The sequence below is a fragment of the Neovison vison genome, chromosome 3 (assembly GCF_020171115.1).
Source record: "Neovison vison isolate M4711 chromosome 3, ASM_NN_V1, whole genome shotgun sequence".
Lineage (NCBI taxonomy): Eukaryota > Metazoa > Chordata > Mammalia > Carnivora > Mustelidae > Neogale > Neogale vison.
The window spans coordinates 223764804-224050487 of NC_058093.1; the positions used below are offsets into that span (position 1 = coordinate 223764804).

Genomic DNA, 285684 nt, shown 5'->3' on the forward strand with positions numbered 1-285684 from the left:
CGGCCCCGCGAGCCGGGGCGGTAAATTACTAGGCATGTCACCGCTGCGCTTTTGGAGAAAGCGGCCGTGCGTTCCTAATGAGAGGTTAACTGTGTCCCCAAAGTAATTACAGCCGATTGAAGAGGTGGCTGGTAATTAGAGGATTAGCGGTGATGAGGCTCACCTGCATGGTTGCCATGGTGACGGAGGGTGGGTGGGGTAGGGAGGGGAGGACAGTCCAGACTCCTCCCCAAGGCAGGTGCCAGAGACCTCTCTAGTGGCGCCAGGCTTGGTGACCTCGACTGATGGGACAGGCCCAGGAGAACTGGTAGGCAAGCCCCAAGCTTCTGCCTCTGGTGGTTGGGCCTCAGTCTTCCCATCTGTAACATGAAGGCTCGAACCCATTCAAGGACATAGAATATCAAAGCTGGAATTCTGGGACGTGCTGGTCAAGTCATGTGCCATCTCTTTCAGACTCCAAATAGACTGCCCCCACTCCCAAGGCTGGCATTACTGGGACCCAGGAAACAACACACAGATTCCACTTCTTGGTTGAGTGACTCAAAGTCAGGGGTCTGAGCGTGAGCCTCCACTTCCTCACCTCTAAAATGGGAGAACAATGGTTCCTGCTCTCAGGGGTTGTTTGGAGAATGAAGTGAGGTCCTCATTGCAGAGCCCCTAGGACAATGCAGGGCCCTGCAAGAACTCTATAAATGTTAGTGTTTGCGGTTGCCTTTACAAACATCTCTTCTTTCCCCTGACTTGGGGTAGCTGGGGACAGGGAGGGGTCAGGGGGCTCAAAGTCTGTTGAGGAATGGGCTAAGCTCTCCCACACATGACAGGGGACAGGAACTCCAGGTGAAGACAGTAAGCACACACTTTTTGCTCACCTGCTGTGCATCCTTGGTCAAGTCTCTTTGCATCTCTGAGCTTCCCGATTCCTGTCTGTTCTGTTGGGAGAAAGGAATAAAATGCTGGATTTGTGGTATACTTGGCATGTGCCAGACCCTCCTTTGGTGCTTTATAACTCTTGATTCTCCACATAACCCATAAAATAATGACTTTGCCCATTGTTGAGATATTTTTTATTTTTAAAAAAGATTTTATTTATTTGTCAGGGAGAGGGAGAGAGAATAAGCAGGGGAGCAGCAGGCAGATGGAGAAGCAGGCTCCCTGCTGAGCAAGAGGGCTGACCGGGGGCTCCATCCCAGGACGCGGGAATCAGGACCTGAGCCAAAGGCAGACGCTTAACTGACTGAGCCACCTAGGCATCCCACGATTTTTTATTTTTAAGTGATCTTTACACCCAATGTGAAACCTCGAGATCAAAACTCATATGCTTTACTGACTGAGCCAGGCAGGCACCCTTATTTTGCCCATTTTTGAGAAGAAAAACCCAAAGGCTCAGGCAGAGTGACTAGCCCAGATGCAGTGAGCTGGAGTGAGAGAGTCGGCATTCGAATACAAGTCCGCCTAAATTTCTTACACTCCCTACCACGCAGGAAGCCTCGCTACATCCCAAGAAGCCAGGACCACCACCTTCACCTAAGGGGCTGGGGTTCCCTAAAGACGTACTTGCAGGAAAAGTCTCCCTGGGATTAGCCACGGCTGTAGTGACACCACGAGGCCAGGGCTCTCCCTGTGACATAGTTGTGTGCAGCAGCCCCGGCTGCCAGTGGAGACCGTATGTCCCAAGGTCTGGATTGAGAGGCTGAGGGGTGGAGATGGTGACAGCGATGTCCCCAAACTGGTCCCTGGGCACGGGTCTTAGGGAACCACTGAGCACAGTGGCTTAATTATTCCATCCATAAATGATAACCTCGTTCATTTCCAGGCCTTCATGACAAATTTATGTCCTTACTTAATGTGCTCGCTGCTGACCTTCCCTGGGATGGCAGGGAAACAGTGGTGGGGGAAGGGAGCCTTTCTGGAGGGTGTGGTGAGACATTCTTGTTGCCCTAACTGCTGGGCCTCACGGCCTCTCCCGTCTCCCACAGGAGCCATCGAGGCCTCTGGCCTGTTGCAATTTGTAAACCTGTTTTCCTCTGCTTTGCTTCTTTGGGGAGGTGCTAGAGGCAGGGCCTCCAGAGTCTGAAAGACCCTGGTTCAAGTCTAAGTCTTATACTTTTGAGCCATATGACCTTAAGCTGGCATGCTTCTCTCTCCACCTCCCAGACAAGGTCAAACAGCTGCAAATGTTCTGTGTGTAATAAACACTCAATATAGCCTAAGTGGTTATTGTTTCTCGGGGTTTTCACATCTGATTTTTTTGGACTTATTTGTCTTTTGAAGCCACTGCTTGGGGCCTGGTGACTCTGGAATGGGCCACATCTTAAAGTAGGAGGACACCCAGGTTTGGCCACAAGGCCCTGCTTCTGCTCTGAGCAGAGAAGGCTACAGAAATTGTTGGCTGCATGAGCCCAGTCCTGAGCAACCGGGAACCAGCCCAGTCCTGGTTCCGGTGTTAGTCCCACCTCTAACTCTGAGCTGGCCTTGGTGACTCCCACCCCTCCCTCAGTTTCCTTATTTGTCACAGGGCCTGCCAGCATGATACTCATAGGTGTCACAGGCTAGACGTTCCAGCATAATCGAGGAATGGCAGAATCACCTTTGTGGGGGGCCAGTTTCTGGATCTACACAAGGCCCCCAGCCAAGATGGGGGACAGGCACTGAGTGGGGTCTGCATGCAACGTCCAGAACCACAGGACCTTAGAGCTGACCAGGCGCTCAGACTTCCTCACACTTCCCTCACATTTCCCAGATGAGGACGCTCGTAACACAGTCATCATATATTAAGTGTTTACTGTATACCAGGCACTGTGGTCATAGCTGCCCCTCTATTTGTCTCATTCAGTCCTCACCACCACCAGATAAGGGCCAGGTAAAACTGAAGGCATGGACAAAGGAGGAATCCAGAGGCCGAGGGAAGAACAGAGACTCGTGGAAGGCCACACAGCACTACCAGCATCCAGTTCCTTGCACGTTCTTGCCCAGGCATGCTTTCTCATGTCTGTACTTATTTTCATGGGGGTGTCACTATAAGGAGCAGAGCACACCACCTGTGCACACATGTCGTGCCTGCACCTGTCATTCCCCAAGCACTGGTCCTGACTCCCTGTCCAGTGCTCTTTCACTCCGACCCAGTGCCATTCCACAAAGAGCTGGTTGGAAATGGAGCCTTTCAGCTTGGGGCGCGCCTGGCTTCCCACAGTCTTAGGGAATGAGTTTAATTTGCATACTGATTTGCATGCCATTGCAGTTGCTCCCTCAGCAGGGCCCAAGCCTGGGCAGGGAAAACAGCGTGCTCGTTTCTACACTGCCTGTAATTCCACCCGTTAGCCGGCCATCTGCGGCGCTGTCTCCACGAGCCCATTTCTATCATTACCCCCACTGGATAGATGACGAAACTGAGATTAGAATTTCTGGGCCCAGGTCATGCAGCCAGCAAGAGTTGCAAAACCAGGGTCTGATGCCTGGTCTGAGAAGCCACACCCAGTGTTCTTTCCCCAATCCTACCCTGCCTGCAGCTTTGAGGCGGACATGGAGGAGTGAACCATCGGGAAGGGCTTCAGGAAGAAACCAAAGAGCCCCGGAAAGTTCCCTTTGTGCATGTGTGTTCCAAGTAGTATGGGTATAGAAGGGAGTGTTTAATCATTTTCCAACCAAATGACTCAGCCTCTTATGTGACAGGCACATAAACAACAACAATAATAAATGGCATAGCAAACACGTATCCAGTGTGCATGGCACACCAGGCAGGTGAGTTCTAGTAATGTATTTAATCCTCATAACAACCCTGGGAGATGGGAATCTTATTGTTCCCCTTTTACATATGGGGAAACAGAAGCACAGAGAGGTGAAGACACTTGCTCAAGATCACACAGCTGGTAAGTGGCAGAAGTGGGATTCAAACCCAGGCCATTCAGGTCCATGGTTCACGGTTCCAACCATACCACTGTCAGGCTGTGCTTGTTCCCAGCATGACAGCACATGGGATGGTGTGCGGGTGTGTCTTAGCTCCGGCTACAACAATCAAATACCATAGACTGGGTGGCTTAAACAACAGAAATGTCTTTTCTCATGGTTTAGAGCGCAGGAAGCTCAAGATCAAGTTGCTAGCTGATTCAGTTTCTGATGAGATCTCTCTTCCTGGCTTGCCAACCACTGCTTTCCTGCTGTGGACTTACCTGGTCTTCTCATGGTTTGCGTGCATGGAAAGAGACAGAACTCTGTCTCTGGTGGCTCTTCTAAGAAGAGCGCAGTCGTTTCATGATGGCCAGACCATCATGACCACATTTAGCCCTTATACCATCTCCAGATACCATCATATGTGGGGTTAGAGCTTCAACATAGAGTGGGGGGAGGGAGACACAGTCAGTCCATTATAGTCTATCTGCTATACACATACACACACACACGTGCACGCATACATGCATGCACACACGAATGTATTTGCTTTCAAGTGCATGTTCATATGGAAGTACGTGTGGGTATATAACAATGTAGACATATATACGTATGTGTGCATGTGGGCACACATGAGCCTGCACGTGTGTACATCAGAGCGTGTGTACATGGGTCTCTAAGAGGTTGGGTAACTTCAGCCCAGGTCAGCCCCTCGGCCAATAGCCCCATGAAAGCTGGGGTCACACAATGGGAGAGCCTAAGAGCTAATGCTCCCTGGATTGGAGGGGGAGGGAACTCCCCAGCTGCTCACACCCATCACCCTAGCCTCCTGGAGACATTAATAATAGATCAGCAAATTCCAAATGTAAATAGGGCAATCAGGCCCGAAAACACAGACATTCATCACCCAGATACAAATTACGCTGCCGGCCCTGATGTAATTACCAGAGTTCAGCTTGATGCATCGAGCTACCCCACCCTGTGCCCCAGCACGTTGCTCTGTGGTAGTTTTCTCCTCACTGGGAAGGCTCATCTACCTGACCCCAGAGGGTCTCTGTGGTCATAGTCAAGCATCTCTAGCTGTCTTAAGCAGGTATGTAGACATAAAGCTCCTGTGATTGTTGGGCCTTCAAGACAGAGCTCCAAAAGTCATGAGAACAGACACCAGACAATGATTCAGATGCCTGCTTCTGGCTCTTGTTTTGAAAAAACTTGCTGGGTGACCCTGGGCAAGTCACTCACCCTTTCTGAGTCTCAGTGTCCTCTTCTATCCAAAGATGCTAACAATGCAAGAGCTAACCGTGCAAAACAAGACAATACAGCTTGGGGCTTTGCAGTCAGAAGAACCCAGTTTCGATCCCATCCTATCACACTCAGGCCTGGAGACCTTGGGCAAGTTTCTTCCCTACTCTGAGCCTCAGCTCCTTTATCTGTAAGTGGGTATAACAGTGCCAACTTCATAGGATTATTTTGAAGAAAGAATAAAATAAGATTTTTCTTTTAATTGGTGAATTTAACTCATTCACATTTATTGTGATTACATTATAATATCACATATAAAATATATATCAGTATGTCAAAAAATCCATATCTTTATATAGTGATTATATAATTATGTGTTTCATGGCAGACCTCTTTCTTGCCACATTTGTTCATGTTTCCTATTTATTAGTCTTCTGTATATTTCTTTCTTTCCCATGGCTCTTCTATTAGTCATCTATTACTCCAAAACTTAGTGACTTAGCACAATAACCATTGAGAATTTCATAGTTTCCATGGGTCAGGAACCTGGAAGAGGCCTAAGGTGGTTCTGGTTCAGGATCTTTCAAGAAGTTGCAGCCGTGATGTCGGCCAAGGTGGTGGTCTCATTCAAAAGCTTCGATTCGACTGGCAGATCCACTCCCAAGGTGGCTCCTCAGTTCCCATGTGATCCCCTGTGGGGCGGCCCAAGTGTCCTCATGATACAGCAACTGGCTTCCCCCAGAGCAAGTGCACTATGAGATCAGAGCAGAGGTTGTAATGTCTTTAATGGCTGAGCCCAACAGGTGCTTACCAGGATGCAGGGATCCTTGGGGCTAACTTGGAGCCTGGCTCCCACTCCTGCCTTGTGCTAGATCGAATGATAGTGCATGCAAAGCTCTTACCCCAGGCACTGAGAGAAATTCACAATCCCTGTGACCCCCAGTGCCCAGCACAGTGCATGGCACAGATGAGGGATCCACAGATAATGGGATGGTGAGACAAGAACTATAGCAGAATTGGTAGGCTCTCTGCAGTAGCTACTTGGAATCCATATCCTCCTTCCAGGGTGGGGGTGGGGGAGTGCAGCAAGCCGCGGAGGACTAGGAGCTCCTGCCTTTTCCGAAGCAGAAAGGAGAGTCTAGACCAAAGGCAGTTTCCAGGCCTGTCTCGTCCCAGCTTTACATTGATCAGTAATTAAACGCAGCCTCCAATTACTATAACGTTTGGCGAGGCACCAAGCTCGCGTGAAACCTTGCAATAAACATCTGCTTTATAAATTGCCTTTCAGTGCAGCGCACCAGTGGGGTTCTTGGGGGCTGGGGAGAGAGAAAAGCAGGGAGCTGGGGAGGGGAGGAGAGGTTAGGGAGGGAGAGGGACAGAGGAGAGGGGAGAGGGGACTTTCCAAGTGGTGGGAAATGAGGGTCCAATCGATCCTGTGCAGAATGCTCCCTCACCACCCTCCAAGGTGGGGGCCCTGATTTTAACCTAGAGCTGGGGAATCCTTGTCTCCTGAGATTGTGTCAAGAGCTGCACACATATCTAATGCAAATTACTTTTCTGTTGCTTTTTCTTTTTCCAAAACCCATAACATCCCACTCACCTGTCATTTACATTTAGAGGGAGAAACCTAAAGATTTATTAGCTCTACCAGCAGCCTCCATCGGGGGTGAGATAGTCTTTGGGCTGCAGAGGAAGAGGAGGCCCAGTGGTTTTTCACCACTGTCCTGGTGCCCTGCCCCACCAGACACATCAGACACCCCTGAACCAGAAGTGGGCCTGCGCACCCCACTCCATCTCCTCTAAGTCTTGCTCGTGGAGACCACAAGGAAAGGGGACCCCACGATTGGAGGTCTGATGGAACTGGGCCTGAGGAGGGCTGGTTCTGCTCACTGGAGACTTTGGGGCAAATGACTTTGACTCTCTGGGTCTCTGTTTCTGCATCTGTGAAATGGACATAAGGCTCATGGAGGTTTGTGAGGATTAAGGGTGCAGTGGAAGGCGGGTAGCAGAGTGCATAGGGCAGGAGCTCTGAAGCCAGGCAGGCCTGCTCCCTGGACATGACCTTTTCCTTTTCAGCCTCTGAAAATGGGAAGGTAAGAGTGTCAGCTCACGGAGGTGCCATGAGGCCTCAGCCAGCTGTATTCATGGTGGGCACTTCCATGCTAGGGAGCCAGGACTCTCCAGGGCCATCTGGGCTGCCCTCCCTAGCCTTCTCTCCATCCCCTTTCCCACCTCTCAGAGCCCCTGCCCCATTTGAGCCAATACCTGGGCTCTCCAGGGAAGACAGTTTGATTGATCTGCTGTTCCCACCACTGTCCCGCTCTCCAGGCAGGCTGCTTGCTCCCCCAGCACTGGATGGGGTCAAGGACTTCTGGTGGCTGGGAATGGGGATGAAGGGGAGGACTGTCTGAGGCCAAACTGCCCATCTGGGAAACCCCACAACTGCCCACGCAGCTGAGATGAAATGGTTATCGCGTGTGTTAACGCCATGGATCTGAAACCCCACCTGAGTGCTGTGGGGCGAGTCCCTCCTCCTTACTCCGCCCACTGGGCCAGGTAAGATGAGCGGGCCACCTCCCATCTCTATATCCCTGTGAGCGGCCAAAGCGCTGGAGTCCGCCCTCAGGGAGCATTCCTTGGCATTAGTGTTGACCCTTGGTCTTTCAAAAAAAATGAAAACAGTCCCCAGAAGCCTGGCCCAGGGAGTCCCCTTCTACCTTTAGCAGCAAATCATCGACGAAAAGACCCAATCTGAGAGTAAGTGGGGTCGTTCATCCTAGTGCCGGGGTCGTGGTAAATATGGGATGAATGAAATATTAGTGAGTGAATGAAACCCAAACTCCGTCTGGCACTGGCATCGCTCTCGGGATGCTCACTGCATGGGAGTCCAGCTCGCTGCAAACTTTTCCCGACACAAGAAACTCATTGCCTAGGGGGCAGCCTGGTCCGCCTCTGGACAACTCCAGCCCTGAAATGTATTGCATATGTTGAGCTCCAACTCACTTCCCTGAAACTTCTCTAGGGATTGCCTCGCTCCTGTAGCAGGGCTCCAAGGTCAAAATCCTAAATTAGAGATAAGCTGTTGCCAATAAGTTTTGGAGAAGCTTGCCCTACCGCATCAGGATGCCTATCAATGAAACCGACATAGCCCACGAAGTTTCATTCCGCCGAAGCTGTCAGCCCAGGGTAGAATGCGGGCTCCTATAATGTGGCAGGATTGTAACAGGAGCTCCCCCGAGCCAAGTGCCAGGCACTACTTAAATCTTCTCAGGTGTATTGACTCACCTACTGCTCCCAGCCCTCCAGGGAGGGACGTGCTAGGTAGAAAACTGAGACTCAGAGAGCTTAAGTAACTTGCCCAAGATCCCACAGCCACAAGGTCATCGGGGCCGGGATCTGAACCCAGAGTGTCTTGCTCCAGAGTCTGGGCACTTAAGTCTTACACGGAACTCCAGCCATATTTACCTGTGAATCAGGATTTTCTTGATACTGGGCAACTCAAACCAGATGCAGCGATAAATCAGATGTGGGGTTGAGACAAGACAGTGGCTGTCATCCCTAGCTCCCGATTTCAAAGGTTTATGTCTGTCAAAGCAGCTTCATTGTTCTTCCTAACTGGCTTTATGAATAAATATATCATTTAGCCCACTTTGGGTTGTGACAGAAAATCCAACTAGCTGGAACATAACTGTTCCAGCAACAAAAACCTCCAGGGGTGGGGCTGGCTTCAGGCACAGTGTGATTCAGGGGCTCTTGTGATGTTCTGAAGGCTCAAGTTTTTGCCCTCCTTAGACTTTTGCAGAATTGGCTTCATTCTTAGACTCTGAGAGTGAGCTCTGGTGCTTCTGGCCTTGCCTCATTCCCAACCCTGGGCTCAAAACCAGAAGAAAAAGGACCTCATCTCCCTCTCCAGTCTGCATGGAAGTCACAAGACTGAACAGCCCACACTGCTCACAGTCTAGTCCCTGTGGCAGGGAGATACCTTGGCCACTGGCCCTCTGGTGTGGAGGGGGCTGAGAGTGGGGGACAAAATAATCCCCTCAAAGGAAGATTGGCGTGTTGCCACCAAAAGAAGAAGACAGGATGCTATAAACATCCACTGGGTATAAATGTCACACTTTGCTACTAAAATGTTTCAGTTCCCGTTTTATACATACAGGGCTTCCACTTAAGATTTTGTCAGTGGGACGCCTAGGTGGCTCCGTGGGTTAAGCGGCTGCCTTCAGCTCAGCTCATGATCTCAGGGTCCTGGGATCGAGTTCTGCATCAAGCTCCCTACTCAACCAGGAGTGTGCTTCTCCCTCTGCCAGTTGCTCCCCCTGCCTGTGTGCTCTCTCTGTCTCAAATAAATAAATAAAATCTTCAAAAAAAAAAAAAGATTTTTTTTTTGTCGATGAATTATATACCTAAAGCTTGATGAAGGACCACTGGCCTATAACATTTCAAATAGCCTCACAGGGTCTGTAATGAGGATGGGCATTAATTCTCCAACTGTGACGACACGCGAGGGTTTGCCATCGCTCTCTCTAGGATAATAACAATATTGTGATAAAGTTACCAGTCATCGCATACTTGCTCTGTAGGTACTATTAATACCTGATATTGCCCCAAGAAGTTGACAGTCAGAGAGGCTAAGTGACTTGCCCAATATCACTCAGCTGATGAAGGGAAGATTGAGAAGAGAGCCAAGTCTGCCTGATGTCAAAGCCAACAGGTTCTTCATTCAAAAATTTACATTGTAGGGGACACCTGGTGGCTCAGTGGGTTGAGCCACTGTCTTCGGCTAAGGTCATGATCCCAGGGTCCTGAGATCGAGCCCCACATCGGGCTCCCTGCTCAGTGGGGTGCTTGCTTCCCCCCACTCTCTCTCTGCTTGCCTCTCTGCCTACTTGTGTCTCTCTCTTTCTGTCAGATAAATAAATAAAATCTTTTTTAAAAACCTTACATTTTAATATAAATATATTATGGTACATAATATTTTATACATTATATATATATATATATATATATATATATATATATATATATGATGGTTGTTTGTGTGGGGGGAAAAAAAATAAGCCCAACTCAAACCATAGGGAAAAATGTAAAGGAAAAATTTAAAACTACCCCCCCTTACATTGAGTATTTTAAAGGATTTTAAATTAAAAAAATTTTTTTAAAGATTTTATTTATTTGACAGAGAGAAACACAGAGGGAACACAAACAGAGGGAATGGGAGGAGGAGAAGCAGGGAGCCCGATGCAGGGCTCAAACCCAGGACCCTAGGATCATGACCTGGGCCAAAGGCAGATGCTTAATGACTGAGCCACCCAGGTGACCCTAAACTTTTAAAATTTTGAGAATCATACTGCTCCCAGCACAGAGTAAATTAAACCAGCACATAAATATATGGGATGAAGCCCCAGAGTTGTCTCCATCCCCCATTCTTCGGTCTCACTTTCTAAAGAGAATCACTGAGAATAGATGTTTGCTCTTTTCATCTATTTTTCATGCACACCAAGCCTGTGTATGCTTCTTTTTATGTAAATGGTAGCACACTAGAAACTGTCCTATAGTTTGCATTTCCTGCTCAATAATAGCTCATATACTTCCATCTCTACTGGTCTGCACGGAAAGCTCTCATTCTTTTTCCTAGCTGCGTAGTACTCCCCTTAAATGGGGCATTATGACTTACATTTAACCAGTCCCCCATTGATGGACACTTAGGCTGTTTCCAGTTTTATGCTTTGTTTTTTGTTTTTTTGTTTGTTTATTTACTTAAGATCACCATGAATGTCCCTGTATTTTCTCTTCGCCTGTTTTCATGCACAGAGCCTGTTTTAGGCTATAACTGCCCGCCACACAGCCCTCTGCTACATGGCCACACTCCACGTCTCCACCAACTTCTACCTGGGGGAACTCCTTGGTGGGGTGGAGCTCCCTGCCTCATGTTGCAGCCAGTCCCTGCTCTCTCTCCTCCAGAGGCCCAGCTTAGAGCTCTCAATGTCTCTCTTGATGAGATAATTTACATTTTGTTATTTTTCTTTTTCAGCAAAAAGGGGTCACTTAAAGTGAAATATCTTTTGACACACTGTTAACAAGGATTCATAAAAGTGAACTGTTCACCTTGTCTGTCGGCCGCCAGTTATGCAAAATCAATAGCATGCAGAGGCACCCTGTTCGTCACGTCTGAGCTTGTCTGTTTAGCAGTGAGGACTGGCTTCTCAAATGTGCCTCCCAGGGGCTGGGGCATCTGGAGGTGTGGGGCTCCTGGACCCCGGTGCCGGCTCGGGTCAGAAGTCAATGCAGAAAATGCATCGTTTGCGCAGAGAACACTGTCCAGCCCTATATCCCTCACTGCTTTCTTCCCCAAAACTACCGTGAGAGCATGGCTAGAATGCCACAGTTTCTAGAAAACCCTGCCCTCGTTTACTCACCAAACACACACGGAGGCTTCTGCTGTGGGACCAATCTGCCAGGCACCTAGAGATGGCTCAGCATGGTCCCTGCTTTCTGCATGTTGAAGCCTGACAGGCAAACAAGAACTCACCACAGGGACAGGGTGACACAGCCCAGAGAACATGGGGATGAACCAGATGGAGTATAGGAGGAAGGCCTTGTTGAGCAGAAGGAACAATACATGCAAAGGCTCAGAGGCAAGAGGAGGGAGGGCAGGTGAGTCTGGGGACATTAGCAGTTTAATCTGACTGGAGCACACATGCACAGAGAGGAGATGGGATGGTAAGGGGACCAGTGCCCCGCCACGGAGGGCCCTGCAGATTCTGCTGAGGAATGGGGGACCTGATAGGCGATGACACTTCTGATGGAGGTATTTGGGGCTGAGTTTTAATTTCTCTTTGAAACTGTCTCAGATATCTTCATTTTTCTATAATGAATCTGTATTACCTTTATAATAAGACTTTTAAAATAATAATAAAAACCCTGCAGAAGGAAAAAAAAGGAAGAATGGGAAGTGGTAGTGATAGTGATAGCACTGGTAAGAGTAACAGTGGTAATAGCAGGAATCTTGGAAGTAATAGTGGCAAAAGTAACAGTAACAGCAGCAATAATGGAAGGAAAAGTAGTAATAGTGGTGGTATAGTAATGATAGAAAACAATGGTTGTGGTAATAGCAATAGAAATAGTATTGGCCACCTGGGTGGCTCAGTGGTTGTTAAGCCGCTGCCTTCAGCTCGGGTCATGATCTCAGGGTGCTGGGATCGAGTCCCGCATCGGGCTCTCTGCTCAGCAGGGAGCCTGCTTCCTCCTCTCTCTCTCTCTGCCTGCCTCTCTGCCTACTTGCGATCTCTCTTTGTCAAATAAATAAATAAAATCTTTAAAAAAAAAAAAAGAAATAGTATTGCTGGTGGTAGTAGTGACAGCAGTAGTAGCATTAGTAATGGTGGTAATAGCAATAGTAGCGGTAGTAATACTGCCAGTAACAGTAGTAATGGTACCAGTAATAGCAGTAATAGTGGTAGCAATGGTGGCAGTAATAGCAGCAATGGTAGTAGTAATACCAGTAATGGTGGTAGTACTAATAGCAACAGATGTAGCAATAGTGGCAATGGTAGTGATAACAATGGTAGTAATAGTAGCAATGGTGATAGTAATCGTAGTAACAGAGGTAGTAATAGTAATAGTTCAGACTCTACCTTGTAGGCAGAGGGGGCCACTGAAGAGAAGGGAAGGATGACAGTTTGAGTTCCAGAAGACTCAAGAAGGTGACTAGTGTGGAGGCAGGGCTAAGCTAGCCTGTCCTAGCTCTGCGAGGGGCTAGGTAAGTCCCTATTCCTGACCATCTCCTCTTTAATAATTCGCCTGAGCGAAGTGATCCATTTCCAGAATATACCATCACCCCATCAGCAACCAGACTTTACAGTCAGTCAGATTCAGTTATGGCTGCTCTGTGGATGGAGTGAGGGTCTGGACAGATAGGTCTCTCTAACACCACTTTTCCAGCATCCAGAACCTTACTTGTCTCTCTCTAACTCTTAGAACCCTCAACAGTCAGTTGTTTTCTGCATCTATTCATCCACTACCCATCACTCACCCATCTATCCTTCCATCCATTCATCCACCACCCATCCCTCATGCATCCATCTGTCCATCCAACCACCCATCCATCCATCCATTTTCTTATTTTCTGTAGTAGAAAGATCCCTTGATTAAGGTTCCAAATGTTAATTTCTGGGTAGTGGAATTGTGAGTGATTCCCCTCTTGAATCTTTGTACTTTTTTCTATTGTTGGAATTTGTATAACAATATCCATACCAGGTGTGTAAAAACAATGCATTCGGGGCGCCTGGGTGGCTCAGTGGGTTAAAGCCTCTGCCTTCGGCTCTGCTTGGGTCATGGTCCCAGGGGCTTGGGATCCAGCCCTGCATCAGGCTCTCTGCTCGGCAGGGAGTGTGCTTCCTCCTCTCTTTCTACCTGCCTCTCTGCCTACTTGTGATCTCTGTCTATCAAATAAATAAATAAAATCTTAAAAAAAAAAACAAAAAACAATGCATTTGTTAAAACTAAGATAAAAAACACAAGCCAACATTTCAGAATGCTCACCCTGGAGCTAGTCAGCTACCTAAGAAGCCAGACCATTTGGAGACTGTCATGCTGTGAGGAAGCCCAAGCTAGCTGAGTGGAGAGGCTGCAGAGAGAGGGGGGAGGTGCCCTGCTGGCTCCAGTGGTTGCAGTCCTGGGAGCGAAAGAACCATGTTAGGCATCTCAGCCCCAGCGTATGCAACCTTGTGAAAAACAAAGGGACTCATTCAACAGCCAGAACTGAGACCCCAGACTCATTGCTAGTCATTCAGGGACGCCAAATTAGGATGTCACCAGTGAGCAGACATATGCTGTCCCTGCTGTGCCCTGCCTTGGTCAACATACACAAAAGTTGTTCACATGCGCACACACATACGCAGTTTGCATACGACAACAGGCAGATCCTTCTACCTTTCTGGTCTCACTTTTTCTACCAAGAGTCAGATGACAGCAGGTGATACATTCCTGGACACCCCCCCCCACCGACCCCCCGCGCAGATCTCTCAGCCGCCATATCTGGAAGGCAAAGTCATGGGAAGTATAACTTAGTCTTTGGAGTCAGGCTCCAAGTTTAAGCCTTGGCTGTGGCCTCCATGAGCACGTGACCTTGATTCTCTCTATGCAATGCTCAGCTTTCTTTCTTCTTCTTCTTCTTCTTCTTCTTCTTCTTTTTTTTTTTTCAGTTTTACTTTTCTATATTGATGAAAAACATGTGATGTTAGATGTCATGGCAAACGGGATCATGGCTAATGCGGCATGATTTATATTCTGGTACTCTTGATGCTTTGAACATGTTTCGGCAATATAAAATTTTTTTTTCCTTTCTGCGGCAGAGCTGTTGGTGGGCAGCAAACGACTCCCTCCTTGCCTTGAGCTTGGATGGCCAAACTACTTGAGAAGCACACAGATAGGATGGGCTGGTAGAGCCGGGGGCAGCCTACAGGCCAACCAGCCAGCTCCGATCAAGATGGAATGAGGACCTTGGCAAGGGCATGCCCCTGCAGCCTGTGAGTGTTCATGTGTACGTACACACACACACATACACACACACACACCATAGCAACTCACAACCCGGCCTGATTAGAGTCAAAAGGGTGAGTAGGGGCCAGATTAAATATGTGCTGATTATGCGAGCCTGAGCTCCTGTTTATTTCTCATAAATAAGACATGAGCCCTGTTTTCCAACCCCCAACACACACGCGTGCACGCGCACACACACACACACACACAAGCACACTTCCTGGGAATGATATTTATTGTATGCAAATCAGAAACTGAACTGGGAGGAGAAGTAATCACCTGTTTATCAGATGGCGTGCAGATCTGGCGGAAAATAAGCCGGGGTAATGGTGCTGTGTCTATTTGTCGGAAGATGACAGACCAGGGTCTAGATTTGCTGTACCCTGGACACCTCGAGGAATGGCCCTGGGGACCCATCGCCCCCCCTGCCTGGTCAGGTCCGCCTAGTGGCGCTTGCATCCAGGAAGCAGCAGGGTGAGGACTGCTGTCTGCCTGAGCTTGGATGGCAGTTTGGGGACAAGACCTTGAACAGCAGGCTGACCTGGTCCTCGCTGTGTGACCTTGAGCACACTGCTGTACTTCTCTGGTCTCCATTTCTTCCACTGTTAAATGATGACAATTGTAATTCCAGTCTTGTAGGGTGCTGGGAGCATGGGAAGATTCAGGTGTGTCTGGAACAAGGCACTTGGGGTCACCCTAGACCTTTCTCTCTTCCTCACTTCCCATTTCTGCTTCCTAACTGCTTCCTAAATGTGAACAAGGCCTGGCCCCTGGAAGTGCCTGCTGAATGTTGTCGTTGTTCTGCTATGCTTCCCCTCTTATCGTCTCTCACAGATGGACATCTTGTGGGCTTCACTGTCTTCTGTGTCCTCTCCAATTTGTTCCTCACCCTCAGGAGAAGAGAGGGCTCTTTCTAATGGGAATATCCCATCATCACATCCTGCTGCAGCTCCTCAGTGCCCTCAAGACAAAGAAATCCACACTGTGCCCCACGAGGAGCCCAGGTCCAGACTGCAGCAGCCTGGTGACCACCTCCTCCACCAGGCTCCAGCTTCTCCCATCTTTATTCAGGTCCCAAAACATTCCAAGCCAGTTCCTGCCCCAGGGCTTTTGTCCTTGCTGTGCCCTTTGCCTGGAACCTTCTGCCCCCCCGGCTCCTTTTCCACGATGCCACTGAAATGTCACCTCCCCGGGGAAACTGCTCCATCTGAATTAGGTTCCCTGCCAGCAATTCGCCTTTTTGGAAACCTTGTCAGTTTCCTTCACGACGCTGATTGCGATTTGTCCTAATGTTATTTATTTGGGTTTACTGGATTGTGGCTGCATCTCCAACTGACGGTGAGCTTCAGAGAGCAGAGCCTGCCTCCGGTTCACTCACCAAGGTGGTCCCAGCGATCTGGTGCTTCGCCAGAGGATTCGCTTTGCAGATGCCCTTGGAAGAGCTGTGGGTATGACCAGAGAGGCAGAGGGGTGCCCTGGCCAGGGCCTGTGTGCCTCAGAGGGGAGGGAGCTGGACACCTGGTGCCCTGCCAACTGCAGGGCCCCCCAAGGGATGTTTTTGTGCATCTCCCTAATGGCCTGACATACAGGGTCCCAGTGATAAAACTCCCTTTGATAAAAGATGCAAAACTAACATCTGGCAGTTAATTAATAAAGAGCAGCGGTGTCTGGCTGGGGCGCGTGGTGTGCTGATGCTGGCATTTTCTTCGCCTGCCCCAAGAGATGCTGACACCATGTTCGAAAACAGGGTGGTGGTGGGGAGAGAAAGATCGATTTCGAACAGGCCCTGCTGACAAGGTTCCCGAGGGGCAGGACACCCCCTCCCTCCTTAGGGGCTGACACCCAGTCCTCTGCCAAAGGGTTATGGGTGATAGGAGGCTGAATTCCATTTACTGAAGACCTATTATGTGCCAGGCTCTAAGAGGCGGATGTCTCTGTTCCCACTTCCATCGAAGGAAGCTGGTTTACGCACAAGGAAACCGAGGCTCGGTAACCTGACCCAGAACCTAGACTCCTCCTCCCTCACTAGGAATCAGGGGTGCCGGGCAGTGCCAGATGGAGAGTCACTGGGGCGCCTGTCACAAATGCAGACTCTAGGGCCCCAGCACCCTGGAGTGGGGCCCAGGAGTCTGTGTTTGTAACAAAAGCCCCATGTGAACCTGGGGTGGGTGGACCCGGTACCCCACCTTGGAAAACACAGGTCTCATGAATACTGTCAGACGCTTCCTGAGCAGCTGCTGTATGCCAGGCCCCAGGCGGATCCCAGGAACACTCCGGCTAGAAGGACAGATGTCTCCATTTTTTACACACGCGACCCAGAGAGAAAAAGAGACTTGATCAAAGCCGCACAGCAAGGCAGGAAGGCTCCAGCCCAGATCCTGGGACTGTGCCTGGCCTCAGGGCTTCCCAGCTGTCTCCACCTAGCCCTTGGGAAGGGGGAAGGACCTGGCCTTCAGCTGTGGGAGTCACTGGCCGGGACTAGGTCACTGAGATATTAATAGGGCAAATGTTTCAGTTACGATTTGGGATACCTTGGCAGGCCTGGTCCCTAACCTCCGCTGAATGTGAGCACCAGGGGGACTTTATACAAGTGTGTGGGGAGATTTTACGATTTTATTTATTTGAGAGAGAGAGAGAACGAACAGGAGGAGGCATGGAGGGAGAGGGACAAGCGGGCTCCCCTCTGAGCATGGAGCCCAATGTGGACTCCATCCCAGGACCCTGAGATCATGACTTGAGCCAAAATCAAGAGTGGGACGTTCAACCAACTGATCCACCCAGGTGCTCCCAGGCTGCAAGAGATTGATATCCGAGCAGTCTATGTCTGAATGCCAGCTCTCAATGGGGCTGGGCGGGGTGCCACCTGGAAACCAGGCACACAAAGGGCTTCCCACAACCGTGGTGTGTGGCCCCGAGTTACTCGGAGAAGTGGGAGTTTCAGGCAGACAGGTTCAAACCGTAGCTGCATGAACCAGGCACTCCCCCAACGTGGCCGGGCCTCAGTTTCCCCATTGTCCTCACTCACGGAGTCCTTAGGGAAATTACAGAATGCAAAATGCTTGGCATGGGGCCTGTCCTTAGCACACACACTATTGCACTGATGGGAATGTGCTTGTCTTCGTATTGCCAGCCCCATGATCAGATTGGGAACTTACGGGCCCCTGTTGCATACCCGATTCGGGGTTTCCTGTCCCCGCTGAGCCCGGCCAGTGCTCTGTGTGGCCCTCCCTGCTCCAGGAGTCCCACCTGCTTGTGTCTGAGGGGCAGCAGGGTCATCTGCAGTGGGAGGGGGCGCCAGCCAGCCCAGAATGTCTTGGCGTAATTGAATTGTTACTGACGTGCCCTAGTGACTCTGGCCTGTTGTACACAATAATGATCCCAGGGGTCGAACTGGCTCCCACCCTTGAGACCGCCTGGCAGCCTGCAAGGTGGCCTGCTCAGGCCGGGATCTGGGGACCCATGGGAATTATAGGATATGTGTGTATACTTGGGGTGCTGCCTCTGCAACTGATTTGCTGTGTCACCTTGGTCAAGTCCATTACCTTCTCTGGGGCTCTGTCCCTCAAGTCAGCTCATGTGTCTGTGCCTGAGTGTGGGAGGTGGGGGAGAAGGAAGGAGCCTGATTTGGGGGCTCATATGAGGCTCCTCTCCCATCTCCCCCAGCCAGCTCTGGTGCATTTCCCTCCCCTAACCATTCTCAGTCCTGCCTTTAAGGCTTCCACAGCAGCCAATGCTCACTGCCCACAAAGTACATCTTGACATGAACCCCATTTATCAGCTAGGCACACTGAGGCTTGGAGAGGGAAGATAACACCCTTAAGGCCCATAGCCACGAAGTTATCAGATTCTGTCCTTGAACCCTGTCTGACTTTCCCAAGCCTATGTGCCCACCCTCCCTGCTCCCCTGCCCTCCTTTCTGCCCCATCTTCCCCTTGGCCTGGACCACAAGTTGGGGAGATGCTCCTAGCCACCTCCCCCCCCCCCCGCCCCAGGCCTGCCCTGGGCAATCAGGTTCTTCAGATATGATTTGGGATTCTAATGAACAGAATGATTTGGCATTTAAATAATTATCCACTCTCTAACTGTTAGTGCTGCTGAGTCGGGAGAAATTTCCGCATCTTATTTATGAATATGGTTTCTCCCCCTCATCGTGTGGAGATTTCCCAGCCACCCCCTCCCAGCGCCTCCTCTCTTAAATGCCTTTCCAGAGCCCGCCTCCAGCGGAGCCTTCCCCCACACGAGCCCCTAAGTGCCTATTAACAACGTCTCGCTTCCGCTATCAGCACCCGTTCACGCCCCTTTTTTATCTTTACATTTCAATATCATTACAAATCCTAGTGTTATTCAAATTGCATCAATTATTCAATTTCTCCTCCCGGAGTGGAGGCAGCGGCTTCCCAGTGGCTGAGCAGGAAAAAGCAAAGGCCTTTCAAGGAGGGCTTGAAATTCACGGGGGATTTAGCCGGCTTCCATTAACCTGGGCTTTTTGGCTCCCACAAACCGTGTCATTGATTAAAACACACACACAGTTTCAATTTGGTTTGGGGAGAAAGCCTGCTGCCGAGAAGCATTTGAAGAGCCGCCTGGGAGATAAAATGCTTTTGCTGCCCCGGGATCTTCATCCATGGATCATTTATTGAGCCCCTGCTGTAAGAGTGGCCACCACTTATCAAGCACATACTGTGTGCCAGACATCACTAAGGTCTTTGCAGGAGATCCCTCCTCTATCTTCAGGACCAGTTAGTGAGGTAGTGTTTTTAACAGGAAACCAAGACTCAGAGAGGGAAGATCTCTAGCCCAAGGCGGCACAGTGGTAGGGACTGGCTTTGTTTTCAGGACCCGATCTCTTAACCATTATGCTATCAGCTAGGGTGGTGGGGCTTTGGTGACCCCAAGGAATGGCCAGAGAAGGGCCTGAGGGAGTGGGAAGAAGAGAATGAACGCTTCTTCCCACAGGGCCCTTTACTGAAGAATCACATGAGAAAGGGTTCACTTCTCATTACTCATAAAAGCCATTTTCTTCCCCCTAAGTGACTGGGAAAGGTCTCAGCTTATGGACATTGAATCATATCCTGGTCACATTTCCCTCTTTGCTTTGGCTGCCAGGAAACTCGAGCTACCGATCACAATCATACAAGAACTTAGCCCACCACATCACCCTCCTGGTGCACTCATCCAGGCCTTTCCTGTTTGGGCATGGTGGTGTATGCTGGCAAATTCCTAAGCCTTTTTGAAATGAGGCCAGCTATAATAACTTTTTAAAAAGGCTTTTAAGCATCTATTATAAAACGTCGATTTAATGCAAGTTCTCATTTGACCTTGGCAAGGGGTTTATTCCCACTTCACAGATGATGAAACAGAGGCCCAGGGAGGCTATGTGACTTGCCCAAGGACACACAGTAAGTGGCAGAACCAGGAAGGGAACAGAGTGTGAAGCCCCCAGCCCCAGCCTCCTCCCATGACCCAGGGGAGACAGAAGGCCAGCGAGTGTGTCCTGCCCCAGGCTCCAACGTCCCTCCTCTGCGTCTTGGTCTAACAGGAAGATGTCAAGAAAGAGATTCTAATCATGAGTCAGGGGACATGGTCCCCACCACCTTGCTGTGTGGCTATCTTCCTGGGCCTCAGTTTTCCCACTGAACACTATTGGGTCACCTCCAAGGCTCCACACAGCTCTGACCTCATCTCACCGTTTCTGCCTATTTTATCAGCACCTCCGTCAGCATCTGAACCACAGTCGCCACTCCCTGAGGCAGGTGCAGACCCTGGGGAGTTGCATCACTTGGTTCCCAGGCTTTCCTGATGCCTCCGACAGGAGAAGGGAGCCGCCGTGGTGGTGACAGGCCTGTGACACGCGTCTCCCACACCAGCCACCTGCGAGGTCCATGATCCTGGGTCCCTGACTGGCAGCACCTTCCTGCCAAGGTGGGATCTCCCAGGATGAGGACAGAAACGGGGTGAGGATGGGGAGAGGCTGAGATCTGGGTGGGGCTCTGTCCCTTCCCGAACTCGAGGGCCCCGGGTCTAGGGTCCAGGGTGCCTGCTTGGCCTCGGAAGATCTGGGCTCCCAGCAGGCAGGCAGTGAGCATCCTAGATTGCTAGGTGTTGGAGAATGGGGGCAGAGGCTCCACTGCAGGTGAAAGGGACCACATTTTGAAGGACCTACCAAGTGCCTTACTTTCCACCAGAGGCTGCAAACTGGCAGTCCACGCATCAAAGTCAGGCCACAAATAGGGTTTCTCTAACCTACATTGTGCTTTTCAAAAGCTTGAATTCATTTTTTTCCTGATACTTGCAAATAGGGAAATCCTACAGAAAATCAGGATTTAGGGTTCTTTTGAGAAGTCAGACCTCCAGGCAATGCTGAACCCCCTTCCCCATAGGATTGCTGGGGGCTTACGTGGAGCTTGCTGCTCCTTGCCTGCCCCCCCAATCCAGTTCCCACCGAGCCCTATTGTCTCCCTTACATCGCCTGGCCCCTGTGGGCACCCCGAGTGCTCACCCACTCTTACAACCATGAATGCCTTCTGGGGGGATGTTATTATTCTCGTTTGATAGATAAAGAAACTGAAGGCCACCAGGTCACACCCATCACAACAGGTAAGCACTGGGGGCAGGATTTAACCCCAGCCTTCGGCCCCCCAAATTCCTATTTCCACCGCCGCCCACTCTCTCCCACGCAGAACAGGCAGCCTTAGCAGCCTCCCTCTGCATGGGTTTCCTAAGTCCTTGGCGTCCTTGGGTAAAATGAATGGCTTCGGATGTCCCTTCTAGCTATAACATGGGGTAGAGGGGTGTGGCAATTGGAATTCGGGCTCCCTGGGGTTGCAACCAGGAATCTAATCAGCAGTCAGGCTCTGTGCTGGTAATTCTGAACACTATCTCTTTCCACCCTCATGACAGCTCAGGAGCTTCAACAATCAGGAAACTGAGGCTCCACCACCGCTCTCCACAGCCCCATACCTCTGCCTTCCTTGCAGCTGCTTGATGTGTCCTGCCCCCCTTCATACCTTAAGGCCTTTGCTCATGTTGTCTCCTTTTCCTGGACTGATCTACACCCTCCCACACACAAGCCTTTATCAACCTTCAGGTCTTCCCTGGCTCTTGGAACAAAGTCTGGATTGTTCTGTTACTGTCTCTTAGAGTCCCTGGTCTACTTTGTAGTATTAATAATGGTAGTAACGCCAGCTAAGACTTTCTGAGCACTTCCCATGACCCAGGCACTGTTCTAAGCAGTTTGATTATATCATCTCACCCTCTGAAGTGACTGTGATTATTGCCCTCCTGTTAGAGATGAGGACACTGAGGCACAGAAAAGTTAAGTAACTTGCCCAAGGTCACACAGCCAGTGTTGAAATTTTTACCTTGGGTTGTCTGACTGACTGACATCTGCAGGGACTATGCCCTTGGGGAGTCTGCTCTCGATAAATAAATAGGCTTTAAATGAATGAACACACCAGGAGTATGGCTCCAAATTCCATGCTCATGACCACAAAGGTTTAGGACGGTCACCTCCCTCTCCTTGCTGGAGTGAGTCACCACTGGATCTGCCCCCAGATCCTGTCTGGCTTCCAAGGAAATGCTAAGGTTGCCAGCCTTCCCCACCCTCACCTCCAGAGAGAAAGGGGCCAGATAGGATTCAGTAGGGCAGACAGAGTCACACCCCCAGCCCCCCAGCCCACCTTATAAATGCCCCCTCCCCCAGGCTGGGGCTGTGGACGGGCCTCTAGGAAATTCCCAAGGAGCCCCTCGCTCTCCCCTTGTACCCCTCCTTCCTCACCACCCTCCCCTGTACCAGTTTACTGCCAATGACATTCAGATAAATGACTGCTGTCAGCTGGGCTGGTCCCACGGAAAGGCGTGTCGTGTGATGTATGACACCATCTTCTAGAACCACAGGACTTGCTGCTCAGGGGCTCTGAGGGAGTGCTCCCCCATCCCTGTCAGCCTCCGACCCTGGGCCACATCTGGGCTTCGGGGTCCCCCTCCTGTTCAGCCCTGGGGAGGAGTCTCCCGTCAGACACAATTACTGGGGTCTTTCATCACATGCTGTTAAGAGCTAGGCCCACTCTTTACTCTCGGGGCCACCATGCCATCCCAAAGACAACCTCCATTCCTGTCTGCTCTTGGTTGGCGCTCCTGGATTATTCTGGGGCTGAGGGAGCTGCATGGGTAGTGATCATTGGTTGGACCCTCTGCTTCTGGACCCAGAGGGAGGAGACCCGGCCCAGCCCCGGCCCCAGTATGGCAGCTAATGAAACTCTGGTTTATGATTGTGTATCCCTTCATTCAGCAGTGTGGGGTGGTGGTGTGGGGAGAGTGGGCATATCAGGAACCTCTGCCCCTTGGGCCTGCCAGCAGCCCCTGGGGAGGGCTGGGGTGTCTGAAGCCACCGGGTCCTTCTCCTGCCCTGGCACTCCTGCCAGCTCCCAGCAGGTTTGTCATCTTTCAAGTGGGATTAATGATAATAATAGCACTTATAGAGTTCCATGCAAATGTTTTATATGCAGCAAAACCGCTGTCATAATATTGAAACGTGGGGCCGAAGTATTTCATCGCAGAGTAGAGAGTCACATGGGATGCTGACCAAAAGACAAGCGCCAGCCAACGGGAAGACCCGGGGAACAAATCCAGGTATATTAAAAAATTCACACCGTGAGCTTGGACATGTGGTCCTCGAAACAACCACCCGGAATCGTTGCCATTACCCCATGTCACAGACGAGGTAGACTGAGGACCAGAGAGTTTCACAAACCCGCCCAAAGACACACAGCCGGTAAATTGCAGGGCTGAGATTTGAGTCCAGGAGATGGGGCTCCAGAGTCCCTGCTCCAGCCACCAGCCCAGCCTGGCTTCCAGACCCAGTGAGAATGAGCAGGTGCGGAACCCCCCCGCCCAGCCCTGGGCACCAATATCACCCACCTCTTAGAAGCATCAGCGCCCATGGTCCTCAGTGGCTAATCGAGCCTATTTTTCTTCCCCTAGCCCCTCTGATAGAATCTAATGGCCTTTTGTATTTTTTGGTCCTGAGCTGGGGGGATCTGCTTCCTCACCCCTTGGGCCCCCCTTTCTGGCAGAGGTGGAGATGAGAAAATCATATCCATAGCATTAAACTTAGCAGGCGAAAAACAGGGAAAACCTACAGGGGTGCAGGCAAGTATAGACACATGCCCTCACGGATGTTCCCTTTTGTAAATAATGTGTTGAGCACCTACTGTGTGCCTATACAGCGCTGCTGGGAAGGAGGGAAGGCAAGCGGCCCCGAGGCTCTCTCAGGAGCCAGCTTACCCAGCACTGCGGCTGCAGTGACCCAACCCCATAGAATGGGGGGCTGAGACAACAGACATTCATTTTCTCACGGTTCTGGGGGCTACAAGTCCAGGAACGAGGAGCTGGCATAGATGCTTCTGGTGAGAGATGGCTGCCTTCTCGCCGTGTCCTCACATGGCAGAGAGAAAGAGAAAAAAAGCAAGTTCTGATGTCTCTTCCTGGAAGGGCACTAATCCCATCACCAGGGCCCCACCCTAATGACCTCACATGAACCCAAACACCTCACAAAAGAAGCCACCTGCTAACACCATCCCATTGGTGGGTGGGGTTTCTGCGTGGGAAGTGGGGGTGGGGGATGGGCGGGGGAGACAAAACTTTCACAGGGGTTGAACTGGGGAGGGGCTGGGTTCCACTCCAGGACTCACGTTGACTCACCAAAAATTGGCAGAGCTCTGCTATGAATGTGGCACCATGGTGGGCACCAAGAACAAGACAGACAGGGCTCCTGCCTGCTTTCGTGGAGGGAGAGAAAGGAACACAAACTAACAGAGAAGGGCCAGTGGGGGGAAGAAAATAAAGCAGGGGGATGGGAAAGAGCGTGATCAAGGGGTCAGGAGGGGCCTCTGCAAGGAGCCGGCCAGGGGGCTGAGATGAGAGGATGGGAAGCCAGCCCAGTGAAGAGCTGGGGGATCAGCATTGGGGTGGGGGGGACGGCAGAGGCAAGGATTTGGAGGTGGAAAGGAACAGAGGATGCTTGGGGAATCAGGAGAGGGCTGAGGGGCTGGATCAAGGGCAGGCGAGAAGGGCCATCTATTGACCCTGTGACTCTTGGCCAGAAAAGAGGGCGAATGGCCAGCAGTAATCTACCACACCTGTAGCTTAGCTGCCCTAACAAAAGCAGCACACACAGAGAGGCTTACATAACGGAAATTTATTCTCTCAAGGTCCTGGATGCAGGATGCTCCTGACCCAGGAGTCAGCTAATCCTGGTTTTTTGGATCCTCTCCCCTTGGCGTGTAGACATGGCTCTCTTCTCCTTTCTGTGTCTTCACGTGGATTCCCCACTGCGTGTCTGTGTCCTAATCACCAGTGAGATCAGGGCAGGTCCAACCCACAGGACCTCACTTTACCTTAGCTACCTATGTAAAGCATCTATCTCCAAATAGAGTCACATACTGAGGTCTTGGGGGTCTGGGCTTGAACATATGAATGTCAGGGTACAATTCAGCCCCTACCAGTGTCCCCCCCGCATCTCTCACCCTTATAAACGGGGTGCCCAGCAGCCCGGCCTCTAGCTCGCAGCACCTACATTTCTCTGCCTAAAGGCTTTCTCGGAAGCCTGGTTTGCCACCTGTAAGCCAGGCTGAAAGTGCTGGGGAGTTCGTGCTCTCTCCGGGGTCCCCCCAGTGGTGATGTGGGTTGATTTGTAAATACCTGTAAATACCCCGGCTCCTTGAGGATTGTGGGTATTCCCTGCTGTGTTCCAGAGTCCCCCCCCCCCCCCCGCCCCAGGGCATCACACACCTTTTCCTACCTCTCCTCCCCAGGAAGGAATCCCGGGGTGAGCGTCACCTCCGGAACAGACTTGCAGTCCTACCCTTGTCTCTGGGTCTGGGGGCCTGGCAGGCAAAGCGAGTGGCTTGTCCCACCAGGACTCTGGAAGCTTGGAGATAGGGAGCACTGCCAAGGACTGTCCTCAGAATGTGAAAGGCAGAGGGAACGGGGTCAGAGTCACCATTTACCATCTGTCTCCTCCCCAACCCAGGCATCGTGTCTAATACTCTCCCAGTCTCCTCCTTTTAAACCCACCCATCAGCTCCACCTGGTGCAAATTCTATTCTTAGGCCCCTTTTACAGATGGGGAAAATGAGGCTCAGAGAAGTTATCATTTCCCTGAGGGTGCAGAGCTGGGTTCCCAACCAGCCCTCTATCCACTGCCATGTAAGGTTGGGACCTCAGACACTCCGTGTTCCGACTTCCCCAGGATGACAGCTGCTCAGGGACCCCTCGGTGCTCACGAGGCTGGTGACGACACCCCGCCCCATGTCCTGCCCCCCTCTCGTCCCCCGCCCACACAGCCGGGACCGTTATCTGTTTTGTGCACGGCCTGCGCCCGTCAGGGTAATGGACTGTGCTTGTCCTAGCGGAGGTGGCCTCTGGCAGGGATGATGTATGAGGCGCTATTGTTTGATATGAATGCATTAGGCGACATTCCCGATAAAGACTTTACCAGCAGAGCCGTTCATGCTGGCAGCAGCCCCCATGGAGGGAGGCGGGCAGAGGCAGAGAAGCCCGAGTCCCCATCAGGCTGGGCTCCTGAGGACCTGGAGGCAGGAACCAGCCGCATTCAGGGAGGCAGAGACCTGATTGCTCTTGCTTTCAAACTCTCAGATCCCGTGTCTCCCAGCCTTACAAGCAGCCGTGTAGACCGTGGGTCTCAGATGCACTCAGTCTCGACGTTTCAGAATCACCTGGGGACCCAGCTAAAAAGGTCAGGTCCTGGGTCCCCCCCCCCCCAGACCTGCTGAAACAGAAGCTCTAGGGTGACGCCTGGCTATCTGCCTTTTCAGACCAGTTCCCTCCAAGAATCTAGTCTAGCTGGGGCAGACCCCCACTGAGGTCCCAAAACGGATGTGGGATGAAGAGAATGGGGTTTGAGGTCAGAACCCCCTGGGTTTGAGTCTGGGCTTCTCTGAGAAGCCGCACAGAAATCTTAGGCAAGTCACTCAGGTGCACAGTGTGGCGATCCCGTCCTTGAAAAACAAGCCTCAGTCTTCCAGTCTGAAATGTGGGCATAGTGGCAGACCTGCTGTGGTCGCCTCCTGGAGTCCGAGAGCCGGAGTGCAAGAGTCCGCCTGTGCTCTATCCACACACTCAAGCCCCCAGGACCAGGCACAGTGGGCCCTCCGCATCTTCCCCCGGTGCCTTCTGGGGACACCACACTCTTACCTGGAGGTTCCGGGGATCCCAGGCTCCATACGAGGGAAGGAGAGCCCTTAGGGGGCTAGAGGATCCTTCAAAGTATCCACTCCATGAATCTCTTAGTTTGGGTGGGGATATAGCAGTTCCCTTAGGCTGGGGGGAGGACAGGATGGGGAGGGGGTTCTGATGAGTGCAGAGTTTCTTTTTGGGGTGGTGATGATGTTCTGGAAGTAGACATTGGTGATGCTTGCCTAACTTGGTGAAGATTTTTAAAGGGTGAATTTTATGATATATCAATTACATCTCAATTTTTTAAAAGATTTTATTTATTTATTTGACAGAGAGAAATCACAAGTAGATGGAGAGGCAGGCAGAGAGAGAGAGGGAAGCAGGCTCCCTGCTGAGCAGAGAGCCCGATGCGGGACTCGAGCCCAGGACCCTGAGATCATGACCTGAGCCAAAGGCAGCGGCTTAACCCACTGAGCCACCCAGGCACCCCATACATCTCAATTTTTTAAGAGATTTTACTCATTTATTTTAGAGAGAGAGAATGAGTAGGGAGAGGGGCGGGGGAGAGAGAGAGAAAAGAGATAATCTGAAGCAGACACCTCCCTGAGTCCAGAGCCCGATCTGGGACTCAGTACCACAATCCTGAGATCATGACCTGAGCCCAAATCAAGAGTTGGACGCTTAACTGAGCCGTGCTTCAATTATACCCCGATTTTAAAAAATATTTGAAGTCACAGTTTGTGATGCTCATGGGAGAGGCCAAGAGACAAGCTGGACACACGGTCCTGGCATTTGGGGGTGAGGGGCACTGGGCACACACATGGTGGTTAAAGCATGAGACTGGATGAGATCCCAGGGGCCCATCGAGGCAGAGAGAGGGATGGAGAGGGCAAGAGCCCAGCTCAGGGTTTTCTGTCCTTGGCAGGTGACACATCATCTCTATAGCTCTAGAAAGGGGAAAACCTGACTCTTTTTTTTTTTTAATTTTTTTAAAGATTTTATTTATTTATTTGACAGACCGAGATCACAAGTAGGCAGAGAGGCAGGCAGGGAGAGAGAGGAGGAAGCAGGCTCCCCGCAGAGCAGAGAGCCCGATGCGGGGCTCGATCCCAGGACCCCAGGATCATGACCTGAGTGGAAGACAGAAGCTTTAACCCACTGAGCCACCCAGGTGCCCCACCCTGACTCTTTTAAAAATGAAAATCTGAGGGGTGCCTGGGTGTCTTGGTCAGTTGAACAGCTGTCTCTTGGTTTCAGCTCAGGTCATGATCTCAGGGTTGTAAGATCGAGCCCCGAGTCAGCTCCACACTGGGCAAGGAGTCTGCTTAAGGTTCTCTCTCCACCTGGGCTGCTTGCGCTCCCAGAACCTTTGGCTCAGGTCATGATCCCAAGGTTCTGGGATCGAGCCCCTACTGGGCTCCCTGTTCAGCGGGGAGTCTGCTTCTCCCTCTCCCTCTGCCCCTCCCCTGCTCACGCTCTTTCTCTCTCACTTGCTCACCCTCACTCTCTCTATCTCAAATAAATAAAATATTTAAAAAGAAAAGATTCAGGGGCACCTGGGGGTGGCTCAGAGTGTTAAGCCTCTGCCTTCGGCTCAGGTCATGATCTCAAGGTCCTGGGATCAAGTCCTGCATCAGGCTCTCTGCTCGGCAGGTGCCCTGCTTCCCTCTCTCTCTGCCTGCCTCTCTGCCTGCTTGTGATCTCTCTCTCTCTCTCTGTCAAATACATAAATAAAAATAAATAAATCTCTAAAAAGAAAAGATTCTCTCTCTACCTCTCCCTCTGCCCTTCCCCTCCCACATGCATATGCATTCTTTCTCTCTCTCAAAAAAGAAAATAAATGAAAAGGGGAGGGTGTCACGTGTATGAGAGTCCTGTTGCTACTTTAATGAATGACCCCAAATTTAGTGACTTGAAACAACAGACGTTTGTTGTCTTACTGTTGTGGAAGTCAGAGGTCCAAAGCTGGTTTCATGTGGCAAAAATCAAGGTGCAGAGCCACGTTCTTCTTGGCGGCTCTAGAGGACGATCTGCTCTGTGCCTATTCCAGCTTCTAGAAGCCGCCTGCTTTCCTTGGCTCATGGCCCCCAAGCCCTCCGACCACTGCTTCTGTTGTAACGTCTTTCTCTGCCACGGTCTCTTTTAAGGACTCTTGTGATGACATTGGGTCCATCCAGATAGCCCCGGATAATCTCCCCATTCAAGGCACTAAACTTAATCCCACCTGCAAAGTCCCCTTTGCCATGGAAGCGAACACATTCACAGGTTTGGGGGATTAGGATTTGGACATCTCCCGGGGGTGCTATGACTCACCTCCCACCACCACCCATGCCATTCTTCTGCTTAGAACCCTCCAAGCAGGGCTCTAACCAGAGAACTCCTCTGGTTCTCAGGATGACATCAGAGCCTCTCATTCGGCCTCCAGAGTGGTTTCCCTGCTGCCCTAGCCCCATTTCCTGCTTTTCCCTATATCCCCATCGCTGTGCAGGCAACACCCCACTGATGTTCATTCAGATCCTGCGTCATCTCTGGTCCATCCCTCTGCCTGGAATGTTCTGTGAGCGCCAGTTAGATTCTAGCCCATGGGTGTCCTCCTCCCAGAGCCTTCCCTCGCTGCACCTAAAGCAGCCATCTTCCCATATCCCATGATCACTTGGATCCTGATGACCCTACAGGGGGTTCCCCACTGGTTATGTTTTGGTTGTGGGGAGAGGCCAAGAAGGAAAAACATACACAGAAGAACTACCAAAGCACCAAGTGTGGAAAATCCTGACTCCCCTTATGGTACCAAGCACAGGTCGGCCAATTAAAATGCAGCGTGGCCTCTTGGGCTACGTTTCATCAATTCCAGAACACACATTTCTTTACATTTGACCATCTCTGAAATTGGGGTGTGCCTTGTAGCGGCGGTGACGTCTGGTCCCACCGCCCTCCAGCGGATTTGTTCATACCGGTGGATCCTCACTGGGTGAGAACTAGTCCTGTTGTCCTCACTCATGTACATGATCGTATAATCAGCATTTTAAGGATCTTCAAGCCAGAATAGCAAAACATTGGTAAGTGTTGAGATTAACTGACGGGTTCATGGGAGTTCATTTCTGTTCTTTGCACTTTTTCTTGTGTTTAAAGGTTTCCATCAGGGACCCTGCCTGGCTCAGTTGGTACAGCCTGGGACTCTTGATCTTGGGTTTGTAAGTTCGAGCCCCATGTTGTGTGTAGAGATTACTTAAAGAAAATAAAATCTTAAAAAAAAAAGTTTTGGGGCACCTGGGGGGCTTGGTCAGTTAAGTGTCTGACTCTCAATTTCAGCTCAGGTTAGGATCTCAGGATAGCAAGCCCCTTGTTAGGCTCTGCTCTCATCAGGGAGTCTACTTGGGATTCTCTCTCTCCCTGTCCCTACCCCCTGCTCTCTCTTTTTCTCTAAAATAAATGAATAAAGTTTCCATAATAAAAAAGGAAAAGATTTCTCAACACAAACAAAAATTCCTGCAAACACAAGTCATTCAAGGCTTCACTTTGGAGTGATGAGCACTGAGGATCAGAGACGTTAAGAAATCTACCCAGACCCAACCAGCAAGCGCCTAAGTCCTGGGGCTGGGATATTCAGGGACATGTTTTCCTCCTGATCCAGCCTCCCCCAAAGAGCCGTTCCTCCAAATATCTCAGTGCTTCCTCCCCTCTGGGCCCCTGGGTCCTGAGCTGGGCCGACCATCTCTACCCCAAGCAGTGCATGTCGAGAACATTCCCATTTTTCCATCAATAATCATTGAGCATGGCTAGTATGAAAAAGACAAGAAATAATGATGTGGAACCAAGGCAACTCTTCTGTACTGTTCTGTACTGTTGGTGGGAATGTTGGTGCGGCCACTGTGGAAAACAGTATGGAGGCTCTCAACAAATGAAAAACAGAACTATCCAGCCAATCCCCTTCTGGGTAGCTCTAACAACCACATCTGCAGCCGCCACGTGGCAGTCTGTTTCCTGCAGAACCCTGGGTGGGTCTAGGGCGGGCGGGGGTGGGGGGCAGAAGCTGGTCCCATACATGCCTGAAACCCCCACTGTCGGCTCCACTGTGTTTAGAAGCTTCTGCTAAAATGCATTTGGGCTCGGGACACCGAGGACGCGGGATTCTTGTCCTGGGTTGTGGAATCAGGGTATGAACGGACGCGGACTGAGAAGGGATGGACGTTGGATAAGTTCCCTTATCCAAGGGAAATGAAAACACAAACTCAGAAAGAAACACACACTCCCATGTACATCGCAGCGTTATTAGCAATGGCCAAGATATGGAAGCAACCTAACTGTCCATCCATAGATGAATGGATAAAGAAGATTTGGTCTATATCACTGAAATATTATTCAGCCTCAAAAAGGAAGGACATCTTGCCATTCATGACAACATGGATGAACCTAGAGGGTACAACACTAAGTGAAATCAGTCAAAGACAATTACCGTATGATTTCACTCATATGTGGAATCTCAAAAACACATCAAACAAACCAGATCAGAAACAGATTCATAAATACAGAGCACTCACTGGGGGTCACCAGAGAGGAGGGGGGCGGTGGGCAAAATAGGTGATGGGGGTTAAGAGGTACCAACTTCAGCTGCCCAATAAGCTACGGAGATGAAGAGTACTGCGGAGGGAATATAGTCGATAAAGTTGTAATAACTTTGTACAGTGACAGATGGTGACTACACTTACCATGGTGAGCATTTCCTAACGTATATAAACACTGAATCATTATAGTGTGCACCTGCAGCTAATATGATATTGTGTGTCAACTACACTTTGATTACAAAATAGTCATTCAACAAACGTGTATGGGACAACTGTGGTGTGCCTGCCGCCGTGCTGGGAGCTGGGGTTCAGGAGGAACTAGAAAGACATGGTCCCTGTGCAGGGAGCAAATTCCCAAAGGCCACCTCCTGGAAACTTAACCCCTTAATCTCAGGATACTCCCGCCATAGTCTGTTGCCAGGTTCAGCCAGGCCATGCAGGAGAGTGGGCCCTTAAATGCTGTGTCTCACTCATACCATGTCCCCAGTGTCTGGGGCAGAGCCGGCTCAAGAAATGCTCAAGAAATGGCCTGTGGAATTGAGTCGGTGTGTGACTGTGAGGGCAAGGTGCTGGTCCTGTATACAGTAGGTGCTTAATATGGGATGCCGCCCATCCATGATGGCCCTCTGCTTGGATCAGGAGAGGAAGAGGAGGTCCTGGTTGCTACACTCTGACCTGGGGTCAGGGAGAGAGGCTGACCCCACACACAGACACACACTCACACACTGACACACACATGCATATGTCCTTATACACTTATCCACACACATATGCTCACACATGTACACACACACACACACACACGACACCCTTCCTTGGTCAGGTGTGAGGTGAGACAAAGAGACAGAGGAAGAGTGGAAGCGCCTGGTTCGGGTCCTGGCTCAGATACCCCTTAATGCAAGGGTCTTAGTTTCTTCATCTGTGAATTGGGGATGGTACAAACATCCCTAACAAGGACATGGTCAAGATCAGATTGAGCGAGATGGGTTAATTTATAGAATAGTCTGGGTCATGGTATCTCCTTGCTCCCCATTCCCCTGCAGGCTCTGGCCTCCCAACTCGGTGTGGGGGACAGAAGAAACATGGAGAAGGGGGTGACAGTGAGTCTGTGGGTATGGGGCTCTCGGCTGTGTCCCCTCCTCCCAGTGTCCTCTTAGACACATCCCCTGGAGTTGACCTATGTCTTCTCCTCTATCTTCCAACGTCCATCCCTTCTCAGTCCGCGTCCGTTCATACCCTGATTCCACAACCCAGGACAAGAATCCCGCGTCCTCGGTGTCCCGAGCCCAAATGCATTTTAGCAGAAGCTTCTAAACACAGTGGAGCCGACAGTGGGGGTTTCAGGCATGTATGGGACCAGCTTCTGCCCCCCACCCCCGCCCGCCCTAGACCCACCCAGGGTTCTGCAGGAAACAGACTGCCACGTGGCGGCTGCAGATGTGGTTGTTAGAGCTAATTTATGCTCCGTTTACACAGGCTCCAGATGTCACGGGCTCCTCTGTGGGTTTATCCAAATGCAAGGGAAGAAGGGAAGGGCTGGGGGCCGAAGCTGCAGCCCCCCTCCCCTGTCAGCCTCTTTTCTCCTAGTCCTGCTTGGAGGATGGTGTTCCAAAGAGTGGCCACCCAGGCAGTCCCCTGCCCTGCTGAGCCCAGCCCTGCTCCCCAAAGCTTCAGGTACATGTTTTGGTCCTGGACTGCAAGCTCTGAGAGACCAGAAGCCACGTGCCAAGGTCACTCGGTGGGGTGAGGGGGTGCTTCTGAAATGCCTCTAGTAATGGGATGACAGACGGCATGAGATAATGGGGAGAACTATATCCTCCACCAAAGGTAATGTTGAAGTCGAAACCCCGGTACTTGTGACCTGGACTGTTTTTGAAAAGAGGATCTTTGCACATGTCCTCAAGTCAAGACAATACTGGATTAGGGGTGGGCCCTAAACACAATGACTGGTGTCCTTGTATGTTGAGGGAAATTTGGACACAGACACAGAGGAGAATGCCATGTGAAGGCAGTACTGAGCACGTGATGGCTCAGGCAGAGACTGGAGCGACGTTCCTGCAAGCCAAGGACACCAAAGACAACCGGCACCCACCAGAAGCTAGGAGAAAGGTACAGAAAGGTTTTGACCTCAGTGCCTCCAGAAGGAACCAACTCTGCTGATACCCTGATTTCAGACTCTGGCCTCCAGATCTGCAAGAGAACACCTCCTGATGTCATAAGACATGTGGTTTGTGACACTCTGTGGCGAGAACCCTAACAAGTTAACCCAGCAGGAATGAGGGTGATAGTCCAGCCAAGTCTTCTTCTCCTGACACCCCCAAGCCTCTGCCTTACGTGGGGCTGTCACTGACCCCCACCTGGAGGACTGCATCTGTACCCCAAGTCTCCCTGGCTCAGGCCTGTCCCCTCCATTCGTTCTGCCTCCAGCAACTGCGGCATCTTTCCAACTCACAGTCTGAGGTCTTCACTCTGTTCCTACCTCCCACCCACTCCCTAACCACCTGCTCTGGCCCCCATCCCCTGCGAGTGCTCCCCTCTATCCTAGACATGTTCCAGGCCTACCTCAGAAGCCTCTGTGAGGCATGGGACACTGTTCTAACCCCTTCCTTGCAACTCTCCCTTCAAGTCTGGGATGTTTTCTCCCCTTTCTCTCCACCATCTGTTCTGTTTTCTGTTCGTGCAGCCTCCTCTTCTTCTCCCTTTCTCCTGAATGTAGGTGCTTCCCAGGGCTCTGTCCTTCTCCCTCTTTTCTTTTTCCTTCCACACATGGTGGTAGTGATAGCAGTGGTGGTGGTGGTCATGATGGTGATGATGATGATGGTGGGGGTGGCAGTGCTGATAATGGTCATTATGATGGTGATAATGGTGGTGAAGGTGGTGGTGGTCATGGTGATGGTTGTCATGGTGGTTATGGTGTTGATGGTAGTGGTGATGGTGGTGATGGTAGTGATGGTCATGATATGGTCATGATGATGATGCTGGTGGTAGTGTTGGTGATGACAGTGATGGTGGTGTTGGTGATGGTGGCGGTGGTGGTGGTAGCAATGGTGATGATGGTAATGATGGTACTAGTGATGATGATGATGGTGATGGTTGTGGTGGTGGCAATGGTGACAGTGGTCATGATGATGATGATAGTGGTGGTGGTGGTGGTAGTCATGGTGCTGGTTGTGATGGTGATGATGGTACTGGTGATGATGTTGGTGGTGGTTATGGTAGTGATGATGGTGGTGGTGATCGTGGTGGTGGCAATGGTAGCAATGGTGATGATGGTGATGATGGTACTAGTGATGATGATGACGGTGATGGTTGTGGTGGTGGCAGTAGTGACAGTGGTCATGATGATGATGGTAGTGGTGGTGATAGTTATGGTGCTGGTCATGATGGTGATGATGGTACTGGTTTATGATGTTGGTGGTGGTGATGGTAGTGATGGTGGTTGTGGCAGTGGTAGCAATGGTGATGATGGTGATGATGGTACTAGTGATGATAATTGGTGATGGTGGTGATAATAACAGTGGTGACAGTGGTCATGATGGTGATGATGGTGGTGGTGGTGGTGACAGTGGTGACAGTGGTCATGATGGTGATGATGGTGGTGATGTTGGTCATGGTGCTGGTCATGATGGTGATGGTGATAGTCCTGGTAGTGGTTACATTAGTCATGATGATGATGATGGTACTGGTGATGGTGATTGTTGTGGTAGTAGTATGTTGGTGATAGTGGTCAGACGGTCATGATCATGGTGATGGTTGTAGTGATGATGGGGATGGTGGTGCTTCTGTGAAGAGATGTCTCAGCACAGGAAGTATGCTAGGCCAGACTATGCCAAAGCTTTGGATTTCCCAGGGCTCTCCAGCCACTGTGTTTTGTATGTCCTCCTCTCTTCTCTCTTGTCTTTCTCACACCCTCGTGCACATACTCTGTGCTCACTGGCTAGGGCTGCCAGAAGAGAGTACTACAAACTGGGTGCCTGAGACAACAGAAGTGTATTCCCTTGCAGTTCTGGAGGTCCAATATCAAGATGTCAGCAGAGCCATGCTCCTGCTGAGATGTTGGGTGGAATATTTCTTGCGTCTCCTGAGCTTCTGAGGCTGGCCACCAATCCATGGCATTCCTCAGCTCACAGCTCTATCCCTCCCATCTCTGCCCCGTCACCACATGGCATTTCTCCCATAGGTCTCTGTGTCTTTTCTCCTCTCCTTAAAAGAACACCAGACATATTGAATCAGGGTCACCTTGACATCCTCACTGTAACTTGACAACATTGGCAAAGATCTATTTCCGGATAAGGTCACGTTCACAGGTACTGGGAGTAAGGACGTCACATCTCTTTTTAGGGACACATTTCAACCCAACACACACACACAGGCACGCACTTCTTTTCACTTTTCTTTTCTTTTTTTTTTCCAATTTATTTATTTTCAGAAAAACAGTATTCATTATTTTTTCACCACACCCAGTGCTCCATGCAAGCTGTGCCCTCTATAATACCCACCACCAGGTACCCCAACCTCCAACCCCCCCGCCACTTCAAACCCCTCAGATTGTTTTTCAGAGTCCATAGTCTCTCATGGTTCATCTCCCCTTCCAATTTACCCAAAAGCACATACCCTCCCCAATGTCCATAACCCTATTCCCCTTCTCCCAACCCCCCTCCCCCCAGCAACCCACAGTTTGTTTCGTGAGATTAAGAGTCACTTATGGGGACGCCTGGGTGGCTCAGTTGGTTGGACGACTGCCTTCGGCTCAGGGCGTGATCCTGGAGTCCCGGGATCGAGTCCCACATCAGGCTCCCAGCTCCATGGGGAGTCTGCTTCGCTCTCTGACCTTCTCCTCGCTCATGCTCTCTCTCACTGTCTCTCTCTCTCAAATAAATAAATAAAATCTTTAAAAAAAAAAAAAAGAGTTTCTAAGAGTCACTTATGGTTTGTCTCCTTCCCTATCCCGTTTTGTTTCATGGATTCTTCTCCTACCCACTTAAGCCCCCCTGTTGCATCACCACTTCCTCATATCAGGGAGATCATATGATAGTTCTTTTTCTCCGCTTGTCTTTTCACTTTTCTGTCTGGCTTCTATCATCTTCATACCGCACCCTGTGTGCTATCCAACACTGGCTTCTCTGGTTATCTCTTACCTCATCTGTTTGTCCCTCTTCCCTTCTCTTCCTTCTTTCATTCCTTCTTCCCTTCATTTATTGAGCTTCGCTCTCCCCCAGGCTCTGTGCTGGGGAGATGCAGAGACAGAGGTGCCAGACACAAGCCCTGTCTTCAAGGAGCTTATCATCACCACAGGGAGTGAGGCCACCTTGCAAGGGCTTTCATGGGGGCTCAGGGGCTCAGGGGTCTGTGGGTGTATCTGATGCACCTGAGCCAGCCTGTCCTGGCCACCTGCCCTGACCCCCAGACCCCACTTCACCACCCAGGCCACCTCCTCATCCATGACTCCCAAGGCTGCTCTGATACTCACCTGTCTCCTGGACGGCCATGCCCTAGGGCCAGTGAGGTCTTCTGGGGGATGTGCATCCCCCTCTCAGGGCACTTATGCACACCCCTCTGCCTCCCACCCTCCTGTTCCCTGTGCACATCTCTCTTTAAAGAGGCTGCAGATTGCCCAGCCTGTCTCTGGGCTTTGCAGCAAAAGGGCTAAATGATATGCTGACACCTTAATTATGGCCCATTGTCACGGAGCTCTGCGGAAATTGTCGGAGTGATCCCTGGAGAATGGGCGCTAACAGGCCCGTCAGAGCCTTTGATTCCCCGTGGCAGATTGGAAGATGACACAAATGGCGGAGGCCCTGTGTGACACGTGCAGAGCGCCCCTCTCCCTGCACCTACCTGTGTGGTCGCTGCAGGCAAGGAGTCCCTCGAGGGCACGGACTGGCAGCCCTGCCAGCCCGCCTTACCTCCAGGGCCAGGGGTCTGCCTGTGCTTTCATTCCTGCTCCCCCTGCTTCTATCCACCGCAGGGCAACTTCCCAACCCCCCTCACCTGTCACCTCCTGGGGCTCCCACATTTGCTGAGATCGGCTAGTCCTGCCGTGAGCCAAGTTCTGCACCTGTAACCCCAGCAGATCTTCACCCCGACCCATTTTACAGAGGAGGAAATAGAGGCTCTTGTGACAAAGCCACCTGTGCCAGGTCACCAGCTTGTGAAGGACTCCCAGCCTGAACCTTGACCACTGTGGGACACCAGTCACTATATAGATGGTGGCGAGAAGCCCCAGATTGGGGTGGGGTGTGGATTGGTCAAGGTCATTTGGGCTGCCCATAGCAGATAGGGGCCAAGACCTCACTCCCAGTCCAGGACTCTGTCCATCCTCACTCCGGCGGTGTTTTGCAAAGTGCATTTGCCGAGGATGTTGACAATAATAATAACAACACAATAACAGCAATGACCCATCACTGGGGTTGACAAAGCATGGGCTCTGAGTCTTCAGCCCCAGGGGATTTCAGCTGCACAGTCGACAGTGCCTCCTTTGTGATGATTATGTTAGCTGGTGCAGGGACAGAAAGTCTGGACTGGGTTGGGGGGAGACCTTGTGTCCCCTCCCCTTCCCACGGGCCCACAGCCTGCAGGGGCCAGGGGCCGATTCCCTGGCAGAGAGCAGTGCCTGCGGATGGGTGGGGAGAAGCCACGGGGACAAGGCCTCTGACCACCCTCTGGACGCCCCTCCCTCTGCTACCATTTCTGGGTGAGTGAGGCGTGGTGCTGGGCACGTGATAATCCGGACTTTTCCAAATCTGGCTGTCAGGGAGCTTGGCTGACTCCGTCAGCAGAACGTGGGACCCTCGATCTCAGGGTTGTGCGTTCAAGCCCCACGTGGGACACCCAGATTACTTGAAAACCAAATCTGGTTGCATCCTGGAATCACAGCCGAGTGGACTTGCTGCCACCACTAACGGCTCCATTGACTGGAAAATTGGCGAGAGCATCTCTGTGGAGAAGAGACACTCCTTCTGCACCCCCAGGAAAGACAGACCTGGGGCCCCGGACAGGCTGTGCAGGAGCTGAGCCACAGCCTCCGTGCTGGGAAGGGAGACAGGACGGCTGGAGAAGTGCTCTGTCCTGGATGTTGACCATCACTACTGTCTTTTCCCAGGAAACCCTGCCCCAAGTAGGGGCTGGTGTCCCACGCACGTCCTACACCCTCTCTGCAGAGGATCAGAAAGAGGCAGGATCTCCGTCTGCAAAGCGCAGGCCATGTGCCCTGTGCCTCACAAGAGATGTCATACCCATTTCACAGAGGAGGAAACTAAGTCACTACATCGTGCATCCATTTGGCAAAATCACTGGGTGCCTGATTTGTGCCTGGGCATGGGGCCACCCCAGGGGACAAGAAAGAAAGAGTCCCAGCCCTCTTACAAGGCAACCAGGAGGAGGCAGGACCAGGTTGAGAATAGGTTGAGGGAAGGTACTTAATCTGGCAGACATAGGCTGGCTCTGTGATCTCAGCAAGCGATTTCACTTCCCAAGGCCTCAGTTTTCCCATCTGCAAAATGGGCACCATGATGACACCTCTCCCCACCCAGGACAATAGAGTCAGAGCTCTTCCCCCTCCATCCTTTGCTGCCAGAAGTAGCAGTGTTTCCAGTGGACACAGCATTCTCAGCACCCTGCCCACACCTGTGCAGGCAAATGGCTCCTAATGAGGCTTCTCACTCCAGCCTTGTCATTTCAAGCCATCTCCGCTGACTCTGGGAGCTTCTGTGATTGTCCCTGTTTGGCAGATGGGGAGGCCAAGCCTCTGAGATGGAATAATTTGCCCAGAGGCCATGGCAGGTAGCCCAGAACCTCTCTGCTCTCACCTTCCCCCCTATCCTAGCCCTCCTCACCACCTCTCAGCCCAGGCTCCTCCCTTGCCGCCCCAGGAGAGCTGCCAAAACACCATCAGCCAACCCAAGTACATAACCCAGCAATTCCCCTCCTTGGTCTCTACCCCTGAGAAGTGAAATCAATGTTCTTCATAACGGCCCCAAAAGGGTACAACCCAAATATCCCGCCTGAGGAATGGATAAAACATCTATATAGTGGAATATTACATAGCCCTGAAAAGGAATGTAGCACGAGTCTGTGCTGCCTCATGGGTAAACTTTGCAAACATTATGCTTAGTAAGAGAAGCCAGCCTCGAAAGATCACTTATTACATGATTTATAGCCGTATGCCCAGAATAGGCAAGTTCATGAAACAGAAAGTTAAGAGGTTGCCAAGGGCTGTGTGTGTGTGTGTATGTGTGTGTGCCTGGCTGCTAATGAGAAGTAGTTTCCTTTTAGAAGAAACAATAAAATGTTCTAAAATCATGGTTCTGATTACAAAATTTGGATATTCTTCAAATGTGTGAATTTGACAAAAAGCTGTTGCAAAACACAAAACCCAGTAAACACTGGCAAGCGGAGCCCTGGGCAGCCTCTGCTGGATTCCCCTGCTGCACTGTGCTTAGAGGAGAGCCTAGGGCTTCGGACTGCCCTCAGAAGCTGGGCAGGGGCCCCTAGCACAGCCCAGGAAGTCACCCAGAGACCCACCACCGGAGATTGATCCTGAACCTGATTCAACATTCAGAACTCATTTGATGATCCAGGCCCTGTGCTGGGGCTGGGACTCTGTGGGAAGCAAGAGACATGGGAAGCTGAGGGACAGAGAGACGAGTGGTGGAAAGGGGGGGGCGCTGACCAGGAGGCAAAAGTGACAGCCCAGGGTGACACTGCTATCCTCAAGGCAAGCAGAGAGAAGAGGGGCCCCTAACCCAGACCTGGCCCAGGACGGTCTCCAGAGGAATGAACTTGTAGTAGAGGCCCAAAGGAGCAAAGAAGAAAGAAAGCAACCTGGAAGTGGAAAAGTATGTCAGGCAGATGGAACAGCAGATGTGAGAGCTAAGAGGCTCCAGAGAGTGTGGCTTCTTCAGAAGAAAGGGTGTGTTGGAGGGAGGGACTCAGGGGGACCCCGGGCTGAGACTGGGGAAGCCCGACTCAGCTCTAGGGATTCCCTTCCCAGGAGTAGAGCCAGCTCCAGGCCACCTCCCCTGCCTGCAACCACCCCCACACCCCACAAGAGAGGGTGTCCAGGCCCACACAGCCACAACCCCTGACCCACTTCCTTGGCCTCCAGGTCCCCCTCCCACCCGCCCCTCCTGTGCCCTGTGAGTGTTAATCACAGCAGACAGAAGAGAGAGACTAAATTTTCATAAGACATCTCCGGGATGTCTTAAGCTGCATTTAAAAAGCTCCTAAGCTTCCCTCGACAGGGGAACCCGTGTTAGTCCTGGTAAATATTTACGGCTCCACCTGAAAAGCCGGGCCCATTTTTCATGCGGGATTTTAACAATATAGATCACGCCGAGAGTGAGACATCGAGGGAAATAGAATCATGGGCGGCCACAGCACCAGCACCTGAATTATGGATATAAACCTGTCCCCAACTTCTTGTTTTTAATTAAAAAACCCTTTTCAGTAATTCCATTAAGAGGCAGCAGTGGTTCAACAGTCTTCCGCTCATTCTCTTTAAATTATGAAATGTCCCGTTGGCTCCTTCCAGTTTCAGGGGCTGGAGGAACAGGGGTAAGGGGAGTGTCAGGACTCTGGAGGTTGCAGGTCAGGCCCCGAGGGGCTCTCTGTCCTGGGCCCCTCACGGCCGTCTCCCCTGCCCCACACCTCGGTCAGACTCCTCTGGATCATGTCACCATGTTCTGGGAGCTTCCCTCCCCATCGCCTCTCTCGCTACCCACAACCACCGTGTGAAGTCAGAATGCAGATGTCTTGTTGAAGAGTGGGGGAAGCTGAGACTCAGAGAGGGGAAGGAACGGGCCTGAAGTCACACAGCAAGTACATTTGGGAGGTGGAAATCAGCCCTGGGGTCACCTGACTCCAAGAATCTCACCTTTGAAGCCTCCTCTGAGTATGGGGAGGGCCTGGTGAGGGATGGAACACCCCAGGGCCTGGATCAGCACGGTCCTGGCTTTCAGGGAGAAGGGCCCTGCCTTGGCCTGCTGGTAGCAGAGCCCACATTAGTTCAATAAAGGATCTCTGAGCACCTGTCCTCTGTGGGGACCCAGGCCAGGAGCTGGGGATTCAGAGCTGAGAGATGAACGTGATCTACCCTTGAGCAGTATGCAGCACCCTCCCTTCCACTTACGTGTAGCTTGCCTCCTCCTGGAAGCCTTTCCTGACCACCTCAGGTATTATTCCTCCTTCCACCTGCTACTCAGACCCTAACCTCATACTCATCCCCGACCCGTCCATCCTTCGCTCATCTATTCTCCCTCCCGCCCACTCATCCTGCCACCCACCCCCTACCCTTTCAATCATCTACTCACCTATCAACCTATCCATCTTTCCATTCATCTGTTGTCTCGTCCTTCCTTCCATCTACGCATCTTTCTGTCCATCCGTCTTTTTTCCATCCTTCCTTCCTTCCTTCCATCCAGCATCCATCCTTCCTTCCTTCCTTCCATCCATCCATCCACCCACCCCCCCCCCCCCCCAGTCATTTACCCATCTACACACCCATCCACCCCTCCCTCCATCCTTCCACCCACCGTGTATCCACCATGAAAAGGATTGAAGACATCTCAAGCCCTCACTATGTGTCCCCCTCATCTGATTCTCATAGTCCTTCCGCCAAGTAAAGTCTATCATCTTCCTTTCACCGATGAAATGGAGAAACGGAGGCTTTGAGATGTTTATGTTGTTTGTCCAAAGGCCAGGGAATAGAGAGCTAGTTATCTACACTCTAGGCAAGGTGACAAGCCACTTATGGGTGGTGTGTTTGGGCCCGTGAAGAGAGGCCTTCCAAGCCCCTGCATGTGGATGGGCTGCATCGTTTCCTCTCTTGCATCACCACCCGGTGTGAGCTGCTCTGCCCCTCTCCCCTTGCTCCCGGGTGGGGCGCTGGCTGCCAGGGCCATCGCTTGTCCTCAGGGTGATGCAGGGAGAGGCAGGGCCCCAAACACAGCATGCCTACTGTGCTCCTCCCTGGAGCACAGGCTCCGCATTGTCTGCAGGAAGCTGCAGGTGGGCTCCAAGCTGCTCCTGAAGCCCAATGTCCATCATCTGGCTTTGATTGTCACCATTGTGCAACCACAGTGGCCTTTTGTCTCTGACAGAATTGCTCTCTTTGCCTGCCTGATGTTCCCCCACACCAGCCACCGTGCTGTCTGCTTAGGATGGTAGAGAATGACTGGGAAGGGGTGAGAGAGAACACTGGCTTGGGAGTCCAGAGACCCCAAAACATCACATCCCATCTCTGAGACTCAGTTTCCCCTACCTGTAAAAGGGATGTTAATTCTTGCCATGCCTCATCCACATTGGAGACAATGGTAGGGGATGAAGGGGTTTTTCTGAGTATGGATTTGGTCTTTGTTAATCTCTTGCTGTGTGGCCTTGGGCAAGTCATCTGCCCTCTCTGAACCTGTTTCCACATCAGCAAAGGGAGAACAAAGAGGACCTTAGTATGACATACAGCATGCAAATGCCAGCCCAGGGCCTGTGCTGAGACAGAAGCTGCCATCCCCACCATTGTCCCCAGTGATGGTGGCAGAGGGAGCCCTCAGACGCTGCAGAGCTCCATGCCAGGTAAAACATTCCACTCTTTCTGCTGTACTTCCTAGCTGCCAAGCCCTTTTTAGGCCATCTCATGGCTTGACACAGAGAAATTAAGTAATGTATCTAAAGTCACCCAGCGAGACATCATCAGTCAGGCTCACAGACTCTGCCCTGACTTCCTTCTGTCCCAGTATAGGAGGCTTCTGCCATGCTGTGGAGTGGAAGCCAGGAGGGGCTTTGCTGCCGAGGGTGGTCTCATGGGTGTATTCCTGGCCTGATCTGATTGAACCTTCTGGGGCCTGGAACGGCTCCACTTCTTGGAGGAGATCCATAAGCGGATGGATGGAAGGTTCTGGGAGCCACACAGAGACACCAGACTTAGAAATAGCTGGGCTGGGGTCCAGCCTGGAGTGATAGGCCCTGTTGCTGCCGCCCCTGAGAACTTAGGGAGGTGTTGGGGAGGCACATCCCTCTCTGTGGAGGGATGACAAAGGGACCCAGAGTCAGCCCTGCCCTGTGGCAGGCACCCTGGTCTGTGCGCAAGGACCGTGGCCTCTGCTGCCTCTAGTCTCAATCCAGGGCTCAAGCCTTGGAGTCCAGGCACACAGGGCAGCTGGGCAGAGTGGCCCGGGCTACAGACACGCACATCTAGTAGTCACTGAGCTCAGTCAGGGCCCACGGCCCAGCACACATTCTCGACCAGGAGAATGCACAGTCGGAGCCCCTCCCAGGCGGTAGCATCCCCTGGGCACAACAAGGTCACCCATCAGTGTCACAAGACACACATAGAGGATGTCACACGGCCACGTCCTAGAGTCATGGATGATCAGTGTAACTGGAACCGTGGCGTCCCAGTCAATGCGGGGCCTGTGACTTTCCACTGGCATGATTCACCAGACACGGCATCACACGCAGCGTGGGCCACAGCCTATTGGTCCCACGGGGACACGTGCGGCCATGACCATACACGCATCCACAGCACACGTCCAGAGCCGAGGGGCCGGCACCTCCCAGAGCAATGCAGAGGACTGCCGGGTGAGAATCCTGGCCCCATTCCTCCCTCTGTGTGTCCCCCATCCTGGTCCAGGTCTCTATCTCCTCCTCTGGAAAAGACTGAACATTAGCCTCCAAGTTACCCTGAAGCTTGAGCGGGGGCAAGTGTGTGCAGAGGGCCTGGCAGAGGGTCGGCATACAACAGGTGCTTAATAAAGGTCTGATGCTTCCAGTGTGGTTGTGGCAGTGGAAGGCCTAGCCTCCAGCGAGGTGTATGAGCCTCTGGTTCTCTGAGGCAGGCCACAGACATGCTGTGGCTCCATCCGCTCTGGGGGTAGAAGCCCCTCAGGATTTCAAGGGCCAGCCTCAGGATGGGGAGTGGCACGGACGGAGGGAGCCTGGTCCACCCCCTTGGCCACTGTGAGCAAGGCTGGCTGGTGGCAGTACCACTTGGGACTAAACCACATGCTTTTAGAAGGCTGACCACACCTCTCCCGTGGCGTGAGGCGTCTAGAGGCCGAGGGGATGTTCCCAACGGGAGCCTGGGCTGACCACACTCAGGAGGTCAGGATCCCAGTTCCTCTTCTCCCAGGTCATCGGAGCTTCATCCTCCCAAGACAACCCTGCCTCCCCAGTGGGCACTCTTAGGCCCGAAATGTGGTCAAGACGTGGCCTTCTGAGGGGGACACGGTGGACCCAGCCTGCCTGACAGGCTGATGTTTCTATTGTGTGTGAGCAAGGCCCTTCCAGTTCTGGACATAGCCCACAGTGGGAAGAGAAGGCTGATGGGTTGGCGGTGGGGCCCCATCTGTACCCTCATCCAGACCCCAGCGAGTGTCCTGGGCAGACCTGGTGGGGAGCCAGGCCCAGGACTGGACAGGGCAGCCCCCAGCACTCAGTCGCCCAAAGACAGCAAGATGCTTGCCTGTCAGGGGCAATGTCCTGCACCTGACAAGTGACATTCCGGGCCTGGGACTTTGTCCAACCCCAAATCCTATTAGGGTCCTGGCGTCCCAGTCCTGCCATGGGATCCCCCGCCCATGGGACCAAAGATTCCACGCCAGAGCCCTGGAGCCTGCTGGTCGACTGACGCATGGGGGCCCAGAGCTGGTCCAGGAGCCCTGCGCCGTCGCCACACCAAGCCAATGACTCCAACCGAATCAGGCTCTCCAGGACAAATACGAGACTCAGGGATTCTGTTGGGCCTGGGTTCCAATCCTGCCTCCATCCGGTCCTGGGTGTATGGCCTCCGGAAACCTAAAATGAATCTCTCTGAGTCTGAGTTTCCACTCTGTTGGAAAGTGGAGATAAAACCTGCCTCCCAGGGATGTTGTGGGGATCAAATGCAATCATGGCTTTGATTTCTCTCTGTCTCCAAAGCCTGCACAGACGTCCTTGGCCAGTCCTGGGGAAGCATTTGTTGAATGAATGATTTGGAAAGACAATCTGAAAAGTGGGACAGAAGGAAGCCGGAGAGCCTCACCCAGCCCCCAGCTCCAGAAGCCCCCCACTCCCCCGGCACAGCTGCAGCCCCTTCCCGGGTTGGGGGACCTCCAGCCCCCACTCGGAGCCCCTCCCCAAGCCACAGGAGGCCCAGACACATGTTTGGAGGGGGTATTATCTGTGCTCAGTTGACTGTAAACGTTTAAGCGGAATTGACTGTGTACTCAGCCACTTTCAAACACAACTAATCTTCATCGGGGCGACGGGAAGTGAAATATGTTATTGTCGGCAGCAGTAAATTACCCGTGCCAGAGCTGGCTCGTGAGGCATTACGGGCCGCGGCCGGCGTACTCCTTCACCCTGCCACCACCCGCCCTCAATCCATTACCGCAAACGGCCCTGGTCACCTCCTTCCCTGCCCCAGGGCTGTGGGGCCAGCTGCCACCTGCCCAGGCCTGGTTCCTGCCTGCCCTGGGCCGCAGGATGAGAAGTTAGAGAGGGGACGGGAGGCTTCCTGATGCCGGGGGCAGCGGGGTTGGGGGAAACAGAAGCCCTGGCAAGACCCCTGCCCAACAGATTCTTGGAAGCTGGCTACCGGAATGGGGGATCCCGCCCAGGCAGGGTAAGGGATTTGGTGTGAGATCTTCTGAGCCTCAGTTTCTGCATCTGTAAAATGGGGACCCATTCGTTATTTTGTTGTTGTTGTTGTTGTTGTTAATGTATTTGCAAATCTCTTCAAAGTCTGGCTTTGCAGAAGACAGCTGGATTCTCACATCTGCTTCTGCACTCACTCTGTTGCAGCGTGTTTTGCTGGTTGACATAGGTACAGGACACGAGGCCTCAAACAGATAGGGAGGTGGGAAGCGATATCCCCGATATCGACCTCAGATTATGATGGAGCTGCTTCTTTGGTACGAAAACACTGCTCCACAGGATGGAGTTTGGCTGAGGGTTAACATTCATACTCCATAAAATTAAAACCCCCTGGTCGCTTTTGCGGTTGAAATGGATCTTCTGCGCCTTTCGTAAGGTAACGAATTGGCCACAGGGAAAATCGTGGTTTACCAGGTTATGCAGCCCCTCCAAAGGCTGACATCTTCCATTATACGATAAAAAAAATAAAAATAAAAAAAAAATCACATTCTCTTCAGGAAAGACTTTAAGTAGAAAACTGTCAAACCGACAGTGGCAGACGCCAAGTTCTCCAAAATTCTAATTTTTGCTCGGAAGTCAAATTTTAGCCTTGGCAACAAATCGGTTGACAGGCAACCTTGTTCATTTTCGAGAAAATATCTGCTGAGTAGTCCAAGCCCGAAAGGCTCTCGCGTGTCAGTCCGTCATTATTTCACATGACAATGGGGTCCTGCGATGAAAGTGGCTGGCAGGCTGGAGATTCATGTGCTGGGTTTTCGGGAGTGACAAATGGTACAGCGGAGAACCTTGGTGGGCATGAAAGGTGTATACTCAAAGGTGGAGATTTTATAAATAATAATAATAATAATAATAATGAATTAATAACTTTTACTTTGCATCAGGAGCATGCTCAAGTGAAACAGGTTTTTCAGTTTTTAATGGAGAGGGTGTTTGGGGTAAAGAACTCAACGATCTCTATTACAGTTTGATAGTTCAGTGCCGTGGCCATGATTCACGCTTCGCGACCAGCCGTTTATCCGCCCGTTATGTTTATGGCATTAGTGCAAAAGCGAACACAGTGAAAAAGGCTAATAATATCTCCGTAGGATTATGAACATGGTTTTGATCTTCTCCGTACCCTGAGAGGGTCTTGGGGACCCCCAGAGGTCTGTGGAGCACACTTTGAGAACCCCTGATCTAGGCTGATTGGCCCTGGGGCCACCAAGGGTGCTGGAAGATGAGGCTGGAAAGATCTTAACAAAACACCCTACCTTGTCAGGCAATAGCATCCCTCCCCCATCCTCTGGGGCTGCCTCCCCATTCTGGGGGCTGGTGTCCCCCAGCCTCATGCCCTGCTTCTCCCTCAGTCCCAATTCTAAGGCTGCTAATGAAACCCACTGACTCTTTGAAAACCGTCCTCAAAGTCAAGGTCATTCTGATGCCTTCCTGAATAAACCTTTGGCGGGAATCATGTGTCCCTCCTCTTGAACCTCCCATCCATTCAGTATCCCCCTCTTAGCCTCACCTCATGCCCTGAATTCTGCCTCAGACCTAGTCAGCCCTTGGCTGACTCGGATTGATCCAAAGGAATAAGCTGGAAAGCTGGGCTTGGCCAATGGCTGGGGCAGATTAGTGACTCTGGCTAACAGTAGTTAGCAGACCAGAGGACTCTGGAAGATACTGCCATGCATCCCTGAACAGACGCATATGTCCAAGAGCTGAGCGCCCGGGACCAATACCCTGAGGGGACTGGGACGGGGAGGGCGGGGTCTGGACAAGAGGAAGGGGTTATCCATTCTCCGAGGACCGACCTAGACAAAACTGTAACCTTGGGGGCGCCTGGGTGGCTCAGTTATTAAGTGCCTGCCTTCAGCTCAGGTCATGATCCCAGGGTCCTGGAATCGAGCCCCGTGTTGGGCTCCTTGCTCAGCAGGAAGCCTGCTTCTCCCTCTCCCACTCCCCCTGCTTGTGTTCCCTCTGTCGTTGTCTCTCTCTCTCTCTCTCTCTGTCAAATAAATAAATAAAATCTTAAAACGAAACTGTAATATTAAGGAAAATTACATTTAGGTAGGGTCCCTCTTGCTGTGGGACGGTCAGGAAACCACTTAACCTCTCTGGGCCTCAGTTTGCTCATCTATCAGATGAAGAGTTTGGGCCAGTTCCCAAGACTCCTTACAGCTCCCGAAGTTTATAGGTCAGTGATATTCATGTCCCTGATGTTGAAACTTTATCTTTGAAGGAGAGGAACATTCCAGAATTCTGAGCCACTGTCTTTTCAACGTAGCATGATGCTAACATTCCAATGTTCTGTAACCTCATCCAATGCTACTGACATCAAATAGCCTCCGATGCTAACACGTGAAAAGGCCCATTACCCTGATGTCCAATGCTCTGTGACAGCAGGCTTGTGTGCAAGCTAAAGACCAGTCATGCCAACAGCCCTGGGACTCCAAACACTGTCCCTTCTCAGAACTTTTCTCTCCAGCAACCTAGATTCTGATGGCAGCACGAGAGAGTGGTTTAGGGAGACTTTACCTGTCCCCCCAGAGTCTGACCCTTCTCTTATCTGAAGGACTGAGGAGGATCTTAGCATACGGCAGATGCAACTTTAACACACGTCCGGGACCATTCTTCCAACTGGGTTCTGCCCCACCCTCCCCCCCAAATCCAAACCCATCAATGCCATAGCCCTGGTTTTGCAAGACTTCCCTGCTCCCCACTTTCCACCCAGGGTTTTGCCAGCTAGAACATGCCAGAGGGATCATCAAGGAGAGATCAAGGCTTGGGGAGGAACCCCCCCAAGGGGAGGTGGGAGGAATGTCCTGGGACCCCCTTCTTCTACCCCCTTGTCTTCCCGCTGAGTCTGGGGCTCCCCAGGGGGCCTCCAGGGGCAGGGGAGGCCGTCACCAGCGTGACCACTGTTCCACAGGCATGGGCCACTGTGAGACAAAGCCTTGGATTGGCTTTGTAGCTTCTGCCTCTCTTTTAAAAAAGAAAAGAAAAGAAGGAAGGAAGGAAGAAAGAAAAGGAATTCCTGCAAGTTGAACAATCCTTGTGTTGGATTTGGGAGATGTTATTCCGAGTGACAGACAAGGGCAATTATCTGCAATCCGCCAGCAGTTTTAGCCTAATTTCATTACTGCTGTGCAATTCTCCCTGAGCTGCTAGTCTATCAATGTCTTGCAGAACGGATTAGCGGGCACTTTCTTCATCTTCAAATGAATTTTAGCTGTCATGCCCTTGATGAATAGAGCAGGGACAGGAGGCTGACCTGGACCGGGGAGTGGCTGGGGGTGGTGATGGGCTGGGCGGCCTCTGGGCCTGGAAAGAGGTAAGGCGGTAGGGGAGAGACGGGGGAGGGGAGGTCAGGGGAGGAGAAGGCACCTGAATGAGCCATCTGGCCTTCGGAGGGGGTGGGGGGCCCTCCATGGCCGGACACAACTCCTGGGGCTTTGCATGCTGTGCCTGCCGTCCAGATAGAGCTTCCCAGCCCCTGGGGGACTGCTGAGGATGCCAGGACACCCACCCCGAAGCCCTCGGGGCCACCCCCGACACAGCAGCCCAGACTCCGGAAACTTCAGCTTGGAGTCTGCCTCCCTGAGACACCGCGGACCTCACAAGGGCAGAGTCCAGCACCGTCTTGTCACTGCTGCGTCCCCAGAGCCGAGCTTGTAGGAGATGCTCTGTCAGTTTTCATTGTAGGACAAATGATTCTTGGTTTCTCTACCGCTTGGGTCGGGGCCTGGTGCGGGCCCCGCACATGGCAGGAGAGCAGGCGCTATTAGACAAGCTCGTGACGCCACAGGTGACGCCACGGAGGCTTATTGGAAAGAGCGCAGACGGAGGGAGGAAGGAGATGGGGTCTGGAGGACCCACTGTGTGTCAGGCACTGTTCTCTGTGCTTTGACTTTACAGATATAAACTCTTTGACCTCAGAGAGGTAAAGCTGCTAAGCCCAAGACACCAGTCTCTTGGGAACTAGTGAACCCAGGCCTGGCTGGCCATCCTCTCCAACTCACACGGAGCACTGTCTGGCGAGCACTAATGGGAGATGAGATTCTTCTGGGCAGGGTGAGGCCCTCCCTCCCAAATAGAGAGAGAGGGGAGGTGAAGCCACGTGTGGGGTGAAGACCATGCCTGCTTAGGACTCCCTCATCTCCACTCCCACCCAGAAGCCAGGCTCCTTCCCCTCCAAAACTTTTCCAAATTCCCGGGATGAGGGCTGTGCTGGGTTTTTCCCATTTCTACCTGTCCACCTTCTACCTGTCCCCCCTTTCTTCTCCGTGCCCTGGGAAGCTGACCTCTATAGTCTCCCTGGAGGGATCATCCCAGGGGAGACCAGGATGGCTAGAAAAAGGGATGTGGGAGCCCCATGGCCCTGCTTGGCAGCGTGGCATTCATTGACAGAGGCTGTGACCCTTGGAGCCCACGGCTCCTGCCTCATGGCACTCCCTCTGTGCCTCCCCAGCTACTGGGCTCTGGTAACTTCGTTTCTGTCCCTTTAGGTCTACAGGGTCCCTGTTGCTCCCAGGCCCTGTTGGTCTGTGCCTTCCTGCAAGAACTCCCCGTCCTGAAATCTCTTCACCTGTGCCCTCTGAGTGACTCATCGAGCCCTGCCTGGATGCTCACGGAGGCAAGAGGAGAGGACACCTGGTTCAGCGTGCTCTGAGCCCCTGTATCCCCACTGAGCCTGCCCTCCTCCCAGAATGTATGGCAACAGAAGGAATATCCTTGGCTCAGGGCAGCCCGGCCCCCATTTTACACACGGGGAAACTGAGACTCAGAGAGCCAAAGGGACTTTCTTGCTCCAAGCTAGCAGGATATCATGCAGAGCCGGGCCCCAACCCCTGAAGCTGAGTAGCCTTCCCCTGGGCTGGAAAACGAGACCCAGACCTGTCAAAGGCGGGCTTCTCTCCCCACTTTCAAGTTCTGGTCCTTTCTCCAGGCACCTGGGAGACTATCCCGACTTTATTGATCGCCAGGACAGCCTCGAGTCAATATGGTGCACTTTGCTAATTAATCTTTTCCAGATAATTGCAGAAAATTATTGGTTCATGTGAAGAAGGGGGAGAGAGGCAGCCTCTGTCCTCCCCAACCCCACCCGCCCAGAGTGGCTTCTGGCAGAGCCCAGGATGCCGGCCTTGACCCTCAATCCTGCCTCCCACCCTGTACTCACCTCTCTCTGCCTTGAATCTGGGGCAATGAGCCCTGTTCCCTCCTGGCACCTACCCAGCCCTCTTCCAAAATCTTCAGCCTACAACCTCTAGGCCAGCTCTCCCATCACTGCTCTGGGATGCATGGGAAAACACTGGGAGCTGGGATGGTCCTGGGTTCGAATTCCAGCTCCAGCAATTACGAAGCGTTATTTAACTTCTCCGAGCCTCAGCTGAAAAGCAAGATAGAATTTATCATTTCTGCATCCTGGGCTGCTTCTAGAGACAGAACAAAAGGCGGCATTTTAATACTGATTGGCTATGACTTCTACAACTAATAACATCACCAACACTGAAGGGGGGCTTTGCTGCCTTCCAGGCAGAGTTCAGAGCATCTGATAGGCACTATTACCATCGCCATTTTATAGAAAGAGAAACTAAGGCCCTAAAGGTGCCCAGACAGCAAGAGGCCGAGTCAGAGATCTTGCCCTGGGATGCCAACCTCTGCCTTACACGGTGTCACCAAGCCCAGCCTTGTCACCAGGAACAAGCCCTCCATGTTCTCAACTCTAACACCGGAGGGTACGAGCCCTGGGTGGGAAGGAGATGGGGTGGGATGCCAGAGGTGGCGCATGCCTCAGAGGCACTCGCGTTTTCCCACTCCAAGCTCTCCTGCCCCCCAAACCCCAGGCCCACCTCAAAGGGCCCGAGGGAGTCATCAGCGGGCCTGGGGAGGATGCAGAACCCTCCCCCACGCCCCACGGTAATTGATCCAAAGGGGACCCTCCTGGCTAAAGCTTCCCATCCCTCTGGGGTTTCTCTCCTTCTCCCAAATACCATTGACTACATCACCTCGCTGGGCTGTATGTACCTGTTCCTAATAAACCTCTAAGACTTTAATGAACTAAATAGCAAATTACTTTTTTATTCAAGAATGAAATTTCATCATATTCATAATTCATATTTTATTTCAGACATCTGCTGCTGATTACATTACATTTAACTAAAATTAGATGATGCTCAGAATGCAATTAAGGCTCTGCCAAATTCTCCGGCCCACCAATGCCGGCGGAGCTCAGCGGGGGCCGCTAGGAGCCTAATATGTAATTAGGAGCTATTTTCTAGCTGTTTTTAAAGTCTGAAAATTAGCTGCCTTTATTAATCACACAGACAAATATAAAGTGGAACCAACGCTCGCTGAAATTTCTAAAAGGGATTTTTTGTTTAATTATACACCACAGAGCGCTGTGACTGGGTTCGCATGTTGATTTGTTGTGCGCTGACATTTTGACAACTGGTTCTCAATTTGTCTGTCGTAGTTAGGCAACAACAAAGCCGACGGTAATACTTTAACTTTCAAAACCTTCAGTGTGCCGGGGAGAGGGAGAATGGCAGTCCTCGCTGCGGGCCCGCGGCTCGGGCTCTGGAAGCGGCGGGAGCCCGAGACACAGGGAGGAGGGCAGGCCGGGGGCTCAGCAGAGAAGCCGGGTGGGGAGGTGGACCCGGGGTCCGGAGGCGAGAAGCAAGCACCAGCTCTGCAGGGGAGTGGGATGGGGATGGTGCTCAGCGTCCTCCTGTGCACCTGCTGGAGTCTGGAGCTGAGACCTCGAAGGAGCCTTGATGGGCTGAGACGGTGTCTTCTCTCCGCGGTGTGCCAAGCCTTGCACGAACACGTTCTCGGGGGCAGCATTTAAGCTGTGCCCCTTCGGGGGCCACTTCCGTGATCTCACCGTGCAAAGCGTGAAGCCAAGCCTCCATGGCTAGTCGCCGGCCGGCAGTGGCCACACCAGAACTCAGGCTCAGCTCCGGCTGACTCAAGCATCCATTGTTTTAATTACTGTATGTTACTCACCTGCCCAGCTCGGCAGCCTGAAGCAGAGGCGGCTCTCCGGGCCCCTGTTTCTCGTTGGCGCAGCTCGGATATAGTGACGCGGCATGGCGAGGCCCGGGTCTGACACCATGGCCAGCTGCCCCCTTAATCGCTGACCGTCCCACCCGTCGTAGCTCTGCTGGGGGACAGGGAAGGGGGTGCGCAGAGGGGGTCATGGTGTGGAGCACAGTAGAACTCTTGGCTGGGTCGTCAGCCCCCATGCACCCCCTAGGCTGGCTCCAGGCCCCATTGGGCCAACACCACCCAGGGAAGTCTAGAGCATCCTTGGGACAGGGGGCTGCCAAGGGCCCAGGTTTATGCATACTTATGCCAGCAACGCCAACGACAAGAGGAATAGCAGACAGCGTTTCGTACGTGCTAGCACTGGGCCACTTTGCTGCCTACACTCTCACAGATCCGACGAGCTGGAGTCACAGCCCAGCTGGGAGTCTCAAAGCCTGGGTTTGAACCACTTCTGCCCCTTCCTGGCTGTGGTGGCGTCTGCCAGGCTGCCTCACCACTCTGCCTCGTTCATGTGAGGATCCTGATGGCACCCAGCTCTCTGGGTTCTGGTGACGACCGGACTGGATACTGGGTACTTGGTCCAGATGAAGCCTCAGCCAATGGAAGCTCCCTGCTGTGACCCCCATTTAACAGATGTGGCCACTGAGGATCCGTAAGGCAAAGTACTTGCCCTACAGCACGCATGGCTGAGCTGAGAACTGCACCCAATGCTCTCACCCCAGCCTCCCATTGCCTCCCGAATCCCCACCAGGGAGGGCAGGAGAGGGGCCTAAAGGGGCACCATGGGGACTGGGCTGCCCCATCTGGCCCCCAGGGCTATTTCCAGGGGCCCTCCGGTCCTTCTCATCTCCATCCTGCCCCCTGGAGGGTGTACCAAGCAGTCTTTGCCTGGAGAGAGACATGAGGTGGGGGAGGGGGATGTCTTCCACCCCTGTTGGCCCCAGGACAGGGGAACCAGCGCCCACCACCTGCCAAAACCTGTTTTCCAGAGCCAGCCCTCCTGCCCCCAGAATCACCTGATGAAAATGCCAAGGGAGAAAAGGAGGTTTTTTTGGGTGACAATGAAACTGTCAATAAAATCTCAAACGCAGGGATAGGCAATGACTATTTCACTTACTCTGACAGTTGAGATTTTGCTGGGGAAGGAAAGTGACAGGCATCTGCTGACATCAACACCACTTCCTCCAGAGAAAAACCCACGGAAAAGGCGGCCCCAGAGACCTGTCTCACCCAGATGCCGGCTGGGCCCAGGCTGCTGTGGTTGTCAGGGGAGTGGAGGTCAGCACAGAGGAGAGGCCGGACACCCTGACTTCATCAGCTCATCGTTCATCCCATGACCCCCTTCTGAGCACTCACCATGCTCTGTGCTCGGGCTGGCAGATGAAGAAGGGAACCAGGAAAACTGACCTTAAAGGTGTTGAGTTCCATTGTGTTCCCCCCCCAAAAGACACAGTGGGGCCTTAATCCCTGGTACTTGTGTGTGTGAGACCTTATCTGGAAATAGGATCTTAGCAGACATCATCGAGTTAAAATGAGGCCATTAGGGTGGGCCCCGCGTCCCATGTGACAGGTGTCCTTATAAGAAGGAGAAATGTCGCATGAGACAGAGACACAGGGAAAAGCCATCATGTGGCCACAGAAACAGAGAGTAGAGGGACATAGCTGCAAGCCAAGGGATGCCAAGGACAGGTGGCCACTGCCAGAGTTTGAAGAGACAAGGAAAGATTCCATCCCGAGTCTTAGGGGAGCCTGGCTCAGCTGACACCCTGCTCTCGGATGTCTGGCCCCCAGATCCATGCGAGGATACATTTGTCTTGTTTCCAGCCTCCCAGTCATGGCACTTTGTTGTGGCAGCCTAAGGTCACTAAAACGAAAGCCACCCATGCAACTAGGGGATTGGCAGAGACCCTACCCCTGGCAGGAGTGTACTTCCTCCCTGAACAGAGGAGACAAACTGGATCCCCCAACTGGAAGGCCTCTCCAGGCACCCTGGTTGTCTTCCCATCCATCTCCATCCTCTCCATCCATCCCTAAGGCCACTGTCTTCTTCCAGACATCGCTGTCTCTCACGCCCCACTGACCCTCTCCATGCAACAGCTGTGACCTGCCCTCCTGTGCCTAATTCCCACCTTGGCTCCCAGGGCCCTCAAGATAAACCTTGCCTGTGTTGGCTCCAGATGCCATCTGAACACCAAACCACCTGTGGCTTCTCTGCGCATGCTCCAGCACTGCTCGACTCAGTGTCTTTGCTGCTGGGAATGCCCTCCCTCACCTCCCAGCTCACCCAAAATTCTGCCTAGGCACCTCCCTCCTCCAGGAAGCCTTCCCTGATCCCCTTCCCACACACCAGCTGGGATGTGTACCAACCTTTCCTCGGCCCCCATGAATAACTCAGAACCTGCTGCTCTTTCACTGTCGTTGCCAGTTTGCTTCTCTGACTCTGCCCTGGGAGCCGTGGAAGGCAGAGATGGGTCTCATTCATCCCTGGAACCCCAGGGCCCAGCACATGGTTTGAACTTGGGTAGTATGCTGGCTTCCTTGACAAAGAAGCTCACTCTGGGAAGCAATGTTTGTCCAGCCATTTAACCCTGGGCTAAAGAGCCTACTGCCTGTGACATCCTGAGACTGCCCAGGGTCAAGGGAGATAAACTGTCTGGGGTCAGAGGGTCTGGGCTCAAGTCCCACTTACCTGCTGGCTGGCCTCTGAGCCTCAGAATCTTTATCTGTGGAATGGGAACAGTAAGACCTGTAACTTTGGGCCTAATTATAATGATTATTAATGATTATTGTCATTATAATGATAAATGATTCATTGTAATTCTGGTATCATGTGGACTTCCATTTCCATAGTCTCAGGCTAGCTTCAAAATCTTCAAGGTTAGCTTCCCTAACTCCTCAGAATTGTGAATCATACATGCACCCTTGTGAGAGTGTTTGTCATTTAATTCTTGTAACTATTCGTCATTTAATTCCTATAACTCTTTACATATTAATATGTTACCCTCCCAACTGGATGACATCTCCCTTACCAGCATGGACCATGTCATACTTCAGGGGCCTTTGAGGGACTCAACTGCTGCTCGATCAATTTGAAACCCTCACTGCCCGCTCAGGGCTTAATACAAATTTGAAGCAATCCGGGGCACCTGAGCTGGGGAGGAAAGTGCAGGGCAGTGACTGCAAACTGCATTTGGAGTCAGCCAGTCCTGTTTCCACCTGGTTCTGCCTCAAACAGGCTGTGAGGCTGAGGACCAGCCATTTCACCTTTCTGAGCCTTGGTTTTCCCTTCTGCAGAATGGGGGACAGACTACCTACTCCCCAGTATGTCAGGCGCCCATGCACATGAAAGTACCTGGTACACAGCCCTTAGATGGACGAGCAGGCCTCTGACCCTGGTCTTGGGCTTTACCCCAGCTCCCATCCTTCCCTGGTTGGGTGACATTGGCGACACCCCACCACAACTCCGAGTCTCGGTTTTCTGTTCTGGAGAATGGGGATGATGTCCACCGCAGAGAATTGTGTTGAGAGTGAAGAGAAGTTGTGTCAAGCCTGACATGGGGAACATGTGCAGGAAGTGATGGTTGTTATTTCATTGCCATGAATTTGACAAAAGGCCAGATCTATACTGTCCCAGGGCCAGGCACACACCGCCCCCCAGTCTGGTAAATGGAGTGAGGAAGGGGGTGCGGACAGGTGCTGGCAGCATCACCCCCTTCCCTGACATAGAAGACATTTCCTATGCCTGGGGCTTTGCAGCCCAGCACTTCAAAGGACTTTAGAAATGCTATTTGTCTCACTAGTGCCCAGGCAGCTGGAGAGGGAGGGTCTGTTGAGGACCTTCTGGCCCTTTGAGTGAAGAAAAGATAAGAAAGGAAGTGCCCCACCCCTTTCTGGCAAGATCCCAACCCCCACCCATTCCTAAACTCAGCAAACCCCTTTGGAAGGCCCGGCCAGCCAAGTCCCCCGGGCAGTAGCCATCCATATTGCAGGCAAGAGGGGCCACTTCCTGTCTACTTTCCTTCTCCTCATTCACGCATTCATTCATGCAGAAAACCTTGAGCTCTTATGTGCCAGACACTGTGTTAGACTTGGGGAGACAATAGCAGGAGAGCCGTGACACCTACCCTCAGGAGGGGGGCTGGTGGTTTACTGGGGTGACAGGTGATGTAGCAACTAATGACTGCATGATTTGGAAATAAGTCAAAGGCAGACATGGGAGGTGGCCGACGTGTTCTAGGCAGAAGAAATGGCAGAAGCAAAGGCCCTGTGGTGGCACTTGATTCCACCATGTCGTCATGGTCACTGTCTCTGCCGTCATCTGCCTGGTACCCCCCAAGTAGACTCACATAGTCCCACGAATCAGTCTATTCCCTACCTCTTGCACTGGAATGTAAGCTTCCTAAAGGTAGGCACAGGGTCTGCTTGGCCCCTTATGACTTCTTTGGTGACTCAGACCAGCGCTGGGCACAGAGGTGTCACTCCTACATCTGTTTCCTGGCTTGATCCCCACAAATCACCTGGCGAACTGATAAACATCACCTGGTTGTCTGATAAAGATCACTGAGGCTCAGAGACATGAAGGTGCTTGTCCAAGGCCACACAGCCAGCAAGCGACAGAGCTGGGGTTCTGACCCTGTTCTGCCTGGGCTCTTTCTTTCCACTGCCCAGGCCTCGAGTGGAGGGGTCTGGGTGGGGTGGGGGGCGGGAACCATGCAGCAGACAGCAGGGCCCCCAGCAGCTCCCCTCCCCCACCCCGCTGCCCGCCCCCCCACCCCGCCCTCCCTTGCAAAGGAAGCAGGTCTAAAGGGATGGTACTCTGGGCTCCATAAATAACCCAGGTCCCTGGGCCCTGCCGGAGGTTTAGCGGCCCGAGAGTGTGTGTGTAATACAAACAGCTCTAATCCCCTGTCAGTTAAACTGGATATCAGAGGAGACAAGCTTCCGAGCGGGGAGGCCTAATTGAATCGAATTGAAAAGGCGGAATGGGCAGCCGGGCCATGGAGGCGGGATGCGGGGCGTGCAGGCGGGCGCAGCTGGCTGGGCCTCCCATGCTCTGTCCGGGCCGCACTCCAGCCCCCTGCTGCAGGAAGGGGGACTTGGGGGGGCACCCCAGCCAGGGCACTCCGCCCCCTCCGGCCTCCCCTTTATCTGCTGGCTCTGCCATTTTCTCTCCATTGCTGACCCTTTTTCTGTTCCCTCTGTTATCTCAAATAATGTCACTGCCTCTTTAGAATCTATTCATCAGAGCAGAAAGAAGCCAATGCTGACTCTGATAAAAAAAAAAAAAAAAAAAAACCATCTGTGCCTCCCGGGGAAGAGCTCTCAACCCAACCGCTGGTGCCCCCGCCCGCCTGCCATTTCATGGGGGCGCCAAGGGGTAATCAGATTCCACCAGAGGGAGGCAGGGTGCCCTCCCACAGGTGGTGCCCCCACTCCCAAGCTCACTCACCAAAGCCAGGAGGGAGGCGGTCTCTGAAAGAGGTCTCAACCCTGGGCAGCTTTCAGTTGGCAGAAGAGCCTGATTTGGCTATTTACGTTTGCCTTTTAATTGGTTTTTCTTTACTGGTTGACAGTATTTTAAAAACAGGGTATTTTATGCAAAAATCTAGATTCTGCATTCTCCTTAAAAACTGGATTGGAAGATTTGGCGACAGTGGGCCCACCACCCACAGAGCAACAAACGGCTGGAGCTCAGGGTGGGGGCCCCACGTCCTCCCCCAGACTGATCTGACTCCCCTGCCTTGGCTCTGGAGGTTTGCAGACCTGAGGCCTCCCAGTGGGCAGATCTCCTTGGAGGGGTGCTGAGGGGCAGGTGGAAAACTCCGGGGCACCTTTCATGGGGCTGGAAGTATCTTCAGGAAAGAGAGCAGACCAAGGCCCAGAGAGGGGCAGCCACTTGTCTACATCACACAGCATTTCAGAAATCTCCCAACTTGTGGACAGTGTATTTCTCAACCATAGGAGAGAGATGGGAGGGTGGCCCTGACTCTGGCCCACCTGTTCCCCATCAAAGCCCATGAAGACTCCTGTACTATACACGTGCTGTCAGCCCTTCTGGAGGCAGGTTCCAGGGTACGGGCATCTCCCGGGGCAGGCAAAGACACGTCCGCAGTCCTCGCCACCGGAATGCCCCATCTCAAGCCAGTGCCTTCCGTCATGGGGTCTGGGTTCGGGTCCCAGCTCTGCCACAGACATACTGTGTGACTATGGGTGGGTCACCATTCTTCTGCACCCCCATTTCCCCATCTACAGAGCATAAGGCCCTCAGCTCTATCAGGGAATGCTCTGGATAGGAGAACGTCCCCTCTCAAATGGTGCTCCCGCCTCGCCAAAGCAGGTGGTAGGACATGGGTACCGGGTGTGTGTGTGTGTGGGGTAGTATGTGCCCTTTCAGTCTACGCTGAGCAAAGACAAGGCCAGCCACACGCACCATGGGCCATTACATATGCTCCCCACCTCCAGCCCGGCTATAGTGATGAGCTCTCCCCACCCTGTGAAAGTCAAGGGGGGCACAGAGCAGATGGGGCTGCTATCCTGGTAACAGAAGGCAGGTGCATGGAAGCACGGGAGCGTCTTCTTCCAGAGTCCACATCCTTAATTTCCAGACCCATGACGATCACTGCCTTGGGGACCACAGCGTAGGAGGCCATTCAGCCACACCTGACTCCACGCCCCGAGTCCTGCCTATCCCTCTGGAAGCAGGACGAGACCAGAAAACCTAGCCTTGCCTGGCAAGGAAAGTGGAGGAAGCCTGGGTTCTGAAGCCAGAGGCTGCTGGGTTCCAGGTTAGCTCCCTCTGGGTGGTCAGGTTGCTACTCTGAGCCTCAGTTTCCCCCATCCGGGATGATGACAACAGCTCCCACTCCCTGGAAGCCCATGCCATGCACCAGGCTCCAGGCTCTGTGTAATGTGCTTTGCTGCCTGGCATTTCCACGTTGCAGCCAAAGAACCCGGCGTTCAGAGAGGGGAGGTGGCCTGCCCAAGTCCCACAGCCACAGGTGATCAGCCACAGGACAAGGCCAGCCCTGCCTGACCCCAGAGCCACAAAACAGTGATCATTGGCAAGAGGAAATGAAGGCACAAGGGAAGAACCCCTGGCACAGGAGGGCACTATTGTTTCTTTTTCTTTCTTTCTTTTTTTTTTTTTTTAAGATTTTTATTTATTTATTTGATAGAGATCACAAGTAGGCAGAGAGGCAGGCAGAGAAAGAGAAGAAGAGAAGCAGGCCTCCTGCTAAGCAGAGAGCCCTATGCGGGGCTCGATCCCAGGACCCTGGGATCATGACCTGAGCCGAAAGCAGTGGCTTTAACCCACTGAGCCACCCAGGCATCCTGGCACTATTATTTCTATGGATGGAGTAATCAAGGCCCAGAGAGGGCAAGATACCTGCCTGAGTTCCCACAGCAAGGCACCTTTTGGTTTTCTCCTCACAGCTGGGGTGTCAGAGGAAGAGCACTGTATCTGGAATCCAGAGACCCATCAGGGCACAGCTTCTGCCCTTACCAACTTTGTGGCTTGGAGCAGGAAGCCTTCCCCAATCGCCCCCAACCCCAGCCTCAGTTTCCTGTAAAATGGGGCTCCCAACACTTTGTTCACAGGCTTGCTGTGGGTACAGGTGGAGGGCATGGGTGTGAAGGCACCCAGAGCCACAGGCCGGGGTGCCCAGGGGTCACCTATGCAGCCCTTCCAGCCACCTGGCTTCCGAAGAGCTCCGCCAAGTTCCTGGCAGGTAGTACGTACGCAGGTAGTATTTGCTGAATGAGAGCATCCAGGAGCTCAGGGCCAGGACTGGGGGGAGGAGCACCCTTTGTCTCCAGGCGGGGAAGAGGCCCTCCCCCAACACCCCACCAAGAGGCCAGGTTCAGCCCAGGTGCCCCCATCAGCATTCAGGGGATACATAGGCCTCAGTGAGTACATTCTGCAAATGCCTCGAAATGGATGTTTTCATTATCAGATTTAAAACATTGTACGAGAACAGACTCAGTTCCTTTCCGGAGCAGGGGAAGGGTTTGGCAGAGCAGCCTGTAAAAAACAAGTCCAATTCTCATCTCTTCCCCTGTCTGTGTGATTAGGCTGGTCCCCACTCTGTCAGCCCAAGAGAGTGGGGAGAATGGGGACATTTGGGCTTTCCCACTTCTCCCCACTGCTAAGAGGGTGGTTGGGGGCACCCCAGGAGGACAGAAAGGGCCTTTCTCTCTCTTTCGGCCTGTGGCTCCCCAATTCCTGCTCTGTCTCTCCTCGGTTTATAGGAAGAAGCAGACTGTCCCCCAAACCCCAGCCTAACCCCCACACTGGCCCATTTGTCTGCAGCCTGGTTTGTCACATTACAAACTTTGCATGGGGAAAAAAGTAAGACCGACTGACTCAGATTTGATGTACTAGCTTGAGCCAGTGTACCCGGAACCCAGCGCCCCTGGCCTCGGCCCGCACCACTGAAGACTGCATCTGAGCCCCCGATGGCTGGTCCATGCAGGGCCCTGCGACTCTAATCAGACAAAGACAGGCCTGGTGGTATCCAGCCTGTCGGGTGGGGTTCAAGGCTGGGTTTCACCCCTCTCAGGTCCGAGGCCTTGGGCAAGAGTCCCTGAACTTCTCTCTGAGGGAGTGTGGGTCTGTTTCTCTGCCAAGTGGGAGAATTTACCCAGGCCCGCAACTCCAAGGGGCTCTTGAGCCCAGAAGCTTGGCATTGAAGCTCATCCGGAAGGACACACAACATGGGCTGACCACCTCTGTACAATCTTTCCTCTTTCACACCTTTGGCTGCAGAGTTGGGAGCAATGCTGCCCCAGGGACCCTGAAGGATGGAAGCCCAGGCGGTCTGTCCCCTAAAACCACAAACTCGGAGTGCCAAGTCACAGGGCCCCAGGGGTTCAGATAAGGGACTGGGGTCCTACACCTCCTGGAGCACAGAGTTGTTGTGATTAACACCTGAGGGGTTAAAACACTGCCTGGCATTTACATCAGTGGAAACTGAGGCTCGTCTGCGTCCATTTGGAGAAGACACAGGGTGTGGCACTTGTTCAACCCAGTGCCCGGGGTTCATGGGCCTCTGGGCAGTTCAGAGAGGAGAACCCATTGATCTCCTCAGCAGTTCGATCACTTGGCCTGTTTGCAGCATGGGCAGGACCACAGGGGGTCCAAGGTGTGGGCAGCAGGGATGGCCAAGGGGACAGAAGGGGTGACCTGAGTCGGCATCTCTGGGGCAGAAGGGACATCTCAGCTAAGACGAATGGGCAGGGACTGGAGAGGGGCTTTGGGAGGTCCCTCGTCATCACAGAAGAGTCACAGAAGTCACTAAGAACAAGGCTCTGAAGTCGCAGATACATGGGTTCAAATCTCACTGTCACTTGCTTGCCTTGTGACCTAGGGCAAGTCACTTCCCTTCTCTGGACCTCAGTTTACTCATCAACTGAATGGAAAGAACGATAGCTATCTCACTGAACTGAGCAGGTTCACAGGGGTAAGACCTGCAAAGCACTAGGCGCCACACTGGCCATGAGGCTCCCAGAGGTCGGCTGTTGGCGATTTAGGAGCTGACAAAGCCACCAGGAGGGGCCTGAAGACAGTTGATGGGACATATCTTCAGGTTAAAAGGCTGGGTCTCTTGAAGTAAGCCATGTAATGGAAGAAAAAGGTATGCGTGTGTGTAGAAGTGCTAAAAGACTAAAAGAATTTAGGGGACACCTTGCTGGCTCAGTCGGTTAAGTGTGTCTGTCTTTGGCTCAGGTCATGATCCCAGTGTCCTGGGATCGAGCCCCACATTAGGCTCCCTGCTCAGCATGGAGTCTGCTTCTCCCTCTGCCTGCGTCTCCCACTGCTTGTGCTCTCTCCCTGACAAATAAAAATTAAGGAAAAGGAGAGAGAGAGATGAGAATTTAGGGTTCTAACAGCCACACGTATAGTCCTAAACAGGATTCTGGAGACTCAGTTGACAATTTTGCGGAAATGTAAGTACGGCCTGGGGATTAGGGTGCAAACATATTGTAGGCATGTTTAAGGTGTGCTTAACCCCTGGACAGAGGGACTGGTCCAAGCACACTGGGATGGCAGGGCGGGACCTGCAGCCCCCTCCCTACCTCCCTGGCTGCCAGCCGTCTGTCTGTCCATCTGTCCATGGAGAGCCAATCGCCCTGACAGAGGGAGCCCGGGTGCAAACCGCAGCAGCTACTCTGTCTGCCATGAGTCACAATATTTGCGGCCTGTCTTTCCACATGAGACCTCCGGCAGCCCGCAGAAACTGTGAACTTGGGGCTGTGACGGTGGGTGTTAAATCCACTATAGGCAGCAGAGGCTGGGAACGGTCCAAATGCTGACTTGAGAGATTGCTCATCTCCGGCTGGCAAAGCGGGCACTGGTGCTCATGGGACCTCCCCCTCCTCGGGGAGAGAGTCAGGAGGGAGGCTGGAAAGGCAGCAGGCGTTAGCTGTGTTTCTGCAGCAGCAACCGCCTCCCCCCATGGAGAGGGGGCTCTCTCATCTAGGTGGTCTGGACACACTGGGCTGGGTGCTTCTAACTGGCTCTGGGCACTGCTCCGAAATTCCCGCGCTCTGAGAAAGCACTCTAGCTTTCGGCATGGGCCGATGCCGTGATGAGCACATGAGCACTTAACCGTGTGCGCGGCACTGAGCCCCAGGCTCGATGTGTGCTTTCACTCAGTCCTCACAAAACCCCTCTCAAGTGGGTACCACTAGTTTGTCCCCCTTCCCAGGGGAGGCGTCTGTGGCCTCCAGAGGTGGAACTGGCTCGCCTGAGGTCACATGGCCAGCGGGCGGTGGAGAGGACCGGAAGCCAGGTGGGAGCTGAATTGACCTTTGGGGTCATCTCTTTCAGTGTCCTCAGCCTTGACCCAGTGTTGGAGGAATCACCTGGAAGCTCCTGAAAGCTACTCAGGGCTGTGTTCTGTTGAGATGCGTTCTATCCAAACACTGAGGGAAACAGGCATCCCCGGGTGGTATTGCCATGCAGCAGGGAGTGAGAACCCCAGGCAAGGAGAAGGTGAGGATGGGGGAGATGCTCCCTGCAAGAGATCCATGGCCAGGAGTGGGCGTCACAAGGCCCATACAGTGGCAGGGGAGGCGGGAGGTGGTGGCTGGGGTTAAGGCTGTACTGGATGGAAACATGCAGGTGGCAAGCACTGAGACATGAGCAATGGGTTGGCCTCTGCTCTGGGACAGACACAAGTCCCCTGGGCAGTGAGAAGGGGGCGTCTCAAGGGGCAGCTAGTTTCAGGGGGGTGAGTCTCAGCCTCTGGAAACCTGCCATGGGCACCTTTGGGTACCCCGGGGAGCTCCTAGGCTAGCCTCCCGGGGAAATGTCGTCAAGCAGCACCCCAAGAAAGCACTTTTCAGTCCCGGCTGCTCATATTATGCTCTAATCATGTGGGCGACTTTTGAAAATACCCAGGCCCAGGCCCTGCCTGGACGGACCAAATACAGCTGAATCCAGAGGAAATAATGAGGCTGCATGTGGAACGCAGCAATAATCGCCCCAGCCTGTGTCCAGGCAGAAGTACGCAGGGGCTGAGGGACAGGAGCTACAGTCACATCGTCGGACTGGGAATCCTGCCTCTGATGTGGATTAGCTGTGTGGCCCTGGAGGACTTACTCAACCTCTCTGAGCTTCAGTTTCCTGATCTTTACAATGGGGCTGAGACTAGCGATTGTTCTCCAAGTCTGAGGCAGATGAAAGATGATGGATCTACGGGGTTTAGAACAGTGCCCAGCACGACGGAAGAGCTCAGTATTCACATTATTGTTTTATGCATTATTTGTGTTTTGAAGAGAAGCAGGCAACCCTCATCGGTGAGGCCGGGGCAGGCATCCTCCGTATTGCCCTCACGTCCCTGGCAGTGAGCCCAGGCACAGCCGGAGAGGCCTGGCATGGCGGCGGGGGTTGGGGGGGTGGGGGCCATGTGTGGAGATCGGATTCTGCTCTTGAGGCCTGCTCCCGCTCACCCTCCCTGTGAAGACCCTGGGAAAGGCACCCTCTGCCCCCTAGTGGCCAAGGGCAGAAGCGCAGGGCCATTTTAACCACATCCTGAACTCCCTGCCCAGCCCCCACCTCTCTGGGTGCCTCCCGCAGGTCCCGGAGATCCCTGTGGCACTGAGCTACCTACAGGGGCTTTTTGATGGATTCTGCCTTTTCAGAAGGAACTCTGACTGTTAATACAAAGTTCAAAAAGGGCCAGGTATGTGCCAGGCATTGGGATCTACAAGCACTTGAGTCTTTTATCCCCATAAGGTCAATTTCAGAAAAAAAAAAAAAAAAAAAGATTCCAGAATCTACAGGTTTTTGTTTCCAAGGCTCACAAAAGTCTGTGAGCTTGCTGGGTGTTCAGGCTCCAGGGGCCAGGAAGCTTAAAACTCCCCTTTCTAGAAAAGCAGGTAGGAATTGTCCCGGAGGACAGAGGGCCATACAAAAAACCTCCAGTGTCCTGGAGACACAAAACCGAGTGACCCAAAGCCCTTCTTTCCTTCAACTCCTTAAGAGCGCCACAGGGAAAGTGGCTGCAGAAGGAACAAAGGAGGCAGGCTAGGGTGGGCTGGAGACTCTATCCGACCGTGACCCTTCTTTCTGGACTCCCAGGGAAGCCGTGGTTTACTCAAGAGCTTTTTATTTCCTTTCTGCCACCTTTTCTGCAAAACCCATGGTTACAGACTGGAAACTGGATACATTAACCATGACTTCAGCCAGCCCTGGGATGAGAGGACAGAAGGCAAAGACCACCAACTACACAACTGCTGGTGGGGCCCATGGTCTAGCTGGAGAGAACAGAGCACACGAAATGCTGAAGGAATCAAACAGACAGGGCAGGGCGTGCAGGGAGGAAGGTGGGACCAGGTCATCCTGGCGGTGGTCAGGGAAGGCTTCCTGGAGGAGGTGGGAGGGACCAAACCCTGAGAGACGGGTGGAAGGGTAAAGGCAGAGGGAGGGAGAAGGCACACTGCATCCAAGTGTCCAACCAAGTGGACAGAGGGTTTGAGAAGGCGGCAGCGGCCCAAAGCAGACGGGTGTGTGGGAGCTTCAGAGAGGACAGGAAGGAAGCCCCTCACATTACAGAGGACCCCACATGGCCCCATTGCCCAGGCAGCTCAAGAGAAGGCAGGACACAGGCCGGGTCTTCCAGGGACCCCAGCCCAGTGCTGGTTCCAGATCACACTGCTGGGAATGGAGGGGTGTGGCCGCTGGGAAGGCTGGTGCACGGGGCCTTGGGGCTTACTGGCCAGCACAGAAGCTGACTCTGGCGCCTAGAATACCCCAGGAAGGGGCTTCTTGGTGGGGCTGCAGCAGCACAGGTTCATCTCAGAGACCATCCAGGGCTTGGCGCACGGAGGGGTCCAGGAAGGAAGCCGAGTGGATGGAGACGCCGGGGGCCCCGATGCTGGTTTCCCAGCAGTCAAACCCGCAGTCATTCAGAGCCTGCTTCGTGGCTTCTACCTCCAGCTGCTCCAGATCTGGGGGAGGGAAAGCAGCAGGTCACCCCACAGTTGTCTGCTCCCTTAGAGACTGTCCTTCCAGGGAAAGGCCTGGGACCAACCAGGTCTTCCTGTTGGAACGTCAAGCCTTGCACCCTTGGGAGGGGGGATGGGAGGTGGTTACAGAGCCAACAGTTAAAATCATGGGCTCCTGCGGCCCACAGACCTGGCCTTGTCACGGATCAGCCACGGGGCCTCAGCCAAGTGACTTCCCTTCTCTGAACCTCAGTCTCCTCATCTGGGAATGGGGCTAATACCTACCCCCCCAGGACCCCTGTGAGGCTCACATGGGAGAATGCAGATAAGGGGCCTGGCATAGCAGACACGCCCCAGAAGCCTTCTCTCTCATTATCATCCCCAACCCTGAACTTGGAGCCAACAAAGTCTGCCGTTGGCTGTGCTGACGTCCTGATGCTGAGGCACACTAAGGTTGAAGGGAGGCGCTGGGGCCACTGTGGGCTGACCGCAAAGCAACAGAGAAAGGCGGGACAAAAAGGAAGGAGAAGGTAAAGAAAGGGAAAGAAAGACCAGGAGGAGGGGGCAAAGGGAAGGCAATGGAGGCGGGAGCTCTGAGGGCCCCGTCCTGAGAGCAGGTATGTTGACTGAGCACAACCAGGAGCCCCTTCTGGCCCCAGACACATTACCCAGCCTTGCTCTTTCCCCAGATGCTAAAGGGAGAGAAAGCCCTTTGCTCTGTAGCAAGGTCAGTCCCATCTTGGCTGCATCAAGAGGTGACAGCAGGGGAGATGAGTGATGACAATGTACTGGTTATTTCCTGAGCTTGTGGGAGACTTGGCAGGTGAGGACACAGTAGGGACAGCCACCCCAGTAGGAGCCCCAGGCCTATGCTGGGGGCATAGGCACTTTTCTCCTCAATGCACTTTTCTCCTCAATTCTAGACAACGATCTTATAAAATAGATGTTAGCATCCTTATTTTACTGATGAAGCCAAAAAGACCCAGAAGAGGTTTATTAACTTGACTAAGGCCACACAGCAGAGGTGAGGCTGTTCTCCAGCGTCCTCCTCCTCCCAAACGAATTGCCTGGGTAGAATGTTTGCTTGACCCCTGGCTGGCAACCCTGCCCAGCCCCCAGCTACCTGGCCTGAGGAGCGTGATACCACAGCCACCGCCGCCCGCGCCGGTGAGCTTGCTGTGCAGTCCATGGGCCATGGTCACCCGGCAGAGTTGGTCCAGTGAGGCATGGCCCACGCCAAGGGCATTGAGATGGTGCTGGTTCATGTCGATGAGCTCCTGGAGGAGGAGAAGGTTTCATCTGTTCTCACTTGGGGTGCCTGAACCCAAGGTCCCATGCCCACCCCACCCATGTTGATGGCCACTGGTCTGGGATGGCAAATAGCTTAGACAAGCCAGCACCGTGTCCCTCTCCACAGCTCAAAGAACCTCTCCTTCCTACAGGACTCCCCAAGGGGCTGGGATGGAGCTGGTGGCAAACACATGGCCCACGCCTGCCCAAAGCAGCCTCTGGCCATGGTGACTGGCCAGAGAGGGCCTGTGACCCATGCTGGGCCACAGCAGCCCTCCTGGGGTTTTCTCTGCCTCTGCCCTGGAAGTGCTAAAACTGGCTGACTTCAGAGGTAAGCTACCAGAGTTACCTGTCCTGTACCTGGTCAGAGATTATATGTTAGATGGAGAGAGATTTCAGACTGAGTTGTTTTGGTCCCTGGATTCAGCTATGCCAGAAGTTGTTCTTGCTGGTCTTCTCAGTTATGAGCCAATACATTCCCTCTCTGTTAAAGCTTGGTTGGGATGGATTTCTATCACCTGCAGAAGTCTGAAGTACTCTGCCATCCCACAGCTGCCTTAGGTGCACCTATTTTCAGAATTAAGAACTGGTTTATTGTTCTGACAAGGTCACAAGTGAGGTAAAGAGCTAAATGTGTTTGTTTCATCAAATTCCTGCTCTTCTGAGGCTCAAATGGCATGGAGGTTGATGAAATAACAAAACTGACAGCTAGCAGAGCCCAGGCACCCCCTACAACCTTTCAGTCACCCCACCAGTGTTTGCCAAACACGTTCACCATGCTGGGCACTGTGCTAGGCACTGGGGCTCTAAGAACGAGCTACTGTCCCTGCCACGGACAAGCTAAGCACGTGGATCTGGAGTCGGGGGCACCTGGGTTTGAGCTGCAGCTCCGTGACCTCCTGGTCCTAGGCGAGGGCTCTGACCCCATGCCTCAGTTTCCTCACTTGTAAAACCAGCATCGTAAGACACTCTGCCTCACTGCCATGGGGATGGGACAAGGTGAGGTTTTTTTTTGTTTGTTTTTTTAATTTTATTTATTTAATTATTATTTATTTATTTATTTTTAAATTTTTATTTATTTATTTGACAGAGATCACAAGTAGGCAGAGAGAGGCAGGCAGAGAGAGAGGGGGAAGCAGGCTCCCTGCCAAGCAGAAAGCCCGATGCAGGACTCAATCTCAGGACCCTGAGATCATGACCTGAGCCGAAGGCAGAGGGTTAACCCACTGAGCCACCCAGGTGCCCAAGACAAGGTGAGTTTTTTGCATGATGTCTAGCCTGAGATGAGGGCTTCAGGAACATCAGCTGCTCTTAGTACTTTATGGTCACATCACCGTCCTCTTTGTTTCAGGGGATGCAAAGGCTTAGGGAGGAAAGTGACTCACCTAAGGTCGCTGAGCTGGCAAGGTACCAAGCCAGTCCTGGAAGCTGGGTCTGCCCGATGCAAAGCTCCCATCTATCCCGCCTCCGAGAGCGCCCTCAGCATTCTGGCTGCCACCTACTCCTTGTGGCATGGGGCTTGACAGTGTGCGGCTCTGCTCCAGGGAATGGGGAGCGCCTTTGCGCCCGCAGGGTTGCCAATCACTGAGCTATCTGCTGAGGCCCACCTGACTCTCCTGCCCTAGGCTGTCGGGTGGGCTCGGGTCAGCCCTCCCCTGCAGCCCGCCTCACACCCTCCCCCGTCAGCACTTCTGACAAATGAGCAGACAGGCGTGATGGCCTGGTGGCAGCCCCGGGTGCCTTTCCCCAGCCCCAAGGGCTGGATATGAGGGTAAACTTCTGGGGGCTGCTCTCTGCGCCTGAACGCCAGGTGTCACGTTGCAGAGGCAGGTTTTAGACACCTGTCACATTCTGATCCAAAATCTGTCAAGGATCAGATGACAGGTTGTGACACAGGAGAACAGCTCGCTGGTTTGAGCACAAAGCTGTCCAGGAGCTGAGCTGCACATTTCAGCGGCTGCCACAGCCAAAAATATACACAATGTATAATCAACGTGCTGTTCCGTGGCATTCTCCAGGGGCTCAACAGGGTATATTTCAGGCAGTACTCTATCATTATTAATTTCCTACTCAGAAGGACTGTGTTCCCTCCTTTCTACGTGAAAGGAATTGAAGCCAGCAAGGCAAATGCTGGGGGACTGGAGGCAGACAGCTATGGAAATGGGAGCAAAAGCACAGAAGCGAATGGGGGTCCCTGCCCCTGGCACAGGTGGGCGCTCATTCAAGATCTGTTGGCCAAAGAGACAAGCAAGTCAGTCAGCTGGATGCCTGTCATGGCCACTCACTGACTGGCGGACCTTACAGAAAGTGGCTCTTTGGGCCTCGGTTTCTGTATCTGTAAAATGGGCACAGCCTACTTCCCAGGCAGGTGATGCTAGAGATCAAAGGAGAAGTCGTTTGTGAAAAGGCATGGCCTAGGAGCTGCTTCCATTCACTACGAGGGCTGCAGACTCAAATGTCTCCAGTGGGACAGAGAGGCAGCAGGTAGCCTGCAGCAGCTCAGGGTGACAGTTAAGGAGTGCTGGGGACTGTATGTCACCCACCCAGTCTTGCTGTGCTCCGGTGAGACCAACAAGGCTGAAGCTGGGATTCGGACTGGGATTTGATCAAACCCAAGGTGTGAGGTCTCAGCCTCTACATGAGAATTACACAGAGGGTGGTGGCTGGGAGAATGGTGAAGAAGGAATGGGGTGAGAGTATGTCCAAACTGGGGTACCTAGGTGGCTCAGTTGGTTACATATCCGACTCTTGATGTTGGCTCAGGTCACGATCTCAGGGTTGTGGGATCGAGCCCCACATCAGGCTCTGTACTTAGTGTAGAGTCTGCTTATCCCTCTCCCTTTCTCTCTGCTCCTCCCCCCGGCTCGACCTCTCTCTCTTGAAAATAGATAAATAAAAATGTCTGAGCCAAAGCATGCCGGTGATAAACAGTCACCAGAGGAACAGATGCAGTTAGCAGGAACAGCAGGAAAGAGAGGCGGGCGAGCAAGAAATTGCTTCTGGACCGACAAAAGACAGCGTCAGCAAAATCCCACTGTTCCCCATAGGCAGGAACCCCAGCCTGGCCCCTGGTGCTTAGCACATGCCTAGTATGTGCCGGGCACTGCCCTCTGTACTTTGCATGTACTCCCTCCATGGCTCTAAATTGCCTGGGAAGAGGATTAAGAAGGCATGCTTGCTGGCCTTGGCACACACGGGACCCCCGGCCTGGGCCCAGCCTCTCTGCTTTGGCTCGGGGGATTCTGAGTGCCGATGGGGAGTCCCTGCCTGACAGCGGCGCTGGAGAGGCCCTGTGCCGCGCAGATAGGCTCTTACTTCCAGCACGAGGTAGTGCTCTGGTGCCGGGGCCACAGCCATCTCCCCCAGCATCCGCTCGCACTCCAGTGAAATTGCGTTGATGGAGGTCAGCAGGGGTGTCACGATCTCTGGGAACTGGAGGGAGAGGAAACAAGGGCCCGTGAGGCCTGGTGCATGGGAGGAGAGAGAGGTGTCCCCCAGCCCACTCCCTGCCCCCCCAAGGAAACCCCCTCTCTGTCCCCCCTAGGTATCTGCCTTGCCCGGCACCCTGACATGAGTGGGGGATTCTCATCACCAAGCCACCAAACCTGACACTTCCTGTGCTGCCTCCCAGCTGTGTGGGGGGTGGGGGCGATGACTCAGCAGCTCCTTGTCTGCCACAACTGCCTCCCCTGGTCCCCATTGCCCATCCCAGCCCTCCACTAACCCACGGGGCAGAGGGAAGGCTCGAGCCCCCAGACGTGGCTGCTGAGGCCCTGCCATAACCCCACCCAGGAGCAGACCAGGAGGGCACCTTGAGCAGCCGGCTCCTGACACTGGCCACAAGAGTCTTTGTGCTGCGAGGGACTTTGGTGTTGGTCAGCAGGATCTTCAGAGCCAGTGGCCTGCGGGGTGAAGAGGGGCCCCACTGAGCTCAGGACAGAAGAGAAGTTTCAGGGCCAGGGGCCATCCCAAAGTCACCCCACCCTGTCACAGAGGAGGAAGCAAAGGCCCAGGGAGGGGCTCTCGGGAGGCTGGAGAGGGAAAGAGGGGAGCGGGAGGCTCCTGCTGCCAGTCACAGCTGCATCTCCACTCCAGCCCCCAGGCAGATAGATACCTCCCTTTGGCTTGTCACCCACCCACCTCACTTCAGTGGGGCACCTGCTACGGACTGGGCACACGTGAGGGGGCCTGGCTCAGCCTGGAGCTGGCAGAAAACGCCAAGTTCACGGGGTTTGAGGAGTTCAAAGGTACCGCAGCCAAGCATACAAGAAGGGCTAGAGGTTCTGTCCTGTGGGCCACCCCAGCTTGGTGGAGTGGAAGGGTCTAGAGATTTAGGAAGAAAAGCAATGGGATCTGGAGCGGATCACACAGAGAAGGTACATGCAGGGAGCAAAGATGCCCAGGTTGGCTGGTACTGTGAGCCCAGGGGTAGGAAGGCTTGTGCGGTGCTGGGTTCCCAGCAGGTGGGGCCCACCCTTGCCCTGCCTTGACGGCGCCCGGACCTGCTGCCCTGGCTCAGCCAAAGAGGGTTAGAGGGAGTCCGTCACCCCTGCTGGGCTGCCCCAGGTAAGGCCCAGGGCGGCCACGGTAAGCTGCCCTTGCCAAACCCCCGGAGCTTCAGAATACCTCCTGAAGTCACAATCGCAACTGTCCTATGGCTGGCAGCCTCTGAGGACTCCGAGCGCCATTTCTTATCATCCCCAAGCTGCCTTGCAGAGCACTGTGGCCGGGGATGGAGGACGAAGCATTTGGACGAGCTCCGGCCTGAAACAGCTGGAGACACGCAGACCCCTTGATACCTTTATCCGTTTTTCTTTTCACAACCCAAGACTGTAAAATCCAATAGGGCTGCAAAAGGCTGCCAGAAACCTGCTTGATCTTGCCGCCCATAAGCCCATGAAATTAATATCGATTCTCAGCCTCGGAGGCCAGCTTCTTTTTTTTTTTAACGTTACAAAAGATGAACATTCTATTTGGCTTTTCTTTTCCCCTTAAAGACAAGCCGTTCCTCAAAAGGGCAGCGTTCTGGGAGGCCGCATCTTGATCCACTTCGCAAACAATGCATTTTTTTCCATGGAGAAGCACCATGTGTGGTTTGGGGGGAAAGGGTTCCTCTTGAAGCCATTGGTGGGGATTAACGTGGAGTCTGGCTTCTCAGAGAATCCGCCATCTGCTCTCTGTGGCGCCCTGCAGCCCGCAGTGAAGGTCGGTTTGCTCTGTGTTCCTGTCCACTGGGGTGGGAGGAGTTTGAATATTGTGTCTTCATCTTTCTTAGGCAAGTCCTCTGCAGGCTTGCTGCCAGCTCCTGCCAGCCCCACAAAATCCCAGGCAGCCAGAGACCACCACCCAGGCTCTGCTCTGTAAGCGACTGTGCATGCTAGGTCTGGCCAATGCCTCAATCTTATCTCCTCTTCGCCCTCCCCTTCAGGTTTCCATTCAGGTTCCTGCTCAAATGTCACTTAACCAGAGGTTCCCCTAGTCATGCACCCAACTGACAGCCATGCTCTTAAGGGGCCACTCGTTGGCTGCTGTCTCCCTGAAAGCAGGTCTTATTCTTCCCTGCTTGCGGCCCCAGCACCCAGCATACGGTAGCTGCTCAGGAAGATTTGTGGAATTAAATCTGGTCGGCCAAGGGCAAAGCACTCTACAGATAAAGGTTTCTGATTTCATGCTCAGGACCCTCACTGCATCAACAAGGAGATGTCTGCCTCAGGAAAAGCGACTGGTCAAGGGCACCTGTCTCATGAGTGGCAGAGCTAGGCCCCAAGCAAGGCCCACAGATCCCAGAGCCTCCGTCCCGCACACCACCACCAGTTGGCCACCGAACACGCCTCTGGGGCCATTCCCCCTGCCTCCTCCTACCTGGAAAGCCAGAAGAATCTGTCCAGGAGAATATGCATGTGCCCACGTCACGTTTTGGCTGGTTTTCTCTCCCTGGGGCCCAGTTTGGAGCTTAGGGTATAACAAGCTCTCGGGAAACCCTGAATAAGACGTTACCACCCCCAAATCTGTACCCTGACTTATGACCCCCCTCACTGTCACAGCATCTTCAGAACTCTCTGGATGCCTTCGTTCTGAGGATGAATGTCGCGCCAGTCTGAGGATGACCAGGAGCCCTGCAGGCAGGCCCAGCTCTGGCGTCTCGAGTCTCACACTGACTCCTGCTGTCACTGCACCAGGCATCAGTCTACCTGGCAGAGCCCCCCCTCCCCCCTTGGGCCCCCCCAGCTCCAGGGCCCAAAGCACACAGCAGCCAGAGAAGGCTGGTCCCTCTCTCTTAAATGGCCCTACTTCCTTCTTGGTGCAGAGCAGTTTGTGCCCTCCAGGGGACATGCGGCACTGTCCGGGGACATTTCCAGTTGTCACAGCTGGGAGATGGGGGAGGTGTTGTTGGCATCTTGTTGGGGAGAGCTCAGGGGTACTGCTAAACACCTCAAACAGGCTGCAGAGAGCAGCCCTCCACCATAGAGAATGATTGAGTCCACAATGTCAGAGGCGCCCAGGTTAAAGAAACCCTAATGCCGGCCATCAGAAAGGCAGGCTCAGCTCCCGGAAGATAACAGAGCCGAGGCAGGGAGATCCCGGAGGAGCCAGTGGGAGCGAAAACATGGCAGCTCATGCAAATAACCCTCCTCACCCTCATCCCCACGGAGAGGTCGCCAAGGTGGCCAAGTACCCTGGGACAAACACCAACCAACTCAATTGGGGCTCAAGGAACTGCCAAGAAGCACATGCTCCCATGTCCCCTGTACGTATCCATTCTGAGTCCGCAGAAAAGAGAGGGTGTTTGAGTTTCCCCATGCTCGGTGGTGATCATGATCCCTCCAGGGGCATGTGAAATGGGCTGAAAAGTTGTCATCTCATTTTTGGAGCCCAAGACCCTAGTACACTCATCAGGAACACAGGCAGATGTCAGTTCTCGTTTGTGAAATGAACACATGGGCAGATGGATTAAATGACTGAGAGGCCAGGGGTGTGGGGTCTGAAGGTGAACGTTCATGGCCGTCCATGACTTCTCCCTCTAAGTCCTTGGCGATCTGAGAGCCGTAGCCCAGAAGGTGAGAGGCCTCACGGGGGAGGAGAGAAAAATCCCGGGGACACGCGGCCCACATGTGTCCCTTACCATGAGGTTAGAGGCCCGCCTCCCCAGCCCTGGGACTCACTGCCACAGCCGTGCCAGGAGCTGCTGCTCCGGCCTAGAATTACCTCTCCAGGGAGGAGATCTTTCCTTGTTGGAACCGGAGCGCTCCTCCTAAAGACAAGAAGAGAAGGGTCAGAGCTGTAGGCCAAGTTATGCATCTTTGCTTCTTGGCAGAGAAGCGGGGCTTGAGGTTTGGATGAGAGTTCTGCCCCCCATCCCAGGCCCAGGTACACAAGGTCCAGGAGGGCACAAAGGTTTGCCTGCCCTCCAGCCTGCATGGCCTCACACCACCAGCCAAGTGGGGAGGGAGGGCCTGGACTGCGGCCAGGTCCTATAAGTCCTCACTGGACGGAGTCCCGCTGTTGTGGCTCTGTAACTTTACCACAGGGACCCTCCTGGGAAGCTCCCCAAAACTGTAGCTTCCCAGGCTCTGCTCTGACCCCCACCAGATATTAGATTCAGATGTGAGGCAGGGCCCTGAAATTTCTCTTACCCCCCACCCCTGAACAGGAAAATACTATTTCCCTCAGAATCCAAACTGACAGGGCCTGGGTGTCTACGATGGTCCTAAGAATGTATAAAATACTAAAAACAGAGAAAAACGAGTCTGAGGCAGCCCCTACCCCAGGTGCTGACAGCGTTGTCCACTCCAGATGGGTTCCCATGAATCATTCTCTCCCCCTGGAAGGCCCACTTATTAATTAGTTCCAAATCCTCCACGGCCCACCTGGAGAAGACACAGGAGTTCATCCGTACCTCAGAAGACAGTGCGGGCCCAGTGTCGCCGAGTGCAGCAGGGCAAAGGATCCACAGGTTAAGCTTGGTGGAGACTAAAAAAATGTCAGAGGGGATTGGGCCCTTGAACGCAGAAATAGAACAGCCTAGAACCTCTCCACTTCAGAGCGTGCCATACCTTCCCTGCCTCTAGAGCCCCCTCCACCCGGCACTATGGAGCGAGACCAGGCTTTGAATGCACACAGACCTAGCAGTGAGGGACTCTAGGCCCGTTACATAACCTGTCTGAGGCCCACTGTCTCATCTGCAGGATGGTCACGCCCATCCAGGGCTGGCTGCAGAGGTCTCGAACAAGGTGTCCACGAGTGGTGGGCAGTAGTCACCACTGTCACAAACCCCCACATAATCTGCTCTGGAACCCTTGCCGTGAGGACCAGGGAGCAAACGTGTGACCCTTCCCAAAGCCCACCAGGAATGTGATTCTAGGAGCCCCAGACACCCTCAGTGGGTCCCATGAGCATGGACCAGCTCTGGATCTTTCCTAAGCATGCAGCCATGCTGTCTTGCTCGGGAGACGTGTGGGCTCATGCACAGTTTGGGTGAGCAGACCCCAGGCCTGTGAATTACTGAATAAGGAATATGGTCAGCCCCTTCCCTGCACCTGGTCCAATGCTCATTTGCCGTGGGGTCTTGGGGAAGGCTGTCGCCCCCTCTGAGCCTCTCTCCTCACTGGCCAAATGTGGATGTGATGCCCCTCAACTCGCATGGTGAGTTGAGAGGCTCAAAGCTATCACCAAATGCCGAGCACTGAGCTGAAGCCTTTCTCCAGCGGTCATCTCCTAGAATCCCACAAAAACCCTACAGGGAAGGTACAGTTACTATCCCCTCCTACAGAAGAGGAAACTGACACTCAGGTGGGTAGAGCAGATGCTGGTGCCACTCACTACTACATCAGCACCACAACTGCGGACTGGGGCCCAAGCTCCCAAGACTGAGCTCCATGGTGCCAACAAGATTCCCTCGTCTGTCCCATAGTTACTGGGCATCCACTGTAGATCCATGACTAAACTCACACAGGGGATGAACCAGACATGGCCCCTGACAGCTTAAGGCTTGGCATCTCACAGACAGGGGGTACCCAGTGGCAATCAGTATTTAACTACAACCCCCAGGAGATAGATGCGATGCGGGAGGATGGGGTGTCCCACATCTGGAAAGGGGAGGGCCTGAGGGACGGTGGGGGTGGAGTGGAGGGGAGTCAGCAAGGCAAGACGTGCAAGGAAAACATTCCAGACTGAGGTAGTGTAGCAGCTGGGACTGGGCAAGAGTCAGGCCTTTCCAAGAACTGCAGAGCAAGTGAACGATGGGGCAAAGGGGCAGTTGGACCGAGCCCTGGACCTGGCCATCTCCACAGAGGTGAATCTCCCTCCCATTCTGTGCACTGTTCATCCTTCAGGGGCTCAGATTTCTAACCCCCCTCTTCAGAGGAGACTGGGTTCCAGTTCTGTAGGATTTGGAAATGCTAGGGCCAGGGCAAGGGTTGGGGCCTGGAAAGGAAAGACTGGGTCTTCAGGGGAGGCAGCAGAGCTCGCTGTAAGGAAGCCATGCACACACACACACACAAACACACGCACACGCACACACACTCACAAGTCACCCGTGCCCTTTGAACAACACAGCTGGTCTGCTGCCCCATACATACAAGTCTATTCGGGGGACCCAGGGCAAGCAGGCCTTCACTGATCCAGGTTATAATCCGTGATTAGCACATGCTAACAAGCACCATGGTAACACAGAATCACCAAACATCAGGGCTGGAGGGCCCCCCAAAGGCCCAACAGGAGTCACTTCCAGAGGAGGAAACAGAGCCGAGAGAAGAAGGGGTAAGCAATGGCCTACAGCGAGTTACCAGCCAAACCTCACTGAAATTCCTGAAAACCATCACCTTGTGTTACCTACTGGTGCATCTCTCATCATATTCTGGATTCTTCCCCCAACAAAAGCCACCTTTTCCCCACCCCTCCCAATTCTCTCCACGCACAGGAACCAACCAAAGCAAGTATGAAGGATGCTGACAGACACACCCCATCGAGAGGCCCCCCGGATCCGCCATGGCCACAAGGATCCAAGGGACCTTAGCGTGAATTCAACTGTATTTTAACCTCCATGTGTCAGAAGAGAAAGCAACGGACCAGACAGGGCACTCAGCGGGGCCAGGCCATCAGGAAAGCACGGCATCTTCAGGGCAGAGGAAGGAAACCTCCAAACTGAGTTCTGGAGGAAGAAAGAAGTCCTCCACCGCAGGCTGGCACAGCGTGACCTTGTTTCAGCCTGGGCCCCCACAGCGGGCAGGGAGGGCACGGGAGCACCACTCTGGGAGCAAACACACGGCCACATCCGTCCTGGCACCCAGCATAGCCTGAGCAGCCTTCTCTCCAGCCAGCTGCCCTGGGGGAAAGATGCGGCCTGTGGTCCCCTCAACATGGCACACAGTGGGTACCCAAGGCCACCAGCAGGAGGGCCCCCCTTAGCCCTATTGGCCCAAGGACAGACCTGACCAGAAGCTGCCAGGCTGGATTCTGGACTGGCATCACTCCCGAGATGGGGCCCAGGACAGAGGGCATCACCTCCATGACTGGGATGGCTGCTCAAGGTGACAGACAAGGCTGCTGGCGACTGTCCTGACTGGACTCACTGACTTACAGAGGGAACAGCAGAGGCAATGCCCCCTCCATGGAATGAGGACAAGGGCTCCTACAAAGGGCGATGCCTTCATCTAATACCCCCGTGTTTCTTTCCTGGCATCTTCTATTTCTTTTTCTTTTCTCGTATAACCATCCAACCTGTTACAGATAAGGACGCTGGGGCCCCGAGGGATACAGTGGCTGGGCCAAGGTCGAGGTCCCACAGTAAGCTGACAGCAGAAGTGGGCCCAATGGCTCCCTATTTCCAGGCTCAGGTTCCTTCTGCCACACCATGGGCGCTTGAACCCAAATGAGTCAAGGTGGGGGTGAGGGGTGGGGGACCTGAAGTGGCTTAGCTAAGGGGCAAAGAGGTCAGACTCTGGGTTCAGGTTGCCCGGGTGCAAGTCTCGTTCTACCATCCCTGGCTGCATAGCCTGGGCCTGCCTTCTGGCCCCTGTGCCTCAGTTTCCCCATCTGTACAATGGCCACATGACACCTCTGGCGGGGAGTCTTCTAAGAACCCACACTCGGGTCTTGCGCCTGGAAAGGACAGTGAGCAGGGAGAGGGCGGAGACTACCTGCTGGCGGACACTCCATCCTTCTGAGGGTTTGGGATCTCCTCACACACGGTCAGGAGAGCAGCGGCCATACACACAGAGTAGGCGGCGCTGGAGCCCAAGCCGGCCCCAGTGGGCAGCTGTGACCACACCGTGATGTCCAGGCTGGGCAGGGCCCTGAAACACAGTGGGGGTACAGAGCATGACTCTCCCGAGATCGAATTAGCAGTCGAGGCCCAGAAATGGACATTGGCAGGGCCTCCCTCCAAGCCTTCGGCCTAGATTTCCGAACTCGGAGACATATGCTGACCCAAAAAGCAGCCCTACAGGATGGGCGGGAAGTCATGGTGAGTCAGACACTTGGAAAGAGGTACCAGAATCATTTAAAGCATGAGGTTCCCTTGTGAATGGACCATTTCTCTAAATTCCTTCCTGCTCCCTACACAGGAACATTCCGTGGAAATGTTCCCTACACAGGAAAATTCCGTGGCCATTGTCTGCTTGTATCCCTGCCTGGGAAAGCCTTGTGCCTCTTCCTCCCCCAGGCAAATGCCTACCCATCCTGCAAAACCCTTCTCAAATGTCCTCTCCACTGGGAAGCTTCTCCTGGCCACCCACAGAACCCATTCCTAGCTCCCCTCGCAGCCCCTTTCCCCACCATGGCCTTCTCTGGCCTTCTCCCCCAAGCAAGGACTACTGTTAAACCTCATGTTCTGTATTTCCCATTACTAAGATTTTCCATTTATAAAATTTATAACTTTTATAAACTTTTTATAATTTTTAATATTTTTATAAAAATATAAACTTTTTATAACTTTTATAAACTTTTTATAAATTTTATAAACTTTTCCATTTATAAAATTATAGTGCCAAATCTGCTTTTCAAACTACACATGACCACCCCACTCAGAACAGGAGGTTCTGAAACGCTTATCCCTTCCCAGAAAGGGATGTGCCCTCTCGCTCAAGTTGAAAATCCCACGGCAGACAGCAAGAGTTGGGATATTTGTGAACGTGCCTGCCGCACCGTGCCTGGCCCCTGGGACCTGCTCAACCAGCACCTGCTGTCTCAGTAAAGAGCTGTCCCTTAAGGCTTTCCCACTAGGCCTGGGACCAAAAAAATTTAAAAAAAAAAAAAAAAAAAAAAATCACAGTGAAAATCACTGTGGGCTAAAGACAGAGCTAGGCTCACTTCATGTATAATATTGCTAATCCTCCGGTAGTTTTCTTAGGAGAATATTAATGGCTCATACTTCTCAAGCTGTGTGACAAGCTCTGTGTCACACACTTTAGATAAATAAACACACTCACCCTCCCACGGAGACTATAAAGTACGGACTCTCACTTACTCCCATTTTACAGAGGTGAACACTGAGGGCCAGGGAGGTTAAGAACCTCAAGGAAGCTGGTAAGCAGACACCATGGGGTTGGCCCTAACACGTCTGGTTTTTCATCACCACGTGACACGTCCTCCACAGCACCGCCAGCCCCCGGGAGCTGGCCTCCCTGACAGCTGACTGCCCAGATCCTATCTTAAGGGGTGGGGCAGACACAGTCTTCACTCTGCTCCTTGTAGAGTTTTCTTGGCGACGGCGCCATGTGCAGTGGGCCGCCTCTGTGAACACGGCCTGGGAGAAGCCATGTGGCCGGGACAGGAACCTGGCTTTGGGCCCAGACCTCACACGCACCTTCCCCAGACCATGCACGCACCTCTGCTTCCGGCAGATGGACAAGTACAGGTAGAGAAAGGCCAGCACAGCCAGGCCCTCGGGTTTGGCGCCGTCCTGGGTGATGCCAGCCACCTCCTTGAGCTTCTCCACTTGTTCTGCAGTGGGCGCTGTGGCGTCACCCTGCTCTGTCACAAGCAAGCACAGGTGGCTGGGTTGAGAGGGCCGCAGGTGCGCTTACAGACAACAGAACACAGAAACCCGAGCCGGCGTGAGATCAGCATCTGAGGACAGGGATGCACGGCCCTAGCAGCAGGGCTGCATCTGCCGGGCGCCTTCGGGCTTTGCGGGCATGCAGACCTGGGCGTGCATCCCAACAGTACCATTCACTGGCTCTGGGGCCTTGAGCACGTGACTTTCCCTTTCTGAACCTCAGTACCTCTTCTTGGTAGGCAGGGAGAGTAGCAGTACCTCCTCTGAGATAACCTGAAATAAGGGACGTAAGACCCACGGCGCAGCTCCTGGTGTGTAGTACGTACTAAATTACTGGTTGTCTTGAAACCCACGTCCACACACGGAGTGCAGGCTAGCTCCCCATCTTGAAGGTCTGGGTCTGACCCCCATGGTACAAAACCCAAACCAAAGGCAGTATTCAGTTAATCCCCAGATGCATCCCTCTCCTGAAACAACTCTCGAGAACAGGACACTCGAAACCGGAGAAGGCAAAGTGCTGACACTGGTGTGGCCAGCAGCAAGAGCCTGCGTTAGGGCAGGGTACGCATGAAGTCCTATGTATGCCATGAGATAATGACAGGCTAAAGGCAGCCGAGCCAGTTAACAGTGTTGCTGAGAGCACGGATGTTTCGGAGCGCTGCGAGGCAAATGGGATGACTCATTAAGGCATTGGGAGAGTTTAGGAGCGCCTGGGTGGCTCAGCCAGCTGAACCACCAGCTGAAGCGTTTGCCTTCAGCTCAGGTCACATCCCAGGATTGAGCCCCGCTTCCCTGCTCAGTGGGGAGTCTGCTTCTCCCTGTGCCCTTCCCCCTGTGCTCATGCTCTCTCTCTCTCTCAAATTAATAAATAAATAAAAATCTTAAAAAAGGAAAAAAAAAAATAAAAGACGACTTTGGAGAGTTAAGAACGATCTGGGTGTGAATCCTTTCTGCATCCCTGACAGTGCTGTGTGACCTGAGCCACGTGGCCCCTGAAGCTCCATTTTCTCATCCATAAAGTGGGGTGGATACCACCACCTGCGTCCAGGGCAGCCTGGAGGATTCTAAGAGCGCCAACAACCATGACATACTGGTCCAGTGCCTGGCACACATAAGGGTACCCAGTGAAATGTTCCCAGTGTCCTGTAACTGTTGGGAAGCAACCAGAGAACGCTGAAAGAAAAAGACAAAAGAGCCTGGAAATGTAGTAGGAAACGTGTCTCTGAAAGGTTTATGTTCCATATTCCTTTTTCTCCTTGGGGAAATCATTCACAAGTCCTCACACACATGCTACACACTGCGTCCCAGCCCTGGGCCACCTCCTATCCAGCTGGATCCTCATAGCAACCCTCCCAGGCCACAGGACTCTGCTCATGGAGGCTCTGAAGGTTAACTGATCTGTCCAGGCTCACACAGACAAGGGAACATCTCCAACCTTGGGGAGGGGAGCCCAGTGCACCATGGAAAGCAAGGGGTCTGGGTCTGCTCCAAAAGTCCTCATTGAGGATGTTCCTGGAATCACCCAGGGAGCTTCTTTCAAAATTCACCTGCTTGGGGGTACCTGGGTGGCTCAGTCCTTAAGCTTTGGCTCAGGTCATGAACTCAGGGTCCTGGGATCAAGCCCTGAGATGGGCTCCATGCTCAGTGGGAAGCCTGCTTCTCCCTCTCCCCCTCCCACGGCTCGTGTTCCCTTTCTGGCTGTCTCTCTCTGTCAAATAAATAAAATCTTAAAAAAAACCCCAAAGAACTCATCTGCCCAGTCCCCTGCCACCATGACCCCCATTCTTAATAGGAGAGGGGCAGGATCAGATATCTGTCCCTATTGTTAAGAACAACAACAACAATGAAAACCTCCCTAGGGGATCCAAAGGCCTGACTGGTTGGGAAATGGGGCTTTTCGATGGTTCCCCCATCTTCCTGCAATATTCAGAAGTGGCTTGCTGGGGACTGATCCTCCCAGGGGACAGGGAGCAGTTAGGAAAAGACCCCCAGAGCACTCCCACTTGTCCCACTCTGGCTGAGAAACACTGTTCCAAACAGTGAGGCATCAGCTGGGCAAGGAGATAGCAAACGAATGAACAGAGGACAGAAAACACCTTTCAGCTCTGGTGCGGGTGGCAAGCAACCGTGCAGATGAAAAACCCTGCCTGCTTAGGAGGGGACACAAGATTCACAGTATTATCAAAAATCAGGACAGGGGACTTTATTTATTGGCAAGGAAAGAAAGTCCTGATACACTGAAGAAAACAAAACAAAACAAAAAAACACACATGTCTGACAAGTTTGTATGGCCTGATCAGACTTTGGTTAAGGGACAAGATATCCTCCCCATCTCTCTCAATCTAACTATCCACCTGCAGAAAATAATCCAGAAAGATTAACACCAAAATGCTGAGAGTTATGGGCCGGATGGAGGGGGAGGGGGTGGTGGCCAGGGGGCAGTGGTAGCAGGTGACTTTTTTTCATTACTGATGGTGTTTCACTATTGACTCTCTTTTCCAATTAATAAGTATGTTACTTTTATTTATTTATTTATTTTTAGATTTATTCATTTATTTGAGAGAGAGACAGAGAGAGAGATCATGAGAGGGGAGAAGGTCAGAAGGAGAAGCAGACTCTCCATGGAGCTGGGAGCCCAATGCAGGACTCGATCCTGAGACTCTGGGATCATGACCTGAGCCGAAGGCAGTCACTTAAGCAACTGAGCCACTCAGGCACCCGTTACTTTTATTTTAAATGACACCAATGCCAATCAATACCTTCTTCTTGTCAAAACCATCCTACAGAAGGAAGGCACCCTCTGTGCACTCTCAGACCTTAGGACCCAGAGGTCACTAATCATCCCTGCGTGTACATATGTATTGGTACATAATCTGGGTCTTTCCTTACATACATGCTATTTGCATCTTGTGGTTTTTCACCCAACAACAGATGTTGACAATCAGTCCACCACAGCCCACACAGACGCAGTCCATCATTTGATGCTCTTAAATTTAAAACAAATAAGTGAGTTAAGCTAATTTTATGGGGTCGAGAGAAAACACCCTCAGAGTGGCTAGTCTCTGGCCCTCTCAGAGACAGCATAGAATAACTACCCAGCTGTCTGTCCCCTTCCCCCTCTAGGCAGGGCCCAGGCTCTTCCCACACCTGGTCCCTCCTCGCTGCACTTACCCAGAAAGCTCGTATCCTGCAGCTGAAGCCCAGCCACATCCCAGGCCTGCTTGACGCCAATGTTTGGTAAGTTGAGGCACACTTTCCCATTGCTGTGGGGCTGAAGCCGGAGGAATGTTCTCAAGTTTAAGGCCATAGCCAGTGCTACCTATAGAATAAAGGGCAAAAGCAATGAGTCTGAGCATGGAGGGTGGGGGCAGGCACAAAGAGTTTGGCTCCAGTCTTAAACCGGAGGGTCAATGTCAATGAGGAGAGAGAGCACATACTAGCATACAGGGCACATGCCCACACATGCCCTTGGTAGACACTGCTGATCAACCTTGGCATGCTCTCCCACTAAGTGGCACAGCCTCTACCCATAGTTAGGAACTAATATCTACTGATGTTCGCCCTCCTGTTGCAAAACTTCAGAGGTCCTGCACACCATGGGACAGCTTCCCCATAATCACCACATCAGCAAAGATAAATGTAAGTTAGGAACATAAAGAATGATGAGGAGTAGAGGAGTGCAGGAGTGGAAAAAGCATGACCTGTGAGTTCAGACAGACTTAGGTTCATTCCCTGTTCTGCTAAGGTGTACAGGACCTTGGTCAAGCTGCTTCTCCTAGGCTTTAGCTTCCACATCTGCAAAATGGGATAATCAAAGTTTAATCACGGAGGGCATCCTACGAGTTAAATGAGATAATGCATGTTTCAGACTTCTTTGCTGTTTCCTCCTCATTTTCCCCATTTCTGAATGCTGGGGTGCCCCCAGGCTCAGGGCTCCAACCTCCTTTCTTCTCCACCGAAGCCCACCTTCCAGGTTGTGTCATTCCACCTGCACAACTTTACATTTCAATTTCAACTCTGTGCTCTCTTACTGGGTGAGGCCAGGGAAGCCCTTCAATGGACGTAAGGCCTGTCTCTTCCCTGCTTCGCTGCAGAGAAACGGATCTCCTCTCCTATGTACTCCCAGGCTATGCCTCTAGGCTTCCTTTTGGCTTAAGGGTAGGGTTGGGGAGAAGAGGTACCCAATTCTCAAAGGCTCTGAGGAACTTTACCTTGCCATGAACCACAGCATGCTCTCCGTGAAGGATGACTTTCCCTGGAGCGGACACCAGCAGGACTTCTGACAGCATGGTTCCAAAGAATCCTGAAAGAAAAGGCCAGAGAGAGGATGAAAAGTCCCCAGATCTTAGTATATTAAGAGAATGCCTAGTTCAAACTCATAATTCGAACAAAAAAGGCAGCTACCATTCAGCAGTTGCGATGTGCCCCAAAGGCTGTGCAGTGAGGCAGCGTACTAGACAGAAAGCCCTAGGTTCAAATCCCAGCTCTTCCCCTCTCCAGTGAGGTCATCTTCGCTCAACTACTCCAGTGGCTAGGAATCTCGGTTTCCTCATGCTATGTGGGGACAAGAACCATACTTACTTCAGTGGGTTTTAGGAAAGTTTACCTTACATAATGCAAGAGGAACACCCGGCAATGTCTGGCACATCACAGTCATTCTATTCCTGATCTATTTATCGTTACTGGCTCTGTTCTTAGTTGCAGCTTTTACTATTGCTACTGTTGAAGGCAGAAATTTAAATGCAATCATGGGCCAGAAGGAACGCTTCTCTGGACCTTCAGGCTGTTTCCAAAGCCTCACGATGATAAATCACAGGCTGTAGAAAACAGCGGTCAAACCAGTTCTTGCAAACGTAAGCCAGGATCTCCACATTACAGAGTCCTATAAAGTGACTTGCTGGGTGGGTCTGCAGGTGTGCGCGGTTTCGATTTTTACACACTCTGCAGAATTACCACCCATTATAGGCCTCGCGTGCGTTACCTTAATATATGACACGAGCCGCACTACAAGCCAAGTACCACCGTGATCCCGTTTCTTAGTGGAGGAAACTGAGGCTCGGAACCGGGAAACTTACGTTTGTCCGAAGATCCAAATCACTTCACATTGGAACTCGCCGACCGCTCGGGACGGATCCCCAGAGTCGGAGACACTGAGCCAGAGAAGCCGGGAGCCCGGCGGAACCTCTCGCCAGCCGGCACCCCCAACCACGGGTTCTCACCTGCCTCGTCCCCCGGCCCTGGCGGCTCGGCACCTAGTCCCTGAGCACCGCCCTCCCGTGGGGGGGCGGGGGCTCGTCCACCTCTCTGCCAGTCAAAACGCGCGTCCGGGGCGTCCCTTTACCAGTTGGCTTGAACATTGGCCAATAGGTGTAGCGACCACATTCCGTCATGGCGTTCCCCGCCCCTTCAGTAAACCAATGGAAAACAAGCCCCTGGGAGTGTCCCGCCCTGAGTCGACAGCCGTGGACCAATGGAAAATGGCGGCTGACGGTGGTGCGGCCTGAGGTAGGTGGAGTCACCACAGACCTGGACGGGAGCCTGGCGGGGTCAGCCCCCGACGAGCTGCCTGGCGCATGGCTGTGTGGGGCTTAGGGGGCCGCCTGGGCCTGCTCGGGGGTGTCGGCGCCGGTAGACTACTATGTCCCCGTTTCCAGAGCCACCGCCCCCAGGGCGTGAAAGACGGGGACGGGTGAGTGCCTGCTGGATAGCAGCTCGGCTACCTGCTGTGAATGGTGGTCGCTGTGGTGACGTCACACCGCTATGAGATCACCGCTGCAGCCGGTGACGTCCTCTCTTAGGCCTAAGCGGTCACGTGGCCACGCGGGCACCGTAGAAGCCAGAGACCAAGATTTCTTTGCATAGGCCCGAAGGCGACCCAGCTCTCAGGCGTCCAGGCAGGGCCTATCCCACAGGGGGGCCAGGAGGGCCATCATGCCAGGCCTTGCAGTCACGTGGGGCCTCAGTTCAGATTTTGACCTTTGTCCGCGGCGGTTTCTCCTTTAAGACACAGAGATACACCCACTCGCTCTGAAGATGGCTGTCATCATAGACCTTTAAATTTGCAGCTCATCGCTGGACCTCAGAACCTGAAGCTACCATGCATTAATAATGGATCGATATAGTTCATAGATCCAGTAACGGAATGTTTTGAACAACCTCGCAATGCCAAGTTTAAAGTTGAAGCCTGTATTAAAGGCTTTTTGAAAAGCAATTCAAATTTCAAATTCTGGCAATTTGAAAATGCCAGAATTTGACTCTGTTTTAGCAATTTTTCATTTTTGAGCGTACCTGAAGCTTCACAGAATGTTAGTGGCCCAGATGGCTTTCTCTCCGAGAAGCCGGCACTTGCGGAATAGAAAAGAGTTTGGATGGGTGGAAGTAGGAGTTTGGGGGAAGTAAGGTAGTCTTGGGCATGAATCCCAGCCTTATGTGTTCCTGGGTGACCTGGGAAGGCAAGTCGCGACCTGTGAACTCCAGTTTTCTCCACGTGAAATGAAGGGTGTAGGTAGCTCCTACCTTTGGGGCTGTGGAAAGATCCCACGGATGATTCCAGGAGATAATGCCAGGAATCCAACACAATGGAGAGACTATGGAAAGTGATCAGTAAACTCCGTGAACATTTATTGAGCATGAGCTACTCTGCCGTTATGAATATGGGCAAGACACAGAACCCACCCACAAAGGGTAGAACTAGGAAGAAAGAGGGGAATGGTGTCAGCAAAGGAGGGTTAAATGCTGCCTCTGAGGTTACGAGCAGCAAGATGAGACCCACTGAGGGTGGTGTCACACTGGGTAAGCCATTCCCACTCATCCACTGTCTTGATGTCTGTTTCTCCTCAGGCCTCAGTCTTCCTTGAAGACACCCAAGATCCCCAAGATATACACCAAAACAGGAGACAAAGGTAGGGGCAAGTGAAACGTGCACCAAAAAAAAAAAAGTCAGCTTCATCTTAAAGTTTTGTTGGGGCGCCTGGGTAGCTCAGTCATTAAGCGTCTGCCTTCAGCTCAGGTCGTGGTTCCAGGGTCCTGGGATTGTGCCCTGTAATAGGCTCCCTGCTCAAAAGGAAGGCTGCTTCTCCCTCTCCCACTCCCCCTGCTTCTGTTCCCTCTCTCGCTGTGTCTCTCTGTCAAATAAATAAAATCTTAAAAAAAAAAAGTTTTGCCAAATTGTTCCCAGTCCTTAAAAATTATGTAATGGATCTCAATAAATATTAATGTTCTATGAAATGAAGGATGTCTAAGATCTATATAAAATATATATATTTTAAAGATTTATTTATTAGAGAGAGAGAGAGAACACATGCACAAGAGGGAGAGAGGGGCAGAGGGAGATGGAGAGAGAATCTGAAGCAGACTCTCTGCCCTGAGCACAAGGCCCAGTGCTGGGCTCAGTTGTACAACCCTGGGATCATGACCTGAGCCAGGTGCTTAACTGACAGAGCCACCCAAGCACCCTACATGCCTAAGATAACGCCTAAGATATATAAGTGATAAAAGCCAGTTGCAGAACAATCCAAGTAATTGAAATCCACTTGGATAAAACTGTGTTGTGTGTGTATGTATGTATGTGTTCAGATAGGCATAGAATAGTCTGAAAGCTTACACCTGGGAGAGGGATTGAGTTTTGAGAGGGAACGAACAGAAGGGTTTTTATCATTTATGGTACATACTTCTATCCTGTTATTGTTTGTAATGAGCGGATATTACTTTGATTATTTAAACAATACCAGAACAGGACGCTTGGGTGGCTCAGTTGGTTAAGCATCTGCCTTCGGCTCAGGTCATGATCCCAGAATCCTGGGATCGAGTCCCGAATCGGGCTCCCTGCTCATTGGGCAGCCTGTTCTTCTGCCTGCTGCTCCCCTCTCTCTGTGACAAATAAATAAAATCTTTTTTAAAAAAATAAAATAAACATGGCATCTGGGTGGCTTAGTGAGTTAAAGCCTCTGCCTTCAGCTCAGGTCATGATCTCAGGGTCCTGGGATCAAGCCCCACGTCGGGCTCTCTGCTCAGCGGGGAGCCTGCTTCCTCCTCTCTCTCTCTCTCTGCCTGCCTCTCTGCCTACTTGTGATCTGTCAAATAAATAAATAAAAATCTTAAAAATAAATAAATAAATAAAACCTTTGGAAAAAAATAAACAATACAGGAATGTAACATACAGAAAAAACGTGAGATGTGGAAGAACATGTCAGTCTGACACGTTTTCTAAAGTTTAAAACTGTGCAGATTACTAGTGTATGTGTATTTTGGTGGGTCTATACTTATGTAGTAAAGTGTGAACATGTATAGGAGACACTTAATGACACTGACCTGTACTCTTAGAAATGGTTAAAACAGTAAGTTTTGTGTTATGTATATGTTATCACAATTAAAAAAAAAAAAAGGGAAAGAAAATGTGCCCAGAGACAACAAGCAGAAGGTAGTGTTGATGCTCTTCAGCAGAGACCCCAAAGGACAATGTGGTCCAGTCAAGCTGGGTCATTTAGCTCCTTGCATAGCACACTGTGGGCTCAGTGAGAAGATACTGGAAAGACCTCATTGTAGGACCGGGTTTAGGGTAGGTGATTGGGGGAGAATTCCAGAAAGTGGGGCTTTCGCTCTGGATTGGATGATGTAGGGAGCAAGGCTAATTTTATAGTTGGGTTTCTTAAATCACTCTGAGCTAGAAGGTAGGAGAGACAAAGAGAGGCTACAGCTATAATAGATAGAGAAACAGCAGTCCCTCGCCTTGTCCAGAAAATGGGGATCTTTGGTCATGGTTACAGTTTGGGCAGTGTTCTGGGCTCAGACATGATTAGGGAGGCTCTCATTTGGACCTCGGTAAGATGGTGTTCCTTGAACTCGTCCGAGTTCCAGCAGGAGAACACCACAGCCTGCCTGTGAGCGCCAGGCCTGCTCCTGACTTCAGGGAGCAAGTGTGCTCTTGCTCTGTGGTTAGGGGAGAACAGGGGCAAATTGTGACCTAGGCAGAGATACAGAGGACTTTGATTTTATATGAAATATAATTATGATGTATACATAATATGTCCTTCTGTGTCTCATTTCTTTAGCAGGATGGTTTGTCCATAATTTAGGGGGCTTAAAAGTGTATCAGGAAAGAAGTGAGGGTAGGGTTTACCCTTAGGAGTAGCAATAGAAATGGAGTCCGTGGGGGCTTCAGGGATCTGATCCTTTTCTAGTTCTCAATGTGGTTGCTGATCACGGGTATATTCAGGCAGTGGCGATTCTTCAACACGTACACTTCATTCTTTTTTTTAAGATTTTATGTATTTGAGAGAAAGAAAGAGCCCGAGCCGGGGGAGGGGCAGAGGGAGAGAGAGAATTTCAAGCAGACTCCATGCTGAGCGGGAAGCTCAACGCAGGGCTCAATGCCAGAACTCCGGGATCATGACCTTAACCGAAGGCAGACCCTTAACTGACTGTGCCCCCAGATGCCCCCAGCTTGTACTGTTACGGTTTGAGCACTTTTCAGCGTATATGTTATACTTCAGGTGGAAAAATTTTTTTTAAAGATTTTATTTATTTATTTGACAGAGATCACAAGTAGGCAGCGAGGCGGGCAGAGAGAGAGGGGGAAGCAGGCTCCATACTGAGCAGAGAGCCTGATGCGGGGCTCGATCCCAGGACCCCCAGATCATGACCTGAGCTGAAGGCAGAGGCTTAAACCACTGAGCCACCCAGGCGCCCCCCTCTTTTTTTAAAAAAAGATTTTTTCTACTTACTGGAAAATTTCTTTAAAAGGAGCATATCAAGAAAATTTTTAAAATCTTGACTTGAGTGGCTAAACATATTTTCACAGGGTTTTCTAGCACCTTCACTGGAGAAAGGAGATCGAAAGATGACCAAGTGTTTGAAGCCGTGGGAACGACGGATGAATTAAGTTCAGCTATTGGGTAAGGCCAATGGGATTGACCTTGAGGTTGATTTTGAACTGGCGTCAGTCTGCCTAATTCATGTGAAGCTCCCAAGAGTGCTGGCTGGTCTGTCGGGCTGCCAGCCCTCAAGGAACCCGCCTCGGCCTGGTGGCGCAGGGCCTGTGTTCTGGTCCCTGAGGCTCCTGGGCTCCCTCTGCCCTGCCTGCTCCTGTCTGAAGCTGTCTCACCTCACCCCACCCCCAGCTCCCCCACTCTTCAGGCAAGTACGAGGTGAGGTGCTCAGGACAGATAACGGCAGATGCAGACGGTTGGCCAGCAGAGCAGAGAAGGCAGATGCTTTGGTCTGTGTGCGAGGGCGGCAGGGAGAGGCAGACACCAGATGATGTGGGCAGAGGGGTAGGATGGTGAGGTGCGCATTGGCGGTTTGAGTCAAGAAACTCAGCAAACCATCAGCCCCCAGTCCGTGCAGGCAGGAGACCGGGGATTCCTCAGCGGTGGCTTTGCAGCATGTGAACAAGCATCTCCATGTGCCAGGCATGCCCAGCAGAGCGCCTCAGCCCCCGTACTCCATGGAGCCCATGCTGCCAGAGCCCAGCTCTGGGGCTGGGGAACAGACAGACACTAGAGGGACATCTGCAGACAGTGGGGGCCTGATGCCGCAAAGCTCCGAGGAGGGGCCAACGCCTGGCCTGTGTCGCAGGAACATTAGCCCCTGCTTTGTGCCAGGCAGGAGGCTAGTGCTGTGCCCAGGGCAGATGGTATCCAGCCTACAGAGCTGTCCCACCCTAGATGACCAATGACACATTTGTCTATTTAGTTCTTACTGTGAGATGGGCTACCGAGGCGCCCTGGGGGTTCTTCATTGGCCCTTCGGAGGCCGTTCACTCTTGTCTTCGCTGGTGTGCCCAGGATGTGGCCTGCATCACGTGGTAACACTGTCAGCCCCAGTCCCCTCATTCTTCAGCTTCTAGGTGGGTCCAGCCAACGGGAGGCACCAGCAGATGGGACATTAGTGGAGGCAGGTGTGGGAGCATTTCTGCTCCTGCTCCTCAGCAACTCTCGCCCAGCCAGCTGCACATTGGGGTTCCAGCTCTCCTGGGGTGGTGACACCTTTGACCCTCCCTTACCCCTTCAGGCCCCTGCTTTTCCTCATCTTTGCCATCCAGTGTCAGTTTCCAGAACTGTTTCCATACTCTATTCATAGTCCCTTTGCCAGCCTTTCCTCCAGGAATCCTGCGAAGGCACCACTGACTTTTCCCTGCCGGGAATCTGCCTGGTGCAGAGAGAGGGTGCAGAGTTTGGAGGGAAACAGGAGCTGGGGTCCTGATCTGCATCTGGGGTGCTTGGTTTTCCCCGTCCCACCTGCCTTCCCAGGGAACTCCTACTCAGCCTTCAGAGTCCCACCTCTAGCACTGCTTCCTCCAGGAAGCCCTCCCTGAACCCCAGCCAAGGCCAGTTCACAGGACTCCTGCCCTTTCCTCCAGAGCGCTGACCTCAGTTCACATGCAGTCATCTCCCTGTCCTGCCGAACAGAGCCTGTGTCCCATGCGCTCATACAGACCTGCCTGGACTGGGCCAGAGCTGGCATGGAAAATGGAAGCATTGACTGGTTGAGTAATGGGTATGAGAAAAGGCATTTTGAGCAACACACGCCTGCTAACCAAGTGAAAGGTTCTGACATTCTTCTTGTCAGCAAGAAAATTACCCCATGTGTTTGAGCAGTATTAGCTGGGTGACCCATCCCAGCAAACTGGCTGCCTCGTGTAAGGCAGGGCCCAGGCACATTCTGTTAGAGGCAGATTCTTTTCTTTTTTTCTCATAGGTTTGCTTTGGAATTCATCACTGAGAAAGGCCACCCATTTGCTGAAGAGCTTCAGAAAGTAAGTAATACCGTCTCACCCCGCACTGGGCTATTATCCGTGCGGCCAGGCGGCTGTGACCGCACTTGCCATGTGACCATCTCTTCCTCTCTCTGCCACCTGGGGCTAATCGCTCTTTCTCTGGGAGCCTTAGTTTCTCCATCTGCCAGACAGGGATACACACCATCCTCCCTCCCAGGCAGGTGGTGAGGCTAGTACCCGGGGGGCAAGTGTCACGTGCAGTGGACTTGACAGGGCAATTCTGCCCCATCCCAGAGGACGCTCAGCAACATCTATTGTTATTTTCGGTGGTTACAAGTGGAGGCGGGGCGCTCCTGGCATCCGGGCGGCAGAGACCAGGGGACGCAGGTAACATCCCACAGTTCATGGGACACCCCCACACCAGAGAGTGCTCCGGGCCCAGACATCAGCAGCCTCTGGGCTGGAGAAAGCCAGGAAGGCCAGCTTCAGTAAGCTCTCCGCCTTTGGACTTTGTGGCTATTAGTATTTGTGTTGTCCAACTTAGGAAGCATAGAGGCCCTGGCCCCCAGACAGGCCTTCGGCAGTGGGAGGGACACACTCCCCACCCCTGAACATGCAAGACAAGGTTACAGTCTACAGGGTGACCTGAGACTAGAAACTGCTCCTTGCAGGTCAGCCCTAAGCCCACTGCAGTCCTCCAGGCCAGACCAGAGCCCACTTAGGCTCCTGGGAACAGACGGAGGGTAGTGAGGGGGCTGCAGAAAGATGGGAGACTTCAATTGCTAGAACATTCTATGAAAAGGCCCCTCTGTGGACTGGAGGATAGTTTGTAGCCTCACAATGGAGAAATGGTTGTATCCCCATATGCCCCGTGGTCATTTCTAGATGTGCTCATCTCTGAGCAGAGTTTGCAGAGGGAAAAGTCTGGGAAGGTGGGCCAGTGACATGATGAGCTGACCTGAGCTGGCTTGAGGCCCTTGTCCTCTGGGTCACAGCATCAACATCACTTCCACTGGGGCCTGGGCTACCCACCTGGCCCCTCGCGGGCACCACCAAGGTGGTGAGGTGGTCTGATCCATCTGTCTCCCCACTGGCCAGGGCCCCCTGAGGGTGCAGCCTATGACTTTTTACCCAGGAGCACTGCCTGGGCCTTGCCCTCCTCGCAAAAGCACTTGAGCTGGAGGTCATTGTCCATGTTGCATGGGGGTGCCAGTCGGGAATCAACTAGAGCTGGGGTCCTAGTCCCAAACCAGTGCCAGCTCCCTCCAGTCCTAGGGGCAGACGCTGTAGGAGGCCAAGCCCCGGGGTAATATCAATACCGTGCCTCCCCCTGGAAGCCCCAGAGACACCAGACTCACTCAAGTAACTCACCCAAGTGGCAGCCCAAGGAGGGTTCCGGTCTGCTGCTGGGTGGGTGGCCTCTGCTCTCCTCTATCATGTCCTGCTCTTGGCAGGCTGTCACCGTGACTGTGTTCACAGAGGCCGCAGGCCCCCACCCACCCGACAGCCCCCCATGCAGCTTGAGTGGACTCTGGCTAGGCACGGGGTCCAAGGTGGTGTTGCGGGTGTCCTTGGCACGGGTGCCTGTGGCTCGTTGTCATGCAGGGGCTGACCACGTTCTCCCAGATGCTCGTCCTTTGTGGTTTAGAGAGCACTGTCATGTTTGGTGTCTTGGCCCAGCTGTCCTACAGTGGAAAACCAAAGCTGTCAGTTTAGAGAAAAGGGAAAAATCTCAAGGGGCCTAGGCATGAGGGAGGTGAAGACGGGTTGAGAAGATACTCGTCACTGGGCCATCACTGGGTGCTTGTCACTCCTCATTGGTGTGACCTGGGTATCCCTGAGGGACCCAGGGTCCAGCTCAGCAGAGCTGGCGTGCATAGGGTTCAGGCCGACCTTGTTAATTCATCAGCCTCCAAATGCCAGCTAGCTAAGGGATCGGAGCATCCCCGCCAGGCCTGCCCAGGGAGCACCTCTGCATGCGGAGCCCGTCATCTCTGCTTGGCCTGCCGCAAGTGGATCTTCATTCTTGCCCTATGTTGCTTCCCCAGATCCAGTGCTCGCTGCAGGATGTCGGCTCTGCTCTGGCCACACCACGCTCCTCAGCCAGGGAGGCTCACCTAAGTAATGTCTCTGTGCTTGGAGGGCCTGAGGTGGTGTGGGGGGGACTCTGTCCTGGGTGTCCCCTGGGTCCCCTGGCAGCCTGGCCCCTAGACCCCGAGAAGGAACGACCTCCCGAGCCCATGGGAGGGGTTTGCAGAACACCTGGGCAGAAGGGACGCAGGGGTGGTTTCCTTGGTCTGGTGGGCCGTGGATGTCATGGCCGTGTCTTTCTGCTTCACCCCTCAGGACACGCCGCATTCGAGGCAGGGTGCATCCTGGAGCTGGAGCAGTGGATCGACAAGTACTCCAGCCAGCTGCCCCCACTCACAGCCTTCATCCTGCCGGTGGGCACTGCGGGGTCTCACCCAGGGGGTGGCTGCCAGCCGGGCGTGTTCCTGGAGACACACAGACATTGACTGAGTCCTCTCTTTAATTTTTGCCGGTGACAGAAGCCGCCCCCCAGCCTCTTGAGTCCCCTCCAGACCCTCACAATTCTCTCCCCCACCCCTGCAGGGCCCCTGGAAGCAGAACACTGCCCACTGGGGTACAGGGCCCTATGTATCTGCCAGCTCATCTGGCTGCTGTGGGTACACCTGCACCCCACACCGGCTTCCCCCCTCCTCCACCCCTGCCAACACCCACTTTCTCCTTGCAGTCGGGAGGCAAGAGCAGCTCTGTGCTGCACTTCTGCCGTGCTGTGTGCCGCCGAGCAGAGAGACGGTAAGGGGGCCGAGGGAGAGGACGGGGCATGCATGTCCCGGGGGGGTTGGCTCCGTGCCTTGCAGCCGGCAGTGGACAGACCTTCACCTGCCATTTTTGCCATACCAGGTGGCCACCAGCCAGACCAGGTGTCTGTCCTCAGGGGATGTCACACCATGAGCAGGGCTGTGAGGGATGTGCCATGGGCACAGGGATGCCTTGTGAGGCAGGAGTTGAAGGCTTGGGGGCGCTGGGGAGGGGCAGTGTGCGGGGCGAGGGGATAGTCAGGGCAGAGGTGACCCTGCACGGAATGGACACAAAGGAAGCTGAGTGTCAGGGTCCAGGGCGAGAACATGCGGGGCATGGTGAGACCAGAGGCCACGGGGCCTCATCGGTGCAGAGAGGTCTGCCTCTGTCCTGAGAGCCCCAGGAAGCCATGGATGATGGGTTTTAGGCCGTGGGGTAACATGAAGGGACCCTGCCGGCTGCTGGGTAGAAAAGGGCCCAGAGGAGCCCCCGTGGCTCTGGGGGGCCTAAGGGGGAAGCTCGCCACGGACCCACCAGCCACTGTGCCAACACCTGTGACGTGGAGTCAGGTGGGGGAGGTCCCCCAAGAGCTCCCAACAGCCTTTTCAGAGAAACTTTAAAAGAGCTCACAGCAAAGCCTCCATGGACACGGAGAGCAGCTGTCAGCCAGCTTTCCAGAGAAGTGGAAGGAAAGCCCCACTTGGAGAGTCGGCAGGGCTGTGCTGGGCACTTCCTGTTCCTTCTTTCATTGGTGCCACGTGATAACCTTGGCAGAGAGGCGGTCGCAGCCCCCAGCATACGGGAGCCAGGGAACTGGAGCTCAGAGAGGTGATGTCCTGGCCAGGGCGGTGAGCCAGCTGCTCCCGAGCTGAGCTCTGTCCACAGCCTCCCATCATAAAACTTTCCTCACTCATGGAAGGTTCTTGGGCCCAAGCAGTTGGCCAGAGTGATCTCGGGTAACAGAGCTCCCAGGTAACAGAGCTCCAGCCTCAAAAGAACAAATCAATTATTTGTACAAAACTAGCCACCTCGGCAGTGCTCATAAAGCAAAAAATTGGAGAAACCCAAAGGCCCAGCAATGGGCCCCATACAGAGGATGGGTCCTCGGTACACAGGACAGGGAGGTAAAGACGTGCCTAAGGGATGGAAAAGCCACTTGGGCAGGGGCCACAGATGGAGAGCCTCAGTTTGGGGGGAGCACCTCCCAGCAAGGGTTCTGTGGCAGAGGGCACGTGCAGGAGGGGCCTAGCAAGGGCAGATGGCAGTCCACTGTCTGGTACGTCTGCATCTGGACTGGCAAGGAACAGCTGGTGTGGGACCCAGCCCCAGGACCCCGGAGTGCACGTGACGTGGTGTTTCCTCTCCTTCCAGTGTGGTGCCCCTTGTCCAGATGGGTGAGACGGATGCTAACGTGGCCAAGTTCTTAAACAGGTACTCAGATTGAATTCGGGGCATCCCCGGTCTCCCTCTGAAAAACTAGGCCCACTGTGGCAAGTGACAATAAGGCCAGGGGCCCCACATGCTCCTTCATTCCTTTCATACCCACAGAGGGTCTGCGACGTGCTGGGTGCTGGGCCAGCCACAGGGATGCTGCTGAGAACAAGGCAGGCACCGTCCCTTTCCCTGGGGAGGTGACGATTTCACTGGGAGAGGCTGTTAAAAAACTGGCAGCACAAAACATAAAAACAAAAGGACAGTATGTAGCAAGGGGCCCACTTTCAGGTTTGAGGGACCAGGGAGCTCAGGCTGGGATCTCTCAGCCCCTACCTGCAAGGCCCTGGGGCCATGTCAACTGAGAAGAGACAGCACAGCCAAGTGGGCTCGGGGCCATCCGAGCCCAGGGGCCCCCGTGCAGGACTCGGTGAGCTGGGCTGGCCCTGGGGAGGCTCCACCAGATTCTGTTAAAGCCTTGGCTCATGCAGTTGGGGGCCCAGGGGCAGGCTGACAATCCAGGGGCCCCTGGGAGCTGTCCTGGGTGTCCAGAAAGTGACTTCACAGCCAGGGTCTGACCCCTTGCTGTGGTCACTCTTCCCACTGGGCTATGACCTGAGCAGCTCCATTCTTCCTGGGAGGTGGGTGGGCCTGAAGGGAATGAGGAAGGTTCCATTCCTCATCATGGCAGTGATCTTTGGGGAACATTATAGTCCAGTGTGTGTGGGCTGAGCCCGTTCATTCCCTCAGCAAGGAAAGCGGCACTGAGCATGTGAGATAAAAGTATGTCACTACCCTCCAGGAAGGGGGGACCACCAGAGTAGAATCTCTTCCACTGGTCCCAACCCCCACTCCCAGAGAGACAGTCAGGCACTGGCGGGGGGGCGGGGGGCCACGATCCCAGTGGGAGCGTGGGTCTGGGAAGGTTCCAGCAGGACCTGGCACGGAGCTGGCCTCAGAGAGTAGGATTGGGGCGGGAGAGGAGGAGGAGGGTGGGGGGGTCAGTGCTCAACATGGGAACAAGGAAAAGTGGGGGAACCACTGAGAGGTAGGCGGCTTCCTGAACTCACTGTGGCCATCTTAAGGGCAGGCTGGGCCTCTCCAGTTTGGGGTGTCCCAGTCCCAGTTGCTGGTAGGTGCAGAAACCAGCCATCAGGTGCATCAGCCCTGTCACCCGAGTCACAGAAGAGGGCCTGGAGGGCCATCCATCAAGGCCGAGTTGGCTGCGTACCCCTGTCCTGCCCAGTGTTCCTAGGGCATGATTTATATTTCCTCCTTGAAGGCTAATATGGGAAGGACCCGGTTAGCATTGATCTCTCATTTCAAATCATCCCATTGACTTCTCTGCCCCTCCAGACTCAGTGACTATCTCTTCACGTTAGCCAGATATGCGGCCATGAAAGAGGGGAATCAGGAAAAAATATACAAGAAAAATGACCCGTCGGACCAAGCCTGAGGCACGTGGAAATAACTCAAAGTGGGGAGATCTGCAGACTCTCTCGCAGGCGAAGGGTGTGTCCTTCCTGTCCCGATTCCTGAAGATCCTGGCCGGGGTAGGGCTGCATGAGCCTCCTGGCCCCTCCCGGGTCACAGAGGACGTGAGAGTGAATGAATGGAGTATTGCCGAAAGTCAGGTCAAGTGACTGCTGCAAGGAAGAGCCACGTAGAAAAAAATAAAAGTGGGACAAGCTGGAGCCATGTATGTGTGTGTGCCCGCTGCAAGCGCAGGGCCGTGGAGATTTGGAATGGAACCGGAGGCCCTTGGAAATGGACTTGAGATTTAGCTTGGCCACGCAGACCGTAAATGTCACGTTTCTAAAGGGGAAGGCAGAGGGGATTTAGCAGTTTGGTAGCCTCTGAGCCAGCATGCCCGCCCATGTGGGGGGTGTGTGTGTGTCGGGGGGGGGGGGACAGGTCAGACCCACGAGGGGTGTGCACAGCAGGAGGGAAGCCCAGAGACCAACCACCCTCCTGGAGGGGATCCTGCCTTCCTTGGTGGGGGAGCGCTGAGGGTCGAGGGGCAGAGACCTTGGTGAGAGGGAACAGCACTGCTCAGAGGAGGATTTCTTTCTCTGCTGGTCTCGGCCTCTGAGATCTGTGCCATGGCTGTACTTCATTTCTCTTGTCACCCCTGCAACCGCACCCCCTGCCCCCACACGAAACAACTCTGCCAGTGCCAGCTGTGTCCTTGGGAAGGGGATACTTATGCCGGGCAAGGAGGCGGCCCCGAGAACGTGAAGACAGCACACTGCTAATGGCAGGAAATGACTCCGGAAGGGCAGGCTCTTGCGAACCTGTCAGGGCCGAGCCGCCTGGTTCGGCAGCAATCACTCACTCACCGAGCAGCCCCAACTCAGCGCCAGGCACCAGCCCGGCTCAGGGAGCCTGGTCACACTGGTTCCTGGCCAGCGGCTCCACGACTGCAGAGACCATCAGTCACGTGCGGACTTTGGCTCTCATTGCCACCACCATGTGCCTGCTAGTTTTGCCGAAGGAACAGGGACAGTGCATCCTGCTGGGTCGGTCCTTGGGTTCCCAGCAGGACACGCTGACCCTCTTTAGCCAAGACGGTGTGGCCGAGGCCCCAGCGAGCGTGGGTGAGGGTGAGGGCCCCCCCAGTGGCTAGCAACAGGCCTGGTACACCGCGGGTGCTTAGTGCTGGGGGGCAGAGCTGAACGCCTCGAAGGCAACAGCATGTCAGGAGGGGCTCGGCGCTCAGGCTGGGGCGGCAGGAGCTCGCAGGGACAGGGACCCACTCCCCTCACTCAGTTCTGCCTGCCCCTTCAGATCCTGCTGGAAGGAGCAGGACATAGTTACCGAAATGACAACCTCACGCCCCTAGCCATGGTCAGACACCCTGCAAAGGACAAGAGAAGCTCTGTGAGTCAATACAGCATCGAGGGAGCCCTCGAAACAAAACAGTCCGCCTTTTGCTGGATCCCGGGCCCCAGCAGCCTTTGCCAGGAGAAGCCATCACAGGCCTGACTTTCTCCCTCCAGGTCCCCAGGCCCTGTCTCAGCCTCCTCCTGGTGTTGGCCCACAGACATGCCCCAAGACATGACCTGGGTGCAGGGCCCATTAGGCAGCTCAGGAGGGGCCTCCCGCGTTGCCAGCCTGGGGAAAACAGCAGGCCAGCTCCGCGGGCCCAGAGGACGGACTGGAGGGGAACGTTAGCTCCTCTGCGGTGCCTTGCGGAGCCCAAAGAAAAAGGTAGCCTGCGCACCCCTCCATGCACTCCCCAAAATAGCCTCCCGTATCTGGAGCCTGGTGGGGAAACATGAACGCAAAACTTCGCCATCAACACACACGACTACGCGACTAGGCACAAAGCCCTTGCGGCCTGAAGGTTTGCACGTGGCTGGGAAAGCTTCCAAGATCTAGCCCCCTTGCACCTGAGGGCAGGCTCTGGCAAGAAAACAGTGGGCTGCTTTTACTTAAAATTATGAGGCCTCGAGGCGCCTGGCTGGCTCAGTCGGAGAAGTGTGCGACAATTGTGGGGTTGTAAGTTCGAGCCCCATGTTGGGCAGAGAGAGTCTTAAATATGAAAATTAAGGGCGCCTGGGTGGCTCGGTTGGTTGAGGGACTGCCTTCGGCTCAGGTCATGATCCCGGACTTCCAGGATCGAGTCCCGCATCGGGCTCCTAGCTCCTTGGGGAGTCTGCTTCTCCCTCTGACCTTCTCCTCTCTCATGCTCTCTCTCATTCTCTCTCAAATAAATAAATAAAATCTTAAAATAAAATAATTAAGGCGCCCGGCTAGCTCAGTCAGTAGAGCATGAGACTCTTAAAATAATTAAAATTAAAATTAAACATATGTGAGTCCTTGTTGATCATAGGTCTTTTGCATAACTTGGATTTTAAAAAATAGCATGTGAAAATTGTATTTATCCTGACTTCTGGGGTATGGGCGCTCCGGTATGCTGGCTCACCTGCCTTCCCCTGCCCCGCCAGGCTCTCGGGGCGGGGACACATTTAGTTCCCCCGCTGGTGGTTGGACAGTGAGAGAATCCACACACTAGCCAGCACCTGGGAGGGGTTTACCGCCCGCCAGGCCCCGATCCAGGGGTCCCACAGTCCGCATGCTCGTTCAAACTTCACAGCGACCCTGAAATGGGCACTTTCTGCAGGGGAGAAGACTGAGGCTCGGGGGAAGCCCCTTCCTTGTCTCCGGGAGTCAGTCCGGAAGTCAGCACCAAGGTGCCGGCCCAGGATGGGGCCTTGCGACCGCCCCCCCAGCAGCACCCCTTGACAGCCGTTTTAATCACGACCTGGGCCGCCAAGAACAATGTCAGAAGCTAATAGATTCTCCTGTCTCATTTCTCAACCTAGTTTCCCTTAACTGATATCTCCTGGCTATTGTTAATGTGTGTTTCTCACCGAGTAATTTTCTCAGCCTGAACTTGTAACACATCCCAATGACAAACGTCCTGGTTCCGAATCCCCCGTCAGCTGCAATGTCACCCTCGCCTCCTCCCCCATGACACCTTCCTCTGACAGCCCATCCAGTTTTATGATCGCTCTGTCCCAGTTATCACTACTGAACCTTTAAGAATCCAGACGCACTTCGAGTTTAATTGAATAAAATTCCTTGTATAATAAATTCCGCATGTATGCTACATAAATCAGCACCGGGAAGGATTTGTGGCTAATCCCTCCCTTCCCTCACCCGGGCTTGGGAGTCTCCCTGGCAATACTGGACCCAAGCTGTCCCGGTCTTGCCTACCGGGGGGACTCACCTTTGCAAGCCCGACTAGGCGTGCTATCCTCCTTCTCCCGGAGTCCCTCATGGAAGGCTATGCTTGAGCCCAAGCAGAGGCAGGGGACAGGCAAGCTGAGGACATCTGAGGCCTTGGGGATGTTCCTTGTGTTCTCTCCCACTCCACAGAATCAGACATTTCCAACAGAGGCTACGTGCACACTCTCTCAGGACAGACACGCACACATGTGTTCACAGGACGTGGACAGTTTGAGGCAGACCACAGAAGCCCCAGGGATGTATCGCTTCTTTAAAATAACCAGTGGAGGGGCGCCTGGGTGGCTCAGTGGGTTAAAGCCTGTGCCTTTGGTTCAGGTCATGATCCCAGGGTCCTGGGATTGAGGCCTGCATCAGGCTGTCTGCTCTGATGGGAGCCTGCTTCCTCCTCTCTCTCTGCCTGCCTCTCTGCCTACTTGTGATCTCTGTCTGTTAAATAAATAAAATCTTAAATAGAATAAAATAAAATAACCAGTGCAGGGACCCCCAGGTGGCTCTGTGGGTTAAGCGTCTGCCTTTAGCTCGGATTATGATCCCAGGCTCCAGGGATAGAGTCCCGCATCAGGCTCTCTGCTCAGTGGGGAGTCTGCTTCTCCCTCTCCCTCTACCTGCTATTCCCCCCTGCTTGTTCATGCTCTGTCAAATAAATAAATAAATATCTTCAAAAAATAAAATAAATAACCAGCACAGCCCACTCTTGATGAGCCAATCTGACTCTCAGTCTGCCTGCCCCTGGAGTTCGCAGACCTCCAGCCTCGCAGGGCAGACTGGGGAGGCCAGGTCTCTGGTGCTTGAGACCATGGAGGGCAGTGAACAGTCAGACACAGAGCTGGGCATCAGTCTAGGCAGACTCGGATTCAAGACCAGCTCTGAAACTTCCTAACTTCATGATTCTGGGTGGCTCGCTCCATCTTTCTCAGACCCACTTCTTCATCTGTGAGATAGGAAGGTGGATAATATCTACCCCATAGACAGAGGCCACTAAGACAGTTTAATAAGGTGGTACTTTAAAGGACTTAGGGGTGCCTGGGTGGCTCTGTCGGTTCAGTGCCCAACTCTTGGCTTCGGCTCAGGCCATGATCTCGAGGTCGTGAGATCAAATGCCGAGTCAGCCTCCGTGCTCAGCATGGAGACTGCTTGAGATTTTCTCTCCCTCTGCCCCTGCCCCACCCCACCCCCAACGTTCTTTTTCTAAAATAAATAATCTTTTTTTTTAAAAGGATTTAGGTGGCACCTAGGTGGCTCAGTGGGTTAAAGCCTCTGCCTTTGGCTCAGGTCATGATCCCAGGTCCTGGGATCGAGCCCTGCATTGGGCTCTCTGCTTGACGGAGAGCCTGCTTCCTCCCTCTCTCTTTGCCTACTTGTGATCTGTCAAATAAATAAATAAAATCTTAAAAAAAAATGATTTAGCATAACCCCAGCAAGTTACCTGTTTTTTTTTTTTTTTTTAAAGATTTTATTTATTTATTTGACAGAGATCACAAGTAGGCAGAGAGGCAGGCAGAGAGCGAGAGGAGGAAGCAGGCTCCCCGGTGAGCAGAGAGCCCGACGCGGGGCTTGATCCCAGGACCCTGAGATCATGACCTGAGCCGAAGGCAGCGGCTTAACCCACTGAGCCACCCAGGCGCCCCTGTTCGTTTTGTTTTGATTTTAAGATTTATTTATTTGAGAGAGGCAGAACACGAGTGAGAGGGGACAGCAGGTGGGAGACAGAGAATCCTGAACCAGACTTCATGCTGAGTGCGGAGCCCAACAAGGGGCTCGATCTCACGACCCTGAGATCCCGATTTGAGCCTAAATGAGGAGTCAGACGCTCAGCTGACTGAGCACCCCCCAGGCGCCCCAAGTTAACTGTTTTCATAGTTGTTGTTACAACTTGAATTCAGGTTCCAGCCCTGCCGCTTCCCAGCTGAGCTGCCTCCAGTAAACTGTTCGACCAGGCTGAGCCTGTCTTTTATCTTTTACAACTGGGGCTGATGATTCAGCTTCCAGTGGTTCAGGGAATAAGCCCATGGGTTTGGCACGTGTTTGCTGCTCAAGAAAGAAAATGTAGCTATCGTTGAGTTGTGTCTTCTCCTTTTTAAAGCACTTTCAAGGAGCTCAGGCTGGGGTGAAGCTCAAAAGAGCCCTAAGTAGTGCCCCTTCGTTGGTTTGGACTTGCTGAGACCAGGGGACACACGCGGCCTCTGGCAGCGGGGCGGTCCCAGTCAGACCAGAGGCCCTGGCTCCAGTATTCAGACAGAGCGGTAAAAGCCGGGAGGGATCTCAGAGATCACCATTCCCATTTTACAGATGGGAAAACTAAGGCCTAGAGAGAATTTAGTAAGTAAATATTAAAAATGACCACAAATTGAGTAGTGATTGCGTCCAGACATCTTGCTAAACACCTTATCTGCAATGGCTTATTTAATTCTTCTACCCGGCCATGAAGGTGGTACTATGAACATCGCTGTCATCTGTAAATTCCACTGAAAAACCAGCACAGCTGGGAGAAATGGCTTTCTCAAGGTCACATGGCTCTAGGAAGTGGGGCTAGGCTTGAAGTCAGGGCTCTAAATCCTTCACCACCACGACTAACCTTTTCTCAACTCTCAGCTGTATGCTCAGGTGGACCTCGATGTCTTCTATTTCTCGGAACCCACTGAGGCCTGTGCACGTAGTCTCCCCATTTTACAGGTAAGGACAATGAGGCCCGGAGAGGTGAGGTCGCTTGCTCAGAATCCCACAGGGTCTGCTGGGGAGGACATGATGGCTATGATGACATCCTCATAAACGGCTGACGTTTACTGAGCTCTTGAGCAACACGAGGAATATTCTACGGTTTGATGTGAGAGCAGCTTGTGCATTTAGCACGTCCCGCCCACCCCCCAACGCCCCTCAGGCAGGAATCTGTAGCTTTGTTGCAGATGCAGACACGGAAACTGAGGCCCAGGGAGAAAGCACTTTGGCCGGTGGCGTGCAAGTAAGAAGCCATCCTCGGACTTGAACTTGGATCTGTCCACCTCTAGCATGCTCTTACCTCTCCACAGTAACTCATGCTGCCTGAGGTCTCCCTGCAGGCAGCAGTGGAGCTGGGACGAGAATCCCAGTTTTCAGATTCCCGTTGCGGGGCTGGCTTGGGACAGTGGTGATGAGGTCACAATTGACAGTGAAGTAGGGGAGGGGAGGAGAAGAGGGTCCCCTCCCCTTCCACCCCTGCTATAAGCTACCTCTCTGGGGAAGGGTGAGCAGCAGGCACCAGTTCGGGGGTAGGGGGTATAGGGGCAAAGGCAGCCTGCAGGAATGACTGAGTAAATGGCAGAAAGGCATCCAGCTGGCTGAGGACCTGGGGGTGGCAGGGTGACCTGTCCCCCACCAGATGCTCCCAAGGCACAGAGCCTTCCGCCTTCATTGCCGGCCATCTGTAGCGCCCATGTCCCTCCCCCGGCAAGCAGGTGCCTTTATTTACGATCACCTTGGAAGGGTCGAGCAGACATATGTTGCTAAGGGTCGTTTATTCTTGTTTATAAAATTTATGGCTTCACCTCGATTACACACTGTCAAAACGGGAAGGATTGGCCCCAAAGTCTCTTGCCGCATGACTGCCTCAGACGTGCGTACATCTGTTAACTCCGTAGGAGCTGTAAAGGAAGATAAGGTTGATGATAGCTCAAAAGCTTGCTGTCCCGTCACAAGGTGTGGGCAGTCCGCCTCGAGAAAAGGCGTCAGGGGGCATGGGTGGAAAGGAAGGGGGTCAGGGTCTGCGGGTGGCCGCGCCACATGGCACCAGGACCCTGGCCCCTCCTGGCTATGGACTCTCTTGGGCCAGCTTCAGGTTGCGGAGTGGGAGAGGAAAAACCCTCAGGGGTCCGGCCATAGGACCCGGCAGCTGGAGAGAGTTCTGGGCCTGTGGCTCTCTACCTGCAGGCTTCAACGAGGAGAAAGAAACAGGGACTCTCTACTACTGGGGGGATCAGAGCTAGGTATGACCTTTCAGGAGGGCAATTTGGCGGGGGGATATGGAAGTACTCGAAAAGTTTGTCCTTATGACCCCGTGATCCTGTGTCCGAGAATTTCACCAAAGGAAGCAGATACATTGGAGAAGCCAAGTGGGATTTTTTTTTTTTTTTTTCAGAGCTGCTCATTACAGTGAAAAACTGGAAGCCTGGTCCAACAAAACGGAGCTAATTGTCAAATAAGGAAAATACTGAACAGTAAGGGGATCAAAGAAACATAGAACTACTGAAATATATAGTGTCTATATATTTATTACTATGGAAAAGCATTCACCATCTCTTAAGTGAAAAAAACAAAAACAACCAAACCCAGATTATACAATGGTATAGTATCGAATGACCTAATTTCTGAAAAAGAAATAGGTGTGTGGATATACACCACAGGAAAAAAAGTAATGCAAGGATCTGTTTGGTGTGTTAATAATACCTCTAAATCATGGGATTACCGGTGGTGTTATCTTTCACTTTTGTTTGTCTGGATTTCCCCACTTTTTTTTTTTTTTTTAAACAATGTATTTGGGTTGGATTTGACAGAGGCTTACTTGTGTAATAAACATGAGGGCAAAAGAGAGAACAAACTGACAGTTGCTTGCCACGCCTCTCATAAATCCTCTCCCTCTCTTGGGATGATTGGAGTCAGGGGAGGTGGTCCTCTGGAAGCCAAAGCCATGGGGCCCCTTCAGTGTAGAAGCCTGGAGAACACGCCCCTGGCTGTTCTGTCGGAGCCAGCTGGCTGCCCGGGGTGCAGCTCCTGTGCGGTTTGAATGTGGATGCTTGGCTTCCGTTCCAGGGCAACAGAGAAGGGCAGAAAGCTGATCACAGCCCCACTGAGGATTGGCTGTGGAGGGGGATCACGCTCACTTTTCACAGGATGCTGGGGATGTCGGCATCCTTCTTTCTCCTCTGTTGGTTGCTGCCATCTTTAACTTGTGTGGTGTTTGAGAGTAGACAAAGGACTTCCCCACTGATTACTTTATATGGATTTTCGCTGTGGATTTTCACCCTGCCTTCACCTGGACAAACTGGCACACCAGTGGGTACCACGATGAGTCCAATGTGTCAGTCAGCAAGTGGCAAAACAAGCACTCAACCCGGGCCTTCTGCATCAAAACCCAGCTTCCTTTGTTTATATTTCTGCTGAGACCATGCAAGGGCTGATCCCAGGGGTGCGAAAGAAGTGCCGAAGGCAGGTGACTGGTAGGGGCTGCCTGGAAGGCTGCGTTAAGGAGCCCGAGGCTGGGTCCCGACTCAGCAGGTGTTGGTAATCCATTCATGAGGTCTCGCATGGTTTCCGATGGAGGTAGTGGGACTAAAGATGTGTATTTGACATTTCTGGATTCCCAGGCCAAGGCCCTCACAGGGGACTGCAGAGGCACGTACGGTCTTCAGGCTGCCTGTCCCTCCAAGCCGGCCCTAAAAGTGGCTCTCTCGACCCCATGGTTCCCCAAGAGAGTGAACTGGCAGAACAGATGTCTCAGAGCTTTGAGGTGACACATCAGGGTCATAGATCTCTGAGAACCCCGAGCGTATAAATCTGGCTAATTGATGAGTCAGCCCTCATGAGCTTGCCACCATAATTCAGAATCTGTAATTACATTTCACATTAAAGTTAAGATTAAAACCAGTGAGAGATAGTGTGACACCTCCCATCCCCCAGCCTCTGCCACAATCTTCTCCACGGCTCCCCACAATCTGTCAGCAGGCAGGTATCCTAAAAGCCACATCCCTTTGGCTGTTTCTTCTCTCGGTTCCCCTTTGGACTGCTTCCCGCTGTGCCAGGCACCAGGTCTGGCTCCCCTCCCTGTGGTGTTGCATTCAGTGGAGGCAAAGAGTTTGTTTAGGGGGAGACTTCTGGGTTTATGGTTCACAATGCCCCTCCCCAACCCACTGAAGGCTGTGAAGTGCGCCCCGTAGTTGAATGTCAGGTGGTCTTTTCCCAGCAAGAACGCACACACACCCTGGGGAAATGTGGGTTGTTTCAGGAGGAGGATTCCTTCGGCGTGTGCTGGGTGTTTTGGGGGGTGGTTCAAGGAAGCAGGGGCAGTTCTGTAGTTAGGCACCTTAATCTAGAAGGAGGAAGGAAGGAATGATGTTAAACCTGTAATGGTGGGGTACCTGGATGGCTCAGTTGGTAGAGCACGTGACTTTTTTTTTTTTTTTTAAGATTTTATTCTTTTGTCAGAAAGAGAGAGAGAGGGGGAGAGAGAGAGAGAAGAGAGAGAGAGCACAAGCAGGGGGAGCAGCCTCCCCATTGAGCAAGGAGCCTGATGCAGGGCTCCATCCCAGAACCCTGGGATCATGACCGGAGCCAAAGGCAGATGCTTAACTGACTGAGCCACCCAGGTGCCTCAGAGCACCTGCCCCTTGATCTCGAGGTTGTGAGTTCACAACCCACATTGGGTGTAGAGATTACTGAAAAAAAAAAAAAAAATCTAAAAAAGAAGAAAACTCTAAACTCAACAATCTAACTTAAAAGAATAAAGCTGTGATGGAATATGCTGGAGGGTCAGCAAAAAAAGCCCCCAACCTCAAGGACCTGGCTTAGCGACCCACCTTGCATGCGTGTGTCCCCACATCCCACACATTGGTTGGAAAACTAAACTGAGAATTCATTACATGCCAGGTGTGGGGCATGCCTGACCTCGTGTGATCTCACGGCAACCATATGTGGGAAGAATTATCACCCCCTTTTTGCAGGCTTGCAAAGTTTAGGGGACTTGCCCCAGGTCACTGGAAGGAAGTGGCTGGGACCAGATATGAAGTCTAATCTACTTCCAGAACCCGAATCCTTGCCACCACCCTGGACACCCGACCAGGCTTTCAAAGTCTTAAAAAAGGCAGGAACCATCTTGTGGATATTTGCTAAGTTTGGGGATCTCCACATCCAGTCCCTCTTCTCTTCATAGCCATGCCTCAATTCCCTTTTGGGGATTTACTTTTCCCAATGGGATACGGGTGTGTGTGTGTGTCTCTGTCTTTTTTTCAACACATCAGAAATGATCTTATGGGTTTCCTGTTAGTGTCTGTCTCTCCCAAAGTCGACCGCATCCTAGGGCTTAGTTAGGGCTTGGCACACAGCAGGTGCCTGACGACATTTACTGAATGAATAAATGAAAGAATGACATCAGTGCCTTGCTCAGTCTTTCCTCTTTGCCTGCCCTTTCCCTGAAGACTGGCATGATAGGAATGAGGATGGGTTCCTGGCAGTCCCCTCAAGGGGAGAGGGGACAGGGATGAGCACCAGTGGCAGAAGGGACAGAACAGCTCCTAGGGCTTTGCTCAATCTTGATCCCATTTTCTAGAAGGCTCTCTCACTCCTCTTCTGCCTGCTCAAACTTTGGTCAGGGCTTTGGAGTGAGCAGCAAGCCAGGGTTTGCATGTTGGCTCTGCCAGTGATGGACTCTAGGGCCTTGGACAAGGGTCTTGCCATCAACAAATCTCAGTTTGCCGAGCTGGGAAGTGGGCATCTGGACAGTGTGGCACTAGGGGGAGTGATCACAGTAAGTGCTCTGGTATCTCTTTGGCCAACCTGAGAGTGAGCGCAGTGGGGCAGGGAGGTGTCTGCATTCCTCCTGGCTGTGCTTCCAGCACCTGGTGCAGCCTGTGTGCCTATTTTTGGATGAACCGAGGCAAGCCCGAACTCCCTAGCAATCTGGCTCCCTGGGCTGGCTGGGACACCGCCAACTGCTGGATCCATCGGGCATCATCTGTGATGGTGACAAGGCCACCTAGGCTGCACGGCAGACCCTCAGTGCCCCACACAGGGTGACGCTCCCTTCCCTGCACAGAGTCCCTGGGAGGACACAAGCAGGTTGGGGAGAGGGTCATGGAGCCTGATGTCTGGTGCAGGTGCCCAGAGCAGACAATGTATCGAGAAGACAACGCGTCACTGTCACACGCTGCCCCGTTTCTCTTTGCCGTCAACTTCAGGCTCCCCTAGCCTGCCTTGGGGAACCAACCCCTCTCTTACAGCCCCCTTGGTCTCAGCTCGCACCCAATGACTTCCAGCCCTTCCCAGCTCTCCCACACTAGTGCTCCCCGCCACAGGGGATGCCTGTGACTGTTCCCCGCAGCAGCGAAGCTAGTGGAGGTTGAAGGGGGCCCTCTGTCGTCACAGGGACCCAGAACTGAATCTGACCTCTGGTGCTTTCTAGCTGTGTGGTCTCATGCAACCAGCTCTCTGAACCTCCGCATCCTCATCCGCAGAACAGACCGCTTCTACTCCGGTGCCCAGGGTCCCAGGTGGAGATCGTGAAGAACTTGTGCAGAAGGCCAAGTGCAGTGCTTTGCTTGTGGTGAAGGTCTGGAGAACAAGCACTAGTTGAGGTAGGACGCCCCCATTCCTGCCCTCAGTGACAGATGGGATGGGACTCCCGCGGCTCACCACCTCACCTTGGGTCTGGCTGCTTCCTCCATCCCAAATGGCTCCCTTCCTGTCTCCAAAGGGCAAACCCTCTTTCCAGATAAAAATGAACACATCCTTTACAACCCTCTTCTCCCTAAATACAGAGGACTTCTCTTTTGCCCTGGAAGCAATGCTTGTCCCATTACCATGGAGACACATTTTAGGATGTGACTGATGCCTGTTTTCCAGATGACAGCTAGGCTGGGAGAGGTGGTCAGAGCCCCACAGCCAGTGAGAGGCTGGGCTTGGTGCCCAGGTCTGTGTGACCCCACTCTCAGCTGTCTGTGAGGCCATCAGGAGGGTTATTCGTATTAGAGGTGATTTTACTGATGAGAAAAGAAGCTTCAGGGAGTTGGAAACTTGTCCAGAGTCACTCAGCTGACCTGACCTAGATTTTGATGCCAAGTTCAGGGTCTTACCCCACCTGCCTGAACACCGGGCCCTGGCGGACTCCTAAGTGTGGTCTGTAGTACAGCGCAAAGTAGTCAGGAATGTAGGACCCTGGGCGCCCCAGACCCGCTAATCAGCATCTCCCTGGTGACTCGTGGACATGTGGATGTTGGGATGCTCAGGTTTTGATTTCCTCTGGAGGCTTCTTTGGGGTCAGAGCGGTGGGTCACACCTTCCATGGGGTTTCTCCTGCCGTCACTGTATTCCGTCTGGCTCTCTTGGTGGAGAGTCTGAAAAATGACACAGATCCCATCCTGGTCTCCCCAAGTCTCTGAGTCTCCTTATGGCTCAGAGACCACGCAACTGTCACAGGCAGGGAAAACCGCGTAGGGAATGTGGCTGCTGGTCCCAGGCTGGGGGAGAGGCTGGGTTGAAGCGCATGGTGGAAGCTCAGGACATGGTGGGGGCTCTTGCAAAAAACCCGGGGCTGAGGGTAAAGCCCAGAAGAAGCCCCTCGGGGTGTCTGTCTTGCAAGGAGCCTGAAAACAAAGGTAATTCCAGAGAGGACATCAGTTAGGTCTCCAGAATAAAATAATGGTGATAATTACACCAGCCACAAATCATCGACCGTCCACAAAGGGCCTGGCACAGGCTGGGCTCTTCAGGCCACACTGCGTGGTGGTTGCTTCTACCCCTATTGAATGGAAGAGGGAAGTATAGCTCAGAGATGCCAGGGAATTGTCTCCGGCCTCCTGGCCAGCGAGCACCAGAGCTGGGAAGCAAACTCTGTTCTAGAGGCTCCAAACCTGCTGTCCAGTGTGCTCAGAGCCCCGATGGCTCAGGCTCCAGAGTCAGTCATGATACAAGCACGAGCTTATAAAACATGTTAGTTCCCATGATTATAATCAGCAAGTGACTTCATCTTGACTCTGAAGACTGGAGGGATTCACGGCTCCCATCTGGGCTTCCTTGAGTGTGAGGTGGCTGGAGGCCATGCCAGCCTGGAAATGCCCCAGCCGATTCCCTGCCGGCAGTGGGGAGGAGGGAGTGTGCCTTCCCACCATTCTGCAGAAGTTCCCTGGGAGACCGCGCTCAAGACCTCTCCATAGGATTTCTCACTGCTGTGCTGACTGTGGTGGCAGCGGAAGCTACTAGAAGTTGGGCCAGGGCCTGACGGACAGGCCATGGGCAGCTCTGTTTTCTTCTGGTGCAGGGTGAGCAAATGTAGGAGGAAGACTGACATCTGATGCTGACTTGGTGCGAGGAACCAAATGGGGTACAGGCCACATGTTGCTTCGTGGAATCCCTACAGCCTCTGAAGCTGGCTCCGAGATTCCTGGGAGGCATAGGCTGAGCCCAGCACTGAGCCAGGAAGGGAGGTTTCACAGGTGTCTCTGCGGTCCTGCGCCCTCGCTGCACTGAACAAACCACAGTTCGGTTCTTCAGCAGCTCTGACCGATCTACAGTTACCAGGAAGTAGGTCTGAGGTCTAGGGGCCTGCATCTCCAGGTGAACCAAACTTAGAGATAACCAGTCTGTCCATAACCCCGCCGCACACCTCTGGCAGCGTGACCTCTGCTAAGTCAGCAGGACAAGGACATGCAGACAGCTTTGCTGTCTGAAACATGGTGGAGACCAGTGTTTCTCAAACTGGGTTCCACCTCAATATTCTCAGGCACTTGCAGGTTCTGTCAGTGCACTAAAACTGTCTTCATTTAAACCAATTTTTAAGAAACCCACTTGTTTTTCCTAGTTAAAAGAATTTTCTCTTTGTTGTGGTAACTTGGAAAGGCTGAGATGTCACAGAACGAGGCTCTGGATTTGCAGGCGGGAGTGTGTCACTGGACACTACGATCGTTTTCTGGGGAGGCGGTACAGATGCTCTGTGTGAGAAAACCCAGCACACATAAATTCCCCTTGAGTGCCCACGCATTGTCTTATAAATGTCCATCTCTCCTGAGTCCCTGGATTTCAACAGGCCAGCCTCCTGCTCCGACCCTCCGAGGGCTCCAGGACAGAGGTAGGGGCGGGTGAGGGGAGAAGCCACCTAGGGTGAAGCTGGAAACACGGGCGGTCAGAGATGGGTTTTCTGCTGAGCGTAAAGGTGGGCTGAACAGGATGACACAGGGCTGCATGTCCCGCACTACGATCCTCAGGGCGCAAAGCCACACAGACCCCGATGCAGCTGGAAAATCTGCCTTCATGTGCTTGTGAGTTATGTGGATGGTTTTCAATGAACACACATCTAGGGCTTGTATCCGTTTCGGTATAAAACATGGAATCCGGGGCGGTGGCCGCCTCTGTAGAGGGAGGGACACGAGCCTGGCGGTGCTGGAAGTGACCTGGGCTCTATCTGGAACGTGCTCCCTCTCAAAACAGAACTGGAAGTGAAGAGAACATTGTCAGCTGCTAACTGCTTCGCCGGCGAGACTTGGGGGTCTGCTGTGTTTGCCTCTGAATCACCCTTCCGCAGAGGGAGGTGCGTGCCCTTTAAGCTCCAGGCGCCCCCTCGTGAGCTACCTGGGCCCAAGGTCCTAAAGCGCTCTTTCTTCAGATAAAAAGCAGAACACAGCCATCGTGTGTGGAAGTAGAAATTTAATAAAGCCTTTGATCACGTTTTAATCCCTAGGTTATCTATGAAACCAACCCCCCCCCCCAACTTTTTAGAGCCATCAAGAGCCATCGAAGTGTCAACAAACACCGGCCATAAGAGCACAGATTCAGTGTTTTAGTGCAATATTTCCAGCTACTGAAGAGAACAATTTAAATGAAATTACGAACCACCCCTTCTCGTCAAAAGAACAAAAGAAGTTGGTGTCGGTGCTTAGAAACCACGCTCTCCGCAGCGGCACGCTGGCCGCTGGCCGATCTGCGGGTGATTGGACTCAAGACGGAAGCATCCGTGCGGGCCAACAGTCCTCTGGGCCCCTGCATAAATGTGCATGCCTGCTCCCCGCACGCACACACGTTCAGAGATCTTCAGAGGAGTTGAGTGTTTAAAGTGGCAAATCCACAGAATCAGAGGTTACTTACAAATCTTTAATAATAATAAATTCCCGTCTTTAAATTCTTTCCATCAAAGTAAAACATAAACTCTGTTTTGCAGAAGCCCAGGGGCTCTCACGGAGCCAGGCTTGGGCCCGGGTGGGACACGGCACCTATCTGCAACCTCTGAGGGAGGCCATGGAGATCAGTCCTGCCTACTTTGTCGTCAACATGAAGGTTTTTGCCAGAAGGTGTTCTGCTGCTTGGTAGAAAGCTGAAGGCCCCAGCTGGCTCCACAGAACAGAGGAGGGACCAGGCACTCCTGGCTTCAGTCTTGGTGGTAGGGATGCCTAAGGAGCTTGACGAGGGGGGCAAGGGTGATGGCTGTCAATAGAGACCACGGACACGGCCTCTGTCTCAATTCCCTGGATCGAGAATGAAGTTCTCATGATAAGGGCAGAGGAGCACAATGGGTTGGAAGAGAAAAATGAAGTAAAAAAATAAACCCAAAAAACCCAGCCCAGTGTTTCCTCAGCCCTTTGAGCTTCCGTCAGTGCAAAGTGCCCCGGTTCCCCGTGCTGAAGAAAAATGAGGGGCAAGACCCAAGTTTCAGTGGATTTTACCATCAGTGGAGGGAAGACACTGCCCCAACAGGTTGGGTAACTCAGATAGTGTTCCTTATAAGACAAGGACAGGGCAAAGAAGCAGGGGGACGGCAGCTGTCCCCTTAGGAATCAGCAGGCTTTGGGGGTACAGCCAGCACCCTCCGGAAACAGAGCTGCTCTTAAGGGCCAAGAGGTACTTTCTCCCAAAGCCAGGCTGCCAGTGTGAACACATTGATGGGATCAAGCCAGTGGGGGGCCTCCCAGCAACCCCACCTGCTAAGGACTCAGAACATCTGAGGCAAGACTGGGTGTGTGTGCGTGGGTGGCGGGGGGGCATGCCGCCATGTGGAATGCGTGGTTTCAAGGTGGGGGCAGCGCCCTGAACTTCCTGGGCTCTGCCGCCTTCCTGGCCGGCAACTCTGCTTCCCTGGGGAGCAGGCAGGCCTGGTTGTCTGCAGAGGGGCCGCTGTGGACAGGAAGGAGGCAGAGACTTTGTCAAGTGCATAGAGGCTTGGCGAGGCCTTACCTGAGTAAAGAGTTTTCAGAAAAGGAAGGAGAGCGTCTCAGCCCTAGTGGGCTCTGTGCACTCAGGACCGTATTGTGAAAACCACTCTGGACCCTTGGAGTTCCGGGCACTCACTCGTTCATGCACAGCTCATTCAGAAAGTTCAGGAAAGAAAAGACTCACCAAAAAACCAAACTATCAAAAGGAGAAGTCCCTCTGTGACCAAAAGCCTTGGCTTCAGGCCCCGGAAAGCAGGAGAAAAGGACCAGCGCTGGCGGAACCTGGAGGTTTATTCTCAACACCCTTCCCATCAGTGTCACCTGGAGAGCGCTACGGAGTCGTCAGGTGCGTCCCAAGAAGTTGAGGCCACAGGGGAGTCTCATGGCTATAGAGAGTGTGAGGTCACCTGGTGGGTGGGTCACCCACTCCCAGAGCGACCCTGCCCCCTGGAGCTGAGGTCCCTGGGATCCCAGGAGCAGGCCAGGGCAGGTGGCGGGGGCGGGAGCTAGGAGAGCTCAAAGCCCGTGTTCATGCTGATGGCGTAGCGCAGCTTTTCCCGGAGGGCGCTCTTCTTGCTGTAGTTGGGCAGCTTGAGCAGGTTGAAGCAGGTGGAGGAGGTGGGCAGGCGGCCACCCGGCTCCCGCTTGCGGATGGTGAAGAAGCCCCGGAGGACACTGCCCAGGGTGTCCCCCGTGTCCTGCAAGCACACACCACAGCCTCGGTTGGGAGGCACTTGGCGAGGGAGCCAGGGGGTCTGCCAGAGTGGGCGACCCAGGAGAGGTCCTGGCTAGCCCCGGGTGTCGAGCGGAACGGCCGGACTGGTGAGAATGCGCTGCCACCCGAGATAGCCCCCCAGTGGAGGGCACCCGGCCCCAAGTGCTGAGCGCACAGAAGCAGCCCCGTGCATGGGCGACCCCTGTGTTAGGTAAGCGCTCAGAAAGGGGGCCTTTGGATTAACTGCTAGTTACCGGTTAACCAATTTCCAAAGAACCAGAATACTGTAGACACACTTAAGGTCCAAAAACAGCTTCCCACTTCCCGCCGCCAGCACGTGGCCCGGGGCAGACTGCAATGTGGGGCAGCCTTCCTTAAGAGGACTGAGCCTTGTCTAGCATCACACGAGGGACCTGGAGACCAGCCTGCAGCATCCCGAGAGGCAGCTATGTGCAGAGGCTGCTGGGTTTTTGCCGACGGGGGAGAGGGGCTGAGACAGTGTACCACGGCTGCTCTTCAAGCACCCCTCCATGGGGCAGGACAACCCGAGACATTTGTTCTCTCTTGCAGACGAGGAAACGATGCAGCCTGCCAGATAGCAAGGGCCAGCACACAAGCCCTTGCCTGCCCCATTCCTAAGCCTTACCCCCTCCCCCAACTGCCTCTCAGCCTAGAGCCCTGCCAAGCCACCCGCTACTAAACCACCCCCAGGTACCCTTTCCTGAGGGAGGAAAGAGAAAGGGACCCCAAGAGAGCTGAGGCCCCAGAGCAGCCCGAGTCCCAGGGCATCCTCTGGGGGTCCGACTGCTCTCCTGGCTGGAGCGTTGTGGAACCTTCTCACCCTGCTCCCAGGAGCCGCGCGGCCTGCCCCACGGACCCCGCAGCGCCCCGAAGCTCCCCGCAGCGCCCACAGCAAACCCCCCGGAAGAGCAGGCGCCTTGCGCCAACCCCCCACCCCCGGCGGCAGTACCTGATCGTCTGACACTTCCACACAGCGGATGGAGAAGGGAGGCTTGAGGTAGGCGAATCCTAGGAGCGGAGGCCTGGAGCAGCTGGTCACAAACTGCAACACAAGGCAGGTTGAGGGGACAGAGTGGGGCTCTTGCAACCTCAGCAACACGCCCCTGGCAGGCGAGCTGCGCTTTTTTGCTTTCTCTAGTCACGGTATGACTGGAGAGTGGAAGGTGACAGACCGAGCATTCGGCCCAAGAACTGGTACATGTCTCATGTCTCCCTTAAGGGTGCTGTTTTTGAAGGTTAAAACACACGAAAGCCACACCAGCAGATGTAACCAGCCATTTGTGCACGCCAACCCAAGGGATGGCGGAGAACGTGTAGCTGAACAGCTCAGAAACAACACAAACTCCCCTCACGGGACCGATGTCAGTGGGCCTGGCACATGAGCCCTGGCGTAGATAGATGCCACGCACAGGAGCACCGGGCAGAGGGAGATGGTGGTGCCCCTAAGGATGGCGCAGGAGAGAAGGCCCGCTCCCCTCACACCTGGCTTTCTGTTCGGCTCCCCAGCAAGCCGGGGGACAGTGTGCAGGTGCGCTCACCTGAGCACCCTGGCCTGCTGGGTCACAGAGCAGTTTCTGCGAGCCCTGTCCCTGACAGACAAACCTGCTCTCAGCACGCAGACAATGATCAGGCATCTGGCACCAGCAAGGCTGGGGGGTGCACTGACGCCCCAGACACCGAGAATGGGGCCTTTGGGCAGCCAGCCATGCGCTCTTGCAACACTCCTGGGATTCCCTGCATCTTCCAGATGGCAGCACCTGGGTTATCTCCCTACACATGCAGCTCGTATCTGCACAGGGGAACTGGACTGACTTAGAAATCCGAGCAACAGACCTGCAGAGGAAGTCTTAGAAAGCACTCGCTTTTTAGAACTGAACATCAGCTAGAAACGCTCTCCCTTCTCCAGGGGATGTATGAGCCTACTACTGGGCATACTACGTAACGCCAAGCTGTGCTTCAAAATTTCACGGCAAGCTGCGTGTTTGGCTCTTAACATAACTATTACCACTGAAACAGTGTTTTAAATGGCTGTGAGATTCCTGAGGGCAACCAGAGAGTTTTTGTGCAGCAGGTTTCAAAAACTATTTTTACACCAAGTATCGATGCTACTACCCAGCAGGGTTTACTTTCCACCAACCAAAGCACAGCAGCAGCTCCTACGAAGAAAGCAGGGCTGAGGCTCCGCACTGAGTGCTCTGGGACCTGGCCTCATTGCGTCACTCCTCGGGAGCTGTGTGATTTGCTGTTTCAGGGATGAGGAGACAGACCCCGAAGAGCCCATGCCTATCCCAGTTCAGGCCGCTCAGACCTGCCACGTGCTGCAAGCTGGGGCTGGTCAATGGGGGGAGTGCCGCTTTCATCGCCCTGGGACGGAAGGTGCAGGAGCAGAGGGCATAGGAAGCTGCCATCTGCTGGCGTAACATCTGAAGAAAGCAGAGTCAGGGCCACTCCCGTACAGCGGCTGTGTCTTCCACCTGGCGCCAGGCCTGGTTGCAGGAACAGCAGGTCTGGGGACCGGCTCTCCAGAGACACGAACATGCCCGCTATGTGGGACAGACTGCATAAGTCAGGAGCCACGGGCTCTCTCCTCTTTCTAGGAGAGACGGAGAAGCGGTACTATAGGCCAACAGGGGGTGTTGTGCCTATAAGAGGTGCTGCTGAAAATCAGACTTGATTCTCTTAAGAATTTTTGGAATTATGTCTACCTGCCTACCCCAAGTCCTTTAAAACCCATGGGGACGAGCCGGGCATTTCTGCATCTGCGAGTGGGGGCCTCCTTGATGGGAATGAACTCTCCTCAGAATGACAAACCAAGAAACAAGAAAACCTGCTGCCCTTTCAACTGGTGACACTGTGTTGATTCAACAACCAAGGTCACTGGAGACCATTCTTGAACCCAAATGTCCAATGGAAAATAGCTCAAGGCACTTAAATGTACCCCCAGAATATGACAAAGTGTTCACGGTAAAATATCAAGTAGGAGAGCAGGTGGCAAAGTGAGGATTCCATCTTTATAAACATGCACACGTGTGTAACAAATACAGACAAGTGTGCATGTTGTCCACTGTCCCATAAAAGGCTTCGCCAACGTAACAGGAAACAACACAGTGGCGTCGGCCGGGGAAGGGGGTGGATGTTCTGAACGTTTACAACTTCAAAGACACCGGTATAAGGGAACTGGTTAATGTCAGCCACTGTTTGCAGAAACACACATTGCTCTCAGCCTACTCAATCACACGTGTTTTACAGGCACACTGTATGTGTGGCACTGCATGTTTTATACCACTGAGAAAAAGGGTACACAGAGGCAGTCCCAGGACACTAGGAACAGAGACTCAAAAGTGTGCCTGACTCAGGATGCCTGGCTGGCTCAGTCGGTGGAGCATGTGACTTGATCTTGGCATTATAAGTTTGATTCCCCACATTGGGTGTAGAAATTATTTAAAAACAAAGCTTAAAAAAAATTGCTTGTCTGTAATTTTAAGGTAATAAACACTATTTGCTTCTATAAAGGAAGGAAGAAACGAGATGTGAGCAAGGCCAGCACCAGCGAAGGGGAAGACGGAGTGCTGAGGCCAACGAGCTCCTGTCCATGCAGGCCTATCTCTGCAGAGAGGTGCACAGCAGCTCTGGGGCCCGTGTGACTCAGCCTCACCTCTGGCCTGTCTGGTTACTGTTTGACCCACCACGGAGGTGGCCTATGGGAGAGGATACGCTCATGCTAGGAGGTCCTCCTGGTAAGGTTTATTTTTTTCCAGTGTAAATTCTTACATCAAGTGGTCTCTAGGTTTACGAGAGTATCTAGGAATGCACATCTAGGTAACATATAAAATACCTTCAGAAACATGGCTCTCTCGTCGGGTGTGAAGTCAGAGGCCAGAATATCCCAGAGCCAGATGATGACCCTGTGACTTCCATGAAAGCCACCGTAGTACACCGTGTGCTTCCTGAAAATAAGGAAGACAATGTGCTCAGCCACACATTCCAATGGGCGCTTACAGACCCAGGCAGGGACGGACTTTAGCCAAGTGGCACAGCCAGCTCTGGCAGGCCTGGATCACTCCTGACTTCTCTTAAAGGAAGACGATCATGCCTTCGTGACCCACGGCCCTGGAAGCTGAACAGGTGGGGAGCTCCAGAGCTGTACACTCCTGTGACTCGCAAACAAGAGCTAACAGGAGGTCCTGCCCTGCCATTTCCCAGAATTCTGGAGAGCCCAGCAGTCCCTGACACGCTTAGTCTCTGCTTCCACTTCTGAGTCTCTAGGCAGACAAGTGGGGGAGCTTCTGTTCCAGAGCGATTCGCCCAGAGATCAGGGAGGAGTACACTTGGAGGTGGGCTCCTGAAATAGAAGGAGCCCAGCAAGGGGACAGCTTGCTTCCCAGGAGGCCAAAGATTTCACTCACCAACCCCCACCAACCAACCAACCAACCAACCACTCGTTGCTTACTTTAAATCTTCGAGATCAATCTCAGCATTGTCACCAGAGATGAGACGCTGTAGCTCAGGGGTTGAGAACATCCGGATCCACTCAGGCTTTATAATGGAGCGGAATCCGCTAATGAGGGCAGCTGTCTGGTTTTTGATTTGAGTGTGCATCCGAAAATGCGCCATCAGATGGATGTAGCTAATCCTGTTGCCAACAGGAACAAAACAGTGGGTATTAACAGGCCAGTGGGCTGTTACCATTGGGCTGAAAGAGGAGTCCAGTCATTTCGGGATCACTTCACAGAAACACCAACGGTGCCAGGGTGTTTCACCAGAATGATGCTGATGACGAAGACAATAGTGATGCTAGCTAGCCCTCCTGATGCATTCAGGGCATTACCTCATTCACTCCTCCACCAAAACTCGGGGGTCAGACATCAGGAAACACCCCACTGTACCAAGAACCCAAGTGAGACATTCTCCGGTAAGGAGAGGGCCCTTCTCAGTACAAATGGTGCTTTTTGAACTTTTATTTACTATCATCCGATTAAGAGAGAATTCCATCCTTCAGTAAATTTTAAACAGAGAAAAAAGTGGTTTCACGAGGAAACCTCCGTCAAAGCCATACTAATCTGGGCCAAGACTCTAAGTCATGAAAAGCAAGCCTGAGAAAAGTTGTGACCAAAGCAGCTGGCTTACACTTAAGTTCGACAGGAAGTCAGGGCACTAACAATGGTTCCAAGCAGACGGTCTTCTGGGCCTGCTTTTCTGAGCACAGTGACCTCATCTACGACTGTGTAAAATACAACACAAACCTTTGGAACAGGTTAAATCCAGTTATGCTAGCATGACTGATTTCTTAGCAAAGAACATGGGCCCAGCCCAGGTACGATTCTCCAAATTCCAAATTAGCACCCCAAATTAGCACAGTCCAAATAAAATTTTTACCCCACAGTGCGCAGACCTGAGTTCCTGACCTTGAAAATGCATCTATTTTAAAAAAATTATCCAGGGGCACCTGGGTGGCTCAGTGGGTTAAGCCGCTGCCTTTGGCTCAGGTCATGATCTCAGGGTCCTGGGATCGAGTCCCGCATCGGGCTCTCTGCTCGGCGGGGAGCCTGCTTCCTCCTCTTTCTCTGCCTGCCTCTCTTCCTACTTGTGATCTCTCTCTGTCAAATAAATAAGTAAAATCTTTAAAAAAAAAAATAAATAAATAAAAATAAAAAAATTATCCAGCAGCAGACTTGTACACGGAAACGCTAAATACGACTTTTTCCATGATCAATATCCCTTTCATACATGCTTTGAGGCAGGGTGCTGCTGTTGTTCCATTTTACCAAAAGAGAGAGGGGGACTTTGGAGGGCTTTCCCATTTAATGCCCACCAGGAAGTACAAGATCAAATATCACTCCTGAGGAGGGCGGAACCGGCCTTGACAGGCCTTTTAAGACCTTCTGTGGAACTGAATCCCCCCTTATGCTGAGCTTTTTTGCTGAGAACATATAAGAGTTTGTGAAGTGGCTTTCCACACAGGTCAGGCAGGGTAGGAGTCTCACTCCAGCACAGGCTGTTGTGGGCCTGCTGCTTCTGGCCGTGACCCATGCTGCGAAACATGACCGATCTGGGGGTGATAGGGGTCTATGAGACATGTCACATAGCTGACACTGGTGACATTCACTGCTCTCCTTAGAGAATTAGACTTCTGAACCAGACATCCTAAAAGGTATTTTATACTCATGAGCTCAGAGAAGCCCTCTGAAGGGATGGTTATAGGCACACGGCAGGGAGCAATGGGACGCGGCTCTGCTCTCTGACGCCCCCAGGGCAGCGCCTCCCAACCTAGGCTCCCGGCTCTTTTCTCAGTTGTCCAACTAATGCCCCGTGGCTAGGAGTCAAAACTGGTGTCCTTCCAACACGAGGAGAATCAGGCCTGCTCTTCTGATCACACTGACCGTCTAAATAAAAGCTCCACAAGCAGGCGGACTGATCCCCCACCTGACCCCAGAGGGACGCTCGGGCTGCAATGTGCATCTGATCCGAGTGACTCGCCAGGTGGGACTGAGCTCTCACCTGTCACTGGGAGAATGATGCTCAGATTAACAGCTGAGATGCTCAGCTGAGCCTGGTGGCAGGAGAAGACTGACAGATTGACAAAAGGGCCAGTATCGACTCCTCGTGCCAGGTTCTTCTGTTTTAATGAGGTGAGAACAGTGTGGGTGGAGACAGTGCACTGAGGAGTTTTGCTTCTAGGTACCAAAGAGGCTGACATTTATGATAGATTTCTAAAAGCCTGTTATCTGTGACAATAGCTGCCGGGCCTCCGAGTCCCACCACATCTAAGGACCTGTCTGTGGCATTTGAATTCATCACTGTGTCTTCTCAAGAACAGCATTTCATACAACTGCCACATGCTATCATTCCAAAATGATCTGCTCCTCCAAGGTGTCTTTCTGCCTCTGGGCCCTGTGGATTCAGGACTATGTGCCTGAGCGGCTGAGAATCCATTTGTCTGCATCTCGAGCCGTCATTAAATTCCTAGGAACATCATGGCCTGGGTGCCTCTGACCTTAGATGTGCTACTGCAAAAAATAAATTGTCAATTCTTATTTTGCAAATCAAATTTAATACAATTTTGGCCTATGAACTGTAACCAGTAAATTCCATTATGATATTTATGGCCTCTTTCTACTTCAATCTATCTTAATAAATTCTCAAAGTAAGACCGGAGAGCCAGAATGAAGTCTTTTCAAGTGCTGACCTTAAAAATCTAATTGCTATACTCACTTATTTTCATTCGTAACAGGAATGGTCTTCCCTCCAGGAATCAGTTCATGGCAAACAAGCTGGGGGAGAAGATGGGGAGCAATTACTCGACAGGATTCTACTGGGGAAATAAGGCTTCCTGAAGATGAAAGGGCCCGCCACTGATGTCCGTAATAACAGAATGAAGATGGGACATGTTTTGGAATAATCATTTTCACAAGAAGCCAGGGCTTAACTATCAACAAGCAGACCCTGTCCAATCAATATGGAAGGCTTCTTCTCTTCTGATCCTCATTAAGACATTGATACTGAGGCTTTGAAATGTTGTGGAGAGGACCGTGTTTGCATTAGGAGCACAGTTAAATAAATGTTGGTACAACTGTAACCTGGAATGTGCAGCTATTAAAAAATATGAAGAAAACGTGCATTTGTTGAGAAGGTGGGGAAAAAAATAATATATAATAACATTATATAATAATATAATATATAATAATATATAATATATAATAATATATAATATAATATATTATATTATAATATATAATATATAATTATATAATTATATAATAATAATATATAATACCGTTTCTGGGAAAAAAAAGTTACGCAGGTGCCCCGGGAGAGAATTCTGGAAACACACAGATGACACATTAACAGCAGTGCTCTCCGGGCGCCGGTGCTCTGTTTTTTTCAGATACTGTGCTCATCTCATAGTAGAATCTGTGGTTAGCAGTTTGAATTATTTCTATCATCAGAAGAGAACATTCTCAGGAGGAAGGCTCAAAATCTGATTAAAGATTTGAAAACCATGGACTCAAGTATTTTCCTCAACTTCAGGCATTTCTGGGGGTCACTTAAAAAAATCAAAAAAGGTATAATTTCAAAGCTAATTTTAGCAGAAATTCTACGAATAGGATATCCTGGGTCTCTGATGATGCAGAAGGGAACGATCGTGGCCTCTAGGCCCACCGCTGCGAACACCTTGGGGCAATCGGAGGACTCTGAAGCTGGGGCTTCTGACCCAGCTTGGTGTTTCCCAGACAGGGCTCTAGGGAGCGCCTGGTCCATGTGCTATTACTTGGAGAACCTCGGAGAACCACTCTGGGGGAAGGTGGAGGCTCCTCCCTCACAGGCCGGTCAGAGTGCTCCCACACCAGCGTGCTGGGGCTCTCTGCAGGGTGTAGCCTGCGGGAGTTCATGGTGTCATGCTGGTCCCAGAGAAGCGGGGTTCAGGGAGACTGAGGGACCTCTTGGAGGCGACGCAGGCTTGGCTCCAAGAAGCCAGCTCTGCACTACGCAGCTCTAGGTCCGGTTTTCCCAGTAGCCCTCAGAACACGGGTGCATAGAGGCTCATGCAGGTGTCCACTGGGACATCTCTGGAGGGCGTGGAGGGCACCTTAGGGAAAAGCCAAAAGGAAAACTCTGGGAAGAGATGCCTCTGCTGCCACAGTGTTGAGAGTCTTTTCTCCCTGCTCTGCTCTGTGGGACGAGCCAGAGCAAGGACTGGATTCTGTTCTAGCCACTTCTCCGGTGGCTTCTTCCCCTCTGCAAATCACAAGCCTCCGTGTGTGATAGCTAATCTTCACCATGGCAACGAAAAGCAATGTTACAAATGGGGAATTAGAGCTCCCATCAGGAATGACCCTAAATGCGATCTAAGCAACGCAGGGTCTCTGTGGGGAGCTCTCTGAGGGCCCAGCAGGCAAAGGCCAGGTCAACTGGGAATGGAAGGGGGAAGAGCCCCCTTGCTGGAGAGGCAGGAATTGGGGGATGGGCAAGGGGGCCAAGCACCAGAGGACAGGCAGCCCTGGTTTGTCAACCTCCCGGGATGAAAACCAAGAATGGGGCGGGTCCCAGGAAGCCAGTGGAGGGCGGCAAAGAATTGCTCAGCCATAGGTCGACTTACCTGACCCATGACGTCCTCATCGTACGACAGAGTCAGGCCCAGGTCAGCAATGTCCCCATCATAGCGCTAATACAACAGAGAAGGGGCAAGTGTTGGGACCCAGCAGGCCATATCCTTGAAGGCTGTACCACATCCTGTCCTACCTGGTACTGCGTGGGCAGGACCACTTTGGCCGCCACCAGGCCTGAAGCAAAGGCAAAAGCCGCTCGTCACTGTGAGCAAGGAGGTAGGAGTTCCCAGAAGGGGACATGGGAGCCTCCGGAAGCTACAGAGTGGCCCCTGCACCAGAGCAGGAAATCGCCTCCCACCACATGGGAACCCTGAGGCCTTCACTTGACAGAGTTGACACCAGCCTGCAGCTACACCCACCATGTCACACTGACCTTAATGGAGGTGAGGTTTTTATAGAACTCCGAGTCCAGCGAAGGCAGCTCGTCCACAGAGCTATAGAAGATGCTGTGGTGGTGCCCGAGCAGCTGGCTCAGGAAGAAGGACGCGAAGGGCACGTCCACCACAATTCCCTACGAGAGGGGAGATAGGAGCTTGCCGTCTGCCACGTAGGATACCACCTCAGTGACCCTGTTGGGGTGGCTGGGGCTGCAGAGGGGCTCTGAGGGTGCCAAGGATATCGCTGGGTGCTTCCTAAACTTTTGAGTGGGAGACCAGTACCTCCCAACTACAGGACACTGCCAAGCACTTACGGGGGCCAGCAGAGCATAGCAGGTAAGGGCACAGGCTTCGGAGCTGCACCGCTCAGGCATCCAGCCCCAGATGCACTGCTGCCTGGCTGCAGGCCATCGCTCTCTCATCTGTAAATGGGGACTGGCACAGCCTCCCAATTTTAAGGTTTAAATGAGCAGGGTGGAGAGAAATGCAAAGCATCGGCTCTCCCTTGGATCCAGGACAGGGTACGTCTCCAGGATAAAGACCTATCCAAGCTGGACCTAAGCAGCACAAGGCCTCTCGTACAAGCCCCACAGGGATGCCCTGGGGAGGGAACACAGCTCTCCACACACAGCACAGCGTGCAAGGGAGAGGAAGGGAGGGATCAGGGCCAGATCTGGAGGGGCCTCCTGAGGCTCCTGGAGTCTGAATTCTATCTGGAGGGCAGCGGGGAGCCCCAGGAGAGCTCTAGGCAGGGGCGTGACAGGTTGTAATTGGCATGGGGAATGGACCACAGGAGGAAGACAGGAGGCAGGGATGCAGCAAGGAAACCACTGCAGAACGCTGGGGAGGAGAGGCAGACTGTTCTAGGTGAAGGGAAGCATGTAAGTTGGAGAGATTTAGAAGGGACAGGGGCTCAGGCTCGATGATGACCTGTTTCAGAGGACAGCGAGGGTTATGTGAGTTAATGCATGCTACTCCTCACATGTCCTAATTTCTCTGCACTGTTACTGCTGGAGAGGGAGGAGACAGACGCCGGGTCCAGAGGAACAGGGGAGGACATTCACAGAAGTCACTGGTCTGACTCTTGTGGGCGTATCACAGCTACATGTGGGCGTATCACAGCTACATGTTTAAAAGAGAAATGTGGCATATGGCCAGGGACATCCTCATGGGATTTCTTTTCTAAATGGGAATGAACTGAGAGATGGTCTCCATTTTGCAGATGTGGAAAGAGAAGCACAGAAAAGGAGCCCAGGCCCCTGCAACTGATCTAGGGCGGGAGGCAGCCTGAGGGAGACTGGGCAGGGATGCAGATGGGGCATCTGCCAGCACCCTGGCCAGGGACTGAGGCCACGGACACCAAGAATGCAGATGCTTGCCCCCACATGGCCTCTCTTCCTGCTTCCCTCCATTTGCTCCAGCCACCGGCTCTGCCTTCCCCAGGATTTGTGCCGGGTGAGGGGCAGTATTGTTCAGGCAGTTTGGGAGTCCACTGTGAAGGCCACAAGCTCCTGCTGCAGCTTTCCTTCCAGCCTGGGGAGCAAGACCCTTAGGGTAGGGACCAAGCGTCCCTGGAGGGAGTTCTGCTGGCTTGGCTCGCGGTGGACAGGGATCAGGAGCTGGGTGGACCGCTCCTGCTGCCTACGTGAGTCCACGACGCCCTGACCCCATGAAACTGACGAGCCAGGCAGCACAGGAGGTGTCTTAACTCATTTACTATCTGCAGCAACCCAATAATATAGCTTTTATTGTCCCTACTTCCTCTGACAAGAACCAGGGCCTACAGAAATAAACAGGCCACACTCGCACAGTTCCCGGCTAGCCAGTGAAGACCAGTCTCGACCTGCTGTCCTGCTCTGGTTTGTAGGCAACACCAAGATGCCTGTGGCTTGCTCAGAAGCACGCATCCCAGTAACAAAGGATTTAAGAAAACAGCTGTAATGACTATCACACCCCACAAAATGCTGCCCTCCTACAATGGGACCATGCTGGCCTGGATGTGAATCTGGGTTCTACCGCTTAACTAGCGCTGATACTCTAGACAAGTGACTTCCTGAAGCCTCACTTCCATCACCAGTAGGTAAATGGGACAATGGCAGCCAGGCCACAGGACGGGTAAGAGGATGAAATGACACAGCACATGGAAAGCACCCAGTGTTTCTGTTCAGTAATCTTGGGTCCCGTCGTCTTTCTTGGGCTCCATCCCAATGACAGGGACTTTATGTGCCTGGGCCCAGCCAGGACACCGTGCACCAAGTCCCCGGGACTTCTAGCATCTTGTTTTCCCTCCCGGTGCGACGCTCCTGCGCGTGCCTACCTCGTACACGGCCTTCCCCAGCATCTTGCCCACAAACTCGAAGAGTTGCAGGTAGTTCTCGTGAATGTAGGACGTGGGCGAGGGGTAGAGCCTCTCGTCCCCGCTGGTTGTCTGCAAGGGAGAGGAACAGAAAGAGGCAGGGAGCCCACGGGCCTGGCACTTTGCTTCTCATTCCTCACTGAGCTTTTGGCTGCCGTCAGCCCCGCTCTTGCGTCCCTTAAATACCTTGAATAGATTGAGTGCTGGGTCGAACACCCTCTTAATGATTTCCTCCAAGAACTCCTTGAAGACGCCGTCCTGGTCAATACCTGCCTCATCCACGCCAAGATCGTTGACAAACTTCACGCGGATGACGCCCTTCATGGCGTGCTGGGACAGCTGCCGGAGCTGCTCGTAGCCGTCCTGCCGAGGGCAGAATGGCAACCCGTTAGGAGGGGGAGGCCCTCTGCCCAACTCAAGGCTGCTGCTCCAAGGCTCCGGCTCCCCTGTGTCTAGCCTTCCTGGCATCATTACTAAACGCGGGAGTCAGGATGTGGGGAATGGGCACAGGCAGTTCTCACCACTTTTAAATGAGCCCGTTACAAGGGAAACTCATTTTGGGGATGTGACTCCACTGCCCTGTGGCAAGGGGAGGCCGCCCTGAGATAATGCAGAGCACGGAGGTGGGGAAGGCAGACAAGATGAGCTGTGACAAGCTCTTGGCTGTCAAAGGACAGAAGTAACTGGGACAAGACCCCACTCATTTTAATGCAAAGACTAGCTTATTTAGCTCATGATAAAAATCAGCCAAACTCAGTCAAACCCCTATAAGATGAAAAATGAAAATACCCTCTCCCCGTCAACTCCTGGTAGCCTTCCCCAGGTAGCCTGGGTGAGTCAGGCTGAGGAATTCAGGGCAGTGGGGGCCACAGAAGAGTCCAGGCAGGGTGAGATGTGATGGACTTTCTCCGAAAGATCTTTGTTGGCAGCAGAGCAAACAGATGGCAGGGACAAGGGTGCGGGAGTGATGCTGGGCCCACACGAGGCAGGGGGAGGAGGGAGGAGCCCCGCACAGCCCCTGGCCGACAGCCATCCACACAGAACTCTAGGATGCGACTTTAGTGTTCTTGAACTCCATTATCTTGTTTAGTGCGCCTCCCAATTCTAATCTGTTGAGGTCTTCGGGCTCCTGGTTCTGTTACCTAACGTGTTCCTGGCATCAGCAACATGTTTAGGTTTTTGTTTTCGAGGAGTGACCGTCAGAAGCAGTGCTGAACAAGACCGTGGCCAGGGAGGAGGCTTCTGGTCCAAGACGAGAGGCTCTATCTTGGGGGTACAACTGAGCTCTTTAGATACTGTCATGTGAGGAAGAAATCCACTGCAATACCCCACTGAGGCCGCCTCATGGATCTCCCTCGCAGTCACAGCCATGGTGCCATCAGACATTCTGCTAACACAAGACAGACCATCTCCATGGCAGCCACCTGCCTGCCGGCCTGGTCCCTTATCACTAAGCATATGGGGCCAGAATGCCAAGAACTACTTTGGGGAACTCTTGCCGCCTTGCTGCTCATCATATTCCCCTCGTAATGCAAAGGACTCTCCCTGGTAGCTTCTGATCTTATCCTGGGGTTAAGCTCCCAAGTGGAGAGCCCATAATAACGAACCCTGGAAGGCAGAGGCTTTGGGTGCACAGTCCCGAGAAGCACTTGAGAAGTAAAAGCCTGAGAAGCACTGAGTGAGAGGAAAAGCAACAGGACACAGGAAGTCAGCATGCAGCTGCAGCAGAATGGTTAAACCGTTCTGCCTGCATTTATGGTAATTATCCTGGCACGGAGTTGCGGATGGGTGGAGAATTCCAGCACGTTCTTGCTTGCCTGCAGATTTCCTCCATTCTGCTCTGAGATGATGCCTCCCTAAGCTGACTTCATGTTTGTAGGGGTGCCAGGATCATGCTGATTAAATGAGATGGTGTTACGTGCAAGCACTTAGCACGTGGCCACATGCAAGGCAGGTGCTTAAGGAATGTTCACTGGAGTCGAATCCTACTTCTTCTTTATCAGCCCCACGTTGGCCTTTTCTTTGAAGAGCTGTAGAGCAGAATGTGCCAGCTGCCTCCTCTGACAAAATTGCCTGCTGCGCCCTCTGGGCACGAGTGTCAGCACACGAGAACTGGATCTGCGTCCTTCCTTTTGAAAGGTGAGTGGGAGGAGGGTATCCTGCACTCAAAGGGCAGAGGCAGAGACTCTGACCTGGGAATGATACTGGCTCATGAGAGCCCAGCTCTCCCACTGAGACCTCCGTGAGCGCGACTGTGAATCCCAGTTCCGCCTCTGACTGCGGGGACAGGGCTGGGCAGAGGATGGTTTATGGTTCCTCCCGGTCCTGAGATGCTAGGGTCCCAGCCCCAGTTCACTCTCTGTGAGGGAAAGCCTTCCTGCAAGACTTCAGACTAACACCTGCACGGACAGTGCGGAAGCACCACCTTCAGTGAAACCACAGAGGAGGAGACTGGATAAAAGGCCAGAATCGCACAGGAGTGTCTAAGATCAGTTTTTTGATGCCCCCTTGTGTCCAAATCAAGCAAATGCCACTAGGCTCCCCTCTCACAACCAAACCAGCACATGATGAGAACTAGGGCAACTGAGTGTGTGACCCTCTCCCCTTCCTAGTTCAAAAGGAACTACAGTAATCTGTTTCATGACAAGATAGACTCTAAGGGAATATTAAAAAAAAAAAAGCAGACTTGGCCAGGAACAGACCGACACCCCCTGAGGGCTGTGTTTGAGGAAGCAGGCCCGGGGTAACCAGGACATGTGGTGAGTCTCCCACAAGCAGCGACACTTGAGGAGGGAGCCAGAGACTCCGTCACTCTCAGGACACACACCCATCTCTACCACCCCAGCCTTCCTGTTGGTGCCGGCCACGTCTGAGAGGGACTGGGGACCGTAAAGGACAGGAGGAGCAGGTGGTCTCTTTTGGGGGGGGCACGAGTTCCCCAGCTGCCCAGCCCTCTCTACTGCTCGCCAGCCCTGAGGCTGGATGTCGGGTGTCATCGGCCGGCTCACGAGCAGGGCTCTTCCTTAAGCAGTTATCTAAACTGAGGCTGTGTTTTCAAGAAGAGCAGGAGGGAGCAGAGCAAGTCGTATTGCTCAGCGTGCAAATGAGATGCTCCTGCACGGACACACTCAGCCAGCCTGACCCATTCCCATGACCAGCAGGGTCCCTGGAGGCACTTAAGTTTCTTCTCTCTACCTTGAAGAATGTCAAAAACTTTGGTTACCAAACGCTGCCTCTCCCCAGCAGACCCCTGTGTCAGTCACCAAGGTTCAGGGCAACTAAAAGCAGTTCTCTAGCGAAGGAGTGTGAATGCCCCAAGGGGTAAATGAAATTGTGGGGGAGGGGGAGGAAGGGCTGCTGCCAGTGCCATTTGCTGGTGTCTGGCTATGTGGCCATGTGGCCACGTGCCGTCCCGGCATCCCACGACTGCCCTATGCCGCAAAATGTGCTAATGAGGGGGTGTGGCTAGAGCCAGAGAGAAGGTCCAAAGAGCAAGCAGGAGCAACTATATCAAGTCCAGCCTCTCCTGGACATGTGGACTTGGGGTTCAGTCACCAATTCGACCACCGGCAGGCTCAGCACATTTGGGCGGGCTCCACACTGCACAACCCTGGGGGGTAGGGTGGGAAATGGCTCACGGTTAACCTCACAGGCACACACACAGAATGTAACGACATTCCAGTAGACGGTAGTCAGTGTTGTGTTGACAAATTCATTCGGTTATTGGGATTTTCTGACATACAGAGGTAAAGCATTCTGAAGACAGGCACCTGTCACAGGTAGGTCACACTGGACACTGGGTTTGGCTGAGGTAGGCCACTACCTGTAGGCCACTTCCCTGTTTCTCTGAAGTTCCCATCTATGAAGAACTCCTGGATGTGCAGTAAACGCAACCCCCCCCACCCCCGCACCATGACTCAGTAAACTTGATACCTATACTCCAGCCCCCTGTTCATGGTTGGGAGTCTGGGCAAGATGTCTCCCAGGGCCAAGGGAGTTTGCACAGACATGAGAATGCCCACATGCAGCACTTCCTGTCCTCATTGCAAAGAGCACAGTGTCTGATGTTCCAGCCCTGGGGTCCTCATGGGGAAAAGGCAGGGAAATACCATACTATGGGTCCCCAGCACTGAGGTCACGTTTAATCAGGCAGCTCTCCGGAGCACACGACAGGACCAATGGCCCCATTCCAACCCCAAGCCTTGACTTCAGTGCTATCAGTTCAAGGAGTGACAGGAATGGTTGGAGGCAACAGATCATGCACTGAAAAGTCCACCTCTCTGGATGGGCTTCTTACCTCCAGCATCCGGGACCGTCGGATAGTGATGTGAGTGACGTGGGGAGAGGCCGAGCTGGTCTCTACGAGTCCTAGCTTCTCCTTCTCCTTGGTGACCATGTTTCGAAACAGGAGAACTCTCTGAAATGAGCAAAGGTGAGACCAGAAACTGGGTCAACAACTGATGATTCCCGAAGTCACGCTGTACAAGATTAGTGAAACCAGTCATGTTAAGAGGCAAGAGGAATGAGACTCTCTGATAAGTGCTGCAGGTTAGGAGTGTCTTGGGAGAATAGTAGACGTTCCCCCCAAATCTGGGGAATTAGAAATTATAGCTAAATACATGCCAAGGAAGAAAGGTCACAGAAAGAACAGTCTGGCTGCAGCCAGAGTCCATGTAACAATGGTCTGAGAGAACATCGTTCTCATTCAGTTGATAAACCACTACAAAAACCTGGCAGCAGGACAGGTCACCCAGGGTGCTTTACAGAGCTGTGTTTGCTTTAAAGGAGAACAACGTCATGGGTTGCAAAACAGAAACATTTCAAAGATAATTCTTTTCACTGTCAGAAGTTTAAAAAAAAAATGATCCCACAGAATAAAGGTCTTTGACCTCAAGCACACCAAAAGCCCACCCCCCCCCACCCCTACCCAGTAACATTTCTCAGTCACTGTTAGAGAAGAACCCTCTCTCCCGCCATGGTCAAGACCCTGAAAAGCCCCTTGTAGGAGAGTACGAGCCTCTGCCCCAACCCAAATATGAGAACCACTGCTGTAAAAGCACTCAGATGATGTCACCTGAATGAAGAAATAAATCCAAAGACTGCTCTGTTGTTATTTTTTTAAATGAGAATCCCCTCCAAAGTCAAAAGCTTTGTTAAATACAAACAGGACAGTCAGAACAGTAACAATGGTAATAAGGATTAACTGTATACAGGGGAGGCTAGTGCGTTCCCATTTGATCGTTTAACTGGCCATGAAATAAATATATGTGCTGCCGAAGCGAGCACTGGCCATGAAATAAATATAGCTGTAGCAGGAACGGCCTCCCAGGGAGGAGGAAGGTTATTTAGCAGAGGAACTACTTCTCAGCAGAGCAGCCTGATGTGGCTGGTCAGCGAGTCCTGAAACAAGGACTGAAGTGCTTGGAGTAGTACCAGAAGCTCCAGGGTTTCCAGGACAACATGAAGGGGAAGAACAGACTGAGTGACAGTGAGGGCAGCTATGATGGGGTGAAGGCCACTGTCGCCTGTCCTGTCTGTGCCGGAGGACTGCTGACTTCCAAAACAGGTCTTTCACTTGTGAGCTGTGGGGCACAACCGCTTCCTCTGCCCCCAAATCTGTAGAACGATCACCTGCACATGAGGCAGAAGACGAGCTTCCCATCTGGGTCAACCCAGTAAGGGGCAGAGACCTCATATACGAAAACAGAAGTGCAGAGGTGGCTGAGGGACTGCCCGTTGCCCAGGAATCCCCGGACAAGGTCCTGATTTCCATGGGGTGTGGAAAACAGTTGCGGGCAACTGTAAGCAGGGCTCAAGGGGCTGAGGCCTCAGCAACCACAGCAGACGTCTGGGAAAGGACCCACTGTGCAGATGAAGAAACGGACTCACTCACCCAAGGTCCCAGAGCTGGTGGACAAAGGAGCCAGATTCAAACCCAGGACCCACACATAGCCCATCACACCACAGGGTGTGATGGGCTACCTAATGCCCTGCCCACCCCACAGGGCATTAGGCCTTTTAGGCACAAACAGTAGAGGAAGGACTCAAGTCCCAATCGGGAGATGAAGCACACAGATGAGTAGAAGCTACTTAAGACGACACAGAGAATGAAGTGCTGTGTATGTGAACCAGGCAGAGTTGAGGCCTTCAAAAACGTTAAGGGAAGCAAGAACAGCATTGTGAGCCATCCACTCAAGTGAGATCAAGAACAGGGAGGGTTTGGCATTTAGAGCAAATGCCATAGTGACAGATTCAAGAGAGCAGGCCGACTGGGGAGACCCTATTGCCCTGTGCATTCCAGCAAGACGTGTCAGCGTGAGGGCAGCATATGCCTCATCAGGACGGGACACCCTGTGACATACTGAGCCACAGATGCCCTCCTGGACCTGCCCAGGCCATCATGGGATCAGGACAGGGGCCAGGGGTCAGGGGCCAGGGGCCAGGAAAGGTCCCAAGAGATGGGAAAGAAAGAGTTCATGAACCAAGCAAAAGCCCTGATGGCAATCTTCAGCAATACTCCCCAAAGCAAAAGCACAGCAAGGATTAGATTATAGCCCCCAAGTCATGCCAACTAATCTCAAGATGTTCCCAGGCTTCTTGCTTTCAGCACCCCCAAGGGCTCAGTAAGGACTTGCATGGCATTCCTAGGTCTAAAGAAATACAGAGCCAGGGCGCCTGGGTGGCTCAGTGGGTTAAGCCGCTGCCTTCAGCTCAGGTCATGATCTCAGGGTCCTGGGATAGAGTCCCGCATCGGGCTCTCTGCTCAGCAGGGAGCCTGCTTCCTCCTCTCTCTCTCTGCCTGCCTCTCTGCCTACTTGTAATCTCTCTCTGTCAAATAAATAAATAAATAAATCTTTAAAAAAAAAAAAAAAAGAAAAAGAAATACAGAGCCATTTATAAGGTGGCTAGGGTCCTAAATCACTGAATGTGTTTGTGTGCACGGGGCACCTGGGTGGCTCAGTTGGTTAAACGTCCGCCTTCAGCTCAGATCATGATCTCAGGGTCCTGGGATCGAGTCCCATCTCTAGCTCCCTGCTCAGTAGGTAGCCTGCTTGTCCCTCTCTCTCTCTGCCCCTCTTCCCTCTGCTTGTGCTTTTTCTCCCTCTCAAATGAATAAATAAAACCTTTAAAAAAAAAGTAAGTAAGTGTATGCTAAGGGCTTAGTAGCTGCATTTTAAAAATACATGTACATTGAAATTAACAAATTTAGTTAACCTTTTTAAAACCCAGCTTAGCAAATAGGACATCCTCAAGTGAAAGGCTGACAATGTGAGCTCAAGCTGGTACTTCAGAGTGGTCAACAGATTTCACTGTGCTCCACTCAAAAACGTAAACTGCCCTGTGACAACCCAGGGGCACGCGGGGATGCCATCTGTGAACTGCAGAGACACGGAGCAGATTCCTAGGCTGCATGATAAGGGAATGCCACAGTCCAGGGCTGACTCTGCAGGCATGGAGGCCCAGCGTGAGGTGTTGTGTCTGCAGCCGGACTGCACCACAGTGGATAAAGGCCTGGAGATGAAGGCCTTGAAGCCACTTCCAGAGTGGCTGCAGAAGGGGGCGATTCCTCAGAATCCTCAGAACACAGAAGACCCAGAGGGCAAACGAGTCATCTGTGCATCTCAGAAGATTTAGATTCCACTGTCAGTGGCTGTTCAAGAACCAAAGGGTAGATGGTACAGAGAAATCACTCAGCTTCAGGGGAGGAAGAACGTTCCATCACTGGGCAGAGTAAAGCAACAGCACGGCTGGCTCTGCCAGGCTGCAGGGCCTCCATCTGAGGCAAAGTCAGGGCTACTGTCAGGGCCTCCCTCGGTGGGGGTGGCGGGGTGCAGAGGGGGTGGGAGACACGTTTCACTAAGTTATCTCCACGCAATCCCTTCATTTCTGAGAGGTTCTGCTGTCAAGTGCAATAACAATTTAAATAGCCACATCTGTCTGCGTATCGCTCCTCGAGGGAGAAGAACAGCAATTGCGAGTATTAATGTCAAGGTCAAAACAATATCAGAGAGCAATGAGGAGTAAGTAGCTCTGAAAAATAAGGTGAATAAATGTTCACATTTACAAAAATGTGACCTGTGCTGTTTTCTAGAAATGTCCTGTCAAAAAAGAAGGAAAGGAGGGGCGCCTGGGTGGCTCAGTGGGTTAAGCCGCTGCCTTCGGCTCAGGTCATGATCTCAGGGTCCTGGGATCGAGTCCCGCATCGGGCTCTCTGCTCAGCAGGGAGCCTGCTTCCCTCTCTCTCTCTCTCTGCCTGCCTCTCAGTCTACTTGTGATTTCTCTCTGTCAAATAAATAAATAAAATCTTTAAAAAAAAAAAAAAAAGAAGGAAAGGAAAGAAAGGCACAGGAAGACATGCAGGAGCCTCCTCTCAGTGAACCCCGTATGCAGCGTCCAGCAGACATTTCTGGAGCGTCACTACGGACCAGGGACGGGATGGTGCCTACCCTTGCTTCCCGACACTCTCACCACAGGACCCCATCCTTCCCGAGCCTCTCACGTCCCTTGAGCCTGGGATACCATGTTGCTGGTGTCCTTCCTCTTGTTAGTCTTCTCCTTGTGCTGGCACTCTCAAGGACAGGTCCCTGGTCATCTCGCTCCCTCTGGCTCCCTGACCATCCTGTCCACGGCCATGGATGTGGCCAGATGTGGGCGCTGTCCACATGCGGAGTGTCTCTCCAGCTCTGTTGCACAATGGCCTCGAGGAGCTGCGGACGCCTTGCCTGTTGCCTACTCAAAGCTGACCTCACCAGCACTGCCCAGACCCGCTCTTGCCTGTGCTCCTACCCCAGGAAATGATGCCAACAAGCGCCCCGGAGCCCAGGCCAGAAACATGCCCACCACCTGAAATCCATCTCCTCTCTCCTCTGAATGTCTTCATTCTCATGATTCTATGGTTTTTCCTCTGCCCCTGGCCAGTCCTCTATCCCACGGCCAGAAGGAACTCTCTAAAGCTCTCTAAAACTCTCTCCCTGGTCTGACCAGGGGCTCCTGAAGCTGAAAATACTCCAGTGAGTCCAACCAAAATCCACATTCCCGCCCTTGGTTCGCAAAGACCTTCCAGTATCAACTCCTACAAACCTCCTCGGCTTCCTGGTACCCCTTTGTGTTCTCCGCAGCCAGACCACATGGCCAGCCCTCCAGAAGCACCAATGCTCGATCACCCAGGCCTTTAACCACTGCCTGCTTCTGCCTCTGGAAGCTTCTCCTGACTCCCTTCCCCCATTCCCAGCTGGGGCAGGTCCCCTTGACTGGGCCCCGCAGTATCCATCCCTGCAACACGCACCCCACCTGCCTGAACTGCTAGTTCCCACAGTCTTCAGTCTCTGTACTTGGCTTAACAACCTGATGTAGCAGGAGATCAATCCCCGTTTGCATCTGCTAAGTGAGTGAGCTCATGTCTTTCTCTCCAACTGCTATAGCAAGGGCAGGTCAGGTGCCATGTGGTGGGACAGAAAGATGCTCAGAAGCCCAGCTCTGAAAGCAACTCACGTTTTTGTGGGGAATGACATGCGGGATATACTGCAGGATCAGCTGGGCCCGTTTCCGGTCCTTGTCCAGTTCTTGGAAGAGCACGCTAGGTTTGAGATCCCTTCAGAGGAAAGGCATGGGTTTGGGGTTATTACAACACGGAAACCATTCTCTAGCGCAGGAGTGGCCAACCACAGCCTGCTGCTATTTCTGTAAATCCACTTCCATGGAACACGACCACTATGTACGGTCTCTGGCTGCTTTCACGCTACAACAGCACAGCAGAGCACTTGCAAAACAGACCATCTGGTCTGCTAAGCCTGAAATGTTTACTGTCTGGCTCTTTACTGGAAGCACCTGCCAGACCCCACTCTAGTGCCACAACCTCAGAATGGACACATCATTGATAAAAAATTGCAGTCATCTTACGCTTAGTTGTTGCAAGAGCATTTCCCCACCCCATCCCTGAGAAAGCTAGCTGTTTTGTCCGGCTCATTCTGCTGATAAACCACCGCTGAACTACCGCAACCTGCTGCTCGGCTCTTGCTCCCCATTTGCGAAATGGGACCCGCCTCTGTCACCATGAACACGCTCTCATCACCCTCAGCGCCCACATGTCCTCACAGATGTGACTGCTGAGCGTCTGTCCCCCAGGAGGACACGACATGCAGGAGGGATGAACACCCCCCAGCCTCGGAGCATGAATGCGGAGTGTGACAGAGGGGACCCTGGCTTTTGTGAACCCCCCTTCCGTGCCCTGCTCCTCACTTGCGCAGCCAGTGGTCCTCAGGGGCAAAGCGACGCCGGCAGTCCCGCTCATAAAGCACCATCAGCCACCCGTGCACGGACTGGAACAGCTCCAAGGTCTCCCCCTTGGCGTTCTCTGTGGGGTAAACGAATGGGGTAGCCACACACCCAGAGCTGGTCAGAGCTGGTGGGGGGGGCAGGAGGACAGCTTCTCATCTCTGCCCGTCACCAGGCCCCACCAAGGTCCTCATCTCCCTCACTCTGGATTTCACACAGCAGCAACAAACTAAAAGGTGCCCTGGGTATGTTCTAGGAGTCTGCAGGACCTGGGTGTCTCAGACACAATCACTCATGCTGCCTTCCCACTAGCCGGTGATCCAAAGACCCTTTTAACCTAAGAAGCTTTGTACTGAACAACTTGCCAGCACTTCTGGAGGGAAGCTCTGGTTTGAGGTGTGCCCTGACACATCATGGAAACTAATTTGAAGGAGCAAAAGGAGAGGCAGGGCGAAATCTTGGCATCAGTAATCCTCCACACATACACATATATGTTGAGGAGAGATCTAAGACGACCTTCACATAGAGTGAAGAAGTAAAACTTCCAATTACGTGAATAAATATGCCCTTCCAATTTGCTGTGATGGGCAATAAAGCTGAGAATCAGTTGGTGGTACAGACTGCAGTGTCCCTGTGAGTGTAGCACCACTGAAATGACCGCCGGCTTCTTCACCTCACCTACGATTCCATCCCAGATCATCTTAAACACAAAGGAGTTCAGGAAAGAGGAGATGGTGACCAGCTCTTCCAGTTTGAATGAAATCTGTTCTTCATAAACTTCAATGTCGTCAAGAATCCTAAATCAGATGGAAAATTAGTCAGCTTCCCCCGGAGGAAAGGGGGGAAAATAGGAAATCTCTACCTCTTACGAGAAAAAAATTAGCTCAAGAAATAAACTTTATCTTCCAGATAAAATTTAGAGCTAACATGACAGGATGTGTAGGATCTGCTTCAGGATAAAGAGGAGGGGAGAGCCTGTGGGGGTGGCAGGGAAGCAGAGGTGGCCGAGTGCTGACCACTGCGGATGTGTAGGTGGGGATTCCTTCTACTATTTCCTCCACTTTTTATTTATTTGCATTGTCTGTAGTAAAAATTTTAAAACTATAATTGAGACAGAAAAACAGAAGCTCTCCTTTGTATCTTTCTTATTTATAAGGATCCGACTGTGACACCCTTAATTCCTGCCTGAACTCATGCCCATTTGAGGACTCTTGATTGGAGAGTCTGGGTCTACTGAGGGGAGAGCTGTGGAACCTTCCTCTGCATCCACAACAGCCACATAAACAAAAATATTTATGAGGGAATGAATGAATGCCTAATAGAACATGTGAGGGAATGAGCCATTTAAGATACAGCTCTATGTGAAAATTTCCCAAGACTGCTTCATTTGCTTTAGAACATGACTCACTTTCAGATAACGCTGGACCCAGTCATTCAGGGTGTCTTCAGCTGCAGTCACAGAGCCCTGAGCTCGCCTCCAACAGCTCACCAAGCCCCTCCCTCCATGACTCTTAGCCAGTCTGCCACCTCCAATTCCTGATCTTCTCCTAACGACCAATGTCTTCTACCCTGGACAAAACTGTCTGGGGCCCCTTCTCTCTTATAATTCTTTACCAACCTCTGGGAAAACGTGGTATTAAAAAAAGTACTAAGCACACAAGTAGACACACAAGCTTAAAAAACAAAGGAACTTAATGGACTCACATTTGCTATTTCCCCGCTCTGTCCCAGGCAGTGTACCTGAGTACTTGACGTTCTTTTTCTCATTTATTCCCTATCAGGTTGCTAATATTATTCCCATTTTACGAAAGGAAACTGAAGCTCAGGGAAGTTAAGCAACTTGCCCAGGGTCAGCTTGAGAATAATAAGCATCACAGCCCTTCCTGTGTGCCGGGGATTCTGCCTAGCACTTTGTGTTGTTACCTCTTTCAATCCTTACCACACGGCTAAGTGGGATAGGCTACTGCTGTTCCCATCTATAGATGAGAAAACAGAGGCTCACAGAGGCGAGGCCCCTTGCCCAAGATGTCTCGGGAAGTGGCAGACCCAGGATTTGCCTCCCAGCTGCCTGGCTCTGGAATCTTCCAGGGAACTACCTAACCCAGTGAGTAAATGGTGGAGGTGGGACTTGAACCCAGCCTGGGAGACCCAGAAGTGGTCTGGGTCATCCACTAGAAGGATGGGAACTAAGAACTGCTGAACCCCGTTATGTGCTGGCCCACCTTGTACTGTAAAGGTTTTCTGCTCTAACTTTCTTAATGACCCTGCCACAGAGGTCTGAACGATGGCGATAACCACATCAGCAGCAGCTTCCTTACTGATGCTGTGATTTGGCTTCTCCACATTCTAGGAAAGGAATGGAGCCCCACAGCAGTCAACCTACGTGATGAGGTGCCGGGAGCAGTCACAGAACAGCATCAGCATGGCCAAGAGCTGCTTGGACTCTTCAGTGTCATTGCTGAGGCATTCCAAGAAGAGCTTTAACCCTCCGTGGGGCCCCAACTCACAGATAAACGCCCACAGTTTGGGGAGCAGGTCATCAAGGTAAGTGAGACCTGGAAAAGGACAGAGAAACCCAAGCTTCAGGTGGGGGCTCTACTTGGTCCACAGTTTCTCCTACCCACTGGGGGAACAAAACACTTATCCTCCTCAGTGGACATTAAATGTGCACAAAAGAAAATCATTATCACCACCAGAGTAATGATCACAGTAATAGCTAACATTTCATGGGTGCTTTCTAGGTTTCAAATGTCGATCTAAGTACTCTGCATGCATTATCTCCTTTCTATCTTGTGAAACCCAATGTTACCTCCATTTTATAAGAGAAAAACAAAAAAACAAAAACTGAAGCAGGGAGAGGTTAAGTAATTAGCCCCAAACCAACCAGCCGAGCTAAGAAGAGAACCCATGTCTGTATGACTCTGTGTTTTTATTTTAAATCAGGGATCAGGGGCGCCTGGGTGGCTCAGTGGGTTAAGCCACTGCCTTCGGCTCAGGTCATGATCTCAGGGTCCTGGGATCGAGTCCCGCGTCGGGCTCTCTGCTCGGCAGGGAGCCTGCTTCCTCCTCTCTCTCTCTCTGCCTGCCTCTCTGCCTACTTGTGATCTCTCTCTGTCAAATAAATAAATAATTAATTAAAAAAAAAATCAGGGATCAGGGGGCGTCTGGGTGGCTCAGTGGGTTAAAGCCTCTGCTTCAGCTCAGGTCATGATCCCAGAGTACTGGGATTGAGCCCCACTGCAGGCTCTCTGCTCGGCAGGGACCCTGCTTCCCTTTCTCTCTTGCTGCCTGCCTCTGTGCCTACTTGTGATCTCTCTCTGTCAGATGAATAAATAAAATATTAAAAAAAAAATCAGGGATCAGCAAATTTTTCCTGGAAAGGACTGGAAACTAAGTATTTTTTAGCCTGTGTGGGCCTGGGCTAGCACCCTGTCACACTACTGCAAGCTACCAGTGTAGCACAAAAGCAGCCACAGACAATATGTAAATGAATGGATGGGACTATATTCCAATAAAACTTCATTTATAAAAAACCAAGTGGTGGGCCGCAGTTGGTACCCAGGCTACAGTTTGCAGACCCTGCTTTAAACCATCTTTTAGGTTCATCTATATTTAGCAAAGCTTTCCTCTCCTCTACTTCTATTATTCTATCTCTGCTAAAAATGGGAGAGTAACGAATGACGGTAGCAGAGATCCTGTGAAGTGTCACATGAATATTTAACCCTGGGTGAAGCAGAAGACATTTTAGGTCTGCCTCCTGATGGCCTCAAGGCCTCAGACACACAGGCTACATCGCTGTTACATTTTAAGTCTGTTAATATAGCTACTGATTCAGAAAGCCTGGCTCTAAACTTCCACGTGTCTCTGAACACACAGTCAGGTGTGTGCCTCAAATTACTCCTCATATTTGAGTCCTTAGAATACCTCTCATTTTACAGAGCATTCTTTAATTACTTAATCGTGAACAAAGAACTGCTTGGGGAAGATATATCTGCCTGCAGCAAGGGCACAATGACAGACTCAGTTAATGCTGGTATAAATGCTTAGACTAGGGAGGCAGGAAGGAGTCACAGAGGAGGCAAAGAAACGGAATGCCCACTTAGTTATTATTCTTAACGGTTTGAGCCCACATTTTCAAGGTAGCAGAACGTGGTTACAGAATGCAGAAACCAAAAAGAAAGAAGGATGCAGAAGCCTCGCAATTTAGAAATAGATTAAGAGAGAAACAGAGTAGTTAAACCATGGAGACCACGAATATGCTCCCATGGGACAATCAGGAAGAACAACTACGCTCCCGTTATGTGAACGGTCCTCGAGGCGTGGACGAAAATACTCATTGCCAACCCCAGACACAGATCCAACCAGCACTGCTTCTGGGGGCAACTCCAGGAGAAGTGAAGATGCAGGGCTCTGGAGAGCTCTGCCAGGAAGCAGCATGTGGCTCTGGGCCACCAAGTGCACGTGAGGAGCATGAGCAAAGAAGTCTATTATCTTCTACAACCTGCTTTGCATGTTGATGGACAGACCGAATAATCTAAAAACATTTTAGACTAGTTCATCTCCTTCTTTAAAGGACAGATTTTCAAGTTAGCCAGGAAAACTTCTTTCTGCGTGCTCTCACAGGAACAGGGGATGCCTGAATTTGTGGTCACCTTAAAATGCTGAGCACCGGCCATAAACTCAAAGTCACGTCACTTTAATATGCTTCTCAAACCCTCACAGTGGGTGCTGGGGTGCCAGGCCTGGTCCGGGACCCTATTCATCTCTTTCTGAATTCTCCTGATGGAGCCTGCCCTGGGCCCAAGGCTTTACATGACACCCCTTTGTCTGTACCCACAGTATACTCACGTGCCTGTGTGGCACCTCACGCTTCTCAGAGCGTAACAGAACTCGTCGTTCCCCACCGGCCCCACCCCCAGCCGGTTGTCTCCAGCTCAGCAGATGGTACCACCATCCAGGAAGGCTGCTTGGGCCAACACTCTGGCCTCATCTTTGAAGCCTTTAGCCTTTACTCCTCCAACTCCAATGTACCCGTCAGACCTGTAGACACAACCTCTAAAACATATGCCAAGGCCCCTGCTTCCAGCCTCACCACACCAGGCCTGTGCTATTCAACCAGAATAGTGTTTGGAGACCAGCGGGGCTGGCACAGCTGGGGAGGGGGAAGCACTACTGGCATCTCGGAGTAGGGGCCACTACCCTGTAGTGGAGGAGATGGCCTCCACAGCAAAGAATTATCAGGCCTAAGATGTCAGCAGTGCTGAGGCTGGGAAAGCCTCCTCTAATCCAAGCCCGTACTGTCTCCTTACTTCTGTGGTCACAGAGCAGAAAGAATTCTAAGAAAGTAAAAAAAGGTAAATACTCTTTCCCCTTGCCTATAGCTCACCTCCCCACTCTTAGAATCCTCTTGGGAAAGGGACCCTGGCTGTCTTAGTCACCTCTTCACTCTCAGGGCCTGGCACAGACAGGTGCTCTATTAATGTCTGAAGATGAACAAGTACGTGTGAAAGACGGAAGTAGTGGCTTTAACCCTTTATGTAGTTGACAGCTTTATGGCCTATAGACTTTCTGTCCTTCGCCATACTGTTCATATGAATAAGTCCTGCACGGCAGTGGGAAGCCCCAAATGCCCAAACTCTGTGTTCATGACACAAAAGACCTTCTTCCTTGCTCGACTAAGAAGGAAAACAACAAGCACATCCAAGTGATAGTCAACTATGAGGTCAACAAAAATGGAATTCTGGAAGAATAAATGATAAAATGCTTCTAAAGCGATGAACAGAAAGGGAAGGGTAAAACTATGCATTTTCATCTAAACATACGTGTATGTGGATGGGGTACACTCAAAAACAGGTGGTTATCCTTGGCCTACAGGATCAAACATGGTCTAAGTTTTCTTTTTTCTTGTCTTTTCCAGTTTTTCATTCAGAAAAAGTGCTACCTTCCGAAAGCAAATGCATGGAAATACAATGCAGGTCACAGGAATGAACTGGTAACGCTGGGACGGAGGTCAGTATGAGCCATTTAACGGAGGTGTATCAGCCTCTAAGAAGAACAGCTCAAAATACCCTCCTTCAAAAACCCATCTTCCAAGCCAAGAAAGCCGGAAGAAAATCCGCTTCTTCTAAGAACAATCATCCACCAAATGTCAGAGATGGACAAAGACGCCCCAGGACTGCACACCTGTGAGTATCTGCAGGCGGATCTGGGTCAGAGTCGTCAGCGAGGTCTGGTAGAGGACACAGATGTTGCAGACCTTCTGGACCTCTGCAGAGTCCACACGCTTACCCCCAACAGGCCTGAGAATATTCCGAACGGACGCAGACTTCTGAAACGCACGCTTCAGGAGATCTGGCATGGAGAGGAGAAGGAATGTGTGAGCAGACGTTCAGCCATCTGCCCGGTTTTACTCTGCAAAGACCATTTCAATAAAGTGATTTACAGCCAGGGCTGGACAGTGGGGCGGCTGCTCTGACTCAAGTCCTTGCTCTGGGATAAATGAAAAAACCATTAACAATAGGCTTTTAGGGGCAACCCAGAGACCTCTTCAGAACACCAGAAAGTATCTCAGACCAAGCCAGGCCTATTTGACTCCCACACGGGATTCTTTCACTAGGCCACCTGACCTCAGAACCACAGGGTAAAAGTCTGGAGGATGATATTAGGGGGAAGATGGGCAAAGACAGAGGGGGGTGGGTGTGGTCCTGGGGGATTCCTGGCTCTGGGCTTTCAGGGGGAAGCAGTATCAAACTCAAGTAGTGATACTCGGTTTGGGTTGTACTCGACTTCAGTTTTAGACCTTCCTGTTTACATTTCCATCCTGCTGAAGGGACACTGAGCTCCTGCTCATGGACAGCTGCACGATGGGGCTCCGTGCCACACTGGAAGAAAAGTCACCCTGAACCTGGAAATCTGCCACAGGCAGGTGACTCCACCGGATTCCGTGTTAGTGGCATTTCCTGAACTTTTCTCAGAGAGGGCAACAAGAAACCTTTCCACAGAACCTATGACTAAGCAAAGGGGCAATGTGGGGGTGGCCCGGTCAGTGACCTAGCGTCCTCTGCATACAGACCCCTACATGGGAGATTTTCATGAATAGGGAGTCAGAAAAGGTCCACTTCCCTTAAGAAATGGGCCTTCCTTCTTTGTGTTAATGAGTAAGAGAAGATCCACAGACCCCCTTTCATTCTAGCTAAGAGAAATTCTGAGCCAAATGGAATTTCATAGACCCCACTGCAGCCCTGAGGAACATCCATAATCTCTACACATAATTGTGGTCTGGGTCACCTATTTGTTTCCCTGGTCCTTGTTTTCTAGCCCTAAGGGTTTTCTGTTGCTCTTTTGCTAAATGTGAACTTTCCTGAAGCAATCTTAAAGCCTGTGTGGAAAAAATTCGAGTGTCACAGAAGTGGAGGGGAGCAGGCACACAGGGACAGCAGGAGCTGCACCTGAGCTAAAGGGACCCATGGGCTCCCCCTGGCCCAGCCACTCACTCTTCACAGGAAGCACATTCTGGGGGGATGCTGGCTGCACATGGGCTGGCTCCTGGTTCTCCAGCAGCTTCTTGCTCAGGATGTCACTGAAGAAGATCCGGATCAGAGGCACCCCCCAAAGGAACTGCAGCTGCTTGGTGATCAAGGGCATGGACTCGTTAAGGCTAGGAGAGAGCAGGAGACCAGGCACGTCAGTTCCACCTGATGCATGGCCACCGACAGCCCACTCAGCTCCTAGTGGGCCTTCCACTCGGAGGGCTGGGCTATGGCCTGCCAGTCAACATGGCAAATGAGAGGATAAAAAAGAGAAGTGGGATCCACAGATGCCACCAAGGACCTAGATGCATAAGGCAATGCCCTCTTGATCTTCTCTGCCACCTTTCCCAAGCTTCCTGTGCCGCCGACAGAATTCCTACTCAACCCAGGGCCCCAGGCTCCCCACGGCACAGTCCTCCCAGACACCCGGGCTCTGTTCTTCATCCTGACCCCACCCCATTCACCACCCGGTCGACAAAAGCTAAATGATGCTTGCTGTACTGCCTGTCCTCTTCTTCACACCTAGACTGCCGGCCTGGCCTGCAAGTCTCTGTGACCCCCAACCTCCTAAGAGTCTCCTTCCCTTCAAGTACTCTCTCCCCACTCCACGCAGTCCCCCCAGCATTAGACTCATGCCTGAAATCTGCTTACTTTACCTCCCGGCTCTACATTCCATGAAGGCTCCCATGGGCTCCCAGTATCACAGGAGAAAGAGCCACCACCCACGAGCATGGGCCAAGCCTAGAGGCAGGCCCTTGACATGCCTTATCTCATTTGATCCTCGAAACAACACTATCCAAGGGACTGGGAATATTTCCCTATGTTTCAGGACTGGAGAATGGGGTAAAGCGGCTTGTCTAAAGCCCCCCAGAGCAGACCAGACTGCACAGTGCTGTGCTCCTCTGCCCCTCCTGCCTCCCATACTATCCCTCCTGTGTCCCAGTCACATCATGCTCTTCAGGCTGGGGGGTCACACCGGGGCCTGCCACCAGCTGGTCATTTGTCTTTCCAACTAGACGGCTCTCAGACATGAGGAAGAGATGCAATCTGGGGAATTCCTTCCCTGCTCCTCATTCTTTGCTTCCAGGGCAGCTTCTAGGAACCCAGGCAGATATCTGAACAGAAAAACAGCTGGGAGCCACAACCACCTTCACTCCTAAGACCTGCCTTATCTCAGTGAAGGGTACAGGTTTCGCGTTGAAACTCATGATGCCATCTTAATTGCTCTCTTCTTGCCTAGCATTTTTAATGTTTTTGAGTTCTGTAATTAAAAATTTTTAAGTTGATATTCCACCTCTTGAAAAGGATGAGGTGCTTCTATCCCCTTTCAATCATGTATCTTATTTTAGCATCTCCAAAATACAACAGTCTAGGGGGTCAGGGAAAGCGATATTGAAAAGGAAAAAATAGTATTGACAGAGGAGACTCACAATTTACTAAAGAATTAAATACAAAATAAAATGACCCCCAAACAACTGCTGATATTTGTAGGTAAAAAAAAAGAAACTGAAGGGATATTCACACGGATAGTCTCAGGGTAGTAGAACAATGGGGTGGTTTTTATTCTCTTTTGGTCTTATCCAGATTTTATTCAATAAATATATATTACTTTTGTAACAGACAACACGACAATAAGCTGGAAGGAGGAAAGGAAGGGGGAGGTGTTGAGAGGCAGGCAGGGGACAGGAAAGACAGCAGTTTGCCCCCAGGACTCACCCGTAGTCCACTGACTGCGAGAACCAGCCAAGGACGGGGTGCCAGTGTGTCAGGTTGGACTTCTTCTGGGACACGTACTTCTGACAGTAGCACAGCATCTGGGTGAGCAAACTCACGAACCCGTCCGTCTCCTCCTCTAACACCCTAGGGCTGAGGGCGCCCAAGTGCAGGAGGTTTCCTACAAACAGAGAGTGGAGAAAGCGGAGTGTGGCAGGGCCAGGTGACCTGCTGCGTCACCTTCACAGCCCTGCTCTCTGCCCAGGGCTCTTGCAACCACGTCCATGTGCAAAAACAAACTCCACGCGGAGAGGTTCCTGGCTTCAAATCCCGGCCCTGCTGCAGAGGAGCTGCGTGCCCCTCAACCCACCTCTCCGATCTGTTTCATAATTCTAAGACTGGAATAAGGCTCCCCACCCTTGAGGTGAGGATGATGGGAAGTAACGTAAAATGTCGGAACCACAGAGGTATGATCTTTAGTGAAGTAACAATTCACTTACACTAAGATATAGAAATCAAGTCAGTGTAAGAAAGGACCTCTGGAAGGGCATCTGAATGTTCTGGGAAATCACTGTTCAACGCTCATGGAAGTTATTTAATATGCCTCGTGTGAGGACTCTCACCATAAATTCTCTTAAAATTTTGCACAAGAAGCTTTTTCTACGTAAAATAGCTTCTAAGTGATGAGAATTACGTACCACTGTTGATTTCAAATGCTTCTCTCCATTTGCTCCTGTCCTGTCTTCAATCACAAGGAAAACGTTAAAAAGATGATGCAGGCCCTATTCTGATCTAACACCCCCGAACTGGGCCTGTCCTCCTTTCTTGAGAGGAGAATTATCCAGGTGATTCATCGCATTTTCATTTTTCCCTTGGCTGCCAGGAAGCCAAGCACCGAAATTCAACATTCATTTATAGTTACTCAACTAAGTTGCCAGGCTGATATATTTTCCATTGATTTTCTATTTTATGTGTCTGTTTTATCTACCTGAGTATATGTCTTTTAAGTATTTCCAAGTGTTACTAAAAACAACTCATGATCTCCAGAACAGTAAAAAACAAACACACTTGGACTTTTCCCAACACCCAGAACACAGTCAAATTCCAGCCACGGATCCTCACCCATTAGACAAAGCGTATGGCATCCTTCTAAGCTTTCACATACATCACGGCATCGATCTTCGTTTCTTAAAAATGTGATGAACTTACGAAGCATGTCATGAGATTCTAAAACAGCGAGGCGCTGCAAACAATTGTAGACGGTTAGAGTGAGAGCTGACAGGAGGAATTTCCCACCAGAGCATGACCTCGATGGCTTGCAGATCAACTCTTGGATGCCAGACGTGCTCTCCATGGCCAGGAAGAAAGTCAACAAAGATGGGAACCTTGCTCTCTGGCCTGCTAACACGAGTGTGCCTACAGTGGCTACTGGCTTAGAAGAAATCTCAGGAGAAGTGGAAATTAACAGAGAAAACATTTATCCTCTAATTTCTAAGAAGAAAGGCAAACCCAGACTCGGGGGGGACATCACAGAGTCACTTACCTCAGGGGTCACTGTGCTGAGATGAGTCACAAGAGCAGGTACAGACATGACGTGGATGAGGAATGGCCGAATCAGATTGTCTGAAAATTGTGCGGCAATCACAGGGCTAGACACAGACAGATCACCTTATTCACACGGGTTTGTGAGTCACCCCAGAGCCAAAGAACCACTCTGCCAATGCCCCCAATTCCCCTGGAATTTTGCTTCACAGGACTTCTGGGAAAACTAAAGGTTGATGATGAGGACACCGGCGGGGGGACTGGCTGAAGCAGGGACAGTATAGTCGTAGGGTACAGCTACAAGATAGATACCTATTTTCAAGTTTTACTGACATGAGAGAATATCCATGCTGTAATAAACTTTAAACAAAACAGAATAAGGAACTATGTCCATGGGAGGTGAGGGAGGAGATAATAACCATGAGGAAGGAAAATACCTTCTGGAATGCTGGCACAATGCTGGGGAGTGGTACTTATGCAGGCGGGTTTACTATGTGATAACTCACCAACGATTAACACTTCGATTAAGCAATTTATTTTAAGTATGCATTATGATAATAATACTTAGATATGTACATACACAGATAAGCCCATAAGTATATACAAGTGAAAAAAACCCAAGAAAGATCTAAAAAAAATGTTGATGTTTGGGTTGCAGACTCAGGAGAGACATTTTTTCTTCCTTATACTATCCTATTCCATCCAGGTTTTATACAATATGCATGCAGTTCTCCATAAAAAGAAAAAAAGATAAATGTTATGAAAATAAGAGAATGACCCTTATACAGCACACCATATATAAAAATTAACTCAAAAGGGATTATACACCTAAATGCTAGTTAAAACTAAAACTGTAAAACTCTTAGAAGAAAACACAGCAGTAAATTTTTGTGACCTCTGGTTTGACAATGATTTCTTACATAGGAAAAAGAAAAATCACAAAAATCTGGATGGAGCGCCTGGGTGGCTCAGTGGGTTAAGGTCTACCTTTGACTTAGGCCACGATCCCAGCGTCCTGGGATGGAGCCCTAAGTTGGGCTCTGGGCTAAGCAGGAGTCTGCCTCTCACTCTGCCTCTGCCCCTCCACCTTGCTTGTGTGTGCATGTGCTTTCTCTCTCAAAATAGATAAATAAACTCTTAAAAAACATTTAAAAACCACAAAATCTAAAACTCTTGGCTTCAAAAGACACCATCATGAAAGTAAAAAGACAACCAGCAGAAAGGGAGGAAATATTTGCAAATTATCTCCTGATAAGGGACTTTCATTTGGAACATAAAAAGAACTCATATACTCAACAACAAAAGACAACCCAATTAAATAAAGGGCAAAGACATTTTTCTTTGAAAGACATTAAACAGACATTCTTCCAAAGAAAGAAGAGCAAATGGTTGCTAAGCACATGACAAGATGGTTAACATCGCAGGCCTACCGGTCAAACTGCAGGATCAAAACAACAGGAAGGGATCACCTCACACCCAGGAAGAGGGCTTTGATGAAGATGGTAACAAGAGTTGGTGGGAACCTGGAGAATCTGTAACCCTCATGTATTACTGGTGGGAATGTAAGATGGTGAGGCCACTTTGGAAAAGTCTGGCAGTTCCTCTAAAAGTTCAGCACAGAGTTACCACCTGATCCAGCAATTACACTGCTAGGAATACACACAAAATGGAAAACCGGTCCACATGAGAAACCTACACATGAATGTTCACAGTAGCAACACTCAACACCGCCAAAAAATAGAAACAACCCAAATGTGGCATGGCCCTACCACAGAATATTACTTGGCTATAAAAACGAAGAACGGACGCATCCTTCTCCTTCCATTTTTTTTTTTTTTTTTTTGAGAGAGAGAGAGAGAGAGATAGATAGATCACAAGTAAGCAGAGAGGCAGGCAGAGAGAGTGGGGGAAACATGCCCCCCCGCTGAGGGGCTCGATCCCAAGACCCCGAGACCATGACCCAAGCCGAAGGCAGAGGCTTAACCCACTGAGCCACCCAGGCACCTCTGGATACATTCTACAACACGGATGAACACACCGTGCAAAGTGAAAGAAGCCAGGCATGGAAGACCGCATGTTGTAGGATTCCATTTATGGGAAACGTCCAGAACAAGCAAATCCCAAAGATTAAATAGATTATTAGTTGCTGGGGACATGGGAGGCGGGAGGGGGTGGGAGTGGGAGAGAAGGCATGTGGCTGGTAATGGCTTGGGGTTTATTTCTGGAATTAGACAGCGGTGATGACTGTACAAGTCTGTGATCTGTAAGAGCGCCTGAGTGGCTCAGTCCTTAAGCGTTTGTCTTTGGCTCAGGTCATGATTCCAGGGTCCTGGGATTGAGCCCCACATCGGGCTCTCTGCTCGGTAGAAAGCCTGTTTCTCCCTCTCCCACTCCCCCCTGCTTGTATTCCCTCTCTCGCTGTCAAATAAATAAAATCTTTTAAAAAATAATAAAAAATAAAAATAAAAACCAGTGAACTGTATACTTCAAATGAGTGAAAGGTAAAATATGTGAATTATAATTCAATAAAGTGATTTTTAAAAACACCAGAGGTCGTGCAAGAAAAAAAAAAAAGGAGGTAGAACTTACAGGAGGAAATTGATTATCTTCTAGCTAATACTTGCAACAAGCAAGTTATGTTACCAGTACTTAGACTATCAAAATTTGAATTATAAACTTTCACTGTCAAGGGTACCATTTTTGGGACAAGAAAACTAGTACGGCTGAAATGCTCAAAACACCAGAGCATCTGTCAACCACCTGTCTAAAGGAGGCTGAACAACCAAGCTAAACTCACTGAACTCACTTGGACAAAAGAGAATTCTTTAAAAAGAGAAAAATTAAGTTACTTTCTCTATGTTAGAAAGAAGTGTGGATCAGGACTAAGCAATTACCCAGACAGAAGAAAAGCAAACCACAAGAGGATGTCACCAAAACTTTAACTCATCACTTCCTGCTTGCAAGGGAACAACTGCATCTCCAAGGGGAAGCCAAGGGCAGGATCCCACCCTAAGTAACTCTGCCTGACTGACCAGGAGTGAGGCACTGCAGGACTGTAAGGAGGCCAGTCTCAAAAGACCACACCGACACACCAGACACCCCATTTCCCTCAATGCCTGGTTATCTATAGCCCCAGCACGAGGTCATCAAAATCTTCCTTTAGCCTTATATTTGTTGCACTTAAGCCTCCGGTGATAAATCCTACCAGTGTCCTGCCAGTGGTAAATTTAGCAGGGTGCACCTTATATGCAGGTCTCAGTGGTAGGCACCTGGGCAGGGGAGGAGAGGACAAGGGAGGTTCACTGCACAGTGCCCACCAACAGAGAGCTCATTCTGCAACCAGGGAGAGGGATGGGCACATGGGAAAAACAGAAACCAAGCCTGGGCAAACCTGGAACCTGGGTAATAAATGGAATGAGGAGAATTTGAGAAAGTTCCCACATGCCACAAATTCAACATATACTGTACCTAGAATAAAAAAATGCGTCCAGTAGGTGAGGCAAGTAGGCAAGTGTAAAGAACAAGGAGTAGAGAGCATGGGCTCTGGAGTCAGGCAGCCTGGGTTTAACTCCTGGGCCTGCCACTTCCTGCTGTGTGACTGGGGGCACATGGCTTAACCTCTCTGGGCCTTCGCTTCCTCACCTATAAAACTGAGATTGGAGAATATGGTGAGTAGTCAGCTAATGTGAGCAGAAGTCTTAAAACAATTGTGTGGCCCATGAATGTTAGCTATTTGCAGCATAAGATTTGGTGATCATATCTAAACATACCATTTATAATTTTGCAGACTTTCAGTAGTATACTGTAGTATGAAAAATTCACTAGATATCTCATTTGAAAAGAGATAACAATTTCAATTACATACAGATATTTTCATACTGTTAGAATTACATACAGATACATACAGTTACAATTACATACAGATATTCGGGGGCGGGGGGGAAAGGCGCACTGTTGAAGAAAAGAGTTTTAGAGCAGCCCGGCCTTTACAAGTGAGCCAAGTCTATAGTAGGGGGTGAAAAAACCTAAAACGCTGGATGCCACTGTATTCTTAAGGGAGAAGAAACATGCTGGAACAGCTGGCTGTGACCCTCTTGGTGAATTACACCATGAATTACTACCCTCTCGGGGCGGGGGAGGGACGCTGGAACAGAAGGAAAGATCTGTGTTCTCAGGAGACAGAGAAGGAGGCAGAGCTGCTGCTGCCCCAGAGCTCAGGCATCCATGTGTCAGCCCTTTGCTGTCCCTGACAGAGCAGAGGGTGGGTGATACTGGAATGAGCCGCCCCAGAAGGGGACTCAGGAAAAGAAGTTGCAGGAAACCTCCCGCTGGAAAACCTGCTTCTACCTACATCCTATGACTCATTAAATAGAACTCCTTTCAAGGTCTTTGAGGAAGGTATAATTTACTAGATAACCTAGTCTACCTCTGAACTAATTATAGCATCACTGGCTGACACCTGCTCCTCTGTCTCAAGGATCTCCCCTCTAGAAACATGTTGTCCAACGCAGTAGCCAGTGGCCACGTGTGGTTTCCGAGCACTTAAAATGTGGTTAGTTCAGCGACAGATAGGCTTTAAGTATAAAATCCACCCCAGGTTTCAAAGACGCAGTATGAAAAGAAAGAAATTATTATTTTTTTTTGATGGCTTTTAATTTTTTTTAATTGAGAGACAGACATCACAAGTAGGCAGAGAGGCAGGCAGTGGTGGTGGGGGGAAGCAGGCTCTCCGCTAAGCAGAAAGCCCGATGTGGGGCTCGATCCCAGGATGCTGGGATCATGACCTGAGCCGAAGGCAGAGGCTTTAATCCACTGAGCCACCCAGGTGTCCCGAAAAGAAATTATTAAGTTTATAACTAAAATAATCTAAAAACACTGACTTCATGTAGAAATGATTATATTCTAGATATACTTGTTTACATAAAATAGATTATGTAATAAAATTACATAAGATTTAATTTTCCCCTTTTTTGACTTTTTAAATGCAGTTCTTACTATATTTCTATTGGACCAGGCTGTTCTAGACCAGCCTTGTCCAATAGAACTTTCCATGATGATGGGAATGTTCCTTATTTGTGTGGTCCAGTAAGGTCATCACTGCTTAGTCACATGTGGCCCGGAAGCGCTTAAAACATGGCAAAACAAGGAACTGAATTCTTAATTCTAATGTATTTCTAACAGCCCCTGGGGATCAGTGGACAGCACAGTCTTGACCAGTGGCTCACATATGGTTCACAAACCAAATTCTGCCCACCGTATATTTTTCTAAATAGAGTTTTATTAAAACACAGGCCCTTGTCACTTGGGTATGTATTGTCTAGGCTGCGGTGTGCTCCAATGGCAGGGTGGCTGTGACAGACACCGTGTGGCCCACAGAACCGAGAATGTGTAGAAGCTGGCCTCTTACAGAAACAATGTGCCAACTGATCCTCTAGAAGATCATTTTCCAAAACAGTATTCCGTAGAAAAGGACTCCATGAGACATTAACAGACACACTCCAGCACTGAAAAAAATCAGGCGAGGTTACTGCACATTCAGGAAGGTTTGGGCCAACATCAGATTAAACAAACCCAAAGGTTCCTGAACCGCCAGACTTGTCGAGGGCTTCCTGTGGTTAAGTGCCCTGTGGATTAGCAAGGGGGGCAGAGCAGGGCACTCTACCAAGCTGATTTGATCACAACACTCCCTCTGCCCTAAGTTTATTATTACCTTGGGGATTAAGGTTATTGGGTTACCTTATTAACCTCTTCTCCCAAGTTAGTGCTGCTTTTGACAGTGTAAGAAAGTTCCGGACCCAAACAGACCCAGCTCTGTGTACCTGATGATTCTCAGAATTGCAGGCATCATTTCCACAGGGAAGTAGTTAGCTTCTTACGTATTTTCTATCTCCTAAGTGAAGGCAAACAGCACCTCCTCTCTGGGCCTCTAGATTTGAACTTTTTAAACCCGTGTTCACAACACTACTCTCTTAACCCTCTGCTTGGCCCTTTGCTGGGCCTCCTCCAGCTCTCGGGTTCTATCAATTAAAAGCTCAAAAGGACATATGCTTATATCTCAGGCCCTTGGCACAATGAAAGCAATTCACTTTGAAAAGCTTCCTTCGAATCATGATGCCAAAACCTCAGGGGCACAGACAGAAGAGCTGCCACAGATGGTCACCATCGGAAGAACGACACTTCTGGTGAATTCTGATAAAGCAGGCAAGCCCAAACCGAACATCAGGAATAGGAGAAAAGGAAAGCAAGAGGAGGAAGCCTCTCGAAGCGTGCCAACCCCTCAGCCGGTGTCTGCTACTTACCGCAGCGCTAGAGAAAAGGTTGCAGTTAAAGTGCCTTTGGACAGACAAGGCCGGGGTCTCGCCAGGCCACGGGTTAACAGTACCTGAAAAAGAACACTTTAACTGGTCAGGGGACAACGCTGATTATATATTCACTTGTATGTAAAAAAGCAGCGTGGAAGTAAAATGAGGGCTTCAGATAAAAAACTCTATTGGAATTTTTCTGAAAATTCTTCTGAAAAGAAGGGAGAACAAAGTAAGGGTTATTGCCTGCATGACACCACACCAACTCTCAATATCATATTTAAAATTTTGAAATAATAAAGAGCTAAAAAAGTTTACAGCCAGTGAAAATACCAGACTTAAATCTCGTTTGTGTGTTCTTCCAATATTCTGGGATCCAGAAGCTTCTCTCATGGAGATGAATGGCTGATGACACCACCTCTGGCCAGCAAGCCAGCTCACAGGATTTGTGTGAGGAGAAAAGGCAACCCAATCAGGAAGGAGCCGGCTCATCTCAGTACCAGGAAGAAGGAAGGGCTAAATCAATGCTACTTCTTAAACTCAACAATCCCAAAGTGTTTTTAAACAGTGGTTAGAGTTCTGACAATTCCCTGGGGGTGTGAGCTGGCACAGTAAAGCGCAATGTGGACAGAAGGTGTTTGAGGACACAGCAAGAAAGGTAATTCCAGACACCACCCAAGAAGGAATCCAAGGGAACCAAGCCCTGAGGTGTCGTTCCCAACTTTAAATGTCAAGTGACTGGGTTATTCCTGGAGCCAAAGATGGAGCACAATAGAGGGATCCCAGGGCCACTGTCCTCCCCTGACACAAACCTTACAGGGGAAGGGACAGGATGCCAGGCCTTAAACTCCTCTTGCGAAAAGGTTTCTGTGGGGAAGGCACCAGATAGGCCAAAGAAATCAGTCGTAAAAATCCAAGTTCAGGTAGGGAAGAATAAGGTCCCACGATAAGGCATGGGGTCACAAACCTGCAGCACGGAATAAAACCCACGCTGGTTGAGATGACCCATGATGTTTGCACAAATGTGGTTCATGGCTGGCCGAAGACTCTCCCCTAAATGAACAAAAAGAAAAAAAGTCTGAGAAGAAAGGCACTGGCCTTACTGTGAACCGATTATCCATGGAACAGAACATCACGGCCCAGGCCCGAAGCCATAAAGGAAGTAGAAAGTAGATTTTCTCTGGCTTGCTTTTCTACTCCCATCTTTGGTTTGGTCCCAATGTACAGGGAGAGACCAATCGCCAGAATTCTTTCTCCCAGAAAGTCCAGCTCAGGTGTCCCCTCTTAGGTGAGGAGTCCTATCATTTCCCTGGCCAGAGGTAACACAGAGGGCCTGTAGCACCCTTCCTAATTCCCTCTGAGGGCCTGGCACCCTCTGCTCTCTGTGGCTGCCTTCTCCCTGCACCAGGATAAAGCTCCCTGGAACTCAAGGACAGAACTCACCCAGTTTTAAACCACCCACCAACTCCCCTGCTTTAAAATCACCCCTCCTTCCTGGCTGGGAGCCTCTGCACATACAGTTGCCTCGGCTCTCAAAGTGTTATCCCTCCCCTTGGCTCTGAACGCTAACCCTCCCTCCAGCTCCTAGCTCAGACATGGCTCCTGCAGGGGAGCCTGAGCCCAGACACAGCAAGGCAGGTCCTCCCTGACCCACTGAATGCTCTCCCCTCTGGTAGCCCTCATTCCAAGCACCAATGGCCACACGTACATGCTCACAGGTTCTGTCTGCTTATTTGCACATATGGTCACAGGTCCGTGACTTCCCTTTGGGGTCCGTCCTCCTCACCAGACTCCCCAGAGTTGTGAGGAAGGGCAGACACACAGTTGTTTGGCTCCTAAACCCCCTTGAGGGCAGAGATCTTCTCGGTCTCTCTGGCGCCTGCATGGTATCTGGCACCGAGAAGGCTATTAGCCGAATGGAAGGATGAAGTGAACATACGAAACACGTAAGGCTCAGCCCACCCTCTGGGGAAAAGGAGGCAGCTTTAAGACACAAAGTTCACGGGAAAAACAGAATTATTTGCTCTCAATGATTCTGATGTGAATGACAAGGTCAAGCAAATATTATCAATTGGAGACTGAGATGCTAGGGGAGTTTTCAAAAACGAGATCAGAGGGACCAAGCCTTTGAATATAAATGCAAAGAGAGGAGAAATTATTAGAACACTGAACAAATTCTGGAAACTGCAAACACCATCTGATGGAAGTGCCAAGGGCATCTTCATTTTATGTCTCTCCCTGAGACTTATGGCAGCAAACATGTTTCTTAAGAAGGTGAAAGTTCCCCAGGCTCACTATGCAAATGCCACATGGGAAAGATTTTGTAGCAAGTCCCACAGACCTTTCCCGCGAAGAATTTTCCATGTTGAAGTGTCTGTGAAGGTGACGAGCATCGTGAGGTACAGCGTGATGAGTCTGGAGTCCTGTAAAATTTCGGGCTGGAAACAATAAAAAAACCGAGATGAGACACAAGCCCTCCCGTCTCCCACAGCCAAGCATCCATTCACAACCGGCCTGGATGCAGACTGGCCTCCGATAAGGGAGTCAGGACTGAGTTTATCCTTTTCCTCCTGGGAAGTGACCCCTTTGGGAGTTAACGGAGAGAGATGCTGGCACACTAGTGCTCAAGCATGGAATCTGAAGTGCTCTTGGGAACGGAGAGAATTCTTGGAAAACAGGCTGACTGGAGCTGGCTTGCTGTGTATGTTCGTACGCAGACATGTATGCATGTGTGTACACTGAAGCTGCAGTGCAGAAATCCAGCTGAACACAAGGACTCTGGCCTCAGATGGCTAGCTTTACCACTTCCTAGCTGTGTGATTTATTTAGGCCAAGTTGCTTACCCTCTCTGTACTCGTTTCCTTGGCTGTTGACGAAGGAGTAGAACCACTGCTTTCTCCATAAGCTTGTTGTTAGAAATGAATGGATTAAAGTATATAAGGCACTAAGAACAGTGCCCGGCACACAGGTAACTCCATGGAATACTGGCTATTATTATAACCATAATTCATGCTTGTTGCCAGGTCAAGGCTGAGTGAGTCATTCACAAGTGCCTTGAGGGAGAGGGCTAGGAATGGATCACTGGGGGCTCTGGGGACCTCTGCCCCTGAAACCTCTCCCCATTGTGCAAAGTGAAAATGTCTGCTGTTTCCAACGACTCACACCCTTGCCCACATTCTCCTAACACAAGTGTGAGTACAGGACCAGGAAGGGCCAGTGGCAGTACCCCATCCTTCTTGCCACTGTGACTAGCTCAAGGTTGAGATCAGGTTCCCAGGGTGCCTTTATCAGTCCTCCCAGATTTCTAAACCAATGGGGGAGTCCTCACTTTTCTTGTGGTCAAGACAGGGTAAGGATGTGAGGTCAGAACTGCTGGCTACCACGATTTCATAAGGGAGCAGGGATGAGAGAAAAGGGTAAGGAGAGCCTTAGAAACTTCTGGTTCTGGTCATCCCTGGCTGCCATGCTATAGAGAATATTCTATCAAAGACAGTCTCTTTCTCTCTTAGCTTGTATGTATTACTGGCTGCACTGATGTTTGGTATCTGTACTTGCAACAAAAGGCCTGACTGATACAGTAATATAAGCAATAAATTATCTGTTGTGTCAAAAGAACAGAAAGAAAGCCAACAGATTTCCAGGGATCGGAGACTGTAGTAAGTACAGGCCAATGGTCAAAATATTGCACAGAAAAGCAAGGCTCATTCTGATAACAGGATCTAACTCGCTCTCTTTCAGAACAAGGGCTCTAATAATTTCTTTTTTTTTTTTTTTAAATTTTTTTTAAAAGGCTCTAATAATTTCTTAATAGACTCGGACAAACTTTCAAAGGAATAACCTATGAAGGAATCACGAGGACTCTCAAAACATGTACTAAAGGCCTCCAGTAAGAGGGTATATTCACAGGTGTCTTGTTTTGTTTTTACCTTGAGCTGCTCAAGAAACTCACAGCAATACCAAAGAATGTGTTTGATCTGTTTAATCCACAGGAGGGTGAGATCCTTGGAAAGGGCCAGGGACACATACCACACCTACAAGCAGGAGAGAGAGATATGTAATGGGTAGGCATGGAGACCAAAACACATATGTTGTAGCTACTGGAAGGGGACCCATTTGCTAGCTCCAGTGCCGGCGAAGGCAATGGAGATGAACAGGTGAATAAGCAGCAAGTAGGATTTATTTTAACACTAAACCCAGGGATAAAATAGCCTAGGAAGGGAATTTGGTATCTTGAGTAAGTGGTAAGAGCAGACTACAGCTCTTGGATAATGAAGAGATTTAAAAAAAAAAAAAAAAAAATCAGTTACAGTTCGTTAATGTTTCAAGCTGTTACTGACAAACAGGGCTCTGTGTGCCTATGCAAAGCCACACCCAACAAAATCCAAATATTCAGCAGGGATCTTTAGAGCCAAGAGACTGGCCTGAGAGCTTCTGGGAGACTTCCCAGCTCCCATCCCGCTTACCTTGGGCTCATTCTCAGCATCCATGCTGCTCAGGATGTAGCGACACAACTTCTCGAATCTCTGCAAATAGGCAGAGTGGGGGTTATACACTCCACAACCAATGCTGAGATGGGAAAGAGGCAGGAGTCCCATGGGCACCTCTCACATGTAGGCACTCACATGGTGCCAGGGGACTCACATGTGTGATCATACTGAATTCCCTCTCACAGATACAAAAACACGATTGGAGAGGCTAATGGAAGGCTCTCAGCCTGGTGGCCCACAGGCTGGATGAGCCCGACACGTGCGTTTTAGACTGGGGCTCTTTTGCAAAAATGAAATCAACCTGGCAATCTGGGCCTGCACTTTTGCAGACTGGCATCTGTCCCCCGAGTGGAGCTCTCCCAGGGGCCATTCTGTAAGCACCACGGACAGAGACTTCTGCCTCACAAACTGTCACATCATCACTTTTCTCTTGAAATGCAAAAGGAAGGAAAGTGGAAACTAAATTACACTGTCTATACCAACCCTGGATCCACCCTCAAAAGTGCTGTGGTCCTGGGCCACCACCTCATTACCCAGAGCTATAGTTTCCTCTGTCAACAGTGGTCACCTCACTTCACCTGTCTGTCCTCATCTATGTGTCCGTGGGTCTACTGCCAGCATACTTTTGCCTCTCTCTAGGCTACAGGCTCCACAGGGTTAGAGATGTTGCCCATCTTGTTTCCTTCCAGGCCCCCAGTGCCTTCAGGAGGGTCTGGCACAATGGAATGCTTTGCAGTAATGAATGCCTAACCCCTGGGAGCACAGAGGCACTCCTCAATGCTATCGGGTGTACTGGAACAGACAACTCGCTGTTCTGGGCTGATCACTCTAATGCCAAAGGTGCAACCAGTACATTTTGTTTGGTTTATAGGATTTGAAAGGAATTTCAAATTAGCTACCAATTCTTACAAGCAGGCACAGGATCTCCAGTACCTCCTCTTCAAAGGAGAGTAGCAGTCCACCACTGGCTACAGCCCCAGAGTGGCTACCCACCTTGAGTGGGCATGCCTTGGACCCCATCGCTCCCTCTAATGTCCTCACTATCCCCCATCACCATCACCTCCCTTTGGGCTACTGCTCACTAGGAATTCTGTTTTTTTTGTAAATGGCTTCTTTCACACATTTTCCTAACCTGCCTGGCTCCCAGTTTACATCTGACTCCAAGGGCTTATCATACATAAGAACAGTGATGATTCTCAGAAGCACTGACCACAATGCCCACAAAACACATCCTAAGAACACAGAAAGGGCAGGATGTGGCAATCCCAGAGTTTATCTTCATGGTCTTGCTGTAAGGGCTAAATGAATTAGTATTTATAAAATAGTTTAAAAAGATCTGGCCAATGGGTAAGCAGAGTGTTCGCTATTATTATTTTACCTCATTATCCTCTTTAATTCTGAACAGGAACAGCAGTTTCCTGGCAATCTTAAAAATACAAAGTGCACTTTTTTTACTGGACTCAGCATCATCTGCTTTAAAAAACTCATCGATCTCTCTCCTGGGGAGGGAAGGATAAAAAAAAAAAGACATTTTATATTAGCTCACAGCAGCTGGAAGACTTTTCAAGAACTGTAAGAGAAAACACCATCTTTTCTTGCTATTAATTGGGAGCAAGGGAGAATGTGCTGAGCCCCTGGCACCCACCTGATTTCTCTCTGCAGCCGGCTCCGACACAGGAAACTCCGAACATGGGCCTGAATCTCAACAGCTGCCCGTTCCCGCTCCTTCTGCACGAGCCTTTCCTCTCGGGCCTGACGGGCCCTATCAATGAACCATGCTCTCGAGGTCTGAGAAACGGTGAACATGTTTGCAAACTTGCACAAACCCTGTGGGGAAAATGGTGAGTGGCCTCTGTAGACCATTATAGGAAACACATGCACAGGAAGGGGCTCAGGAGCCAAGGGTGGGCAGGCACTGGGGCAACAGAGAGCTACTTGGGACCTTTCTGTATTCTCCAAAAAGGCTAATATAATAGCTCTCCTGGCACAAGTCCCAACCTCCTACTGGCTCTTTTCATGCAACTCATCTAGACCAACCATGCTCTTTCCTGTATTAAATAATTACATCTGCTTAAAAGAAAGAGCACAGCATCTGCCATAGGGTATGGGCTCTGTAATCGTTTAACAGATGAACAAAGCATGAATCAGTTCCATCCATAATGCTCTAATGCAAACCAGGCATCCTCCAGGTCAAAGGTTCCTAGATAATCAAATTCTCTGAAACAGTCTAACACTGAGCAGTCAAATTTATTTTTGCCAAGTTAAGACTTGGAAGGGGGAAAGAAAAAAAAAAAATCAAACAATTATTTACTGTCATTATTTCATTCAGCCATTCACTCGACAACTATTTACTGGCACTTATTTTGTGCCCACCACAAAAGAAACCTTTAATCTTTCTGGACAAAGGGTCATTTTAATGCTAAAAAAGCTAAATGTGATTCCAGAATGCAAAACAATCTGTTAAATTGAATACATTTGTTTTTATGTACAATTTATTCTGCCATCCTTACTGATCCCATCTTGCCATGGGCTGATGAAGACTCTGGGCCAGAACTCTGCCATCGACTGACTGTCATGATTTGGACAGAGCTTCTCAATTATCCATTACATTTTTTATCTAAGTCACCAGTAACTGTCTTTTCCCAAAGTGGTAGGTTTGGCTATCAGCCTAGTGTACACAACACTGAGAGGTTTTCTTTGGAGGCTCGAAAACTGTCATTCTGTCCCAAATATATAATCAGCCCAGCTGACAAAACGACTGAAATGGATTACTCAGAAATCCATACCTCCCTGGGAAACAATCTCTTTGCCGTGTTACCTACCTCAAAGCAGTGCCCAGGTGAAAACGCCATCAAGAATAAAAAGCTTGGGGCACCTGGGTGGCTCAGTGGGTTAAAGCCTCTGCCTTTGGCTCAGGTCATGATCCCAGGGCCCTGGGTTAGAGCCCCACATTAGGCTCTCTGCTCATCGGGGAGCCTGCCTCTCTGCCTACTTGTGATCTCTGTTGGTCAAACAAATAAATAAAATCTTAAAAATAAATAAATAAATAATAAATAAAAAGCTCATTCAGGGCTCCTGCCAGATCAACCTAGTGAGGGGTCTCAGTGGTCCCTTTTCGACAGTAATTCACATCTATTAAACAAGGCTTTCCCAACACATGGATCTCTCATCAATAACTGTCAAAACAAATAAACAAAGCCGACTTGATCACAGGAGGGAGGGGAAGAAGGCAGAGGAGGAAAAGATAACACTCTTCTGAATCACTTGCTCTCTCTGCCCAGCAGAAGCCTGGAGAGCTCACCTGAGGACCTGCCTGTGATACAGAAATGCCAGGTAATCATTAGTGATGTTGTCAAGGACTCACAACGGAGGGCAGCTTCTTGCTTCAGAGGAGCTTGTCTTTTCTGGCAAAAGCAGAAGGAAAAAAAAAAATCCAGATTCAGGGTTAAGTTTTATAGATAGGGCATCCTATAACTTCCTCACCGAATAAAATAATTTAAAAAAATACCTCTGGTTTGAAACACTAAACTAGTGTTTAAACACTAGTGTCCTTTTTATTTAATGTCTGATATCACCCCAGGCCTTCAGCCTAAAGGGAACAGACTGAAAACAAGCCCAGAGAAGCTGACCGAAAGCTGTACTTGCTTTATGACAGTAAGCAAGAACAGGAGAAGGGAATGTTAAACAGCCATTGAAAATTATGTTTGAGATTTTTTAACCATAAGAAAAATGTTTATGCTGGAGGAATGAAAAAAGAGCTGGCTGTGGATCCATATGATCCCAATTACATAATGAAAAAGAAAAATGCATGTGCACACAGAGGCACAAAGCTGGGTAAAAGAAACACACCAACAAGTTGAGGGCAGTTGTTTTGAGGCAGAGGGATTACAGGAAGTTCTGCTTTCTTAACTGTTTTCTAAATTTTTTGCAGAACACACATGATGAGGCAGCACGGCACTGAGCAGCACACCCGCTTTGGAGTAACATAGCTGGAGCTGGTCCCCAGCTCTGCCAGGTGCTGGAGAGAGATGCCTCAGAGGCTTTCATCTCTTTTTTGGTGGAGGCTAAGGACAACCAAATGAGATCATGTATGTCAAATACCTGTCATGGTGGCTGACGGTGCGCAGTCAACAGTAATCAATGCATTATCTTTACAGACACGAGTTTTATTTTGTTTGTTTGTTTTCCAGCTCTTCAGTAGGGGCGCCTGGGTGGGTCAGCCGATTTGAGTGTCTGCTTCGCCTCAGGTTACTATTCTGGGGGCCTGGGATCTGGCCTCCCATCGGAGTTGGGGCACCCTGCTCAGTGGGGAGTCTGCTTCTCCCTCTGCCCCTCCCCCTGCTTGTCCTCCCTCACCCTCTCTCAAATAAATAAAATCTTAAAACAAAACTTCGGTAGAGGCTCTCATCTGCACACTAGGTTCTTTGGGTAGGAAATAAGGCTGGGACCATTACATTTCTCACCCATTAAATTTTGTCCTATCCCTGGGTACACTAAGATTCACCAGTCCTATCATTTGGGCTATGACCCTGTTTAGATTGGGTAACAGCTTCAAGCTTCTGAGAGCTGCACAAGAGAGGGCCCAAGCCATAAGCACAATGGTATGATCATTCCTTAACATGTAGAAAGCTCCTCATTTGGGGGTGGGGGACAGAGAGCCTCTTCTCAATGGAAAAAACAGGAGGATGCATAGGCAAACTGTGACAAAGTAGCTGTGAGACTATCTCAAAACTTTCACTTCTCCCAGGGGACCTTGCAGAGGAGCTTTTGCAGCTTTTCTAGCTCCTTCTTATTCACCTCTTCTACCTGCCTAGAATCTACTAGTTCATCAAACAAATAAAATACATTATGAAGTCTTTAAATACTTACTCAAAGTAACTGTAATGAAGGATTACACAAACTTCGACACAATCAAGAAAAGGCTGTACGTAATAGGAAAAAAAACCCTGAGTCAAGATACCCTTGGTTCTTTCTTACTCTGATTCTACCACATTTGGCCAAATTGCTTATCCTCTCTATGCCTCAGTTACTTTATCTGTAAATTGAGGATAATAGTACCTACCTCCTAGGGGCGCTAAAAGAATTGAAATATTTTACACTTCTTCTATTTTGACCTAGTCAACAGGACACTCTGATTAGGATTAGAGTGGGAAGATTTTAACAAGGAGTATTTGAAAGTAGATAGCATGTAACTGAGCTTTACTGTATCACCTAGACTTAAAAAACAAGCAAAAAAAAAAATCCAAAAAGCTTACCATCCAGTTAGGGAAACAATGATATATGTGGAAAATTAGGAACATAAGAGGTTGGTGATAACCACGATTATTTAAAAAGCAAAAAGGAAAATAAGTTGATTAAATATCCATTATGTGTCATGTCCCTTCTATATCATAAGCCAGCAACCGTGTGAGATCATTTAGTTATGTCCCATAGTCCATGTTAGACAATTAGAAAGGGGCAGAGCCAAGATTTTAAGACCAGACTCAGATGCTTTTCTACTTCTATATTCCCATGGTATCTGCTCAAAATCAGTCTTCCCTGGATGTGGTCAGTTTCCTGGATAATTATGAGAGTCCAGAGGGCATCAACCAAAGGTGAAGCATCATAAACATCAACTGTCTGAGCCCCAGAGGATTTTCCTCCTATGGTGGAAGAGCTGGGCAGCCAAGTTTAGTGACCACCACCATTTGTTAAGGGCAGATCGTGTATCAAACACTGTACAGCTATTTAACTAACTTTGTCTTTTCAGCAGCAGCAGCTCTTCCAGGTCTCAGTGATCCAATTTTTAAATAGGCAACAGGACTCAGACTGTGAAGAATAACAGCTATCATTTATTGAAGGGTACAGCCTATCTAGGTGCACGGTATTATCAATCCTACCCTCCCACAGAGAAAATGAAATGTAGAGTGGACATGAGTTTTTAGAAGTCACTAGACTCCCGAATTTGAAGCCACGTCTAACGTCAAAGCAATTAGTTAAGTGATACCGAAAAGACCCAAGGGACTCCGTTGCTCACAGGGTAGCAAAGAAAAGCTGAGAATGCAAGGCTGCCGCTAGGGCTGTTAGAGTCCGATTACGACCAAGTTTTTCTTATTGAAATCATTTACACCAGCTGTCTCTACTGAGAGAGCTGAGTGTCAGACACTAAAACCTGTATTACACAACCTCCTCTATGAAACGAGCTAATTACTCCATTTTACAGAGCAAGAATGCGAAGCTCGGATGGGTGAGGGAATTCACTCAAGGTCATACAGCGAATGAATAGGACTCGAACTCCGGTTTGGGGGACTCTGGAGCCCAGCATCTTTCCTCAGGATCAACAACCATGATAACAAATCTTTTTCACCCAGCAGTACTCTGTCTATACTTCCCAGAGATGAAAAAGGGTGGAAACGGCTACGAAGAGATTCCCCCGCACCCCCACCCCTCGGAACACGAAAGCCAGTCCCCAACACCTGCCCTCCTACTTGGGGAGGCAGGGACCCTGCCGAAGGGCCACCTCCCCCAAAGCCCTCCCGCCCCCCGGAGAACCCACACGCTGTTCCCACTCTCTACCCGCAGGCCGTGGACCTTTATCCGCTCGTAGTCCCCCTCGCTCGGGGTCGGGGCCGCAGCTACCGCCGTCTCAGCCCAATACCTTCGGGTTTAGCCAGACCCGGGGCAGCGGCAGAGGATCGACCGCCATCTTGCCCCGGGGTGTCCGCTCTCAGAGCTCCGCTGGGAAGCAACTATCCAGTTCCCGTAAACGACAGTTCCGCAGAGCTTCTGTACCCAGGAAGGACGATCTCTCTGCATCTTTCCCTCCTCCTTGGAAGGTGAAAAGAGGCGGACCATTCAAGAGCGGGTTAATGCTTGATCCAGCCGAGATGCAATCCACTCCAGCCACAGAGACTGGAGGGAACGCAGCCGATGTGCAGGCTCACGACGGACTGTTTAAGAAGGAACCCTCTGCGGGGCGGAAGCTGGCTGCGGCAGCGGAAGTTCCCGCCCCGGCCCCGCCTCTCCCCCCGGCTTGCGCGAGCTGGGTGTTTCCTGCCTCTCTTAGTCCGGTTTTGGAGACTCCTGCGTCCTCCGACTTTTCATGGTAGGGAGGGCGTTGCCTACCAACGGAAGGCTCTGGGTGGCCGGGAGAGCCCGCAGAGGCAGAGTACAGAAGGGGCCGAGGGTGGGGGGAGTTGCGGTGAGGGACTGTCGCGAAAGGGGAGACGTGGTTGGGGGATTGGGGGGGCGAGGCCGGGGGTGGGGGAAGGGTTTCGGTGGATAATTTGGTGGGTTGGTCCTTGGCTGTTGGGGATCGGGAAAGAGCGTTTGGTCTTGGGGGAGTAGATTTGTGTGTGGGTGAGTTGGGGGGTGTCTCTGAGTCGAGTGCTCATTGGAAATGGGATTGGTGATTGTGAAGAGAACAAAGAGGGGTCGTCGAAGATGGACATTGGGGTGGAGAGTGAGGATGGAGGGTGTTGCGAAAGAGAACGGTTAGGTTCTGACAGCGACGTGAGATTCCTTGGGGCGGAGCGTTTGGGGTTTTTTGCAAGTTGTGACTGCAGTCTCTGGGTTTCAGGAAAGTGGAGAAAAGGACTTCCAGGTGCTTCTAAACATAAGGGCGCGAGGGAGGGCTAGGGGGAGAAATAGAGGGAGCTGGAGAGCAGATGTGCATCCGGTTTCTAGAGGGATGCCAGGGGCTTGAAGTCAGGGTACCGTCACCACGGAGTCCAGCGCCCTTAACTGGCGCCTTGGTACCTATCTAGTCACTTCCGTTGGAGCCTGAAGTGGCCACACCTAAGGAGCTGGGAATGGGTCATGCTGTCATCCAGCCGTGGGAAGGGTTCTGTTTGCTTGTGATCCTTTAAGGGTCTGTACATTAAATGGCCCTTTGGCCGTGGGTGGGAATGACCAAAGTTCCGCCTTGCTCCTTTACTTCTTTGCCTCCTGTCTTTCCTGGAAAACACAGTCTTTAGAGAAGATCAGTTTCAAGGACACTGCGGCTGAGAAAACTTAGCCAACTTGTATCTGACTTTGCTCCATTTTATGCAAGATAAGGACCACCTGAGGAGAAGGATGCATTAAACCAGTTTGGTTTTCAAACTGCTCCCCAGACCAGCAGTAGCAGCAGCATCACCTGGGAACTTGATAGAAATGGCCAAATTTTCAAGCCCTCCCACTGATTACTTGATCAGTCTGCAAGTGGGTTCCCTCGATCTGTTTGAACACACCCTGCGGGAGATTAATGATTTCTTGATTTGGGCTTTGGAATGAAAGGGGCCTGAGTCCTGAGGACACTTGTAGTTCTGATTCTTTGGTTTTTCTCCCCTAAAAAGTGGGATTGATGATTATGTCTTCTTCACTGGACCTCTGGGAGAAAGAGGCCAATAGCTTGCACAGAGGGAGAGAAAATAATTTAGCAGGACACTTGGAAATAGCAGTAGGTGCCCTATAAGCAAGTTTTGGGTGCAAAATAATAACTATGGTTATGTGGCCGATGTGGTGCAGTTTGGTTGAAATGTAACAGCAGACTTTCCTGAGTTGTAGAAATGCCCTTAGTTTGGGGAAGTTTTATAATTAGCAAAAAGGCCTTGGCTCTTTGATGAAGCTGCTTAAAGAAGCACCTTCGCTCTGTGGCTTTTAGCTGGGGCTGCACCTTAGATCACCTGAAGAGTGTTTTGTTTTTTTTTTTTAATTAAGAGAACAATTTTATTCATAATAGTATTTATTTGACAGAGATCACAAGTAGGCAGAGAGGCAGGCAAAGAGAGAGAGAAGCAGGCTCCCTACTGAGCAGAGAGCCCGATGCAGGGCTTGATCCCAGGACCCTGGGATCATGACCTGAGCCGAAGGCAGCGGCTTTAACCCACTGAGCCACAGAGGCGCACCCCTGAAGACCTTTTTAAAATACTGCTGACCTGCCCTCCCCACCCCCAATTCTGATGAATTGGCCTATAAGCACCCAGGTGATTGTAATACAGCCTGGTCTGGGACCTCTGGTCTTAAGGAAGTTTGAGGTTCATTAAGGGCCAGGTGTCAAGTACTTTAACATTCATTCCCTGAAGGTTATTATGAAGATTATGGCTTTACGTTCATTTTATAAGAAAGGAAACTAAGACGCAGTTAAAAAGCTTGTCTGAAAGAAAAAAAAAAAAAAACGCTTGTCTGAACCTCGCACAGGAAGTGGTGGAACTGAGACTACTCAAGGTTTCTCAGATTTTTGAACAAACCTTCCACATGCACACCTCCCCCCAACACACAAGAGAGACAGTTGCACAGAGAGCTGTATGGAAAACGAGCAAGGGTGAAGGATTTGGTGCCTTCTTCTCCTGTTGTACTTGCTCAAGCCTCTTTTCAGGTCAACGCTTTTCCTTCTTGGCCTGATTTTTATTTTTTAAGCATGTATACAGTTGCTTCCTGTCTGTGGGTCTGAAGCTGTGAGATAGGGGCTGGGTTTTGTTCATGATACTTTGGTTTATTTTTGCGTGCGGCCAGGAATTCACTGGGCCAATTGAACAAGAGGTTGGGGACCTTCGCCTAGAGGATGAAGTTAATAGGTGTATGGAACTACTTAGAGCGGTGGGTTGCAATCTTGGCTGCACACTGGAATCACCTAGGGAAGTTCAAAAAAATTCTGTTGCCCTGGCCATATTCCCAGACCAGTTAACATCAGAATTTACACGGATAGGACCCTGATGTCAGTTTTTTTTTAAGGGAGAGCTACTGTTGAGAATCTGCAACAGGATACTCAGGAGATATCTAACTGGACTAAACTCTTCTGATTGAATGGAATTGGTAACCAATACCAATTAATGCCGTGTTTGGTTTTTTTTTTTATAAAAGATTTTATTTATTTATTTGACAGATAGAGATCAAAAGTAGGCAGAGAGGCAGGCAGAGAGAGAGGGAAGCAGGCTCCCTGCTGAGCAGAGAGCCCAATGTGGAGCTCGATCCCAGGACCCTGGAATCATGACCTGAGCTGAAGGCAGAGGCTTTAACCCACTGAGCCACCCAGGTGCGCCCCCCCCCCCCGTGTTTGTTTCTTATAACCACTCTTGTTCTCCCCTGCCCCACCTCCCCAACCTCATTAACGATGAGGTTGTGAAAAAGGAGGATCCCAGTAGCAATGACTGAGGACTCCTCTCTACAGAGTTTTGCTTTAAGAGGCTTATTGTCTGCTGCTTTGTGTCCTTAGCTTGGTGTCGTGCGGGCTCAGGGACAGGAAGAGTCAGAACCTTTTATCCAAGGGCCGTTTCCGAATTGAGGTGACTGACATTTGGAAGGGTGGGCTCTGGAAAGGTTCGGAGCTTTCTTGTCTATTCTGGAGTCTCAGCCTAGATCCAGATGGTTTCTGCCTTTATCTCTTAGTGATTCAGGTGGAGTTCTGGTAGAGCTGGAAATGGTCGTGTTTTTTTTTTTTTTTTTTTCTTTTTAAAAAAGATTTATTTGTTTATTTCAATGAGGGGAAGGGGCAGAGGAAAAGAGAGAGTATCCTCAAGCAGATTCCCCACTGAACACGGAACACAGGGCTCGATTCCAGGACCCTGAGATCACTACCTGAGCCAAAATCAAGAGTCAGATGCTCAACGAACTCAACCACCCAGGCACCCCACACATTTTTCAAAAGATACACTGATGGCCAATAAGGGCATGAAAATATGGTAAATATAATTAAAATATAATTAGGTGATGTTATAATTCTGGTTCAACCACCAAACATGATTTTTAAAACTTGTGATAATGATGATAGCCTATTATTTTGCCTATTCCAGTGGTCATCTTTCCTTTTTTTTTTTTAATAAATTTTTTTATTTTTTATAAATATATATTTTTATCCCCAGGGATACAGGTCTGTGAATCGCCAGGTTTACACACTTCACAGCACTCACCAAAGCACATACCCTCCCCAGTGTCCATAACCCCACCCCCTTCTCCCAACCCCCCTCCCCCCAGCAACCCTCAGTTTGTTTTGTGAGATTAAGAGTCATTTATGGTTTGTCTGGAAATGGTCTTCAGAGAGAAGATAATTGGAGTCTTTGAGCACATTCTCAAATAATCATAGTTTGAGTCTTTCGTGTTGCGGTATCTGCACTGAGCCAGTGGCTGTGCTGAGTGCTTTGTGGCATCGTCCCCCATGGCCATCCTGGGAGGGAGACACTGCTGTTGTCCCTGTCTGATAGATGGGACATGACTCAGATGACTCGCCCAGGCTCCCACAACTGGTCAACCAAATGGCAGGGCTGGGCCTTTAAATTCAGGTCTGACTTCAAAACCCAAGTCCTTAGGCACACATTGCCTGCCATCTTTTTTCAAGGCTTTTTTTGTACTTGATAGAGAAGGGAGGGTGGGGCACTCCCTCCTCAATGTATATTGAGGAGTTCCAGCACTTTATATTTTAAGCATGAATGTTGATAAAAATCATGGGCCCAAGGCCAGATGGGACTTGCCCACATCCTTGCTCTGTCACTGACCCACCTCCAGTACCAGGGCACTTTGGGAAGTGACTGAACTTATCTGGGACGCGCCTGCTGTTCCAATCTCCTAGATGGAAATAACAGTAGCTGTGTTCCAGCATTGTTTGGATTTTAAATGTTGTATGTGGTGGTAGAGATGAAAACTGGTACCTACTGGGTGGGGGCAGGAAGGGTGTTGGGGGGGGGCATGGAGGGGCTTTTCTGGAACCATGAAAATGTTCTCTATTTTGATCTGAGTGGTGGCTGAACAGATACATATACTGACCAAAACTCCTCAAACCACGCACTTAAAATGTACTTTCCTGTGTGCAAATAATCTTTCAAAAAGGTATTGGAAAGTAAAAGTACATTGAAGTATACTTTGATTTGTTTGTTTCTTAGGTGTGTTACAAAACACTAGACCGTTTCCCAAAACACATTATTTTTGTGTGAACTTAGATCGGAAAGGGTGCTTTAAAAAGTATTTCCATTTTGGAGCAATTTTCCCTAACTGAAAAAACCCCAAACGCCACACCTGTAGGCCTTCACCCTCCCCCATCTCCCCTAAGTCTTCAGAGTTTTGAGAAACTCTTTCTTGTCCCCAGTTACTTCTGTCTTCCCGTGGACAGAGTATTTCTGGGGGAAGTGTTGGTGATAACCTTTAGTGTAGGGTTTCTGGGGACTGATTTCAAAGGAAAGCTGGAAGGGAGGGGGTCACTGCTTTCTCTTTATTTGTGGCATTAAGCCCTAGAGACACCAGGTGATAAAGCAAGAACACTTTCTTGAAAAAACACTTGTCTTTCCAGGAGCCCATTCTTCCTGTGCCTCCTCCTCCAGGGCCCCTACTAGAGTCCCCCAGTGGGTGATATCCGGGCCAGTCTTTTTGGGTGGATGGAGGTTGAGAGGGATGGCCCTTGCCTGTGCTATTACTGATCAGTGGGTGCAGGTTGCCACTCATCATTAGTCCCTTCTCCCACTGAGAAACAACAGTTGTGTTTTTCCTATTATAAATGTAATATATGTTAATTGTGGGAGATCCTGAAAAGATAGAAAGGCATAAAGAATCTAAAAAACATTCCTTTTTCAGGATCAGGGTATTGTTTTTTAAAGCTTTGTCCTGTCTACCCCCCCAGGGGCTTGCCTGTAGTCAGAAGTTGCGACAATAAGGGAGAACCACTGAACATTTCAGAAAGAGGATTGGGGCTTGCCTTGGGTGATTGTGGGTAAGGGTTCAGGGAAGTGGGGCTTTGCTCTGTATTGAATGCTGTCAGGAAGGAGGGTTAATTCTTGGGTGGGGCCTCAGTAATACCTGTGTTGAAGGTGGGGACGAATGGAATGGGGCTAGAGCTCTAACTGGTAAAGAAGCAGCAGGGAGGGGGCGCCTGGGTGGCTCAGTGGGTTAAAGCCTCTGCCTTCAGCTCAGGTCATGATCTCAGGGTGCTGGGATTGAGCCCCACATCAGGCTCCCTGCTCCGCGGGGAGCCTGCTTCCTCCTCTCTCTGCCTGCCTCTCTGCCTACTTGTGATCGCTGTCAAATAAATTAAAAAAAAAAAAAAAAGCAGCAGGGAGTCACATTCGTTGGGATATGGCAAGGTTTGTTTGGTCACTTTTTCTGTTTCAGGCAATGTTCTTGTTTTTGTCTGTGTTCAGACTTAATTACAGAAAAGTCTTGTTTATGTCTTGCCCCCTCAGCCACTGAGTGGCCTTGTCAGATCGTGACATGCTGTATGAATTGTTCCTGTTTGGAGGAAACATCAAGGCCCAGAGATGAGTGGTGGCCCAGGTCCTGGCTGTCAGGGGCCACTTCCTCTGTACTGTGCCCTAGACTCATAGAGATTTGTCCCGCCCTCAGACATCTTCTCCAGCCATAGACCCTTACCTGTTAAACAAATGTTCTGGTTGAGTACAGCCTCCTTTCATAGGCCTGCTTCAATCAGATGGTATGTCCATTTCTTTGAGAGGGACACAAGCTGGCAGTGCCATTAAGAAGACTGTCATCTGATCTTGCTATTCGGGGCAGCGCTAGTACAGGAAGTCTCTGATTTTTTTAATAACTTGCTTCCAAGTGTTTTTAATGTCTGTCATGTAGTCCTGAGAAACACTTTTTCCCCCTGACAGGAAGGATTAGGAGTGGTAGTTGGGATCGTACTCGATTCATAAAATCTGATTTCATCTGCAGTTCAGAGGTTGAGTGTGACAATAAGGAAACCGGGAGAGACTTGGGCAATGCTGGAAACTGCTTTAGTATGCGTACAGGGTGTTGGCATGTGGGGAATAGGCAGAAAGGAAGTCGTCAGGACACAAGATCAAGTGATAAACTTGCACTCACAGCGTCATTAGGGGAGGTCAGTATATGAGGCTATCCAGGTGGGGTTTGGGGTACCCAGTAACCCAGCTCCCACCAGTTGTGGGAGTCTGGGGGCCCAGTTGGCCTCTGATTTTTTTTTTTTTTTTGAGACTTTAATATTTACTTATTTGACAGATAGAGATCACAAGTAGGCAGAAAGGCAGGGAGAGAGAGAGAGAGAGAAAGGAGGAAGTAGGCTCCTGGCTGAGCAGAGAGCCCATCAGACTCGATCCCAGGACCCTGGGAACATGACCTGAGCCGAAGGCAGAGGCTTTAACCCACTGAACCACCCAGGCTCCCCTGGCCTCTGATTTTAAGAGGAGCCAGAAAGCCAGGGTTTTCTTTGGTGAACTCTCCCGTGTTGTCAACCTTGGGAGCCACCATTAAGATTTAAATGTGGTATAGATATGGGCCAAGCAAAACCCCTCTGGAGGCCAGATTCAACCCAGAGGCTGCAAGAGGTAAAGCAGGCCTGGCGCCGTGTCTCTGGTGACCCCATGTCTTCTCTACTGGCAGGAAGAGATGTCAGGAGAAAGTGTGGTGAGTTCAGCGGTGCCAGCAGCTGCTACCCGCACCACTTCCTTCAAGGGCACGAGCCCCAGCTCCAAGTACGTGAAGCTGAATGTGGGCGGGGCGCTCTACTACACCACCATGCAGACGCTGACCAAGCAGGACACCATGCTGAAAGCCATGTTCAGCGGGCGCATGGAAGTTCTCACGGACAGCGAAGGTAAGTCCACCGTCCAGGCTCTGGGGATGGGCTTGTGGCCCCGGGGCTTCATTCTTGTTCAGAAGGCCAGCGGCACAGGGGCAATTGTCCACACAGCTATAGATTTCAAGCTGCGCTCCGTGTTGTCTCAGAGTGCGGGGAGCCTCGACAGTGAGTCCCCCAGGAGACCAGATCTAGTCTGGGGGGTGTTGTAAAGGAGGGTTTCCCTGAGGAAGTCACAGATGAGCTGAGATGTAAAGAGGAGTTGGAGTCACCTGGGCAGGGACTCGTAGTCCTGACCCAGTTGTCGATAGGCCTTGTGACCTTGAGAAAGTCTAAGCCTCAGCTTTGAAATGGTGGCTGGGTGAGCTCTCCTGGTCGGTCCCTTGCCAGTTCTCAGCGATGATTCTGTGACTTTGGAGTGAAGCTCGAGTGAGGGAGAGACGTGAATGTTTTCTTGGACCCTTGTCCTCCCGGGGTGGGGGCCTGACAGAGATTCAAGATCTGGACTGAGTCACTGCTTCTTGTGTAGTAGCTGGTGATGCCAGCCAGGTGACATGGGTATAGTGATACCTGCCTCATGGGGCTGTTGGTGCGCAGTATTCCAAATACATACATTCAGTCCGTGTTTTTCTTTCCTTTTTCCTCATGGCAAGTCATGTTTGTGAAAGGTGAAGAATTCTTTAAAGTGATCTTGCTCCCCACCTGGAATAACCCAAGAGCGCCTGGCAAGGGGAACAGTCTTGCCTGGCTGGGTTTACAGGGCAGGTCATGTGGGGTTTAAGGATGGCACCATCCTTCCCTTCTTTGGCCTGAGATTGCATAAGATCTGGCCAGACCACAGCCTCGCTGGATCCTGCCTTACCTGTTTCTGAGGTCGGCTGCTGTGCTAATGCTCGTGCCTTCCCTGGGACATTGGTCCCTGGGAGGGTGGGCGAGTTTTGTTATAGGTAGGTGGGATTGGGGACCCAAAGCTTGAGCTGTGCGCTAGTTAGCGTGTTTCCCTTGGTATCCTAGAGAAGGCTGGGCTGTGAGGCTTGAGGTTCTGCTTCCCTGGGCTTCCAGGGAAACTCAGGGTTCTGGCCAGGCATCAGGTACATGAGGTTGGAGCCCCAGAGCTTCCTTCCATGTCTCACCCAGAGAGCACAGAGCTTTTTATGAGTGGGAGGATCCCCTTTGCAGAGCCACACCCAGCATCGCCCAGGGGAGTATTTGTAGAGACCGAGACAATAGTACCCCAGCTGCAAAAGGAAACAGACCTTATCTGAGAACCCAGGATTGTTGTAGCTTTTCTTCCGCCCTCCCCAGTCTCTGGTAGGGCTCGGGAAAAGTGGCGGAGTCGCCTTGGAAGCTAAGTTGGAGCCTCATCTCCTTGCGTCCTAACACCATACCGGGAACAAGCCGGTGCTCAGGCTCATCCATCCCACAGTGGGAGAGACACAGGTGCTCCCTGGGCTCCTGCTCGGGCTTCTGAACAGCTGCCGGAGGCTGCACTGGCCCCGGTGCTTCCTGGACACCATGGCCCCTCCGGGGGAAGCAGGGCTGCCTTTGGCACTCGACCCCGGACATTTTTGTGAGGCTCCACTTGAGCTCGAGCTTCATCCAGCCCTCCGCCTGCCTCGAGATGCTCACCATGTGACATCTCACTGTTTTTCACTCCTCAGCTTCACCCTTCCTGGGGTGGTACTGTTTGTTGCTACCTTTCAATAAGTGAGAGATCCTTTTCAAAAGCTATGGGACTTTTTTTTAAAAAAAAAAAAAAAAAGAAAAGAAAAAGGAAAAAAAAAAAGAAAGAAAGAGCCACTGAGTTCAGGGCTTGTTGGCTCATAGTCTGGGCTGGCCTTGGTTCACCGAGGGCCCAGCCCCCGGGCCAGGTTGCCTGGGCGCAGCAGCATACTGGGTCATCGCCAGCTTTGTGTCTGGTCTTTGGCCCACCCTGAGCCAGGCAGCGCCATCCTGCTGGCCCTGGTGAGTACACCGCACGGCCTGACCTGTGGCCCGAGTGTTGGCCAAGGTATATAACCTGAACGTCTCGCATCTCATAGCTGCACCTAGGGCTTCGGGTGGGAAGCCTGTCGGCTGCAGTGAGGTTTGCCACACACAGGCCCTAGCAGCGAGTGCAACTCCCTGAGGCGAGTGGGTGCAGGAGCGTGTCCTGCTGGCTGAGGAATTGGGAGTGGGGGGCTCCGAGGGCATGGAACAGCAAGGTACTGAGCTGCTGGAAACCCCTGAAGGGTGCCTGAGGAGAGGACCTGGGCCCTAGGGTAGGTGATGGACTCTCCTTTGTGTCCCGTGCCCTCCTGCCTGTTGGCGATTTGTACTGCGTGTGTTCGGTTCCTGAACGGGGCAGTTTGCAGTGAGTGGGTCTGGGCCCTGGTTCTGTCCCAGGGTTACAGTCACAGCTGCTGTGTATGTGGCACTGGGCTGATGTAGACTCATCTGGCATTTTCTGGTAATAGGATGGAGGGCGGGTGACTTTGAGCTTGACTCTGAGCTTGTTTCCACTTTTCAAAGTTGTGAGGGGTAATGCTTTCCAGGGTTGTGACGGGACTAAGTGAGGACATGAACAGTGGAAGGCTTTTGGTGGAGCTCACGACAGTTGGGAGACTCAGTCTGTGGGGACTGCTCACTCCTGCTGCAGCCTGCCTGGGTGGGGTGTGTCCAGGGGGAGGGAGGAGTGCTGTGAGGGGCTGGAGAAGCAGGTCTTGGCAGCACCCAGGGGAGAAGGGGCCTGCGTTGGCCTTGGGGGTGAGTGCTGTGCAGTTCTATCTTGCCCCCAAAGTATAGCTTTCCAGACTCCTCCCCAGAGAGGCGCGGCTCTTCCAGTAGTGGCATTTTTACCTGATGCCTTGTCACTGTGGGTGGATGTGGCACCTCTCCTAACAAGAGTTCTGCCTCTGTACTCACCTGTGGTTGCCTTTTTCATAACTGTTCCTTCGTACAGAGCTTCCCTTCCCACTCTCCCCTCCACAGTGGTTTCTGGTCTTGCTAACGTTTCTGGAATGAGGGAGTATGTAAACCAGGTTAAAGAAGGGAGTCATTCATCTTATTATCAGCACGCATTCCCCTGGAAACCAGTGGGGAAATCAGTTGTCGTATGTGGGAAAACCATCATACCTGATAGTTTCCCTGAGATCTCCATGCCTCCTGCTTAAATTAGAATGCACTCTTCCATAAAATTCTGAATACATTGAGAGCTTTCAAAATGTGATTAATAAAACAAAATCCCTCATGCCCCTGACGTGAAATGTTGGGGCCGAGGAGCAAATGGTCAAGAAAGAATTCTTGAGGCATCTTTGGTGCAAAAAAGGTGGTTTTTATTAACGCGCGTGGTCAGGGACAGACTCCATGAGCAGGAAGAGCTGCACTGAGGTCCTGAGGAATGGTTGGTTATATACTTCCAAGTGGGGAGGCAGTTAGGGGTGGCCTAAGTCTCAAAGGGATTTGGACGTCAGGTTTCCAGGACCTTGGGGGCTAGCTGCTGTTCGGATAAGGTCATTTACTACTGTCTAGTAAACCCTTAGTCATGAGACCTTTAAGGTGAATTTCCAGGGCACCTGGGTGGCTCAGTGGGTTGAGCCTCTGCCTTCCGCTCAGGTTGTGATCTCAGGGTTCTGGGATAGAGCCTGATGGGCTCTCTGCTCAGTGGGGAGCCTGCTTCCTCCTTTCTCTCTCTGCCTGCCTCACTGCCTACTTGTGATTTCTATCTGATAAATAAATAAATAAAATCTTTTTTTTTTTTTTTTTAAGATTTTATTTATTTACCTGACAGACAGAAATCACAAGTAGGCAGAGAGGCAGGCAGAGAGAGAGGAGGAAGTAGGCTCTCCACAGAGCAGAGAACCAGATGTGGGGCTTGATCCCAGGACCCCGGGATCATGAGCTGAGCTGAAGGCAGAGGCTTTAACCCACTGAGCCACCCAGGTGCCCCAATAAATAAAATCTTTTTAAAAAGATGTATTTCAGTGGGCCTTATGTTTCGAGGATGATTGGCAACATGTATTTGGGGCAGGTAGAGGTAAAGGAACTTTCCAAAGGGATTTTTTTGTGTTAAGACTTTCAGGATCCCAGAGATAGGCTAATCAGGCCTGTGCCCCCAGCAAAGTGTTAACATCGAGGCAGATGGGTACTGGGAGAAAGGTCACTATGCCTGTCTCAGGTCATCTTGTCAATGGACTGCAAGTTGTGAGGAGATTTAATTTTTTCTACATTTCTTTTGCCTTTGTTCTCCACAGCATCCCCACTCAGACAAGGAATAAAACATTACCTGGCTTAATGGGGCCTCTCTTCACCTTTTTCATTTGTCTCTCTCCCTTCCGAGGTAACCACTTGCCTGACCTTGGGCTCAGGAGGTGAATTTCTACCTCTATAGTACAGTGACTCAGCTGGGAGCTAAAGCCTCAGGCCTGGGTTCCCCCCCAAAAGCACCCCACTCCATGCGCTGGGTGTTAGCACTTCGAGGAGCTCTGCAGGGGATTCTAATGTGCATCCAGTGGTGAAAACCACTGATGAGTATCTGTCTGGGAATTACTTTTGCTACACTGTTTCTGTCCCTAAACAATGCACTGTTGGCGTGTTTTCCCACATTATATAGATGGTGTTAACATTGTATGTAGCCTTTTTTTTAGTGTTATGGTTGTTAGATCCAGCCGTGACTAATACATAGCTCTAGTTCAGAGGTTTGTGCTAGTGTTCCGTTTGAATGTACTGTAGTTTATAGATCCATATTCTGTTGAAGGTTGTTTCAGTTGCTTCCAGTGTTCACCATGTGGAATATTGCCTTTCTTGAACACTCCCTGGTATGTGTGGGTGTCCCTGGGACAGAGCTTCCCAGCCTTTACCGCATCATAGCACACACAGAAAGTCCTATTTCTGTTCTGGTAAATGAAGAGACTGTGGACCCAGCCACCTCAGGGGCTGCAGTGTTGAGGTCTTACCCACCACTGGGGGGTCTGTCCTGGAGTTGACTCCCAGGAGGGGAATCTGGGCTAGCATCCGTGGCTGGGTTGATACTAGCTGTTGTGCTGACTTACAAACTCCCCACCATCCCAGTTTGTGCCAACCCTAGGCACAGACCTCTTAATTATTGCCAGTCTGCTGGTTATGATCTGATACTCAGGTTTTTTGTTTTTTTTTTTTTCATACTCGGGTTTTACTTAACATTTCCTAGTTTCTAGCTTATTGAGCAGCTTTTTTGTCATTTGTATTTTATCATTTAGCTGTCTGATTGCATCTTATATACATATTTTCCTTTTTTTTTTCTTACTGCTTTATGAAAGTATTCTGGATCCATTTGTTTGTGGTTTTGTACATATTTTCTCCCAGTCTGACTTGTTACAGCTTTTCTCATGGTGGGGTTTTTTTTTTTTTTTTTTTTTTGATACTTCAAAGATTTTTTTTTTTTAAACATGTAGGTCTTTGATCTACCTCACTGGTGCTCAACCAGGAATGATTTTAACCTCCAGGGGACATTGGGCAATGTCCAGAAACCCTTCTGGTTGTCACAGTTTAGGGGTGGGAATGCTCCTGGCACCTAGTGGGTAGTGGCCAGGGGTGCTGTTACATACCCCACAAGGACAGTCCCTCCATGACAAAACACTATCCGGTCCAAAATGTCAGTAGTGCTGAGGCTGAGAGGCCCTGCCCCGCAGCTTCCTGGAATCTGAATTTGCAACAAGCACCTCAGGTGACTTACGAACAGGCGAGTTTGGGAACCACAGAGAGTATAAAAACCTTACAGTGCTAAGGAGAGGTCAGTGAAGTACCCCATGCCCTGTGTCCCGTCCTACCCCCGCCCCCCGGACCCTAATGCCATCCCACCCCTGGAGGTGGGGGCAGGGAAAGGAGAAAGGAGAAGTTCATGGCATGCAGTTGGGGCTGGGAGGGGGCAAGCCTTGTCACCCAGTCCCCGGTCCTGAGAGAAGCCTTCTCCAGGATACCCTGAAAGCCATGGGGACTTTCATGAGGGCGGAATGAGCCTCCTCTGGACACTGCTGCTGCTCTCTTCTCCAGGGATGATGAAGAGATGCGGGGAGGGCTCATTGTCCAAGACCTCATTTATTGATGCCATTGTGCTACGTGTTTCCCTGTGCATTCTCTCATCGTACCTCTGTGCCAGCCCTGAGGGGGACCAGATTTAGGAGAGGAAGCTGGGGGACAGGGAGTTTGGTGCAATACCCATATCATCCAGCAAGTAGGCGGCACAACTGGATTTCTAACACAGGCCCTTGCCCTTGACCGCTGGGCTGGGTTCCGTCTTCCAGACCATTCCACAGCCTCTTGATCTGTGCCTGCCTATTCTGCTCTGCAGCCTTGCTGGATGCGCCGCCAGCCGCCAGGCTCCCTTGGCGGGTGCAGCCTTCTGCAATAGCAGCAGTGCTCCCCGGCAGCTGGACAGACTCCCCCCAAGCAAGGCACTGCTTGACTTCCGTTTGCTTTTCTACACATGAGGCATTCAAGCTGTTTCAAAGGGGTAGATTCCAGCTTTGAAAGCAGCTAACGTATTTTAAAATCAGAATGCTAATTGAAACCTCATGGTGAGTACAGCCGGCTCCTTTGCCCTTATTTGTCTAAAGTATGATTCCTTCACCACAAGCATTTCCTGACGGCATTCTTGAGCTGGAGCCCAGTGTCACGGTCTGCCTGTTCGTTTATGGAAAGTCTGGACTGTCACTTGGATAATTATTTCAGAGGCCCCTGCTCGTTCAGAGCAGCTAAGTTGTCCATTGCATCAAAGGCAGAAACGTGGACAGTTTCTTCCCAGAGCTGCTGAGTTAAGTGGGTTGCCATTTCTTTAAAGACTGAGGCTCTACTCAATTCTGGTGGAAGGAGCTTTCCTGTGAGTTTCTTACTTGCTTCTTGTGGTCTCATCCTGTCTCCCTGACTTGGGAAGGTCCCTAAACCTCTCTGAGACTCTGTTGTCATCTGTGGACAGTGCAGGGGACTTAGCCTCCTTCCGAAAGAACTGTTGGGAAGATACTGTGGTCCTTCCATACCTTGTCCACTCATTGGCAGGAAATCACTTGATCCAGGGTTAGCAGAGAGGCCGCAGAATGCTGGCCTGCAGGCCCTATGCAACCTGCAGATAGTTTTTCCTTGCCCTAGAGCGCATTAATGACCTCTTGGTTTACCACTGTTTAAAAATCAAGAGGTTTCACAGAGAAATCTGCATTTCTAGCTTCCCCTGGAATATCATAGGCACACGCAGCCCTAGGCCCACCTTCCTGCTTGGCTGTTCTTGGCTGGAGTAAGAAGAGCCTCTCCATCTCCTGTCCCCAGGAGGCAGGGCACATGCTGTCTGGTTATCCCCTGGGCCCAGGACCCCGTAGGCTTCTGAGCTGTATGCACGTCCATACTTCAGTGGGATGAGGTTTAGCAGTCACTGTCATGGTGATGTGATTTACCACACCTGTGAAGGCCTCTTCCTTCCTTGAAACCAGGGTTTAACTCCGGGCCACACAACTGCATTGTGTTTGCCACACTGGGAATTACTCTTCCCACTATAGTCAGGAAACCATAACCGTGGGGAAGTACCAAGAGCAGACCTTTAACCAAAGGTCCAGGAGCCATGGGCTGAGGAGTTTATAGGACAGGAGTATGGAAAAGGCCTTCTTACAAAACTCTCCTAGGGATTGTTGCAAATGCCAAATAGATACAGTGCCTCTAACCCTGAGACCATACTTGGCAGGGCTGGATTTGGGAAGGGGACGGTGGGTGGACTTGTGACTCTGGATATGAAAGGGGTATCTTTGCTGCTATTGGCTTTTGTGTCTCAGTGAGGCCTGGGGGTCTGCAGAGGACTTGGGGCAGGGTGCCATGGTATTAAGAGTGGAAGTGTGGGCCCCTTCTCCCAAACTGAGCAACAGTGGAGGAAAGTGGGCATAAAAATTACAGATTCCTGTTTAAACCTAACCACCCTGTGCCTTGGTGTCCTCTCACCTGTAATAGGGGATAAGAGACCTGGGGAAGCCCCTTGCAGGGCTTGCCCTGCTGGCCTGGGGGAAGCCGGACTTCTCTACAACACGGCTTCTTTCCTAGAGCCTTCTGTCCTCTGTCAGGGCAGGTCTTTGTTTCATCCCCTCGTCTTGTCCCTCCACTTCCCGGGCTTAAGCATTGTTTCTCCCCACCCCCACCATATATTTGCATTTCTGAAGAGGAATTGTAAAAACCTGGGGATTTCTCATGGAGCTATAGCAGGCCAGTCCCCAGATTGGAGAGGTCATCAAGAAGCTGAAGGGCTTGCCTTCCTGGTCCCCACCCCCAGGAGTGTCTCATGGGTCAGCAGTTGGCACATTTTTTTTTTTTTAAAGATTTTATTTATTTATTTGACAGAGATCAAAAGTAGGCAGAGAGGCAGGCAGAGAGGAGGAAGCAGGCTCCCTGCTGAGCAGAGAGCCTGATGTGGGGCTCTATCCCAGGACCCTGAGATCACGACCGGAGCTGAAGGCAGAGGCTTAACCCACTGAGCCACCCAGGCGCTCCAGCAGTTGGCACATTTTCCTATAATTAATGAAAGCACGTTCCATCTCCTCATGCTAGACTGAACTGCCAGAGACAAGGTCTGTCTGGTTCACCGTCTTCTCTGCAGTCGCTGTCACTAGCCAGTAAGTGCTTATTTGGGGGAGTTAAGGAAGGAACATCCTGAGGTGGTAGTGGTGAGTGTCGGGGATCCCCCCCGGGGGCCAGAGGTTACAGCTCTGCTTCCTTAGAAATGGCTCTGTTATTTGAGAATCTGAAAAAAGCATCACAGAAAGAGGGAGAGTAGATATTTTTACCTCCGGCTTTCCCCGCCATCATCGAGGTGTGGTCATTTGGACCTATTTTATCCAGGTGTGGTGCACTCTTGGGATGGCTAAGAGATTTTTTTTTTTTTTTAATAATTTTTTTAAGCTTTCCTTTAATTATGTCTGAACTGAATTTATAATGGTGCTGGATTCTAATTAGGTGTTTTTTTTTTTTTAAGATTTTATTTATTTATTTGACAGACAGAGATCACAAGTAGGCAGAGAGGCTGGCAGGGTCGGGGAGGGCGTGGAAGCAGGCTCCCTGAAGAGCAGACAGCCCGATGTGGGGCTTGATCCCAGGACCCTGAGATCATGACCTGAGCCGAAGGCAGGGGCTTTAACCCACTGAGCCACCCAGGCACCCCTTTTTTTTTTTTTAAGATTTTATTTGTTTATTTGACAGCGCAGTCAGGCCGAGAATGGGGGGAAGCAGGCTCCTCGCTCAGCAGAGAGCCTGTTGTGGGGCTTGATCCCAGGACCCTGGGATCATGACCTGAGCCGAAGGCAGAGGCTTTAACCAACTGAGCCACCCAGGCCCCCTGGTTAAGGGATTTTTGAGGATAGTTTAGAAACATTCTCTGAGGCCCCAGGGGTCCTGACATCCAAGAGATCCTAAGACCAAGTGAGTCCGTGGCTGTGATTGTCTCCAGGCAGCGGGCCCTGCAGATCATTCCAGTGCTTCCCAGACAGGTCAGCTTTTTGCTGATAGCGAGGCAGGTGGAGCTGCTGCCCTTTCCGTGGTCCTTCTCTTCCCTGGGTGGTGGAGGGAGCCCCAGAGACCCCATTTGTCTTCACCTCCCAGGAGACGAGTGCCCGTGTAACTAGGCCCCCCCTTTCTCCTCCTTCTACCGCAGGCTGGATCCTTATTGACCGGTGTGGGAAGCACTTTGGTACGATACTCAACTACCTTCGTGATGGGGCGGTCCCCTTGCCCGAGAGCCGTCGGGAGATTGAGGAGCTGCTGGCAGAAGCCAAGTACTACCTGGTCCAGGGCCTGGTGGAAGAATGCCAGGCAGCCTTACAAGTAGGTATCACCCTTTTTCCCCATACAATGGGGAGGTACCAGGCCCACTTGATTTCCTCATTTTCCTTCTCCACGAAATGGGGGCAGTTCTTCCTCACTGAGATGTGAGAGTTCACAAATAACCCAAGAGCCAAGAGCTTCTCTCTGCTTTGGTCAGTGACTCCTTAGAGGCTTCCCTGTAATGCTTAGGCCACCTAACTACCCTCTGGCTTTTAGTTGCCGTCGCGTTGGCTCATCTCCCATGTACATTGAAACCCTTCAGTATGGGGTATAAAACCTAATCCGTTTTCTGGATGCATCTCAGGACTTATTCTCATCCCATCATCCTTGTTTCAAGTCTTATGTAATCTTTGCAGACTCAGACACCCCTCACTTCTCAGCAGGATCATTGGGATCAAGTCTGGTGATAGCAGAATCCCTATAAAAGTAAAGTGCTGCTGGACATAGCCCGCAGCCAACAGCCATTTATTTATAAAGCAAAGTTCCAACATGGCCTGGACTCGTAAGAGTCCTTTTTGGTCTTCATGGGAATTGAGTACCTCAGGCCACATGTTTGGCTGGCCCTCCACTGGAGCAGCACCGTTACTGCCTAGCTCCTTGAGGAACTGTTATTTCCGCATACCACCTCTACCCTGAAAGTCTGAAGTCGTAAATCTGACTGTATGCTATAGCCTTTACTTTAGTATTTTTATTTCCTTTTTGTTTGTTGAAGTAATGTATGTACATCATACTTTTCTGCTCTGTTATTCTTTTTTTGTTTGTTTGTTTAAGATTATATTTGTTTATTTGGGGATTTGGGGGGGGTGGTGAGGGCGAGGGAGACTCTCAAGCAGACTCCACACCGAGTGTAAAGCCCAACGTGGGCTCGATCTTTCATCCCTGAGATCATGATCTGAGTTGAAACCAAGAAGTGGACACTTACCCGACTAAGCCATCCAGGCGTCCCTCTTCTGTCAATTCTTTCAACAGTTGTTTACTTTCATATTTCTTATACTCCTGTTTGTTGACATTTCAGTTTTCAACATTATGCTCTGGTGTATAGAAAATAAAAATTTAGCTCATGCAGTACCACCAGCCCAATCACTACCAAATGTGTACACATGTTCTTTCTCTTCTTTTCCCAATATAGTGTTTACCACAGCTTTGGTTAAGTCAGTATTCAGAGTTGACACTGTGATGTCTTAATATTGTTAGCAGTGAAAATTTTCTTCATTGTGCAGCTTTTCATTTTGCTAGAGTTAGTGATTGTCTCATTGTTTTTGTATGCTTAGTTTTCTTAAGTGCATAGCCCGAATTTATCCCTAAGTGGTCAGAAAGGGCAATCTCTTCCTGGTGTGTTCAGACACACCAGTGCATCTTTGTCTCTTTGTGTTAGAAACAAGCTCTCTTGGGTTCCCATTCTGTAGTTTCTGTTAGTTTAAGATTGAACGTCCAGGCCTGACCTCCTCTCAGCTTCTGTTGCTTTTATCTTCCTGTTCTACTTCTCAGAGGTTTTCTTTAGTTTTATCTTTTCAACCCTTCTTTTGAACTTTTCATTTCTGCTATCCTATTTCTAATTTCCAAGAGGCTTTTCATGTTCTCTGAGTGTTCTTTTTTATATAGAACACTGCTCTTGTTTCATAGGATTCAGTATCTGCTCTCCACTGTCTTGAAGTTTTCTTTCTGCTGCCCTTGTCTTGACGCATTCCACTTTCCTCTTTATTTTGGTTTCAGTCTCATGTTGAAAGGCTTTCCACATATAATCTGATAATCTTTGGTCTTTTAAAATTTAAGACTAAGGTTCTGAAAAGCTGTATGTGTGTGGGTGAGCCTTGTTGTCCATTGGGCTTTAGTGGTAGATGATAAGTCAGTGGGAACCCCCAGTGTCAGAATCTGTAAGCCTTTTCCTTGGACAGATCAGATTCCTGTGGAGGAATCCTCCACTCTCTTGCCTGGTAGGGATAAGCCTGACTGACTGCCTTTTGGGATCTGAATAGGAGAAGGGGCTGGTTGCTGCCCCCCCCCCCATTTATAGTATGTGGACCATTCACTGAATTCCCCTCTTTTCAGAAGAGCAGCTCAGTCCTGTCATCATCTGTACAAACCACTCTAGGAAAGCAGACCTTTCTTCTGCCAGGGAAAGGGGATCCACGTGGCAGGGTCAGCTCTCAGTGGTACTTCTGCCAACTGGCTAGCAGTCCTCTGCCCTTGCCCTCTGCCAGCCAGCCTTCAGAACTGTTCTTTGAAAACCTCCAGGATTCTTTCCCACCTTTGGACCTAAGTTGTGGCATTCTCTTTCCCCTCAGTTATCCGTCATCTTCCCGGTCTGAGATTTTTGACGTCTTTGTCTGTAGACCTCATTTCTCCCATTTTTTTTTTTTAAAGATTTTATTTATTTATTTGCCATAGAGAGAGAGATCACAAGTAGGCAGAGAGACAGGGAGAAGCAGGCTCCCCGCTGAGCAGAGAACCCCATGTGGGGCTTGATCCCAGGACCCTGGGACCATGACCCGAGCCGAAGACAGAGGCTTAACCCACTGAACCACCCAGGTGCCCCTCATTTCTCCCATTTTTTTTCTCCTTATAGGCGCAGACTTTTTAAGTTCTTCTATAGTTGTTACAGTGGGGTGCGTCGATCCAATCATATTTCATCTGCCATTTTTAGAGTTTATTTGTAAGTGACTCCCTTGGCTCGGGAAGTGTATCATCGTTGTTAGGGTTTACTGAGTGCCCCGGCCAAAGAACCTGACTCTTGGCCCTCCCTTCCCCGAAATCACTGGTGGTAAGAGTCGTCCTCTCTTCCCAGTGCTGGCGGCCCCATCTTCCCTCGCCAGAACTCTGTCTTTGCCTGGCAGGTCAGCTTAAATAACCCGATGCTGGCCGATGCAGGCCTCCTAGACTGAAAGCATATTTTGTTCCAGCAGAACAAAGATACTTACGAGCCTTTCTGCAAAGTTCCTGTCATCACCTCATCCAAGGAAGAGCAGAAACTTATAGCGACTTCAAATAAGGTATGTTGGAGGCATCCTGTGGCCTTTCTTTCACTACCCAAATGATGAATAAGGCTTGAAATAGAAACCTGTCTCAGTGCCCGAGCAAAGCCCGAGCAGGGATAAAGAATGGAACCGCAGTTCATCTTGTGTTGACCCCCCGCCCCCAGCCGTGGGTCCCGTAGTCTCCCTCTGCACCCCCGCCCGCCCCCTCCCGCAGTCTGCCAGCTATGCCCAGCCGCCCCCTTGATGTGGTGGCAGGGCCCAGCCCTGTGGGAAGCCCACAGCACCTCCACCCCAAGTGACTCTTCCCTTTCTTTTTCATAACCACGCTCAGCCAGCCGTGAAGCTGCTCTACAACCGAAGTAACAACAAATACTCATATACCAGGTAAGGTGGCGGCGGGACGGGCCACCATGTTTGCTGGGAGAGCCTCGCTCACACGGGCCAGGCCTGGCCCCCTCTTCTCCTGCAGGGAGGACGGCCCTCCCCTGCTCAAGGATGCCCAGGGACACAGATGAGATTGAATTCACACTACCACGAAGGGTGCCCTTTTAAAGTATACAGTTCAGTGGGTTTTAGGGTGTTTACAGAGTTGTTCAGTCATTATCACGTGCCTCCTTGATGAGCATTTTCATCCCCTCCAAAGAAACCCATCAGCAGTCATTCTTCGTTCCCCTCCAGTGCCTGCCCCCTTGCCCCTGACTGGCTTCCTTCACTTAGCATCATGTTGTCAGGGTTCATCCTCATTGGGGCGTGTGTGTTAATACCTTGTCTCCTTTTAGGACTGAGTCAGACGCCAGCGTGTGGCTCTTCTCTGCCTTTGTTGATCTGTTGGTCAGTGGAGGCACAGTCAGGGTTTCCGCCTGGGGGCCATTGCTATGAACATCCGTATGCACATTTATTTACAGTAAAAATGAAGGCTTTTATTTCTCTGGGGGGTACCTAGGAGTGGAATTTCTAGGTGCATTGGTAACTCTAGGTTTAGTCATTAGACCTGCCTAGCTGTTTACGCAAAGCAGCTGCACCATTTTACATTCCCACCAGCAATATATACAGGTTTCTAGAATGTTTTCTGGCTCAGGACCATGTGGTTTCAGCTGTAGTGGGTTTAATGAGGTTCCTCAAGACCCAAGAATGGACCCAAGATGAAAAGTCTCCCTTGGGCATTTGCATTCTCTTAGTCCTGGGGCTCGCAGGGCTCCCTCCATGCTCTGACCTGGTGCCTGTGCCCACAGGCCCCGAGTCGCTCCCAGTTCTTCCCCGGCCACAGCACGGTGGCTGTCCCAGCCTGGGGTGTGGAGACACTCACCCGCAGTCAGGACCAACCGGCGCTCACCTGCTCAAATGCTCTTTTGCAGCAATTCTGACGACAATATGTTGAAAAACATTGAGCTCTTTGATAAGCTCTCTCTGCGCTTTAATGGAAGGGTCCTGTTCATAAAGGACGTCATTGGGGACGAAATCTGCTGCTGGTCCTTTTACGGGCAGGGCCGCAAGATTGCCGAGGTCTGCTGCACCTCCATCGTCTACGCCACTGAGAAGAAGCAGACCAAGGTAAGACCTCAGGGCACGGGCTCTGGGTGGCTAGTCTGCAGTGTGTACTGGAACCGTTCCCCTTTCCCCTGGAGCAAAACAAACGTAAAGATGGACAGGCTTTAAAAATGCTTTCCTTAGGGGCAGCTGGGTGGCTCAGTGGGTTAAAGCCTCTTCCTTCGGTTCAGGTCATGATCCCGGGGTCCTGGGATTGAGCCCTGCATCGGGCTCTCTGCTCAGCAGGGAGCCCGCTTCCCCCTCTCTCTCTGCCTACTTGGGATCTCTGTCTGTCAAATAAATAAAATCTTTTTTAAAAAAAAGAAAATGCTTTCCTTGAAACCTGTTTGCTCACTGTGAAAATACTCATCATCTTCGGGACCCCAGAGACAGTCACGTGTAGGTCTTGGAGAAACAAAATGGCATTTTCCTTTTTTTTTTTTTTTTTTTTTTTTTTTTTGGCATTTTCCTTTTTGACTGTTACCAAACAGGGATAGTCATACTGCATGCGCCTCACTGTCTTTGCCATAAATGCTGATTCAGAGCAGTGCCTGGCTGGCTTTGTCAGTGGAGTGTGCACCTCCTGACCTCTGGGTTGCGAGTTCTAGTCCCATGGTGGGTGTAGAGGTAACTTAAAAATAAAACCTTAAAGGAAAAAAAATCGGGGCGTCTGGATGGCTCAGTTGTTAAGCATCTGCCTTTGGCTTAGGTCCTGATCCCAGGGTCCTGGGATTGAGCCCTGCTTCAGGCTCCCTGCTCTGTGAGAAGCCTGCATCTCCCTCTCCCACTTCCCCTGCTTCTGTTCCCTCTCTTGCTGTGTCTCTGTCAAATAAATAAGTAAAGTTAAAAAAAGAAATGTGGATTCAGATGTATCCTCATACCACTGTCACCGTGCCACTTGCATTATCTCCTGTCAGTGACGGGACCCAGCCTGTGCTGTTCCTTACCCTCCACATACCACCATTTCCCACCAGGATGGTGCCATCCCATCTCAATCATCAGAGGAATCATTCTTCCTTTAAGAGCTTGACCTTGGCTTTCTAGTCATGACCTACAGCTGAACTGTCATCTCTCTGCCCTCCTCTGACCCACTGACCTAGAGTGGTCCTCCACCCTCACAGGCCTGCTGGGCATTCCTTAGCTCCCAGGCTGTTGACTTCCTTCTGAGCACAAGACTTCCTGACAGATCTGGACTCTGGATGTACTTCTGTATCATCTTCAAACCAACAGGCTTGACCTCTGTCTCTGTGCCATTCTGCGAAGCAAGATCATACCCCAGGGTGCTGTTGGAGATCTGATCTGCTCTTAATTGAACTTCACTCCCTTCAGGTCTTCTGCTGGCTTGACCTTCTTAGGCCATGCAACTGGGTTTTCTTCCTTTTTTTAGAAAAAATCCTATGATACACTGTCACTTCCTCCGAACCTTACTGAGGGAACTCTGATGACCTGGGACATGTGAAGGGTCTGCTGGGTGGGTTTTCACGCACAGATCTGTAGACCACTGGTCAGCCTTCCATCATCACTGTGGCTCCAGGAGCACACAGTTGTCTGGGATTCTAGAACTGGCCTCAGAAGAAAAACCAAATGAGCAAAAATGAGACCACAAAGTAGAAACCAGAGTCCTGAACATTTTTTTAAAAGACTTAAAACATTTTATCATTGGTATTTAGAATATATTCCAAAAGATATATATTGTTTTAAGAGAGCCAAGAAGGGAAAAACTGTAAGGTTCCTTTTTCTTTCAAAGGTCACGGGGAGACCAGAATTGCTTGCTTCCCTTTACCACATTAGCAAGATGCACATCTCTGTTCTGTGAACTTTTGGCGGGCTGCAAATTCCACCTGTAACTAGCTTCCCCATCTTGTCAGTTTGGTTTTATATACATGGGTTGCCTTTGTCCTTGGATATTAACAGGATAATCGTCTTATTGATTAAACTTTAAAATACTGGTGTTACATTTTCAAGTTTAACTGGGAGCAAAGGATTCAGAGACCATGAAGTTGATCCCAACCATTTGTAGATGAGCCCCCCCCAGGTCCCAGAGCAAGCCTGTGCTTGTGTTTTTGAAACTGGTGAGAGGCAGGGCCCAGGGTGGCAGGCCAGGGCCACTAGCCACAGCTCCCTTTGTTCTGTGCTGCTTCTTGCTCTGGGGGAAGCATGTGACTGGCTTTCCAAGGGGGTGCATGTCACGGGATGGCTGCCCTCACTGGAGCAAGTGGCTTCTTCTGGCTCACAGGAGCCGACACCTGTGTTCTGTTGTGTCAGGTAACTGGGCAGATGTTCCTGTTAGGGTTTTTTTTTGTATCGCTTTCTTGCTACAGCATTCCAGGTGCTCTGCTAATTCTTTTAATCATTTAGCTGTCTTCTGTCAGTTAAGCTGGACAGGTTATGGCTTGCCGAAACTAAGGCTTAAGTAGATATGTAATACACGTGTTGTCTATTTGGTCCTTGATTCTGACTCACCAGGGACTCAGTGATTATAGAGCACAGAACCACAGCCTTTACTGGTCTGTTTTTCTGTTTCTCTTCGGATTGTATCACTTCTGTTGCTCTGTCTTTAGGTCCCTGGACTCGCCTATCATCTCCACGGAGCTGTTGAACCCTGCCAGTGAATTGGGGTTTTTTGTTTTTTTGTTGCTCTTGGTTACTGTTTTCAGCTGGACAGTTTTCATTTCCTTCTTCAATGTTATGTCTCCTTGCTGAGACTTCCTGTGTTCGCATTTGCTTTAAAAAAGTTGGCCCTTGGGACGCCTGGGTGGCTCAGTTGGTTGGACGACTGCCTTCGGCTCAGGGCGTGATCCTGGAGTCCCGGGATCGAGTCCCACATCAGGCTCCCAGCTCCATGGGGAGTCTGCTTCGCTCTCTGACCTTCTCCTCGCTCATGCGCTCTCTCACTGTCTCTCTCTCTCTCAAATAAATAAATAAATAAAATCTTTAAAAAAAAAAAAAAAAGTTGGCCCTTCCTTATCGTGACTTTTTTTTTTTTAATAATAGCTGCTTTCAAGTCTCTGTTGGATGATTCCAACATCTCGTATCATCTTGAACTTGGCAGTGGTATCTGCTGATTATGTTTTCCCTCAGGAGTTGAGATTTTTCTGGTCCTTGATTATGCCAGGAACTTTGGAATTCTATCCTGGATATTCTGAATGTTATAGGGCTCTAGGTCCTGTTTAAATCCTAATGAAGACGTTGGTTTTTTTGTTTTGTTTTGTTGTAGCATGCAGCTGACCCAGCTGGGTTCAGGCCAGAAGTTCCAACCAGTCATGGGTCACAGTGCCAATGACAGCCCAGGTTTCAAAGCCTTGACATTGGGGCTGCACTGTGGGCGGGGCTGTGTCCGGGGCAGCACTCTATCTTATGGCTTAGTTCTGTGTGGGTTGTTGAGGGACAGGTTGGCAGCTGAGCTCAAGGCCAGGAGTTCAAGAGGCAGCTGTTCCAAAGCACCCGTCCTTCGCCATCTTTTGGTGCTTCCTGCTTCCCTGGGACTCCCCTTTTCAGTTATCTGGCCAGAAAGTGGGCTTCAGGTCCCCGATCTGCCACGCACTACCTATGGCTTGACCTGTGCCCGAGCCCAGCGGCCTGAAGAAGAGAGACAAAAACACAAGGGATCCGCTCCACCCTGATGAGACCACAGCTGTCCTCATCAGAAAGGAATGTTCCCCTTCAGAGTTTTGACTCCACCAAGCTCTGGCCGTTGCAGCCACAGGATTTTGGGGGAGCGGGTGTGCAAGAGAATAGAGAAAAGAAAAAAGAGTAAACCCGGGAACACTCTCTAGGTGTTGGGAGACTCCAGTGCACCCCCTGGAGTTCTCTGTGCCCATGCTTATTCTGGGGTTGCAGGCTACACTGACCTCCCTCTAGGCAGTAAACTCTTGCTGGGTCGGTGTTATTCCAAACCCTGGCCTTTCTCCCATTCCCTCTACCATGATTTACGACTCTCAGTCCTCAGCCGCTGCACACTTGCTGTCCTGGTTTTGTGGCCTTGGTGGGAAGGACAGAGGAGAGCATGCTGCCTCCATTTCTCTGGGAGCCTCAGAATCCTGCCCTTGAAAGCAAAGTCTCTACTCTGAGTCAGGTGCCCGGGGCCTACTTGGGCAGCCTTCCTCCAGTTCCCAGTGCCTTGACCCCAAAGGGCAGGCGGCAGACACAGAGCTTTACGAAGCAGGAGGGGTCATGTTCTTTTCAGCTGGTCTGTGTTCAAAAAAATGGGTGTGGAGCAGCTCCAAGGGTGCAGATCTGTCATTATTAGAAACCTGTTGGAAATGACCTAATTGGTTAATTGCATTGTTACATTGTTGGGGAAAGCCTTCCATAGCAGGGAAGACCAAGTTAGGGGAAAGCAAAAGGTGAGAGGAGTGTGTGATGGGCCACCTTTTGTGCATTTTAAAGTATGGGAATATGGGGCGCCTGGGTGGCTCAGTGGGTTAAGCCTGCTTCCCCCTCTCCCCGCCTGCCTCTCTGCCTACTTGTGATCTCTCTCGCTCTGTCAAATATTTTTTAAAAGATTTTATTTATTTATTTGACAGAGTGAGAGAGATTACAAGTAGGCAGAGAGGCAGAGAGAGAGAGGGGGAAGCAGGTTCCCCGCTGAGCAGAGAGCCCGATGCGGGGCTCGATCCCAGGATCCTGACATGACCTGAGCTGAAGGCAGACGCTTAACCCACTGAGCCACCCAGGCACCCCAATAAATAAAATCTTTAAAAAAAAAGCGCATGGGAATATAGAGGTGTACGATCCTATATTTACATGCACTGTATCCTTTTTGTTACCTGTGTAAGCACCATGCATAAGGACTGTCTATTGAAAATAAAAGCTACCGTAAAACTAGTAACTGGTCTTAGAAGGAATCCCAGGGGCCTGAGCTGGCGGCTCTGCCGGAAGTAGCAGGTGGCAGCGGCGGTGGGCAGTGTGTGATGCTAACGACCCTGACTTGCGTGTTGTGGGAATGCAGGTGGAGTTCCCAGAGGCCCGGATTTATGAGGAGACCCTCAATATTCTGTTGTACGAGGCCCAGGATGGCCGAGGACCTGACAATGCGCTCCTGGAGGCCACCGGCGGGGCAGCGGGCCGCTCGCACCACCTGGATGAGGATGAAGAGCGGGAGCGGGAGCGGATCGAGCGTGTGCGGCGGATCCACATCAAGCGCCCAGACGACCGGGCCCACCTGCACCAGTGAGCTGGCCGACCGTCCCCGCCTCCTCCCTGCTCTTCCTCCCTCCCCCCCCCCCCCCGCTCTTCACTCCGATTCCTGCGGACTCCTGGGCACCGTCCACGTTCCCTGCAGTCCGGAGATCCGTTTCTGTAACAAGCCAGATGATTATTTTGATACTTCTCGACTGGGTGACTGTCTCTCCCCAGGTGAATGCACCCCTGTTCTCGAGCAAGCTATGTCCCTTTCATGGGGATCTGAGAATCCTTGGAGCCAGGCTCTCTCGGCTGTCGGAGAAAAGTATGAATGGGTATGAAGTGGACATGAGCAATTTTGTTTGCAGTATTTATTTTGGTGGGTGCTGATTCCCTGTTTGGGCTTTGGGGCAGCATTCCATCGGGGCTCAGTCTGGCCGCCCTGAGAGGGACCCTGCAGTTGGTGGCCACCACAGGTTTCCCTGAGCTCCCTATTTCAGAACCCTCCGGGCCGGCATGCTGGCTGCATTGCCCTGCATTAGACCGGGCTGTCTCTGGGTCTCTGCTAGAAGTCGGTTCTGCCCTCGGTTTCGCCCCTGTGGTACCGGCAGATGATTGCAGTTTGTGGCAAAGATAGGACCGATGGGCTTTGTGCCTTTGACTGTTCGAGTGTAGCTCTCCGTTCCCAGCACTGTTGGAGGGGCAGGCCTGTCAGGACCCCACACACCTGGCTAAGGGCAGAGCTGGCCCCGGCAAAAAATGCACGGCTCTGTTCCTGGCTCCTTCCCCACCTCCTGCCCCTTCCACTTGTCCCCCTTGTTGACCAACTCCGTCCTCGAGGGCCGCATGGCCTGGTTGTGGACGGAGCTCACATACATCCTGGGCTCCTCGGCCTTCTTCTTCCCTGTTAAGCTGGGCTTCCTGTCTCAAGTAGAAGTGCTGCCCTTTGCTTAGAAAGGGGACATGGCCTGGCCTCTGTCCCCCGGCCTGGCATCCAGGCAGGGAGCCCGTTCACACCAGCAGTCTTGGGGCAGCTCGCCTGCTGTACGTAGCCCTCCCCCGGAGATCCCCTCTGTTTCTTTGCCTCGGAGTTTTACACAGTGTGGAGTGGCCACAGCGAGAGAGTTGGAGGATGTGTAGCTCCTCTGGGGTCCAGTTAAGTGTTTATGTTCGTGTTTAAGGGACGTGTGCGACTGTAGATGGGAATGTGTTTGTGTGGAGTGCAGGGGGCCTGCGCTGGAGCCCGGCTGTCCGCATGGTGCTTATGGAGGACGGATGTTCTCGGTTACCTACCTCCCAGCCTCCGCGCCTGTGAAGGGACAGAAGTGAGTGGTGACTGATGTGGCTGGTCACGACTAGACTAGGTAGACTAGTTGCAAGGAGATGTGAACGTGTGTTAGGTGATGGATGGGATTTGTCTGCTCTTCAAGGGAAATGTTACTGTTTTATACCAAAGGTATTAACATGGGCAGCCTTCGACACAGTGTATTCCAAAAAACAAGTTTCTATTTTGAAATGGTTTTTACAGCTTAGGCTTTGTACATACTGCCCTTCTTGGGACAGTGGTATGCCTTTATTTTGTATTGAGCAACAAAGCCTCCAATAAAACTTTAAAACAATCTTGACTGAACCTAAAAAATCATGTATGGGGGTCGAGGCCTTTTAAACTGTTGTGTGGGGAACTTTCTATTAGGCCATTAGGGTTTTATTAAGTGCTGGGGGGTGGGGCTTAAATACTGTTTCGTAAATATTTTATATACTGTTTGAGTTTTAAACACCAACCCTGACGTTTGGGTTGAACTTTTTTAGAAAGTTGAAGTGAATGTCAGTTGCGATGTTTTATGTAGGAATGGAAAAGCCATCATATGAATTTTTTAACTCTTTCTGTGAGGAGTAAGTTTGTGGAACAATCGGATGCGTTTGTGCTTCTACCCCGTGTGAGCTGACGTTTCTGGCAGTCTTTACACTTGTCCTTAACTTTGTACTTGTAATTTTGAGTCTTTGCTTTCCTGGGATCAGAACAGGTTCCTGAAACATTCCGCGGTGAATGAGAACACCGTTAGCTTGCATAGCCAGGAGCTGACAGCAAGTGTTGGCTGGTCCAAGCTCTGTTAGCAAATGGATTCCACGAGGAACTGATTTTTATGCTAGCATGTGGGGCAAACAAAGGCCCATATTTATACTTAAGAACCATCTAAGTAAAACACTGGCCTGAGATTTGGTAAAGAGTTAAGTTTTATTACACTGTAAGAGCTTACAATTGAAGTAGAACAGCTTTTTCAAAGGTGGCCTTGTTTGTGGTGACTGGGGGGCTGTGCCCAAGACAATCCTGGAATAGCCTCTTGTTGCCCCCACCCTGAACCCTCAGATGAGCAGCCTGGCCGAGGTGCAGGGACCCCACGCTCTGGGTAGGTGGGCTCCCCTGCCCCTCACCTCCAACAGCTGCTCAAGACCCACGTGGCAGCAGCTCAGCCCTCCTCGGCAGCTGGGCTCCTCCCAGTGTGACGGTAGCACGCCTCTGTGTCACTGACTTTCCTTTTTGTGCTATAAAAAAATGCTATAAACGTTAGAAGTAGTCACTGTATGTTGTACAAGCATTCGTGGACATGTAAAATAAAAGTTACATAATGCTTCTGTTTAAATGTTTTCTGGGTCTTTTCAGAAACACCCAGCACAATCCCGGCAGTGTGGTGGGGTTCACAGCAAAGAGGGCAAGGCCTCTGTCCTCCATTCATTCTGCTTTATCACCTGAAGTCGCCAGGGAGAGCCCGGCAGGGTCACTGTTCTGTTCGCTGAGACCCTGCTGGAAGTCTTAGGTGGAAAGCAGAGTGCGTCCACTGGGGTTGCTGCTGTGTTAACACGAGGGAGGGGGGCCGGGACAGGGGAGACAGAAACACACTTAAGGCCGTGACATTTCTGCTACGGCTCCCCATCTGGAACCCAAAGCACCTAAGTTCCATTTAGTTAAAGCAAAATTCAAAACATGCAGCTTTATCAAATTACAAGGACTCCCTCTCAGACCATGTGTGTATATATACTCCTCCATGGTCCCTCAGGGGCAGCTTGACAAAGGTAGAGGATCTGCTGCACCCTTTAATGACACTTTCAAGTGCCCATCGAGGGAAGGACCTGGTAGGGACACTGCAACCCATCCGTGCAGGTGACCTGAGGTTGGGCCGCTGAAGAGCACCTTTCCCTTTAGTGCCCCAGGGCTGCTGAGAACTGGGAGGTGGATGGATGCCACTCAGTTCCTTCAGAGCTGCTCCTCTGCCTGGAACCTCGGGGACCTGTTTCCTTGAAGGTGTAGCTCCCTGGACAGCCTCCTGCTTCCTGGGTGCTTTCCTCAGCCGGAGCAGAGACGGCCCCGGGAGCGGTCAGGAGGACTTGGCATGGACCGACACCTCGGGAGAGCACCCACAGTTAGGTTAGAGACCCTTCACGCCCCAGTGGTGGGCAGTGGCAGTGTGGACGAGCTTCAAGAAGCCGACCCCACCTGCCGCTGAGACAGAGGGCATTTAGAAAAGGACCCACAGGCTGCCTAGCAGCTTCAGCCCCAGCCAGTCAGGCGCCGAGCTGGGTGATGCCCAAGGCCGAATCCTTACAGGTCACACCCCTAAGATGGCATGTAAGCTGAAAAGGCTGAAATGATACTTCAAAGATTTTTAACGTCTCCCTGAAGGAGTTCAGGGTCAGTTATTTTAGGAAAACCTTTTGGGTACTACTTACCCCACAAAGACAGTTTTAAAGTTGTGGGGATGCAAATATAAGTATGTACGAGACACCCCATATATTGACAGACTTTTGGCTCATACATTTGTATCAGATGAGAATACAGCATGCACCTACAAAATACCTCAGGTTTTAATCTGTCATTTCCTAGCAAGATGGGATCACACTAAGCCCTGTGTACCACTTGCCAGTGAAAGCTATGGGGATGCCTAGCTTAGCACCCTGAGACTGATGGGGAAGACTAAGCACTGAGCACCCAGCCTGGACTTCACCAGACAGCAGTCAGCTCTGCTTTTCAGACCCAACATGGCTCCCATGGCAAAGAGCAGGCCACAGCCCGCACTAGTCCCATTACAGCGTCCAGGGCCAAGACTCTGGCACCCGTATTTCTAGAAGCTTGCCAGGAGAGTCCAAGTCGGGAGACACCACAAAGCCTCAGCCTTCGCCCTCCAGTGAAAAGTTGCCTTTGACGTTTAAAACTGAGAAGGACTTAACATCACCATCCTGTTCACTAACAACTAGAAATGGGAGGTAAGCTTGCTTTCTTCAAACCCTTTCGTTCCCTGTGTGAATGTGTGCCTCGGGCATCAGTACCACCTGTTTTGATGTAGAATCAGGAATAGAGGGAGACATGAAAAGTCAAGAGGAGGGCTGAAAATGGCCACATTTCAATCTGCGTTCTCAGGTAAAACTCACCTCCCGCCACAGCCACTCACCACGGTTAACTGGCCATTTTTATCTTTATAGATTTGTTCTTCCGGCCCTGTATCAAAAACGATCGTGCCTTTTTTTCCAGGGCTGATATAAAACTGTAAACTGAAAACACACCAAAGTAATGAATCACTGACGTTCAAGAAATTCACTTATGGGGGGCTTCGAGATCAAATTCTCATTTGTATTAATACAGAGTTTTACTGCATATTTGAGTCCTCAAAAGACAACCATTGCCACAGCCAGGAAACCTACCCCTTGTTTCTGTGACTATTTCCAGATCAACTTAGCATGTTTAGTTCTTCAGGGGGCCCATCACGGGCTGGCCAGGGCTCCTGTCGGGGAAGCGCTCCCCATTCTCTCTCTCCCTCTTGCACGGAGGAATTTGCCCATCAGCCTACAGGGGCTTGAGACCCACTAAGAGCAGCAGCATTGTGGGGTGGAGGGGTGCAGGCTGCCTGTAGGAGATTTGGGAGTCTCCGGGATTCAGCCTCAGGGACCCCCACACTGTCCCTGACCATCCCGCTGACACGGGCCTGCTGCTCAACCACCTTGTGCCCTTGTAACAGAAAACATGGTGGCGCCTTCAGACTTGAAAAAGACTCAGGTAAGAGCACCCTCTGTGCCAAATATTTTTTCTCTATGCCCTAAAGAAATGTTCTCCCAGGCCACTCATCCATGGTAAGCAGCCTGCCAGGCTGTGGTCCACGGTGCTCAGACAACAGGCCTCAACCAGGGGAAGGTGCAGCTGTCACCTGTCCTGGCCCAGAGGTCCACCTTTCACTGGCTGACAGCTTCCCCCAGGGACGGAAGGCCCTCCTTGGAGAACCGGGCCATCAGCCCCCAGGTCGCCTTGGAGAACAAGGGATGGCTGAAGAAACACCTACCTTCCCTGAGCGACATTCACAACGTTCCCCCTCTTTGCCAGCATGACAAGCTTGGTGACCGCTTCAAAAACGTGCTCACACTGTAAGATGGCATCGCCCTGAGGCGGAGAGGACACGGTGGTTTCAGAAGCAATGGCTTCAAAGAAAAATACGCTTCCCCACAGAGGCTTCCCGGTGGGCAGCTCAGTGTGGCAGGGTCTCTCTCCCCGGGCAGACACTGGTGGCCGTCGCTTACCTTTTGCTTGTGGTCCTCTGGTGAGACGTGAATGACCAAGATGCCATCACTGAGGCTACTAGTAGAGACACCTGAGGACAGACTCCTGAGTTAGGGACCTGGAACTGGACAACTTGACATTCACGCAGAAAGAAGAAGCGGTGTACCTGGGGGCACCCCCACCCCACCCTCTGTCCCTCCTTGCTGGGCCCCAGAAGGTGAAGGGCACACCCCAGCGGTCAGCATTGCTAGGAGGCTGTGAAGGGCTGCACTCGGGCTACAACACAGGTCCTCGGAGAAGGTGACTGTCGTCCAACCTGGATACTTGGGGGAAGGGGCGGCCGCTGACATTTATGCCAGAAGAAAACACACAGGCCAGGCCCGGGCAGCCAGCCCCAAGCTTTCTGGGCACCCTACACTTCTGTCTTCCAGTAGAACGTGTCTTCCTTACTGGTGTGTCCCCGTCCCGTTCCCCTCCGCCTGGGGAGCTAAGTCAATCCAGGGAACCGTCTGAAGACAGCTGGCTGCTTACCTCTGAGGACTGAGTATTCTATTTTCTGCTTGATTTTGGCAAGCTCCACCACATAAGCTGCCTTCTGAGTCAGGAGGAGTTGGCGCGGCCGGGCCTTGAAGCCTTTCCTGTCATACTTGATGACCGGGATACCATACTGCAAGGAAGGCAAGGTGACTCCGTAGGGGGACAGGGCAGGGGACAGAGTTCCTTATTCCTCCAGACTGTGCTAAGACCAGTTACTTGAAGCACTCGGAGAGAGAGAGACACACAGACTGGTTATTACCACACAGTGTTTCCCACCATTGACTCCTTCGGCCTCTCACTATCCCCACCATCCCCACTCACAGAAGGACAGAGGCGGCAAGAGCTTCAGGAACTTGCCCAGATGGCACACAGCTAAGTTACGATGTCCATGCTGACACCCTGCCATATTGCTTCCAATAGGAGACATTCAGTGATGAAGTTCATGGCTGCACTGCACTCAGTTTCACAGAAACCAAACCCATGGGGCACCTGGGTGATTTAACCAGTTGAGTGTCTGCCTTCGGCTCAGGTCATGATCCTAGGGTCCTGGGATCGAGTCCCACACTGGGCTCCCTGTTGGGCGGGGAGTCCGCTTCTCCCTCTCCCACTACCCCATGCTCGTGCTCATGTTCTCTCAAAATCTTTTTAAAAGGAAAGAAAACCAAACCCAGTTTCTAGGATGACATAAGGACCTAGAGGTCACATGGGCCCCACAATTTCATTAATGCCCAGAGCATAACAGTGGAGAGCCCAGCCCACCCACACACACCCCTGCATTTCAACAGGTTTTCCAGACACTTCATACAGAAAACAAACCCCGTTAAGGGAATCCTGCCAGACCCAAGGACCCACGTTTCCATACCTGGATTTTCTCATTGCTAATGAGTTGAAGCACTTTGGGATTAATGTCTCCTTCATCTGGGGAGGGAACCAGAACACAGCAAATCATCACCAAATACCATCTTCGTACCAAAGCCACTGGCATCTGCTGGGTTTATGCCCCTCTGTGACCAGGACCTCAGCTGTGGTTAGGACATGCTACAGAGTCAGGCATCTTCTTTCGAGCCTTAAAATAGGAGAAGCGAGTGCACAGATGGAAAAACGTACTTACCGATCCGGCTGTCGGCAAAGGGCTGGCTTAGGACTTCTGCATAACCTTCTTTCTTTCCCCTGAAGAGTTCACTCATAACCACCTTTTGCTGCATCTGGTGATACAGAATTGGAAGGACAAAGTAGTAGCCGCAAGGATCCTTGCGACAGAGGCTCCTTAGGTCCATGGGATGGCTTACTTTCCTTGATAGGCTGCAGGAGCCTCGGCCTCCTTTGGCACAGAAATCACAACACATTCCAGGCTTTGGCCAAAATGCCGTAAAAATTATACTGGCAGAGACCGGAGTGGCCACCTAAGGCCAGTCTCATGCATGCTCTTCCTAGAAGTGGGACTTTCAGGATTTCAGAGAGCAGGTCCTTCCACCTAGATCCGAGATCCGCAAACTACAACCCAAGGGCCAAACCCAGCCTGCTGCCCAATTTTTTAACTTTTTAGGGGTGGGGGGTTTGTGTGTTTTAGCAGCATGGCTCTGCCATCCTTTCATGCTGTCCGGGCAGGGTAGACTGACTGGAAAAGCACTAAAGGGTCCTGCAGACTCCAAGATGTTACCCTCTAGGGCTTTACAGAAAAAGTCCACTGACCTGTGGGTAAGCATGAACTTCTCTGCAGCAGAAAAGGGGTCCTGCATTCTGAGCAGCTTAGGGGACTATCTGGGTCAGGTTCCCATGGCAACACCATGAGCCACATTACTCCTAACAGCTGCCCTTGAACCAGGGCTCTGCATCAAGTGGCCTAGGTGTGTTTAATCCTCAACACACGTATGAGGCACGGGCCCAGTGCGCCCCTTGGCTCCCAGATGAGATGGTGGGCAGGCGCCAGCCCTAGCCCCTCCCCAACCCGGTCACCTGCCCGCGCCCCCACCCCACCCACCCCCCAGCCCCTACCAGCGCTTTCCTCTCCTCTGTGATCCCGCAACAGTACTTCCGGACCAGGTTCCTTGTGCACATTTTCCTGAGCAGGTCGGACGCCTGTGTGGAGAACACATGTCTGTCTCACCCACCCCGCTCACACCCTGTTCTTGGGCTGTGGCCACCAAGACAGATGCTCTGAAAGCACAGTTGAATCCAGTCTCATGTAAAGTACAGCAGTAGGGAGGCCTGGGTGGCTCAGTCGGTTGAGTGGTGGCTGCCTTCGGTTCAGGGTCCTGGGATCGAGCCCCGTGTCGGGTTCCCCACGGTGGAAAGCCTGCTTCTCCCTCTCCCTCTGCCTGCCACTCCCCATGCTTATGCTCTTTGTCAAATAAATAAAAATCTTTATTAAAAATAAGTACAGCATTAGTATTTTAAACTCCAAGAAAGCAGCTCATTTGCCAATCTTGCACTACTTTTTCACTCTTGCTAAGCTACTGGTTATTTTGGTTTTTTTTTTTTTTACTTTGAAGATTTTATTTATTTATTTGACAGACACAGTGAGAGAGGGAATACAAGCCAGAAGAGTGGGAGAGGGAAAAGCACACTCTCCGCTGAGCAGGGAGCCCGATGTGGGGCTCCATCCCAGGACCCTGGGATTATGACCTGAGCCGAAGGTAGATGCTTAATGGCTGAGGCACCCAGGTGCCCCAAACTACTGGTTCTTAAATTTGAATGTGTTTGAGTCATCTAAGGACCTAGCAGAAGAGAAAAGGACTCTCGGAGATGCTCAGTAGACCCAGGCTGGGACCCAGGATCTTACAGTGTCCCCCATTGTGCTCTAGACAGAGGGTCTCAGAACCCACTTTTGAGAAATACTTTCCTCCGTGACAGTTATTAGAAGTTATTGGGAAGGCTACAACAGGATAGGAACTATCCACAAGAGCTCTGTGCAAACAGACCTCTGTTGGCTTTAGAGTATGAATTTGGAGGAGTGACATTTCTTGTGTAAAAGCCTTGCAAAAAGAAGTGCTTTGCTAAGGCGACCCTTTCCAGCCAAGGAGGGTGCACAAAGACAGCAAAAGCTTAGCCCATCAGTGCCCGAGTCACTTGCAACAGGAGTCCCCATTTGGTCCTCACATTTTCCAAGATGCCAGGAGGCCTCAGCCAGCTCTTGTCCAAGACATTCTTTGGGACATGATACCGAAGTTTCAAGATGTAATTCTTCCGCACGAACACGATAAACTCCTCATTGTCCGGGCAGAGGGCTTTGTTTCGGTTGATGAATCCCTTTATGAACCTAAAGAGGCAAGCGTTTTGTTAGCTTTCTGGCCAATTTCTGTGCCAAGACTCTCTCCACCTGTTTGATTTCAAAGGAGGCCAAAATGGCAGAGATTGCCTTGGTCACCAAGGAAGGTGACGGTCACATAGCCCATAGGTCAGGTCTGCCCCAGAGACACCCACACCATGTTTGGTTTTGTCCTGAGCAGTGTGAATTAGTTGTGGACATCAACTGACACCAGAAGGCAGCTGAGCTCCTGGTTTTTGAACTGAGAGAAACTAACTAGCAAGTGAAACTAACAAGTGAATTGTGATCACTGTCAGATTGGGAGCTCGGAGGAAAGAAGTGGAGCTGAATCCCTAAGGCCTGGCATTCTGGGGGGGAAGCTCAGTTTTCTGCACAAAGCCCAAGAATTCAACCAAGACCCACGGTCACCTTCTGGAGAGAACTCACTTCCTTACGGTCCGCACAGCCCACCTTCTCCTACTGGCCGCCTTCCGAGCCAGGGCCCCACGCCAGTGCGCCTCCAGTCTGATGGCTGAAAGAGTTCACTGCTGGCATTAGAAGGTGAGCACAATCAAGTTTAAATACAAAAGGCTTTTTTTTTTCCCCCTCAGAACCGCTCACCCCCTCCCCCAAACATCTGGATGCCCACCTCTGCCCTGGGCCAGCCCCACCCCCTGACCCCCAAGACGGAAAGTTGCGGAGTGTTGCCAGTTTCTATCTGAGGGTGCTCAGGCCACTGAACCAGGACGACCGAGCAGCTCCAGCCGTATGGGAGGCTTCAAGGAGAGCCCCGAAATTGCACTGAGGGGGTCAGTTTCCCCAGGTCTTGAGGGGTGCACATCAGTCGTGGGGCTGCGTTTGGCTGGTCTCATGTAGTGTGTGCTTTAGTTATCCACGCTTAAAAAGTGACATACATCAATTGGGACACAGAGATTTCTGGCTTGTTTCCCAATTTTTAAATGCTTTTCATATTTTGTTCAGTATTCTGATTTTAAAAAAATGTTTTCTGGGGCACCTGGATGGCCCAGTTGGTTAAGTGTCTGACCCTTGGTTTCAGCTCAGGCCATGATCTCATGGGTCGTGGGATTGAGCCCTGAGTCAGGCTCTGCGCTCAGCACAGAGTCTGCTTGAGATTCTCCCTGTCTCAAATAAACGCATGAATAAAGCTTTTTTAAAAAATGCTTTTAGGGAGCCTGGGTGGCTCAGTGGGTTAAGCCGCTGCCTTCAGCTCAGGTCATGATCTCAGAGTCCTGGGATCGAGTCCCGCATCGGGCTCTCTGCTCAGCAGGGAGCCTGCTTCTCTCTCTCTCTCTCTCTCTCTCTCTCTGCCTGCCTCTCCATCTACTTGTGATCTCTCTGTGTCAAATAAATAAATAAAATCTTTAAAAAAAAAATGCTTTTATTCCAGGTGCCTGGGTGGCTCAGTGGGTTGAGCCGCTGCCTTCGGCTCGGGTCATGATCTCAGGGTCCTGGGATCGAGTCCCGCATCGGGCTCTCTGCTCAGCAGGGGACCTGCTTCCCTTCCTCTCTCTCTGCCTGCCTCTCTGCCTGTTGTGATCTCTCTCTATCAAATAAATAAATAAAATCTTTAAAAAAAATGCTTTTATTCCTCATAGCAGCACTGTTTCTGTTCCAAAAACAAAGGACTATCAACAGAACAGCTGGACTGTGGTATACTCATACAGCACAGGGGTCTGCAAACTACAGCCCTCTGTCTGGACATCTGCTTTTGTAAATAAAGCTTTATTGCCACAGGGCTATGCTCATTTATTTATGTATTGCCAAAATACCTTCCTGCTGCAATGTCAGAACTGAGTAGCCGTGACCGGGACCAGATGACCCACAAGTCTAAAGGACCACCTGGCCTTGAAGAAAAAGTTTGCCAACATTTGATCTCATGCCATCTTATGCAGCTGTGAAAATAAATGACCAAATCTACATAGCGCTGGCTGGTTGAATTTCAGGAACAAAAATGTCCCTAAAAATACAAATGGTATAATTTTATGAACTTCAAAACATGCCAGCCACTAACTACATCGTTTAGTGATGCATCCACCACTAAATGATGATGGTAAAGCTAACCAGAAAAGCAAGGGAAGGATAAAGGCAAAATTTAGGAGAGGGATGCAGGTACGGGGTCAAGAAGGGACGGGAGAGCCACAGGGGACAGGTTCCTGGATACTCCCAGGGTGAGTATCTTTTCAAAAAAATTATTCTTTGGGCACCTGGGTGGCTTCATCGATTAATCGTCTGCTTTCGACTCAGGTCATGATCCCGGGATACTGGGATCGAGCCCCACATCAGGCTCTCTGCTCAGCAGAGAGCCTGCTTCTCCCTCTCCCTCTGCCTGGCACTCCTCCTGCTTGTGCTATTGAATGAATAAATAAAATATTTAAAAATAAAAATATATGATTCTTTAAAAGCGCACGTGCTGGGGATCAAATAAGCCACGTTTGTGAGACCCAAACGGGTCACTATGTTAGAAAGGCCGTTCGTAGAATAAAAACAAGCCATTTTTAAGGACGGACGGACAGGGGAAGCAAAGCCCCAACAGAGCCTCTGCCTCCAGGTGCTGCCCAGGTCAGAGAGACGGAGCAGAGCTCTGGCTCATTGTGATCGGGCAAGCTTCTGTTTCATTCTTACCTGCCTGTCTTTTTTTCACATATACTCTCCTTTCTAGGCAGGCTTTGTATGTGGCTTGGATCCTCGCAACTGAAAATAAAAGGGTTGATGAAACAGCTTTCAGCTGTGTGACTGTGTAGTTGTGCTCTTCAGAGGGGAGGTCAGAGGCAGCCTCAATACCACGCCCCACCCCTGCAGACCAGCGTCATCCTGTCCCCCCAGAGGCTGGTTAGAAACTGACGGAGGCCCCTCTGCCCCACCTGCAGCCAGCACCAGCCCCATCCCAGGTCCCAGGATCAAGGCGTGCTGCTGTGAGGATCAAATAAATAAATAAATAGAAATAAAAATGAGATCAGCAAGCACAGTGGTGACAAGCCCAGATCACGAAGCTAGAGAGACCCATGTTCAAATCTCACTCTGCTGCTTACGAGCCATGCAGCCTTCAGCAAGTTACTGACATCTTGGACCTCAGTTTCCCGGAATGAAAGTGGAGATAATATGGCCACGTAGGTTTGTTCTAAGAACACACCGAGGTCCCAAGTGCCAGGGAATTAATATGCAGCAAGCACTCAGATGACTCAACAGACCACTCGAGATTTCAAGGGAGATGCCCCACCCCACTCCAGTAGTTTCAGAAAAATTTTGCCCTCCCCCGCCCCCACAGGGTAACTTTCCTCTCTCCCAGTTCACACACCCCACCCCTGCTGCAGGCTTGGAAGCAACATCTTCCGACATCAGATACTGGCATGAATGAAGTTTTCAACGATTTACTGGAGGCTTAGGCCCTGGTGTGGCACAAGAGTTGGGGCCTATCGAGAACTGGGACAGCAATCCAGGGTTTAAGTGTCCGTGTGCACCCGTGACTGCCCTCCGAACACACGTTACGGCATACATCCACATGTATCTTATCACATAGCCCTGTATCTTGTTCTGGGTTTCCAAAGTCAACACTTCTGACACTCTTTCAAAAACGCTGTGTAAGTCCCCTCCCACACTAAGCTGGTTCATTTCACATTCTGCTGCAGTCAGGACAGAGAAAATCGTACCTAATTGATGTTTACTGAATTCAAAGGCATCTTCGGTAGCAAACAGAGTTCTGGGGAAACGAATGAAGATTTTGGTTCTAGAAGTGAAAAGAGAGATTGTTGTGATGATTAATTTGATCGGTTACCAGCTGCCTTGGCTTCCACAGTATCCCCTCCCCGAGCCTCATGATGTCATCTTATTGGGAAATAGGGTCTTTGCAGATGTCATCAAGGTAGGGACTGAGAGGAGAGTGTACGGAATTAGGTGTGACCTAAATCCAATGTGTGTGTGCCTGTAAGAGGCAGAAAAGGACACACACACAGAGGGAAGTTTATGTGAAGACAGGCAGAGGCTGGAGGGACGGGACCACAAGCCACAGAATGTCAGGAGCCAGCAGAAGCTGGAAGAGTCAAGGAAGAAGCCTCCCGCAAAGCCCACCCACACCTTGATGTTGGACTTGGAACCTTGAGAACTAACCATGAAAGTGTACTTTTCCTGTTATTTTAAGCCAGCCAGTCTACAGGCCTTTGTCATCCAGCCTCAGGAAACTATGACACCATTTTACCCTGACGTCACCTCCCTGGATTTTGAAAATCAATGACAAGGAATAGGAGTCTAAGTATAAAAGATCCCACCAACCAGCAAAGATCAATGATCAATGTCCATCACTTCCGGCATGCCCTACCCATCCTGTGAGGGAAACTTCCCAGGGAAGCCACAAGAGGGCAGCAGTGCCTCAGTCCACGTGATCCACATCCCCATCCCAGATCATGGAAGAGTGACAGAGACCACCTATGACCTACCTCCACAGTCTGCCTCCCTCAGGATGCGCTAACCCCATTCTCAGGGATCTGGTTTGGAACTGTAATTAATTCTTGAAGCAGGGACCAAGACAGAAGCATAAGGCTGGAGAGGGACCAGGGTGGCCACAGAGGGCTATATCCAAGTGGGAGTTAGGAGTGGGAGGGCAAAGTCCATTGATGCATTCCATGGCAGAAATTTTCTGTAGCCTGGGAATGCCTGTCTACGTCCTTAGGCACTGGTCCTTACCACCACATCAACCCTGACCAAAATGACTAACAGGATAAATTAAATCTTCCCGGTTCACCACCCCCCGCCCCGAGTCTGCCTCAGTGCAACCACTACAGCAATGTGCTCAGAGTTCTAGAACACCTTCTGGGATGCCATGGGATCTTTCACTTCACGTAAGTCCTAATACCCCCTCTGAGAGGTCCTGCGTGTATCTGAACAATAAAAAAGACCAGGCAAACTCATTTTGCGAGCAAAGAGGTGCAGCCCAGCCCTAGGTCAGGTTTATTTATTTTTTTTTAAAGATTTTATTTATTTATTTGACAGAGAGAGATCACAAGCAGGCAGAGAGGCAGGCAGAGAGAGAGAGAGAGGAGGAAGCAGACTCCCTGCTGAGCAGAGAGCCCGATGCGGGGCTCAATCCCAGGACCCTGAGATCATGACCTGAGCCGAAGGCAGCGGCCCAACCCACTGAGCCACCCAGGCGCCCCCCTGGGTCAGGTTTAGGATGCAGGTCTCCCTTCTAGCTTCATCTCCTCCAACACCCTTCCAACCACCTGGAGCTTGCGATACTGTGATTTGTAATTAGAAATATGTATTTGGTCTTGGTCCCATTCTAGTGCCATAGCTAGCTCCCCAAACCCTTATAATTATGGCAGTAGGGGCATCTTTGTTTATAATATTTGGACTTTGTTCCTGAGATAGTTTCAAAGTGATAACAGTGAAGTGGATGTCTTGCTATCTACGACAGATCCCTCCAGCCACACCACACCACACCTGAGTTTATGCTAAGGAGGTGATGTTCGCCAAGTTTCCTGGATAACCTAAGGATGGGGGCTGGTTGCCAGGGGAACCAATCTTGAGATGAGAAGCTCAGAACTTTCAGCCCCATCTCCTACCTGGGGAGAGGGGCCAGGGGTTGAAGGGATGATGACCAACGGCCAGTGGTTTTATCAATCATGCCTGTGTAAAGAAGCTTCCATAAGACTCCAAAAAGGACATGGTTTGATGATCTGGGTGTGCCTGGAGAGGGCATGGAAGCTCTATGCTTTTCCCCTATACCCTACCCTATGCATCTCAACCATCTGACTATTCCCGAGTTCTATCCTTGTGTAATAAGCCGGGGATCCAGTCACTCTGAGTTCTGTGAGCCCCTCTAGCAAATCACCTGAACCCAAAGAGAGGGTCCCAGGAACCTCTAATAGATGTCCAGTTGGTCGTCTGATGCACAGGTGACAATGAGGACTTAGAACTGGCATCTGAAGGTGGGGACAGACTGAGTCCTTATCTTGGGCATCTAACACTACTTGGGGTAGACAGTGTCAGAACTGAGTTGAGTGCAGGATACCCCGCCACTCTCAGAGGTATTGTGGAATGTACTTGGGATGAGCAAAGTACTGAGAGCAGGAGGTTTTTTCCTTCTTTACAGAGCTGCATTTAAATTGAGTGGACGGGAGGATCTGCTTGTAAATCTACACGTACTCCTTTAAAAATTCATCTCCAGGCTCTCGATGCATACAGAAGAATGCACAGAACCTTTTAATGGGGATTTCCTAGCCACTTACCTCCCTAACTTGTACTCCTCTGGTGTGTAGCCCATGTACTGGATCAGCCGTTCCACACCCTCGGCTGGAGGCCCGTGCCAGTGTGGCCAGGTGTCCGGGCACAGGGACTTGTACCTGGGGAGAGGAGAGGCCCTTCCAGAAAGCCCTTGGACCAGACATTTGCCCCCCACCCCCTGCCAGGGGCCCACTTGGCTCAGCTGTGGCATGCCAGTCACTCAGCACAATCTAGCAGACCCATCACACCAACTTCCTTGAACTCAGCAATAGACACTTGGCAAGAAAGATAAAAGGGAGAAACTATTTCAGTAGGCTGGGTCTGGCCTGTCTTCATAGAACCTGACATCATCGGACACTTGGCCCGAGAAACCCCATTCCACTCCTCACACTCTATGCAGGGACGTGAAATCCTGTGCCCACACATGAGCTTATGCAAGAATGTTCACAGTGTCACCGTGTCATTATTCATCAGAGACAACCCAAATGTCCGTCTGCTGATGAACGAAGGGACAAAATAAACATGGGTCAGCACACGAAGAAAAGGGTCCACGCCTGGTAAGTAATGAGGGACGTGGGCCCAGGGAGGACTTCAGATCCTGATTTCAGCATACATTGCGAGGATGCAGTCCCTATAAAAAGAACCATGCAGTCTGCAACATCTTGAAATAAGAGAATGCAGAAATCCACGTGCCTGTGGACTTGCAGCTATAGGAATTGGGTTCAAGTGCAGCTCAGGAGCTGAGCAAGTCACTTTGCCTCCTCACCTCTGCAACGGGAACAAGGGACACGACCTTCCTGGTGGGCCCATCACAAGGTCAACGTGAGATAAGTCTGGAGAGTACTGGGCTCAGTCCAAGATCTCAAAAAAGGTTAGCTACACTGTTCCTGCTGTGCTTCTTACCCTTAATACTGTGACATGGTTCATTTTATTTTAAAATCACTTTTTAAAAAAGACTTTATTTATTTGAGAGAGAAAGAGAACATGAGAGTGGGGAAGGTCAGAGGGAGAAGCAGACTCCCCATGGATCCAGGAACCTGATGCAGAACTCGATCCCGGGACTCTGGGACCATGATCTGAGCTGAAAGCAGTCACTTAACCAACTGAGCCATCCAGGTGCCCCATAAAAATCACATTTTAAACTGTTAGAAACATGTTGATTTTCCCAGAACTACATTTCATGAAAAAGTCATTAAGGGCATTGCCATGGAGTAAATGTCTATGTTCTCCCCTCATCCTACACTCCCAGGCTGAAATCCTAAGCCACCATGTATTAGGTGGTGAGGGTCCTCTGGGAGCTGACGAGGTTGTGAGGCTAAAGCCCCCATGAATGGGGTCATCGTCCTTCTAAGAGAGACCCCAAAAAGTTCTCTCACTCTCTTCCCATCACGTGAGGACCCGCGAGGAGGGCGGTCTGTGTGCAATCCAGAGGGGGTTCTCCCCAGAACACGACCATGCTGGTATCTTGTTCTCAGCTTTCTAGACTCCAAAACCATGAAAGGTACTTTTCCGTTGTTTATAACACCCAGTCTATGGTGCTTTATTACACAAGCCCAAAACTAAGACATTAAGTGTCCCTTATTCCTCCCCGATGACCTCTCTTGGTCCAGGCACACACACCAAGGCGCAGGGGCATGCCTCCCCCAGGTAACGCAGTAGGGACACAACTGTCCAGTCCACTAGCACACGCCATCAAAGCTGTCCGGACATGCGGCGGCCAGACAAGGGCGAATGGGGAGAGATCTTCAACACCCACAGGCAGAGGGACTGGGAATTCTGTTCTTTTCAACTCTGAGATGCAGTTGCTTCCTGGTCAAGGGAAGCGGTGCCATGCACGGTGCCCCCTCCCAGGGGCTCCAGCCCCTCCCCTGGGGCTGCCCACCTGCAGCCATGCCAGCCCTCCTGGCTGGTCTTCCAGCCTGCCCAGTTTCCACCTCGCTAGCATTCACCAGTAGAGTAAACGAGCCTCAGATGACAAAAAAGTAGAAACAAAGCTGTACGAAGTGCAAAACTGCAGAAAAATGGGAACACAATATGCGCAGGTTGGGCAGGCAGCAGCAGCTGATTCTGGCCGTCTCCACCGGAAGTCAGATTCAGAAAAAGCAACAAGTGAAAAAATGAACAACTAGTAGCTGACAAGCAAAAATGGCATGCAAAGGAGGTATGTTAGGGGAAAAAAAAAGGCAAATAGGCTGGTAGTTCCTCAATTAAACACTGAGTTATCCTATGGCCTAGTATACTCCTGGGTATACAGCTCCCCAACATAAAACACCCATCCACATAAAAACCTGAACATGTGTGTTCCTAGCAGCGTTATTCCTAGTAGCCCTGAATGGAAACAATCCAAATGCCCACCAACTGATGGGTCTCTCCGCACAACAAATGGAACATGATTTGGCCCTAAAAAGGGATGACATACTGACATGTGCTACCACAGGGATGAACCTTGAAAACACTGGGCAAAGTGACAGAAACCAGTCACGAAAGGCCACATGCTATAGGACTCCATGCGTAGGAAACTTCCAGAATAGGGAAATCTATAGAGACAGGAAGCAGGTGAGTGGTTGCTTAGGGCTGGGGCCAAAGTGGTAAGGATATAAGGGGGTTATAGGTAAAGGGTATCAGCAGGAATATAAATCATTTAACATAACAACGAGGCTGGAGAACAGTATGAAGCTTCCTCAAAAAGCTAAAAATAGAACTACACTATGATCCAGCAATTGCACTACTAGGTATTTTCCCAAAGAAGACAAAAGTACAGATTCGAAGGGGCACGTGCACCCCAATGTTTATAACAGCAATGTCCACAATAGCCAAACTGTGGAAAGAGCCCCAATGTCCATCGACTGATGAGTGAATAAAGAAGATGTGGTATATACATATAACAGAATACTATGCAGCCATCAAAAAGAAGGAAATCTTGCCATTTCCAAGGATGTGGATAGAACTAGAGGGTATTATGCTAAACGAAATAAGTCAGTCAGAGAAAGACAAATACCATAGGACCTCACTCACATGTGTAATTTAAGAAAGAAAACAGATAAACATATGGGGAGGGGTAGAGGGGAAAAAATGAGAGAAGGAAACAGGCCATAAGAGATCCTTGGTGACCGAGAACTGAGAGCTGATGGAGGGTTGTGGGTGGGGGATGGGCTAGATGGGGGATGGGGATTAAGGAGGGCCCTTGTTGTGATAAGCGCTGGGTGTTGTCTGTAAGTGTTGAATCACTGAATTCAACTCCTGAAACCAGTATTGCACTGTAGGTTAACTAAGAGTTAAATAAAAATAACAGCGAGGAAAAAGATTATTACTTAATAAGTACGTATAAGCAGATAGCACTTACCAAGAAGTGAGACTCATGGAAGAAAAACCAGCATGCTCCTTGGTAAAGAAAGATCTGAGATCACTAAAGCAGGGGCTAAAAATAAGACCCACTGGGAAATGCTCAAGTTTCAAAAGGCAGAACCTTGATATAAGTTGCAGAATACAAGAAATCAGATGAAAAATGTAAGCTCATGGACGTGATTTTTATAAAGCTGTAGTTCAAAAGAAACCTAGTAATTCGGTGGAAATGCAAAACTGCCAATATTTAACCATGCCCACCTACAGAAATAACCATTATGCCATTATGCTTCCCTTGAGAGCGTGAGACTGGGTTAATTTTTTTTTTTTTTTTTTTTTTTTGGTAGCACAAATTCACACGCAGCCCCCCACCAATGACGTATTAGTGCACAAACAATTTGGGAGGTGGTGGGATTATGTCACTAAGTCCTGATGAACTCCCTGAAAGCAGACAATTTAATCTCTATGTTACCCGTAAGGAAACGGGTCAGCGCTAGAAGAGAAAGGATGGGGAGTCCCACCCAGGTTTGTGTGGTTTCACCGCCCACGTTCCCACCACTACACTTGCTTCGCAGGAGAGCTCACGAGGCTGCGAGGATCACTGCCAGACTGATGGCGCTAAACCAGCACCTACAATCCCCGTGGTGCAGGTCTTCCCCAACTGTGTACAGACTCAAGGGGTACACTACCCATGTCTGCGCCCCTAGTGGCACGTCTATGCATCAGCCTTGACCTTCCTGCCTCCAAGAAGTCACACGTTTAGGGAAACGAAGGGAAGGAGGTAACTAACCTGAGTCAGTTTCCTAGTCTCCAAAATGTTCGTGTTCATCTCAGTTACAGAAGAACCCAAAGGAGCTCCCTGGGGGATGGCCTTTTACTCATCACCACACCCAGAGACTCCCACACAGTAGGTTTTTGATCCTGTACTGGAGTAGGATCAACAAAACAAGTGTTACCTTTGCAAGAAATGCTCGTATTTCCGCCGGTATGCAAAGCCCGCCCGTCTCACCCGCAAGTGCTCCATCAGCCCCAGGTACTTGATCTGATGCCTTATGAGCAAGTCGTCAAACTTGCCTTTGGAAATACAGAAGGAAGAGTGACCGTAAATGACTTGATAGCTCTGTTTCAACTGAGAAAGACCATAGGCTACAAGCTGACCATCGTGGCCTGGGTCTGGTCACAGACATATTTTGTCAGGCCCTAATTTTGTGTGTGTGTGTGTGTGTGCATGCATGCACGCGTGTGTTAATGGGGGAAATTTATAGGAAAATCTGGATGTCTGGATTCTCTTAAAAAAAAAAAAAAGATATCTGGCCATTCTGGGCTACATGGGAGTTCCACATGGGAACAAGTGATTGGAAGGGAACAGGGCTGCCGCTTTGGACATGATGTGTCCTTTGCTGTTTGTCACAGTCCCCTCCACTCCCTACTGCCTTATACCCAGTCTGCTTCACTTATTTGCTTTTCCTGCCTGGCTTTCATACAACAGTGTCACTGACCATGGCATGAGCTTGGAAGATACCCAAGTCATACATCATCTTGAAAGACAGTTCCTTGGCTGGAGGGAAGCAACACTGCTCCCTCTGACATCTGTCTGGCTCAGCTGGCTTGCTCCTGAAATGGGCCAGGCTCTGAGCAATGCTCATTTGGGACCACCAAAAGAACTCTCCGTCCCTCTTCATTTCCCTTCTATTATTTAAAAATGGATTCACATACAAAGGACAAGAAGCAAGGCTATGGGGTGTTTTGGGCTCTTTTTTTTCTTTGTCTTTCTTTTTTTTTTTTTTTAGCATCTTAACCCACTGTCATCTTGGCTTTCCCCCCAGCCTCATTTCCCTGAGCTCAATGTTCAGAACGATTCATGACTCACTAGGTTCTTTCCTCTCATTGGGCTTGATGCAACGGATGTATGAAGGTTCCTTAGAGATGAGGATTTCCAGAAGGCTGCTCAGGCTGTTTTTAAACTGAGTCCCCACCTTCAGAGAGAAAGAGAGAGAGAGAGAACGAATGAGCTAAATAGACATTGCTTATCCCAGTAAATACAGAGAAGATTGGCTAGGGCACAGGTCTTTCTATCCCAGCTCCTGCCAGATTGCCCTCCCCATAACCATTTCGCCCACTAAAAAGGTTTCGGATGTTCTGGTCTGAGAAGTCCAAGCTCAGATGGGTCAAACAGAGGCTGGACAAGCACCTGTTCAGGGTGCTTTCCTCACTCAGCAGATACGTGGTGAGCACCTCATAGGAGCCCATATCGCCATTGAGACCATCACCCCCATCAGCTTCCCATTTCCCAGTTACCAAGCTTCCTTTATGACACTTGCACTGTGATAAGTCCCTTCTTTCTTTGATGGTATTGTCCTCTCCTCTCTTCCACTAGATCATACGCCCCACGAGAACAGGGATCTTGTCCATTCTGTTACTGCTAAAACTTGCGCCCTGCACGCAGCGCCTGACACACAGTGAACACACTGGTTGCTACACTTGGAAAATATGTATTTAGTCAGTGTGTGTTAGAGAGGGACGCTTTCAGAAAAAGGAAGGACAGATTAAAATGTGCAGGTAACTGAGAATATTTGTACCCTCTGGCTGATTTTTACTACCTTTTCCAATTGTGCATGGACCTGCTTTTCCCCGACTCACCGTTGGTGGCCTTCTCCGGTTTTCTAACTCGGCCACCAGGAAGCACTCCTTCAGGATGCGGTTTTTGGACCTGCACAGCACCTGCAAGTAAAGGAAATGAGCCCCACATTCACTGCTTCGGAAGTCACTAAGGGGTCTTTGGGAAACCTGTGTAAGTGTGCACTGCAGCCCAGAGCCATTTGCTTTGGGAGCACTGGAAGATGGGAAAAAAGACAAACGCGGAAGGAAGCATTTAAATACTGGATCCACAGCTCTGTCTACGCGGTGAGGCCGTCTGATTGTTTTCCCTTGGACACGGCCAAGCTATCCTTGTTCACAGTCCAGCCCATAAAGAATGAACAGCTCTCGAAGAATGATCTCCAGGATACGGTGTTAAGTGTGGGGCGGGGGAGGCAAGACAAGGACCACATGTACAGTGTGTGATTATTGTGTGAAGAGAAAGGAAAAGGAGGGACACACACACACACCCCTTGGTCTGAACCACCCCTGGAAGGATACACAATCAAATGGCTAGAACAGTTGGCTCTCAGAGAGTTGGTGATATGGGGTCAAGGACATCAGCTTTTGTGCAGTCTGATTTCTCCCCACCGTGCACAAGTTTTCAAAATAGTTTTGTATTACTAAAAATCTTGATTTATATTTTTAAGAGAGTTGAGAGAGAGTGGGGGAGGGGTAAGGGGAGAGGGAGAGAGAATCTTCAGTGGGCTCCACGCTCAGTGCAGAGTCCAACAGGGGGCTCGATCTCATGACCCTCAGACCATGATTTGAGCTAAAATCAAGAACAGGACACTCAACTGACTGAGCCACCTAAGGGCCCCAAAGATCTTCAATTAAAAAAAATTAATTCTACACTAAAATTCTTTTCTTTGTATCCATACAACGAGATATTCTTTGGCCTTTAAGGAAGGAAATTAACCAAACAGTGGAAGGAGCAGAGATGGCCTTCAATAGACAAATGGATAAAGATGTGGTCCGTATACACAAGGGAATATTACTCAGCCACCAGAAAGGATGAATACCCACCATTTGCATTGACATGGATGGGACTGGAGGGGCCTATGCTAAGGGAAATAGGTCAGGCAGAGAAAGACAATTTTCTTACGGTTTTGCTCATATGTGGAGCATAAGGAATAGCATGGAGGACATTAGGGGAAGGAAGGGAAAACTGAATGGGAAGAAATTGGAGGATAAGACAAACCATGAGAAATTACGGACTCCAGGAAATAATCTGAGGGCTTCAGAGGGGATGTGGTTGGGTTACGGGATAGCCCGGTGATAGGTATTAAGGGGGGCACATGTTGTGATGAGCAAGCACCCTGGTGTTATATGCAAACTGTGAATCATTGGACAGTACATCAAAAACTGGTGACGTAATGTATGGTGACTAACATAACACAATTTTAAAAACCCAAGAAATTTAAAAAAAGAAGGAAGGAAATTGTGACACATGTGGGGACATGCATGAAACTGAGGACATCACGCTAAGGGACAGAAATGAGACACAGAAGGACAAGTACTGTATGACCCCATTCACATGAGATTCCTAGAGGAGTCAAATTCAGAGCAACAGGAAGTAGGGTGGTGGCTGCAGGGGTTGAGGGAGGAGGAACAGGGCGTAAGTGTTTGAAACAGAGGGCAGAGCTTCAGTTTTCCAAGATGAAAAGGATCCTGGAGATTGGAGTACAAGGATCAATGGTGTTTAATGCTTCTCAAATGAACACTTAACAACAATTGTGATGGGGGGCACCTGGGTGGCTCAGTGAGTTAAAGCCTCTGCCTTCGGCTCAGGTCGTGATCTCAGGGTCCTGGGATCGAGCCCCACATCAGGCTCCCTGCTCAGCGGGGAGCCTGCTTCCTCCCCACTCTCTCTGCCTGCCTCTCTGCCTGCTTGTGATCTCTGTCTCTGTCAAATAAATAAACAAAATCTTTTAAAAAATTGCGATGGTACATTTTATGGTACATGCATTTTACCACAATTCGACATTTCTTTGAATAAAGAAAAAAAATTGGGGCACCTGGATGGCTCAGTGGGTTAAGCCTCTGCCTTCAGCTCAGGTCATGATGTCAGGGTCCTGAGATCAAGCCCTGCATGGGGCTCTCTGCTTAGCAGGGAGCCTGCTTCCTCCTCTCTCTGCCTGCCTCTCTGCCTACTTGTGATCTCTCTCTCTCTGTCAAATAAATAAATAAAATCTTTTTAAAAAATTTTGTTTAATCCACTCTAATTCTGCCCTTAATGATGGCACTTTCGAGCAATTTGGGGATGGGGTGAACACATTAGAAAGGATCCATGTTTTTCTGTTTTTTTTTTTTTTAAGATTTTATTTATTTATTTTACAGACAGAGATCATAAGTAGGCAGAGAGGCAGGCAGAGAGAGAAAGGGAAGCAGGCTCCCTGCTGAGCAGAGAGCCTGATGCCGGGCTCAATCCCAGGACCCTGGGATCATGACCCAAGTGGAAGGCAGAGGCTTTAACCCACTGAGCCACCAAGGCGCCCCTAGAAAGAATCCATCTTGAAGTCAAAAGAAAGGGCCAGGCCTATCAGTCCTAGCTGGTGAAGGGAGACTCTCTGAGATTTTTTCATGGGAAGCACCCTCCATAGGTGGGTTTGTGATGGGCATGGGTGTGGTGTGCAGGGCAAAGCCAGGAGAGTATTACGTTCCTTGTGCCAGCTGGGCCCTTCTATGCCCGTGTCATTCACAGTGACCCTGGCAAGGGGCACCGCCAGACCCACCCCACAATGACAGGAAAATCTGCTTCAGACCCCGCACTGGGAAGAGGCAGGGCTGATGTTCAGTCCCAAAGAGCACCGGCCTAGAGCAGAGATCCAAAGTTAGGAATAGTTCTCTATCCTGAAGCCCAGAGATTGGGCCGAGAAAGATTGGAAAGGCCAGAAGGCATTCCTGAAACCAACAGTCTCTGTGTTCGCTCTGAAAAGGTCTCCCTAACTTTAAGCTTTTTGTATACCAAGCTAATGAAATAAAATCTAGTTTTTATAAAACAGCCAACTGTTTCAATACAAAGGAAGGCTTCAAAACACCCAGGGTTTTTCTGATCAGTGAGGTATATGGAAGGAGATTGGAACTTGCAGCAGCAGCCCCAGGGGCTAATCACAGCTCCAGCCCCACTTCACGATGTGATCTTGAGCAAGTTGAGACTTCTCTGGGTCTCAATTTTCTCATCTTCTGTTCATGCTACTGTAGTACCTTCCCACTGCACCCAAACAAAAATCTCTTCTCCTCCCTGGGGACCTCACCCAGCTGGGCTCAGTCCCCTCTCCAAACATCATACTCCTTACTGAACACACACTGAAATCATCTGGGCCTCAGGGCCTTTGCACATGCCAGTCCCTCAACCTGGAGTCAGCCCAATCTTTCCATGGCCAGTAACATTCTCACTCAGGTTTTAGCCCAAAGTCACCTCCACAGGGGTGTTTCCTCTGATCTCTTAAACTAGATTAAAAATGCTCCTCTCAATCGTGTTTTCTTATTTTCTTCAGAGCACTTCTCACTGACGGGTAACTTATTTATGTACAGTTGGCCCTTGGACAAAATGGGTTGGAACCATGTGGATCCCCTTACATGCAGATTTTCTTTTTCTTTACAGTATGGGGTTTTAAGTGTATTTTCCTTAGGACTTTCTTAATAATATTCTCTTTTCTCTAGCTTATTTCATTGTAAGAATACTGTATATAATATATAACATACAAAAGATGTGTTCAATGACTGTTTATGTATGAGTAAGGCTTCCAGTCAACAGTAGGCTATTGGTAATTAAGTTTTGGGTAAGTTGAAAGTTATACATGGGATTATCACTGCACAGGAAATTGTCAGGTTCATGTTGTTTAAGGGTCACTGTATATATTTATTCTTTTTTTGTATATATTTATTCTTGACCCCTCCCTGCCCCCAATGTAAGCCCTATGAGAATAAGAACTAGCCCAGCACACAACAGGGCCAATATACATTCTTGAATCAATGGCATATCATACATTCATCTGTTGAAGTGTGTCTTGGCTCTTCCCACAGTTTGGGGATTATGGACTTTGCTGATATGAACACTGGGGAACAGATGGCCCTTCTTTCCACTACATCTGTATCTTTGGGGCAAATCCCCAGTAGTGCAATGGCAGGGTCATAGGGTAGCTGTATTTTTAATTTCTTAATGAATCTCTACACTGTTTTCCAAAGTGGCTGTATCAACTTGCATTACCACCAACAGTGTAAGAGGGTTCCCCATTCTCCATGGATGGGACTGGAGGAGATCATGCTGAGTGAAATAAGTCAAGCAGAGAGAGTCAATTGTCATATGGTTTCACTTACTTGTGGAGAATAAGGAATAACACAGAAGACATGGGGAGATGAAGAGGAGAAGTGAGTTGGGGGAAATTGGAGGGGGAAATGAACCATGGGAGACTGTGGATTCTGAGAAACAAACAGGGTTTTGGAGGGTAGGGAGGTGGGGAGTTAGGGGAGCCTGGTCGTGGGTATTAAGGAGGGCACGTATTGCATGGAGCACTGGGTGTGGTGCATAAACAATGAATCTTGGAACACTGAAAAAATAAAATAAAATAAAATTTAAAAGGGCATATCAAACTGATGACCTTGAATATCTTTTCTGGCCATGCTAGAGTTCTAACATAAAGCACTGTACAGAAAAATCCAGAAGGCCATATATACATATAGTTAAATTCCAGACTTACTTCTTTCAGATGTCTGTAGAGGAGATCATTGTTTTTTTCTAAGAATCCTGTAAAACATTGAAAAATTTTTGAATCACTGGCTTTGTCTAAAAATGCAATTCCATCCCAACTGACTGCAAAGGGAAATCCTGAGCATAATCTCCTAGGCTCAGATCTGAGGTTCTCAGCCTTGGCACTGTGGACGTTTGGGGCTGGAGAATTCTTTATTGTGGTGACGGTCTTGTGAATTGTAAGATGGTTAGCAGCACCCCTGAACTCTACCCACTCGATGCCAGCAGTCCCTTCCCCAGCTGGGAAAACCAAATTTGTCTCTAGACATTGCCAGACATTCCTGGATGAGTAATCCCACCTGTGGTTGAGATGGTCCTCAGAATTGAATTTATGGCACACACACTGTACTCTAACCTCTCCCTAGCTATCACACAAATGTAGAGCCTTTATCCTAAGTATTGTCCTAATCCAGTAGCAAAGAGCTATGTAAAAAAGGAATGACATTGAGAGGCACTTGGGTCGCCCAGTTAGTTGAATGTTCAACTCTTCCTTCCAGTTCAGGTCATGATCTCAGGGTCATGGGATCAAGCCCCGTGTTGGGCTCTACACTCAGCTGGAAGTCTCCTTGTCCCTCTCCCTCTGCTCCTCCCCCTATAATATCTATAAAATAGATATCATAAAATATGCTATCTATAAAATAAATACATACATAAATAAAATATATAAAGAAAAAAGGAAAGACATTGAAACAATGGATGGAGTGTTGAATTTCAAGAGTGGCCTGGGGAAGCCAGGTGAGAAAATCATCCCCACCACTGAGGAAAGCAAAACTGAAGCATCAGGATTAGATGCTAGTATGTATCCTCATACAAAGGAGAATGTGCCAAGTTTTAAAGTCAGAAATGGCACACTTAAAACCTAATCAGTTGGGGCGCCTGGGTGGCTCAGTGGGTTAAGGCGCTGCCTTCGGCTCAGGTCAGGATCTCAGGGTCCTGGGATCGAGTCCCGCATCGGGTTCTCTGCTCAGCAGGGAGCCTGCTTCCTCCCCTCTCTCTCTGCCTGCCTCTATGCCTACTTGTGATCTCTCTCTGTCAAATAAACAAATAAAATCTTAAAAAAAAACCTAATCAGTTAATAATCATTATATTAGTAACTAAATGACATTATAAAATCAGCACCAGGGGCGCCTGGGAGGCTCAGTTGGTTAAGCATCCGACTCTTGATCTCAGCTCAGCTCTTGATCTCAGGGTCATAAGTTCAAGCCCCACGTTGGGCTCCATGCCAGGCATGGAGCCGACTTAAAAAATAAAAATAAAAACAAAAATCTGCTAAAAAAGACATGTATCAAAAACACCTATGATATAATCTTTTTAGAAAGCTGTTTGGAGCTACCAAAACTAACATTTTTATTCTGGTAAAATATACATAACAAAAAAAATTCAGCATTTTAGCTACTTTTAAGTGTTTGGTGGCATTAAGTACAGTCATATTGTTGCGAACCGTCGCCGGAACGCATTTTCTCATACTGAAACTTTGACCCCATTAAACGCTAATTCCCCATTCCCCTTCCCCCAGCCCCAGATGACCACTTTTCTACTTCCTGTCTCAATCAGACTTTGACCACTCCAGGCACCTTGTCTTTGGAATCACACAGCTTTCGTCCTTTGTGACTGGCTGATTTCATTTAACATCAGTTTTCAAGGTTCCATCCGTGGGGTGTATCAGAACTTCTTTCCTTTCTAGGACCGAATAACATCCCGCTGTTTATGTAAAGCACATTGTATCCACCCACACAGCCATCCATGGAAATAGTCAGATGCCAAACACAGCCATGTTTACAAGAGACAACGCTGGAAACAAGCAGTGTCCATCAAATGGGTCAAAGGCTACAGCCCTAGAGTGAGTGCCTGTAGCCTCTCAAAAGAAACGTGGTGGAATCTGTGGGTTGCTGCAGAGTATGGATGAGGGACGAGGGTCTGGAGGCAAAAGGCATGGGTCTGAACCCCAATCCTGCCACTTACAAGCTGAGTGACCTTGGGCAAGTGGCTGGACTTCTCTGAGCTCAGTTGCCTCATAGATTAAAAGGGAGATGATGATGATGATGATGATAATAATACAAGGGTTTTACAAGGTTTAAGTGAACAACAGAGATAAAGCAGTCCCGGCCCCCAGTAAGGACTCACTGAGTACTAACTGGAATCCAAATGATCTCTCATAGTCATTAAATGAAAAGTTGCCAAAGAGAGAACACAAAATAACAATCCGTCTGGGTTTTGTGTGCATAGGTGTGCGTTTGGATGTGTATGTGTGCTCCCACATGTACATGGAGAAGGTATTTCTATTTTCCCAAAAAAGTACAAGAAACTGTTGGTTCTTGGGGTTACCTCTGGAAGAAGCTGGGAGTAAAGGGGACTTTCGGTTTCCTTTTTGGACTTTTCTATATGGACCCCAACTTCCAGCCTTACATGTATAATATCCTTTAAACAAAAATCAGTTGATGATGTCCACAGAGAAACTCATCCTATTTTAAAATGCTTTCTGTTTTTATATACCACTGGGAATTTAAGAGGAAAAAATGTATTGCTTTTTTAAAGGTTCTTAGAGAAAAAAAACAATTATTTAGAAGTGAAAATAATTTAGGGGTGCCTAGCTGGCTCAGTCAGTAGAGCATGTGACTCTTGATTTCAGGGTCATGAGTTCTAGCATCACGTTGAGTGTGGAGCCTACTTTAAAAAAGAATAAGCCTTGGGTGTTACAGGCAACCAAGGAATCCTTGAACATTGTATCAAAAACTAATGATGTACTAAATTTTTAAAAAAATGTAAAAAAAGAGAAAAAGAAAAAAAAGTGAAAATAATTTAGAACCTAAAACAGAAGTGACCAACGAAAATATTTTTTGAAAGAAAATGTTCATAGGAGCATTATTAGTAATAGCTCGAGAGCATGAACAAACCCAGATGCCTATCAAATGACCAGTAGATAAACAAAATGGTGTCTATCCATAGAATGGAATATTATTTAACAATAAAAGTAACCACATGGGAGAATCTCAAAGACATGATGCTAAGTGAAAGAAGCCAGACACGTGAGACCACATATTGTGAGACTCCATCAATACGAAATACTCAGAATGGGCAAATCTGCAGAGACAGAAAATAGAGGAGTTCAGAGCCTAGGGCTCTGGGGGAGGGGGTTGGGGAAAACATAGAAGTTGCTAACGCACTCGGGGTTTCTTTTTGGGGCGAAGGGGTTGCATAACTCTAAAGTGAATACAGTTAAAAACTACTGAATTGTACACTTTAAATGGGTGAAATGGAGTGGTTACAGGTAAAAGTCATGAATAATAAGAACTAATAAGAAAAAAGCCCTTCAGACGGCATGCCTGCAAGGAGGGCTAGCAAACATTTGGGAAGGGCGTGCAGCCATGTGTTCAGTGGACACAGGGGCACCTGTGTGGCTGGGACACTCGCCTTTCGTGCAGTAGGTGACCTCCCCCGCATAGTGGAAGAGCCGGAACTCCATCCAGCCAATCCTCTTCCGGCCCTTTGGCCCTGCCAGCTTCCGGCTGCAGCAAGACAGAAATAGACATGGACTGAAACTTTCTCGTCTGGGGCAACAAAATGCCCCAATATATGAAGGAAGTAGCAAAAGAGAAGCCTTCACAAGTTGTTTAGGAGCATGACAACTGACTGGAGCACCGGAAACCAAACATGCATAGGTCTCCCTAATATTAGATCCCTCTCTGTGCAGAAAGTGGAACGCTCTTGCACTGGTGGTGGAAATGCCGACTGGTGCAGCAACTCTGGAAAACAGTATGGAGGTTCCTCAAAAAGTTAAAATAGAGCTACTTTATGATCCAGCAAATCATACCACCAGAGAATAAAAAAACACAAATTCCCAAAAATACATACTCTCCAATAGTCATAACAGCATTATCTGCAACAGCCGAATTATGGAAGCAGCCCAAGTGTCCTTTGATTGATGCATGGATAAAGAAGATATGGTTTGGGGGCGCCTGGGTGGCTCAGTGGGTTAAAGCCTCTGCCTTCGGCTCAGGTCATGATCTCAGGGTCCTAGGATGGAGGGTCCTAGTTACCCACTAGGTCGAGTAATAAGTCACTTGTCTTATAAGTGGCTGAGCTGGGATTCAAAACCAGGGCTTGGGGCGCCTGGGTGGCTCGGTGGGTTGGGCCACTGCCTTCGGCTCTGGTCATGATCTCAGGGTCCTGGGATCGAGTCCCGCATCGGGCTCTCTGCTCAGCAGGGAGCCTGCTTCCCTCTCTCTCTCTCTCTCTGCCTGCCTCTCCCTCCATCTGCTTGTGATCTCTCTCTGTCAAATAAATAAATAAAATCTTTAAAAAAAAAAACAAAAACCAGGGCTTTAGGATTCCAGAGCATGAGATAAGTAATTCTCTCCTCCTTGTCTCAAAGACCAAGTTAAATTTCTAGTCAATTTCCTGAGCTGCTACCAATGTTCTGTGTCTTGATCTGGTGCTGGTGATGAGGGAGGTACATACAATGTGAAGATTTGCTGGGTTGTTTACTTCAGAGCTTCACATATCACTATATGTATTTTGTACTTTAAACCTAACTACTAGGTATTTACCCCAAAGATACAGATGTAGTGAAAAGAAGGGCCATATACACCCCAATGTTCATAGCAGCAATGTCCAAAATAGCCGAACTGTGGAAAGAGCCATGATGCCCTTCAGCAGATGAATGGATAAAGAAGATATGGTCCAGGGGCATCTGGGTGGCTCAGTGGGTTAAAGCCTCTGCCTTCGGCTCAGGTCATGATCTCAGGATCCTGGGATTGCGCCCCGCATCGGGCTCTCTGCTCAGCGGGGAGCCTGCTTCCCCCTCTCTCTGCCTGCCTATCTGCCTACTTGTGATCTCTGTCAAATAAATAAATAAAATCTTAAAAAAGAAAGAAGATATGGTTCATATATACAATGGAATATTCCTCAGCCATCAGAAAGAATGGATACCCAACTTTTGTAGCAACATGGACGGGACTGGGGAGATTATGCTGAGTGAAGTAAGTCAAGCAGAGAAAGTCAATTATCATATGGTTTCACTTATTTGTGGAACGTAAGGAATAACACGGAGGACATTAGGAGAAGGAAGAGAAAAATGAAGCGGTAGGGAATGAGAGGGGGAGATGAACCATGAGAGACTGTGGACTCTGAGATACAAACAGGGTTTTAGAGGGGAGGGATGTGGGGGATGGGTTGACTGGGAGGTGGGTATTAAGGAGGGCAAGGATTGCACGGAGCACTGGGTGTTATACGAAAACAGTGAATCTTGGAATGCTATGTCAAAAACTAGTGACATATTGTATGGTGACTCACATAATAAAAAAAATAATAAAAACAAAACAAAACAACTATTTCATGCACATGACTCTATCCAAAATGTAACATAGATACAAAATCTTCGAACATTCTACACAGAATTCATTTGAATTTGATTTCCGCTAACAAAAGGTATGATGTATATGAGTTGGTGCATCCTTATGGTGCATCACGTTTCAACGTACGAAGCAGTGTATGAAGAACAGCTATGGGGTCCACTGTCCACATATCCAAGAAAGTGGATCTACAATGAGCTTCCCCAGGCAAGAGCTTCCCAAGTGAGATACATACGTTTGGAAGTGTGCATGCTTCCCTACTTTCTCTTCCAACTTCTCCAGGAAACTCAAGTCTGTGGCAGGACCGGGACGGATACATTCTTCATCCTTCCAGAGAAAAACAGAAGCTTCAATGCATAGCCTCCATCACATGCCATCAATTCCAAGTTTAAATGCCTTTGCCAGCTGTGGCAGAATGTACTGGACTAAAATACTCTTTTTTTTTTTTTTTTAAAGATTTTATTTATTTATTTGACAGACAGAGATCACAAGTAGGCAGAGAGGCAGGCAGAGAGAGAGAGAGGAGGAAGCAGGCTCCCTGCTGAGCAGAGAGCCCGATGCGGGACTTGATCCCAGGACCCTGAGATCATGACCTGAGCCGAAGGCAGCAGCTTAACCCACTGAGCCACCCAGGCGCCCCTGGACTAAAATACTCTTATCGAACACAAGTTCAGGTGAATATTGGGGGTGCGAGGGCACCAATCTGTTCCAGACACCTAGCGTCTCAGAGGGATGGGGAATTCTTTGGCAAGTCAACTCTTGTACTCGTCATACTTCCAGAGTCTTCCCAAGGACCCTCCATAGCCTCCATGACCAACTTACTTAAACATGCCACCTCATTTTCTCTTAACCAGTCTTTGCTGCCTAAGGACGTTATCTCCTTTTTACTAGGAGCAAAGTCTTCTAGTAAAAAGAAATAAAACCAGGTACATCTGATTTTTCACATTTCTCCAGCTCTGTCTACTTCCTATTTCGGGTCCTTAACATTGTTAACATTTAATGGACCATCTTAAAAAATGAATCAACCCTGCAGCTTTTATTAAAACAGCAAGAAAAAACAAAAACTGGGTTCAGGTTGGTGAGACAACTCTCCTGAAGTCAGATCTCTAGGCTTTCTGATTCCATCTATGCAAAACCACACAGGAACAAATATTTATTACTAAAATATTTAAAAATACTAGTCTGACAATCCATATGAGCACTGAATACACACAGAATAGCTTAGGTCAGTCTGTGGCTCCCCAGATGTGCATAGAGCCCTTCCCAGACCATCTTACCTAAAATTGAATCGTCCTCCTCACCATATCTAATCCTTTATGCTTTTTTCTTCATCATGCAACCTCCTTATTTTGCCCATTAACCTGTTCCTTGTCCGTCTCTGTGCTAGAATTTAAAGCCTGGTGAGTGTAGCGGTTTTGATCTGTTTTGTCCACTGCTGTGTCCAAATCACAGCACCAAGTAAGCACTGATGCTATCTGTTGAGCGACTGGAGTGTGAATGCTTGCCACACACCAGCATAATTCTAAGCCCTGTGCCTATACTCATCCTTACAGTTCCTCTTAACCTAAGGGCTCGAATCGTCTCACCCAATTGAAGACAAGGAGATTGGAGCACAGAGAGGTTAAAACACCCACCTAAGTTTACACAGCTAGTAAGTTTGGGGAGGGACTGGGATCTGAATCCAGATGGTGCCCATATTCCTGGCAACTGCCGTCACCACCCATCAATGTCCTGCCGGGCTTTGGAATCTTGTTCACCCAACAGTTAGATGGAGGAGGGGGCAGGAGGAGAAAGGGACCTGCTAATTTTCGTTAGAAGGGAGATGATGGCCAATGGAAAGGCAAAGAAATGATTTCTGATCGGCCTTTACATTTTAAAAAGTGATGTCTGAATTGGAACAACTGAGGATCGGCGGCCAGGGATGTTCTCAGAAGGTGCAACCATTGGAGATCAAGTCACAGGTGCCTCCTGAGAAGCCTGAACTCGGGACCAATGGACATTCTTGGTAAAACCTCCCTTTACAGTTTCTGGTTTTCTGCTCATCCTAAGCAACCCTCTGAAGCCTGGGGGAAATTCTTCTGTGCATTGGCAACACCGTATGAAGTCTCTTAATTCTCACCAGAATGGAAATGATTCCTTTGTGTCTCTCTTCCACCAAATCACAGATGATCTTGTTGTTGAAATACTGAATCGGTTCCCACTAAAACAACAGAGACCAAAGAATTGCCCAAGGAGAATTTAGATCAACATAAAATATCTTTTATTTACTTATTTAAGATTTTATTTATCTATTTGACAGACAGAGATCACAAGTAGAGAGGCAGAGAGGCAGGCAGAGGGTGGGGGGAAGCAGGTTCCCCGCTGAGCAGAGAAAGCCCAATGCGGGGCTCGATCCCTGGACCCTGAGATCATGATCTGAGCCGAAAACAGAGGCTTTAACCAACTGAGTCACCCAGGTGCCCCAAAATATCTCTCTTTTAAAGTGATTTTCCAAAATTTGATTTTTACCTCCAACTTAAAACAAATCTTCCTGAAGGTCCAAGTAATTTCCCAGGAAATAATCAGAGAAAGAGTGAAAAATAATTCTGAGTACAAATGAGGATAAAATCTCCAGTGAAATATTATTGCTCAAGTGAATCTGTTTCACTAGAATAAGAAATCAAATGAGGAGAAAACATTAAAATGTTTTACCTCTATACCTTCCATTTCATATTCTGCCTGTTCTGCCTTTAGGGTTCTCTCAATCAACAGTTGCTGGAGTTTCTCATTGCAATAATTGATGCAGAACTGTTCAAAACTAGAGAGGGAAAATTAATCAATAATTAGTAATTAATTATTTTTAAAATATTTTATTTATTTGACAAAATACCAGCAGGGAGAGTAGGAGAAGCAGGCTCCCCACTGATCCGGAAGCCCGATGTGGGGCTTGATCCCAGGAATCTGGGATCATGACTTGAGCCAAATGCAGATGCTTAGACTGAGCCACCCAGGCGCCTCGAGATGCAAAAATTTAATTAACTAGAGCTACACGTGTAGACCAATTAAAAATTGTATTTACTTATTTTTAAAGATGCTTTTTAACAGAGAAAGCAAAATCCTTATTAGTCATATCATTTACTAAACAGATCAGAAGAGTCAAGCTAAAAGACGTTTGCATTTTTTATGGTTATTCCAATTCTGGAATAGTCGATGAATTAGCAGCTATAGAAACCCAGAGAATTTCTGAGGATGGGAAAACCAATTCCCATAACACTAGAGATGCCTTAAACCAGACTCACACCCTAAAGGAAAACAGAGGACCAGTATGTAATGACGAACTCACCCATTCTTGTCGAAGACCTCAAACCCATAGATATCCAGCAATCCGATCACAGTTTTCTTGGTGAAATCCTAGTCAAAGTAGCACACATTGCTTGTTGTTAGGTCTTTTCCTTAATGACTCTTAAAACGCGGTAGCTGCCTCCAAAGCTTGGACTTGGTTATACAGCTCCCATCATCTCTCTTTTCAGCATTGGCTCACAGAGGAATCATGAGATGGAAAGGAATTTCCCAGCCCACTCCTCTGCCCTGAAGCCTGCCAGCATCCCACTGCGGCTTCGATGTCTGCCACCCAAGAAGTGAGACCTTCCCCTTCTGATTCACAACCTTGCTTCAGCCCTTCTCAGTCTCCCGAGCCCACGTCAATCCCAAAGAAAGAAAGAGACCGCTAGCAGCAAAGGAGATGTTTATTCAGGAGAGAGGATGGGTGGTTTGAATACCATTTTAAACAGAGGACTGAGAGCTGTCAGACAGGATGGATATTTAATGAGAATATGACTGTTTTTTTTATGAAAGGGCCACCATTTAACATCTGGTATGGTTGATACCATCTGGTCCAACCACTTAGGTTGAGTTGGAAAGACTTTTATTATTTTCTTACACATGTTAAAACATACTACTGTTAAAGTCCAAACTTTCCATGTACACTGAAAGCCATCTGGTGTACTGTAAATACTGTGCATTCCCACTTTGAGACACAATCATTCAGTGGGCATTTTTTTAAGATTTTATTTATTTATTTGACAGAGATCACAAGCAGGCAGAAAGGGGGTTAGAGAGAGAAAGGACGATGCAGGCTCCCTGCCAAACAGAGAGCCCGATGCGGGACTTGATCCCAGGACCCTGAGATCATGACCTGAGCCGAAGGCAGAGGCTTAACCCACTGAGCCACCCAGGAGCCCTCAGTGGGCATTTTTGTGAGCCTGCTGTGTGCTGGAAATGTAGATGCTGAAGGATACTGCCCCTGGCCATCAGGAGGCTGATGGCCGATGCTCACAAATTCTTTAGAGTGATGATGTCAGTCAGAAAACATTTCCACGTTACCGAGAGTGAGTCATCTAACAATGTGTGGACAAACCTTGTTCACTAAGGAAGAGTTGATTTTGTTGACCAGCCAAGTAAATGTTCTTCCGTAAATGGCCTTGGCCATTGCATCTCTAGCGTAGACAGAGAGTTCTAGTGTCAGTGGGCATATTACCTGAGAACAACAACAGGGGCATCATTACAGAGGTATAAAAAAAAAAAAGCCCATCCCTTTCTGAGTTTTCAAATTAGCCTTTAATGACGGCCAGTGAAGGATAGGTGCTAGGGGAAGACACCACCCCCACCTGCAAGCGTTCAGGCAGGAGCCCAATACGTGCCAGGCACGGAGCTGCTGAGATACAGCTCTGACCCAGACAGTTAATTCCAGCCTCTGTGGGTTCACAGTTGGGGGATGGGACATTGCCACACACAGTCATGTTGCAAGCTGAGAGCAAAGTGAGGAGATACCTATGGTGTTTTAGGAGGTGGTGGGATGATCAGGAAGTCTCTTTGAGGATGTAACCCTAGGAACTGAAGGATGAGAAGGTGTTGGGAGAAGCACAGGGAACAGTGTTCCAGCAGAGGGAACAGCATGTGCAAAGACCTCACGGAGGAAAGGTATGGTGAAAGGGAGGCATGAGAGTTTGGTGTAACAGTTTGGGAACGGGAGGCTGAGGCAGGAGACCCCAGAAGGAGCTGGAAGGCTGGGGTCTGGCCTCCTCCAGGACCACCATCCTCCTCTTGTATGGGCAGGTAGCAGCCCTAGGAGGAAGGGCAGGTCCATTTCAACCTAGAGGCATTGTTACCTCCTCAGTTTTGGCTTCAATCTTTCTGTGGGTGAGAGCTTCCAGAAGGATGGAGGGGTGGACTCCCAGGAGCTGAAAAAATGGAAACCAAAATGCCATTCAGTGATTGGATTTGACTTTTGCCAATGTGTAAAGAATTGGTGTGATTTCCAGGCCCAGGATTATATGCTCTAAATGATAATCTTGATTAAATGCCAAACAGATCACATACTATCTCGTGTCCAGCTGGTTTTACCCCCTCCCTCACTTGTCCCATGCTCTTTAATTTTCCTAGGCAGTACCAGCCAGATGGACATGGTATTAGCCACTTGGGACCTGGGCATCCAGCTGCCTCAAGCTCCCCCGTCTTGCCCTTCCATCTCCAAAAAGGGCCAGGCCTTCCCTCTGCTCTTCAAAAGGGGAATGTCACCTTGGCAATCCATTTGATCTCATGGGTGTCTGGAATGGTGGCACAGCCTTGGTGGTTCTCTTCGAAACAAATGTTTCCTAGGTGTAGGACGCTGGCAATAATTCCAAAAAGATTCTAGAACGTTGGATAAGGCAAGGAGAAGGGGGAAAGAGGGGCAGCCACCTAACTGGTGAATGCCATCACAGGAGACGTCATCACAAGGAAAACCACCCCCATCCCAATTTCAGTCCTGAACTCACAGAACCAAGCTGATTTCCTCCTTCCCCCAGAAATCAGCCTCTTACCCACCTCAGATGTTAAGGGAAGAGGGGTAGAGAGCCTCAGCGCGGGGTGGAGAGGAAGCTTTGCCCATTCTCCGGGATAGGACACTTCTATTTTCTATCTTCCCTTCCCCCTCCCCGCCAATAAGCCATTTTCTATGCAAATGTCATGATCCCAGATATATATATTTACATAAATATATGATATTTTGAAATTATAATTCTGGCCCTTGAAAGAATAGTTTAAGCCATCAAAAAAAAAGGATGTAAAAACATAATGTTTATAAAGCCTACAATTTGCTCCAGTTTGTTCAAAAATAGAAGTGTAAATAAGATACAATCCTGCTGTTCTAGGGCATCTAAGTATTTGAGATTGGATTTGAGAGAAGGAAGAAACATGACCTTCTCCTTGCATACAGCACCGGGAAGTCTTTCGTCTGCCTGATGAAATGCAGAATGCACAGTTTAACATTGGAATTTCAGACAAGCAATGACTAATTTTGGTCCCAAATGGTGCCCCCAAAATGATGGTGACCATTAAAATGTAGCTAGGCATGCTGGATTTTTATTGGCTGAATCTGGCAAGCCCACTAGGTGGCCACCAAGATACCAGCAATGTTTGGTCAATCCCAGACCCACGGACCAACAGTTCTGCCCTTGGGGCTCATACCTCGAGGTCATCTTCAGTAAAATCGATGACAGAAAAGGCACTGGAAACAGTTTTCCAGTCGTTCTTGTCATTAATAGATGACTCTTTGGCACAATGACCCTGTTGACACAGAATTGGGTTGCTTAATGTCATTTTTATAGGGGCAGTGAGTCATGCCCACATCTAGCCTTGAATTGAAGGTTTTTTTTTTCCTATAAGCATACAAGAGCTAGTTCTAGAATGTTCTAAATTATAAAAAGGTAGGTTTCACTAATCAGCTAGCATAGGGTGATTTGCTTTTTTCAAACTTATTTAGAATTTCCTCTTTATCCTGAGACAACTTTGAAAGGTACACATTAGTGGTATATCTCTTTGAATATGTGTGTGTGTGTGTGTTTTAAATAGTTTTCCTTGTCATATTTGCCAAATAAATTGAAGATGCTTGTCTCAAGAAACATCTGCTAAAATATGCAGGGAAAGGACAGCCCCGAAATTCAGAAAGCATATTGATGCTCTTTTAACCTCCAGCAGAAACTGCAGGGCGGAACGAAGTGAAAAGAGACCCTCACTCGAGAAAATAAAAGTTTGGCATTTAGAGAGAGACAGCTGATGGATACAATCCCCAGCAGAGATGTGATGAGATGTTCCACCACTTTAGAAGTTGTCTTTTAGATAAGACACACACCACCAAATGTCGCAATTTAAAGGGAAGACTTCCAGATGAGGGTTTTTTGTGTGTGTGTTTTTGGTTTGTTTGTTTGTTTTTTGCTATTATAGTACAGGGTGTCCCTGGATTCCTGGCTCTCTGAAGATCTGTCATCTTCAAAGATTTTCCTGTTACACAAGGAAACCAGAGGGGCCGTAGCATGAAAATATTCACCAGTGAACAGACCACTGTTAAATCTGCAACTTCCCAAATATCCCTCCCCGTCCCCGTTCAACCGGCGTCTGTTCCCGCCCCACCAGGGTGGGGCCAGCTTAGGTCAGTCCCTGCAGGACACCTAGAAGTTCAGAAGTAGTATGGATATACTGCCAAGTAAAGTCACGAAGTCTGTCAAAGTTATGAGAGAACGTAAAATTGAACAAAATAATACTGGTGCATCCCTTGAACAATTTCCAAAGCCACTGTGGCATGAAGATCTGGCCAAATGAAACAGAACTAGAAAAAATATCTGCAAGGATGAAGACAAGATACTTTCCAAAAGGGAATGATTTGAATATCAAAGTGTTAGGAGAAGCCCTTGGGTAAAAGAATGAAGCCCACAAATACTTTTTATAGATTGACCTCTCTGATCAGGCTATAGAAAGTCAAGTGTGATGCTACGACACAGTTTTGTTAGAAAAATTTGGTCCTCAAAAAAAAAAAATCAAATTTGAGTTACTCTTCATTCTAACAATCAGGACAAAGTTTGTAAAAGGAGATTATGGGACTCTTTTGTCTTCATTATATCGCCTCATTTTTCAAGATAAATGTCAGTCATGCCTATTCTTCCTCCATGACTTCCTATGAAATGTTGGTCCTTCTTTTACAAGATTCACTTCCTAAGACCTCGTTCTCTTTTTCAAGTGATGTCCCCACTGGCACTCTGCCAAGAGACTTCCATTCAAAGCCAGGCCCAGTAAAGAAGAGAAAAACCCAAAGATCTCAGGGGAGAAAGGTGCTAGTGGCGTCAAAGATTGGTCGGTACTGCACAATCTAGACCTTCCCCAGTCTTCGTGCTGGCTGCAGAGAGAGTAATGGTTGAGGGAGAGGTTGAATTCTGAAAGCCCCTTTCACAGTGCTGGATCCCAGGAATGGCCTGAACACTTTCTGTAAGGAAGTATGTTCATTTTGCAGCCAACAAGTCTCAGAATGGGAGGCAAGAAGGAGGAGGGTCTCTTCCTAATTAGTTTTGAAAGCAGGACGCGACACGGGCTGTGGACATGGGTGGATAGCAAGTTACTCTCACACCTCGACCAGCAGTTCTCACTCCCACTGTGACTTAGAATCATGGAGGAGTCAGTTAATTACACCAAATCATGGGGGAGTGTTTAACACAACCCTGAGGTCCCCATCCCACCCCAGACTAATTAGATCTGGATCGCTGGAGGGTAGGTGCCAGAGACGTGTGAGTGTGTGTGTGTATGTGTGTGTGTGTGTGTGTGTGTATGTGTATTGAAAAACCTCCTCTGGTGATTCTAATTTCAGCCAGTGCTGAGAACCCCTCACCTAGAGATCGGTTACTTTACCAAGATGATCTACCATCTACCTGCCAGGCATAAACAGAGGGGTTATGGTAAGTGTCCATAAACCAGTCTGTAGGATACCTCCAGAGCGGTAATGGGAAAGTTCTTGACCATCCCACAGAAGCTCCCACTAACACCCTTGATTGTTGCCTCCAAAGGGCCACCCAAGCCAGGTGCTTCCAACCTGTGAGAGGTATTTGTACAGCCGGGGGTCCCGCTCAAGTCCCAGGTATGCAAGGAGCTCCTCTTCGCCACCATCCAGCAGCTGATAGAAGATGTGGAAGTTCCTCTCACCCTGGTTTTGATAGACAACTCGAGACTTTTCTATCAGGTAACTGATGATATGCCCACCTACGGGAATGCCCTTGAGAACAGAGCAAAAAAGGCACAATGACGATAATAACCAAGCCATTCCCTTGCTGGTGTCTTCTGAGGAACGGAAATTCTGAATTCGAATGATGGTTCTTCTAAGCCTAGCGTTTTCACGCCTCTTTTTTAAAAAACATGTTTGCCTACCCTGAGGTCATGGGAGAGATTTTCTGTACTTCTGTCTAGAAGTGAGATTATTTTACCATTCAGGTTTAGGACTGTGCTTGAACTTTCGTGTATGGAGTGAGGTAGAGGGTCAAAGTTCTTCTTATTCACATGGATTTCCAACTGATAGCACTATTTATGAACAAAGCACCCCTATCCCTATTCAGTTGCAGTGGGCCTCGGTCATAAGCTAGGGGACCATATCTTACGTGGAGGACTCTGCAGACCCCATTCTGGTCCACTGGTCTGTTTATATATCCTTGTGCCAATAGCACACTTTTATTTATTTTTAAATATTTTATTTATGGGTGTGAGAGAGAGAGAGAGCCCAAGCAGGGGGAGTGGCAGAGGGAGAGGGAGAAGCAGACTCCCTGCTGATTAGGGAACCTGACATGGGACTCGACCCCAGGACTCCAGGATCATGACCTGAACTGAAGGCAGCTGCTTAACTGACTGAGCCACCCAGGTGCCCCCATGCTATTTTTAAGAATATTCCAGTAGAGGATTTGTATTCCAGAACATATATAGAACTCCTGAAAAACAAAATGAGAAAAACAACCTACTTAAAAGTGGGCAAAAGGCTTTAGCGCCAAATTTTTAATTGGCCAGTTATCTGGACTTCATTTATAATCAGGGAAATACGAACATAGAGCAGAAAACCACTGCACTTGACCAGAATGTCTCAAACCAAGAGGACTGGCAATATCAGATGTTGACTAGGGTACAGAGAACCCTGCTGGCCATGAGAATTGTCATGCACTGTCCTAACATCGCTGGTAAGAGCCCAGCAACGCTACTTCCAGGCAAGCACCCAACGTAAGTGACCACCAATATCTACTCAAGGACACGTCCAAGGATGTTCAGAGCACTCTTTGATAGCCCCAAATCGGAAAAGCCAAATGTCCATCAACAGGTGAACAGATAGTGAAGAGGTCACATAAGCCAAGAATGACCAGCTGCTACACAAAGTGACACGAATGAAACTGACAGGTAGAACGCTGATGGAAAGGAGCCAGACACAAACTAGAACATACTGCATAATTCCATCTAAACGAGGTTCAAGAACCAGCCAAATTCATCTGATTATAGAGGTTGGAACAGTTGGTAACTTCTGGGAAGGCAGGCACTTTCAGAGAAAAGCAGGAGATTCTTCTAGGCACTAGAAATTTTTTACACCTTCTTTTTAACCCACTGAGCCACCCAGGCGCCCCTACACTTTCTTTTTAATAGATTTTATTCATTTGTTTGACAGAAAGAGAGGGAGCACAAACAGGGGGAGCGACAGGCAGAGACAGAGGGAGAAGAAGACTCCTGGCCGAGTAAGGAGCCGGACGTGGGACTCGATCCCACAACCCCAAGATCATGACCTGAGCCGAAGGCAGATGCTTAACCAACTGAGCCACTCAGGTGCCCCTAGAAATTTTTCTCTCTTGATCTAAATACAGGTTATCAAAGGGAGATACACACAAGTAAACTCATTAAGCTGTACTCACGATTTGTGTCCTTTTTAGCATGTGTGTTGAATTTCAATAAGAAGCTTGAAAACAGACATAACTATTCCATTTTTCCCAAAGTCTAGGCACACTCCGCCAGAAGTCCACGTACAGGCCTCCGGGAGAACCTTAGCCAGTCTCAAGTCACTCCACTCTATGCCCCGCCAGCGACTGTTCTCTGGTCCACGTGACGCGCTTTGTCACCGGGAATTCTACGTCCTTGAGAACTCTGTCCACCTGCCCCCTACCTGCATCAGCCCCATTTAAGCTCTGCGCAACATACGACCATACTCTCCCGTTATGCGTGGTCTTTGGTTTCTCCCATACCACAACAACAGAGCCAAGTACCTGTGACCGAAACGATAGGGTCCACAAAGTCTAAAACACAGATCCCCTGGCCCTATCCAAAAACGTTTGCCCGCCTATGCCGTCTAATTACGTATGCCCAAACAAGACATTGTTTGCATGGGCTTGTTCTCAGGCATCACCCCGACACACAGGACATTCCTAAGACTCGACCGTGTTCTGTTCTGTGCAGCTAGCTACTATTCATCTGTTCTTGCTGCTATGCGATGCTTCCCTGGGTGGACAACCCGCCATTGTGTTGATGGAGACTCAGCCCTCCCAGTGGGTTGGCTGTTCCCAGTCCTTTTACCATGATGAGCAGGGCTCTTGTGGGCATGCTTGCAGATCTACAGGAATGCTTCCAAGAGTGGAATGGATTATGCGGATTTCAACTTCCACAAGACAGCATAAGGTTTTCCAAATGGGTTGCACCCATGTACTCCCCATGGCAATGGGTTAGAGTTCCTAACAGTCCACATCTCCACCAACAGCTAGTATCAGCAGACTTCTTAAGTTTTGCCCCCACCCTAGAAAGTAGGACATAGTATCTCATTGTGGTCTTTATTTGTATCTCCCCAAATAGCACTAAGCCTGGAGTTTTTACTTATTTGAGCCACTAAAGCCCTTCCTCCCTTGAGGAACCTTGGGTCAGGCTGCTGTCACTGGCCGGTTAAGGGGTCCCCATGAACCAGTAATAGGAACTTCAGTGTACCTTATAGTCAAACTGTATGTCCATGTATTTTCCAAATCTGCTGGAGTTGTCATTCCGGAGTGTTTTGGCATTTCCAAAAGCCTTGGAATACAAAGTGAGGGAGACAGGGACAGACTGAACCAAACTGTGATGAAAGTTCACTTGAGCTCACCGTGCTCCTCAACTTCCTACCCCCAAATGCCATGATTATGAAAATAGAGGGGAGAAGGGGGGGCCAGGGATGAAAGCCATTCTTTATCTTCTAAAAAGGAACCACTAAGTATAGAGGATTTGTTGCCAAATCCTGGGATGGAGCTAGAGAGGAAGGAAATGTGTCTTCTCTCTGGCATCCAGTCTAGGCATGACTATGGGCAGATATCAAGGAAACTACGTCGTTGCTCTTCCAGAAGCTGTAGTACCAGACCCCTTTTTATATCGAAGAGGTGAATTGTTCAGACTACAGGTCAACTGGGAAAATTCCTTCGGCCACAAACATCTTTACCATGAAGGGCAACAAAAACCCACAATAAAATAACCTGTTCGAAATTGTCCAGCAAGTCAGTGAATTGCAATGGCAGAATCATCAAGATGACTCCAGTTAAATAAGAAAAATATTAATGACTTTAGTGACTACTAATTCTGCCGGGTGCTTTGTATGCATCCATCTTGTTTTACCCTCAAAATCTCCTAAGAGGTAGAAACTACGAATAGACCCATTCCATAGAAAGGCAAACAGAATCTGGGATGTGGAGGGATTTGCCAAAGCTTGCTGGCATGCGGTGGCCCTGGGATCAGCAGCCACGCCTGCTGGACATCAAAGTTATGCCCTTAACCGTGATCCTGCCCTTGAGACACCTCTGCTTAACTCTCAGATGATGATCTGCCCAGGCAGAGGATTCTCCTTACTCAATGACCTCCCTAGAACTTCCCCTCCACAATTCCTCAAAGATCACTTACCTCCAACACCGGATTGGAGAGCAGCAGTCTGTCGCGGGCTATTTGGAGTGACTCAGTCATTGGGCAGGTCACAGCGAAATACTGCAGAATCTTCTTGGAGGCCTCTGTTTTCCCTGCCCCACTCTCTCCAGAAATGAGGATGAAGTGGTTGTTTAGCTCAGAGCACATCCTACGGTACGCGTTGTCAGCTATGGCGTAGCTGGAGGAGTGGGGCAGAAATGGAAGGACCAGGAAGGGACCATGCTGTTGCTTCCCTCACCTGTGGCATCATCAGAGCTCCCTGCCTCAGGAAACCACATCCGGACAAGGGGTACAAAATCCTGACCTCAGATACCAAACTCTCACCATGACCCACTGACTGATCAGGCATAAAGTGTTCCAGAAGTCAGTACTTAAATGGCTGAGTTAGAATGGAAAATGTGAATAACAGTGGTCATTTCTTAATAGTGGGATGGATTTATTTGGAAAAAATCCAACATTTCTTATAAGAAAAAACCAGATACTAAATTACATCCCCAGGAGATGTGCTATTAGCTGTAGGTGGAAATAACATCCCATCTAAATATTTTAAACACACGGTGGATATACGAAGATCTCGTGTTTCCTCTTTCCCTCAAAACCTTCTGTATTAAGAGTACAGAGACAAGAAACTGAAACTATCTTAAAAGCTCGGGGGATATCTACATAACAGGACATAAAACTATTATAAGGGCTTTATCTGCAAAGATGAAGACACTAATCTCCCGAGACACTGATATTCCCATGTGGCTAAGTTTGAAAACTGGTTATTTTGGACATTGTTGGTAGCAGTGATGCAAAAAGGTTTATAAATCCCTTAGGAGGTGAACAGATGAGCCACCAAGAAAAATGGAGAAAGAGTCTAAATATTAGTCACCCAGGGAGAACTGGGATTTCAGCAAAGCCTGAGTCACATATAAATGGGACAGGATCTGAAGTCCTACTACCAGCAGGAATGCTCCTTAGCCATCATGACACTCAGACACCAGTAGATGGTGCTGTAGCAAACCTCTTTACAGAAAAGACACCTCCAAAGCCTCACTCTTGGATCTCTCAGCAGGTGCAAATGATTCCATCCGTCATGATATTTAAGCTGAGAGTCAACCATGATTTGATGTTTTCTACTGCACTGAAAGACAGTTCACAAGAAGGCAGCCGTTTAAGTGAGGTCTGAAACCTAATGAGCATTCCATCAAGGATTTGGATGGATGAATGGGTGAGTGAGTGGATGGGTGGTGGTGGGGGGTGGGTGGATGGATGGGTTAGTAGGAAGGAGGGAGAGATAAAAGACAAGGAGGAAGGAAAGAGATAGAAAAACACTATTGGTGATGCTCATACATGCTACTTACACATGCGGTGGCAGTTCAAAGAAATTGACCCCTTGATAAAGTTCCATCTGGCTCACAGTGTAGATTCCAAGCTCCTGGTATGGGTTCACAGACACAAGGAGGGTCCCAATGTAGGTCTAGAGGAACAGACCAAAGCACTAATGAGGAACCCCGGGGTGCAAACAGCTTTAGCAGAAGACCATCACATGCTATGACCACCCCCCCCCCACACACACACATTCATTCCACACTGGGGATATAAAACAATAAATAAGACAGGCAGTGTCTCTGCTGTCATGAAGCTTCCATGTGTGTGCATGGGGTGGGGGCGGGGCCCAGACAACCAACCAAGGGATCAAGACAGCTTCAATTAGGATGGTAAGAAAGGTGTTCCTAGGGTAATGAGAACGCGAATGACCAAGGAAGGCCACCGTAGCTCTTGGGCTTAGGGAAGTCTTCTCTAAGGAGGGGATTCTGAGCTGGGACTTGAAGGATGAGGAGCCACTCATGGGGGAAAAAAAAGGAGGAAAGGGGACAAATGTGACAGGGTAACTGTCCTGGAGGCCAGTGTGGGAGGGGAGAATGGAAATGGTAAGACATGATGTTCGAGAGGGAACAAGTTCTGATGACACAGGGCATGAAGAACTGGGGATTTATTCCAACTGCAGTGCATGGTGCAGATACCACTCTCCCTACTGATGTGAAATACCCGCTTCAGACTGTCATGTAATATGGAGAGCTTTCAGAAGGGGCCACCGGGATCTGACTTATGTTTACGTGTCCCCTGGATTTCAGTGTGGGATTCTATTATGAGTCAAGTTTTTCAAGGGCTTCCATTTGTAATAGGACCAACACAGTTATGAAGACACAAAACTCTAACCTCGGAAAGAGAAAACAGTAAATGTGTGGGCTCCTTTGAAAACACATCTGCAGTTTTCTGATTCTGAGTTTGTTCTGGATTTTCATTCCAGAGTCCCCAGTTTGGAGGTTCCCAAGATTACACTAATTATGCCTGAAATCATTCTCACGAATATTTCTAATCTCTAGGATCAAGTTAGAGAACAGGAACAGATAAGAATACTGTATTCTGATGAAAATTCAGCATTGCTTCCAGCAGTAGAAATCTTTCAGGATAGAATATAGTTTCTGAAGAGTCTCTCTGTTCAAACTGGAAACAATTTATTCATGATGATCCTACCGTCCCGTCCCGTGTATACTTCTCCACACCACGTTCTTTCTCCTTTGCTTATGCATAAAATCTATTTCCACAATTAAAAGTATACACTGTGAAAAGCCCTTTGCTTATTTCTCCTAGTAACCTTGGTTCCAACTGCAGATTAAGTCACAGTCACGGTTAAAAACAAAACAGGTGCAAGACAAATATTTTTAGACTGGGTTTGGTTGTCTAATTTACTCTTAGTAAAAGCTAGTAAGATTTTAGTAAAGTTAATTGCATTTAGTAACACCCCATCTCTCTCTCTCTCTCTCTCTCTCTCTCTCTCTCTCTCTCTCTCTCTCACGCACACACACTCACTCACTCACTCACTCTGTGGAGTTTACCCTAAAGGAATTTACCTGAAAACCAACCAATAAGATCAAAGTGTGGGGGGGATTAACTGGCAGGTTAAAAACTGACCGCCCCTAGAAGGAACCAGACCAAGCTAAAAACAGTCCTGATAAAATGTTGCAGTCTTGACTCTTGAAGATTCATGGGATGTGGTGGGCATCTCTTATGTTTGCCTGTCTCGTATCTAGACCTCCTTCTTCCAGCAGATTCCTTTGAGGAATGTTCCCCAGCCCACACCTACAGTAAGGTGCGCATCCGCCTCGTCCCTCACTTCCAGGGCTGGGCCTGGGTAAATAGCCTGGCCAATCAGAACATTCCTCATCCTAGCTAAGGGGGGATTGGGTCAGAGATAGGCACATGACCTAAAATGGGCCAATCAGAGCCAACCAATATCTGTGTCTCGGGGGAAGACTTGCTATCGCCTCTGTACCCCCTGGTCCTGGGGGCCACCTTGCCAACTTGCAGAGTCGGGCCCAGAAAGAGACCATTGCAAAAGGGTGCAGAGAAGCGGGATGGAGAAAGAACCCTCGAGGCTCTTCAAGACTCATCACCCTAAGACCCTAGATCTGTTTCTGGTCCCTAAAGTGACAGGGGGTCACTTGTTGGGGGTTAGACCTGTTTAAACTGGGTCTCTGTCACTGGCAAACCTAAAAGCCTAACACAAAGGATCGGGATGCATCTGGCAGTGGTCCCTTCACCCGTCCCTTTAGAGGCTGACCTAACAGAGGGATAGTTCGCTATCATCGAGGCCGTGAAGAGAGGTGGGGGTGGGGCGGGGTGGGGGAACCACCGGTCTAGGAGAACTGCTGAGAAAATGGGCTACATTACATAGATGAGGTTCTCGCTGAAACGCTTGCGAAGATTGTCCAGAAAAGCAGATTCGCTGGTGTAGGCATCCAACAGCACAAAATCTTGCACCCCGACCTTGTCCCTGGCGGTTAGCGTGCCTTCCATGTGCAGACGAATGTGCTTCCTCCTCACTTCTTCTTTCTGTAGCAAACAGAACATTCCTCAGTGGCTCACTTACTCTGTAGTTCCTATTGCTCATCTAATATGGGCATAGCAAGATACCCAACCCTGGGGACGGAAGAGCATGGAGATGAGATTTGTTCTCTGTTAAGAGTTTATCATTGGTTAGAGATACAAGGGGAGGGTAGTAAAAGCATTAACAGTAACATCAATAGCTCCTTGTTAGATACTATGCTATGCTATGTATCTGACCTCTATTATCTCCTTTAACCCTCATTCTAACCTTATGAAGTTATGTGCTATTACCGTGCCCATTTAACAGATGCGGAAACTGAGGCCAGAGACATTAAAAAACATGCATATGTCCTGCCAAAAGGCAGAGTCAGGATACAAACCTAGACAGGTTGGCCCCAGAGCCTGCTTTCCTCACCATCACCTTCTCAACTGGATGTTAGTTGCCCAAATTTGCTGTGTAATTCTGACATGAATGATGAGTTTGGCTGGAATGGGAATTTCTTGTTACTGGGGGGTACTCAAGGAAGGACAAAACTGGAGGGTCCTCTCCCCAAGGCTGGGCTTCAGACCTCCCTGGAAAAGGAGTGGTTGCAGGCCCACTGGACGATGGAGACTCTCACTGCGTTACTAGGGGGCAGAGCTGGTCCTCTGTCACCAGGAGTCAGAACCACCCTCCTAGGAGGGCATAGGGGTACAAAGGGAATCAGATCAGCACTGGGCAGGAGACCTGGTGCTTGACTGAGTCAGGAGGACTGTGGAAAACAGCTCCCCTGGTGTCCGGCAAGCTGAGGCTGGAAACTGAGGGTGTACATAGAGAGTGGGGGCCACGGGGGTGGGGGTGGGGGTGGGGGGCGTGAGGTCTGTGTTGGGATGAGTGCGCAAGGCAGTCAGTCACCTGGCCCAGGCTGCAAGGGCACTGAAGAACTGTGCCCTGGACACACAGTCAACACATGCCCCCCACCCACATAGTGCTGCACCGGTGGCTGTGCAGGGGAAAGGAACAAGCAAAACATAGAAAAGGAAGTCAGGAAGACAAACCTCTGGCTATCGCAGTGTTCCTCCAGTGCCCTCTAGTGACCAAGATTAATATGCTCCCTTCTAGGAGAAATGCTTAAGGAGGCCAGTTTGTTATCACAAAGCAAGGACTGAATGATGTATCTGGATCTGAGAGACAGGAAGGAACTTGACACCTGCTATCTTTGGGTATGCAGAGCATCTAGAATAGCTGAAGCAGCTTTAAAAAAGGAAAACAAAGCCGGAGGACTCGCACATCCTCCCTTGAAGTAATCAAGACCATGTGTCGATTGGCTTTTTTTTTTTTTAAGATTTTATTTATTTGACATACAGATCACAAGTAGGCAGAGAGGCTGGCAGAGAGAGAGAGAGAGAGAGGCAGAAGCAGACTCCCTGCTGAGCAGAGAGCCCGATGCAGGGCTCAATTCCAGGACCCCGGGATCATGACCTGAGCTGAAGGCAGAGGCTTAACCCACTGAGCCTCCCAGGCACCCCTTGACTGACTTTCAACAAAGGTACCAAAACAATTCTTTACAGGAAAGGAAAATCTTTTCGATAGTGCAGGAATGACTAGATATCGTAATGAAACACATTTCATTTCAACCCTTACCTCATAATATATTTTTATTACACAATAGATTATAAAATAAAGCACTTTAATAACATCGCTTAAAAAATGTATGTTCATGATTTAATAAATTTATATATTATGTAAACTTATATACATAAAACTATAGAATTTTAAAATATATCTGTATACTGTATAAACTTAAATATGTAAAACTATATGTAGTACTCTATGTATCTATATAATGTATATATTTATATATGTAAAACTACATAGAACTTTTATATATCTATATACTGTATAAACTGACACATGAAACTAGAGAAAACTTACTGTTTATAAATTTTATATATAAGAAATTCCTATTTCATAATAAATGAAGATAAAAATTGATAAAAACATGTATATGTTATACATGTTATTTTATAACATTTTACTTGAATATATATACAAAACTTGAGATGAATCTTAGACCTGAATGTAAATGCATCATCTATGAAGCTCCAGGGAGAAAACAGAGGGGAATATCTCAGCAACCAGAGGAAGGTAAAGTTTTCTTATGACACGGGAAGAAATAACTATAAAAGAAAACGAAATTTGACTTTATCAAATATAAAACTTCTTCCAGAAGACACCATTAAGAGAACAAATAGGCAAGCCACAGACTGGCAGAAAACATTCACAAGATATATCCCTGCAAAGGGTTTGTATCCAGAATAAAAGACTCCTATGGCTTAGTAACAAAAAAATCAAACCCAGTAAAGACTGGGCAGAGGACTTGAATGGACACTTCATGATGGAAGATAGACAAATGGTAACTAAGTGGGAAAATGCTCAATGTCATTAGTCATCAGGCAAATGAGAGTTAGAACCACAGTGAGAGAACCCCAGAGAAGTTCGAATGAAAAAGACTGACAACAGCAACCATGAGCGAGGATGTGGAACAGATGGAGGGCTCCTACGTTGCTGGTGGGAATACAAAATGATAGAATCACTTCGGGGAAAGGTCTGGCAGTTTCTTTCTTTCTTTCTTTCTTTTTTTTTTTTTTAAGATTTTATTTATTTATTTGACAGACAGAGATCACAAGTAGGCAGAGAGGCAGGCAGAGAGAGAGGAGGAAGCAGGCTCCCTGCTGAGCAGAGAGCCCAAATCAGGGCTCCATCCCAGAACCCGGGATCATGACCTGAGCCGAAGGCAGAGGCTTTAACCCGCTGAGCCACCCAGGTGCCCCAAGGTCTGGCAGTTTCTAATAAAGTTAACTGTGCCCCCATCCTCTGATTCAGCAGTTCCCTTCTTGACTATTTACATAAGGGAAATGTAAACATATAGTCACAAAGAGACTCGAACATAAAGGTTTACAGCCACTTGATTCATAATGGCCCCCAAACTGGAAACAATCCAGATTTCCATCAGCTGGAGGAGAATGGATGCGGAATCCGTACAATAGAATGGGTACAGCGCTAAAAGAGAAATGACTGGGACGCACGACACAGATGACTCTCACAGACGTTATGCTGAGTGAAAGAACTCAGGCACAAAAGAGGGCATGCCCTACAGTTCCATTTATATGAAATTCTAGAAGCAAAACTAATCTGCGATGAAAAATCCAAACAATTGTTGCCTGGTTGGCGAGACTGTCTGACAAAGGACATTTGCGGAGTGATGGAAACATTCTTTGTCTGGATAGGACTGTGAGCTACATGGGTGTGTCTCTTGGTCAAGATATCTTGTTAAGATTTTGTATATTTCCACATATGTAAATGTTATCTTACAAAGGACCACAAAAAATGAGCAAGTGGGAAGGGGATGGAGAGTGGGTGGACATCTAAATGGATACAGAATGGCAGAATGGTAATAATTGTTGAGGCTGGGTGATGGGTGTCAGGGGGATTTATTGTACTATTTTGTTTACTTTGTATGTATTTCAAGTTTTGCATAATAAAAAGTTTAAAAAACCAGAATGGCCACCAGGTGTCTCTCTACACTAGTCAAACGGAGTTAGAACAAGCACCTGCTCTCTAAAGATGAAAACAATGCATGTAGATCAAAGAATATTTTTAGTGATTCTGAATATCCCCATCTTAAAGTGTGTGTGTGTGTGTGTGTGTGTGTGTGTGTGTGTGTAAGAGGCAGTCTAGCATTGCAATTACCCACAAGGACTCTGGAACTTGAGCCTACCCAGGGCTTAAATCCCGCCTCTGTTGTTTCCTAGTGGTACAACCTTGGGAAAGTCTACCTCTCCAAGGCCCCATCTCTGTCTCAGGTCTATAAAATGGAAACATAATTGTACCTACTTCACAGGGTTGTTGGTCTGAACAGACCATGGAAAGCGCTTGGAACAGCGCCAGACACAATGTCAGCTCTGTGAGCCCTTGCTTCTAGCCTCATTAGTATTGCTAATACGATTATTAGAAACAAGAAAATAAAGTGGAAAAAAAAATGTGCTGGCTAGTAGTTGGCGACCCCCTATTGAATGGGGAGTGGGCTGGAGTCTGAAATCATGTCTGGAGCTGTGCCCACAAACATCACCACAGTCTGATCTCCGCAGGCGGTGGGTGCAGAAATTAAAAAGCTTTCTTAATCCCACTCCTAGAGGTAGGTGTGTGCTTGCCAGAGTGAGCCCTGTTGTCGGTCCCTAAGGCTTTATGTGACTTGCAGCCCAAAAAGATCTGACAAAACCTCAAAGATGAAGGGACAGGATAGTGATTTTTAACGTGAATGGACCAAAGCACCCTCTATCCACTTCGGGTTGGACTTTTGGTTCCTTTTATCTAGTTCATTTCCAGATATCTTAAAAGGGTAGTGGGGACCCACTTAGACGAGGGAATGAATAGGCATCTGGGCTATGTAACCACTCCTCGGCTCCATTAGGTGACACCAGATATGAATGTATGGCTGGGTTTCCAGGCCTTCCAATTATTCAAGAAAAGTCAGAAGTTGAGACTTTTACATGAAATCCTATTGCACATACTCAGTCTGGTGGGACACTAGCCAAAATCCAGTCAGCTACCCTTTGTCCTGGATGGTTTAGATATTTCACTTGCCCATAGGTTGGAGGGTCAAGGAGATGCTCCCACCAGGACCGTTATTTTGGAAGCCTCATATACTCAAGGGTGACCTGACCCTATCACCTTCTACATGACCTAGCACTTGACCTAGTGTGTGTACACGTGGGTGGGAGGGGCCACTGCGCATATCAAAATGGCTAAATGCTGTGACAGAGACCAAAACACCTGCCACACATTCCATGCATTTCTCGACATTTCCCCCTGTACTTAGGGGAACTCACATGACTATTTTTGGCCAACATGTTGTGAACAGAAGTGACATCTGGGCCAGCTCCTCCGTTGGGTTATCTGGACTCCTCTGAGGCTGTGGTAACTGAGGATTTAGCTTCTTGAATGGACGAGCTCCAAAGTCAATGTAGCCTAGATTCCTGGGTCGTCACAGGGAAGAAAGATCTTCTAAAGAATCATCAAGACTCAGAAGCATCTGGGTGATGCAGTTGGTTGAGCATCCGCCTCTTGATTTCAGCTCAGGTCACGATCTTGGGGTCATGAGATCAAGCCCCACATTGGGTTCCATGCTGAGTGTGGAGCCTGCTTGGGATTCTCTCTCTCTCTCTCCCTTTCTACCCCCCACCATGCTTGCTCGCTCTCTTTCAAGAAAATAAAATCATCAAAACCCATAGTAGGCTTTATGTAAGCAAGGAATAAATTCCTGTTATGGCAAACTTCTGAGAATTGGCGACTGTTTGTTACTGCAGCGGATGGCTGCTGATCCTGACTCATACACATACAGGAAAGGGTTTTTCCACTAGGAGAACAGCACTTTGACTGTGAGTCATGGCTTTTGCACGTTTAACTCTGCCACCTGTTCTGGCCACTACTCTAAGGTTTGGAATGTGAGAAGGGGGTGGCATTTTTTTAAGGGGGAGGAGTGAAGCCCTAGAGCTATAGCTTTTGACATTTTATGTTTTGGGATGCTTTTTTAAAATAAGGTCATAAGAAACCTCGATATGTAAAATTAAGGAAAGCAAAGCTTTTTCAGTTCAAGGAGAAAGTCTTACCAGGTTACCCATGGGCATGTGCGAGAGTGTGTGGGGAAACCCTCCGGCCCTGGGGCAGAGGAGAGCTAGCAAATCCCTCTGTATCTTCCAAATCATGTGCCCTAGACCTCGCTGAGTACTTCCTTCACATGTATAGTCATACCTGTGTACCAACAGTATTATTCTTTTACCTCATAATTTTAGTTTTTTCCTGTAAGTATAGTTATAGCTTTTATTATAAAACATGTTCACATGTTCACACATGCAAGAAATGTAAAGCAAACCCAATATACCCATTATCCAGCTTCAGTAAATAACAACCTATAGTTCTGCCCCACCTCTCCACCCAACAACAATGAATTGGTTTTAAGAAAGTCACAACCCTCACATAACCTCATAAATATTTCAGTAGGTATCTCTAAAAGATAAAAATTTTGGGGTGCCTGGGTGGCTCAGTGGGTTAAGCCACTGCCTCCAGCTCAGGTCGTGATCTCAGGGTCCTGGGATTGAGTCCCGCATCTGCTTAGCAGGGAGCCTGCTTCCCCCTCTCCCTCTGCCTGCCTCTCTGCCTACTATGATCTCTCTCACTCTGTCAAATAAATAAAATCTTTTTTTTTCCAGATTTTTTTAAAAATTTATTTACTTGACAGGCGGAGATCACAAGTAGGTAGGGAAGCAGGCGGGGGGGGGGGGAAGCAGGCCCCCTGCTGAGCAGAGAGCCTGATGTGGGGCTTGATCCCAAGACTCTGGGATCATGACCTGAGCCGAAGGCAGAGGCTTTAACCCACTGAGCCACCCAGGTGCCCCGATAAAATCTTTTTTTTTTTTAAAGAGATTTATTATTATTATTTTTAAAGATTTTATTTATTTTTTTCAGAGAGAGTACACACAAACAGGCAGAGTGGCAGGAAGAGGTAGCGAAAGAAGCAGACTCCCTGCCAAACAAGGAGCCTGATGCGGGACTCGATCCCCGGACCCTGGGATCATGACCCGAGCCAAAGGCAGCAGCTTAACTAACTGAGCCACCCAGGCATCCCAAATAAATAAAATCTAAAAAAAAAAAAAAAGAATTCTTTCAAAACATATGTGTACAATACCGCTGTCATACATAAAGGACTTCAAATTAATTTTTTTCAGGATTTATTTAGTTTAGAGAGAACACATGTGTGCATACAGGTGGGAAGAGCAGAGGGAGAGAGAGGCTCTCAAGCGGACTTCCCACTGAGCATGGAGCCTAGCATGGGGCTTGATCCCACAACTCTGAAATCACGACTGAGCCAAAATCAAAAGCTGGTTGTCAACTGACTGTCCCTTCAGCCCTATTCCCTTCTATCTTCTGTAAATAATCATTTAGAAATTATCAAAATGCTAAAACTCTTTCTTAAATAGTAGCAACACATGTAGATTTGTTGCAAATAGTTGCAAATTCTACTTTCCATTTTTCCAGGTTGTTTTTCACTAGGAAATCTCCTGGTAACCACATCAAAGTTGTTTATTATGACGCTCCTCTTTCCTTTTTAGATTTGCAAAGTACTCCATTGCATGTATGTACTATTCAAGTAGTCCCACCGAGGAAGAGCTTGACTAACTTTTCTTAGAAACTAACAGAAAACTATGGCCAAACAAAACGAAACAAAACAACAACTCTGTAGGACACACAACTACCTCAAGTATAGCACTGCACCAGAACGTTACAGAGTATTATATTTTGTTTCAAAAGCACATAGAATATTTACAAAAAATGACCACAGCCTGGCCCATAAGGCAAATCTCAAAGGATTTATGTCCTACAAAGCTGAGTGTGACGAAGCATCTGGGTCAACACTCCAACAGAACGCTCTGAGATGACAGAAATGTTCTATACACAGCTTCATTGTCCAATACAGCAGCCACACGTGGCCCCTCAGCATTTGAGATATGATGAGTGAGGGGCAACGAAGTGGCTCAGTTGGTTCAGGAGCTGACTTTGGCTCAGGTTGTGATCCCAGAGACCTGGGATGGAGCCCCATGTCATTGGGCTCTCTGCTTAGCAGGAAGTCTGCTTCTCCCTCTCCCTCTGCTCCTCCCCTGTCCAAGCTCTCTCTTTCTCAAAAAAAGAAATAAAAATCTTTTAAAAAAGAAAAATGATGATGGGGCCCCTGGGTGGCTCAGTGGGTTAAAGCCTCTGCCTTCGGCTCAGGTCATGATCCCAGCGTCCTGGGATCAAACCCCACGTCAGGCTCTCTGCTCAGCAAAGAGCCTGCTTTCCCTTCTCTCTCTGCCTGCCTCTCTGCCTACTTGTGATCTCTGTCAAATAAATGAAAAAAATCTTAAAAAAAAAAAAAAAGAAAAAAAGAGAAATGATGAGTGAGACTGAGGAATTGAAATTTAATTTCAATTAATTTCAATAGCACATGCCTACAACTTACCTTCCCATTTGAAGGATAACAAAGAATGAGAAACAGTTTGAGCCATTGCTGCAGGACACAATCACCTAAACCCAAGCTGGGAATCTCTACAGGACAAACCATCCAGTTTCAACTGGATGTTTCAACAATCCAGTTTTTCAAGAAAAGCACAAGGGAACTTGTGTATTAAGAGAAATGAAAGAAAGGGGATGAGGGCTGGGCAAAATGGGGGAGAGGGAGCAGGAGGTCCAGTCAGATGAATCTGGGAGTCTGGGCAACGGTATCGTGGCAGTGTCTTATGGTGACAGCTGCGAGCTACACTTGGGGTAAACAGAGCACAACTGTCCCATCACCTGTCGCACATCTGGAACTGATGTAACATTACATACCGATGACATGTCAATTAAAAAAAAAAATTAGGGCGCCTGGGTGGCTCAGTGGGTTAAGCCGCTGCCTTCGGCTCAGGTCATGATCTCAGGGTCCTGGGATCGAGTCCCGCATCGGGCTCTCTGCTAAGCAGAGAGCCTGCTTCCCTCTCTCTCTCTCTCTGCCTGCCTCTCCATCTACTTGTAATTTCTCTCTGTCAAATAAATAAATAAAATCTTTAAAAAAAAAAATCAAAGAGATGAAAGAGGAAACCCCAAACCACAATGAGATACCACTTCACGCCCACCGGGATGGCTACAATCAAAACGTCAGGCAAGAACAAGGGTTGGTGAGCAAGTGGGGAAACTGGAACCCTCACCCACTGTTGGCAGGAAGGTCTAGGGCACAGGCACTATGCAAAAACAGCCTGGAAGTTCCTCCAAAGGATATGGGGCAACAGAAACTCTCATGCTCCACAGGTAGGAGTGCAAATTGGCACAACTACTTTGGAAAACCACTTCACATAGCCGGGTAAGTTTGAAGACATATCTCCTGTCATCAAGCAACTTCATTCCCCTTGTTTATGTGTAGTGCGGGATGAGCCCAAGAGGTGCCCAGCAGCATTTGTAACATTCCCATTTAATAGAATACATTATTACAGCTGTTGTCCAGTGGCGTAGTCAGATCTGACAGTCAGATCTGACAGTTAGAGAGTTACAATGTACTAGCCACTGTCTCAAGTGCTTTTCACATATGAATTCCTGTGAAACCTTTCAACAAATTTAGGAGGTAATAGGTACTTGTGCTCTCACTTTACAGGTGGGGAAACTGAGGCAGAGGGCGATCAAATAACTTGCCGCGTAACAAACTAGTAGATGTCCACCAAGGTTCAAACCTCAACAGTCAGACTCCAGAATCCATGCTGTTTTTAACACACTGCAGAAGGACCCCAGAGAAGACATTAAGAACTAGAAAGAAATACATGCCAAACCTTGGGTAGGGAGATTCAACAAAGATGTTTCACTCAACTATTATGCTGTACACAGCTGTGAAAGCGAATGAATCACCATGATGCTCGTCAGGGTGGGTTAATCTCAAAACAAGCCTTGCTCAAAGAAAGCAAGTCGCAGAAGAATACAGAGACAGTTTGATTCTCTTGTAACCCGTGTCCCAAACAAGCAAAATCAAGCAATATACTGTTTGAGGATACAGACCTAGGTGGTAAAACTACCAAGAAAACCAAGGACTGTGCTTCATGTATCACACTGGGTAGAGACATCCAGGTGTTTAGTATTATTTAAGTTATGCATATATTGTATTTACTCTTCTCCATGAATATTTTCTAATGGAACTATAAAACTAGACCAATCTCATTTAGGTATACCCATACGAAGTCCTCAATAAGTGATCAGCAAACCAAACCTAATAAAATAATAAAGGAATAGGAGTAGGAATAACTGACTGAATGACTCAGTGGGTTAAGCATCTGCTTCTTGGATTTGGTTCAGGTCATGATGTCAACGTCATGAGACTGAGCCCATGAATCAGGCTCTGCATTCGATAGATTCTGCTCGGAATTCTCACCCTCTTCCTTCCCATCTGCCCATCTCTCTTGAATAAATAAAACATTTTTAAAAAAGTGACATCCTTGGGACGCCTGGGTGGCTCAGTGGGCTAAAGCCTCTGCCTTCAGCTCAGGTCATGATCCCAGGGTCCTGGGATCGAGCCCCGCATCGGGCTCCCTGCTCCGTGGAGAGCCTGCTTCCTCCTGTCTCTCTGCCTGTCTCTCTGCCTACTTGTCATCTCTGTCTATCAAATAAATAAATAAATAAATAAATCTTTAAAAAAAAAGTGACATCCTTTAAAAAATAATAAAGAAATAGTAAAACGTGACCAAGTCAGATTTATTCTGGAAATTCAGTATTAGATAATTTATTAATGAAATCAGTTGTCATAAGAATTCAATATTGGAAAATATATTAGTGAAAAATAAGTACTAGATTAATAAATAATAGATTATAGAGAAATTAGATCTAAAAATAGACACATAATAGATTTGCTATATCAGTAGGTCAAGAGTGAAAGATTACACCTATCCATTGATTTTAAAAGGCACTGGATAAAATTCAGCTTTCATTCTTGATAATTGCATTATCAAAAGCAATAGATACTTGATACACATTTTTTTAAGCTAGCAGCATACTCAATTGTAAATATAGAAGCATACCTGTTAAAATAAGGAAAAAGACACAGATGTCTTCTATCATCCTTTTTAAGATTGTTCTGGAAGTACTAGCCAGTGAAATTAGACAAAAGAAGAAAAGAAATAGAAATATTGGAGAAAAAGAAATTAAAGTATTTGCAGGTTGTGTGAGTGCTTCTATGGAAAACGCAAGAATATCGACCAAAAATTATACATAATATATAAATCCAAGCCACATACAAAGCTAATCATCAGAAACCAACAGCTTCAGCACAACCAGATACTTACTAGTTAGAAGATGAAATGGACAAAAGAATTCTACTTAAAATATCATATGAGAGAGGAAACCTAGAAATGATCTTACCAACAAACATGTCAGGTTTATATAAAAATAATTTTGACACCTTCCAGAGGATGACAAAAGATTTAAACATATGGAAAACCACACCATGTTATGTAAAAAGATTCAACATCACAAAGATCTCAGTTCCACCAAGTTCATCTATAAAATAAATAAATCCCACTGAAATTATTGCCAGGGGGGCCTGGCTGGCTCAGTTGGAAGAGCATGTAGCTCTTGATCTTGGGGTCCTCAGTTCAAGCCCCATGTTGGGCATAGAGATTACTTAAAACTGACTGCCATGATTCTTGGGGTACTAAAATTAAGTCTAAAGTTCACCTTGGAAAAGTAAGTAAGACTACCCCGAAAATTTCTGAAATACACAAAAAGATTAATGGGAAAATACCAGCCTAAACAGATATTAAAACATAAAGTCACACTAATCTAATAGTGTATGACTGCACATGAATAGATAATCAATTCAGTGTAACTGAATAGAAAAGCTAGAGCCTGTCCCAAACTTAAGGGTGGGTTTATTAAAAGCTTCAGGTAGCATTTCAAATGTGTAGGGAGAAAATCAATTATTCAACAAATGGCATTTTCCAATTGTGAAAACTCAGAGAGCTGCTTGTCTAAGAAGGATGAATTTTACTGTACATAAATTATACCTTTATTAATTTTTTTAAGAGATTTTATTTATTTATTTGACAGAGAGATCACAAGTAGGCAGAAAAGCAGGCAGAGAGGGAGGGGAAAGCAGCCTCCCTGCTGAGCAAAAGAGCCTGATGTGGGGTTTGATCCCAGGACCCTGAGATCATGACCTGAGCTGAAGGAAGAGGCTTTAACCCACTGAGCCACCCAGGCACCCCTAAATTACACCTTATTAACCTAACTTCCAAAATTAGTGTTAGGACACTGGATAGTGTTATTTAAAAAAAAAAAAAAAAAGTTGGATATCTACCTCATACTTTATGCCAAAATAAATTCCAGATGAATCAAAGATTCAAACATTAAAAAAGAAAACTAAAAAAGAAAAATACTTGAAAAAATACAGGTAAAGCAAGAAATGTTCTTCTGAGTATAATTTTAGAAACCTCAGGAAGCCCCATAGAGAGATAGAGAGAAAAAGATTGGTCAGTTCAACTACATAGAAAAATCTCTGCCTAGAAAAAATGTTGTAAGCCCAAAGGACAAAAAGAATTTCAGAAAAAAAATTTGCAACTTGCATTCTAGACAAATGACTAGATTCTTTAATATATAAAGAGCTTCTATAAATCAGTAAGTCTAACACCTCCTAAAAACACACATTTACACATCAAAAATAGACAAAGGATAAACAATTTACATCAAAGAAAATGAAGATTTGTCTTTCAAACACCAGGGGGAAAAAAAAACCCTGAACTTCAAAGGAAAATTCTATTAAAGTGCATTGAGATATCATTTTTCATTTTCGGCAATCCGATAGGTAGAAGTTCGAGATCATGCTCTTGGTGAGAGTCTAGCAAAGAAATATTGGCATCAGGGTAGCTCAGTCAGTTAAACAACTGTCTTCAGCTCAGGTCATGATCCTAGGGTCCTGGGATTGAGTCCCACCTCGGGCTCCATGCTCATAGGGGAGTCTGCTTCTCCCACTCCCTCTGCTGCTCCCCTGGCTTGTACTCTCTCTTGTTCATGCTCTCCCTCAAATAAATAAATTTTTTTAAAAAAAGAAGTGTTGGCATCTATTACACATGAGAGGATCTCCATATCGTAGAGCCTCTATGAAATGTAATTACAAAATACGTTTTAAAATTTTTTCTTTGAGGCAGTAATTTCATTCTAGATGTTTATCCTATAAATAAGCTCTCTAGCCTTATTAGACAAAATCTAAATTTCCACTAATAAGGAACAAGTAAATTAAATTATGATATAGCCAATACAATGGAATACTATAGAGGTACAGAATCTCCTGAAAAGAATGCCACAATTTTTAAGAAATACATATGCCCTTATAAATTCATGATATCTCCCTGAAAGATGTTCAAGAGATTAGCAACAGGGACTCCTTCTGGGGAAAGAGGCTTAAGTTACCTGTATACCTGTCAGTGCCTTTTGGATTTTATATGTTGTATCTGTATCTATTAAAAAACAAAATTATAAATAAGTAAATGTCCCTAATATTCAAGATCTCTGCATTCCATTTTTATAGGACTTTCTACAACTTGCGGTTAATTACATGATTTCTTGATCTTAGGCTGACCCTTTCTAGAAGTCTCTCAAGAGTAAACCTTGTTCATTGTGGTATCCTCAGTTTCTAGTTCAGTTCTTGCCACGTAAAAGGCACTCAGGAAATTTGTTGTGTGAATTAGAATTTTATGCCAACCCTGTACCTTGTGTTGATTCGAAATAGCCTAGAGGATGGCTGGGTGGCTCAGTTGGTTAAAGTCTGCTTTGGGTTCAGGTCATGATCCCAGGGTCCTGGGATGGAGCCCCAATCACATCAATGCTCAGTGGGGAGTCTGCTTCTCCCTCTTCCTCTTCCGTTTCCCTGCTTGTGGTCTCTCACGCTTTCTCTCAAATAAATAAATAAAATCTTTAAAAAAAAAATCTAAGAATTCAAAGAGACCGCATTGCAGTGAAAGCCATTGGTCTGGGAGATATCATAGTTTAAAAAAAAAGGTAAACAACATTGGTTTACCCAAATGTATTCCTCCTGCCAATAAAACATAATATGGATGTGGTACAGCCCTTTCTATTTACTGACCATGTGCTATACACAGTGCACAGTAACTGGGCTTTTTACAAATACCCATCTCTTGAAATACCCACGACAACTCATCCCATAGAAGGTATTTTCCTCCCTTGGTAAAATTCGAAACAGAAATGACAGGTTGCAGAAAGGACTCAGGCTTTGGACCAGTCTAGAGGCTAGCCCCACTGCTGCATGACTTTGACAATGACATTGCCCCCTTTGAAACTCAGCGTGGTAGGGCTGACAAGAATTGCCTCCCCACGTGCAGTCTCTTCCAGGGGAATCTGCTCCCTTCCCACTCCAGCTGAAGAGGTGAACTGAACTGGTCACAGGTGGGCCAGGGCATGGCTCTTCCCTGGGAAGGTGAATGGACCTAAACGAGGAGACAGAATCCAGCCAGGAGCATCTAAGAGGCTCCATTCTTTTCACCACGGAGGTGTTGAAATTGCAAGGTTATGAACACAGTGATGTTGGCCGTGGTAGCCCACACAGATGCAAAGACATGGATTGACAGTCCTAGAAAGGGACAGACACTAATTGTTCCATACCTTTCACCATGAGGACAGGGAAACTTTAATAAATTAATATATCTGTACAATTTTTTAAAAGATACTTATTTGAGAGAGAGAAAGTGTGTGCCCATGTGCCAGTGGAGGGAGGGGCAGAGGGACAGAGAATCTCAAGCAGACGAGCCTGATGTGGGGCTCGATCTCATGACCCTGAGGTCATGACCTGAGCCAAAATCAGGAGTTGAATGCTAAACTGATTGTACAAATACAGAGCACCTGGGTCACTCAATTTTTTAAATGTCTGTCCCCCCAAATAAAGAAGACATCCTCATCTTTTTAAAACCTCAGTCCCTCTCCCCAAAGGTTTACTGGTGTCCTTCTTGAACACTGGCACATGTGTAACATGTTTCTGTTTATGCAGACAGAACCACATACTACACGGAATTTTGCCTCTTGCTTTTTTCCTCACTTAATACATCTAGAAAGCTTTGAATATCCACGGGAATGACCTTATTTTTTCAGTGGCTGCACACTCATTGTTTGCTATCGTCAATTATCCACCAACATTCACGGAGCTCATTTTTTTTATGTGTCAGGTCCTGTTCTAGAGGCTTCACTTGGGATGCATCAATGAACAGGCCAGAAAAATAGCCTTGTCCTTGAAGAACGGACATTCCTACAGATGGACATTAGGTTATTTTTAGTTTTTGCTGTCACGGACCATTTGTCATGGGCATCTTGCCAGTTGCAACTTGGCCTTTTTTTTTTTTTTTTTTTTTTGGCGCAAGAGGACCAGTAGGAAGTTTTTACAGTGGAGGACCTGCTAGATTAAAAGACGATTTGCAGAGCCAGCTTAGCAAACATGCATCAGAAAGATCTCCCCAACTACCCCTTCAACAAAATGGGTATGAAAATGCAGTTTTCCCCCTCACGTCTTGGGTAATGGGGAGGCCCATGGAGGCAGTTCATTCCTCTCCTATCATGGCTGATGGGTCACAAATGCTCCCCATGTGTTGGCCGTAGGCCCACAGCCTCAATCATTCGATGGTCTCATCTCCTTTAGTCCTCATAAAGCTCACTCCTAGGAGATAAATGCTGGCACCTCGATACATAGATTTTTCTAAAGGGAAAACTTATGCTAAACTATCCAGGACCTGGGGAGGGGGGAGGGCGGTAAAAGAGGGAGGCAGGATTTATACCAAGCACTTGATTCTGGACGCCTGCATCCAGCTCCAAGCTCACCATCTCCAGGGAGGCTCCAGATGCCCCAGGGGAGGAAGAGATGGAAGAAAAGTACTTAGAAGAACATCCCCAAACCATCTTTCTAGACAGAATCTTGGTCTACTTTGGTTTTTTGCCTAGATACCATCATCTGTCTGAGAAACATTTTCAGTTTGGCAACAAAATTAGAATAAGGAAACGTGCCCCATGTTGAGCTGTATTATTGCTTCTACCAGTTTAGTTCCTGGAACACTGGCTGAAGATTGCCTTTTGGTCCTCAACATGGTATCGAATTCATACAGAGGAAAACTACAAAAGCACTATGTTATTACTATAAAATGGCAAAGGAAACCATAATACACAATACTGGCAAGGCTGAGATGAAATTGAACCAAATGCATGATACGCAGTGTTGTAAATTTTCACTAGCCCTTAGAAGGCAACATTGTCCTATGTTAAAATAATGCTTACAAAGAGGACAACAGAATACAAGTGTTCTCGCACACTATGATTACAAAATCTGTATGCTTATGGGTGCTTATGGACCTGGATGGGACTGGGACAGGGATGAGACACAGTCTTGAGGGGAAGGTGGCATGTGCAGATAATGGATTCCCATTTCTAATGTCTATCTACTTTCTCCACCTACTGGTCACACACCGAGCCCAAGAAAACTCTTGTTTCTTTTTCCCTACTGTGATGCTAGACAACTGTATTTGCCCTCACAGCACCTGTACCTCCTCCTTTGACTTCCCCCAGGGGTACATCCTCTTCCCAACTGGAAGGTCTCAGGTGGGACAGTCCAACAAGATGCTCCCATCTCTAGCCAGGAGGAGGTGGAAGACACAGCTCAGAGCTCCCGACTGCACTCTCCAGGCAATTAGATCTTGATCCCAAGCACGTAAAGAAGAAAAATGGCCATTGCTGACATCTCGGTTTGGAGGTAACTTCAGTGTCTTCCACTAGGGACTGGGCAAGCATGGGAGAGGCACCCTGCGGAAGAGTGTCGCAGCATCGTGGAAAGGTATTAAATGCTTATGAAGGAAAAAAAAAATGTACCATTTAACTCATGGGCGTCTAACTCACATGCGAAACAAAATTGCATGTGGGCACCCTGGCTGGCTCAGTCAGTTAAGTGCGCTGACTCTTGGTTTTGGCTCAGGTCGTGATCTCAGGGCCCTGGGACGAGTCCCATGTTGGGCTCCACACTCAGCGAGGAGTCTGCCGTGGATTCTCTCTCTCCCTCTGCCCCCTTCTCCAACAAATAACTTAATCTTAAAAAAAAAAAAGCAAAGCTGCATACTGCACATGAATTTAGCCAAATTTGAAGATGCAAACCAAGTGCACTTGGGGCTGGGGAGGCTGTAAACAGTGGAACAAATCAGCAAAGAGGCTTTACAAAGACCACAGTGACTGTGTGATGTGTGCTGGGGACACACCACCTTCACCGCTTGCATCTCAGATCAAGAAAAAAGTACTTCCTTTTTGGAATAAGTGAGAACGGTTTCTGTTGCTTGTAACCAACAAAAACCAAACACAACATAGTGGATAGAGGTTTTTTGGGTTTTTTTGCTTTTTTTTTTTTAATAATAAAATTTAAACTCAGAAGGAAAAAAGAGGAAGTTTTGACTCAAACTAGAGTTCAAACTGTAAAACCATACATTGAATACAGGGTTCAGTAAATGTCAATGGGGCCAGGCCCTCAATGAAATAACCAAGGACCCACAGCTTACCCTGATATTCCTCAATAATTATTTGGTGACTTGCAGTATTGGGGTAGAAGCTCACATTCTCATGGACAGAATTACAAAGCCTTTAGTAGCTGACCAATAGATGCCATTGGAAATCTGCTTTCTCTTTCCAAACTCAAACAGAAAGCCATTCACCCCCCCAACGAAGATGAAACAAAACAAAAAACAAAAAAACACGATTATTAATGAATCCTGTACACCTCCATTTGAATTTCTGTGGGTGCACATGCACTGAGGTGGGATTAACAACAGGGTCTATTTTTATCTTGTCCTAAGTGATCGTATCTAAGCAGTGATGCATTGGGGTTGCTAGTTTTTTTCCATAATACACATTCAGACATATCTGCTCATTTCTGTGCCAGCAATGCCCATCTAGAGGCTTCTACTTTGTGAAACTAGTCTGATTTTTCTCAGAGGCTGTAAGTGTTGTTTGCGAATGTCAGTAAATGATTCAAAAACCAATCAGGAAAATCCCAATAGTGGCTATCTTTAAATGGGTATGAAGGAAAGGCATGAAAGAGGCACATGAAGGGTTTCTGGAGTACTAGAATGTTCCAGGTCAGTGGGTACTTTCTAAAAATGACACAGCACATTTATTTTATGCACTTTTCTGTAGGTGGGTTATATCCCACAATAAGAAGCCTTTTAAAAACATCACAGGTCCTAATTCTGTTGCATCTCCTCCCAAGGAAAAGAATATGGCCCAGCAGTCCCTGTGAAGAATTCCGTGCTTTCATTTTTCACTTGTTCTCTATAAAATTGTAGGTGGGGAAGCCAAACTGCTGAGAGGTCTTGTGTTGTGTGGAAATCCAGTTCAGCTTATAGAGATGGCAGATATACAGGATAAGTCAAAAGAGAACAAATTAGTAGACGGGAATTACGTTCGTGTGTTGGAAAGGCGACTAGATCGGTTCTCTGTGGTCCTTTCCAGAAGTGTTGCTTTTTGTTTCTATTTCTTCTCCAACACAGAACCCTGTGCTAGTCCCATGTCTGGAACTTAAAAGTCAGCAAGGATTTGGGGCAGACTCTTGCAGTCAAGACCTCCTTCTGTTGACATCTGTAATTCACAGAAGCCAAACGCTTATTGGTTTCCTTCTTCCAAGGATATTCCATTACCATTGTGCTCATGGAGAGAAGCTCGATGGTGGATGTTTTCGGCTCCACTCCACATATCCTCCACGAGGGCCAACGAGGCTTTTTCTGGGGGACAAGCACAGTTACCCTCTCCCCTATGAAGAGAGATACCAAAAAGTTGGACTACACCTTTCACAGAAGCTGAGTCTGTCAGCATCAGCAAAGGACAGCTGTTCTGTCTCTAGCTCCCTGCTAGTAAAGTTCCAGAGACAAGACTGGGAAAGGGCAGACCCTTGCCAGGGTGGATGACCAACTAGCAACAACGTAGCCCTGAAACTGAAGTAGACATCAAACCAATTCAAGAAGCCCAGAAACCCCCATCAGTTTTGGTATAAACCGGAGTTAACGCACAAACCCAAGGGTCTCTGTACTTAGACACTGAAGAACCAGTCAAATCCCAGTATCTTTCCCAGTGAAACCCACCGGGAACTTCTTAAGATCACAACAAGATGTCATTTGAAATTCCCTGCCATCTTGTATTTGCCCGCACACATCCAGAAGAAGGTGGGGGGAAAAAATGAAGTTTTTGCCGAAGAAAAAGTGCCCACCACCCATTCCTGGGACCTCTTGCTCGTCTCTAAGAAATAGGCTCCAAGGATCTTGCAAAGGCTGACCATTTGGCCGCCAGAACAGGACAGAGGTCCGAGGGGGAGGAGGGGGAGCCGCTTCACTTTCTCAAATCAAAAGAGGGGGGGGGAAGTAAGTGAGAAAATCTCCCGAGTTCAAACATCCCTTTAAAACCCGCAACTTTAAATACTAACTGTGTTTCATGGCTGCCATCTTGAAAAACATTCGTTTGCCAAAGGCAGCCTTTGATTCCCATTTGGGATGGAAACGCTTGCAGATAATCCATTGAAACAGGTCCGTCACAAAGGCCTTTTTGCAACAATCACGGTGCTTGTGAAGGACAACATTTTTGTGCGCAAAATAAAACATTTTAATGCGCTACAATCCATTACACATATAGTCCTCCATTTCCTTTCAGGAATTATTCATTAGAAAACATTTAACGTCACTGTGGATTTCACACTGGGCAGTCTGGACACAAAGAACAAGAGATGGCCCATTTATAAGGGGCTGGGGCCTTCTTTTCTAATCTGAGAAACGCCAAGGAGGTGGAGCCCACAGGACACAACAGGCCGGCTAAATTGTGCGGTTAACGGTCAAAGGCCCCCCTGCCTACTTTGACACTCATTTAAAGATGACAGGGAACAAAAGAGACTTGTTCTGTGCAACCCTTTCTTGTTACCCCGTCTACATCAGCTCCGCACATGAAACCACCAATACTTTTCTCCACCTGCCATCCCCCTCCCGCCTTCCCCGACTCTCCACTCTGCTCCTTTGCTTGTTCCCCCTTTAACACAAAGAGACAGGTAAAGAATATCGTTAAAAGCGGTCCATTCAGCACGTCAGCTTTCATAATACAATTGCCTGTCAGGTTCCCTAGGAGCTATGAGGCGCTCTAATGTCTGGGTTCAGGCCAGAAATCCGGCCCGCAGTTCGACTGGTTGGTGGGGGAGCTCCCCAACCACCGCCCCCACCCTCCTGTAGTGAAGGGCCATCTCCCAGGCAGACACCGAAAACCATCTTTAATAACCGCAGTTTGAAACCTTTGCTCCATCAGCAAAGGGATCGCATGTCAACTCCCAAGGGGTTGGATGTGTGTTCCTGTAATGTCTCCATTTGCAGATTTCACGAACAGAAGCCTGTTCCTGGGAAAGGCTGGGAAATACTTACCACAGAGCCATTCTCCTCGTTGTTCTCAACAGGGTAAAATAGTGGAACACCGGGGAATACTTTGCTAACACCGAAGGGGAGAAAACCGATCTCGCAAATCTCATGAGAGGGACAGATGTAGCTCCTTGTACAGGAATAGGTACAGACCTCAGGCCCACTCATGTCATTTCTACTCTGCCCGTACTCTGCAGGGTGGACAGCACCTAGGCGTGCTTCCACAGAGCAGGGGGTACGTGCCACCTGTTAACATGCTCCTTGTTGGTTTCCGTAAGAAAGCAGCAGGCTCAAAAAGGCATTGGCTTCCCCGATCATCAAAAATGGCTCATGTCCCTGGATTACTATCCTTTTCCCTATCACAGCAATCCTGAAGTTTGAACATCACGCTTGCTTCGGATGATCATGATGTGCTATGGAAACTGGGTCCAGTCACAGTCTGTCAACAAGGATGTGATGGATGATATCAGTTGGGACTCAGGAAGAAAGCAAAATTCATAATGAAGCCAGTTTGCAGAAGCTTCACCAGCAGTGAATGGAATTCTAAAAACAAGAAACTGGTTTTGATGTTCTGTGTTGAAGGAGAGGAAACCATGTCCTGTGGGCCAAGCCCAGATAGCTGCCTGTTTTGGTCACAAGTTACGGATGGTTTTTACATTTTAAAAATATTTTTAAGGATTATTTTTATTTATGTGTTTGACAGAGAAAGACACAGCGAGAGAGGGACCACAAGCAGGGGCAGTGGGAGAGGGAGATGCAGGCTTCCTGCCAAGCAGGGGAGCCTGATGGGGGCTCAATCCCAGGACCCTGAGATCCTGATCTGAGCTGAAGGCAGATGCTTAATGACTGAGTCACCCAGGTGCCCCAGTTTTTATATTTTTAAATGATCAGGGGATGGGGTGATGGGAAATCAAGAACATAATATTTCGTGACATGAGAAACTTACATGAAATTCCAATTTCAGCGCCATTCATTGAAACACGGCCACCCTCAATGTTTCTGTATATAGGTCCATGGCTCCCAAGAGGGATGAATCCTTGCAACAGAGACTGTGGAGCCCACAAAACCTAAAATACTTACTATCTGGACCTTTACAGAACAAGGTTTCAGATCTCCACACTGTCTCTTGGCTGGCACATGTTTCTTTTCCTTAGGAGCCAGACCTCTGAATCAATGGTAGTTAAAGAACAAAGACAAAACAAAACAGAAATGCATGCACCAAGTGAATCAAAGTGGAATTTCAAATAGAACACGTCCCAGTGTTCAGTGGTTTGTTGATACGTTGCTCAGATGGGGAGGTGTGATACTTCTTAGTTAAGGTTTTCTGGATTCCCAGCAGCTCCACTTTTGTGGTGCCCAACCATCTTGCCAAATGACATCATTTGGAACTTGAGTGGAGACGTTCCCTTCCCGAACAGAAACCAGAAATTCACTGCAAACAGCTGGTAGCAGTTTCAAGCACAGAACTTGACGAGTGTTCGCTCCCCGGACAGGCAGACATATCTAGCTCTCAAAAGAAGCCCTTCTGAAGGTGCTGTCCCCAGATTCTGAATGACCATCCTCGGTGGCAGCTAAAATTTAAATCAAATGCCCATTAAGAGAGCGTGGTCCAATATTTTGATTCGAGGGGTCTTAGCTGTGGAACGGACAAGGATCAAACTTGAGCGATAAAAGCGTTGTAACACCGCAGGGTTTTAGGTCTCTGATTTGTTTGATAGTGACAGTTCAACAGTTGAAGTGAGGGACTGTCTTTTCATCTCAGGACAAGCGGACTGTTGGCGCTTTATTATACAACTGCAGCCTCTTAATCACTACTGAATGAGTATAATTATGAATATCAGCAAACAGAATAATGCTCCTAAATTACCTTAGGGATTAGATGGTCTCCTAATTAAAAATGGAGCAGTTCACGGGTTCTTAATTGCCCCATGGGAGTTGCAGGTGGAGAAAACATCTGCAGTTACAGTACAGACCATATCTTCCAGGCTAACTACTCTAAGAAAATACCAAATGCGAGATCTATATGTCACTCACTAAACTCCCAACTAGAAGTTAAAATACATGTCAGAAAAAAAGATTTTGGAAGATTCATAGCAGAGTTTTCCCTGGTATATACATTTTTCAATGGAAATGTAATGGACATGAAACATTGTATTAATCTCAGATGTGCAACGTAGTTCAATGGTTTTATCCACTATGAAAGGATCATGAAAAGTCTAGTTAATATCCATCACCACAGTTACAAAATGCTTTTTTGTGATGAGAAATTTTAAAGATTTACTCTTAACAACTTTCAAATATACAATACAGTATTATTAACTATAGTCACCATGCTATCTATTACAACCTTAGGATTTATTTATTTTACCACTGGAAGTTTGTTCCTTTTGACCCCTTCACCCATTTCACCCAGCCCCCACCTCTAGCAACCAACAATCTGTTCTCTGTATCTATATGCTTGGTTTTGCCATTGTTTTAAGGGTCTACATATGAGTGACATCATACAATATTTGTCTTTATTTGACTTGTTTCACTTAGTGTAATGCCATCAATGTTGTCACAAGCGGTAAAATCTTCTTACGGTTGAATAACAACACACACACACACACACACACACACACACACACACACACACTTTCTTTATCCATTCATCCATCGATCAACACCTAGATTGCTTCCATGTTTTGGCTGTTGTTAATAATGCTGCAACACAGCAGTTTTAAGCAGAGGCTCTTTATTTGAGAATATTTATTTGATATTTTTTGCCTTTCCTGAAATCCATGGAAGTACCTAGAAATCCTGTTTCCCTGAGTTTATAGACCAAATTGTATAAGAGGCATTTTCTTGTCTTAAGTTTTGAACAAAAGATACTTCATGGTCTGGGAGCCTTAAAAAAATTTAGCAGAAATTGGATATTGACCTTGGATTACACTAAAACCTATTTGGATCAAGGAATGCAAAAGCGTGGCTTGGAATTTTCCCAGGATATCCCCCAGCACCCCTCACCCCCCACCCTGCTCCATCTCAGTCCACGTCCTTTTGGGGACAATGAGGAAATTAACAAATGTCCCACAGCAGACCATTTCTATGTGGTCTTTTAACTAGTCCCCATTCTGACATCTGTTCTTAAATAACACTCTGGTGAAAACAGCTAGGAATTCCAGCAAGTTTAGAAATCACTGCCAGTGGAGACTGTGGTTCTCCAACTTGAATATGGCAGAGGATCACCAGGTGAAGCCTGGGAAAACCCAGTGTGGGCGCAGGAACATGGATGTTTAACAAGTAGCCCAAGCCATCCCAGTGAATAGGTCCAGGAAGCCCAGGACCATACTTAGAGCCCATTCCTTCCAGTGTGCTCTGTACACCAGCACTATCAACAGCATCTGAAAAGGTGATTATTGCTTCCGCAAACTGCAAGTTCAACTGGTCTTCTTTTCCTACTACTGGAATTCATTGGAGATTTTCTAACCCTTCTTCCTCCATGTCCAATGCCAGCCAGGTCATTTCCCTTTTTTGATACTGGACTTGCCCCCTCCCCCTCCTTTTTTCTTCTGGGGAGGCGGACCAAAAAGGACCCATCTCAAATCTATAAAAGCAAAGGGTAGGTAGATACCAAAACCCAAATGATACTGCCAGTCTTTCGGTTTCCACTTTCCAAAGAAACATACCTTTTCTGTCCCAAAATTTTAATAAAAAAATGAAACGTATGTACAAGCTCTTTAACCATGGGCTGGATAAACTTACTGGAGACGTTCACTCCATAAAGGGTAGAATTCTTATGCACATACTCCAGCAAATTGTACTCTGGGTGGCTTTGAGCTGGGATTTCTAGGGCTTCTTATAGCAAAGGGGGAGAAAGACAGCATGTAACAGGTACCCCCTAGGGACAAATATACATGAAATAAAGATACATATGTACAGTTTTTTTTTTTTAAATTTACTTTTCTGGGGAAATACAGGCTTCCAGTTATAGAACGAGTAAGTTGCAGGAATAAAGGGCACAGCATAAGGAACAGAGTCCGTGACATCGGGATAGGAACACATGCGGACAGATGGTAGCTGTCACCTGTGGTGATAACATAATGTGCAATATACACACTTGTCGAACCACTATATCCTATACATGAAACTAATGTAAACTATGTGTCAACTACACTCAAGAAAAAAAAGTCTTTTCTGGATTTTTTTTTGTTGACATAGGTTCATGATGAGCTTAAGTAGGGAAAGGAGAATGAGAAATATACTTATTAAATAAACATCTATTAAATGTCCCCCATGGATATAGCTCTTTAAAATGGTATCTTTTTTCTGTCTGATTATAAAAGAAACACATATTCATTTTAGACATTCTGGAAAAAAGAGAATAAAAATCATCACCATTCAGAAATTACCGCTGTTTTCATTTTGGAATATTCCTTTCTAGTCTTCCTCACCCCAGGCTTGTGTGTATGTAAAAATACTGGGATAATGTTTTATACATGGTTTTTTTCTCTTTTAAAAATGACATGATTGGGGTACCTGGGCAGCTATGTCGGTTAAGCATCTGACTCTTGATTTTGGCGCAGGTCATGATCTCGGGGTTATGAGACGGATAACCATGGGCTCCACGCTCAGGATGGAGCAAGCTTGAGATTCTCTCTGCCCCTCCCTGATGCCCTCATTAAAAGTTAAAACAACAAATATCATCTTTTTTAAAGACTCAATTAAAAGTGGAATTAGGAACAGAGTCAGACGTCAGTAACAAGACACTGACATCTGAAAAGATGAAAATGACCCTTCATTTCCTGTGTCCTACTGAGAGTAACTTCTTGTTCTGTTCGGTTGTAAAATTCTGAAGCAAAGAAAGAGGGCAAAGCTCGTCTGACAGAATCCTGAATATCTAGAAAACTAAATGGAAGGCAAAATGGAGTTTCACCATCCCTGACAGTGATGAAAAGGAGCATAATTAGAACCAGCTTCTCTGACCACCATGGGATCCTCTGTGTGAAATGCTTGGTTTAAGCAGAGACAAAATGAAATCATTGTACCAAATCAGCTGAAACTCTTAGAAATGTTGACTATTGAGTCTGTATTGTTAGTTTAAGAAGCCCATGATCAGATTAAAATATTGAGGGGCTTTTTAAAGATTTTTTAAAAATGTTATTTATTTGACAGAGAGAGACACAGCGAGAGAGGGAACACAAGCAGGGGGAGTGGGAGAGGGAGAAGCAGGCTTCCTGCTGAGTAGGGAGGCTGATGTAGGACTCCACCCCAGGACCTGGATTATGACCTGAGCTGAAGGCAGATGCTTAATGATGGAGCTACCCAGGGACCCCTAAGATTTTACTTTTAAGTAATCTCTACATCCAACATGGGGCTCCAGCTTACAACCCAGAGATCAAGAGTCACATGCTTTACCTACAGACTGAGGAACCCAGGCACTCCAGAGATTTTCTTTCTTTCTCTCTCTCTTTTTTAAAGGATTTTATTTGAGAGAGAGAGAAAGCACAAGCAAAGGGAAGAGGCAGAGGGAGAAGGAGAAGCAGACTCCCTGCTGAGCAGGGAGGGGAGCCTGAGGCAGGACTCTATCCCAGGACCCTGAGATCAAAGGCAGACACTTAACCAACTGAGCCACCCAGGCACCCCTGTATTATAGTAGTAATACAAACACATATACACACACACACACACATATCCCACACTGGCCTTTTTAGATGAAGTTTTGCTTTAAAAATAAGCCATACCAAATAGGAGAAGATATTTGCAAATGACACAACAGAAAAAGGGCCGATATCCAAGATCTATAAAGAACTCCTAAAACTAACACGCACAAAAAATTAATCATGTTCAAAAAAGGGCAGAGGACATGAACAGACACATCTCCAAAGAAGACATACAAATGGCCAACAGACACATGAGGAAATGTTCATCATCATTAGCCATCAGGGAAATTCAAATCAAAACCACATTGAGATACCACCTTACACCAGTTAGAATGGCCAAATTTGACAAGACAGTAAAAAACAAGTGTTGGTGAGAATGTGGAGAAAGGGGAACCCTCTCACACTGTGGTGGGAATGCAAGTTGGTGTAGCCACTTCGGAAAACAGTGTGGAGATTCCTTAAGAAATTAAAAATAGAGCTGCCCTATGACCCTGCAATTGCCCTACTGCATATTTATCCCAAAGATACAGATGTCGTGAAAAGAAGGGTCATCTGGGGGCGCCTAGGTGGCTCAGTGGGTTCAGCCTCTGCCTTCGGCTCAGGTCATGATCTCAGGATCCTGGGATCGAGCCCCACATCAGGCTCTCTGCTCAGCATAGAGCCTGCTTCCCCCCCACCTCCTCTGCCTGCCTCTCTGCCTACTTGTGATCTCTGTCAAATAAATAAATAAATAAAATCTTAAAAAAAAAAAAAGAAGGATCATCTGTACTCCAATGTTCATAGCAGCAATGGCCACAGTTGCCAAACTGTGGACAGAGCCGAGACACCCTTAAAGAAATAATTGGATAAAGAATATTTGGTCCATATATACAATGGAATATTATGCAGTCATCAGAAAGGACAAATGCCCAACTTTTGTATCAACATAGACAGAACTGGAGGAGATTAAGCTGAGTGAAATAAGTCATCAGAGAAAGTCAATTATCATATGATTTCACTCACTTGTAGAACATAAGGAATAACATGGAGGACATTAGGAGAAGGAAAGGAAAAATATGAATTGGGGAAAATCAGAGGAAGAGATGAACCAAGAGAGACTGTGGACTCTGAGAAACAAACTGAGTATTTTGGAGGGTAGGGAGGTGGCAGGTTGGGAGAACCTGGTCTTGGGTATTAGGAGGGTACGTATTGCATGGAGCACTGGGTATGGTGCATAAGCAATGAATCTTGGAACACTGAAAAAAAATTAAATTAAGATGTTAAAAAAAAAATAAGCCATACTAAAATAGGTTGCAAAATTTTAAATGCAGACATCAGAAATAAGAGCCAACAGCTTATTGAGCCGAACTATTCTCTGAATCCAACATATTACTTTACCTGTCTTCTAGTGACACCGCCTCCTACCCAGACAGGAAAATGAGTCTATCCTAGGCATAAGGAGCTTAGTGAATTAGCACCTAAGATAACCAGGATGAAAAGGATTACTCTTTTTTTTTTTTTTAAGATTTATTTATTTGACAGAGAGAGAGATATCACAAGTAGGCAGAGAGGCAGGCAGAGAGAGAGAGAGAGAGGAGAAGGAAGCAGGCTCCCCGCTGAGCAGAGAGCCCGATATGGGACTCGATCCCAGGACCCCGAGATCATGACCTGAGCCGAAGGCAGCGGCTTAACCCACTGAGCCACCCAGGCGCCCCTGAAAAGGATTACTCTTAATTGTGGCTTTTGTTTAGCAAATCCACAGATGTGCTAAAATGGCAACATCGCTACCCAACATCATTTATCCTGCACGACACTGCACGACAGTTATATAAGATGTTAACCATTGAGGGACACTGAAGGAAGTGTACATGGGACCTCTCTGTACTATTTTTGCAATGTTGTGAGTGTAAATATTTTTAAATTAATAATTTTTATTTATTTAAAAAGTTACCCATGCATTTAATTTAAAAACTACCCATGCATTTGTCTCTGGTGTGTTCTAATTGTAAAAACGTATAGTCACCAAAATATATTTGAACTATGGCAAAGTTCTTATTATTTGAAGCACGGTGTGTCAAAACAGACAAAGAAAGGCATTATATTATCATAAAGGGGACCATCCAATAGGAAGATATCACAATTGTAAATATTTATACAGCTAACGTGAGAGCACCCAAATATATAAACTAATAAACATAAAGGAACTGATAACAGGAGACTTCAACATTCCATTTACATCAATGGACAGTTCATTTAAACAGAAAATCAACAAGGAAACAAGGCACGCTGGACCTGATGGACTTCGCAGATATATTCAGAACATTCCATCATAAAACAGCAGAAGAGATCAAAGTGGCAAAGACAAGAAAGGATCAGAGAAAAACTCCAGAAACAATGACAAAACAAGTAATAAAATGGCAAGAAATATATTTTTGAGAGAGAGAGTACGCGAGTGCATGGCATGGTGACTCAATCCCACGACCCTGAGATCATGACCTGAGCTGAACTCAATAGTCAGATGCTTAACTGACTGAGCCACCCAGGCACCCCTCTATCAATAATTACTTTGAATGTATATGGACTAAATGCTCCAACCAAAAGACAAAGTGTTGGAACAGATAAAATACAACAACAAAAACAAAACAGGACCTATGTGTTGCCTACAAGAGACTCTTTCTAAACCTAGAGACACCTGCAGATTGAAAGTGAGGGAGGGAATGGTGAAACATTTATGGATGGATGCCGAAAGAAAGCCAGAGTAGCAATACTTATATTGGAGAACGCAGACTTTAAAACAAAGACTTCAAAAAGAATGAAAGAAACATGGTGGAATCCATTCTGTACAAACATGGAACATGGCTGGAAATCATGAGTTGCTTCCTCATTACCTGGCAGGGGATCTTCCTGAATTCTGACCAAACGATAAGTTCCTACAATTCAACTAACTTGGAGGAAAGAGGCAACTGCCCAGATGATTTGCATGAATTGAGTTTTTGAATAAATTAACCCGTGATCTGAAAATGCCAACATGTGGATGATACTCACTTGAGTGGCATGGACCAAGTACTCAGTCAACATTAGCATTCATGTTGTTTGGTTCATCAAGCCCAATCCCTTCAGAGGTCATTTCTAATGGCTCCATCCCTAATATTTCCAAACCAGCCTCTAAAAAAACTTTTTATTTGGACATAATTATAGACCCACAAGAAGTTACAAAACTAGTACAGAAAGTTCCCATGTACCCTTCCTCCAGCTTCTCCCCGAGTTAACAATAACTATAGTACCAGGAAACCAACACGGGGACAATCTTCAGACTTCATTCTGACTTCACTAACTTTTAGGTGAGTCATGTCATGTGCTTCTCTATAATTTTATCCCATGCATGTCTTTGTGTAACCACAATGACAATCAAGACACAGAATTGCTCCATTTCCTAAAGTCCTTCCAACCAGTTTCTCCAACTCCTGGCAATCCATGCTCTGTTTTTCAGCTCTGTAATCATGTTATTTTAAGAAGGCTATATAACAAGAGTCACGGAGTATATAACTTTTGAGACTGTCTTTCCTTCATACAGCATAATGCCTTTGAGATTCGTCCAAGATGTTGGAAGTATCAATAGTTGGCTTGTTTTTATTATGAAGTAGTATTTCCACTCAAATGTTTACCAAAGGAATGTGGGAATTAATTCACAAAGGAAGGAAAGATAACTCGCCTTCATTTTCTATATATATGTATAAACACATATGGCGGAAGCTGTGTGTATACTTCTACATGAATTTTATACTGCCATGACAATGGGAAATGTCACATGACGCCTTGCTTGAGGATAGATCTACTGGCTACATTTCTGTGAAACACACTCCACAGTGAATACTGCTTTCCAATGAACCAAATTATTTCTCCCCGTAAATCATGTTTCCCAGAGTTACTATTCTGAGACATAATGTAGGAATGGCAGGTAAAATCTGGACCTCTGGGAGTTCAAGTACATCAGTGCCATTTGGAGTTACCGGTTGCCAAGGTGATGCCTTAGGTGCTATAGAAATGGATCATTGGCTGAATGGATCAATGACAGGCTGTGGCTAGAGTTTCCTCATTATGCATGAGAAGTCTGTGGCTGGCTACTAAATTATTCTAGCTACATATATAAATGCTTCTGTGACCTTTTTGGCTGTTTGGAAAAGGAGAAATTATCCTTCCAACAGATAATGTTTTCCAAATGGACAATTAACTAGAGATGATCAAGCAAAAGAAAAAAATAAAAGAAAGATCAGGAAAAAAACTTGTCCTTCTACATCTTTAAGCTCTTAATGAACTCCTGGAAAAAGCCAGTAGGCTTGATACTCAACTTCTGTCTTCCACTGTCCCAGAAGAATTATTGTCATTGTCTACGTGCCTAGGAAAATAGCTCAGTTTAAACTTCTTAGGATGATTGTTCCCTGAGACAATTCAGGGCTAGCACATCTAAAAGTAAACACAATGTACCTGGGATAGTCTCACATTTGAGGGTCATTATTCCCCAGGATTTTATAGGTATCTACCTATTCTTTAAGGTTCTACCTGTGCTGCCCAATACATATGTGTCTATTCAAAGTAATTAAAATTAAATGAAATTTAAAATTCAGTTCCCCAGCATAGTAGTCACATATGGCCAGCAGTTACTGCACTGGATGTCGAGAATACAGACCATTTCCATGATCACAGAAAGAATGATCAAGAACTCTGCTGTTAGGGCAATCTCCAATGAATTGGTAACACCCCACCCTTCTGTCCAAAAGGAGGACATCTACCAATCACCTCAACACAATCACCAATAAATTTAGAATCTTAACCGTGAGCCTATTCTCGCTCCATCCATCCTGGAGACCCGACTGCTACTGTTGTTTCAACAGCTCCAGATAGAAGAGAAGGTACAGGAGTGAGGCTGCCTCCCAGTCACATTACCTTGGATGCCATCCTGCAAGGAGAGAGCCTTATTCCTCTTGAGCCATTCAAAACTTCCTCCCTGTTGGCTTTTGATCCTGCAATGCATAGCAGCAGCTATGATGCAATTCTAGAGCACTGGGCGGGCAGTATTAAAAATTCATCCTAGGAGGCGGGGACTGGACCCTATGGCCACCCACCTGTGGCACACGGGGTGGCTTGCAAGTGATAAGAACTGGAAACCGGACCTCCCTAGGGATTACATTACAGCCGCTGCTGATCTTGGATTAGTCACCTACATTTCAGAGCAGTCCGAGAACAAGGAAGTCGGGACCCTCAGTGAGCTGTGCTGGAGAAACGTGAAGATGCTCTTGACCTCTCCACCGAGACCCAGGTAGGTCTCTCAATGAATAGAAGTCACCGGAGAGGCAGAGAATAGCTCCCACCCCACCCCTTAGTTTCCCAGACTTCTTGACACAGAGTCATTCTTCTGTGTTCTCCCAGAGCTGTTCCATGCTTAACTATGCCAGACATATGGAAGAGCATGTCTCACTTAAAGGTGCCCAACTGGGAACATACAATGTAGACACTCTGTGCTCCTTGCTTGTGTGGCTTCCCTTATCCACCCTTGGGGGTCATCCCGTGGTCCAAGTCCACTTCCAAAGGCAGACTGGTGGGGAACTGGGAATGGCACACCGGCCCAGGTGGCTATATAGAGAGTATTTACAAATCATAATAAAACCAGCTAAAAGTCAGTCTGCTTCCGTATCGTCCCAAGACTCTGGCAATTCTAGGCAGTGTCAGGGATAGAACAGTGCATCCGTGAAAGCCTCTTTTGTTCAGCTAAGTCTTAAATGATTACAGCCCCACTATTTCTGCTGTGTTTTCATAATGTATTTGTAAGCCTCAAATTAGCCCATTTTGTGGATTACCCCTTAAAAGGCACTGAATTCTACATAGAACTTGGAGATTTCCAAGTTGTGTGGTCATCCTCTGATTTCTGTAGAAGGAAAACTTCAGAAGTTTTTACTAAATGTGAGGAACCCTAATGAACTGTTTTGGGGGAAATTTTCAACTATGGAGCCATCTGAAAGTTATAAGAATGGACCTGAAGATACAAAGACATGGATAACACTGCCATTTCTGGGATGTATTGTGAAAAAGAGTTTTTGTGATTATCTACCAAATTTATCCTTTTATTTAAGATTTTTCCTTCTTGGGCTTGCCTGGCTGGTTCAGTCAGTGGAATGTGCAACCCTTGATCTTGGGGTTGTGGGTTCAAGCCCCGGGCTGGTGTAGAGATTACTCAAAAATAAAATCTTGGGGCACCTGGGTGGCTCAGTGGGTTAAGCTTCTGCCTTTGGCTCAGGTCATGATCTCAGGGTCCTGGGATCCAGCCCCGCATCGGACTCTCCACTCAGCAGGGAGCCTGCTTCCCCCCCTCTCTCTGCCTGTCTCTCTGCCTACTTGTGATGTCTCTCTCTGTCAAATAAATAAATAAAATCTTAAAAAAAAGACTTTCCCTGTTTGTATATCTGTTGCTTTATATCTACTGAACATGCATATGAAAAAAAGCACTACTGAAGTTGTTGACAAATATGCAGTAGTAAAAGCTTAAAAACAGGGGCACCTGGGTGGCTCAGTGGGTTAAGCCACTGCCTTCGGCTCAGGTCATGATCTCAGGGTCCTGGGATCGAGTCCCACATCCGGCTCTCTGCTCAGCGGGGAGCCTGCTTCCCCCTCTCTCTCTGCCTACTTGTGATCTCTGTCTGTCAAATAAATAAATAAAATCTTTAAAAAAAAAAAAAGCTTAAAAACATAATGTAAAGTGTATATTCATTATTGTGACAAAGAGGCCAGTAGTACTTTTCCCCCCTTTGGTCCAAAGATCCATTAATTATAAAATACCAATCCATTACTTCTTTTCCTATTTTGGACTGTAATATTTTAATTTTGAAATGTTTTACTGGCATGATTTGTATATACAACGTTCAATGAAACAAGTTGCTTTCCACGTAATTTTCTGACAATTCTGTAAATTTGTTTCATTTCATGATTACTAGAGAATAGAATTCTGTTGTGTAGAAGAAGAAGATGCTAGAAGTGACCTCTGCTGGTGCCAGATAACTTCCGCGTATGTGACCATACGGTCGCGCATTCTTTTTCATGGCTCCATGAGTTCCTGTTGGGCTGAGTCACCGTAAAATACTGACCCCAGGGGCGCCCAGGTGGCTCAGTCGGTTAATTAACTCTTGATTTCAGCTCAGGTCATGATCTCAGGCCCCTGGGATGAAGCCCTGCACCCAGTTCCGTGCTCAGCAGAGTATCTATCTGCTTGAGATTCTCCCTCTCCCTCTCCCCCAGCTTGCACACACTCTCTAAAATAAATAGATCTTTAAAAAATAAGATAAAATATTGACCCAGAAGCGGAGGTGAGTATGGAGGCTGTTCTAAGTCTTTTGTTATAGGCTGTTTTAAGATATTACTTATCACACATCTGACTTTGAGGCACAAATATTTGTGCAAATATTTTGAGGAAAACTGCAGAATACTGACTTCCTAAGTGACACTGTGAAGTGAAGGTTTACAGGTTACTGGTATTTTGCTCAACATTGCCACACTATCCCGCATCAAGAATGTACAAGTTTACATTCCCAACAGGGCCCAAAGGTGCAGGTTCTTTCCATCACAATATGGCTTGCTTGGTATTACCAAAAGTCTTGCTTGTCACCTCTCTGAGGGATAAAAAGGAACGTTTCCTTAATTGTAAGGAAGGTTAAGCCTCTTTTCACATGCCTAAAATCCATATGAATTTCTTTATCTTTAATCCACCATCTCTCTCCTTTCCCCCTCTCCCCCAGCTCCTTTTTGGATTATGGATTTTTCTAATTGACTTGTAAGAACTCTTTGTACCTTAAGGAATTTGGCCCTTTGACATGGTTTGCAAATAACCAACTCTGTTTGTTCTGTGCCCTTTGACATTTAGGATTTTTCAAAATTTGTTTTCTATTTGAGTACAGTTAAGCTTGATTTGAAGTCTCTTTCTTAATGGCTTTTAGTCTAGAATTTTGCTCATCAAGGCCTTTGCTACACTAAACACTCTAGACTTTGATGTGCCAACAATGGCTCCAGGTGAGAACATTAACTTTTTAATAGGAAGCCCTTCTTTCCGCCTAAAAGTTTATAGAAGACGCCTTGAGGTGCTAGGAACAAACCGCCTTTTTATGGAAAAATATATAAGCCTCCTGTAAACAAAAGCACTACAGCAGGAACACTCCTGCCCCCCCAACCCTATGCACATACCTACATCTACTTGCACACATGCACACAGTGTTATCCAATGCATTACAAGAAATCAAGGAGGGGGTGCCTGGGGATCTCAGTTGGTTCCTGTCATATCTCAGGGTCATAGGATCAAGCCCCATGTCGGGCTCTGCACTGAGTGTGGATGGCGCCTGCTTAAAATTCTCTCTCTGACCCTCCCCACACTTGCATATTCTCTCTCTCTCTCAAAATAAATTAATGGAATCTAGGAAGGAAGGAAGGAAAGAAGGAAAGAAAAAAAGGAAATCAGTCAATCGATCAATCAGTCGGTCAGGGAAGCCTATAGGGTAAGAGGCCCAAGAGTTTCAGAATCCAAAAAGTAGGGAGAGAGATCTGTCTTCACTGATTCCTTGACTAGTGACTTTGGGAAAGTGTCTTAATTTGGCTAAGACTTAGTTTTTGCATCCATGAAATGGGAAAAAAACGGTATTCCCTCCCTCCCCAAAGGGTTGTCTTTGGACTGAATGAAGTAATTAGCCCATGGAGTCCAAGAGACACACGATATGATATCAGGCACTCCTATTTGTAAGCACCTGCTATACAGGGATACAAGACACAGAAATACCCACTGGAAAGCATAAAATGTAGATGTGGTCAGAAGAGACAAGAATACTAGCAACCAGGGCACCTGGGTCGCTCAGTGGGGTAAGCATCTGCCTTTGGCTCAGGTCATGATCTCAGGCTCCTGGGATTGAGCCCCGCATCGGGCTCTCTGCTCGGCGGGAAGCCTGCTTCCTCCTCCTCTCTCTCTCTGCCTGCCTCTTCACCTACTTGAGATCTCTATCAAATAAATAAATAAAATATTAAAAAAAAAAAAAAGGAATACTAGTAACCAGCATACCAGGCCAAGAGAAAGACATGAGCAAGGGGCTTTCTGTAAACAAGATCCACTGGGAGCCTTTGTACAGGAGGGGATACTGGAGATGGTCTTTGAAGGATGGGGTAAGAAATGCTTTCCAGCACTCTAAAAAAATAAATAAATAAAAAATAAAAGAATGGCAGAAAAATCAGCAAGTATCTAGATTTAGGTGAAACGCAGGATACCTAGGACCAAATGGTTGGCTAGGCATGTTCGTTGTAGTTAGTCTACTGTGGTCCTCTGTAAGGTTTTTCAAATGCAGAAAGCACATCTCTCTTTTCTCTTCATGTTGCAAACAGCGGGGACTCTATGTGAGGACTAGTGAATCCTTCCCCAACTGTTAGGCAGGCACATGGCTGGCCGGCTAGAAACTGTATTTCCTAACCTCCCTTGCACTTAGGAGTAACTATGTGACTCACCAATGGAACGTGAGCAGAAGCGAGGTGTCCACATTCTGCATCAATTTCCTAAAGAGGAAATTGTGTGGCCTCCTCCTCCACCTTTCCCCTTCCCACTGGCTGGATTACAGACCTGATGGTAAGTTTTGACCATGCAAACAAGGACAGCCCCAGGGAGAAGGAAGAAAAAGACGGAAGCAGCCTGGGACCCTGGATGGCCCTGTAGGACAGAAGCACCCAGCCACACTGGGCTACTCACTCATCTCTGGGCTGTTGAGAGAAACAGCTTCTAACGTCTTAAAGGCTCTGTCCTTTGGAGGTCTCCATTTCAGCAGTATCCTAATTTATAAGCTTAGCGAGTGCTGCCGATTCTAGATTCCCAGATCTCAGAATGTTGTCTCTCCTACTATCAAACCCCAGTAAATGAGGTGTTAATGGAGTTTGAAAAAGCTGAGGTTCACCAGCCAAGTGAATAATGAGCGGACTGTATTGGGATCACAATCTTTAGCTCAATGGTTCATTCTTTGACTTGGCATTTCCTGAATCACCGTGTGTATGTCCCTTTGCTTCTAGAATGTATCCTCCAGAAAGAGACAAATCACAAATGTGAGATGCTTTAAGGAGAGGATTTTTAAAAAATATTGTATTTATTTATTTGACACACACACAGAGAGAGAGATCACAAGTAGGCAGAGAGGCAGGCAGAAAGAGAGAGGGAAGCAGGCTCCCCGCCAAGCAGAGAGCCCAATGTGGGACTCGATCCCAGGACTCTGAGATCATGACCTGAGCCGAAGGCAGAGGCTTAACCCACTGAGCCACCCAGGTGCCCTTAAGGAGAGGATTAAAGAAGAAAAAGGTGACAGGTGGTCAAGGTTCTATTCAGACCCCCAGTAGATTGATTACATGAGGCCCACTTTACTCAAGTCTACCAACTCAAATACTAAACTCTTCCAGAAGCATCACACAGACACATCCAGAAATTAATGCTTCACCAGCTATCTGGGCATTCCTTAGCTTAGGCAAGTGGACACCAAAAATTAATTATCACACCTTGTTAGAATCTTCTTGAGTCAAGTATTAATAACTTCACTTTGCAGAGGGGCAAGCTATAGATCTGAGAAACCAAGTAACTTGCCCAAAGTCACAGAACTAGTCAGTGGTGTTAGCAGGCAGATATCCAATCCAGTATTCTTAACCGCTGCTCTGGATGCTTGGAAAGTATGGTGGCTCTCATTTAGCAGGTCCTGATATATTTAAAACAAAAGGTTCTGTTCTATTGTCTTTGGGCTCTTAAAAAAAGTTCAATTAGCATTTTACAGCCATCTTAGAAAAGAAGGGATCAAGTTAGAATCCTCAAAGACTACTGAATCCAGGGGAAAAACTTCAGTGAGGTGCAGTGGATCTTCCCGCAGACAGCATATAAGCCAAAAGGAGGAAGACGGTAATTATATGGTGGAGAACTCAGACAGCGCCTCCGCTGGGTGTTAAAAGTGAGCATCACCAGGCGCCTGGGTGGCTCAGTGGGTTAAGCCGCTGCCTTCGGCTCAGGTCATGATCTCAGGGTCCTGGGATCGAGTCCCGCATCGGGCTCTCTGCTCAGCAGGGAGCCTGCTTCCCTCTCTCTCTCTCTGCCTGCCTCTCTGCCTACTTGCGATCTCTCTCTGTCAAACAAACAAATAAAATCTAAAAAAAAAAAAAAAAAAAAAGAAGTGAGCATCACCAATGAGGGCAAATGGACATTAGGAACCTCCAGGTGGGATTCCTTAAGATGGATGTGGTGTCACCTCTGCAGCATTGTGGCCAAGAAGGCACAGCCAGAGCTGAATTGTGAGGGAACAAGCACCACACGAGGAATGTTCTAGTAATAAAACGGACAGGGACTGCATTCTTCCAAAAGGTCAATATTTTAAGATTTGATTGATTGATTGATTCATTCATTCATTCATTTAAGAGCGAGTGAGAGAGAGAAAGGGAGTGCTAGCTAGGAGAAAAGCAAAGGGAGAGTGTCTCAAGCAGACTCAGCGCTGAGCCCAGAGGGAGGTTCCATCTCCCAACCCTGAGATCATGACATGAGCCAAAACCAAGAGTCAGATGCTCAACTGACGGGGCCAGCCAGGTCCCCTCAAAATGTCAATAATTTAAAGAAAGAGGAAAAAGTTCTAGTTAAAAGAGGCTAAAGGGAGAAAGAAGGAAAAAGGGGGCACGGAGGGAAAAGTTGAAAAAATAAGGAGGCTGAAGACCTGACAGCTAAATGTAAACCCTGACCCTATAGCGAATCCTGCACTGGAATGGGGGGGAAGTGCCAGAAAGAAAGTGACTTAGAGTCAAGGAAGCACAAATGATTAAACAAATGGGATAAGCAGTTAACAATAGGTGAACCTGGGCAAAGGGGACAGGGTCTTCTTTCTATTAATTCTTGCAAATAGGATTTAACATTCAAAAAAATATGTAAAACCATTCTTTTTTTTTCCAATTTATTTATTTTCCGAAAAACAGTATTCATTATTTTTTTCACCACACCCAGTGCTCCATGCAAGCCGTGCCCTCTATAATACCCACCACCTGGTACCCCAACCTCCCACCCCCCCGCCACTTCAAACCCCTCAGATTGTTTTTCAGAGTCCCTAGTCTCTCATGGTTCACCTCCCCTTCCAATTTACCCAAAAGCACATACCCTCCCCAATGTCCATAACCCTACCCCCCTTCTCCCAAACCCCCTCCCCCCAGGAACCCACAGTTTGTTTCGTGAGATTAAGAGTCACTTATGGTTTGTCTCCCTCCCTATCCCATCTTGTTTCATGGATTCTTCTCCTACCCACTTAAGCCCCCATTCTTTCTTCTTCTTCCAAGTTTGTTTCACAGGTTTCTGATGCTTACAAGGGTAATCATATTGCATTTCCAAAGAAATAAACTCTTACCTGTTTTAACTATTGCAATGTTCTTTGTCCTTCTCTTTTTGTTTCAGGAAAAAAAAAAAAAAAAAGAAGAATTTCTCTTTTCTCCTTTCCACCCAATCCCAACATGCAAAGCTATATCTGAGATGTGCTTTTCCAGATATTCTCGCTTATATCCTGGCCTTCATAGTAACCAGGCAGCATCAGCACAGAAGTCTGAAGATACTGAATTCTAGACCCAAAGTTCTCTAAGGTCTGGTTACTATTCAGAAGTAGCATATTACCAATAATAAACTTAGTCATACTGTATGGTACACAGAAATACTATATTTAAATCTTTAGTATTTTTTATTCATCATGGATTTTTGCATTGTGATTTTTAGAAAATAATGCATTAAAATATTATCTTGAATTTTTTTGGTGTTCCCTTAAATTCTGCACATGAGGCAAGTACCTCACTTGCCTCCCCCTAGTCCTGGCCATGTTGTAATTCAAAGCTTATTAAAAAACAAAACAAAACAGATGTGGACAGAAAAAAAAAAGTATTGCAGAATACTGGTGAGGTTATATAACTGTTTGTTATATAATAACAAATTAATTGTAATTGTTATAATCAATTTGTGATTGATCCCTTTTACACTATAAAAAGAGCAATACTGTACAATATTGTCCATAAAAGCAAAAGAATTTATACATAAGCTGTAAGAAATGTTTTCATTTGCCACAAAGTTTCCTAATCCAGCCAACCTCCCAAAGACCATGTAGGAATCATGGACTAAGTTACATAACATGAAAAAAAATGTCTATCAAGTGATACATAGGTAAACAAAGAGGATATATATATATGCAATGGAATATTACTGAACTACAAAGAAGAATGAAGCCCTGACACCTGCTACAACATGGATAAACCTTGGAAACTTTGTGCTCAATGAAATAAACACAAAACATAAAACTTATGTGAAGTGTCTGGAATAGGCTAGCCCATAGAAACGAAATAGATTAGCGGTTGCCGGGGACTGAAGGGAGACACAAAAGGGGATTGATTGCTAACGAGTACAGGATTTCTTTTTGAGGTGACAAAAATGTTCTGCAATAGTGGTGATGGCTGCATGACTTTGTATATACATTAGAACTCACTGAATGGTACACTTTAAAAATACCTATTTTGGGGATACCTGAATCACCCTAGGTTAGGGGTGGAGAGTACTTAGAAAATAAATAAATAATAAAAGTAAAATAAATATATTTTAATGGTATGTGAATTGTATCTCAATAAAGCTGTTACTTAAACAAAAGAACAGCAACAAACACGGGAAAGATTCACCACAGAACAAAGATACTAAATATCAGAAGAGAAGAAAATGTGGCTGTTTGCTGCTGAGGCAGCTGGAGGCAGCTGGAGATGGTGAGACGTGCAGTAGCCTCGGCTGATGTTTTTTGTTTTTTTTTTTTTTTTAATTTTTTTTAATTTATTTATCAGAGAGAGAGAGCGAGCACAGGCAGACAGAGGCAGAGGGAGAAGCAGGCTCCCCGCTGAGCAAGGAGCCCGATGTGGGACTCGATCTCAGGACCCTGGGATCATGACCTGAGCCGAAGGCAGCTGCTTAACCAACTGAGCCACCCAGGCGTCCCTCGGCTGATGTTTTTAATGGATCTAGTTCTGGCTTTGCTAACTGCTTAACCTTTCTGAGCCATGTTTTCTCATTTGCAAAAACGTGGATAAGGTTTACTTCCCAGGATCGGTAATGAGGTCACATGCACACAGGCCTTGACACTCCATAATGGGGACAAATTTCCCCCTTCGGGAGGGGGTCAGGGGCCCCGAAAACTTATTTTTGGAACGTGCTCTGCATCCATCCAGGGACAACAGTGCCCATGCTTGTAGACCTTAACAACCACCAATCTATTTTCCTCCTCATTGCTAAATAGTCACTGAGTATCCACAGAACAAAGGGGGTCATAAGACAGATTATTCTTGTTTTTTAAAAAGTGGGAAATAAGTGTCCAGGCGAGTCTCTCTACTTCACAGGGCAATTTTGTCACTGAAAGTCGTAGCACCTCGTTGGACTATCTAGTTGAGATGAAAAGAGATTTCAGAAGGACCCTTAGACATGAGAGGGTGGCAGAAAATCCCTACTAGGTTACGGAAAAGCATTAATAGCAAAGGCCCTTACCTCCAGCTAACCCAGGAGCTCATCATAAAACCGGGTGTGGGCGGCGAAATCATTGCATGGGGACTGGAAGAACTGCCCCGGCCATATTGATCCTTTCACATTCCATGGAAGGCCCCAGCCTTTCTTTTCTGAAAGGTCTAAAAAGTATCTCCAAGGAAGCAAAGCTGGGAGAAACTGCTCTTAAAATCCTCCTTCCAGGGTGGTCTGCTTTGCTTCCAGCTCTTGGCTGTAAGGAGGGCCCAGATTTTTGCCTGAATGTTTGCTAAGGCCTGTGGGGATGGGAGAGAGCCCCGCCCCAACCAGGGGCGCGGTCTCAGGGGATAGGACCCATGCTGGACCTCAGAGCGTCGACCTCCAGTGGCTACAAGTCCTCTAAGAGCCTTTGGAAGGCATTCGAACTCGTAAAAAAAAAAAAAAAATTATTTGCCCTCTTGGATCGTTTAAATATTTTGAAAGCTGGGGCAGCCAAAAACTCCAAAAGGAAAAAAAAAAAAAAAATCAGTACTGGTGCCAAAGGACACTTCTGGATTTTCTAAAATGGACTTCCTACTTCAGGAAGGTAGGAAACAACTGACTGATGATTTAGCAGGATAACAATGACACACAGAAGCATGGGATACGTAAAGGATTATCTGTTTGGTCGTAAATTAGAATGAGCAGATATGAGTCCCTTGAAACAAGGCAAATTTATCCATGGCATAACGCCATGCCTAAAGCAGCATTTAAATGATACTCAAATGAGCAATCTGCCAAATTATATCCAGCATTATAATATTCATTAATTTTGAAAGAAAAACTTCCATTATGGCGACGCGCGTGCTAACAACAGCAACAAAAACCCTCTGACATAAACACAGACAGTCCCCATTCAATTGTTATTTTGGGTTTAACAACCCACGACTATGACTATAAATCTAGGTGAAACAAAAGGACAGAAAATAGTGTGATTTCCTGGAAATCCCACAATGCAATTTCACTTTGAACTTGCAAGCACATATCCCCTGATGATCTGCATGCAACTGGGTGGCGTTTTGTTCTAGAAGGATGGGCCCCAATTAAAAATAATGAGGCCTGTCTCCAGCCGCCAGAACCAATTAGAGATAATGAGGACTGATAGCTCCCGAAATAGATTCATTTTTCTCTGATAGACGAATTGGGACAGGGGCCTTGGTAGGGGTCATTGGGCCAGGCCTGGCAACAAAGGATGGGTCACTCAGGCTTAAGAAGCCCTTATGAATCCAGTTATTAAATAAGGAAGTAGAATAACCCCATAAGACGTTCATCCATCAGCCACTTATAATCTGCTACATTTGGAGATACATTGCTCGCCAAACATTGTGTTAGTATTAAAAAAAATTTTTTTAAGATTTTATTTATTTATGTGACAGAGACACAGTGAGAGAGGGAACTCCAGCATGGGGAGTGGGAGAGAGAGAAGCAGGCTTCTCACCAAGCAGGGAGGCTGATGCAGGGCTCGAATCCAGGACCCTGGGATCAGGACCTGAGCCGAAGGCAGATGCCTAACCACTGAGCCACCCAGGAGACCCAGTATTAAAACTTTCTAAGAATAACTACGTTATTTAAATGATTGTGTTTAAAAGCACCAAGAACTGTGGTTGACTTCATGTATGTCCGCGTGTTGGTGCTTATGTGGGACACACACACACACACATGCATATACACACAATTTGGAAGATTTATAGATTACAGAAACATTGCAAAAACAATAGAGGGTTTCCTCAGATCCTTCATCCAGTTTCCCCTAACGACAACATCTTACATAACCTGGCACACTGGCCACAACAAAGAAGTGAAATTAACATTACTGTCAACTAGACTCATTAGCGTGGGAATGGAAGTAGTGAGACCAAGACAGCAAGATGGGATTGGATAGGGGGGCGAGGCAGCCGGAAGTAGTGCTGGGGTTACAAACTGCGGGGGACCTGGGCAACTGGTCAGTGATGGAACTGCTCACCTGGTAGAAGAGAAGAATACTTGGATAGGTACAAGCAAGCAAGTAAGTTGTACCCAAGGACTCAGATTGATCTCTTTGCAAAGGCCACCGCAAGCTGACAGCACTTCTGTGTCATCTGAAGTCCTTTCTGGACAGGCCTGTGATGCAAGAATGAAGAATAGTTATCAAGGAGGCAATGGTCTCGTGAAAGCCTTAAAGGAGGGAGCACCGGGTGGCTCAGTGGGTTGGGCGTCTGTCTGCCTTCAGCTGGGGTCATGATCCCAGAGTCCTGGGATTGAGCTCTAAGTTGGGGTCTCTGCTTGGCAAGGAGCCTGCTTCCCCCCTCCCTCTACCTGCTGCTCCCCCTGCTTGTGTGCACGTACTCTGTCAAACAAATGAATAAAATCTTTAAAAGAAAAAAAAAGAAGAAGAAGAAAGCAAGCAAGCCTTAAGGGAGGAGATCCAAGGTGCTCTCAGGGTGATATATTTGGGAAGAATTTACATTTCAGTGTAAATCCATCATCTACTCCTGGGTCCCCGAGCAAGATTTTAACTGCTAGTAAAATGATTTTAATATCAAAGAGATGTACTGAAAAGGTGTATTTTGTCAAAAATATCTTAATCTAGAAGAGAAAAAACATTTTAAAAGTAGGTTTGGCAGATTAGATTTCTTTCTAAAACTAGTCACCACAATAGGTCCCCTTCCACCTGCTCTTCTAGATCTTTCCATTCCTCTGTAAAAGATGGAGTTTAATTCTCTCTCTTGAATTTAGATGGGCCTGTGACTCACTTCTAACCAACAGAATGTGGCAGAAGGGATGCTGTTTGGCTTCTGGGGCTAGGTCAAAGACACAGTTGCCATCGACAGTCTGGCTGCCCCAGGGCTGCCATGCTGTGGGGAAGCCTAGCTATGTGGAGAGGCCACATACAGACCCTCTGAATGGTAGGGTCTTGTCCTTCAGTCTACGCCAGCAAGGAGCCAGACTTCAGAGAGAATGAGTCTTCAGATACTTTGAGCCCAGCTGTCAAGTCACTGCCAACCCCAACCCTCCAGTCTTCCCAGCTGAGGTCCCAGACATCAAGGAGCAAAAACAAGACCAGCTGGGATTCATGTCCCATAGAATCAGTGAGAACAAGAAAGGGAGGAGGTTTTATGCCACTAAGTTTGGGATGGCTTATTACTCCCCAAGATTAACTAAAACCATGACAAATATATTCTCTTACTGACCTCCACCTAAATTAACCACAGCTTTCTTAACCTTGATGAACACACAGAGGACACCCACCTCTGATGAATTCTCAAAAACAGCAAGAGGGGCACCTGGGTGGCTCAGTGGGTTGAGCCTCTGCCTTCGGCTCATGTCATGCTCTCAGCATCCTGAGATCAAGATGCATCGGGCTGTCTGCTCAGCAGGGAGCCTGCTTCCCCCTTTGTCTCACTCTGCCTGCCTCTCTGACTACTTGTGATCCCTCTCTCTCAGTCAAATAATTAAAAAAAACAAAAAACAAAAAACAGCAAGAGACCTTCTAGAACATTGCTGCCTAAAGATCTGCGAACCAGCAGCATCAACACCAACTGGGAGCACTCAGAACTGTACAATTTCAGGCCTCATTGTAGACTTACCGAACCAGAACCTGCCTTTGAATAAGATCTCCAGGTGACCAACATTCATTGTGTGAAGTGTGAGAAAGGGGCCTCCCTGCTTCTGTCCCCGCAGGTTGAACTGAATGCTTAAGTATCACCTTTATTTGTTCCCAAACCTATCTGTAACTGGTTAAACATGCTCTTGTAATTAAGTTATTCCTTTCAGCATCAAGCAAACTGACGAAGTTCAAGGACACAGATAGTCCTCAAAGAGAATGTAACCCAGGTGTTAATTTCCATTAAGTAAGTAAAGGGGAGAAAGTTGGGAAAGATTCAGGATAAAAATCTAGAGGGATTTGACTCTAGACCATATGCTTGTATCCTGCCCAAGTCTCTGTGTGGGAGCCCTAATTCCCAGGTGATGATATCTGGAGGTTAACACTTCTGGGGAGGTAACTGGGTTTAGAGTAGTTCACCAGAATGTAACATCCATGGTGGGATTGGTACCCTCATAAGAAGAACAAGAAAGAAAGGCTGTGTGAGCATACAGCAAGAAGATGACCTTCTATAAAAGTCTTCGTCAAGAACCAAATCTCTTGGCACCTTGATTAGACTTCCCTAGCTCCAGAATTGTGAAAAATACATCTGTTCTGTAAGCCACTCAGTCCACGGGGTTTTGTCATAGCAGCCCAAGCAGACTAGCCCACATCCTGTACTCAGGGTCTTAAAGAGCAGTTTCCTGCCATATGATCCAGGAATTCCACTCCTGAGAGTATACTCAAAAGAACTGAACACAGGGACTCGGGGACTCAGCTACTTATACACCCAGGTTCATAATAATATTTCTTGCAAGAGCCAAAAGATAGAAATAACCCGCATGTCTATCATCAGATAAATAAAATGTGGTATATGTA

At 49.1% G+C, this 285684-nt stretch overlaps 5 protein-coding genes and 1 long non-coding RNA gene across 12 annotated transcripts; 2 read left to right on the plus strand and 4 right to left on the minus strand.

Moving 5' to 3' along the window:
* Positions 1-65681: 65681 nt before the first annotated feature.
* On the minus strand, positions 65682-86092 carry MVK (mevalonate kinase). 4 transcript variants are annotated; one of them, XM_044244083.1, is made up of 11 exons: positions 85899-86092; positions 85035-85126; positions 83995-84142; positions 80654-80798; positions 78965-79120; positions 75591-75694; positions 75033-75078; positions 71638-71728; positions 71142-71258; positions 67660-67813; positions 65682-66539 (listed from the first exon to the last, which is right to left on the minus strand). In XM_044244083.1, exons 2-11 carry the CDS (start codon positions 85110-85112, stop codon positions 66388-66390), a joined length of 1191 nt encoding a protein of 396 aa, XP_044100018.1. In that variant the 5' UTR covers positions 85113-85126; positions 85899-86092; the 3' UTR covers positions 65682-66387. The 4 variants fall into 4 exon arrangements, 3 of the variants coding, with proteins under 3 accessions (XP_044100018.1, XP_044100019.1, XP_044100020.1); XR_006383944.1 differs by lacking the exon at positions 65682-66539 and adding an exon at positions 68187-68393 and having other exon boundaries at positions 67773-67813; XM_044244084.1 differs by lacking the exons at positions 85035-85126; positions 85899-86092 and adding an exon at positions 84580-84607.
* Positions 86093-86361: 269 nt separating this feature from the next.
* Positions 86362-98490, plus strand: MMAB (metabolism of cobalamin associated B). The gene is made up of 9 exons (XM_044244087.1): positions 86362-86512; positions 87664-87725; positions 90623-90716; positions 92521-92578; positions 94588-94660; positions 94886-94983; positions 95295-95359; positions 96737-96796; positions 98153-98490. The coding sequence occupies exons 1-9, from the start codon at positions 86397-86399 to the stop codon at positions 98250-98252; spliced, it is 726 nt and encodes a 241-aa protein (XP_044100022.1). The 5' UTR covers positions 86362-86396; the 3' UTR covers positions 98253-98490.
* Positions 98491-105777: 7287 nt separating this feature from the next.
* Positions 105778-111499, minus strand: LOC122903323. The gene is made up of 2 exons (XR_006383945.1): positions 109682-111499; positions 105778-107609 (listed from the first exon to the last, which is right to left on the minus strand). It is a non-coding gene; the product is annotated as an uncharacterized LOC122903323 (long non-coding RNA).
* A 1864-nt stretch (positions 111500-113363) lies between these two features.
* On the minus strand, positions 113364-165552 carry UBE3B (ubiquitin protein ligase E3B). 3 transcript variants are annotated; one of them, XM_044244089.1, is made up of 28 exons: positions 165427-165552; positions 162158-162260; positions 160502-160683; positions 160235-160355; positions 158833-158892; positions 158296-158400; positions 156711-156807; positions 155337-155422; positions 154367-154449; positions 148069-148174; positions 147648-147768; positions 146529-146706; positions 144777-144940; positions 143467-143634; positions 139667-139838; positions 137962-138080; positions 137248-137362; positions 136501-136600; positions 131306-131425; positions 127195-127371; positions 126970-127080; positions 124649-124786; positions 124266-124331; positions 122381-122439; positions 119619-119801; positions 119004-119115; positions 116118-116210; positions 113364-115130 (listed from the first exon to the last, which is right to left on the minus strand). In XM_044244089.1, the coding sequence occupies exons 3-28, from the start codon at positions 160660-160662 to the stop codon at positions 114939-114941; spliced, it is 3207 nt and encodes a 1068-aa protein (XP_044100024.1). In that variant the 5' UTR covers positions 160663-160683; positions 162158-162260; positions 165427-165552; the 3' UTR covers positions 113364-114938. The 3 variants fall into 3 exon arrangements, with proteins under 3 accessions (XP_044100024.1, XP_044100023.1, XP_044100025.1); XM_044244088.1 differs by having other exon boundaries at positions 165412-165552; XM_044244090.1 differs by lacking the exons at positions 160235-160355; positions 160502-160683; positions 162158-162260; positions 165427-165552 and having other exon boundaries at positions 158396-158400; positions 158833-158875.
* A 325-nt stretch (positions 165553-165877) lies between these two features.
* KCTD10 (potassium channel tetramerization domain containing 10) lies at positions 165878-195419 on the plus strand. Of its 2 annotated transcripts, none has more exons than XM_044244091.1 (7): positions 165878-165940; positions 173152-173365; positions 182982-183151; positions 186052-186141; positions 186458-186510; positions 187482-187677; positions 192605-195419. In XM_044244091.1, exons 1-7 carry the CDS (start codon positions 165938-165940, stop codon positions 192827-192829), a joined length of 951 nt encoding a protein of 316 aa, XP_044100026.1. In that variant the 5' UTR covers positions 165878-165937; the 3' UTR covers positions 192830-195419. The 2 variants fall into 2 exon arrangements, with proteins under 2 accessions (XP_044100026.1, XP_044100027.1); XM_044244092.1 differs by having other exon boundaries at positions 186055-186141.
* Positions 195420-196136: 717 nt separating this feature from the next.
* MYO1H (myosin IH) lies at positions 196137-241034 on the minus strand. Its single transcript, XM_044241091.1, has 31 exons — positions 240876-241034; positions 238502-238617; positions 237135-237333; positions 236199-236279; positions 233299-233478; positions 230910-231008; positions 229980-230093; positions 229571-229642; positions 228820-228939; positions 227746-227813; positions 227115-227220; positions 226543-226623; positions 224659-224750; positions 222484-222578; positions 219023-219069; positions 214323-214403; positions 213553-213658; positions 212639-212756; positions 208346-208459; positions 205772-205848; positions 204747-204815; positions 202551-202635; positions 201956-202115; positions 200852-200935; positions 199968-200061; positions 199719-199774; positions 198851-198986; positions 198340-198410; positions 198105-198202; positions 197223-197322; positions 196137-196178 (listed from the first exon to the last, which is right to left on the minus strand). The coding sequence occupies exons 1-31, from the start codon at positions 240999-241001 to the stop codon at positions 196152-196154; spliced, it is 3072 nt and encodes a 1023-aa protein (XP_044097026.1). The 5' UTR covers positions 241002-241034; the 3' UTR covers positions 196137-196151.
* Between the last annotated feature and the right edge of the window lie 44650 nt (positions 241035-285684).

Coding starts and splice junctions, on each gene's coding strand:
- MYO1H (XM_044241091.1), bottom strand. CDS start 241,001: ATGGAAGGCACGCTAACCGCCAGGGACAAGGTCGGGGTGCAAGATTTT. Junction 200,936..201,955: donor CTCCTGGCATCTTGGAAAAT/GTGAGGACCAAA, acceptor TTCTCCACACAG/GCGTCCGACCTGCTCAGGAA. Junction 197,323..198,104: donor GTGAATGTCGCTCAGGGAAG/GTAGGTGTTTCT, acceptor GTGTGTTTTCAG/TTTACAGTTTTATATCAGCC.
- MMAB (XM_044244087.1), top strand. CDS start 86,397: ATGGCTGTGTGGGGCTTAGGGGGCCGCCTGGGCCTGCTCGGGGGTGTC. Junction 87,726..90,622: donor CACCAAAACAGGAGACAAAG/GTAGGGGCAAGT, acceptor ATATTTTCACAG/GGTTTTCTAGCACCTTCACT. Junction 92,579..94,587: donor TTGCTGAAGAGCTTCAGAAA/GTAAGTAATACC, acceptor TTGCTTCCCCAG/ATCCAGTGCTCGCTGCAGGA.
- MVK (XM_044244083.1), bottom strand. CDS start 85,112: ATGCTGTCAGAAGTCCTGCTGGTGTCCGCTCCAGGGAAAGTCATCCTT. Junction 75,695..78,964: donor GATGGAGTGTCCGCCAGCAG/GTAGTCTCCGCC, acceptor TGTCTTCTCCAG/GTGGGCCGTGGAGGATTTGG. Junction 66,540..67,659: donor TATCACGCTCCTCAGGCCAG/GTAGCTGGGGGC, acceptor TCCCTCCCCCAG/ATCTGGAGCAGCTGGAGGTA.
- UBE3B (XM_044244089.1), bottom strand. CDS start 160,662: ATGTTCACCGTTTCTCAGACCTCGAGAGCATGGTTCATTGATAGGGCC. Junction 155,423..156,710: donor GAAAATTCTTCGCGGGAAAG/GTCTGTGGGACT, acceptor TTGTTCATTTAG/GGGAGAGTCTTCGGCCAGCC. Junction 124,332..124,648: donor AAAACCTCACCTCCATTAAG/GTCAGTGTGACA, acceptor CTGTTGTATTAG/CGCTATGATGGGGACATTGC.
- KCTD10 (XM_044244091.1), top strand. Junction 173,366..182,981: donor AGTTCTCACGGACAGCGAAG/GTAAGTCCACCG, acceptor CTTCTACCGCAG/GCTGGATCCTTATTGACCGG. Junction 183,152..186,051: donor AATGCCAGGCAGCCTTACAA/GTAGGTATCACC, acceptor ATTTTGTTCCAG/CAGAACAAAGATACTTACGA.